Source organism: Dromiciops gliroides, chromosome 4 (genome assembly GCF_019393635.1).
Source record: "Dromiciops gliroides isolate mDroGli1 chromosome 4, mDroGli1.pri, whole genome shotgun sequence".
In the NCBI taxonomy this organism is placed as follows: Eukaryota; Metazoa; Chordata; class Mammalia; order Microbiotheria; family Microbiotheriidae; genus Dromiciops; species Dromiciops gliroides.
In genome coordinates this window covers 399,569,115-399,857,472 of record NC_057864.1, presented here as the reverse complement: position 1 = coordinate 399,857,472, position 288,358 = coordinate 399,569,115, and the positions used below count along the sequence as shown (strand labels likewise).

General features: G+C 40.0%; 2 protein-coding genes and 1 pseudogene across 11 annotated transcripts in view; 1 reads left to right on the top strand and 2 right to left on the bottom strand.

Annotated features, from left to right (window-relative positions):
- SYNJ2 (synaptojanin 2) overlaps positions 1 to 121,199 on the bottom strand; it is a 150,781-nt gene extending 29,582 nt beyond the window's left edge. For 4 of the 6 annotated variants that reach the window (XM_044000382.1, XM_044000383.1, XM_044000385.1 and 1 more), the window contains exons 1-16: positions 120,778 to 121,199; positions 87,298 to 87,384; positions 72,651 to 72,921; positions 63,802 to 64,027; positions 49,752 to 49,835; positions 34,332 to 34,393; positions 29,329 to 29,425; positions 25,143 to 25,315; positions 23,663 to 23,744; positions 21,126 to 21,275; positions 20,859 to 21,024; positions 12,922 to 13,113; positions 9,534 to 9,615; positions 8,114 to 8,254; positions 5,765 to 5,957; positions 1,337 to 1,495 (exon numbers count right to left, since the gene is read on the bottom strand). In XM_044000382.1, the coding sequence (XP_043856317.1) occupies positions 1,337 to 1,495; positions 5,765 to 5,957; positions 8,114 to 8,254; positions 9,534 to 9,615; positions 12,922 to 13,113; positions 20,859 to 21,024; positions 21,126 to 21,275; positions 23,663 to 23,744; positions 25,143 to 25,315; positions 29,329 to 29,425; positions 34,332 to 34,393; positions 49,752 to 49,835; positions 63,802 to 64,027; positions 72,651 to 72,921; positions 87,298 to 87,384; positions 120,778 to 120,904 (2,292 nt within the window). In that variant the 5' untranslated portion in view covers positions 120,905 to 121,199. Of the gene's footprint in view, positions 1 to 1,336; positions 1,496 to 5,764; positions 5,958 to 8,113; positions 8,255 to 9,533; positions 9,616 to 12,921; positions 13,114 to 20,858; positions 21,025 to 21,125; positions 21,276 to 23,662; positions 23,745 to 25,142; positions 25,316 to 29,328; positions 29,426 to 34,331; positions 34,394 to 49,751; positions 49,836 to 63,801; positions 64,028 to 72,650; positions 72,922 to 87,297; positions 87,385 to 87,575; positions 87,704 to 120,777 lie in introns of those variants that run through there. The other 2 variants (XM_044000384.1, XM_044000386.1) reach the window with 2 other exon arrangements.
- Positions 102,264 to 102,923, top strand: LOC122753506 (annotated as a pseudogene).
- A 26,713-nt stretch (positions 121,200 to 147,912) lies between the features above and the next one.
- On the bottom strand, positions 147,913 to 284,356 carry SNX9 (sorting nexin 9). Of its 5 annotated transcripts, none has more exons than XM_043962893.1 (19): positions 258,335 to 258,464; positions 226,592 to 226,678; positions 222,763 to 222,837; positions 221,000 to 221,122; positions 206,943 to 207,032; positions 196,725 to 196,890; positions 193,075 to 193,228; positions 186,448 to 186,532; positions 184,879 to 185,004; positions 183,980 to 184,097; positions 178,588 to 178,718; positions 174,424 to 174,527; positions 170,370 to 170,473; positions 164,826 to 164,903; positions 161,052 to 161,128; positions 159,538 to 159,627; positions 156,966 to 157,080; positions 152,950 to 153,041; positions 147,913 to 149,941 (listed from the first exon to the last, which is right to left on the bottom strand). In XM_043962893.1, exons 1-19 carry the CDS (start codon positions 258,383 to 258,385, stop codon positions 149,894 to 149,896), a joined length of 1,914 nt encoding a protein of 637 aa, XP_043818828.1. In that variant the 5' UTR covers positions 258,386 to 258,464; the 3' UTR covers positions 147,913 to 149,893. The 5 variants fall into 5 exon arrangements, with proteins under 5 accessions (XP_043818828.1, XP_043818829.1, XP_043818827.1 ...); XM_043962894.1 differs by lacking the exon at positions 258,335 to 258,464 and adding an exon at positions 283,922 to 284,356 and having other exon boundaries at positions 147,915 to 149,941; positions 193,075 to 193,231; XM_043962892.1 differs by having other exon boundaries at positions 147,915 to 149,941; positions 193,075 to 193,231.
- Between the last annotated feature and the right edge of the window lie 4,002 nt (positions 284,357 to 288,358).

Sequence of the window (288,358 nt, the reverse complement as noted above, 5' to 3'; positions counted from 1 at the left end):
CCCAAACCACACTGTCTACTTTATGACCCCTACTAGCCCAACAGTCTTTGCCCAAGTACGGAAAAATCCCATAAGGTCATTTTGATAGTTACAAATGACTTTAATAAAGTAGAACAAAATACCATGCATACCATGCCTATTGGTGAGATTTGCAGGCATGATGAACTTTATTACATTAGCAGCCAAAGCTAGTTTCTACTTGGGCAAATCCTTCCCTGCTTAGCTAGAGTCAAAGGTAACTTTATACTTGTGTAATTGTCAACCCTTTTTCAAAGTTTTCCAGACTGTATCCCATCATGTGAAACTACTCTTTTTGATCTGAAAATGAACAAATTTTTGCCTATGAGCCATACTATAGTTAGGTAAGAAGGGGCAGGGTAGGGAAGGAATAGGTGTTTGTGTGAGTATATGTGTACACATAAACACACATACCATATATATATATATATTCTCTTGTTCAGTCGCATCCAACTCTTCATGACCCTATGGTTTTCTCGGCAAAAATACTGAAGTGGTTTGCCATTTCCTTCTCCTGCTTGTTTTACAGATGAGAAAACTGAGACAAACAGGGCTAAGTGACTTGTCTAGGGTCACACAGCTAGTAAGTGTCTGGGACTGGATTTGAACTCAGGAAGATGAATCTTCCTGACACCAGGGCCAGAGTTCTATCCCCTGCACCCTAGCTCCCCATATATACCCTCTATATGATTAGAAACACTTAGGAAAATAGGGTTTAGGGCCAGAGGGGTCATCATCTATTCTAACCTTCATTTTATAAGTGAGGAAGGTGAAATTCGAAGAGTCCAACATCACATTCCTTCATTGATCTCTAGGCTGCATTCTTTACTCTGCTGGTCCAGAATGCCTCCAGAAACCTCTTTACCCTGGAGGTTCCCTCTACTCCTGGACTTCATACCTTGGAAACAATGTCTTCCCCGAGGTCTCTCCCTCAGATTTTCTGGTCCCTTTCAAAGACTTACCCTACAATGCTCAGGAACAAGTACCTTCTTTTCTTTCCACCTCCACCCCCTTTTCAACTCCCTTTTATGTGTGGTCTTCTACCATTAGAATGTAAGCTTCTTGAGGGCAGAGACCCCAGGTATTTATATTACGAGAGCTTAACACAATGGCTGGCCCATAGTAAATTCTTGTTGGCTTGATATCACAGATATAATAAGTGGCAAATGTAGGATTTGAGCTCAGTTCCTCTAACTCCAAATCCAGCTTTATTCCAAGGTCATTTGAGGATGCAATCTCCTCTCTGTATACTTATTGCAATGAGCCAGTTCAGGAAAGAGTGGCCCAAAATGAAGCAGCTACCCTCAAAGTGGCTTACTTTTCCGCTTGATTTTTGCAGTTGTAGTTGATCAAATTCTAGAAGTTTCTTCCAGTCTTGTCGCTTAACAAAATAGAAGACTTCTTCATAAGTAAGATCAATTCGGTAATTGAAATCCCCACACCAGAATACATAGTCGTGAGAAAAGACACTTCTTCCCTGGTTGTGTGGAAACAAATAAGAAAAATAAACTATTAAGAAAAGTATATTTTATAAAGGTTGATAATGAAGGGAGGAGAGATGCAGGACCACATTATAAAATTGCTCAACCCAAATGCCACTCATGGGAACACAGAATCAGTCTTTTTAAAATCAAACGAAAACAAAAACTTAATTACTTCAAAAAACTAAACTTCCTTTTTAGTACACATTTCCAGTTCTGTTTTGTACTAGTTATTATCAAGTTTGGAAATGGGTTTCAGTTGCTAATGGAAAGTCTATCTACGGCACCAAAGAGACACAAATTAAACTTTGAGGTATTATTTGATAGCCCTCAAATTAACAAAAACATAACGAAACAATGAAACTGCATGCTGGCAAGGCTGTGGAGAAACAGGTACACTCTTTCATTAATGGGAGAATTATAAACGTGCTGAATTTTTTGGAGAGTAATTTTCAATACTCTGTATCAGCTCAAAGATTTTCAAAGTATCACTTTGTAACTGCAAAAAACTGGAAGCAACTTAAATCAACAGTAGAGGGATGGGTAAATAAACTGCAAAGGAGGGGCTGATAAGGGAGTACAGTGGATAGAGCACTAGGACTGGAATCAAAAAGGCCCGATTTTAAATCCAGCCTCAGACACTTAATAGCTGTGTGACCCTGGACAATTAACTCTGTCTCAGTTTCTTCATTAGTCAAATGAGCTGGAAAAGAAAATAGCACACCTCTCCAGTATCTTTGCCAGGAAAACCCCAAATGAAGTTATGAAGAACCAGATACAACTGAAAGAAATGAACAACAACAAAAAATGCAAAGGAATATAATGCAATTAAGATGAAGAAGTCTAAGGAATTTGCCAAGACTTATATGAACTAATGCAAAGTGAAAAAAGCAAAATCAAAAGATGATGAAGTAAAAGAGAATAAATGGGCAAAGAATCCTATGGGGACTTAAAGGTTGTGACTTAAATTCTATGGCATTTTATGAGCTAATATTAATTTACTTAAATGTAAATAGCTTCCTTAGTGGCAGCTAGGTGGCACAGTAGATAGAGCGCAGAGCCTAGAGTCAGGAAGACCCGAGTTCAAACCCAGCCTCAGACACATAGTAGCTGTGTGACCCTAGTATGTCACTTAACCCTGTCTGCCTCAGTTTCCTCATCTTTAAACATAAACTAGAGAAGGAATTGGCAAATCAATAGCATCTATGCCAGGAAAACCCAAAAAGGGATCACAAAAAGTCAAACATGACTGAACAACAATAACAACAAAGCTTCTTTCCAAGAGGCTCCCCTTCTTAGTGAATGGAGTACTGAACTTGGAATCTGGACAATCTGAATACGAATACAGTCTCAGGCTTCACTGTGTTCTCCTCTAACTTCAGTAATATGTTTTAAATCCTAAAATGACAGATTAACCCAAGCACTTAGCATTACTTAGTAAAATGAAGTTTAAGGAAATTGTTACAAATCTCTTGTTGTTGCCACTTGGTTCTTAAGCATTAGTCTCACCATTACCTACAGACATGCCATATTCCCCCCTATGGATATGTGCCTTCCTCCCAGTAGTGGACCAAGACAGTCTATCTAAACTTTCTCTCTCATGCAGCCTTTTGCAGTGCTCTGCACACACTATGCAATAAATGCTTACTGGATTAAATCCCTTGACCCTCTAGAATAGTGGTTTCCAACTTATAGGCTATAGAGTTGTTTTAAGGTGTTCCCAAGTCCATATGGGAACCAAGTAGGGTCATGTGGCTCTTTTGCCACTATAAATTTTCTCAATCCAAACAGTATATGAACTACTCTGAAAGATGTAACTGATTATCCCTTTCCCACCACCAAGTTTATTAGTGCCCCAAACAAAAGTAAGTCAATAGTTATTCTTAAATGTACATCCACATTACCTAAAACCAGTTTGTAATGCTCTGTAGGTCTATTCTCTGTGACCTTCTGCACTCTCTCCCCAGGGGGATCCCAACCTTAGTTTTTAAAAAAATCTAGTCAGGTAAGGCAGAACAAAAATAACCATATGAGATGTCTGCTTGAATGCATGTATGTGTAATATATTTTTATAATTATTTTTGTTATATAACTATATGCTATTACATTCAGCTATAATTAATTATAAACTTACATAAAATTCAATGGAGACCACCCAACTCAAAACTATATGTAGTTATGTATACATATATACACATAAATTATTCTGTTAAGAGAGAAACTATGCCATTGCTTCCTTGGGGGAGGGCTAGGTGGTTCAGTGGATAGAGTGCTGAACTTGAAAGTAAGGAAAATCTGACTTCAAATTCTATCTCAACCATTTACTATGTGACTGAGCAAGCCGCCTAACCTTTTCAGCCTCAGTTTTCTCATCTATAAAATGGGTATAATAATAGCACCTACTTTGTAGGCTTGTTGTGAGGACCAAATAAGATAAAATAAAGCAATTTGCAAACATTTAAACCACTACATAAATGCTAGTTATGGTAAAAAAAAAAATAGCATGCATTTATTTATGCCATTAATAACAATTGCTATAAACTCTATTATATATATAGTGTATATATTTACTAACCTATACACAACTTCAAATAAGTATTGTATGTATACAGTAAATATGACTGCATAATTATAAATAAACAAAAAACTTTTTAAAAAAGAATTTTTAAAAATCTGATATCTTAAGGTTTAAGATGGACCATTAAAGATAACTTCCCCCCCCCCAAAAGTTCATCAAGAAATAAAACTATGCATTAAAAAAAATAAACTGTGATGAAGAATTTGGAAAGTACAAAGTACATTCTAAACTATCTCCTAAATTAACTTGTATTTTTCCTTATCTAATGCATCCAATACAACCAAAGCACAAAATAATGAAGAGAAATTTCAGCACTGAAATTTCATATCCAACATACAACCCAGTTAAGAGTACAGACAGGAACAATAAAGTCACTGCCAGGGGCTCAATATCAACATAATTCAATTCCATGAACAGACTTCATCCATATAATTTGGTCACAAGATCCATCAGGGGAATATGTGGATAGATAAGTGTAAGACCTGGGAACAACCCAGGATTCTCATAAGGACAGTAATAGTACAATCCTAATTCAAATAGCACAATGTGCTTGCTTCCTTAGGAAAACACCATGACCCTCCATACCTACACTAGAGGGCAACATTGTGCACGTTATGGTCAGTTTCTCCCAGTTGTCTCCCCATTCGGCACTTCTGTATGGGGTGAGAGGATTCTTAAACATGAATTCAATCAACTTTTACAGCGGATGTTCCTCTCTGAGTCCTTCAGGAATAGCAGCCATACTAATAGATGCCGAGATGCATAAAAATTTTGATTCTTGGGGACAATTGTACTTTATCCTAATTAGACTCAAGGGTTCTTTGCAAAGAGGTACAAAATGTCAGCACAAACTGTTAAGGGCTAAAATTCTAGCTAAATTGTCTAAAATATCTAATGAGTGGTCGCCAATAAATTATAAGCTTTAGCAAGAGTTAGACTTTTAAGCATTTATTAAGGACAATAAGAATTTGATAAAGAGAGAGAGAAAGGCCTAGATTTCTATCTATTAAAGGGAGAGCGCATTTCTAGCTCCACTCTCCACCAGCGTCCTCAGGAAAGAGAGCGAGACTGAGCGCCAGTCTCTTCCTTCCTCCTCCCACTAGCCCGCATCACTTCCTGACGCCAAAGAAAAGACTCCTGGTCTTGCCCTCAAAGACTTTCGCTTCATGGGCGGAACTCTTCTACAGTAAGTCTCCAGCAGGTGGCGTCATTCCAATCGTTACAAAACTATTGATGTATTTTGGTTTGGGTTTTTTTTTTTTTTGGTGAGGCAATTGGGGTTAAGTGACTTGCCCAGGGTCACACAGATAGTAAGTGTTAAGTGTCTGAGGCTGGATTTGAGCTCAGGTCCTCCTGACTCCAGGGCTGGTGCTCTATCCACTGTGCCACCTAGCTGCCCCTATTGATGTATTTTGAAGGTAATTTCTTCCCATTCCAGCATTTTATCTCTCGAGAAGTAAAACAAATGATGTATAAGGCTTACAAAGGATAGAAAAGACAAAGGACAAACATACAAAGATAGAAGGAGCTCAGTGGACAGAAACAACCAGAAAGTCAAATAAAATGTATGCCACTCCCTCCCCTACTACCACCACCATTATCACACTCCACCAGGCACCAGATACCCCATGCCAGTTTCAAGGGTTCGCCCACCAAATTTCAATTTCTTGTACATGGAATTTCTTACCATGGGGAAACTGAGCTTCTGTGTAATCTCCTTATAGTCTTCATTCCTCTCTTTGACCTGTGACTGTCCAGCAGTCAAATGACTACATATAAAACAGAAGCTAGTGCTGTGGAATTGAAATCGGATGCCAACGGCGCCTTTGTTCCCAGCTTTTCCTCCCATGCCAGTCTTCACCGTGTCAATTGCTACATCCCTGGGACCCAAGAACAGCAAGGAAAAAAGTTAGTTTGATTTCTCTATGTACAGAAAGGAAAAACCCAAACCACCTACTTGGCACGGGGAATTTATTATAAAAGAGAGCATCCAAAACTTCCTTTGTAACATTTTCCCAATCACATCTTCAGTAACCAAGTAACATTTTACTATACCCTCGTGAAGACTTTCCATTTGGTATTATCCTATTATAAAGAAATGTCCTTTCTCCTGATGACTGGTTTCCATGCGGAAATGATAAAGTACCCTTTGGGACAGTAGGATTTCAGTTATCTTTAGATGAGGCTCACTTTTTTGAGGGAGAGGGGGCAGTAAGGGTTAAGTGACTTGCCCAAGGTCACACAGCTTATACGTGTCAAGTGTCTGAGGATAGACTTGAACTCAGGTGCTCCTGAATCCAGGACCAGTGCTTTATCCATTGCACCACCTAGCTGCCCCTGATGAGGCTCACTTTTAACCAAGGCCTGTGTCACAAAAGGTATTTCATAAAACTGAAGAAGCTAAGGATTCATTACTTCTTGTTTTGTACCTGCCTTTTATAACTTGATCCCACTCTATTCCACCTCCAGCAAAAAGATGAATTCATACTGCTGGGAGCACTTAATCAGAATGACATTATTTAGAGCGTCCATACAAAAATACGGCATATTCAGAGAACCAGGAAAATGACGGCTACTTGCAACGGTTTCCAGAGGTGGTTTCAAACCAACCTCTGTTGAGTGAGGGTTCTTGTCTTCAGTAATCTGAACATGCGAGACAGTGAGCAAATCTATGCCATTTCAAGTATGTTAGCTTCAAACATTTTAATGAGAGGAAGCCACTGACCGAGAGAGCCCCTGGTATAACAGAGTCAACTATCTGTCGCTTTGTGGTTATTACTCAGATGATAACTTGACGGTAACATCTGGGGGAACAGGTGTGCTCAACAAGCCTGAGGCCAAAGGGACTGTTTATTCACTGAGGGCACAGGTATCAGTGATCCTACACTATGTCTCTAAAACGCACAGCTGCTAATCATCTGTGCTTTGTGCTTTCTCACCAAGACCATTTGCTTTCAGATGAGAACATTAAAGCAGCCAGCTCAGTCACATTAAAAATTATCATCATCCCACAGGACATCCAGGTAGAGGGAAACACTCAAAGTTTAGTCTCTTGAAACCCTTTACCACGGAAAAGGATTAGAAAGTAGGCCTGTGGATGTTCAAGAATAAGCAATGCTGCTATTGGTTTGTGTCCTTAGGGTTCCCTAGGGATGTTGGCTGAGGTATTCAACAAGGTACAAACATATTTAATTAGGGAGGAAAAATCCTGAGTTCTAACCCTTTGGGGCCATCCATAAACCACTTTAACCAGGAAGAGTCAGGAGAAGATTCAGATGATGTGCCCGAGGCTAGGGCTCAATCACAAATGAGGTAGATGCCTTGAATGAAATCAAGAGTAGGTTCCTCAAATAAAGAACAATGAATGCTTCTGTGTAGAATAATTCAGCAAGCATCTGTTAAGTGAGTCTATTATGTGCTGGGCATTTGAGTTGCAAAAATAAAAAGATAATGATCCCTGTTTTCCAGGAGGTTGTAGTCTATGGGAATGGGGAGGTGATATAGTCTGCTGAGAAGAGAAACTTCCTAAAATTCCTATTTTTAGAAATTTAGATGATTTTCACTTTCAGGAAAAAATAATGGATGACAGCTGCAGAAGCTTTCCAACTGCCAAACATATTTTTGAACTCCTTTAAAGAGAGATGAAAGAATTGCCATTTCCTGCTCAGATAGGAACTCTCTTGGTCATAGAGTCTATGTTAAAAAAAAAAAATCAACAAGGGATCCCTTTCCTTTTTCCAAAATTAATGATGTGATTTTAAATACCAAGGACAATTTGTTATAATTCATTCCAAATCCAAGGTCAGCTGCCTGAGGAAGAGGAGTCTTGTTTTCCCCTCTAGCATCATGCAACCTAATCTTTCATTTATGGTGTGTGTATATATATATATATATCCCATATAAAAAAATAGTCAATCCTGGTGAAGGCTGTAATATGGAGCAAGCCATTGTTAACTAGAGAGTACAAATATCAGCAACCAGCCCCTGGTTCCTAAATACAAAAATGTCATTCTGTGGGTAAACCCAATTTTCTCACCTGATAAATGGGACATGGTAAGGACGTACAAAGATATAAAGGCAGACACCCACAAGCTGGGCTGAAGTCAACAGGATGTATCTATGAGACCTTGAGATAGCCTTCTGAAGCTGCTCTCCCCACATTTTTCTATTGGTAGTGCTAGAAGAAAAGAAAATACAAAAAAGAATAAGAACACTTTTCTCCCTCTGGTCTTCAAAATACACACTCTCTTTCTCTCTCACTACTGAGTTCATGCTGATTTATATTAAACTATGTAAGCACAAGGCTTATCTCCCCAGTTAGTCAAGTTCTTTAGGGCAAGGGATGGTAATTAAAACAACAACAATAACAAAACCCACAATGTTTTATTGAGCATGTAAAGTTCTTGATAACCTGGTTCCTTCCGAACTTTCCTTTTTAAATCATTTTCCCCCCTTGTATTCCCTCCCCTACCCAGAGAGCTGTCATATTCATCTCTATAGCTTCTTCCACCTCATCCTACCCTTACTACCACTTACAGCATGATAACTTGCAGAAAGCAGATGGGGGGGGGGGTGTTGTGGATTATAATAAATCTTTGCTGAATAAAGCAACTCACTCAGAAAATAGTCTGAAAACAAATATGACCACGAACATAAAATACAGATTTAGATTATATGGCTCTCCAATGTCCTCCAGAACTCTTCTCTTCTTCCAGCAGAAAAATCAATCCACCATTTTTGCATTAAGGCAAATTTATACAGGGCCAGCTTCCTGCTTCCCACTTTGGGTGTCTGGGTGTTAGAGTGAATTCTACCTCAATATGTGTTGTGTGCAATATGGTCTTTTAACACATGCAATGCTTCTCATCATCATTGTTCTCTTCCTTTTTCCCCTTCTCATCCCTTTGGGGGCAATTGCTTTGGTTTTGGGGAAGCTGAATCAGGTACAGCTATATCCCATCAGTTCAGAGACAGGGCCACTTTAGTTTATGGTGGTTTTTTAAAAAAAAACAATAAACTTTTTTATTTATAGTTTGGGGTTCCAATTTTTATCCCTCTTTCCCTCCCCCCCCCTCCCCCCCCTCCCTGAGACAACAAACTATCAGATATGGCTTATGATGTCAGTTTATGTTAAACAGGTTCCTTAAAAATTCTGATGAGCAACTTAAGAGGGAATGACTGAAACACTATGCTTTATGCACTAAAATTAACCAACCCAAATAATTAATAAAGAAATCTAAATTTAATCATCAAATTTTAAAATTTAAATTGAATTTTTAGTTTAAGAAATTTAAGCCTAATATTAAATTAAATAAATTAATGCTTGAATTAAATAATTAATTTAAAGGGTTACAGGTAAGTTTTGTTTGTTTGTATTTGGTTCATTTAATGGTGATAGCTTCTAGGTGATTCACATCACAGTCCCACCCACCCCACCACAGTACCTTGTTACTTACCTAGCATTGACAATATTTCCTGCGCTCAATTCCACCATCTCTTCGAATCCCACTGCAAATATGTCAGCTGGGCTGCTGTCATCTGGGAAGTGAAAGTTGAGGGAGAAAGACATGAAAGATAAAATGAGTGTAGGTTTGTGAACCCCAAATTACTTGGAATTGCAGGGTGTCAGAGCTGGAAGGAATATATAATAATAATAAGCTAACATTTAAAAAAAGTACTTACTGTATGCCAGCCAACTGTGCCAAGTGCTTTATAATTATTATTTCCTTTGATCCTCACAACAACCCTGGGAGGTAGGTGCTGTTATTACCCCCATTTTACAGATAAGGAAACTGAGGCAACCAAAGGTTAAGTGACCTGCCTAAGATCACTCAACACATTGGCCATGTCTGACAGTACATGCATCATTCTACCCCTTTAATAAGTCTCTAGTAAATATGCTAGGCTGGATTTGAACTCAGGACTTCCTGATTCCAGGTCTGATGCTGCATTTAGCGCAAGGTCTGATGACCCCTTAAGAGACCATCTCATCCAAACTCCTCTTTTTAATGGATGAGTAAACAAGATCACACAAATACTATTTTTTTTCTTTAATTGTTTCTTATATTCATTTCATTAACTAAATTAGCTCTTGGTGTCAAAGACTCTGGGTTTTTTATGGCCTTCAGGGGACTTGAGTGCTTAGCCTAGTATAGGTACAATGTGTGTCTAATAAATATTTAATTAATTTAGAAGACTTTCTCCTTTTCCTCCCTACTAAGCATAAGCCCAAGATAAATGTTATCAGGGTGGACAGAGAAAGACAAGTGATGCAACTAAAATCAGTCAATCGTGCCACTTCTGTGAAGCTTGGGCAAAAGAGACTCTATTGGAATTACTGTTTATCTCTCAGCAGTGTGGTAGTGGGTAACAGGGCTGGAATGATGTATGTACTGTCAGATACAGTCAAAATGTTGATTTGTCTCTCATTACTGTACTTATCTATCAAGAGGGCACGTAGTGGCAAAGTGGATAGAATATCGGGCCTGAAGTCAAGAAGACTCAACTTCTGGAGTTCAGATCTGGGCTTCTAACACTTACTAGTTGTTGGCCTCAGTTTTCTCATCTGTAAAATGATCTGGAGAAGGAAATGGTAAATCACTGCAGGATCTTTGCCAAGAAAATCCCAAATGGGGTTAAGAGAGATGGACACAACTGAATGATAACAATACTTCTCTATCAAGAGGCAGGATGGTATCATAGATACTGCTGGTCTCAGAGTCAGAAGGACCTGAGTTCAAGTTCTGCCTCTGAACATGGCTGTGTGTGACCCCAGGCAAGTCACTTAACTTTTCTCGCTATAGACAACTCTCTAAGACATGAGGTGGCAGACCAAGTACAGTCCTTCATTAGGACAGCATCCTCTACACACTCATTGGCAAGCTAAAAAGGCTTTAAACAAACAAAAAGAAACAAAACAGAAAATAAAATACCAAAAGCATTAATTAAAAATTTTATTAAAGAAGAAAAACAAAAACACATAAAGGAGGCCAATAACATCGAAATATAGTTACCAAGATAAAAAGTTCATGAACCTCAGGTTTGTGAGAGGAAGGAGAAAGGAAGGGAGAAGGGGGAGGGAGGGGGAGGAGAGGACAGTGAGATCTGGGGGCCCCATGGATTTATTTATCCACTCTATTCTTGTTCTCCAGAACCAAGAACAGTTAAGAAGAAATTACAAGCCCTTTGGCAATTTGCTGAACTTTAGCCAGCCTGGTCATGTCATTCCAACACCAGGCAGTTGGCTCCTGGTCTACAGGTAGAAAGCTTACCCACTCCCCTCCTCACTCCTAAGTGTGGAGTGGAGGCCTCTGCTAGAGTGATCTCAATCCTCCCCAACTGTATTTTTTTTTAAAGTGCTTACTCATCCAACAGGTCAGCCATGAAGTTAACTGGCTTAAAAGTTTCCACTTCTTTAGAGAGTAACTTGGCAGTAATAACCAACATTTCTTTCGTTTTCTTAAACCAAGGCTTCAGAGAAGGAAAACCAGAGAGCTTTTACTCACTTTAAACCAATTCCAATTCCATAAAAGGCAACGATTTTAGTATAACCTTAGAGGAGAATAAAGAGGGTCTATTTCATGGTATTGGGGAGGGAGTTTGTCAGTGAAAAGCTTACTAGTTTCATGGGCTTGATGATAGGGCTCTATTTTCATATGCATTCACAATTATTTACTGGTACACTATTTACTTCCAATAAACCCCCCATTTACATATTGTAGGAAAATAACTTCAACTTCCCGTGAATTTCAAGCTCAAACTATTCCCTTTTGCATGAAAAACAAAAAGAAAAGAAACAGCTTTGCACTGTGTATGTTCAAAAGTTCAAGAATGGGGTTTGTAATGCAGCCTTGAAAGACTGCCAAGGAAGCAGCTGTCTATAATGTAAATAATCACAGGGCAAGTATGTTAGTATGATCCACGATAGTACAGCAGAGTAATATTGCTAACCCCTTCTAGAACTATAAAGGCACTGAAAATGGACCTACTTATTAAGAGCAAGATCCAAGGAGGGGTTGGGGGAGGAAGGAGAAATGCATTCTTCCAATCCTAAATGGGTTCTGAGGTTATGGACTGGCATATTAAGGCAATTAGTCATAGGTTTAGAGCTGCAAAGTGCTGTTAGGGATCATCTAATCTAGGGATTTTTAATCTGGGGTTTGTGAAACTTATTGTTATTTTGATAACTGCATTTCCATGAAATTGATTTCCTTTATGTATTATTTTATGTATTTAAAAACATTATTTTGAGAAGAGTTTCTTCAGGGTTCAACAGACTCCCAAAGGCAGGTCTGCGACACCAGTAAAGTCAAAATTCAGGATGTAGTCTAACTCCCCTCATTTTACAGATGAGGGAACTGAGGCCCATAGAGGTCACGTGATTTGTCCAAGATCAAGTAAATAGAAAGTGGCAAGACCAGGACCTGAGCCCAGGTTCCCCTGATTCCAAATCCAATATTCTTTCCACAAGTTGGAACAACCAAAAAGACAAACTGTATATCAATTTAGAATTGCTTTAATTTTGGAGGAATGCAAATGCTTATTGCTCATTTTAACAAAAACCTGGTTTATTTGATTTGCCAGGGAAATATCGACCATCACCATAAGGTAATTTCGAGAAAGAGAGCAACATTTACTGTTCAACTATTATAGACAGATAGCAGAAGAGAGTGAAAAAAGGCAGGAGAAGGGAAAGTGAGAAACTTAAGATGACAACAAGGTTTTAAAAACATTCTGAAGAACCAAACTCTAGAGAAACAATAACTTCTCAAAAGAGGTCAGACCCAGGGGCTACGTTAGCAGATGAAGGGAACCCAACATGACAGGTCAGCTCTCTGTTATTACCTTGAAATTCAGTAGCCCCTGAAAGCTTGGGAGAATCCAGCAGCCAGTCAGTTAATTCTCCAGTGCCGAGAAGGTTGCTTCTGAATTGTTTTCCTCCATTTACATTCCAGGTTCCCATGGCAATGCGAATCCGTTTGAAATTGGTGAATTCTGACTGACGCTCAGACATAGCTTTTAAGATCCTTGGAGTCACTGTGAAGGATACCGGAGGAAAGAATGTTCTTGTGCGATTCAAAACCCCACAAAACATGAGAGGGAAATCAAGTCACCAAGTATTTACCCTGAACCAAAATGTGACTCTTGTGGAAATGATGGGAAAGGAAAGTTGCCTGAAACAATAATAATTTAAAAAAAATTTAATCCCTAAACTGTGCATACTTTTTGACTCCATGATATAACTACTAAGCTTCTACCACAAGAAAGGACCCACATATACCAAAATATTTATGGCAGCATTTGTTGTTGTTGTAGCAAAAAACTGGAAACAAAATGGGCATAAATTAAATGGAGAAGAGATGAACAAATTATGTATATGAATGTAAATGGAAAATTATTGGGCCATAAGGAACGATCAAAAGGATGGAATCAGAGAATTCTGGAACGACTTGTATGAGCTGAGTAGAATGAAGACACCAGAAGCAGGAGAATAGTTTATATGGTGATTACAGTAACTAACGTAAAGGAAAACAGCTTGGAAAGGCCTCAGAATTCTGATCAGTGCAATGACCAGTTGTGGCTTTACAGACTCATGATGCTGAGACATACATTTTCAAATGTGGCCAATGGGTCAATATGCTTTACTTGACTATGTATGTTACAGGAAAGGTCTTCTTGTGAGGAGGAAAGGGGAGGTTATACTGATTCCAAAAGTTAGAATAGAGAAAAAAGAACTATCAAGAAAGTCCTGCAAAATATACAGAAGAGAGCAGGGGACATTCAGAAGGGGTCACAGACAAATAAGGCAGTTTTGTTATTGAATATGTATTAAAAAGCCTATACATAACAGAAGCTCACAGCTCCATACATAATCCTCTTTTCTATTCTTTACACAGTGAAATGTTCATATTTGTTGATGTTTGCTTACACAAAAGAATTTTTTAAAAATGATGGGGAAGCTACCTTGAAAAGTAAAAAAGACTATTCTATTTTTCCCCATGTCGAGGGTACCAATAAGAATTTTCTCTCACAATGTCACATAATTTAAGATTAAAATATGATCCCACCCAGCAAAATCACCAGAGCTCAGTAAAAGTGAAGTGTGATTGTGATTGCGTGGGTATGTACTCGCACTCTTCCCAGAAATCTCTCTAGAGATTATCTAGCACACAGAACTGTGGTGTATTTTTTAAAAGGATTTTCTTAATATGGTCAGATATTAATTATCCACTTTTATTAACATTCACCATACTGAATAAAATGCTCTATTTGGAATCAGAAAGACTTGGCCATGAATCCTGACCCAGACACGCACTAGCTATGTGACCCTGGGCAAGTAACTGACTCTCTCTGTGCCTCAGTTTCCCCATCTGTAAAACAGGGATAATAGTAAACAACTTACAGAGTTGTTGATATGTGCAAAGCACTTTACTAATCTTAAGTGCTATATAAATGGCATAGCCACAGTAATTTTGCGGGGACCAGACTGGGGATTTCATGGGTATAGGGGAACTCCCTGTACCTAAGGCAGGTCAGCATATTCTCTGCAATTTACCTATGCCACAGAGAGGTTCATTAATTTGCCCAGAGTAACACAGCCAGGTATCAGTCTGAAAAGGAACTTGAACCCAGGTCTTTGTCTACAAAGTCAGCCCTCATTTGCCTATTCCACACCGCCCCTGATACCAGGCAGGCATTGGAAGATGGAGCCTCCCCCCGGCCTTGTGCTTCTGTGTCTCAAATACCAAAATTCTTATATTGTGTAAGAAGAGAACATATTCTTCATCGGCTGGAGAGAATTCAGAGAAGGAGCCTTCTTCAGGACTTTTCTTTTTTTCCCAGCTGTGCCAAATATTTAAGGGGTATGGGATATGTTAAGGAGGAAGTCGTTTATATTCATGACATAAGCACTTGAGGGTTCTCCAACAAGAAGCTGTTTTAATTTGAAGGGATATATATCACCAGAGGACCAATGACGGAACACGCTAACCACCTCCTGATAGAGAGGTGATGGAATCCAGATGCAGAATGAGACTTGGCCAATGTGGAAATTTGTTTTGTTTAACTATGCAGATTTGTTGCCAGGGTTTTCATTTTCTTTTCTTTTTTTTTCCCTCCCGGCATCAGAGGGGAGGGAGAAAAATAAATGCTTGTTACTTGAAAAAATAATAAATTCAAAAATTTTTACTGAAAAGATAATCTAAGGATAGTGATAGAATATTCATACAACTGAGTAGTTAAGTGGCTACAGTCTCCCCTCCCAATGGTAGCTATTGGAAATGAAGAAGAGGCATCGTTTCTATACTGAAATCTCTCTGGCCCTTGTCTTCTTTCACTTTTCTTTTCCCTTCTTTCCCTTAGGATATGGTGATCGAACTTCCTTGAAAAAGTTAAGTGATTTTCACGTTCCATCCTCTGAGACAAAGCTACAGAAATCTTGACTCAGTCCTATGTCTGATTTTAAAATCTGGGCTCTCTTTTCGCATGGTTTGGTAATTACACTGCATGCACCTGCTTGGGGTGGGGGCAAAGCAGAAAGGACAGCTCTTTTGGGTGCCTCCATATTGGATGGCTCCTCTGAGAACCTCCATTTGGTGAACTTGCATAGGCTGGCCATCTCTTTGTTTCTCACTAGGCCATGCTCTAGACTTCTCCATCATGGCCCCTAACCAGTGACCTTTGCCTCTTTATCCCTGCCTTTTCAGCATACTTTTATGTATTACCTTCCTATTTGAGGGCAGAAGCTATCTTTCTTTTAGCTTGTATTTGTATTCCCAGTGCTTAGCACAGTGCCTGGCATATAGCAGGTGTTTAGGAAATGCTCTCCGACTGACAATGAGACCCTGAAAGCTTCTCCATCCTGTCACTCTTCCTGAGAAAGGCTTTCCAGGGGCGGCTAGGTGGCGCAGTAGATAAAGCACCAGCCCTGGATTCAGGAAGACTTGAGTTCAAATCTGGCCTCAGACACTTGACACTTACTCACTGTATGACCCTAGGCAAGTCACTTAACCCTCACTGCCCCGCAAAACAAACAAACAAAAAAAACTAAGAAAGGTTTTCCATGGGAAATGCCTCCTAATTTTGCAGTCATTCATTCTAAGTCTCCATCAGAATCCTTTGTCCATTCACTTTTTTTTTTTTTTTTGGTAAGGCAATTAGGGTTAAGTGACTTGCCCAGCGTCACACAGCTAGTAAGTGTCAAGGGTCTGAGGCCGGATTTGAACTCAGGTCCTTCTGAATCCAGGGCCGGCGCTCTATGCACTGTGCCGCTTAGCTGCCCCTGTCCATTCACTTTTACCATTCCTCTCATTCAGTCCTGGTCAGTGGGTATTCTGTTCTCTGTTTTTCTAGTTCTGCCACTTTCCCTAGTCTGTGAATTCCTTTGGGGGAAGAAAAAAGGACATCTTTGCCTCTTTTTGTATAACCAGTGCTTAGCCCAGTGCCTGACACGTAGTAGGCACTTAAGAAATGCTACTTGACAGACTCTTTGGGTGGGTTGGTAATAGAGTCTGCATTTGATTATTCAATCCATAATCCTGGGCCTCTTTCTGATAAACCATATTGCTTTACATCTTTTTGCAGGGAGGCATGGGAAACTATTTGTGATTTCATTAGTACAGGGAATTCCTGATGATGAAATTTCCTCCTCCAATCCAGATCCATATCGATTCAGTAACTTCTAATCTGGGACATTGAGAAATTAAAGTGACCGGTCTGCCTCAATTTCCTCATCTACAAAATGATCTGGAGAAAGAAATCGTAAACTGCCCACACTGTATGGTAGAGAGATCATTATATTCTCTGTTTCGCTAGACTTGGGGTAGCTCCAGATCTCCCAATTGTATACCCTTGGCCATCAGGATCCTGACCTTCTCTATTGACTGGCTTCACTTTATCCCATACATATTGTGTTTATATATAGTTGTTTGCATGTTGCCTACCCTATTAAATTATGAGGTCATTGAGGGCAGGGATTGTCTTTTGCCTTTCTTTGTATCCCCAGTGATTACTTAGCACAGTGCCTGGCACACAGTTGGGGTTTAATAAATGTTCATTGACTGCTGACTTCCTTAGTTGAATGCTGAGTTCTTTGTATCCCCAGCACTTAATACAGTGCTTGTTAGTAGGTGCTTAATTAATAAATGCTTATTGACTGTTGTTGTTCAGTGATGTCTGACTCTTCATGACCTCTTGTGGGGTTTTCTGGGCAAAGATACTGGAGTGGTTTGCCATTGCCTTCTCCAACTCATTTTACAGATGAGAAAAAAGAAGCAAGCAGGGTGAAGTGACTTGCCCAGGGTCACATAGCTAGTAAGTGTCTAAGGCTAGATTTGAACTCAGGAAGACGAATCTTCCTGACTCCAGGCCCACACTCCATCTACTGTGCCACCTAATTGCCCTTCCTGACTGACAAATCTGTAAAATAAAGGAGTTAGCTGGTCACTAGATGATTAATTAAAGAGTTAGCTTAGTCACTGGATGATTTTTTAAGGCCCCTTCCAGCTCTCAAAAAATTCTTTGTTATTGTGATTTATTTTAATTGAATGGAAAGAGCCAAAACACATTCATAGCTCTTCCATTTATCCCATTTGTGAGAAATAAAACTGAGTTTCTCCCTACTCAAGGTGGTCTTTCTTTTTATAGGAAAACACAGTCCTGTTGGGGTCATAAATTAAACATGTGGTGAAATCATGACGCCAAATAATAAGGAATTATGAACACAAGATAGCAAAGGAAGCCTAGATCTTGGCCTTCACAACCGGATCCAAAAGATGCTGAGGGTGCCGGAAGAGAGATCAAATGACAAATCTTCAGTTAACCAGGAGAAAGAACACAGAAATACAGGCAACAAGTCACATTCTAGAAGGAGCACAAATTTCAGTCTCACTAAGAGAAAATTCCCCTTTAATTTTTTTCTCTACCCCATATCCTACATGCCTTTGACCCCAGCTTTAAAAGTCTTAAAAGATCAACTTCTATGGACTACAATGCTTCCTTTCTTCTATGACTAGGTTAGTCTAAAAACTAATTCATCTCTACTTTGTTAGTAAATAAACCTCAACAGACGTGCAATTACTTCGAGAGGCTTTCAAAACTTCCTTCACTGCATTGGGACTGTGTCCAGAGTAGAAATCAAATATTGTCTTGGCTACTTAAAAGCAAAGTAAAAATATACTAAGAAATGAGGTTAGGTGGGGGAAGGGGAAGGAAGAATGATTAAATCAAATTTTTTTTCAGGCAAAGATGAATTAAAGGAGAAGAGATGGACCTGTGATTTTATTTGTAGAGGGAACTCCTTCTACCAATGCAGGTTGGCACCTTCCCCCCCCCCCAATTTCTAAAGAGTCCCTTTAGGCACTGAGAGATTATATTATCTGCCCAGGGTCACACAGTATGTTTCAGAGGCAGGTTTTGAACTCAGATCAGTTAGTGGTAGAGTGGGAACTAGAACTCATCTTCCTGAGTTCAAATCTAACCTCAGACCCTTACTAGCTGTGTGACTGCAGGCAAGTGACTTAATCCTGTTTGTCTCAGTTTCCTCACCTATAAAATGGAGAAGGAAATGGCAAACCACTCCAGTATATTTGCCAAAAAAACCCCACAAGGGGCCATGAAGACTCAGACATGACTGAAAAATGACTGAACCAGCCCTGCCACCAACTGCTTGTGTGACATGGAGTAAATCACTCAACCTCTGTGTACCTCAATTTCCTTGCAATCAAAGTTTTGTTTTTCAGGCTCCCTGATAACTCTGATTCTAATGATCCTAGGATATTATTTAAAGCCCAGAAGTCCACATGTACTCAAAAAGTCACTAAACGAATAAAATCAGTTTACCAAGGGTGTCTGCCACTGCCTCTGAAAAAAAGGAATGTGTCACACCAAGGTGAATGAGCAATGGATGTGGAGTCAAAGACCTGGGGTTCCAATCTCTCCTCTGCTAAAACCCAGGCCCTGGGGAGAATTAACCCTCTCAGCTCTGGGACTCCCATCCTGGTGTCTGCCCTGTCTTGACTGGTGAATGTGTTGAATAGGCCGTTATATGCATTATGTATTATATCTTGAGAACAAGGATTGTCACTATCATATCCCTAGCAGTTAGCACAGTACAAAGTAAGGGCTAAATAAATGCTCATTCATTCATTCAATATTCTCTTTTCAGCTGAGCTATACTTTATCTTCCATCCTGGGTCACCTTTTTGCTATTTCCTCCTCCCCCCTCCCCCAATTCTTCAGCCCTGGAACAGAAGTCAAATCACTATTTCCATCATAGTGCCTGGCCCATTGCAGGTATTTAATACATAAATTTGGTTGATTAATATTGGATGAGAAGAGGCATAATGGAAGACTTGGGTGAGCAGAAGTAACCTAGTCCTGTAGGGAGCATGAAAGACAACAGATGGACAGTCCTCGTGGCTCTCTGGTACCTCCAGAATATGAAAAGGACAAGACAAAGACCTCTGGTGTGTTGAGTGAATCCTCTGGGAAGATTTACAGTGAACGTGTGGACAAGAATCACACAGAAAGAAAGCATAAGAGGGCTTCCAGAGCTTAACCCGTGAAACAATGGATTCACAGAAACATGAAAAGTTACATTTATATAACTGAACTTTTTTTTTAGTGAGGCAATTGGGGTCAAGTGACTTGCCTCGGGTCACACAGCTAGTAAGTGTCAAGTGTCTGAGGCTGGATCTGAACTCAGATCCTCCTGACTCCAGGGCCAGTGCTCCATCCACTGCACCACCTAGCTGCCCCTATAACTGAACTTTTTAAAACAAGTGAAAAAGAAAAAGCCTATTAGATGTTTTAGTCCCTATGGTATAACAAAGGAATCCAAAGCAGGTGAGTAGCAGTGAAGGGTGCTTCTCATGGGACCATCACTGAACGGATCAGGAGGCTGGTAATTATCCTAGTTAGAAGAATTCAGGATTCTAGAGGCCTCTTTATAGCCTTTTACTCATTTTGGGAGAAGCAGGGTGGTATAACAGGTACCAAGGCTGGCCTTGGAGTCAGAAAGACTTGGGTTCAAATCCTGGCTCTGAAACATCCTGGCTCTACGTGCAGTTGGGCAAGCCAATTAAACTCTCAGTGCCCCCAGACAATCTTCTAAGACAGTAAAAGCTGCAAGGAACTGATGGAGTCTGAATAAAGATCAAAGCATACTTTTTTTTTAAACTTCATTTTTCTTGGGTTTTTATTTTGGTCTGTGTTTTCTTTTACAAGATGACTAATATGGAAATAAGTTTTGCATGTCTAACCCATATCAAATTGCTTGCCTTCTCAATGAGGGGGTGGGGAGGGAAGGAGAGAATTTGGAACTGAAAATTTTTCAAACAAATGTTGAAAAATGTTTTTACATGTAATTGGGAGGAAATGAAATAGTTAATTTAAAAAAGACAGTAACCTACAGGGTTGCTGAGCTGTTTAAATAATGGTTGGTTGTTGGGGTTTTTCCCATTTAATCATCCATTGTTGTAGGAATTTTTCCTACTAGGAATTTCCTATAGAGATCACAGGTCTGGACCAAAAACAACCCCCAAACTTCAGTATATTATCTGGGGATTTAGGAGAGTCATTGTTGCAATTCAGTCTAATCTCCTGCTACTCAATTCCGGGCCAGCTTCCTATTCTATCCAATTATTAAGCTAATTAACTGAAGCTCTTACTCATGAGGCCTGGATCCTGGGTTTTATCCGTCAAGAAGCCTGATGGTTTTGTTCACTTTCTCCTTAGGGTGGGTCACCACCTGCATCTATGTAAGAAGGCCTGGGACTGGTTACCTAAAAGAGCCGTGCTGTCCATAAGCATCCTCCCTTTGTCAGCATACTCGTCCTTGTAGACATCCCCAACCAGCAGCAGCTTGATGGCTTCTTGCTTCACTCCATCAAAGAAATTGGACTGGATGGTTCGAGATACAGACCGGGCCCCATCCTTGAGTTTCCCCACCTAAAACAAACAAGTGCTCTAAGGAGGTACGCAAGGCATTCCCATCAGGCTTTGGACTCATGAAAAGCATGTTCTGGCTGAGCTGTGAGACCACTTCTTACCTTGGCCTTCCCTTCTAGTGCCCGGCTGCCTGTAAAGACTTTGCTCAGGTTGTGACCATTAAGAGACCACATGGCTTTGTATGATTCCACAAAGCGTTCAATGACTGGCTTTGAATTCAGTCCCAAGCGCTCTAGTTGTAAGTGAAGAACCTTAATAAGAAATGAATAAAAGGAGAGTGAAAGACTGGCTTTGATTCAATCAAGCAAATTTAGTAAGTGCCTATTATATGTAGAGTATTGATTATGGTGTTAGGGGATACAGAAATTTTAGATAAGAAAAGGTCCTTTCACTCAGAGTTTTCAGTCTAGTTGGATAATGCATGTATACAGATAACCATAACACAGGAAGGAAGAAGAGACTACTTCAGGAAGTAGAATCAACAGAATTTGTTATATAAGTCCCCCCCTCTCCCCCCTGCCCAGGGCAATGAGGGCTAAGTGACTTGCCCAGGGTCACACAGCTAGTAAGTGTCAAGTGTTTGAGGCCGATGTAATATAAGTTCTGAGCAGAACAGTCATTACTTACAGGATGGACTAAGGAAGCTTCATAGTGAAGGTAGCATTTGTGTTGAACTTTAAAGGACAGGTAGCTAAGTTGTGCAGTGGACAGAACGTTGGGCCTAGACTCAGGAAGATCTGAGTTCAAATCTGGCTTCAAACACTAACTTACATGTGTGACCCTGGGCAAATCACTTCATCTTGTTTGCCTCAGTTCCTTATCTGCAAAATTAACTGGAAAAGGAAACGTCAAGCCACTCCAGTATCTTTGCCAAGAAAATCCCAAATGGGATCACAGAGAGTTGGAGATTACTGAACCGACTCAACAATAACAATAAAAACAAGGAATTCAATGGGGAGAAAGGTATGGGTCAGTCACCAGTATAAAACAAAGACATGGAGGCAGGCAGGCATAAGGTGTATTTGTGAGACAGAATGGTTGGGTCTAGTTAGAACACAAAATACATGAAAGGGAGTAACATGAGACAAGGCTGTGAAGGTAGGGTGGTGCCAAACTGGGGAGTCTTTTGACTATCTGGTGATTTTGAAATTTAGTTGGCACGTGATAGGGAACCACTGATGATTCTTGAGCAATTTAAGTCTGACATGAGGGGCAGCTAGGTGGTGCAGTGGATAAAGCACCAGCCCTGGATTCACACCTGACACTAGCTGTGTGACCCTGGGTAAGTCACTTAACCCTCACAATTGCCCTGCGCAAAAGAAAGAAAAAAAAGCCTGACATGACCCAAGCTATCCATGAAGAAGGTAGGGAGATAGGAAAGAACAGTTACAAGGCTATCGAAACAGTTTGGTGGTGCAGTGGATGGAGCACCAGCCCTGGATTCAGGAGGACCTGAGTTCAAATCTGGCCTCAGACACTTAACACTTACTAGCTGTGTGACCTGGGCAAGTCACTTAAACCCAACTGCCCCGCAAAAAAAAAAAAAAAATTAAAAAATTGAGAAGGGCAGTAGATGCAACAGAGATTCAGCAAGTAGAATCAACAGGACTTGGTAAATAGAGCAGGTGAGGAAAAAGAAAGGTAATGATAAAATTTCAAACCTAGAAGACTAGTAAGTGTCAGTGCCATAAACAGGAAGTTTAGTCAGAAAGGAGAATGGGTTTGGAGGGAAAATAATAAGCTCTATTCTTGACAATTTGACCAAGGTCACATTTATGTGGGTGGAATGCAAAAGGCAGAAGATTCCAATTTTCTGGTTCCAAGATATTTGGTCAGCTCAGGCAGACACATTTCCTCTGCTTAACAGAACTTAGCAAAACAATAGCTTAACCAGAGTTATTGGTTCTCAAGTCCATTTGGAAGGGACTGCAAGTGAGAGGTGCCAGCTCAAAGTGTCGAATAAAACACGCATTTTCAGACACAGTGGATGTGGGAATTGGTTATGTTTGATCATGCATATGTTATAATGTATCTCTTTTCTTTTTCCTCAATGGGGGGCAGAGGGGGAGGAGGAGGAGGAGGAGGAAGGAGATAGGACAGAGATAGGGTAGTCAAAAGGAAAAGAAAAGAAAGAAAAATGTCAGTGAAACACTTTTTTTAAAAAATGCATAGAAGTGAACTGAAAAAAGACCAAAAGTAATCACAAATGAACAGGTTAGCTTTAAAAATTACATGCTGAATAGGTATATATTTTAAGACAAAAGCAAGTTGTATGTAACAGAGATTAATTTACAAACCTCTTTTTTATATCCTATAAGATATATGGAAATTCAGAAGGAAAGAAAGGAAGGAAGACAGAAAGATAAGAGACAGCAACAAAACCACAGACTGACATATGGACATACTTCCAAATCACAGATGATACTGAAATTAGTCTCTTTAAATATCTTCAGTCCCTTCCTGACCACTTACTACCATCCCCATTTCACCCTCTATCACCCCTTTACAGTTAGCCAAAGGACCGGATAAATCAGCTTATCTTTACTCTGGTCCCAAGGAATCCAACAATGGTTGCCTTTGGACTAGAAGCAAAATAACACATAGATAACACAAAATCTTGTAACAACAGGGGACTGACCTCAAGGGCTATAAAGCACTGTACAGTGTTTGTTCGATCCAAGCAGTCCAGACAATTCATTCGCAAGGTACCTTTTTGAAAACTGAACAAATGATGGAAAAAACAAAACACAATAGTTACAAAGTCCAGTTTATAGCAGCAGTTCACTTAGGAAAGGGTCTTAAATTTGAGAGGGGAGGAGAGGAAGACAACCTTCTGTAGCCCCATCATCCCAACCCAGACCCTTGGAATGCATGCTGGTAGGGCCTTAGTCACTACTGATTGCTTGAGTAATAGCCAAAGCATATGAATTAACAGCTTTCTAAATTCTACAGAACCCAGTCAAAACTTAAGTTTCTAGAAAGGAGGGTTTTCATTCCTCCCTGAACAATATGGTGCTGGATTCAGCCCTGTGCCTTAATCTCATGACCTGTGAGAAATAATTATTAATGACTAATATCATGGGGAACTTCAGATCCCCCCCCCTTTTTATTAAATGCCTTAAGTCAAACTTGATGTCCCTCTCAAGACCACACCCAGACAGAAGAAGCAAGCATGCTGGCTCAGTCTGTGTGGCATCTGAATTCCTTGAATTGATTACCTTATATAGGATTCTTAGTCCTTTAACCTGATGTTTTTTACACTAACCTTTAATTAGGTTAACCAGTTAGATCTAATTGATGTATAATAATCTGCCTTTTATCAAAAAGGGATAGAAACCAAAAAAAGTAGCCACTCAGCCTCTTTAGATGGACAGAGGTTAAGGAGCCACTTTGTCAATCCCTTACAAGATTGATAAATTGCTGATAAGCTTACCCCTAAACTGTGTCTCTTGAAATTATTTTAACCCATTACAGAACTCTCTTTCCTAAACCTGTTCTGCCAAATGTTAGAATTGGGGTCAGACAGTCTGTGGTTTGACACTTGCAAATCAAAATAACACATCTATCAAAAAGGTGGCCATATGCTATGCTATTAAATGTTATAGACTTTTAAAAAAAACCCACAAAGCTGTATGTAATAGAGACTCATGGTTTCATATCTAATTCTCTTTTTCTGTTCCTCTTTGAATATGGGTATAGTTCTATTTGTTATGTGTCAAAATTCATTATTTTTTAAAAGGTGTGTAACTCTTTATATTATATGTATTTCATATATTTATGTATATAATATCATTTATATACTTACACATATATAGCATCCATACACGTATAAATATATTTACACATGATAGCTGTCTTCTTTTATAAGTCATCCAGAGATGACTTAGAAACAATAAAAAACACAGAGATACCACCAAATTTTGTCAAGAGAAGACCAGAATCCAAAATGTGCAGGTGGTAGCACCCCAAATTCTAAGTGATACAATTGGTATGGAGAAGAAAACCATTTTGAAAAATGAATGGCCCAGAAGAACCAAAAAGCCCTACTATAAAGGGAACAGAATGTCAAACATCTCTTTCCCAACCTACAAAAAAGAAGCAAACATTGGGACACTCACCATGGACTTACATTCTCGCCCTTAGCAAAAACATCAAATTCATCCCAGTGTAACTTTAATTGGGGCCTCAACAGATTTTCCAATTTTTCTATCTTCCCTCCTTTGGCAAGTTGATGGAAGTCAAAATTTATCATAGGTGTGTCTTCAGCATGGAAAGAGGCCCAAAGCAACTTCTGAGGAAGGGAAGCAGGGTGAGAGGGGAGGAGAAAAAAGAGAGATGACTGCATATTTCCATTTACTGCTTGGGGTTTTCATGTGGCTTACCACATAATTGGTTAGATTAGGTTAGTCTTAAAGCTCATGATGGATAAAGTAATTTATCAGTCCAGCCCTTGAGAAGGAAGAACAGAAGGAAAATAGCAAAGAAAAAGACAACAGCACACAAAAAGCACGCTTCCTGAAAGGGCAAAAGGTTCACTTAAAGCAAGAGTGAAGCAAAGCTTCCCATGGTCACCATCTGTGGCCCACGCGCAGTAACAAACATCACGTCCTCCCCCAGATCTCTATGCCAACAAATAAAGTAAGCAAGGAAGGGTGCTATTGCTCTATTCTTCAAATAGCACAAGGGCTGCAGGTCCACCAAGTATTGAGATGTGTTGCCGCTCTATTCATAACAGCTGTTTCCCTGGGAACCATTCACATCTTGACTTAAGGAGGAAGTGTGATGAGCATCTCTGTACACTGAGAAGCTGCAAGTCCCACAGTTACCCTCTGGCTAGCCCCAGGTGTCCCACAGTGACGAACCAAGAGGGGAGGTCCAGCAGAGGCCAAACAGTAAGAGGTGGGACAGCAGGGCAGGTGGTGATAACAACAGGTCTGGTCCTTCAAGGCTCAAGTCCTGGTGCGCCTCATATACCATATCCCATCCCTGGCACAGCTCCTGCTACCCAAACACCCTGGCTCACAGCAAATGGATAGGCTGTGCTAAGTGGCCACAGAACCGGGATTACAAGAAGCTCGTGTATTACCCCTAGGCCAATGGGATCTTCCTCTAGACTTTCAGTGTCTTCACGATAGGTGGATATTTAGCATTTGTCCAGTCAAGAGTGGAAGTCAGAGTTAGAAGGAACATTAGAGAATTACTGACTCAATCCTTCATTTTACAGATGAGGCTTGGAGAGAGACACACTGACCGAGCTAAGGGGGCACACCTAATTATCAGCCAAGTGGGGACAAGAACCCAGGCCTCCTGACCCCCAGCCTAATGTTCTTTCCACAGGATTTCATCAGCACCTTCACTATCTGATAGCAAGCCCTCTACAACATTTCTAGCTCCTTCTCATTCATACTTTACCAAAAGGAGGGTTGATATCTGAAGAGGGCTGGTATCTGGACATCCTGGCATCTGAAGAATACTTACACCAGCTGAAAAATGCCCTCGGTCAAAAATACCACCACTTTCCATGTGGAAGGAAAAGAAAAAATGAGTTGGGCTTTTTTTTCTTCTTCTTCTATAAAAGTTGTATTGCCAATAAAAAAGGGCGGGGGGGGGGAGGAGAGAAAAAAAACAAAAACAAAAAACAGTTCATTTGTTGCTATTAGCAACAAACGAGACAGGAAAAGCAGGTCTGGCCAAATACAACTGTCCACCAGAAAGTCTCTACACCAGAATATTCACGGAACATTAGAGCTGTACGAAATCTTAGAAATCACTTAATCCACCCCCACCCCCATTTTACAGGTAAAGAAACTGAGGTTCAAAGAGATTAAGGAATTTGCCTTAGTCACACAGTTAGTAAACTTGAACTTGGGTTACCCGACTCCCAGGTTAGTGCTAATAAAACAGCCAGCCATCAGGCACAGAGTTTGCAAACAAAGCAGGGCGAGCATGCAGCCTGGACTCTGCTCCTGTTCACCAGATGTCATGATGCCTGTGGTTTCCTTAGAGCTCTATCTTTCTTCCGCTCCCTAATAGAGATTTGTTGTGTATCTTTTCACTTTGAAAAGCTCTTGGTCGGGGCAGCTAATGGCGCAGTGGATAGAGCATTGGCCTTGGAGTCAGGAGTACCTGAGTTCAAATCCGGCCTCAGACAACTTAACACTTACTAGCTGTGTGACCCTGGGCAAGTCACTTAACCCCAATTGCCTCACTAAAAAAAAAAAAAAAAGAAAAGCTCTTGGTCAACAGAGATTTGTCTTTGGTTTAAAATAAGCCCTGAATCCATGGTTGGTGGAGTTGTAAATGGACTGAACCATGCTGGAGACCAATTAGAACTGTGCTTACAGGGTTATAACACTGTGCACACCCTTTGATCCAGCAATCCAACTTCTCGGTCTATTATATCCCAAAGACATCCCCAAAAAGAGAAAAGGACCCATTTGTACAAAAATATTTATAGCGACTCTTTTTGTGGTGGCTAAGAATTGGAAATCAAAGGGATGCCCATCCATTGGGGAATGGCTAACCAAGCTGTGGTCTATGATTTTGAAGGAATGTTATTGTGCTATAAGTGAACTGATACATAGTGAAGTTAACCAAGGGAACTTTGAGCACAGTGACAGCAATATTGTTTGATGAAGAACTGTGAATGACTTAACTATTCTCAGCAATACAATGATCCAAGACAATCCCAAGAGACTATTGATGAAACATACTATCCACCTCCAAAGAAGGAACTGATATTGACTGAACATAGACTGAAGCATACTTTAAAAAAAAAATTAAAAGTCCTGGATTTTTCTTCTCTAGGGAAGAAATACCTACAAGTAGCAGCAGAGGAAACTGTGTGGTAGATTGAAAAGAGAACATTGTGTTGAAGGGTCTGGGTTCAAGTCCTAGCACGGCTACTTCCTGCTTGTGAGGACCTCAGTTTCTTCACCTGTAAAATGAGGTGGCAGAACTAGATGAATATAAGAGTCCCTTCCAACTCTTAAATCTCATGATCCTATAACATGATGGGAAGGTTGTAGGGCAATAACAGAAGGCTGGATTGTAACAACCTTTAGGCATTCATTTCTTTTCCTCGGAGGACCCCAACAGCCTCTCAAGGACGTAAGAGGCAAACAGTCTTGATCTTCATCTTACGCCAATGGAAAGCCAGGGGTAACGAGGAGGGAACTCATCTGTCATGGTCATGTAAAGTGGCTCACCCAAGGCTGCCTCCTCTCATCTTTCCTGAAAATTAAGCGTGAGCAGGGCAAGGCAGCTTTGCACAAGAGAAGCTCCACCATTCAAGAGACCAGTGACAAATGGATGTTCGTTAGGAGCAAGCTTAAGTGTGAAAGTTTTAGAGCTGCAGAGAGAGCAATAGACAAGGAAGTCATTTAACTTTATTGCATGGCCAAGCCAAGATGGACTGCCTCAAAGACACAAATACAGTCTTAGTAACTGTGCAGTAATCCTGGACCGGCCCAGGAAGGGAAAGGAAAGCAGCCATACTTTTGAAGGTGGGACACAAGTCACCTGACAGGAGGAAAGGAATAGAAGGCATTTTCTAACAAGGATTAGAGACAAGGGAAGAGAAGCCAATGTGCAGAGTGACATCTTCCTTTCCCACCCCCACCCCCTCTCTCTCTTGGGATTTTCATTTTGGAAAATGACTGTGAGAAAGCAGTAAGAAGGACACTGTCACCTCTAGCTGGGTGACCTGGATGAGGGTGAAGCTGGAGATAGGGAAAGGCTCTCTTGTGACATCAGCTCAGCCAAGTTTACTTTAAATACATCAGTTGACTGGAGGAAGAATCATTAAGAATACGTAGCAATGTATATTAGCAACTGCCTTGCATCTCATCTATGGAAACATAAAGTCAACTCGCATTTCACTAAACCTCTGGAAAAAAATTAAAGCTTGAAATTAGAGAGCCATTTATCATGTTCTAGAGAAAAACACCTTATAGAAAAACTCACCAAACAAAAGAATTCCCACCCTGAGTTCAGGATGGATTGTTTCATTGTTGTTTCTGCATATGGAGTGCCCATCTTTGCAAGGCAGAGTGCTTGGTAGCTTAATAGATGCTTGCTAAATGAATGGCTAGTTAGATAAGAGTTACCTCTCCCCAGAACCCATGGGAGAGAGGTAGAACCGGAGGGAACCACCTACCTTGTTGGAAGTCTCTTTCCCACCACTTGTACCGGAGGGCTGCCGCCAAATCCCTCTCCCTGTTCCACCCACCCACTGGAGCCCCGCGGTGTGGAGGAGCAGAAGGGGAGGCCTTGAGAAGCCAGCAGCTGAACAAAATGGTTTACCTTAAAGGCTCTGTTGAGCACCTCCTCTCCTCCTCTGCTTCCCAACAGGTTAACGATCACTTGCTTTCCATACTGCTCTTTCAGAAGCATCATATGCCTGTAACAGCAGCAGCATGATGATGCCATTTCACCAATGAAACAAGACCAGCTGCCCTGGTTGGGCACTGCTCTCCTAGGACAATGGATGTTATCCAAGCCCCAGGATGGGAAGAGAGGGTCTGATGAGGGCAAACAGGCTCCTCAAGTGCTTGTCAGCGGTATCGGGGTCCATGTCACTCTCAGACACAACAACACATGTGACATATTTGCAGAAAGTGCACCAAATATCAATCTATAAAAATACGACCCTGACCAAGACACCGCATGGTGGGGCAAGTGGGGATTAGGCTTGATATTAGTGGGCTGTTTTTTAACTGGTACTACTAATTTACTAACATGTTTCAAGTAAAGCAGGAGTAGCTGCCCTGAATCTCAATGACTAGGTAGCCATAAATGCCAAGCTCATACTTCCATACCCCATTATTGGCATTATGAACACAAAATTAGATCAGCATTGAAATCTTTTCAAATTAAACTCCAATGGTTGCTCTGTGTACACTGAAGAATATTTTTTACTATATTTCCTTGGTGTGTTTTGTCTGTGCTTTCTTTTGCAACATGGCTAATATGTAAATATGTTTAACATCAAATTGTTTACCTTCTCAAGGAAGAGGGAGGGATGACATAGAATTTTGAACTCAAGATTTTTAAAAAATGTTATATGTAATTGGAAAATATTTAATAAATTAAATTAAAATATATATTGGAGAAAAAAAAACAAATTAAACTCCAATCACTTATCCTGCCTGATGTCTGCATTCTTCTCAATTTAGAAAATGGAGAGGGGGGGGGGGGGAACGGCTATAATCCCTAAGTTTAAGAGAGGGGTCTAGAGAATGGGTTTTAACCTGGGGTCCACAGACCCTTGTATAGAGTCCTTGGATAGATTTTTGAGGGTCAGTGAATTTAGATTAGAAAAAAAAAATTACAGGGGCAGCTAGGTGGTGCAGTGGATAAAGCACCGGCCCTGGATTCAGGAGGACCTGAGTTCAAATCCGGCCTCAGACACTTGACACTTACTAGCTGAGTGACCCTGGGCAAGTCACTTAACCCTCATTGCCCTACAAACAAACAAATAGGTCTTTCTGAATACAGAATGAAGCATATTTTTTTTGTTAAAAAAATTACATCTTAATTTTCACTAACCTCTTACTGAAATTTAGCACTCCCTTCTATAATGAATGTAAGGCAAAACCCATTATTTTCAGAAGGGGTCCAGAGGCTTCAGCAGACTGCTAAAGAGGCCCCTGACACAAAAGAGGTGAAGAAGCCCTGGTAAAGATGACTGAGAGCTGGTTGTGAAGCTAGACCAATCCATGCTACGCAAGTGACACCAGGGCCAGTTACTTAACCTCTCCTCTCAGTGCTCAAGGCCGCATGTCTTTAAACTGTGAGTCAGAATAGGGTCACATAACTGAAGGTTGGGGTCATGAAAAGATTGGCAACAGTAAAAGGTTATGTATACCTATTTTATATGCCTATGTACCCGGGGTTGCATAAAAATTTCTTGGGCAAAAAGGGGTCATGAGGGGCAGCTAGGTGGTGCAGTGAATAGAGCACTGGCCCTGGATTCAGGAGGACCTGAGTTCAAATCCAGCCTCAGACACTTGGCACTTACTAGCTGTGTGACCCTGGGCAAGTCACTTAACCCCAATTGCCTCACCCAAAAAAAGAAAAGAAAAGAAAAAAGGGGTCATGAGTAGAAAAGGTTTAAGAAACCCTGCCCTAGGCAACCTTCTGCAGAGAAGGGCAAACTATGTTGGCTGAGGTAATCTCCTTACCTGGGAATTCCTTACCCCAACAGGAGTTCCCTAGACCAACGAATTCACAAAAGTCCAGGACCCTATTTCCATAATCTAGAAAAACACTGACTTCAGTCAAGAAAAGGTACCAGTGAAACTTCCAAACAGACAATGAAAATACAAGGCCTTAAAAAAAAAGAAAAAAAAGAAAAAAAAAAGAAAATACAAGGCCTTAAACACAAATATTTGTTCTTTACCATTGACTTTCTTTTGTTTAAAAAAAAAAGACAACTGAAATTTTCATAATAGTGTAAGGTATATTTTTATATCCATAGGGAAAAAATTAATTGAATCAGGATTAAATAGACCTACTCTTCTACGTTTCTTCTTTCCTTCCTTCCTTCTTTCCTTCCTTTTTTCTTCCTCTCTCCTTTCCTCACTTCCTGCAACCCTATTTCCTTCCTTCCTTTTTCATATATTCAATAGGATCAATAAGACAAAAGTTTTATTGCCTGGCCGGCTCTCCATTCATTGCTGACTCTAGAGCTGAAAGGATAGAGAAGCCTACGATTCCAGGCCCAGAGTGAATGAAAATGTATGTCCCTGGGGCAGCTAGGTGGCCCAGTGTATAGAGCACCGGCCCTGGATTCAGGAGGACCTGAGTTCAAATCCGGTCTCAGACACTTGACACTTACTAGCTGTGTGACCCTGGGCAAGTCACTTAACCCCAATTGCCTCACCAAAAAAACAAAACAAAAACCCAAACCCAAACCAAAACAAAACAAAAAAACAAACAAAAGAAAAAAAAAAAAGAAAGAAAATTTATGTCCCTGGCAAACAGCCTTAGTGGTCAGAATTTTCTCTTTGGGGAGCTGGGGGTGGGGCACTGTATATAACTTGATAACAAAGTTTTTTAGTGGACTTGGAGGTTTTAGGGAACACTCATCAGTGATATTTCTGTTCTATGCACTAGGGTATAATTAGCATGATCAATAACTAAATACATACTCTAGTATCCAGGCCTGAAAGACATCAAGACAATGGCTTCCAAAACATTTTCACTTATAAACGCCTCTTCTGATCCTTATCACATCTGTTTGAGGCAACCAAGGCAGATGATCTCATTCCCATTTTACAGATGAAAAAACCCAGGCTCCAAGAGATGGGTAATAAAGTACAGATGAGGAACTTGAAAGCTCATATGCCTATGTATTATTTTTCCTACTAGGCAATGCTTGTTGCCTTTCAACTGAGGAGTTACAATCAAAGGGATAAAATGGGCTAAAGAGAATAAAGGCAAGGTTCAGCCCTTTCAGAAATCATACCAAACTTTAGTAACAACCTTTCTCCTCCATCAAAAAAAAAAAAAAACCACAACAGATTTCAGTAACACTGGTGGCCTTGCCTTAGCAAAACATTCCCCCCACCTCCACTACTCCATTTAAAAGGGGGGGGGGCAATGTAGGCCTATTTTCATAGCCTTGACAAGCTGGCAAGAAACAAATATCAATATACATGCAACACCAAAAAGCCTAAGAATTTGATCATGTGAACTTCAAAAGAGAATTTTAAAAAGCACTCCCCAAATCAGCCCAGATTTTTAAAAATTCTGTTCTCAGCACTAAAAACATCAAAAGATGAAAAATTAACAGCTCCTGGTCACCCTATACCCAAGACCAGATTTGGGGACATCTTGTCACAATATGCTTAGGAAGGTCTGTACCATTCCAAATGAAAGACGAAGACATAAGGAACAATACTCCTCCTCCAGAAATTTATGAGAAGATCTTAGATTTAGAGCCCGAAGGGGCCTTAGAGGGTACTGAGTCAAACCTCCTCAATTTACAGATAGGGAAACTGAGATCCAGGGAGGCTAAGTGATTTTCCCAGAGTCACAAAGGTAATACATGTCTGCAGTGGGATTTGAACCCACCTAGGTCTTCATGACTCCAAGTTCAATGCTTATAGGATGCAATGTCTCATATTAAGTCTATGCTTCCCTGTAAGAATGGTGAAATTTGTTTAGCTCTCTTCAAAAAATTATGAGGCTTTTGTTTAACTGTTTACATGAAATCTGTACTAATCTGTTACCAAAGGGATCAATTAAGCCAAATTCCTCATTACTCTGCTTTAAAATGTTAATTTAAAAAAGAGGAACACCTTAATACAGCAAGGATTCAAATGAAAAGTGCTATAAATTGCTTCCATAAAGAAAATAACAATCTTACATTTCATACCCTAAAGGGAAAAAAGGGACGTTTAGAAAACTCATTATGAGGTATATTTCCAATAGCAACTGCTAACAAATAAAGAGAGTCATGAATGAGGGAAGGTTGATTACCATTCACAAGTATACCCCTGAATGTCAATGGCAGAGGAAAGATTGTTTGTTCTTGCTGAAGTCTCCACACACCTTTGTCATAGCAGTACCATGAAGTGGAGAATTTAAAAGGTCACAAAAATATAAAATGCTGATCCTTAAGCAGGCTTTTTGAAATAGGCCTCTTCCTCTTAAGCACAATGTCTTACACAGAGGCACTAAATGTGTGGGTTTTGTTAGATACTTTACCACATAACTACCTCTTAAACTCCATTTCCTTAAAGTGTAATTCCTACAATTTAGATAGTGTTTTTCTTTAGTCTATATCAGTAAGATTTTTTTTTTTTGTTGTTTTGTTTTGTTTTGTTTTGTTTTTTAGTGAGGCAATTGGGGTTAAGTGACTTGCCCAGGGTCACACAGCTAGTAAGTGTTAAGTGTCTGAGGCCGGATTTGAACCCAGGTACTCCTGACTCCAGGGCCGGTGCTCTATCCACTGCGCCACCTAGCTGCCCCTATATCAGTAAGATTTTAGAAAGCATATACTACTTATATAGTTATACAACCCATTGGAACGTATATACTAGTTATTTGCAAAGTACTGCTTTATCATTATCACTTGCCTTCTGGGCAATCCTTTGACAAATAAAATAGTCATTTCACAAAAAATGAAAACTGAGTCACAGAATATTGACCCACTCAAAGTGTCCCTCTGACTCAGTGATAAATGCTGATCCAGGGCACAGAGTCCAATGTTTTGTTCCCTGAGTCATTGTCTTTCTGAATGAAGAGGCTGATTATGCTAAAATGCAATGCTTAAAATAAACAAAAACAAAAATTCCTACCTGTCAAAAGCAGGGGCATTTGCTTCTAAACCTCGGTTAAGTTTCAGATGATGAGAGCCAACCTAAAGGAGAAAAAAAAAGCAAACATGAGTCCCAAAGACAATATATTCTTGGCAAGCCTTCTTTCTGAGCGTTTCAATTAAATATTCTGTAAAATTCAAGTCTGAGAAGCAACAGCACTTATCCCCACATCTGTCTGCCAAAGATATGAATTTAGCAGCTCCCCTAGATGTGCCCAGTAGGGGAAGAAGGGTGGAGGGTGTGTCGAGTGCTTGATTCATTCTATGTATATAGTGCCTTAAGTGTTAAAAGTACTTCAAACTCAAGTCCTGGTATCCCTTTTGCTGTAGCTATATCAGCACACACAAAGAGCCTACTTGCATCTCATGAGATGTATTATGTCAAAGGGCAAGGAGAGGGGGCAGCTAGGTGGCCCAGTGGATAAAGCACAGGCCCTGGATTCAGGAGGACCTGAGTTCAAATCTGACCTCAGACACTTGACACTAGCTGTGTGACCCTGGGTAAGTCACTTAACCCCCATTGCCCTAAAAAAAAAAAAAGGTAAGGATAATTAAATGAAAATTGCAACATTTACAATTTCCAACTATATTATCTCTTCCTTAGGGGCAGGACAAAAATTACAGGACAATAATCTTATAGCCAGGTCCCCAAATGTGGGAATTTCCAGTCCATTACATAAGGAGATGCTGTGGTCAACAAGGTAATCACTTGAAACTAATGCCAAAAAGAACTGGAAATTGAAGGAATGCCTATCAGCTGGGGAATGGCTGAACAAGTTGTGGTATATGAATGCAATGGAATACTATTGTGCTATAAGAAATGATGAACAGGCAGATTTCAGAAAAACCTGCAAAGACTTAAATGGACCGATGCTGAGTGAAGTGATTAGAACCAGGAGAACATTGTACACAGTGGCAACAATACTGTTTGACTATCAACTGTGATGGACTTGGCTCCTCTCAGCAATTCAGTGGTCCAAGACGATTCCAGGGGATTCATCCAGAAAAAAGAACTGTGGAATCCGAATGCAGATTGAACCATACTATTTCTACTTTGTTTTGTTTTTTTTCTTTTTTGAGGTTTTCCCCTTTTGTTTTGATTCTTCTTTCACAACATGACTAGTGCAGAAATATGTTTAATGTGACTGTACATATGTAATCTATATCAGATGGTTTCTGTCTTGGGGAAGGAGAGAAATTTGGAACTCAAAATCTTATAAAAACAGATGTTGAAAACTATCTTTACATATAACGGGAAAATAATAAAACAACTTTTAAGATTAAAAAATAAGAAGAAACTAATGCCAAGCAATCCAGCCTAGGGAAAGACAAAGTGTTTATGGAAGTTAGTTGCCTACTTTCGTTCTAATAAGGATGGCAAATGTTCCTTGGAAGTGCTAATTAGCATAATTTATTCAACCAATTACTGAGTACCCACAGTGTGCAAAGCATAGAGTTGAGTGCTGTGGGGGATGCAAAGCTATTCCTTGCTGTTCACAAGGAACTTGTGAAAGTTTATAACTTAGTAGAAATGAATCAATCACTATTATAAAAGTTCAATAAGAATGTAAATTCCTTGAGAAAGAGGGTCTTTTTATTTTTCTTTGTATCCCTGGTGCTAGTATAGTGTCTGGCACAGGGTAAGTGCTCATTAAATGGTTTTTGACCGACTACTTAAAAAAAATCCTATGACAGTCCAGAGAGGAGAAAGATTTCTTCTAGTGTGGGCAGGTGGATGGATGTAGGGGTGGTGATTGGAGAGATTATCCCAAGAAGAAGGGAAAGCAGGAGCAAAAGCATGGAATAAGGAAAACTCACAGTTGTGGTTGGGGGAGGGTGGAACCAGAAAGTGGTCTGGTTTGTCTGAAAGACAATGAGGAAGGAAGGTTGGAGAGGCAGATTAGGGACCAAAATCATGTAAGATTTCAGTGACAGGCTAAGTTATTTAAACATTATTTAATCCTTTGTAGCTAAGAACTGAAGGTTTTGAACAAAAGGGGTTGATATGACCAGGGTTGTACTTTAGAAGGATTAATCTGAAAATTTCAACATAAATGGCAGGAAGGAAAGAACTAGAGGTAGGGGAAAACCATTTATGAGTTTACTTCAATAGCCCAGGTACTTGGCAGTGATGGCAACAGGAAACAAGTGGAAGGGTCAGATGAAAAATAAAATCTTGTTCCCATCAGTGGGGTAATGGCCCAACAAAATTAGGGTCTATAAATGTGATGGAATACTATTGTGCCAGAAGAAATAATGAATCAATAAATCAACCAATAAACATTTGGGGGGGGGGCGGTAATGAGGGTTAAGTGATTTGCTCAGGGTCACACAGCTAGTAAGTGTCAAGTGTTTGAGGCTGGATTTGAACTCAGATCCTCCTAAATCCAGGGCCACTATACCACCTAGCTGCCCCCATAAACATTTATTAAATGTCTCCTGGATCCCAGGTACTGTGCTAAGCACTGGTGGTACAAAAAGAAGCAAAAAACAGTCCCTGCCCTCAAAGATCTTACAGCCTAATGGGGATGGTTTCAGAGAAGCCCGAGAAGACCTGTATGAACTAATGCAAACGGAAGTGAGCAGAACCAGAACAACTTATACGATAATGACAACTCTGTAAAAAACAATGATTAGTCATTAAGTATGTTACCTCCTAACAGAAAGGTGACAGACTCAGGGTGAAGAATGAGAGAAATATTTTTGGAGAGAGCTAATTCAGGCACTTGCTTTGTTTGACTAAACATATTTGTTAAAAAGGGCTTTGTTTTCCTAACGGTGAGAGAGGTGAGAAAGCAAATTCATTTCTTAATTTTAAAAAATTGATTTAGGGACAATTAGGTGGTGCAGTGAATGGAGCACTGGTCCTAGAGTCAGGAGGACCCCAATTCAAATACGGCCTCAGAAACTTACTACCTGTGTGACCCTGGGCAAGTCATTTAACACCGATTGCCTCAAAAATTTGATTTAAAAAGATATTGTAAAGATAGAATTTTATAAGGCTTAGTAACCAACTGGACGAGAAAGAGTGAAGGAAATGAAGAAGTTAAGGCAACCACTAAGGTTTCAAGCCTGTTGTGAATAGAGAAAAATAGAAATGATAATCTTTTTTTTTTAATTTTTTAAAATTTTTTTATTTTTTTATTTTTTTAAATGTATGAGGTATTTTATTTTTTCCATTACATGTAAAGATAGTTCTCAACTTTTGTTTATACATGCTTTACAATTTCAGATTTTTCTCCCTCCCACCCCTCCCTCCCCCCTCCCCTAGACAGCAGGTAATCTGATATAGGTTATATCTATATATCTCTATACATATACATATATATATATACACATAATAACATTAATCCTATTTCTGCATTAATCCTGTTACAAGAGAAAGAATCAGAGCAGTGATGCAAAACCTCAAAATAGAAAGGAAAAAAAAAAAACCAACAGCACCCAAAACAAAAGAAATAATATGGTTCAATCAGCATCTATACTCCACAGTTCTTTCTTTCTTTTTTTTTCTTGGATTTGGAGATCCTCTTCTATCATGAGTTCCCTGGAACTCTTCTGTACCATTGCATTGGTGAGAAGAATATAGTCCATCACAGTAGGTCAACACTCAATGTTGATGATACTGTGTACAATGTTCTTCTGGTTCTGCTCATCTCACTCATCAGAAATGATAATCTTTTATCCGTGACTTTACCTAAAAGAATCCTTACCAAACAAAACAAAACACATAATAGACCTATCTCTTCTATGCTTTTGGAAAACACCAACCTGGAAAATTATTTTCTGGTCAATAGATTTTATTGAGGGAAGTTCTACATGTTCCCTGTTCATAAAGGCCCCAAAACTCACCATTCCCAGAGAGCCACTGAGTAGAAAGGTAGAAGATGGTGGCTATGGAAACTGGCCTGTGAAAAGAGATATTTCTGGGACAAAGGTGAGAAGTTGAAGACCTAGGCCAAAATTATCCAATTGCCTATAACTATCATGTTTTTGTTTTCTGAATACCAACAATACCTGGCTGAGGAAATGAACTAATGGCTATCACCAAATCCAAGTATTTAATTTCAAAGTCTTTTATGGTTAACGTAGAAAAAAGAAATCCTGTTCCATTATGCAATCCAAGGAGTTGCTTCATGTCTCTAGAGCTTAGAGTAAAAAAAAATCCTATTGGTATGTTAGGCCAAAGCCTTCTCCCTCCTCCCTCCCTTTCCTTCCCTCCACCCTCTTCTTCCCCCCCACCCCATCTCCTGCCTTAGAGGGACACTGCAAGATATCATATTCACAGAGCATTCAAAGAAAAGAACTGGACATTTCATGTTAGTCTGTCAAATCTCTAGTTCCCTCTCTGAGGATGGAGTATTATAAACAGCTTTTCTGCCTGTTACTTTAAAATGTTTAGTTTGGGCATAGTTAGAAATGAGTGTTTTAAAACTAATTAGAGTTTATGGGATTGGGATGTGTTAAGTATTAGTATGATAGAATGTATATATACATGTGAGTCTGTGTGCACACACACATATATAACATATACAAACTACATGTAGAGAGATAGATCACTATCACCATATATACATACATAATATACAAACATACATACACACATCTGTGAATTTCACTGTTAGATTTCTTTTTGCCTGAATCAGGCCACCTATTAAACAGTCAGTAATGAGCACCACAGATGTAAACTTCTCATTATCTTTATCCAATCTGCAAGCAACAACTAAGCCTGGAGTCCTATTGTTATAATCATATACAGTGCCAAGCACTGTACCAAATATTGTGGGGAGAAGCTAAACAAATAAACAAACAAGCATTTATTAAGTGCCAGGTACTATGCAAGCCACACAAAGGGATATAAAGAAAGGCAAAAAACACCCCAAAACCAAGCCAAAACAAAAAAACCCAGTCAAGGAACTCACAGTCGCAACATATAAACAACTATGTACCAACCACACATACAGGATAAACTGGAGATAAGTTCAAAGGGAAGGCTGAGACTTGAAGGGAACTAGGGCAGCTAAGAGGTGGCGGGTGAGAAGGGAAAGTTCCAAGAACAGGGTACTATCAATAATAATGCCTGCAGTCGGGAGATGGAGTATTATGTATGAGGTACATCAGAGACCAGTGTCACTGGATCAAGGGGCATATAGAGAGGAATAAGGTGTAACGAGTCTGGGAAAGGAGGAGGGGGGGCAGGCTGAGAGGGGCTTGGAACACCACAAGGAATGTCACCTTGATCTTGGGGGCCACTGGAGTTGGTTGAAGAGGTGGGTGACACATAGTCAGAACTGTGCCTCAGGAAGATCAATTTAATGGCTGAGTGGAGGATGAACTGGCGTGGGAAGAGACTTGAGATAGGAAGCGTATTGCCTTTTATGCTTGTCTGCCTTTGCATGCTTTCACCACCCCTACCCTTGGAGTGAACTCAGGAAGGGAAGTCTCTAACCACATCCACGTGGACAAGTCAACAGCAGAACTTATCACTCAAGGCTCAAACAACAAAGATGGAAACCAGGGAGCAGAAGTGATAGGGGAAACAAAGGTCCAATCTAGATGTATTTGCCTTCCCCTGCATCCCAAACAAAGGACCAGAAGATCATAGATGTAAAGCTGGATGACACCTCAGAGGCCAAATGGGTCATTTTATAGATGAAGAAACTGAGGTTAAGTGATTTGCCCAAGACAAGAGGTAGTAAGCACAGAGACAGGATATCAGCCCAGATCCTCTGATTCCATAGTCACATTGCCTCACTGCTGATGAAGCAAATCCTGAGGTCAGACCAACAAAGCTTAGGGAAGGTAGGATGACCTCATCTTGTGATATCCAGAAAGCAGAGAAAATTCGGCACCCTGGCAGGGAACAAAGCGCCTATATCCCTGAACCAGATGGCATGAGGTTACTCTCACCTATGTCCCTAAGGTGCGAGGGACTGGAGTCAAAGCATCATTAGGCCAAGAGGAAGCAGAAACTAAGAAAGCACAGGTGTTGGAGCTGAACTCTGGACAGTAGAAATAGGCAAGACCTCCAGTGAAACAAAAGACCGCTCAGATGTGTATAGCACATTTTAGTTTATAAAAAGTGTTTTTACATCTATAATCTCAGGTTCTCATTTATTTGGTGCTCAGTCCCACGTCTCTGGCTCCCACATGCCGTCTTTTCTCAGGCACACACCTCTGAGTCCAGCCCCAGTCCCAGTCTGTCCCTGCCATCCTAGTCTCTGTCCCATTTCAACACAGAATATGAACGCTCCGTGCTCTCAAGTCACCTTTTCTTAAGGTCCCTGCTGTCCCCTCACTCCATCTCATGTGACCTCAAGCCTGGGGTTTCAGCGTATATCCTGGGATCAAGTTACTGCTGGCACACACCTAAGGGAACAGTGACTGGTACTTCTTTTTTAGTGTCCTTTCTCTCTCTTCCCTTCCCTCCCACCGCCTACTCCCCTTTCTATGGAGCCAATTTTATACATGGCCTATTAGTCATTTCTCAAGCCCTGAAGAGATTACTTCAGCAAGAAGCTCAGTCCCTATAAGCTCCCAACAAAGCGGCATGTTAGACAAAGTAGATTTCTTACACATAAACTCCCAGGCACATCAAAAAATCTTTTGGTTCTGTTGGCACAATCTATCACAGGATCATAAATTTAGAGCAGGAAGAGACTTTAGAAGTCATCAAGTCCAGCCCCTCTCATTTTACAGAGAAGTTTAATGACTTCCCAAGATAATACAACCAGTCAATTTCTGAGGCAAGATTTGAATTCAGGTCTTCCAAATCCAATCCACACTATCAGAGTCAGCAAATCTGGCCCACTGCCCATTTTTGTACAGCCCCTCCAGCTAAGAATGGTTTTTACCTTTGTAAATACAACACAGCCCATGCAATAGTGGTTTGGGGACCCTTAAAGTTTTTTTTTTTTTTTGTGAGGTGATTGGGGTTAAGTGACTTGCCCAGGGTCACATATCTAGTAAGTGTCAAGTATCAGAGGCCGAATTTGAACTCACCTGACTCCAGGGCTGGTGCTCTATCCACTGTGCTACCTAGCTGTCCCAGAGCCTTATACTCTTACCACACTGCCCAAAGTCACAGAGAGAATCAATGGCATGGCTGGCATTTGAACTCGGATCCCTTGGCTCCATATCCAGTCCTTTTCTCATAGCACTTCACTGTTTCTAGCTCCATTTCTGAATTATTTTCTTGTAGTAGTCTCAGCTCTGTTTTGGTACTCCTAAACTTCCCCCGCTATTTTCCTTCTACCTCCCTACTTTGCTATCATAATGGATAGTTTTGGGAGAAAGGAATCTGAAAAGATATTTAAAACCAAATGTGTCCCTATCTCTGAGGTTGCACTGGATAAGGTGTCATTCCTATTCTTGCTTGTCACTTTAAGTGATACATCTTTAACTACAGGTGCCAAATCTTTTTTCATTTCAGACTACTTTAGTCCAATGGTTCTCAAAGCTGGTCTAGGGACCCTTGGAGATCATCAAAATACTTTCAAGGCATCTGCACTCGAAACGATTTCCATAATAACACTGTTAATTTCTAATATGGCAGATATTGGTGGATATAACCCACCTAAATAAGAGCTCTTTGGGGTCCTGAATAATTTTTAAGAGTGTAAAGGGGTCCTGGGACCAAAAAGTTTGAGAACGGCTGCTCTAAGTCAATGTTATACAGCAGTCAGAGGAATTAAAAAACAAAACAAAACCATGGACCAAAATGAAGAAAGAAAATGTAGGCAACTAAAGGAGGCGGCAATGATGATATAATCACCCACACCCACCATGTTTAATCCATATTCCATTTGCTCCAACCCTGTTTTCACTTGAACTCGTGACACATATACTTAGTCACCAATAGGGTTTCTATAATGACAAGAAAGGTAATGATTTCTTTGACTAATCTATAGATTAGTCTATAGACAGCAACACACAACACAATACACAAGCAAGCAACCCAAACCAAGATAGGGATGGATTTCTGAAAGCAAAATTCTTCTGAGGCTATTTATAACCTGAAAAATCCATTCACACGTACATAGCTACTTTTCCTTCTAGCTTTCATGGTTCAGATGCAGTTATTAAAAGCCCATGACTACTAGACGGGGATGGCATAAGCATAGTTTGAAAATTGTGCTTTGAAAGTACAACTCCTAAGGCAGAATATATAGAAATACACCTACATACAATGGCAAGACAATCAGTGTTTCTTTAAAGTATATCTCTGCACAGACTCAGAACTGTAAGCTAAGTTCCGAGGTCCAATCCACTGCCTGGCCTCTCATCACCCCGTCTGAGGGCAGGGTTTGCCCATTAAAGAATGAAAAAGGCAAAACTGACTTTCAGACCTAAAATTTCAGATGGCCTCATCATCCTTTGAATATGCATCATAATTAGGAATTAGGACAAAGTAAGGTTTCTTCTTTCTTTTAAGTTCTACTGATGCCTTTGGTTTTTGTATTGCAGTCGTTCTCAGATAGACCTCCTCCCTCCTCCAGCCTCTCCCCTGAGGAAGCACCCTGCCACAAGAATGAAAAACAGTGAAGCAAAACCAAGTGAATACAGCTACCACAGACAGCATGAGCAAACCATAATTCTCTTTTCTCCAGAGTCAAGGCTGACCAATACATTGACACAACATATGAGAACAAGGACTCTTCATTTCTTTCTTTTTTTTTAGTGAGGCAATTGGGGTTAAGTGACTTGCCCAAGGTCACACAGCTAGTAAGTGTTAAGTTTCTGAGGGTGGATTTGAACTCAGGTACTCCTGACTCCAGGGCTGGTGCTCTATCCACTGCGACACCTAGCTGCCCTCATTTATTTCTAATGTAAAACTGATTCATTGGGTGTCTATTACCCCAATCTGCTACAGCAAGCCTTTTCTAAGCTCCCTTTATTCTGGTGCCTTCTCTCTATACATTATTTCCTTTTTTTATCCTCCATATGGCTTATTTGTATATAGCTGTTTACATGATGTCTCTATTAGGATGGCGAGTTCCCCAAAGGCAGGTACTGTAAGCTAATTGACTATTATGTTCCAGTCACTTCAGGACCAGCCCCCAAGAAGCTTAATCTTGACAAGCAAGTTCTTACCTGGTTGTCCCTTTGATTTTAATTACATTACCAAAAGGATCAATCAGATAAATGCCACAAGCGTCACATACACCTGAATTTCAATGAGGCAGATTCAACCAGGTATTTCATAATATAATATCCCTGTACCCAAGATGGAGGTGTGGACTGAAAGACAGTGCAGCTAGTACCTACTTGCACTGGAATTAACAAGGCCAATGATGGTTTGATATCCACCTGAAGGGAGGTCTCCAGGAACATGCGGAAAGACTTGTCTAACATTTTTATCAATTATTTGAAGACAGGTAGTTGTTGTTGTTTTTTTTTTTTTTTTTTTGCAGGGCAATGGGGGTTAAGTGACTTGCCCAGGGTCACACAGCTAATAAGTGTCAAGTGTATCAGGCCGGATTTGAACTCAGGTACTCCTGAATCCAGGGCTGGTGCTTTATCCACTGCTCCACCTAGCTGCCCCCAGGTAGTTTTTTTTAAATCAAACAATTTGATGACACTAAGATGGGAGAGATAGCTAATGAATTACATTACAGAATCAGAATCCAAAAAGATATCGACAGACTAGAATGAGGAGCTAAATCAAATACAGTGAAATCTTTACTAATTTCACTTCTTCTTTTTTTTTTTTTTTGCAGGGCACTGACTTGCCCGGGGTCACATAGCTGGTAAGTGTCAAGTGTCAGAGGCCGGATTTGAACTCAGGTACTCCTGAATCCAGGGCTGGTGCTTTATCCACTGCACCACCTAGCTGCCCCCACTTTTTTTTTTTTTAAAGGAGAATGAGTCTCCCTATCTCACCTGCACTCAAAAGCAGTGGCCACTCATAAGCTCATACATACCCTTTCTTGATTGGCATGGAAGCTTTGACATGTTCCATTTCTGACCTGAGCCAATTTGTACCTCCATAGGCACCATCCTTCTGCCTTGGAGGCTCACCATATCAATTCCTGACTTTGTATTAATACCCAATCAGCCCTAACCCTACCACAATTCATATCTCTTAGAGCTTAAGTGACTCCCCAGCCTCAGCTTCCCCAAACAGTAGCAATTACAGGCTAGTGATTTCACGACTTCAAAGACCAGAGATGGGTTATATCCCCTTTACCTAAGCAGATGACAACATTTTTACACCTTAGAAGATAAGCTGCTATGGCTAAAAAAGAAAAAAATGTTATCACCTGTTGACCAACCTTCCAGCAATGAGCCTCCCTGAATTTAGCTAAGAGGGTCCTTGGGTGACAAGTGTATCACTGAGCCTGTTCTCAGAGCCTTTTCAACTTGATAAGACCTGCTGGAGTTTATGTTCCACTGGCATGGCTGGCAAGAACCCAAGGTCACCTTCACGCCATGACACTGAATGGCATTTTAGTAGAGAAAGGGGAAATACCACAAAGATGAATGTTAAGTTTATCCCTATTACAAGCTGAAGTGAGAGGCAGCATGGCATCAGGAAGATCTGGGTTCAAGGCCAGACTTTGATAGATACTAACAGCATGGCTCTGACCAAGTTATTTAGCATCTCAGTGCCCCAGACAACTCTCCAGGGCAACAGCTTGCAGTGCTCAAATGTACTGGTAGAAGGCATTTACTTACTAGATGTTTCTGATATGGATATAATCCCAAGTCCAGTCTCCATCACAAATGGTAAATATTACACTTCCAAATCCAATTCCACAAAGACAAAATGGGGGAACGTGTCCCCATGTTCCCAAAACCTCTGGGTTATGGTACCTGGCCCATAGTAAGCTCTTGATAAATGTTTGTTGAGTGACTACTATGTGTAACTGTAAGCTCAGTTACCAATCACATGGCAAGGCCATCACACAAGCTGATGTAGTCTCAAGAAACATTAAGTATTAAACACAGTGCCTTGTAAAATTAAAAGTTCACTGTGAGATTGTAGGTTCCTTGAAAATAAGGACTGTCTCAATTTTAAATTCATGTTCCTGGCATCTAGCATAAAGCTTGACACATAGTCGGTGTTTAATAAATGCTGATTGACCAATTGAATGAAGGCAGAAACATGTTAAGAGATGGAAGCACTGGGGCACTAGATGAGGGAAGAGAGATATGGATTCTTTTTGCAGTTCTGGTCATTGGAGAAACAATTGAGTGCAACTGCATTTCTGTAGAGGGGATAGGGGGTCTCAGGAGTTAGGAGTGGGACTGGTGCATGAAAGATGATGGAATACAAAGTCTGAACATTATTCACAGAGGAGAGTAGATGAACAAAATGTTGTAAACGTGATAGCTGGGGAACAGACTGGGGATATATGAGGTACAGTCATCATCTGTAGGGTATGCTCTTGGGTAAACATCATCATCCTCTCAATGATTAGCGATGATGTTATCTGACATTTATGTAGCACTTTAAGGGTTGCTAAGTATTTTAAATGCACGATCTCATTCAAACTAGACAAGGGCCTGGTGAGGTTGATATTATGGGTATAATGAGGAAGCTGAGATGTAGAGAGACATTTTCTTCATGGTCAGACTATGGTCACATGACTATTAAGAAGAAAGTGAGATTTGAATGTGTACTGACCCCAACTCCAGCAATTTTTTTCCACTGGTTCTTCCCTTGGACGCCGTATCTTCAATGGAACCTACAAGGGGTGTTTGCAGGTACTGAGGTCTGGGAGGGTGCTGGGGATGAGGTGGGATGGGTGTGAGATGTCCTTTGAATTAAACAGAGCATGTACCAGTTCAGGGAATGAGAAGGAATGAAGGTATTATATCAGATCTAGGCTACTATTATCCATCTGTATTGTATCCCATTTGAAGAGCAGGGTGTTGCCTCCTGCCATCACTGTGAGGCATTTATAACTCATGCTACCCAATGTTCTCTGTCCTGACTGCTGCAGTATTGTGATTGGAGTGCCACATTTTAGGCAGGCTATTGACAAGCTAGAACAAATCCAAAAGAGGATAGCCGGAGTAATGACCATTTTCAAAACGATGCTTTTGAAAAATAGGTTAAAGAGGGGCAGCTAGGTGGCACAGTGGATAGAGCACAGGCCCTGGATTCAGGAGGACCTGAGTTCAAATCCTGCCTCAAACACTTAACACTTACTAGCTGTGCGACCCTGGGCAAGTCACTTAACCCCAACTGCCTCAGCAGAAAAAAAAAAAAAGGTTAAAGATATTGGGGTTATTATTAGACTGTGAGCTTCTTGAGAGCAAGGACTTTTTTTTTTTGGCCTTTCTTTGTATCTTCTGTGTTGCAAACAGTGCCTGGCACATCGTAGATGCTTACTTAATGTTTATTAACTGAATAACTGATATTTAATTTGGAAAAGTCTTGTGGGCTGAAGGGTGAGGAGAGGGAGAGAAAGGGTAGCAGTGGTACATGTTAATTATCTTTGGGTATATAAAGGACTTTCATATAAGAACAGGCAGATTTTGATTCAATGTAAGAAATAACTTAGTCATTAGGGTTGTATAGAAATGGAATGGCTTCTCTCAAGAGAGAATGAGTTTGTTAGACAAGCTTTTTGTATCAGATGTTTTTGTCACATGGGAGGGTTAAATATGGGAGTGGGTGAATTGGAAATGATCTTGCTATAAAGACAAATAGGATGAATTCTTAAAAACGAAAAGATGGTGACTTCCCACAAGGGAAGAATTCTTAACCAAACAAGGGATAGGTTATAAAAAGTAACAGACAATTTTAACTATATAAAATTAAAATGTTTTTGCGCAAATAAAAATCAGTGAAGACAAATTAGAAAAGAGGTGGCATGGAAAAACATTTGCATAAAATATTACTGATAAAAGTCTGATATCCAAAATATGTAAGGAATTAACACTATATAGGGGATATAACAGCAAGAGCTACTTTTCAATGAATATATGTCAAAGGATATAGAGTTTTCAAAAGAAGATCTGCTAACTACAAATGTTCACCTAAAAACAAATTCCAATTACTTTAAAACAAAACAGCTTTGAAGTTTTCCTCCTTGCATAATGACAACAATGAAAAAAAGAATGGAAACAGTCAACATCAGAGGGGCTGTACAAGAACATTCACACAAGACTGGTGGAACTATTAAGCGGTTGAATCTATTTTGGATTTCAATTTGGAATTATTCAAGAAAAGGAATGAAAACGTACCATAACCTTTGACCCAGAAATGCCACTACCAGACATGGATGCTAAAGATAGAAATAAAGGTTCCATACATACACAAAACATAATCTTAGCATTCATTAAAGCAGCAAAGAACTAGAAACAAAGTAGGCATCCCCAACAATTGGGGGAATGGTAGAAAAAACTATGTATGATATATGAAAGTAATGTATTATTACTGTGCTAAAGGTAATATGAGGAATTCAGAGAAATATGGAAAGGTCTGTTTGAACTGGTACAGAGCAAATGAGCAGAACCAAGAGAAAACACTATAGAGAATGACTACAGTTATGTAAGTAAATAGATCACTGAAAGGAAACTGAACTCCGTGAAATGGAAAAACCAATGAAGGTCCTAGAAGAGAGATAATGAAACCGAGGTGGCTGAATTCTAGGACAGTATTTTTTCCTACAAGGTCAGTCAGTATTTATATTGCTCGTTTGTAGGGTGAGAGTGAGAAATGAAAGCTATAAAGCTAAAAGGCATGAATGAAATGTTTTTATTTTTGTTTTGTTTTAAAGAGAAAGTCAATGAGGGCCACTGAAAGTGTTTAAGGGAAGGCTGGATGGTCACTTGCCAGCGACGTTGTATCAAGATTCAGGCTAGGGTCAGACTTGACCAGCCTTCTAAATTCTCTTTCAATTCTAGAATTCTATGAAACCTTCAGAAGTTATTTTGTAGACTCATGGGAGGAGGAGGGGAGGGGTATTAGTCAACATCCAAGCTTAATGAATCAAAGTTATAAGTTGTCTGCTTACAATGTTTACATCAAGGAAGAGCACAGTCCATTTTACTCTGAGCTGGTCAACCTACATTTGGACTATTGTGTTCAAGTCTGAACACCACATTTTTAAAGTAACATTGATAAACTAGTGAGGGACCAGAAAGGCAAAGGGTCTGAAAATAGCACCATAGTATAGCTAAAGGTGCTAAAGATATTTAGTCTGGAAAAGGCAATAAATAAATAAACAAACAAATGAACGAATAAATGAATAAACAAACAAATAAATAAATGATGCAGAAGAAAGGGGTACTTAAAAAAATTCTTAAAGATTTTAAAGGCTTTAATGCAAAAGACTGAATATTCTGTGTAGCTCTGGAGAACAAAATTGGATCAACACATGAAAGTTATAGGGAAGCAAATTGCCCTTTAATTATAAGGAAAATTGCATAATGATTATAGCTAACAATGAACTAGACTGTCTCACAAAGTAGTAAGTTTCCTGTCACTAGAAAGTCTTCAAGATTAAGTCTTTAAACAGAGCATGGATGACCATGAGTTAGGGACACTGCTTCTATAGATATTCCTACAGTATATAGGAGACTGCATTAGAAGAAATCTTCCAACTAGAAAATTTCACAATAACCACTCCCCAAATTTTTCAACCTAGTTTCCACAAGGAATACAGTCTTTACATTGATCATTTCCCCTTCCTGCTGAGATCTCGAACTAGTATGATTCAGAATCTACTTCAATGGAGAGCTCAATGGACAAGTCAGTATGTCATTTCATCGATGACAAAAGTGTTCTTGGAACCTACCACCACACACACTGATCTCTTCCAGGGAGACAGACATAACTGAAATATCTCTGGCATCGGTCAGTGGCCAATGTTTCAAATGACAGTGTATATTTTTAGTAATCATAGGAAAGATCAGTATGAAATTCTCACACAGCTCTGAAAGCCCCCTAACCTCAAACCCACTGTAGGTCAGCCTGAGACCCACAAGAAGTGGGTAAAAGAGATCTCTCACTCTTGCTCTGGATAATGTTATAACCATTAAGGAAAGCAAAAGTCTGATTGTTGTTTTGGAAAAGCTAGAATTTAAGATTGTCTCACATTATAAGCTACCCCATAACATCCAACACAAAATGTATGATTGTTCGCTTACATAGCAGAAAAGGCATTTCAATGTTATCCTGGCCATCCCCAAAGAAAGCACATTCTTTAATAAATTGAGTTTTGTAATAGGGCAACAGAGCAATTTCACACAGATTTTTTTATATGCATAGACCACATAAATTTTTATCTATGCAGTCTTTTAAAGACCCAAGAAAAATTTAGTTCAATAAACTTGACCCAGAGAAAAGTCAGAAATGATGCTACTAAAATGTTTTTTTTTTTAAGAGAAGGCAGGTTAGGTGAAAGGATAAAATGAAATGTCAAGAAATTTCCTCATTACTTACCTGAAGCCCTGGCTGCTCCCAAAACAGTGGAACTGAGCCTCTGATCTGGACAAAAGACGACACACCACCATCCATGTAAATCGTCTGTAGCCACAAGAAAAGAGAAAGGGAAAGATATTCTTCAATGAAACTGAAGGTCCCAGGGCTCCGCAACCAGATACTTGGGCTTGAGACATGAAACCTGAGAGACGAACCAGCAGCTGATTTCAGCACAGTCTAGTCTGACAGAGCTCGGCTGATTTCTCACCCTAATGCGCCTCACAGAGAGGGGCAAAGGGTAGCATGCTTGCTTTCAATTTGCCTCCCAGTAGAGCCTCTCTCAAGAGCAGGACTCCAAACTCTGACTAAGAAACAGCCTCTCTTTGACTTCAGAGGAAGGATCTAGTTTGTGTCCAGGCTCTCAACACCATCACTCCCTGCTTTTTAGCCACATTGACTCTGCTGATTATATTCTGAATGACTCCCATGAAAATTGCAGTAATACTTCCCTCATTGTTTTAGAAATGGAAGCAATATTTGTTCCATTTTGTAGTTAAATAAATTCCTTTTCAACCTTTATTTTTACCCTGGCAAGATCTTCATGGTACTATGGGCAAATAGCTATTTCCTCACCTGCAAAAAAAAAGGGGGTTACCTTAGATGTCTTTTTTTTTAAATTATATTTTTTATTTATGGAAGAAAACAAGCAACTCTATAACAGTATAATAAAAAAAGATGATTGTAGGTAAAACTGCAAATCTAGGGGGCAGCTAGGTGGCCCAGTGGATAAAACACCAGCCCTGGATTCAGGAGGACCTGAGTTCAAATCCAGCCTTGGACACTTGATACTTAGTAGCTGTGTGACCCTGGGCAAGTCACTTAACCCTCACTGCCCTACCAACCCCCTCCCCGCCCAGAAACCAAAAACAACCCTGTAAATCTATACACACACCTTTCTAATCCTTTCAAATATACAACAAAATTATCCTGTAAATTTCTTTTTTTTCTTTTTTTCCCTACCCAACCCTTAGAGATAGATGGCTACCACTAAACACAAATAGGTATGAATATATGTATATATATTTATATAAATGTATGTAAAATTAAGATGTTTTTTGAGAATCCTTCCAATTCTTGAAGTCTTGACCTTAACAAAGGGATGTTTTAAAAAAAGGGACCAAATAAAATTTTTTTTGTTGTTTTTTTTTGTTTTTTAAGTGAGGCAATTGGGGTTAAGTGACTTGCCCAGGGTCACACAGCTAGTAAGTGTTAAGTGTCTGAGGCCGGATTTGAACTCAGGTACTCCTGACTCCAGGGCCGGTGCTCTATCCACTGCGCCACCTAGCTGCCCCTCAAATAAAATATTTTTAAAACGAGCCATATCCAAAAAGCAGAGGTCAAGATCAGGGGTTCTTAACCTGGTGTTTGTTGAACTTGTTTTTTAAAAACATTTTGATAACTTTATTTCAATAAATGGTTTGCTTTATAATCTAAATATTTTATTTGATCAATTTAAAAAACATTTTTCTGATTAGGGGTTCATAGGCTTCATCACACTGCTGACAAGGGTCCACAACTCAAAGAAGGTTAAGAGAGCCTGCTCTAGATGAGCACAGGAAAGCCATTGGGTGTGGGGTTATTTGTCGTGACTCTTTTCCAGCTATAATATTATACATAATATGCATATTATATTTCTATTGTATGTATATATTATAATATAGACATTAATATTTATAACACACATGATATGTACATATTGCATATATTATATAATATTACAGATGGAAAGGAGCCATACAAATAGCCCCACATACTTACTGTAGCCTTATTTCCCCTCCCACTTTAAGTAGTCCTATCCTTAAATATGTGATACCTATATCATAGACATCACAAATATACACAATATTTATCACATGTAACACACGATGTATATTATATGTAATGTTATCTATATTATGTACAAATGTACATATATAAAAATATAAAGATTATAGATGAAAAATGACCACAACAAATATAGGGATGTGTGTATATACGTATGTATGTATATGTATTATGTGTATCTCTCTCTCTCTGGAAAAGGGCCATGACAAACAGCCCCACATATTATATATACATACATAATATTATAGATAGAAAAATATATGTGTGCATATATGTGAGCAGCTAGGTAGCACAATGGATTGAGTGCCAGGCATAGAGTCAGGAAGATATGGGTTCAAATCTTACCCCAGGCACTAACTAGCTGTGTGACCCTGGGCGAGTCACTTCACCTTGTTTACCTCAGTTTCCTCATCTGTCAAATGAGCTGGAGAAGGAAATGGCAAACCACTCCAGTATCTTTGCCAAGAATTCTCCAAATGGGGTCACAAAGAGTTGGTTACAACTGAACAACAACAAATTTGTATGTTTACACACATGTATTTTTGGATATGTGTGTGTTTATATACACACACACACATATACATATACATATATAAATTTATAGCTATCTCCATATTTACACAGATATACCAGTTAATATTCCTGTCACAGTGAGATTTCCAGAAGGTACCACTAGGCTAATACCTGAAAGTCGGATACTTTCCCACCACATGACCATTCCACAACACATCAACTCCCAGTTTACATGGAATAGGATGAGATTAAGAACAGAAAGTACAGCCCTGAAAAGTACAAGGGAGAAGGTTGCCTGGCTCTGTCAGAAGCTCTGCCTTTTATCTAGGTAACTGGAGCCTTCCTTGGCAGGGCACTGGTCTGGGTAATTTGGTGAGTCTTTTCCATTCCTTACCCCACTGTGCTACTGTACCCGGGAGCTTTCCATGGAGAGCTAGGCCATGCTCAGATCACCCATGCATTAGTAATCGATTTCAGTGGAAGACTTGCAAATTAGACGGTATAGTTTCCCTGGACTATGGGAATCATACGCACCTGCTCTCTGGGTCCTTCTACGGACGCTTCTGTCTTTTTACCTCAGGTAAGAGGTACTTTGGTTAAAGCGAACAGGGAGAACTCGTGGCAACTTTATTAGTTAGCCTCTTATTTGCATTTTTATTGTTGATGGGGAAAGCTGGGATTTCTTTAGGTGGTGGTGGAAAGAGGACTGCATTTGGAATCAGAAGACCCTGGCTTAAATCCTAACTTTGCCAGTTAGGATACCTGTGGGAGCCTGGGAGAGCGACAAACTCTTTAGGCTTCAATTGTCTCATATGTAAAATGGGCTGAACTCCGTAACCTTTAAGGTCCCTTCCACTTCTGGACTTATGAGCATAGCATGTATACACACACACACACACACACACACACACACAATTTGAAGTTGGGAACTCTCAGGCAGCTAAGTGGTGCAGTGGATAGAGTGTCAGGCCTGGAGTCAAGAGTCATCTTCCTGGCCTCGGACACTTACTAGCTTAGCTGTGTGACCCTGGGTAAGTGACTTAACTGTCTCCATTTCCTCATCTGTCAAATGATCTAGGGAAGGAAATGGCAAACCACCCCAGTACCTTTCCCCAAATAGGGTCAAGAAGAGTCAGGCACAACTGAAACAACTTAGCATGGGAATTTTCAGTAGGGAAACTTCTACCAATGAGGATCTCTGAGCCACACATTCATCTGGCATCTGAAGTGGAATTTGAATCCAGATCTTCCTTATTCTGAGGCCAGCTCTCTATCTATTATGCCACACTGCCTTTCCTTATGATGTTAGTAATTGCTTAAACTTCTCAAGGAATTATAGGCCCTATATTTCTTGGGAAAGCCTCTTCTAGGCAACATTTTTACACCATGACAGGTCTCCTGAAGCACAGGGTCTTATTATGCTAATCAACTATCACCCTTCTCAAGGGGAAAACAATCCAGGCTCTAATGAAATTTGCTAACAGTCATTCTCTGCCTCCAACATTAACCTAAGTTCCTCCTTAGCCAAGACAAACAGACTTAGTAAAACTGTGAAGTAGTTTGAAAAATATACTACCAAAAGTTTAATGCTTCCTCCTGGCTGACCACAGGGCCTACCCAGAGTAAGGTGGGCTCATTTTCATAGCCAGTCTCATTCCAGGGAAGCCTTTCATATTAACTTTCAAGAGCACTCTCATTTAATCAACTGATGGGTCACTGCTTACTGGGGTACTTTTAATTGCTAATTCATTTGTAATTTAATAAGGCACTCCAGAAGGAGAAAATGTCTTCACCCATAGGTGATTCCTAAAGGGAAAAAGATTTATAGCTAAGTGCACCTTCCCAGAGCCTTCAATTCATATCATAGTATCTCATTTGTGGGAATGACTTCTATCATACATGTGTATGCAAAATTTGAACTATTTCAGGGTGATATTGACTGATGAACACCAGCCAAAAAGCAGGCAGTACAGATAAAAAAAAAATTTTTAGTCCTCCCCAAGTAGATCCTTGTTGACAGCACATGCAAAAATATTCCCTTAAATTTCGATATAATTAGAACAAAAAGATTTTTACTTAGATTAAAATTTGAAAGAGTTTCAAAATGCTTTCATCACCTTCATAATTTATTTGCACTTACTTTTTTTTTTTTAAGTGAGGCAATTGGTGTTAAGTGACTTGCCCAGGGTCACACAGCTAGTAAGTGTTAAGTGTCTGAGGCCGGATTTGAACTCAGGTACTCCTGACTCCAGGGCCGGTGCTCTATCCACTGCGCCACCTAGCTGCCCCTGCACTTACTTTTAATTTATATTTATTGTTATAGACAAGAATATCTGCACACAAGGCTTTTTTGTTTTTTGGGGTTTTTTTGGGGGGGGTGGTTGTGAGGTAATTGGGCTTAAGTGACTTGCCCAGGGTCACACAGCTAGTAAGTGTTAATTGTCTGAGGCCGAATTTGAACTCAGGTCCTTCTGAATCCAGGGCCAGCGCTCTATCCACTGTGCCACCTAGCTGCTCCCACACAAGGTTTTAAAGAGCATATTCATAAAAATTTCAGAAGCTAAAGGGAAGGAATAAACTGAGGGCCCAATATTATAGTCAGTTACCTCCCTTACAGGTGCCATAGTCTATGGAAATACTATTTGATACTATTTGCTAAAGAGTAGAATCAGGAATAAAAAGGAGCTGCTACCCCTCCCTGGCTCATAAATTAAGGTACATAACTTTGACTTCCCCAGCTAATGAAGTCTTAGAAACAATGAGCTCTTTTCTGGTTGGCAGTTCTTAAGATAACACAATGACCCTTGAGCACCTAAGATTAATCAGGACCTTTATCTTAAAAACCCAAACAAGCCAAACGTTTGGCCTTTGTCTATTTTTTTTTTTTGGTAGGCTGAGGTTTCTTCTTCCATTTTATGTCTACAGGATGAGTCAGAACTGCAAACCAGCCCACCAGATATGATTCACTTCAGATCTGAAAAGTTGTACCTAACTCTGAAGGAAACATGTTAACCTATGAAATACCTCATCCTCCTTTAAAAAAGAAACCGAAAAAGCAAACATATCCCCCTTTATTCAGTCCTTGGATCCAAAGATTACCTCACAAGCAATTAGTCAGCCAGCTACTAGGAGTTTACTACAGGAATTACACTTCCAAATGATTAATGAAGGTTGGTCTGAACAGGGCCTGCATGGGTCTATCAGTTCATAAGCTTTCATTTTGTCCCTTAGAATAGCCCCAAGAGGGAAAGGGCAAAAATACTTCTTTCCTCAAATTCCTCTAGGCCTGAGGCGTTTCCTTTCCACCTTATCTCTATTCAATAATTATGATACAGCATTGGTGTGCCAGGAGCTCATAAATGCTAGGAAGAGGTCAGAGAAAAAGGGACGCTGCGCACACAAACACATGTGACACAGGCAGAGTATAGGAGAGGCACAAAGAATGGACATACAACATGCCACAAGGGTGGAGAGATGACTTTCGCCTGGGGGTAGGGTGAGGTTGAGATGTGAAATCAGGAAAGCCTTGAGGGCAGGATGAGATGGAGCACTAAGAGAATTTCAGTTACTGTGATGCAAATCTGGAAGGGAAGGCTGGAGTCATACAGTAAAAGGCTTCATTCACCATGGGTTAGGAGTTGTTATTTTATTCTTTTTTTTTCCTCCCCAGTGAGGCAATTGGGGTTAAGTGACTTGCCCAGGGTCACACAGCTAGTAAATGTTAAGTGTCTGAGGCTGGATTTGAACTCAGGTCCTCCTGACTCCAGGGCTGGTGCTCTATCCACTGTGCCACCTAGCTGCCCCTGTTATTTTATTCTAGAGAAAAGGGGGAGCCACTAGAGATGTTTGAGCAAGGGAGTGACCCATGCTTTAAGATTATTTTGGCAGCTCTGTGAAGAACGGATTGAAAAGGAGACACTGGAAGCAGAGAGACAAGTTAGGAAGAAGCTATAGCAGTAATAATACAAGAGGTAATAAGGGCCTGGACTAGGGTGGAGGCTTTAAGTAGAGAGAAGAGGACAGGGTGAGAGACAGTGGAAGAAGAATTGACAAGACTTAGCCACTGTTTAAATGCACAGAGAAAAAGAGGGGAAAATGGAAAATGACTTTGAGGTTTTGAGTCAGCATGTTAGAAAATAGACTGAGTATGAAATACGCATCCTAATTATTGTTATAATTGGCTCTTGAATGAATGAATGAACGAACTGCCACCCATTAGTCCTAATGGTAAGCTTGGAGAAGCCTTCAGGGGAGAGTCATCTGAAGCCAGACTCTGTATGTGAACCCACTGTGACTCAGGCAGAGTTTGGGTAACTTCTAGGAGATTATGGTCCACAAGTATTTCAGAGGATTTCCACAGGGGGATATTTATTAAACAAGCCAGTCATCCAAAAAGTCTCACACCTGGATTTTAAAAAAATCAACTTTACCACCACAATCCAGGGGAGGCACTGCTCAGGGAGGAATCAAATCTGACTCCAGATTTCCAGCCTGGGGGACTGGGAGGCACCAGCTCCTGCAGAGGAAGCTGAGATTGCAATCCTCCCTCCCACCACAGGCTCAGCATTGGTCCTCACACTCAGACAGCTGCTTTCAACCTGCTGGCTTGGCTGGCTGCCCCCACAATCCTAGCAAGCTTCACAACCTGACATTTCTCCCACTTAAAAATGTCAAGAATCATCGAGATGGTGGGGACTTAATTACCTGGAAAAGCCAAGCTCAGTTGTGTATATGCATTTTCAAGCAATCTCATTTGAAAAGAGTGGAGATGCTAGGAACTAGAAAACACTTTATTATTCCACTCTCGGCAAAACCAATGCTTCTATATGACACAGGACATAAACAGACCCATGTATTTGTTTCCCTGGCCAAGACTATCCTCCTTCACAATACATAGGAGGTGGAGAATGCCAATCATTTATTGTAGAATTCTCCAGAAACATGGCTCTAAAGAAATGCAGAAAACATAACAATAGAGATTTGGTCCTATACTTACTATATAAATCTAGCCTCATCTCTCTTTGTTCTTGCTAAGTGTAGCCTGGGAAAAGACTGGCCACAAAACTACCACCTTGCTTCTGCTGCTCAAACAGCTGCTAATGGGCAGAAGAATGAGAGTCCCCAATTCACTGCCAAAAGAACCTCTTAGGAGGATAGGAGAAACTTAACTGGTAAGTACAGCTCCAATGGGTACATGTTCTAATTTTTGAAAAGGTAGGGTTTTGGTGGTGGTTGTTTAAAAACATAAAAGGGGGCGGCTAGGTGGTGCAATGGGTAAAGCACCGGCCCTGGATTCAGGAGGACCTGACTTGAGTGAGAATATTTATCCCCTGCTGAGAGTGCATGGGTTGACCTTTCTAAAGTTGATTCAGTGTCCAGAAGTTACCTCATATCAACATGAGACCATCCTCAACCAATCAGCTTGAAGCAGTTTGTAAGGCTGTTCATTTTGTCAGTTGGTGGTTGGAACTTTGTGGTGGTGGCAGAACAACCAGGCCAGGTTGAACTCTGATCTCTCCTCTAGGGTAGATGGGTTCTCCTATTCTTTCAGAGACACTTGTTCTCTCTTTGCTAACCTCTAATATACTTTAATAAATGCTTAATGCCTGAATTGTTGCTGAAGCTTCTAATTTATAAGTAAATCATAGCTAGCTTTCCCCACACTGGGGACAGGTAAGGTGACCACACACATTTAGTTTTACCCATCACAGTTCAAATCCAGCCTCAGACACTTGACACTAGCTGTGTGACCTTGGGCAAGTCACTTAACCCTCACTGCCTGGCAAAAAACCAAACAAAAACAAAAACAAAAAAACCCGTAAAAGGCCAAATGAAGAGCTGAAATACACTGGTGATGTGGTGTGCTATCGAGGAAAATGTCCTGAAGTGGAGAGGTCAAAAGACCTGGGATGGAGTCCCAGTTCTATCACTCACTAAATGTATGACCTTAAGGCAAATATAGATATGGGGGGGGAGGTGTCTTTCAATTTCCTCCTTTCTTATCAATCAACAAGCTCTTATTAAACCTTTACTAATAGTGAAGATTTGGAGCTTCAGGAAAAAGGAGCCCATAAAAATGAAGTGACTCACCCAAGGTCACAAGGCAGAGCTGAGATTTGAACCCAAGTTCTCTTGACTCTATATGCTGTGCTTTTTGTTCTATACCATGCTGCCTAGTTTAGGCACCAAATCTTACAGCACCTAGGCTGGACATTTAGGGTGTAACACTATAATGATATTAATTGGATAAAAATGCTTGTGCTACCTACTTGTAGGGCTTGATAGGAGAGCCAAATTGGCTATAATGTAAATATGTAATGTGTATAAAGCATTGAGTAAGCATAAAGTGCTACATAAGCAAGAACTGTCATTCCCCTTTAATATACAGAACGAGTATCCTCTGGCAACAGGAATTTTCAGCTATTCCTGGGAGAATCATCTCTCTTCATCTTGCCTTCTCCCTCTACAGTTTTTTTTTAGACAAAGATGACCATGACCCACATATCTATTTACATTCCAAGGAAACAAAAAAAAAATTTAATCTGAAGTTAGCCAAGAAAATTGGAAGTTTGTCTGGCAAATATTTAGGATGGGTAGCTACATAATTATTTAATAAGAGTCCCTAGGGATAAAGATTTCCAGAGATAGGAAGTTGACCAGACATTGGAATGGAAAAGATCATCTCATCTCACTGACTTGCAAAGAAAGAGGAGAGGGAAGAGAACTTCCCCCCAACTGTTTGAAAACAACAGAGGATTACAAGACTCAAGTAACACTATTGTTGGGAAAAACAGCCTTCCAAGAACTCATAAGATCTTAAAGACGATATAGGCTCCTAGAGCCTAATATTTGACAAAGGAAGCTGGTACAAGTGAGATAGATAGCATGTTCTCAAGAACAAAATTCAGATGATACAAAGAGCAATAATTCCAGAGGGGAAGAAAAGGGAGAAATGTGAAATCACTGATCAAGTGTGATTTGTAGAAGCCACATGCAGAGGATGGAAGGAAGGCAGGTAACAGAGGATGAATAACAATAGTGTCAAGAATGCTACCTAGCTTAGCATCCTGCCAAAGAAATCTAAAGATGACAAAAGGAACTTTTTTTTTTTAAGATCTAGGTAGGGAGTAAGAGGAAGATGGAAGAAGGGCTAGAAATTCTGCTTAGGGTAGATAATAAAGGATAACCACAAAAGGAGGTAGAACTATTCAACTCTCATTTCTGTTTTCTCTACAAGGAGAATGACCTTTTGACTGCGAAGCTATTTATAAGAAAAAATTGGTCAAAGGAACTGAGACACAAGAGAAGAGAGACACTGAAACCGTACCTAGCTGCTCTCAATGAGTTTATGTCATCAGGCCTGGACCAACTTATATTCTAAGAGAGTGGTGTCAAATTCAAATAGAAATGAGGACCAATAAACTGCACATAAGGACAGAAATGAGGACTACTAAGCTGCCCCTAAGGTTCCCTGTGGGTCACATATTAACCTCAAAATCACATATTAACATTATCTATATTTTATTGTATTTTTATTAATTTTGTTAAATATTTGCTAATTAACATTTTAATCTGGATTGTACCTCACTCCAGAATGTTGCAAGCTAAGTATGTTTGAAACCTCTGTTCCAAAATACTGAATGAGTGTGAAGAATGGAAGAGATGCTACAGGACTGGAGATGAGCAAACATAGTTACACTTGTCTCAAATCCTAATTTTTTTCTAAAAGGGAAAATGATGGAGTTTCCAGATTATAGTCCTGTAAGCATGACTTCAATTCCTGGCAAGATTTCTAAAACATATTATTAATAGTTTGTAAGCATCTGGAATGGGAAGCGCCAGTACTATGAGCCAGAATGTCATTCAAGACACATCATATCGGACTAACTTCATTTTCTTTTTTGACAGGGTTAGATTGGTACATCAGGAGAATTCAATTTAATTCAATAAGCACATATTAAGTGCCAACTATGTGTCAGAAAATGGATATAAAAATACAGAATGACACCAGTCCCTGCTCTCAAAGAACTTACATTCTATATATCAGGGGGTGGAGTAGGGATATAGCACTTCTATGGATAAACAAATATAATGTGAAATGGCACAAAACACTAACAACTAGGGGAAATGAGTTGAGTCTCGAAGGAAACTAAGTATTCTAAGAGTCAGAAGTAAGGAGTGAAAGCTTAGAAATTGGAATGTGAATTTGGGGAGAACTTTTTGGCTGATTCATAGAGTGTATGAAAGAAGAGATAGATGGAGAGGGAGAACTGACAAAACCTTGCAACATATTAAACATGAAGGGAGGAAGAGGAAAGAGTCAAGGATAGCTTACAAGTTTCCAAACCTGACTCATGAAGGATAGTACCTTCAACAGAAATAGGGGAGTTTGAAGATGGATGAGTTGGCGAGGGGTGGGGGATGGGGGGGGGAATAATGTTTTTTGAACTTCTTTGAATCTGACATATAAGGACAACCATTTGGAAATGTCCAGTTGGCTGTAGCATCTGGATCTCAGGAGAGACAATAGAGTCAGACAAATAAATATGCCAAGAAGCAGCATGGCACTGTGGATGGAGAAGCAGAGTCAGGAAGTCCTGGGTTTAAGTCCTACCTCAGGCATTTATTAGCAAACATTAGGTACTATATAAATGTTGTCGTTCAGTCATTTTCCAGTCATGTCTGACTCTTCATGACTCCCCATTTGGGGCTTTCTTGGCAAAGACAGTAGAGGGGTTTGCCATCTCCTTCTCCAGATCATTTGATAGATGAGGAAAATGAGGTAAACAGGGTTAAATGACTTGAGCCTATGGTCACACAACTAGAAAGTGTCTGAGGTCAGCTTTGAACTTAGGAAAATTAATCTTCCTAACTCCAGGTCCAGCACTCTATTCATTGTGCCACCTAGCTACCACCATATAAATGGTAGCTATTTTAAAAATTATTAATTATTTAACCTCCTGGTGTCTTGGGCAATTTTCTAGATCACAACTCAGGTGTTGAGCTACATTGGTAGAGGGAGTCTTCTAAGCTCCCTATACTGCCAATGAAATCACAGGTCTGGTTAAAATACATACACACACACACACACACACACACACACACACACCTTTCCCTGCACAGTGACACCTAAACAGGAAGTTGATTAAATAAATGAGAAATAAGAGAAAAAAAAAGAGAAGAGAGCCCAGGACAAAGCCCTGAGGGACCCATGGTTAGAGGTCAAGACATGGAATGAGCACAGGCAAACAGGCAGGCAGACAGAAAGATAAAGAAGGAGCCACATCACAAAAAACCAAGAGAATAGCTTGCCTGGGAGAAGGAGTGATCAATAGCATCAAAAAGCTGCCCGCCCCCCCCAAAAAAGGACAAGAACTAAAAGACCATAGGATTTAGCAATTAAGAGACCATTGGTAGGGGTGGCTAGGTGGTGCAGTGGATAAAGCACTGGTCCTGGAGTCAGGAGTACCTGAGTTCAAATCTGGCCTCTGACACTTAACACTTACTAGCTGTGTGACCCTGGGGAAGTCACTTAACCCTAATTGCCTCACTAAAAAAAAAAAAAGAGAGAGAGAGAGAGAATTATAAAAAAAAAAAAGAGACCATTGGTAACCATGGAGACAGGCGTTTGAGTAAAGTGGTGGGATCAGAAGCCAGACTGAAAGCAGATTAAAAGCTGGCTAAGGAGCAAACACATGGAAATGACATTTCCTAGGAATTTGACAATTAAGGGAAGGAGATATAGGCCATGAAGGTTAAGAATGGGGAGAAATAGGGGTAGGTAGGTGGAGCAGTGAATAAAGCACTGGCCCTGGATTCAGGAGAGTTCAAAATCCTGAGTTCAAATCCAGCCTCAGACACTTAATACTTACTAGCTATGTGACTGTGGGCAACTTAACCCTCATTGCCCCCCAAAAATTGAAAAAAGAATGGGGAGAAATGGGCAGCAGGGATGGAATCAGATAATAGAAGAAAGCAGGTAGAAAAAAAGATGTTCGAAGGGGCAAGCTCCCAGAAGGCATGAGGTGATTCTTGGCAAAGAGTACTCTTTCTCCAAGACTAGAGCAAAGGAGGAGAGAATAGGGGACAATTTAGAGTAGTTGTGAGGTACTGAATGGGAAGGAGAACTCATGACAGATGGTCACTATTTTCTCAGTAAAGTAGGAGCTAAGGTCTTATGATGAGAGGGAAGCTAAATGGTGTAGGAAGCTTGAGGAAAAAAAAGGAAAGATTTGGAACAGCATCTGTGGGAAGTGTAGTTAGGAATCAGAGAAAAAGAAAAGGATTATCATATAGCAGCAAGGGCCCAGGTAAGACTGCTTAACTGGGGCCAGAGACCCCAGTCCAGTTAGGCTGAGCTAAGACACAGTAAATTTGGGTTTCAGCAATGTATTGGACAAAATCCCTCATAGAAATGATGGAGAGATATGGGGGGGAATGAGAATACTGATAAGATACATTCCGAACTGATAGAACAACTGAGCTGAAAGAATTAATGGAATAAATATCGACCTAAGAGGAACTAAACCCTGCCAGTCTAGAATTTAATAAAGGTCAGATTTAATAAGACCAGACAGATCCAGATCTTCCTGGCTCCAGGAGCAGCTCTCTATCCACATGATGCTGCATTGCTTCTCTTTTGCTTCTACAGTGAGAGCATACATCTCTTCTTGAGACCCCATCTTTTTCCAACATGGCTGCCACTGCCCAAAAATCTGTTCAGAATCCCTCGGTCAGAAAAGCTCTGTAGTCTTCTTGTGCAGTAATCAAATCATTTTCCCTTTTATAGACCTTGTTCTCACACTCTCCAAAGTCTTCATAAGAAGTGGCTCAATCACAGATACGAGAGGAAGAAGCTGACAAAAACGCCTACAGGCACAAAATAAATATAGGGTGTTTGGATACTGTCACCCATGGCCATGTTCCACCTGTGAATTTTATCAGAGCTTTCCTGTCTTAAGTTTACCACTGCCTTATATTCTCTTCTCAAGATTTACCCTGCAGACTTCAAGCTAAAGACAAGAGTTGTAAACAGCATCCCTGGGAATGAGAACAGAATTTAAAAAAGAAAGATCAATGGAAGATTAAACAGATGGTTCCATTCCATGGGCACTGAAAGCAACTGCTCCCTTACTCTCAGATTCCACAACTCCCAACTGCCATAATTTGCTTCCAGGATGAAGCTTTTTTTTAAAAAAAAAAAATCAATTTAGAATAAAAAATGAGAGAAACTGGTTGTTGTTTTTTTCTTGCAGTGTATTGATCTACCCATTGTTGCTCAAAAAACAGCACCAAACCAAATTGGTTCATGTCTCCTTCCAACAGGAGTCATAACTACTATTTGCTGAGAATCAAGAGTAGCAGTTCTGTATGTACCACACTTGAAAAGAAAAGAGAAGGAACAACATTTGGCACCTAAGGGATGCATTCGCCATCTTGAGAGAAGAACCAGAAAGCTAAATGAAAAGTAACACAATATAAGTCACAGGCATCAGCCCTTCACAAGGAACCTCAATTACAGAAGGATGAAGCAGAGTAGGGGGGGAAGCATTAAGATAAAGAACTCCTTCATGCAGGGAACAAGATCTGGAAAGAGCCTTTGGGTGAGTCATGTCCATCATTACTCAAAAAGCCCCAAATCATCTGGCACCTCAAGAAGGGTTTGGTCACTTACCTGTTCTGTCTCGACAAAATTAGACACGTGTCCATCATCATTCACCCCCCTGATGTGAAATCGGGCACCAGCTCGTTCGCAGCTGATCCGGGAGATGAGGCAAGCCTTGGCCTGTTTATGTGAGGCATAGACAGTGCGGATGGTCACCACTCCACAGATCACCTTGAGCAGCCAATCAGAGCAGTTCACCTGGTAGTGTTTCAAGGGCACATGCAAGAGCTGATTCCTGCAAAATTTTACCAGGTGTGGATTAACTGGATGACAAAGACACTGGAAGAAGAGAGTAGATTTGCATCCAAATCAAGGGGAATGCACTTTCTGAGCATCACATTAAGGACCTGACATTAATTTATGGCGAAGACTCAAATAATTTCCATTCAATAAGCATTTACTTCATGTCTCCCCAGGCATGAGCACTGGGCTGAGTGAAGAGGATCAGAACAACAAAAACAAAATAATCCCGGTCCTCAAAATTTCCATTTTACTGGGTGATGATAGGCTTATACTACACCTCTTCATCAACCAGCCAACCCATTCCTCCCCATGTGGCAGGATGAGTGCATTGTCTCCTCGTCTATACAATGGAGATAATAATAGCACCTATTTCATAGGATTGCTATAAAAAGCCTTAAAACTTTATATAATGTCTAGCCATTATTACTATCTATTTTATTTTGAAGAGACAAGAAATAATATAACTGACCCCAAAGGGAAAAAAACCCAAAAAATGGTGAGGAAGAGCATTGCAACCAAGAGGCAGGCAAATCAAGCTTTAAGATGGGCAAGAGAAAAAAATTCCCAAGTAACCTGGCAACATATGATAAGAGTTAAAAGTGTTATCTCATATTAAAACCCTGGGATCCCATTGTTGGGGCTACAGCCCTAAGTATGTTATTAAGAGGTAAAAATGGATCCCTTGGTATGAAAATATTGACAGAGACTTCTTATGTAATATCGAAATAAAAACAGAAACCATGAAAATTCCCCAGTGGGGAATTTAGGGATTGGAGTGGCTAAATAAGTTGTGGAATATCAATGTTAACAGAATATGCCACAGAAATGATAAATTTGAAGAATACATACTTATCTGTGGGGATGTGTAGTAAAGAAAATAACAAAAGATATACTTTTTTTAAAAAATAAAAAATATATATATACTACCCAGCTGAAGGAAGATTGAAAGCAAACACAAGGAAATAAGGCCTTTTTTGTTATTATGTCATTAAATGTAATATGTCCTTTTAAAAAACAAAATAGTTTGAGTATTTGTGACTTTATGTATGATTTAACTTATTTTCCAAGTACTCACCTAGTATACCTGTCACTCACTGACTTCACTTTCCTTGCTTCCCAAACTTGACCCAGTTAGGTCAACACAACACTTTCCTCTCCTCTTGAACCCTTAGCCTTCTTGTCAAGACTCATGTCTTGCCAAACCCTAACCCTAGGGCAGTGAGGTGCATCCAGTCTGAAGTCAAGAAGACTTATCTTCCTGTGTTCAAATCTGGCCCAGATATTTACTAGCTGTATGACCCTGGGCTAGTCATTTAACCTTGTTTGTCTATTGAATGAGCTGGAGAAGGAAATGGCAAACCACTTCAGTGTCTTTGCCAAGAAAACTCAAAATGGAATCACAAAGACTCTGAAAAAAACTGAAAAAAAATGACTAAAGAACCACAACAACCCTAGATTACTCCCCCTATCTCTTTCTTTTGTTGAACAGAATTGGGAAGAATTCATGAAATCAGATTACCTGGATCCACTATAAATGTATACAATCCAATCTCATCTGGGCCCTCACTGCAGCAAGCAAACCTTTTACTCCTTTTTTTTGTTGTTGTTTTTGTGGGGCAATGAGGGTTAAGTGACTTGCCCAGGGTCACACAGCTAGTAAGTGTCAAGTGTCTGAAGCTGGATTTGAACTCAGGTCCTTCTGAATCCAGAGCTGGTGCTTTATCCACTGCGCCACCTAGCTGCCCCCTAAACCTTTTATTCCTAATTGATTCACGATCACACTTTCCTCCCCACAGATGCTGTTCCATAGCTTCTTTTTTCTCCATAGGCCTCTTGCATCTGTTCAGCAGAAGACTTCACCTCGTATCTTACTAAGAACAGTCAAGACCATTTGTCATGAGCTCCTTCTTCTCCCCTAATCTACATCATCCCCTATTTCTTCCCCCTTCATAACACATCTGACCATGTCACTCCCCTGGCTCAACAAATTCCAGGCACTCCCAGGGACCTCTAGGACCAAATACAAATGACTGAGTTAATGCCCTTGAGAAGCTAGCTCCAACCAAACTTTCGAGTCTTTGGAAGCACCACTGCCCTCCATGCTCTCTATGGTCCAGTCAAGCTGACCTTGCCATTTTCCACAAACTATATTCCATCTCCCCTCTCTATACCTTGCTCTAAGGTGCCCCACATGTCTGGGATGCATTTGCTCCTTACTTCCCAGTTCCTTTCAAAGCTAAGCTTAAATGCCTTTACTGATTACCCAGCTGCAGTATTCTCCCCTATGCCCATGCAATCAATTACCCTGTATTTATTCTACATATGCTTGTATGTGCACATATGCTGTTTCCCCCAATAAAATAAATGTTCCCTAATGTTCAGTCATTTTTAGTTGTGTCTGACTCTACATGACCCTATTTGGGGTTTCTTGGCAAAAACACTGGAATGATTTGATATTTCCTTCTCCAGTTCATTTTTTACAGATGAGGAAACTGAAGCAAACAGGGTTAAGTGACTTGCCCAGAGTCACACAGCTAGTTATTGTCCAAGGCCAGCTTTGAACTCAGGAAGATGAGTCTTCCTGACTCCAGGTCCTATACTCTAGCCACTGTACCATCTAGCTGCCCTACACTCCCCAAGATCAAGGTCTATTAAATCTATATCTTAATAAATACTTATTTGCTTAAATCAGACAAATCAAATTTCCTAGTAAATATACTACTCCCCAGGGAAGGGAAATCAGGCATTAAGAATGCTACTCATCGGGGCAGCTAGGTGGTACAGTGGATAGAGCACTGTCCGTGGATTCGGGAGGACCTGAGTTCAAATCTGGCCTCAGACACTTAACACTTAATAGCTGTGTGACTCTAGGCAAGTCACTTAACCCCAATTGCCTCACCAAAAAAAAAAAAAAAAAAGAATGCTACTCATCAGGGGCAGCTAGGTGGCGCCGTGGATAAAGCACCCGCCCTGGATTCAGGAGGACCTGAGTTCAAATCCGGTTTCAGACACTTGACACTTACTAGCTGTGTGACTTTGGGCAAGTCATTTAACCCCCATTGCCCTGAAAAAAAAACAAAAAACAAAACCAAAAAAAAAGAATGCTCCTCATACTGATCCTGAAAACTGCTTCTAACTCCTCCCTTGTGGGGAGACCACACTCTACCACCAGGTGACAATTGGTCAATAACTACTTCAGCCTGCCAGGTAGGAGTCACCCATCTAAAACCTCTAACTCATTGACCAGGAGTAAGGCTCTTCCTGGGGAATGGCTGCATAGAGTATAATAACCCAGATCACAATGGCCTACTTGTTTTAAAACAGCAATGAATGACGTCATTGCTCCTTGGCTTTCTCGAACAATACTCTCTCTCCTACTGGTGAGAACAAGTACTCAACCCCTAGGTCCTAAAATTAGGTAAGTGCTTCCTAACAGGATGGGCAAGAAATCTCTTTTGTGGTAGCACCCCACCTACACCATAGGAATACCTCACAAAACCAGGAGATCTTGACAGCCCAGATGGCTCCTCCCAAACAATATTTGTTTTGGAGAGTAGTGTAGAAACATTTCCTTTTTCCTCTTAACTCAGTCTCCTTCCAATGGTCAGGGGATTCAACTAGCATTCTGGCAAGATTCTTCCTTCCTCAGGTAATTTTTTTGAGGAGAGCAAACTTGTGATTTCATTGGAGTAGGGGACTGCCAATGAAGAAACTCCCACTGCCTATACAGACAAACACTTTCTCTACCATTTATAATCTTGGGGATTGTAACTGAGGGCAGACATTTTCAATGACTCAACTAAGGTCACAAAGCTACTAGATGTCAAAGTCAGGGTATAAACCTAGGTCTTCTTGACTCAAGGATGGCTCTCTCCACTGCTCTGCATACCCCTCAAGACACCAAAACAAAATCGGGTATAATCTAATCCATTGCTAAAAATTTACTTGAGGTATGTATGCCTTAGCATGTGTAGCAATAAGGGGGCGGGGGTGGGGGTGGGGAAGAATCACTTTTTAATTCAGATTATAAGAATTTCCTAGTAATAAAAAACTGAAAATGGAATGTTACCTTATGAGGTGATTAAATCCCCTGTCACTGGAGATATTTAATGAATGACTCATTAGAAATTGTAGAAGGGGGGCAGCTAGGTGGTGCAGTGGATAGAGCAATGGCCCTGAATTCAGGAGGACCTGAGTTCAAATCCAGCCTCAGACACTTGACACTAGCTGTGTGACCTTGGGCAAGTCACTTAACCCTCAATGCCCAACCCCCCAAAAAGACAAAAAACACAAAGAAATTGTAGAAGATATTTATGCTTTAGTTATGAACTAGATAAATTTTAAGGGCCTTTTCCCCATCTCGAATCCTCTGAAATGACAATGTTAAGCTGATCTGACCCACTCACTAGAAAGATTCCCTGCTTTCCTACTTCAATATGTAGTGATGGGGATGGAGTGGATGGCAATGGCAAAGCACCCTGGGTTCAAAGGATAGATGAATTTATAGGATTAAGGATGCTATAGGACCAAGATAGGCAGCTCCCACCCTGAAGAAAAGGTACTATGTGCTGTGAGAAGTTCTCTCTTTATACTTTCTCTCTTGCTGATCTCAACAGTTCCCATGGGTTCAATTATCATCTTTATGCAGATGATTCCCAGATGTACGTCCAGCCCTAACTCCTCTCCTGAGTGCCAAGATTGCATTAGCCAGTGTCTTTTGCAAACTTCAAACTAGATGTCCTGTAGACATCTTTTTTTTGTTTTGTTTGTTTGTTTGTTTGTTTTTTGGTTGGGCAATGAGGGTTAAGTGACTTGCCCAAGGTCACACAGCTAGTAAGTGTCAAGTGTCTGAGGCTGGATTTGAACTCAGGTCCTCCTGACTCCAGGGCCAGTGCTCTATCCACTGCGCCACCTAGCTGCCCCTCCTGTAGACATCTTAAACTCAACATGTCCAAAACAAAACTCATTATCTTTCCCTCTGAAATCATCGCCTCTTCCCAACTTCCCTATTACCATTAAGTACACCACCACTGTCAAAGTCACCTTGGCTGGTAACCTTGGTGTCAAAATTTCAGTCTCAAATTTCAAAATCAAAATTCAAAGGGGCAGCTAGGTGGCACAGTGGATAGAGCACTGCCCCTGGATTCAGAAGGACCTGAGTTCAAATCTGACCTCAGACACTTAACACTTACTAGCTGTGTGACCCTGGGCAAGTCACTTAACCCCAATTACCTCACCAAAAAAAAAAAATTCAAAAGTCAAATCTTCAAATTTCAAACATCAGAATTCAATTCACACAGCCACTCCGGTGCTCCTGACTCCAGTCCCAGCATTCTATCCATTGTATTGCCTAGCTGCCCAGCTCAGATAAGTATGCCTAAGACAAAAAAGGATTCTGGCTTCTTGTTGACCATGGACAGACTAATACTCTACCTGTAGATTTAAAGCTAGCAGCTTAAATATTACTTAGTCCAACCTTTTCTTTTTACAAATGAGGAAACTGAGGTCTAATGAGGGTGAAGTGTCATCCAACTGGAAAAATTGCACTATAACAGACTGCCTCCCAGAACACTTTATCTCATGAGTAGCAATGTAATTTCTGTTGAACAGGATACTGAGACAGCACACATAATGGGCTGGGATTGGTTTACTTAGTAGCCAGTTATAAAGATGTTCACACTAAATTCTTACAATCTGGTCTAAGCAACTAAAGGATATATTTTTTTTAGTAACAGCACTAAGGTGCAGGTTACTATCAACAGTGAGCAAGCAAGGATATGCTGGGTGTGTACTTTAAATATCTACCCTGATTCACCCATTTCTTGGCAAAGAACACTAACGGTAAGAGGGCAAGGCCTCCAGAAAACCGAGTTCCATCAGCCCAGCCGTGACTGATGACAGCTGTTATCACTCAGCCTTATTTCATAACTTCTCATTTGCAAATGGGCCAGGGAAAAGAGTAACCTTTTGCCAAATGTATGATCCTTGTAGTATAATATCTTAGTCACATCTGTTGGCATTCTGTAGGAACACACACCATTTTCTTTAGGGGGAAGAAACACAGATTTATTAAAGGAAATTAAGTTTTGAATATCCCTCTAGGACTTGATTATTGACAAAGTGCCTTACAAATGTCATCATATTTCATCCTCATAATAATAGGTCATATAAATATATATGTATATACATATATACGTATATGTTTTGAAGAAGAGAATTTTAATGCAATCAGTTTTCTTAGAGGAGGATAACAGAATATTTTGTGTCCCACCGATGAGTCAATTTCATTTGAGTTTATGTGTTAATGTGGAAATAACAATAGGTGCTATTTTTAACCTCATTTTACAGATGAGGAGACTGAGGTAGACAGGTGAAGTCTGAGGCTGGATTTTAACTTGGTTCTTCCTGACTCCAGGTCCAGTGTTCCATCTATGTGCCTCATATCAGGTTGATAATTATCAGGTACCATGGAGTCTGTAAAGTCAAAACTATTTTCATAATACTACTAAGACATTTTAATTTTCATGATAAATATCAAGAGATATAACCCACATTAAAAAAAGCTCTTGGGGCAGCTAGGTGGAGCAGTGGATAGAGCACTGGCCCTGGAGTCAGGAGTACCTGAGTTCAAATCCAGCCTCAGACACTTAACACTTACTAGCTGTGTGACCCTGGGCAAGTCACTTAACCCCAATTGCCTCACTAAAAATTTTTTTTAAAAAAGCTCTTTGGGATCTTCAATAATTTTTAAGGGAATAAAGGAGTCCTGAGACCAAAAAGTGTGAGCACTACTGCCCTAGATAATTTTCTGTATACATGTAATATATTCATGACTACATGTTTATTGCTATCGTCAGTGATAAGATGCAGGACAGGTGTTGATCTACATTTGTAGAGAGGGTTTCCAGGAGTTCACTTAGGTCTGGTTAAAAACAAAAATAGTTTCCAAGTAAAAAAATCTGTTAAATGAAATCCATTCTCTTCCATGAAGCTTCCCTAGCACTTAATATTTCATTTTGATGAGAAATTATATTATTTTGTATTATTATTTATATGTATGTAGACTTTTCTAAGCAGCTAGATGGCTTAGTGGATAGAGCACTGAGTTTGGAGTCAGGAAGACCCAAGTTCAAATCCAGTTTCAGGCAGCAGTGTGACTTTGGGCAAGTCACTAAACCAAGTGTTCGCCTAGGAGATAGCTAGGTGATTCAGTGGATAGAGTACTTAGTATCAGGAAGACCTGAATTCAAATCTGACCTCAAAGACTTACTTGGTGTGTGACCCTGGGCAAGTCGCTTAACCTCTATTTGTCTTAATCCACTGGAGAAGAAAATGGAAAACCACTCCAGTATCTTTGCCAAGAAAACCCCAAATGAGGTCATGAAGAGTCTGACACAACTGAAACAGTATGGTCCACAGGGTCACGAAGAGTCAGCTACAACTGAACAATAACACCCTTTTCTACTAATCACAATGTTGGCACATGGTAGGTATTCAATCCAATAATTGACCCAAAAAAAATGGTGACATTGAGTTGTAAAAGTTGTGATGACATCTTACAACCTTTCTCATTCCCAAAGGGCTTATATAGATGTTTTCAAGAATTGTTCCATCTCTCAAGATCCCTTGGCCCCATCTGCTTGAGATGGTAACAATTTGAAGGCCATTGCCTTTAGCCCTCAGGCCCAAGATCTAAAGTTCTCTCTTCCCAACAAACCCTAGGGACTGCCTTCTGGGACTTTAAAACTGGCGATTCAAAGTTGTTCCATATCAACAAATATTTTCCAAATCAAAGAAATATTTCTTGAACATTATTAGAAAATAGCTATGAATATTCTGGATTATCACACAAAATTTCCCTACATCATGCCTAACAGAGAGTAGGGATGTATAGAGGCCCAAGGCAAAGTCATTTACGTACTAAGGATAGAAAGTCTAACTCCTTTTCCTTTATTTTTTAATACAAACCCCAGGAAAATGAAGAACAAGTTCTATGACTGAACTGCATCCTACACCACATGGATTATATCTACTCATATCAGAGGAAATAACCCACAAAAGCAAGAATGGGTGCTCCAAAACAAGCAACGTCTCTCTGAGAGTCTAAACAAAGAGTCAGTCCCTCACAGGAGTATGTGTATTTATTTAATGCCCTTTGCAGACCTTAAAGTACCTTATAAATGTCAGATAATCATTTTTTGAGGGCTTATTGTGGGCTAGGCACTATGCTAAAAGCTGGGAACAGAAAGACCTCTTTAATTTCTACTCTGAAAAGCTAAATGTAAATAAAAATAAAATAATCAATTTTCAAATAACTGAACTAATGGATGAAAGCAGTACCCCTTGAGGCCACGAGGCACATTTTATTTATCTTTGTATCTTTTCAAAACCTAAAATGGCATTTTGTGCATCATCGGCATTTAAAGAAATCTTTTTTGAATTGATTGAGTATGCTGAGCAGTGGGAGGAATACAGACCTGGTTTCAGCATTCCTCCATGAATATTCCATAAAATAGGTATTTCCAAAGCAAAAAACTAAGATCTGCCTTCCAAAATAGCTGCCATTTGTGCTATTTGCAAAAGCTTACAGCTGAAATGTAACACAAGGTACTAACCAGAAGAAGGAATTTCCCAACTCATAATTGTCATCACCCTGCTTTTGGGCTCGGACAGTCAAGTCAAAGTTGGACCCAGCATTTGGCCAGGAGAAATAGAACATCCCTGAGTTGAGAATTTTTTTCAGGGCAATGAGACGGTCTTCTTCCTTGACATCTTCCTGGAGTGGACAGAAGTCTATTGTAGTGATTTTATAGATCTCCGCATCCAGAATTCTTCCCACTGATGTACAGCCTGTCACCAAGACCAGGAAGCTCAGTTGTGTGCCACCTAGAAAGTTAATCAGAAAAGGAAGAATTATCTATTATTGCTCCCATGGAAGCAGAGGAGACCCGATAAATACAGACATGATAACCATAAAAATATGGTCATACTATTACCATGGCAACATTGACACCATTCCCTCCCCCCATCCCTTTTGGAGTAGGTAAAACATGATATATCCCCCCAAGTGAACAAAAATTTTAGAGCAAGGCCAGTTTCATTTTGTCTTTGCATCTTCAGTAGAGTGGGTTCTTAAATAAATGTGTGTTGAAAAGTGAGTGTGCCTTATTTGTTACAAAGGAGGACATCTATTTAGGAGTTGGTGATGGAGATATTTCTGTGATAAGCCAAAGAGAGAGAGAGAGAGATAAAACATTTGAAAATACAAAACCAAAACAAAACCCTGAGTGTCCATTGATTGGGGAACAACTGAAAAAATATGGCATAGGAACGTAACAGAATGTTGCTTCACCATAAGAAATGGCAAACATGACAAACTCAGAGACACAGATGACGAGATTGTTTGAACTAAGAGAGATGAAAGCAGAATGATATTACACACATAAAATACACAATGGTTATAATACTGGAAATGAAAACACCAAACGATGGCTAAAACCAAATTAAATGAAATGACTAATATTTTTTCCAGGGGACGGGTGATGAAATACATCTCCTTCCTCTCCTGGATGGAAAGGGAAAAGGGAGAGATTACAGATGATGAGTGTTGCATATGCTGACAGACATGCTCCCAATGTCAGTTGTTTTCAACTAATTTTTTCTGTGTTATAAGGAAGAAGATGTTTTGGGGAGGGGGTGGTGGCAGAAATTAATTGGGAAGTAGCTATAAAACAAAAAGTATCAATAAAACATTTCAAATAGAGAAATACTGAACAGACCTGACAGCAGACCCCTGTGCTCATGGCTATCTGACATGATAACACAAAGCATGATGGGGCAGGTAGCCAGGTGAAATCCAAATGCAGACAGCATATAGAAAAAGAGAGCCCAGAGAACAGAAGCACCCTTCATGGTTGAAAGAAACACAAGAGGGGGCAGCTAGGTGTAGCAGTGGATAAAGCACTGGCCCTGAATTCAGGAGGACCTGAGTTCAAATCCAACCTTAGACACTTGACACTTACTAGCTGTATAACCCTGGGCAAGTCACTTAACCCTCATTGCCACTTACAAAAAAAGAAAGAAAAACAAGAGAAAAGTCCAGCTAGAAAAGAGGTTCCCCCTTAAGGAAGAAGTCTCCAGAGATGAGAGGAAAACCAGAAAGGATTCTGAGATATCCTGAAACCATAGAAGAGAGTGGTGATAGCTCAGCTGAGTGGCTGTATACCAGGGTCCAGTCTGGGAGGCGTACCTTGTAAACCTCGGAGACCCCAGTGGCCTTGGAAGAACTGTATTCTGAGAGGTCCTCAGCTAGAACTAGAAAGAGGAATCCAGGAAGCACTCTTTTAATGACTGAGTTGACTTTCTATAATATTAACCAATTTACAGTTTCCTTGGTTCTTTTTTGCACTGTTTTCGCATTTGTTTGTGTAACAAGGTTATACTTGATATTGCAGTTAATATGCCTGCACAGGCACAGTTGGGTTGCCCAGTACAGAGATTCTCCCAGGATTCTGAGTTGGGGCTCTGAGATCAGGGAAAGAAATATCTTCCATGGATGACTTTCAGCTCTTGCAAGATAATTGAACATATAAAAAAGAAGGGGAAGACAAATGGGCCTTAAACAAAGCTGTCTGGATTTGAAATCAGAGGACATGGGTTTTAAATCTTGCTTCTGCCACTTTTTCCACTTATGATCTTGGACAAATCACTTAACCTCACAGGCTCTTAGTCTTTTCATTGTAAAAGAAGGGAGTTGAACCAGATGACCTTTAGGGTGCCCTACCAATTCTAAATATATGATCCCATGATCCTTCATCTACCCCCAGGAGTTGATATATGTCTGCTCTATCAAGAGTTGGGCTTCAGAGCAGGTAGGTGGCGCAGTAGATAAAGCACTGGCCCTGAATTCAGAAGGACCTGAGTTCAAATCTGGTCTCAGACACTTGACACTAGGTGTGTGACCCTGGGCAAGTCACTTAACCCTCATTGCCCTGCAAAAAAAACCCAAACAAAAAACAAAACACAAAAAAAAGAGTTGGGTTTCAGCCTAATCTATATTCAAAAGTTCATTTCTGGTGAGAGAGACTGCAGGTTATTAGTACATTTATTACTGTATACTTTTATCTCATGTGGTCGTTTGCTTGCTTGTTTGTTTGTTTTAGCCATGTTGGTCATGTTGTGAAAGAAGACACAGGTCCAAAGGAAAACAAAAACCATTTAAAAAAATACAGAAAGTGAAAAATAGTATGCTTCAATCTACATTCAGATGCCATCAGTTCTTTCTCTGGAGATGGATAGCATTTTTCATCATGAGTCCTTTATAATTGTCTTGGATCATTGCATTGCTGAGAATTGCTAAGTCATCAAACAGTTTTGTTGTTACTGTGTACAATGTCCTCCTGGTTCTGCTCACTTCACTTTGCATCACTTCATGTGAGTCTTCCCAGGTTTTTCTGATTCATTCTGCTTGTCATTTCTTCTTGCATAATAGTTTTCTATCACAATCATATACCACAACTTGTTCAGCCAATCCCCAACCGATGACATCCTCTCAGTTTCTAAATTTTTGCCACTCCAAAAGATCTGCTGTAAATATTTTTGTACAAATAGCTCCACCCCCTCTTTTTTTTCTCTTTGGCATTCAGACCTGATAGTGGTTGTCATTTTAAATCAAAGGGAATGCACAGTCTTATAGCCCTTTGGACATTGCTCCAAATTGCTCTCCAGGATGGTAGAATCAGTTCCCATGTGGTTGTTTTGTTTTTGGTTTTTTAGGATCAATAGAACCCTTTGTCAGGACAAAAGAATCTAAGGACCACCCGTTCATACACAACTATGCAATAGAATTAATAAGAAAAAAATGCTACTTTTTGTGAGATACTAATGAGACAATGTCCAGCTTGTATTCATTCAACAAACTAATAAACGGTGCCCACTATGTACACCATAAAGACTGGCAGAAGATACCAGAGAAAGAAGACAATGTCTACCACCCTCGAGGACCTCACACTGCACGTAATCAACAAGACAATCTATATCTTCTGATATATACTGATATTAGATATTTTGATACATAGTTATAGTTTGATATTAAAATGAATGTTTTCAATTAACAAACATCTATTTTCTCTCTTTTCCACCTCCCCCCACCATTAAAAACAACAACACTACCCTTGTAACAAATATTCATAGTCAAACAAAACAAATTCCTGCATTGGCATGTTAGAAAAAAAAAGAGAGAATTCTTATCTATGTAAAACAGTTAATTATCAATATAAGGCAGTATAATAAAAGCCAAAGTGAGCAATATGGACAAGAAGAGGTCAGAAAAAGAAACTATCATTCTGTGGGCCAAAGTCATCTAAAAAGGCTCCATGCCCAAGTTGGACTGTGATAATAATGCATTCAATTTGAATGAACAGACAGGAGGACAATAATGGCCAAAGTATAGAGCAGAAAATAAGAATAGCACGTTTCCTAGACTGAGATAATAAAGCAGAGGATGCACTCTGGAAAATAAGGGGAAATAGGTTGGGGAGGTAGGATAGGGCTCAAGAACAAAAGAGGTGAACATTTAAATGTCTGCCAGAAATAAATAACAGTAGCTTGTATCTACATGTTGCTTTACAATTTACAAAGGACTTTCCTTATATACTGTGAGGTTGTGCCAGTTTCTCTACTTTACAAAAGAGGAAACTGAAGTGGAGAGGTAAAGAATGTAAGGGACTTGTCCAAGGTCATAAAGCTAACATAACATACCTAATAAATAAGCCTGAATAGTGAAAAAAATCACAAGACCAGGCTAACAATAATAAATAATACTAGTAGGATAATGTAATGCTTGTTGTGTTAACAATAAAGCTAAGAGCACTTGGCACAGTGCTTGGAACATAGTAGGCACTTAGTTTATTGATTCCCAAACTGAAACTGCTATTTCTCTTATTATATCCATAAGATGTTAAAAGACTGATGTTCTGATTGTACATAGTAACAGCAACATTGTGTGATGATCAACTGTGCTAGACTTAGCTCTTGTCAGCAGTGCAATGATCCAAAACAATTCCAAAGAACTCAGGATGGAAAATGTTTTCCACATCCAGAAAAAAAGAACTGTGGATTCTGAATGCAGATTGAACCATACTGTGTCTACTTTTGTTTTTGTTTTTACTTTTTTGAGGATTTTCCCTTTTGTTCGGATTCTTCTTTCACAACATGACCAGTGAAGAAATATGTTTAATGTGATTGTATATATATATAACCTATATCAGGTTGCTTTGTCTTGGGGAGGGGAGAGAGAAAGGAGGAAGGGAGAAAAATTTGGAACTAAAAATCTTATGAAAACAAATGCTGAAAACTATCTTTACATGTAACTGGAAAATAATAAAATATTTTTATGATTAAAAAAAAAAAAAGACTGACGTTTTCGAGTCAAAGAACCCAGGTTCAAATCCTGCCTCCAACACTTGTTACCTGTGACCTTGGGTAAGTCACTTAACTTCCTTGGGCATCAGGGAGGTTAAAACAAGAGTTGTTTCTGAGAGCTTTTGAAGTCGAATCCAGCTCTAAATGGCCCAAGGATTCACCTGGGCAGGTCTTTTGCAGATGAGAAAACCCAGATCAGAATCTAGCTGATGTTCCTCTACATATAGGACTGATTGTTCTTAACTGAACTAACTCGATCCAAGCCCCTTCTTCCATATCCTAAATGGAGCAGACAAAATCCCTTAGAACTCCCACATAGTACATGCAGAAATGAATTTTAAAACTATCAACCAATCAAACATTTATTAAGTGCCGGGTACTGAGCTAAGTGCTGGGGATATAGAGAGACAAAAAACAGTCCCTGCCCCAGTGAGCTTGCAGTCTAATGGGGGAGACAACATGTAAATATATACATAGCAAGCCATATGGAGGATAAATAGGAAATTACTATTAGAGGGGAGGCACTAGAATTCAGAGAGCTTAGAGAAGGTTTCCTATAGAAGGTGGGATTTTAATTGAGACTTAAATGAAGTCATAGGGTTCAGTAGTCCGAGTGAAGGGAAAGCATTCCAGGCATGGGGAATGGCTAGGGAGAATGTACAGAGGGGCAGCTAGGTGGCACAGTGGATAGAGCACTAGTCCTGGATTCAGGAGGACCTGATTTTAAATCCAGCCTCAGACACTTAACACTTACTAGCTGTGTGACCCTAGGCAGGTCACTTGACCCCAATTGCCTCACCAAAAAAAGAGAGAGAGAGAGAGAGAGAGAGAGAGAGAGAGAGAGAGAGAGAGAGAGAGAATGTACAGAGCATAACAGGGAGATGAGATGAGGAAAAGGGCAGGATCATAAAGTCTATAGTGAAGTCCAAGAGCTTTGAGCCATACCTGGTCTAGGGTCTGAGTCACACCCACTTCTTCAGGATTCAGAAATTTCCCCTCAAAACAAAGACTCTCAGAGGTGCTTTAACTTTACTCCCGGAAAAACAAGGTGGGGCAGGAGAAGTCTCAGGGAGTGAAAGAAAACAGTCCAGGAGGCAGATGTTAATATGAATTTTAAATGAGCCCCAGTTGAGAGCTTAACACTATTACAGAAAAAGTAGAACAGACTTCATACTAGAAAACAGGTAGGGGTTTTCCACAGAGGCTAGTCTCCAAATTAAAATATTAATGATTATTAGGAAGCAAATATTTTAATTGTCTTGCCTAGGGAGAAATTCCTGTTTATTCTGATTGAATCAGGAAGGCTATGTCTGCATAGGTGAAGAGGGCAGTTTTTAGGGGGAAAAATGTTCTAGATAATCAGGCTCTTGGAGCAGCTAGGTGGCGCAGTGGATAGAGCACTGGCCCTGGAGTCAGGAGTACCTGAGTTCAGACACTTAACATTTACTAGCTGTGTGACCCTAGGCAAGTCACTTAACCCCAATTGCCACACACACACACACACACACACACACACACACACACACACACACAAAATTAGATAATCAGGCTCTGTCCTAGCATGCTGGAGAAAAGATTAGATACTAGTAAGAGCAATCCTCTTTCATAAGAGAAAGGCAACCCAGGAAAGAGAACTGTGTGTGTCACTAGGGCCTAGTATCTTCATCTGGAAAATAAGAGCATTAAGCTGGGTAACTGCCAAGGTCTCTTTCAGTTCTAGTGATCTAGGATTCTTGGGGTCTAAAGAAACCTAATTTGAGTTCCCCAACAACCCTGAGCCCCAGAGGAGAGCTCATTATTCTTAGAGCTGGAAGGAACTTTAGTGATCATTTGTTCAACCTCCTTCTGTGGCAAGTAGGGAAACTGAGGCTTAGAGAGAAGCAATTTACCCAATGCTACCAGACTTAATAAGCAGCAAAATCAAGATCCTAAATCAGGTGTTTTGACTCCACCAGCTGTATAATTCTCTTTTTCCATATTGCTGCTTTTGCCAAAGGTGGGTGTTTACAGATTCAGAAACTGAATGACTAGAACCACTCCCTAAATAGCTTTAGTGCGGGAGGAACCTCAGTCCCCCTCCCCTGACAGTTCCACTTGTATATTTTAAACACATTTCCTGGCAGCAGGCCAGATGGGAGAAGCATCCAGAACCTAATGGGTGCTGCAAAGCCAGAGGTTTGAAAGATAATGTGAACAGCCCACAGTATAGGAAAAATTGGGTACCTTCCGGTCATTGGTGAAGTAATTCTATCCACTATTTCTTGAAAGGCTCGCAGATGGTAATGGGTCAGAAGCCAAGAAGTCAGACAAGAACGAGACTGACCCCAATAGAGGGCACAGCCAAGGTGGGAGGAAGTGCCAAAGTCTAGGAAAATAGTCGGTAACTAGAATAACTGTACAAATTGAAAGGGCAGGGCAAAGGAAGAAGAAAACCAGACTCTGGTAACAAGAAAACACCTCAATAACCTGGTCAACCCTTTGTCTCTGTCATCATCGTCGTCGTCGTCGGGGAAAAAAAAGGAAAAAGCATTTATTAAGGACTTCATTTGATCCTAGCAACAACCCAAGGAAGGTAGGTGCTGACATTATTCCCATGAGAAATTAAGACAGACTTGTCCAGGACCACATAGTTCAGAAAGTGTCCGGGTTCAGATTGGGCCTCAGACACTTGCCACTTACTACTTGTGTGACTGTGGGCAAGTCACTTTACCCTCATTGCCCTGCCAAAAAAAAAAAAAAGCAAGTGTCTGAAGCTAAATTTTAATTTAGATTTTCCCGACTCCAGACCCAGGCCTCTATTCATTGCTCCACCTAGCTGCTGCTATCCAATTTCCCCAGAGCTCCTTTGAAAATGTTCTGTATGTTAAGATAGGAGAATGACTAAACAAACTGTGGTACATGAATACAATGGAATATCTCTATCCTATAAGAAATGATCAATGTGATCAATAGAGAAGCAAAGAAGTAGAAACAAGAATACAAAATATACAATGACTACAACAATGTAAATGGAAAGAAAAACAAACCAACTAAAACTGAATTCTGTTAAATTAATGATCACGCTTGGTTTCAAAGAAGAGGTATGACAAGGCACCTACCTCCCTACCCTCTTTACAGAAACTGGGGGACTTGGGTGTAAAGCACTGAATACAATATCAGACTTTTTCAAAGTGTGGGTTAGCTTTTTTAACTGTTTTTTTTTCCTCTTTTTTTTTTGTAGGGGATGACTACATTGGGATATGTGGGTGATGTGACAACAAAAGATATAAATAAAACTTATTTTTTTAAACAGAGAGAAATGGTCCCTCTGGATTTGAACTGACCTCTCAATGATCATTTGTCATTTCCACTACTGGGATGGGGGTTGGTGATACCAGCAGGCACAACACAGGCTTTGTTTATTCAAAAACAATGTTGTGTTTTGCATAGCTATACCCTCCTACCTTCTACCAGTGGTCACACAGCCTTACATACTGATGATGATAACCATTTAGGCTATTTTCCAAATTGCTTTGGTGTGTCCAAGGACCACATCATTCCCTTCGTCGACAGTTCAACTACAAGGTTTAAACAAAAGATTCTCACAGGCTACTAATTTTGTTGTTGTTCAATTGTTTTCTTCTTGTAACCCCATTTGGGTTTTGCTTGGCAAAGATACTGGAGTGGTTTGCCATGCCCTTCTCCAGCTCATTCTATAGATGAGAAAACTGAGGAAATGCAATGACTTGCACCCAGCTAGAGTCTGAGGCCAGATTTGAACTCAGACTCCAAGCCTGCACCACCTCTAACTAATGTCAGAAAGGAGGGAAAGAAGGGAAGGAAGGGAGGAAAGGAAGGGAGGGAAGGGAGGGAAGGGAAGGAAGGGAAGGAAGGGAAGGAAGGGAAGGAAGGGAAGGAAGGGAAGGAAGGGAAGAAAGAAAGGTCATAGTTTTCTTCCTTTCTATTGCAGAATCATTATGTAATTATCCACTTAACACCCAAGATTTATAGGGGTTATTCATTTCAAGATACTCTAGATAGCCTACTTTTATTTGATTCTAAAAATTGATATATCAGAGACAAGAATTTTCATTCTAAGGTGACTTTCCCACTAGGGTCTGCCCTAAAATCTCTGAATGTTAAATAACCCATGTATCACCAGAGCTGATCAGTGTCCCTCTGCCTTACTCAGTTTGCCTGAGGTGGCTTTTTTGCAACCCTACCACTCTCTCTCACCTATTTTCAGGAAGATTTCCCCCCTATCCAGTTGGTCTCTGGCCCATCCCTTCCCCTGCAACTCCTGAGCATTCTGGGAAATACCCTTCTTTCAGCCATCCACACTCAAGGTGGGTCATGATGTCCAAACTATTCTATAGCTTTGTCCTGCCATTAGCACACACAATTGAGATCTGCAATTTGGTGATAGAGTAGTTCTACAAATCTGTTCTATCAATAATACCACCCTACATGTGAATGGCTGTTTATACTTTTCGGTGTTTTCACCTGAGAGCGAACTTTCAGATCAATAAGATAAATATCCTTCTCATTTTACAGATGGGAAAACACTCAGTAAAGTGAAGTGACTTGCCCAAATGAATGGTGAAGATTTAAATACCCGGTTTTAATTCCTAAGCATTTATTTTCTCCTTTACATTCACCCTGCCACTAGAAAAGAAAAAAAAAATTCTATAACAAATAAACAGAGTAAAGCAATATAAATTCCAATATTGGCCAAGTCCAAAAATGTATGGTTTTTTTTCTGCAAATTAATCTATCAGTTGCCTGTCAGGAGAATTCCTGTACAATTAGAATTCTTCACCACTGGCCCTCTTAAATCATGGTAGATCATTGTATTGATCAGAGTTCTCATCTCCCCCAAAAATGGTTCATTTTTACAATGCTGATATGTTACAGCATAAATTGTTTTTTGGTTCTATACTCATTTAACTCAGCCTTAGTTTATGATTATTCTTAGGTTTCTCTGAAACCATCTTTTCTTCATTTCTTATGGCATCAATATTCCATTGTTGTTTGTCCTTTCATTCTCAAAGAGGACCATAACAGATGTCATGACTGGCACTGTATTGGATTTAAGTGAGAGAGGGGTATGCAAGGTCACCAGCCTCACTCTCTTCTCCAGAGCCATCTGGGTCCAATGACGAGACATAGGTTAGGATGCCTGGAGATGGCCCCATATGCAGTAGGAGACCTTGCTTGGCCTTTTAAGCTAAAGCCTTTTTCACAGATCTCAGTTTGCTGAGGCAATTCCCATTTAGTTATTAAGGCTAGGTAAGGAATGAAGCAAAGAAAGAAAGGCTTTTTTTACCTGCTCAAAAAAAAAAAAAAGATGGGGGAGGGAAGTGGAAGCCCCCAAGGTTTCTGGCCAAAAGAGATACAATTGCTATTTGGGCCCACCCTGAGCCATCATTACATTCATATAAGCTAATGTGTTCACTCTAAGGCACTCCTTTAGTTTCTAGCTCTTTGCTACTACAAAAAAGAGAGGGCTGCTATAAATATTTGTGTTTCTATAGGACCTTTCTCTCTTTTTGTTTTTCTTGGGATACAGGCCAAGTCTCACTCTCACTTTCATTGTTTGTTCTTTATAGGTCATACTTCACAGCTCACAAAGCCCAGCCTGGTTGGTTTCTTGGAAGCTTTGAGGGATCAGACAAGTCAAGTAAGCAGGCTGCCTTCAAATTGAGATACTCAGCCTAGAAGGCCTAGAAGGCTGAGTGACCTTCCAAGCCTCTCTGGCTATCATTCTTGACCTAATGATAATTCCCTTTCTCTCTGAAATCCTATACACACTCAACAAAATAACCCATCACTAAAGAAGTGGGCCCTCCGCAGATGGCAGAGGAAAGACATTAAACACACAGAGGTCCCGACACAATTATCCCCAAAACCAGCAATAAAACAACCCCTGGAGCAGCAAAACTCACAAAAAGATGAGCTGAGATAATTTTCCAGCCAAAGACAGTTTAGATGGGGCTGTGCTGGGCTGTAAGTAGAGTCAACACAGTCCCCAGGGCAGGCTGCACCAGAGAAACTTTCCCCCAAGCCTCCAAATCAGCTGCAGCACCAGTCTTCTGGAACTAAGCTTACAGCTTGGTGAGAGGGCTGAATGACTGGCCGGGAGAAAAACCAGGGGTGTCTGGGGGACCTAAGGAGGAATTCTACTACCCCACCCCAGCAGGGAACCAGGATGAAATCTTGAGCGGCGGGAGGCCCAGGTGAGGGAGGGGCACAGGCTCGTCCAGAGCTAAGTCCCACAGCACAAAAAGTTTTGCTGGCTGGTTAATTAGCAAGTTGGCTTGAGGTTCTCTTCAGACCAGAGAACAGACCAGGCAAGAGAAAAACCTGCCCTCCCTCAAACCAAAACACCTGGGACCCTCTGAAGCTTGGGACAATACAACTTGGAAGTTGGGCCCTACTGTTAGAGGGAGTTAAAAGTCAAGTAAAAGATGGCTAGATGAGCAAGCAAAGAAAGTTGAGAACTATAGAAAGTTTCTTTAGTGACAAGGAAGATCGAGGTGCACCCTTAGAAGAGGATAACAACCTTAGAAGCCCCTACATCCAAAGCTTCCAAGAAAAATATGAACTGGTCTCAGGCCATGGAAGCACTCAAAAGGGACTTTGAAGAAAAAGTAGGAGAGATAGAAGGAAGAGTTAGAAAAGTGGAGGAAAGAATGGAAAGAGAAACGAGAGTGATGCAGGAAAGTCATGAGAAAAAAGTCAACAGCTTGAAAAGCCAAATGGAAAAGGAGATACAAAAGCTCTCAGAAGAAAATAATTGCCTAAGAATTAGGAAGAAGTGGGGCCCCTAATGTATGATACAAAGATTTCCTCTCCCAGACACGGTGAGTTTGAAATTATATTGGAACAACTAGGTAGCAATACCCAGCAGGTAGGTGGGGATACAGCACTGATATATTTCTTTGGGTCTTCTGTTCAGAGAAGATAACCAAAGCCATGGGAGTGGATGAGTTCACCAAATGACTGAGTCTAGAGAGAGAAGAGGTAGACCAGTACATTCAGTCATTTTTATTTGTGTCCAAATCTTTGTGACCCCATTTTGGGGTTTTCTTGGCAAAGATACTGGAGTGGTTTGCCATTGCCTTCTCCAACTCACTTTGCAGATGAGGAAACTGAGACAAACAGGGTTAAGTGACTTATCCAGGGTCACACAGCTAGTAAATGTCTGAGGCCAGATTTAAACTCAGGAAGAGGAGTCTTCCTGACTCTAGGTCTGGCACTCTATCCACTGAGCCATCCAGCTGCCCATATTTTCCATTAGGGAAAGAAAAGACAACTATTAATCAGACAAGAAGGGATGTCCTGCAGATAAAGTGAACCAGAAAACAACATTATAGAAGCCAAAGGAAAATAATATCAAGAAAAAAGGAATGGTGAGCAGCATCAAATTCACTAGGTTGAGGATGAAAAGTGAGAGAAATCCATTTAGAAGTCATTTATGATCTTAGAGAGAGGTTTCAATAAAGTCTGATTGGAAGACAAATTTCAAGGGGATTTAGAGTAAGTATCAGCAATGAATATGTAGACCACTCCTTTGGGGAGTTTACCAATGCCATCTCTCTCTGTCTCTCTCTCTCTCTCTCTGTCTCTCTGTCTCTGTCTCTCTCTCTGTCTCTGTCTCTCTCTCTGTCTCTCTCTCTCTCTCTCTCTCTGTCTCTCTCTCTCTCTCTCTCTCTCTCTCTCGTGTGTGTGTGTGTGTGTGTGTGTGTGTGTGTGTGTGACACTGAGAAATACGTAAGATAACTTGTGGGGATAGCAAGGTAGAGACATGATTTGTTTTTTAGGATAAGGGAGACCCGAGTATATTTGTATGCAGCAAGGAAGAAGCCAATGAGAAGGAAAAGATAAAAAATAAGAGCAAGAATGACCAACAGAACAAGATTCTAAAAGAGATGACAGTAGCATTCTTTTGGGGTTTTTTGTTTTTGGGCAAGGCAATGAGGGTTAAGTGACTTGTCCAAGGTCACACAACTAGTAAGTATCAAGTGTCTGAGGCCAGATTTGAACTCAGGTCCTCCTGAATCCAGGACCGGTGCTTTATCCACTGCACCACCTGGCTGCCCCGACAGTAGCATTCTTGGCAAAAAGGACCACCATCTAATCCCATGAGATAAAAGCAATGGAGGAGGGGAAAGGTGAGAACAAAGAGGTTTTTGAGGTACAAGAGTGCTGGATTGAAGGAGTTATGTCTGGTGACCTCAACTCCTTCCTAAAGTAGGAGGTAAGGTCATCTGCCAAGAGAAAGGGAGTGGGATGAAACTGGAAGCTTGAAGAAAGAGAAAACTTGGAACAGTCTCTGAGGGAAGGGTTCAAGTTGAAGAATAATTATCCTGTGTCAGCAAAACCTCCAAAAATGTAGCAAAAAACATAATAAAGGTAGTTGAGGGTTTTTTTAAGCCATTCATTTTAAAAACATGTCCTGAAACTTCTGAGATATGGAATGGGGAGAAAGAGGAGAAATCCTTAAGCCTGTGGGGGAAAATGTCCCATTTTTATTTAATCATAATTCCTGAAATGTCAACTGAGAGTAAGTGAAATAAACTAGTAGCCTAGAAATAGGTCTGGGTCATGTGAAAGGAATCTGCAGGCCAGGAAAAGATAATGGGTGGGGCCATGTTGGTGGCATAGGGCATTGACCCTGGAGTCAGGAGGACCTGAGTTCAAACTCAACTTCAGAAATTTACTGGCTGTGTGACCCTGAGCAAGTCACTTAACCCTGATTGCCTAAAAAAAAAAAAAAAAAAGATAATGGGTAAAAAGTGGGTGGATTCCAGATAAAAAAACAGGACCTATTTCTTAAGCAGAGAGTGAATCTGTGGTACAATTGGACCCTGAAGGATCAGTAATCTGTGGTGCAGACACACCAGAACCAAATTGTTCTATACTAGAAGCTAAGACATCTTGAACTACACAGCTTATGACCAGATTACTCCCCAAAAGCAGTATGCTTGAAACACTAGTTTATAACAACAATAACAACAACAATAATGACATTTGTATAACAATTTACCTATGTTATTACATTTGAGCTTCAAAGCAGTCCTATAACAGAAGTCCCATTTTGTAGATGAAGAAACTGAGGTTCAGAAATATTTAAGTGCCCTTCTCCTGGCCACACAGCTGTCAAAGGCAGGGTGGTTTGAACCCAGTTCTTCCAGCCTGTCTGATGCTATTTCCCAACATTTTTATACCTTCTAGGATCAGATAAAATTATAAACCCCCATTCCCACCTCCCCACCCCAGCTCTAAACCAGCATTTCTTTACCTTCCTTCGGTAAATTTGCATTTTTGCTCTTCACCTCCTGCCACGTCTATAATCCTTACACCACCCCCATCTCAGCTCCTGTGCCCTCCAAGTGAGACTTTTAGCAGTCCTGCCCATCCACCCTGTCTTTCACCCGCATCCCCCTGGCAGCATCTTCTCATCCTACAGAAGCCATTCAAAAAGACCAAAAGACTAAAAATTGCCCAGGCTGCCCAGACCTGGCTTTTATTTGGGTGGAGGATGGAAGGAAGTTCAGTTCTCCACCATGCCAGTCTCGTCTGGCACCAGCCTAAAGCTGTTAGCTGCCTGTGGTCCACAGAATAAATAGAGATGATCCAGATGCAGCCGTTAGCCCCTTGCCCCCTTTCAACTGCACTAAGATGTGAGTTTGGTTTTCTAAAGAAATGCTGAAGGGGTTCGATTACAGATGCAAAATCAAACAGCTGGACCCCTGGAGTCTTTCAGACCTGACGCAGGGGTGCTATTTGCCAGCTATTTGTGGAGCACGCTAACGCACATCCCAACTCCCGTCATTTTTAACCTGAATGGGCACTTACCAGATATTAACCTGAGCTCGCCCAAGCAGCCATAAGCGTCTATGAGTTTCCCATACTGGCCTCTGATTACCTCCTTTTCTTCTGGAGCTGAGGAAGAAACGGAACAAGCATCCACGTTAGTCTGTCGTTGTTCAGGGTTCATTCAGACTGCAGCGTGTTCCATCTGGCTTCCCTCCCACTCTAAAAGGGGGGGCTGGGGGTGGGAAGGAAAAGGGAAAAAGGAGAAAGCAGACAATAGCACAAAACGGGTGGGGGTTTTTATGATGGTAAATTATAACCTGCAAAATGACAGGAAATCCTCCCCAATCAGCTGGATGTTTAGAAACCCAGACCTGCTTCTAAGGAAAGAGAGAGGTAAATCCCAATATGGCCTGCTCCCTAGATGACTCTTTCTTCAAAACCAAGAGAGCAGACTCGTCCCGGGCCTCATACTGTGGGCTCCCACTATAACATAAGCACACACCATATGGTCATAAAACAGGGCTGATTCATTATTAACCACTTTGGGCCCTCCTTCAGAAAGAAATAAGGGCTGGTGATTCAATCCTTGAAATAACCAATTCAGTTTTAATTTACCCCCAATGTATCAGGGGAGAAAATAGGTACTCTGCAGATAAGAATGGAGACCTGTACAATCCTTCCCTTCTCCCTCCTCCCCATTTCAACCTTCTTCCCCCCTCCCCCCAATTCTGGGGGAGATTGTAATCCTAGGTTCAGTTACTCAAATCCTAGACAAACTGGCTTTCTCAGAATAGGCCCCTGCTGGGACCATTAACAATTGCTGCCCGCCTCCCCCCACCCCCACCAACCCAAAGAAATCACCTAGCTTAAAACCAGAAATAAGCAACAACAAAAGAACAGAAAAACCAACTTTGGTGTCAGTGGGGCAAATGAAAAACATCACACATCAAGTCCTATCAAGTACAAGGATGGTAACCTCAAAGAATACTAAATCTCAAAAGGTGAAAGACTTTCCAGTAAAAGCTAAGAACCAAAGGCTAGATAAAAAGTAAATGAGGAAAAAAAATTGTTTTTTAAATGCATAGCCTTAGTGAAAAGTCATCCAGAATGACAAGCAACAGAATCACTTTTTATTCTTCCCCCTACCCCACCCCAGCATATTCAAATGCCAATTCGCATAGATTCTACCTTTACATTTCTCTCACAGGTCTTTTCTTCAGATCTCCATCCAAGATTCTTACCTAGATTATTACAATGGCTTCCTAACTATTCTTGCATTGAGTCTCTCCCTTCTCCAATCCACCCTCCCCCAAACCTGCCCCAAACCTAGCGATATTCTTGGAACATAGATTTAGAGTTGGAAGGACTTCTGGGGCCATCTACTCTAACCTCTCACTTTACAGATGAAGAAATTGAGGCCCAAGGAGTTTAACTGACTTGCACCTGAGCTGGGATGCTCCCTAGCTATGTGTGTGCCTGGACAAATGACTAGACTTCAGTTTCTTCATGTATAAAATGAAGGAATTAAAACTAGGTATGTAGGGGGCAGCTAGGTGGCGCAGTGGATAGAGCACCGGCCCTGGATTCAGGAGGACCTGAGTTCAAATACGGCCTCAGACACTTAACACTTACTAGCTGTGTGACCCTGGACAAGTCACTTAACCCCAATTGCCTCACTTAAAAAAAAAAAACAACAACAACAAAAACCTAGGTATGTAGTTTCTGAGGGCTCTTCTGGACCTAATCTTGAGATCCCAAATAAAAGCACAGTCTGATGAGTCACTGTGAATCTCAGTAAACTTCAATAGCTCACTAGGCACAAACTCTGTTGCATGGCATGGAAAAGCCCTTCAGAACCTTGCTTCAACCTATCTTTCCAGTCTTCTTACACATTTCTCCACTCCCCTCTGAGTATTCCATTGTCCAGTGAAAGTGGCTTTCTTGCAGTTTATCACACATGACTTTCCACCTTTCACATACATGCTTTAGCACTGTCTATCACAGTCCCCTATGCCAGGAAGGCCCTCCCTCCCTCCTCTTCACTTCCAGTTTTTAGAATTCAAAACTGGGCTCAGGCAACAGCTGCTTGAAGAGAACTTTCCTGATCATCTAAACTGCTAGTGCTCTCCCCAACCCTGAAATTACCTAGTATCTACTCTGTATTTACTTCTTTATCTACAGAATGTGAGGTTCTCTCTCCCCCTGCCCCAAAACAACTTAAACTCCTTGAGGGGGGCAGTTAGGTGGCACAGTGGATAGAGCATCGGCCCTGGAGTCAGGAGTACCTGAGTTCAAATCTGGCCTCAAACACTTGACACTTACTAGCTGTGTGACCCTGGGCAAGTTACTTAACCCCAACTGCCTCACCAAAAAAAAAAAAATAAACTCCTTGAGGGTAGGAGCTAGCTAGTTTTTAGTAGCAAGCACAGGGCCTGGCACACAATGGGTGCTTAAGCTTACTTTATTGATTTGACTACCAAGGAATAAAGACTCATACCCCTAAATTAAGGATCTCTGTGCTTTCCAGAATGCCTAGCATTCCTTGCTCCCTTGGCAAAGGTGAGGGGGACGGTCAAAAGGAAAACTGTGAAGGAGGTAATTTTGGATTGGAGAATTGGAAGAACTCACGTTCCCTTCAAAGTCCTCCCAAAGCCAAGGGACCAATCTTGTGCTATAGTATCTAAAAGAATCCAGGAGCACTCAGAGAATAATGGCTAGCCCAGATTCCTGAAGCTCCCTCTCCTCAGATTGATAGGGACATTCTCTCCTCCAGGCACTGGGAGTCAGAGTCCCTAAGAGAGGCCAGTCTTTGGTATCAATTTATTTGGGGATAAGGCCTGGAAAGATGAAGAAGCTCTTTCATTCACATATTTATATAAATTAGTTTAACGAATTAATTTTCGCCCCAACCCTATGCTGTGGGATTTAGAATGGAGACAAAGTAGAAGACAAACTGGCATGGGTGAGACCTTAAGAAAATGTCAGAAAAGGGGCAGCTAGATGGCACAGTGGATAGAGCACTGGCCCTGGAGTCAGGAGTACCCGGCCTCAGACACTTGACACTTACTAGCTGCGTGACCCTGGGCAAGTCACTTAACCCCAATTGCCTCACCCCCCAAAAAAATGTCAGAAGGAAACAGAAAATAGTAATTGTGAGTATTTGTATAGTAACTTAAGGTTTGCAAAGCATTTTATAAATGTCATTTTCTCCTCACATCTAACTACCCTGGCAGGTGGGTGCTATCATTATCCTCATTTTGCAAATGAGGAAACTGAGGCAAACAGATGTTAAGTGAATTGCCCAGGGTCATATAGCTTAGAAAGCTTCTAAGGCCATATTTGAACTTAGGTCTTCCTAACTCCAGGTCTAGCACTCTATCCACCGTACCACTCAGCTATCTCTAGACAAAGAAAGGAAGTGCAAAGACACTCAAATCAAAACATGCCAACTTGGACATTTTTCCATAGTACCACACTGTCAGTTTCCTTTCCCATCTCCGAGAGGCCTGATGGTGAGTCAAGCCACATTCTGAAGTCAGAGAACTCTGGACAAAAGAAATACCTTTATCCAAGAGAGGGAAATTCCACATATTCATTAGGCAAAATACCTATATAGAGGACCAGGAAATTCTTTATAGTCGTCTTATTGTCCTGCAAAGCTGATGCGGTTTGCTTGGGGTACAGTGGGTCAAATGGATCCACAGACAGGGGAGCTATGGAAGCCCACTCTAGGAATCAGACAACAGACTCCAGGTACAGACTGTTCCTTTAATTTGTTTGCTATTATCTCCACATATTTTAAGCTGGAAAATGTCTCTCAAAGCCTCACAATTCACAAGTGATATGGTTGCTAAGTCTTTCCTGGTTTTGCTTTAAACAAGTACAAAGTCTTTGCAATTTTGTTAAGGATTATTTTACTGCTAGGAGTTTCTAGGGAACTGATAGGGCATGAAATAAAATGTTAATTGTTTTTTTTTTTCCACCATACTCTAGCAAAACTAAACACATCCTCTTTAACATCAACCGAGTCATACTAGAAGAATTCCTTAGAGAAGATAGCCAAAGCATAAGGAAGTTTTAAATAGATTAAAGGCTTACTCAAGGTTCATCTGCATTATACTAGCTTGGCCAGAAAGCCCAAACCTCAGAAACGAGAAGGGGAAAGAGAGGCCCCTCTAGTCCAGGAGGTAGTATGTGACTCTATTGGAGGTATGTGAATCTGTTTTACTTAGTTATGAATATTTCTTCAGGATTTAAAATTATTTTAAATAGAGGGAGAAAAAATAAATGTTTATTAATTTTTAAATTAAAAAAAAAAAAGCTCTTCTTTTAGGTTACAATACAAAGTCCTCAACTTGACATTTAAAGCCCTTCAGGAGGGGTCAGCTAGGTGGCTCAGTGGATAAAGCATAGGCACTGAATTCAGGAGGACCTGAGTTCAAATCCTACCTCAGACACTTGACACTAGCTGTGTGACCCTGGGCAAGTCACTTAACCCTCATTGCCCCAGGGGGGAAAAAATCACACCCTCTCAGCACACAAATCCAATTAGAATAAAGAACTTCAGGATCTGGTTCCAAAAACAAATCTTTCTAGGATTATTTCACATTATTGCCCCATATCAACTCTATAAGGAAGTTCCATTTTCTACTTCTGGGATTTTGCATAGATTGTGCCTCACACTCTACATGCAAGAATCTTTTCCCTCCTGCCTTTTGCCCCTGGAATACCCCATTCCCTTTAAAATTCAACTTGTGTGCCACTTCCTACATGAGTCAATGGTACTCCTTTTTCCCCTTCTGAAATATTTTGTATCTCTTCTGCATTTGTTTATCTGTGGACGTGACACATTTTCCCCCAGTAAAGCAGAAGTTTTTTAAGGGCAGAAAATATTTTATTTTTTTCTTTGTATCTTCAGCCTTGCACATCACAGGCATTTAGTGAATGCTTATTAAAATGAATTGTCTTATCTCATATCTTTGCAACAGTTCAAGGTAGGTACTACAGGTATTATTACTGTATTTCCATGATCAGAGATTTTAAATGCTTTCCCAAGAATCTCACGGCTAGTTAAGTCTTGAAAGCCAGATTGGAACCATGGTCTCTTCTGACTCTTTCCACTATGCCCTAATTCCCAAACACCAATAATATCCTAACAAATGTGTAAAGCCCAGTTGGACCAAGTCTCCCTTCAAGCAGTCACCCAACCTAGAGCAATACTCAGATGAAACAAATGTATTTTTGTCTTTAATAAGGTTGATTGCAATAAGATGCTCTGATGGCTTCTCCTTTCTAAAGCAGACAAATGCTGGCTGTGCCCAGCCCAAAGGTGGCAACACATAATAAAGCAGGTTGGGTCTGCAAAAGAACAGAAGAAAAGAGACTGTGGGAAACGATTTGCAAGGACCTTCTCACACAGAACTTTAGACTATCTTCTTGCATTTCACTCTCTCTAGAGAAGACTCCAAAAGATAAAGGTAACAGCCTCCTCAAGTGCTACTTTGGAAGTATGTCAGAGTAGCAAGTGGATGGATACTCAATGAACATTGATTAGTTGGGAGCAGAAAGAGCTCTTCAAAGAGACAACTCTTTTTCACAGGGATAGCAAAGGTTGCTACACAAAACGCAAAGCAAAAATTAGTTGTGGAACAGAAGCCAGGACAATCAACTCCCAAACCAACAAACAGCTTCTGTGAAGCCTTATATGAAGGTGTGCCCTCCCATATGCCTAGCTGTGCAAAACCCACAAACCACAAAAATCATCCTGTGGGAAATAGCGAATGAAAAACCACCATGTTGGACAAACGATGTAAAGTATACACAGAAATGAGTATGGTCCAGAAACCGGTGATGTTCTAAGAGTGAAAGGAAATTTATACTCTTCATATAATCAGAGCCAATAAATGCCAACCACAAGAGAATGACACTTTTCTGCACAAGTCGAGCTCATACAAAGAATTGATGAAGTCTATTAATATAATATAAATATAAAATTGTTTACTGTCTTAGGGAGGAAGGAAGGGGATAAGGAGAAAATCTGGAACTCAAAATTTTATTAAAAATGAATGTTGGGGCAGCAAGATGGCGCAGTGGATAGAGCACTGGCCCTGGAGTCAGGAGTACCTGAGTTCAAATCTGGCCTCAGACACTTAACACTTACTAGCTGTGTGACCCTAGGCAAGTCACTTAACCCCAATTGCTTCACTAAAAACAAAACAAAACAAAAAAAAACTTAAAAAAAAAAAGGGCAGCTAGATGGCGCAGTGGATAGAGCACCGGCCCTTGAGTCAAGACTACCTGGGTTCAAATCCGGCCTCAGACACTTAACACTTACTAGCTGTGTGACCCTGGGCAAGTCACTTAACCCCAATTGCCTCACTAAAAAAAAAAAAAAAAAAAGTTAAAAAAAAATTAATGTTAAGGGCAGCTAGGTGACGCAGTGGATAGAGCAGCAGTGGATAGAGCACTGGCCCTGGAGTCAGGAATACCTGAGTTCAAAACCAGCCTCAGACACTTGACACTTACTAGCTGTGTGACCCTGGGCAATTCACTTAACCCCTGCTGCCTCACAAAAAACAAAAACAAAAACAAAACAAAACCTTATGTGGGGGGCAGCTAGGTGGTGCAGTGGATAAAGCACCAGCTGTAGATTCAGGAAGACTTGAATTCAAATCCAGGACTCATACATTTGATACTTACTAGTTATGTGACCCTGAGCAAGTCACTTAACCCTCATTGCCCCGCCCCCCCATGAATGTTAAAGGGAGCAGCTAGGTGGCGCAGTGGATAAAGCACTGGCCCTGGATTCACGAGGACCTGAGTTCGAATCCAGTCTCAGACACTTGACATTCACTAGCTGAGTGACCCTGGGCAAGTCACTTAACCCTCATTGACCCACAAAAGGAAAAAAAAAAAAGAATGTTAAAAATTATCTTTACATGTAATTGGAAAAAATAAAATACCATTAAAAAAAAAAAAGTTGGACTCACATTCCCAAAAACAAAACCTTTGGTTTTGGTGTATGATTTAAAGGAAATTAAGTCAGAGGTAAAGAGATATAATGGAGAAAGCATCAGCTATAGAGCCCTGGTTCTATCATTAATTAGTTTTTGATCCCTTTTGACATTGCCAATCTGTTGCTTTACAACATCTCCCATACAAATCTCCATCTCTCCACTCACACAACTGCCATCCAGGTACAAGTCCTCATCACCTCATGCCTTGATTATTGCAATGCCTTCTGGTTGCTCTCCCAGCCTCAACTCTCTCCCCATTCCACTCAGGAGTCAAAGTGATCTTCCCAAAATACAGGTCTGTCCATGACATCACCCCACTACCCGATTTCCAAGGACAAATATAAAATCCTCTTTTTGGCCTTCACAACCTGGCCCCGTCTTACTTTTCCACTACTTCTTATGCTTTACTTCCCTCCACATACTCTACTATTTATGGACCTTGGCCTTTTTACTGCACTTCACACATGATGCATCACCTCCCAATTTCTAATGTCTAGAATTCTCTCCCTCCTCAGCTCCACCTCTTGTCTTCTCTCAAGACTCAGCCTAAATCTTATGTCTTGTGGGAGGCCTTCCTTGGTCATTACCAACCCCAGCCCTACTAGTGTCTTCCCTCTGAAATTACCTTCTACTTATGCTCTCTCTAAATATCATAGATGTACAATTTTTTTTTGCATATTGCCTCCCCCCATAAAATATGAATTCTACAAAACTGTCTCTGGGGACTTGTTTTTGCCTTTCTTTTTATTCCCAGTGCTCAACAGAGTACCTGGGTGATAAGAAGTGCTTAAATAATGATTGCTGACTGACTGAATAAGGAAGGGGCTGGCTTAGATAATCTCTTAGATCCCTTTCTTCTAGTCCTCAATCTTCTGACTAGAATAGAACTCAGCACATCTAGCTATGCATCTAGGAAGGCTATAAGACATGTGATAGTCCTGAGCTAGGTAGTTTTGCTGCTCAGTCCTTTCAGTCATGTCCAACTCTTTGTGTCCCTATTTGGGGTTTCTTGGCAAAGATACTGAAGTAGTTTGCCATTTCCTTCTCCAGCTCATTTTACAAATGAGGAAAATGAGGCAAACAGGGTTAAGTTACTTGCCCAGGGTCACACAGCTACTATGTGTCTGAGGCCAGATTCAAACTCAGGAAGGTGAGTCTTTCTGACTCCAGGCCTGACACTATCCACTGCACTACCTGGCTGATCCCTGGGCTATATGTGTGTGTGTGTGTGTGTGTGTGTGTGTGTGTGTGTGTGTATAGTACAAGGAAGTTAAAGGTTTGTCATTCTTTCACTGGCAAAAATAAAATTGGTTTTACAAGCTATTCCTGAACTCTAAGAACAGCAAAGGTAACTCCTGAGTCTCAGTTGAAAAAGGGCACCATTACCTAATCAATCAAAATCAATCTCTGTCTAAGCCCAATGGTAATAGTTAATTTTTTAAAAAGCACATAGCTTTTCTATTTCCTTATTCTCACCATCCTTTCTTTGTACCAGCTCAGCTATTGCAAAAGAAATTAGACAGCACTTTTTTTCCCATCAAAAGGAACAATGTCAAAATAAGGAACAAGAATGAGAGCGAAAAATTAATCTGAGCTGCTGACAGCTGGACAGATGTACCCAAAGGGGACTCCTGAAATAAACAGGCTTGTGGCTCGTGGCAAAAGATGACTGCAAAGAAATTCAAAGCTCCAGCAACAATACATAAAAAATCAATATGAGGCAGCAGCAGAACAAGTGAGCCAACAATGAAAAAAAAATAATAAAAAGCCCGATCAAAATGCCTTACAGAGGGACAGCTAGGTGGCGCAGTGGATAAAGCACCAGCCCTGGATTCAGGAGGACCCGAGTTCAAATTTGACCTCAGACACTTGACACTTACTAGCTGTGTGACCCTGGGCAAGTCACTTAATCCTCATTCCCCCCCCCCCCCCCAAAGAACCCTACACCAGAAAAATCACACTGACTCAGGAGACTGAGGACCAGGCTTTACATCCATCCATCCATCCATCCAAAATGCCTTACAGATTTTAAAAGAAATCCTTTGGAACTGTTATTTTAAGATTATGCCAATATACCTTCTTTGGAAATAAACAGTCATTTGAATTATACCTCAAATGTTTTTTTAATTGCTAAATATTTTAATTTGTTTTAATAATGTGTTGAAAGAAAGCCAGTGTTGTGTTCCATCTTCAATTGTGGAACCAGAGAAGTAGAAAATGGGGGGAAACCCACTTATTCAATTAACTATTTATTCAATTCAAAGCACTAGATTATCTCATAACATTCCTAGGAAAGGAGAGGGAATAAACATTTATTTAGCATCTACTGTGTGCCAGGAACTGTTAAGCATTTTTTTGGGGGGGTGAGGCAATTGGGTTTAAGTGACTTGCCCAGAGTCACATAGCTAGTGTTAAATGTCTGAGGCTGGATTTGAAATCAGGTCCTTCTGAATCCAGGGCCAGTGCTCTATCCACTGCACCACCTAGCTGCCCCCAGCATTTTTAAACAAATATTATTATGCTCTTTTTACAGTAAAAAAACAAAAAACTGAGGCAGAGTGACTTGCCTGGGGTCACACAGCTAGTAAGTGTTAAATGTCTGAGGCTGAATTTGAACTCTGGTCTTCCTAACTATCCATAATACCTCTATCCATCTCATAGTTATAGAATGTCAGAATGTCAGAACTGAAGAGGATTTTGAACAACAATAAAGCATAACTTTATTTTACAGAGGAAGCAAGTGAGCCTCAGAACGGTCAAGTCTGTGACCAAGATCACCAAACCTGTAGAAGTCTGAACCCAGATTTGCTGAACCCCCAATTCAGGGCTTTCTCCATTATGCCACACTGCCCCTCAGATGCATCAATCACAAAACAGCTAAATGGTTTACTCCAAGCGAATGGAAATGAGATTTTAGGAGGCAACCTGCCAAAAACCTATTTATGCCCCACATTTCAACCAGGAAACAGGCTAAAGTGTATTTTTCCTGGCTCACCCCAGAGTAGGTTCCAGCTTCAGAAATCAAACATCTAATTGCTTCTGCAACTGTGTGAAGGGCCACACAGATAAAATTACATAAGATGGAGTCTGTACTAGGAGAGTTCAAAGAGCCACGGGATCCCTAATGGAATAAAAGAATTAAACAGTTCAGCCTACAGACTGCTGTCAAAGTCATTTTTCTTAAACTCTGATCTGACCATGTGATTTCCCTAAGTCAATCAATTCCAGTGGCTTCCTACTCACCTCTAGAATAAAATATAAACTCCTCCCTTTAGCTTTAAAATTTTTATATAACCTGATTCCAATGCATCCTTCCAGCCTCAGTGAACATTATTGCTCTTCCCGCCCTCTTTGATCCAGGCAAACTGGCCTTCCCTCTATTTCTCACACAAGAGACTCCATTTCCCATTTCTGTGCCTCTTCCTTAACCATCTCACCTGCCTGGAAAGCTTGCCCCCCCCCCTTACCTCTACCTCAGAGTCCCTACTTTCCTTTAAGATGCAGCTTCATTTGCCATTGCCCTTCCTCCCAAACTACCCTGTATTTTGTGTATAGTTTGTATATATTAGTATTTATTAACTTATATGTGTCATGTATGCATATAGTCGTGGTTTCCCCTATTTGAATGTAAACTCTTTGCAAGTAGGGATAGTTTCACTATTTGCACTAGGTGTACCTAGTATACTGCCCAGCAAATTGTTGTTGTCATGTCTGATGATTCTTCATGAGCCCACTTGAGCCTTTCTTGGCAAAGATACAGGAGTGGCTTACCATTTCCTTCTTCAGCTCATTTTATAGGTGAGGAATCGAGGCAAACAAGGTTGAGTGACTTGCTCAGGGTCACACAGTTAGTAAGTGTCAGAGGCCAGATTCAAACTCAGGAAGATAAGTCTTCCTGACTTCAGGCTGGGCACTCTATCCACTGTGCCACCTAGCTGCCCCTTGGCACACAATAGGTGCTAAATAAATACTTGTTGAAGAGATAAAAGAATAGTACTTGGTTGTATCTATTTGAGCATTTATATCTACATTTCGAAGCAAGTTAGTATAATTAGTGTTATGATCTATTTGTGGGAAGCTAACAGTGTTGTAAAGAATACTGGACACTTAGAAGATTGAGATTCAAGTCTCAGTTATACCAATATCTAAATAAAAACCCTTTACCTTCAATAAACCTCATTTTTATCATCTGTAAAATGGGAACAATAAATCTTAATATCTCACAGGGTTATTTATGTACAATGTCTTTTATAAACCAGTGTCATGTGTTCTATTGTCACTTGCTTGGTGCTGTCCAAAAATCAGGGGAAAACATATCCACATTTGGATCGCCTATCAGCAAATAGACAAAAGCAGCTTGTTCAAATGCAACATAATTCCCACTGTTTCTCTTTGTTGGTTTCTGAAACAGAGACACCCAGTCTCATCTCTTATACGCTCTCCCCTTTGAGCAACACGTTCCCTGGGACTAGGTTCTGCTCTAGCTGTGGGAGTCCTGTAGAGAAGCTTCTGGCTGAGCTCTGAGGTGTGCAGCAGTATCAGGTTCGATTCAGTACCACTGCTGGTGCCCTGGATTACTTTTTCATTCTGTCTGTCCTAGATTCCTGACCTGCTGCCTGTTCCAGCTTTTTTTTTTTTTTTGTGCTGCTTAAGCCCACATTGCCAGCCTTGACTCTCAGCAATTAAGTGCCTGCTGCAACCTCTGAGCACCGAACATGACCTTACTGTGGCCAAGTCCTCCTGGTCACACTACTTGGTGGTCCATGCTCACAAATTCCCTGATGGCCATTAGCAGTTTCACTGCCATCTATGTAAAATTGTCTTAAAAAGGAAAGGAGAGGGCAGCTAGGTGGCGCAGTGGATAGAGCACCGGCCCTGGAGTCAGGAGTACCCGAGTTCAAATCCAGTCTCAGACACTTAACACTTACTAGCTGTGTGACCCTGGGCAAGTCACTTAACCCCAATTGCCTCACTAAAAAAAAAAAATTAAAAAAAAAAAAGGAAAGGAGAGGGGCAGCTAGGTGGACCTGAGTTCAAATTCGACCTCAGACACTTGACACTTACTAGCTGTGTGACCCTGGGCAAGTCACTTAACCCTCATTGCCCCACCCCCAAAAAAAAAAAAAAAAGGAAAGGAGAAGGAGGCTCCTTTGTTAATTCATTCTTTATTAAGTACCTACTATGTACCAGGCACAGTGCTAGGCTCTTGAAATATAAAGATAATTTACAAGTCATTAACCTCAAGGATTTGACATTTTATTGGAGGGAAATGATACATAGCCAGAAAAGTAAATACAAAATGTATGCCAATTAAGTAACAAAGTAATTTCTGGGAGGGAGACATCTGTAACTGGAACATCAAGAAAAGACTAATGTAGAAGGTAGTGCTCTGGGGCCAGCCTTAAAGAAGCTAGGGATTCTGAGAGACAGAAGTGAGGAGGAGTGCATTCCAAGTCCAAGGAGCTGTCTGTGCGAAGATATGGACATGAGAAAAGAATATTGTAAATAGGGAATAGCAAATAGGCCAGGGTGGCTGGACTACACAGCTCACAAAGGGGAGTGATGTGGAATGAGTCTGGGGAAGAAAGCAGGCTAGAAATAGATTATTCAGGCTTTAAATATCAAACAACATTATTTGTACTGTTTCCTAGAGGCAATAGGAAAACATTGGAGCTTCCGGGAGCCTGATTGCCTGTGTGAAGGTGTTGGGCAGGTTATTTTTCAATAAAAGTTCAAAGATTGAAATTGGTTTTCAGTCTTCAAACTTTGATTGAAAAATTGGTTGTCATAGCTCCTCTTTATTGAGAGGTCAGGAGAAGAAAGAAGACGGGGATGGGAATGCTTACTCTGGTAAACTGGCTTCAAAAGCTTGGGTCCATTCCACCTGGCCACTTCCCTCCTCAAAGAGTGCCAAATTTCAGATGGGCCTTTGAAATAGACAATAGCTAGAAATTAGTAAGGGTTAAGTAGAATTTCAAGATAGGAAGGGTATGTGAAGTGGACAGAGCTTGCACATGCTTCCACTGGAGCATAGAAGGGTGTTTTTTTGTAGACCACATAGGTTTCCTGTGTAGGAAAAAATAAGATGTTTACCCCAACCAAAACCATCTGTCAGGCCAAAGAGTCTTGACTCATCAACCTTTAGCACAACAGATAATGACATTGCCATGCCTACTAACAGACACTCATGGAAACCAAGAGGGAAAAGAGCCCAAACTGAAATTCTCTTTTGATAGTTCAACTAAATGCCTGTATGACCAGAACTCAGTGGAAATTAAGACTGCCAAAAAGAAAATGTGAACATCAAGCCCAAGATCACCAAATAACGATGATTTTAAAGGCCATGTCCTGAGTTCACTCTTAGTTTTAACCAATAAGCATCAATTAAGCACCTATTAAGTGTGTGAGGAGCTGGTGATATAAAGAAAAGCAAAATAGTTTATTCTTACCACCATGGGAGAGAATATGTACCTATTTAAATGTGTAAAAAAATAAATAATAAACCTGGTATATGTGCAAAATATATAATATATAAAAATAAATAATAAAAGAAAACAATTACAGGAAAATACCCCCCCCCCCCGAAATTGAAATCACTGGCAGGAGGAGGAATGTATCAGAAAAGGCTGCTCATATAGGCTTTGAAGAAATCGAGGGATTTTAAGAAGTGGAGATGAAGAAGTTCATTCCAGACATGGGGAGATAGCCTGTGCTAAGGCAAAGAGATTGGAGATGGCATATCTTGTGTGAATAATGGCCAAGGCCAGTTTGACCTTGAATATATAGTCAACTTGGACATGCAGAATGAAGCTAGGTTGTGATAGGATTGAAATACCAAGCGGAAAAATTTGTATTTGATGTGATAAGTAATAGGGAACCACTGGACTCTGTTTGGCAGCTGTTTGGAGGATAGACTGAATAAGAGAGAATCTCAAGGAAGGGAGACCAGTTAGGAGGCTACTGCAATAGTTCAGAGGCAAGAAGTGATGACTAGACAGTGACCGTGTGAAGCAGAGAAGGGGACAAATGTGAGAGGTGTGGTGAAAATAGAATTCATTTGATATGTGGAGAGAGCAACTGAGGAATCGAAGATGACTCCAAGGTTGCAGATTTAGGTGACTGAAAAGATTAGTGGTACCCTCAACACATCTGTAAAAAAAGAGGTGAAGAAAGGGTGGTTATAGCTGATGTTTATATCGTCTCTTATACTTTACAAAGCACGTTAAAGACCTTATATCATCTCATTTGATCTCCACAATAACTGTTAGGTAGGTATGCCAGTAATCTATACCCATTTTACAAACAAACCAGAACTCACTGGGCCAAAGTCACAGGAGTTAATAACTGGCAGAGTTATTAAGTGGTTCTAATAATGCTCTATCCACTACTATAGAGCAGCCTCTTATTGTTTTCTTCTAATTTTGTCTCTTCAAACTAAGCCTTTTTATGGAAGTATTTTGTTTCTAAATAAAAATGAGAATTGGCTTCATTTCCTCTCCTAGTCGCTTTTAAGGCAAAAGATTTTGAAGATTGGGGAAAGACACAAAGATACATCAAGAAATCTCTGATTTGGAGCAGCTAGGTGGCACAGTGGATGGAGCACCGGCTCTAGAGTCAGGAGTACCTGAGTTCAAATCCGGCCTCAGACACTTAACACTTACTAGCTGTGTGACCCTAGGCAAGTCACTTAACCCTGATTGCCTCAATTAAAAAAAAAAAAGAAATTTCTGATTTTCTAAAGCGTACTTGTGATAATTAGAGAATGAAAACAAAAAGTTTTATGGCAATATGTCTTCCCTTCTCCAAGCCATTCTCCAATCACTTAATTCCTTGTATCCATGCCCTAACCTGTCTTATTTTTCTTCCCTCAGCACTTCAGAGAAGAAATGTCTGCCTCTCTATCCTTCATGCAAAAAGGACTGTTGAAGTGTTATGTGCCACCAAGTCCAAGGAGGCTTGAATTCCAAGTTCACAGATGGTGTCTAAGGAATGATTTTGAGCAATGGCTTTGTGGTAATGAGGGATCCAAATACCAAGCATTGCTCAGGGTTGGGTTTTGTTACCTGTGCCACATCAGAAGAAGCAGATGTACCCATGAATACAAGAACTCACAGAGTTGATGACAGGGTTGTTGAAATGGAGCTGATTCTGAAGAGGCTTCTCAGAGAACAAGTGTCCATTTAACTGAGAAAAAGATCTTTGTGGGTGGTATGAAGAAGACAGTGAGGAATATCACTTCAGAGACCACTTTGAACAGTGTGTAAAGGTTAAAGTGATTAAAATCATGGAGACAGGAGCAAGAAGAGCTCTGTATTTATGTCTTTTGATGACCATGACCCTGTAAGATTATCATTAAATACCACACTGTGAATGGTCACAACTGTGAAGTGAGGAAGGTCTTGCCTAAGCAAGAAATAGCCAGCGTTCATCTAATCGAAGAGACAAATGGTACTGGGAACTTGGCAGTGACCCTGGAGAAAGCTTTGGAAGAAATAACTTCTTAGGTCATGGTGTGATCACACTGGTTTTAACGGCAGGTGTGACGGTGGAGGATATGGAAGAAGTAGAGATGCCTACAGTGGATTGGGTAATGATGGAAGCACCCTGGAAAATGGTGAAAGCTACTATGCCCTTAGCAACTACAATTGATTTTCAAACTTCGGTCCCATGATCAGAGAGAACTTTAGAAGCAAGAGCTCTGGTCCTTATGGGGACCAAAATTTTGCCAAACCATGTAACTGAAGTGGCTATGGTGGTTCCAGTATTGGCAGTAGTTCTAGCAGTGGCAAAAGATTTTAATTACTGTTAGGAAAGAAAGCTTAGTAGAAAAGGAAGCTACAGGTTACAACAGATTTGTGAATTTAGCCAAATACAACGGCAGGAGAGCCTAGTTGCTACTATAACAACATGGTTTCAACAAGACGTTTTATATATGAGGGGGGAAATCATCAGAACTGTATTTGTGACTAATTGTATAACAGGTTATTTTAGTTTCTGTTCTGTGGAAAATGTAAAGCATTCCAACAGTTTTAATATAGATTTTTTTTGGTATCAATCTTTTTGATCATTAAATGCAATAATGCCATCATGATACTAAATACCTTTTGTTTCTTTGTAAAAATTAAAATGCTAGGGGGCAGCTAGGTAGTGCAGTGGATAAAGCACTGGCCCTGGATTCAGGAGGACCTGAGTTCAATCAGACACTTGACAGTTACTAGCTGTGTGACCCTGGGTTAAGTCACTTGACCCTCACTGCCCCGCAAAAAAACCCCAAATAAATAAATTAAAGTGCTATATGCACTTTATTTATTTAATTAACATTTTTATTTAAAGTACCAAGTTTCAAATTCTATCCCTCCCTTTTTCCTCCCCTCCCCTCCCTGAAGGGGTGAACAATCAGACATATAGGTTATACGTGTATAATTATGTAAAACATTTCCATACTTGTCATTTTGTATAAGAAGACTCAAATAGAAGAAAAATGAAAGAAAAAGTGAAAAACAACATGCTTCAGTCTGTATTCAATCAGTATCAGTTTTCTTTGGAGGCAGATAGTATACTTCATCATTAGTCTTCTGAGATTGTCTTGGATCATTGCATTGCTGAAAATAGCTAAATCATTCACACTTCTTCATTGAACAATATTGCTGTTACTGTGTACAGTATTCTCCTGGTTCTGTTCACTTCACTATACATCTATTCATGGAAGTCTTTCCAGGTTTTTCTGAAATCATCCTGCTTGTAATTTCTTTCTTTCTTTTAAAGTGAGGCAATTGGGGTTAAGTGACTTGCCCAGGGTCACACAGCTAGTAAGTGTTAAGTGTCTGAGGTCAAATTTGAACTCAGGTCCTCCTGACTCCAGGGCTGGTACTCTATCCACTGCACCACCTAGCTGCCCCTTGTCATTTCTTATAGCACAATAATATTCCATTACCATCACAGTTTGTTTAGCAATTCCCCAATTGATGGGCATTCCTTTGATTTCTAATTCTTGGCCACCCCAAAAAGAACTGCTATAAATATTTTTGTACAAATAGGACTTTTTCTCCTTTTTGGGATGTCTTTGGGATATGAACCTAACAGTGATATTGCAGGGTCAAAGGAAATGCAGTTTTATAGTCCTTTCGGCATAGTTCCAAATTGCTCTCCAGAATGGTTGGATCAGTTCACATCTCCACCAACAGCAGACTAGTGTCTCAGTTTTCCCACATTTCCTCTAACATCCAACATTTTCCTTTTTTATCATATTAGCCCCTTTGATAGGTGTGAGGTGATATCTCAGAGTTGTTTTAATTTGCATTTCTCTGACCTATAGTGATTTACAGCATTTTTTCATATGACTATAGATAACTTTGATTTCTTTGTCTGAAAACTATCTGTTCATATCCTTTAACCATTTCTCAATTGAGGAATGAGTTGTATTCCTTTTGGGGTTTCCTTTTTTACTTGTATTCTTATAAATTTGACTTTGTTCTCTATATTTTTCAGAAATGAGGCCTTTAGCAAAGATACCTGTTACAAAAATTCTTTCCAAGTTTTCTGCTTCCTTATAATCCTGTTTGCATTGGCTTTGTGCAAAAGCTTTTTAATTTTATATTTTGTAATGCTATCTATATCTTCTTTGGTTCTAAATTCTTCCCGTCTATAAATCTGACAGATAAACTATTCCATGCTCCTAAATATCTTTTTTTAAAAAAGAGAAAATGTCTGTTGAATTGAATTGACCCACTGAAACTAAGCAAACCCCTTTTCTCTATAGAAAATCATGAATCTTGCCAAAGAGATCTAATCATTGCTGTGTGGGATAAGGATCGATCGATTGATCGAGCTCTCTTTCTTTCTCTCTCTCTCTCTCTCTGTATATATATCTATATATATCTATATCTGTCTCTATCTATATGTGTGTGTGTGCTTCCAATAAATCTCAAGGATAAGCCACATATACATTTCACCCTGCATTAGATTAAAACAAGTTACCAGCTCACAAAACTTTTGGTCAGGTATTCTCTATATAAACTATAAAAGTAGCACACCACAGGGAAATAAACATTCTTCAATCATAATAAATAGTCGCTCTGAACAAATAGGAGGACAAGTAGGTGTCACTTTGAAACAGGAGACTCCAGGTTGTTTGCATATTTGCCTATTTTGGAGGCACACAACAGTTACCCTCCACAGAGCTCTGCTGAAAATGTTCCCGTGTTACTGAGGCAAATGCTATCAAACAGGTGCAACTGACCTTTTGGATACTCTCTCTCCTCTAGCTGAAAGAAACCCCCGAGTCACTACAGGTACACCAGTGTAGGGCTGGATGCCACAGGCAGGCACGCCAGGGGAGGAGGCAGTCACTTTCAATCTGTACTTTTCAGGAGTCCTTAACTTTATTTACCCTTTAAACAAAAAGGTTTAAGATAATTCTTATTGCTTCAATAGATCCCAATCCAGTAAATGGGACTGAAAGCCGAGCTGGCTCATATAAAATCCTCTGCCCAGACCCAGGAGCACTGACTGGTGCTTATCTGATATGATTCTGATCTTTTGTCCCATAGAAGGGAGCCTAGCTGTTCCACTTGACGTAAATTTCCCCCTCAATAGAGATATTGTAGAAGATACTGAGAGGTGTCTCTTCTCTTTAAGGAAATACACATTTTTCCAGTATTAAATATTTAATTGACCTTGTTAGGAATTATATATTATGGCAGCCTTCCCAGTCTAACCCCAGCTAAACCACAGGAAAGGGAAGCAACTAGACCACATGAATAGCAACTGAACCAGTGGCAACCCAAATGAATTTTTTTTTAAAGTTGAGGGGGAGGAAACCCCAGTGCAATGAAAGGAAATTTGAGTCCAAGAACTTAAAAGGGTATTAACAGGTACTTGGAGCAGCTTTAAAAGATGCTAAGGCATCTCTTGAATTGGCATGGCTCAAGACATTTTAATAAATACCTTCTTCCCTGTTTCTAATTTTTGGCTTAAACTGCTATTGCATTTACTAAGCAATTAGTATTAAAGTGGTGAAATGAGGAAAAGACCTCTCTCTCTCTCTCTCTCTGTATTTTTATAAATTTATAAAACTGATCACACACACATATATGCTTCCAACAAATCTCACGGATATGCTAATTATACATTCAATCCTGCATGATATTAAAATAAGTTTTTAAAAGTTAAAAAAAATTAAAATTAAAAAAAAAATAAGTTACAGGGGCAGCTAGGTGGCACAGTGGATACAGCACTGGCCCTGGAGTCAGGAGGACCTCAGTTCAAATCCAGCCTCAGACACTTAACACTTGCTAGCTGTGTGACCCTGGGCAAGTCACTTAACCCCAATTGCTTCACCAAAAACAAAAACAAAAAAGTTACCAGCTCACAAAACTTTTAGTCAGTTATTCTCTATATAAATTAAGCACATCACAGGGAAAGGGCAGGGAGATGGTCTAGTTTCTGGACCAATGGTAGCAGTCAGCTCCTACTGCATCCCATTCTTAACAAAGCTCTGCACTAATAGTATCTGGCAAGAGAAAGGCAATCTCAGGACCTGAAAAGCAGCTTCCACAACCTACTGTTAGAATATTTTTGAATGACTAACTTAATTTGGGGGGCTAATCTGACTGGAGGACTAATCTGGGGACTTTTGACTATTTGGCTATCTGACTTCATTAATTTAATATGGGCCGTTTATAAAATTCCACCACACTGCTCCCAAACTGATAGACTAAAGGCTCTTAACTAAATAATCCAAGCAGAGTTTATTTATGAGATACTATTTCAAATTAGGAATACAGGGAAATAAAGTGTACAACCTGACTGCTTTCCTGCGGTCTCTTCCGCACCTGCTGCGCTTCGAACTTCTTGAATACAATAAGGGCCTTAGCCGCCTCCGGCCTCAGGGCACGTTACACTTTCCCTGGTTTGTATTAAGGCCTGTAACCTTGTCAGACCCGTCCTTGTCCAGGCTCCCCTCTAGTCAGCCTCTCTCCTAGTCTGTCCTCGAGTCTCCTCTAGTCTGTCCTCTTCTAGTCAGCCCCCTTTCTTTCTAGTCCGTCCTTGCTCCTTTTCTATCTAGTCCGTCTCCCACCCCCTCCTGTCTCACTCCCAGGTCTATATATACCTTTTCTTCTCTCCACTCAAATCTCGGGGCTTCCTTCGCCCCCACAGACCAAGCTAATCCGCCAGCCAGAGCTGGGGGGGGGGGGGGCCGGTGTGCTCTCGAGCCTCATGCCTCAGCACAGGCTATCTTTCAGATAGCTCTGCTCAGGTCCGAGGGAGCTGGGGGCTTTTTTTCCCCCCAGCTGTCTGACCTGGGGTCTTGTATAGCCCACGGGCTTTTTCACTCAGCTGAAGCTGAGGAGGAGGGGGAGAGAGACCCTGAGGGCCTAAGGCTTTCTAATCTCAGCCTAAAGGTAGGGTCCCCAAATCAAAATAAATTTCCACACTACCCTCAACTTTTTGCTGCTTCCAAAGTCCAGGCCACAAGTGATCAGGGGAAGGAAAAATGTCAATGTCAGGAGGGTATGGTATCATCAGGCCTCTAGTGAAAAGGGAAAGAAATCCAGGGATGGACAACTGGATTATAGAGGTGGCACCAAGAATCAAGCAATTTCAAACCCTCAAATCAAGCAGTCCTAGTCTCTGGCTAAATAGACATTCAAAACAGATAAAAGGAAAAAGGAAGTTAGGAAAAGGCAGAATGCACAATATTCATTTCTAATAATATGTTATGGAAGGATTATCATTAATATATTGATCTTTTATTATTTATTGAGTAAACACCCAGCATTGCTCTAGGCTTGGGTATTCTTCAGTTGTGGGGAAAAAAAACCCTTAAGAGAACCCAATTCACTAAAAATCAAATCCTTTATATGAAAAGTAAATGAAATGAAATCAGCTGGTGGAGCTCCTTCCTACTCTGAATGTCCTCAGAGAGTTCTTGCACTAATCTCAAGGGTGATTCAAAAGCATCTGGGGAGAGGGAGAGGGAGAGAGAGGGGTAGGTGGGGGGGGGCAGACAATTTGGAACTCAAAATGTTGTCAAAAATGAATGCTAAAAATTGTCTTTACATACAGTTGGAAAAAGAGAAAACACTATTTAAAAAATGAAACAAAGAGCTCAGTGATCTTTTTTGTTTGTTTGTTTGCTGCCCCCCCAAGCTCAGTGATCTTAGAAAAACATGGATATGAAATAATGAAGAGTGAAATGAGCAGAACCTAGAGAACATTGTAACAGTAACAGCAATATTGTTTTAAGAACAACTTTGAGCAATGAAGTCATTTTGACTATTATAAATACCTAGATTAACTACAAAGGACCTATGAAGGAAGATGCTATCTGCATCCAGAGAAAGAACTGATAAATAGAAGTATGTACAGAATGATTTTACATACATATACATATTTGTGTCTAATTGCAGCCATGGTGGGGGAGAGTTAAAAAAAGGGGAAAATCTACATGATAATTTTATTATATAGTTAAAAAGGACTGGCAAGTTGTATGTAATAGATTTGCAGTTTCATGTGCAATCATCTTTTTTTTAAAATTGTACTATCTGATGAAAATTGTATTCCATAAATTAAAAATAAAATAAATAAAACATTTTAAAAGCATTTTTGGAACATCTACTATGCACCTAACACTGTGCCTGGTACTTCAGATGGATAGGAAAAAAATAACCTAAACTCTTTCAGGGGCCTTACAATTCCTCCACTACTCAATTAGTAACCATTTTTTAAGTGCCTACAGTGTGAAGAACATTATATATCAGTGCTAGTTGAGGAAAGAAGACTGATGCACCTGAAGCATTGGCTGAAATAGCGTATAATTAACTAGTAATTGTGTGCTACTACAGTTCAGTTGTTATAGGAGTTCAGAGGAAAGGGTGATCAAGTGTTTATTAAGTGCCTACTGTATGCCAAACAGTGTGCTAAATCCTGGAAATATAAATGAAGCCCCTCCCCTGAGGGAGCTAACAGTCTAATGGAGGAGACAACATATAGACAACTATGTACAAATGAGAAATATGCAGGATAAATTGCACACAATTCTGAGAGAAGGCAGTAATATTAAGGAGGATGGGGAAATGTTTCATGCAAAAGATGGGATTGTAATAGATCAAAAAGGGTGAGCATACTATCCCACACACTCTAAGAGCCTGGGATGTGCAGCAACAGAATGCAAAGCTATATAAAATGATCCAAGGCAATTCCAAAAGACTCATGATGGAAGATGCTCTCCACACGCAGATAAAGAACTGATGGAGTCTGAATGCAGAGCAAGGAATACTTTTTTCACTTTTTTTTGCTGTTGTTTTTTCATATCTTTTTCCTTTTGTTCTGTTTCTTATTTCACAAGACTAATGTAGAAATATTTTTACATGATTGTACATATATAACCTATATCAGATTACTTACCATCTTGAGCACAGAGGAGAGGGGAGGGAGGAAGGGAGAAAATTTTGGAACTAAAAATCTTTTTTAAAATGAATGTTGGGGGTAGCTCGGTGGCACAGTGAATAAAACACCAGCCCTGGATTCAGGAGGACCTGAGTTCAAATCCGACCTCAGACACTTGGCATTTACTAGTTGTGTAACCCTGGGCAAGTCACTTAACCCTCATTGCCCTGCAAAAAATTAAAATAAAAGTTGAAAATTGCCTTTACATGTAATTGGAAAAAATAAAATACTGTTAAATATTTTAAAAATTTAAAAATTAAAAGGAAAGCACTCTCTTTGAGCCAACCACCATAAGGATAGAGCCTCTCCTAGATCTCCTTCCTATCTTATCCCCCCCAGAGCAGCAATAAAGGCTGCAGATCCCCCAGCAGCTGAGGTCAGTTAGCCACAGGACAGCTCTAAAACCTACATAGCTACTGCAGGAACAAAGGACCAAAAGTATCTTTTAACCAGAATGAGACACCTAGAGGAGATGTACCTATCTGCTGTAAATTACCCCGCAGAGAGATTCTGACAGCCAACATTTCCCTTTGTAATTGTCATCACTTAGCAAGACACCAAATCAGAACTCTATTGGTAAGAAGCAAAGCCTAGTTTTTTCTCTTCCATATAGGGGGACAATTACCCATGCCATATCAAAAAACATTAATACAAGTTAAACTTAATTTAGTTCATCCAGGTCTTCCTTCTGTTAAATCACAATAAGGTCTTTTTTAGACCAACCCCAAAGGTATACACATTCTATCTTCTCCTTATATCATCATCAATAGGGGTCTATGCATCCACTACTAGCACAGAGTATGGCATCAGACATTGCACTCAGCAGAAAGATTACTGGGGAGCCTATCCAGAGAAGAGTGGGCAGACTTCAGAAAACTTTGATCTGGTAGATATTCATGTCTGCTTCTTCTCACAACTAAACAAGAAAAAAGGCATTCTGTCTGTTCATATATGTTACCTTTATCCTGGCTCTGACACTTTCTATCTTTGGCCACGAGCAAATCAATTTCTTTGCTGGGCCTCAGTTTACTCACTTAACAGATTTTTTTTTCCCTTTCCATCTGGACCTAGCATTTCAATGGCCTAGAGAACTCCTGGGGAGAGGAATCTTTCACCAATGAAGATTCTACACAATTCTGCAACTTATAGTCTTGTGCCTAGGGACATTGAGAATTTGAATGACTTGCATGGGTTCACATGGATAGTAAAAGAGGGTTTGAACCCGATTTTGAAGTTGGCTCTCTAACCACTATACACATTGCCTTTTTTCCATTTTAAAGATGAGAAGCATCTGTAAAATAATAACAACACCTGAACTACCTAGCCCCACAAAATTGTTAAAGAAGCATTGTGAAATCCTTAAAACACTAGATAAATGAAAGGTAATCCAGGAAATTTTCAAAAGGAGAATAATTGGGGGGGGGTGGGGATGGCCACCAGTGGCTCATAAATTCAAAATCAATTCTTTGGACAACCTGATATCAGATTTTCTCCAGGTTAAGTATCTTGAAAGGTTGATGCATTTCCATCGTTAGTGGAAAAACAAAGCTGCTTGTGCTATCAAATGGAATATTTCCACAGAGCACTTATTAAGTGTTTACTGTTAGCAAAATTATACCTTTTGAAAAGATATCAGACTAATTCATATACACTTGAATTATTTTTATTAATATTCTTTCCATTGATCTGGATATTCTGTACAATGATATAGATTTCAAACCACTCATGCCTGCCCATATCATCTGTGACTTTTGTTCATGTCTTAGCATAAGTTTATCACAGAGATCCAACCCAATGTTCCAGAAACCACCCTTGGTTTCTCCCAACATCAAGAGTATTCACCAGTCATCCCTCATCCTTGTTACCTGCCTACCCTTTTCTTCCTATCCCAGATGACATCTTTTATTTCTATTCTCTGAAATTCCTTATTTGGCTATAAATTAGAGCTTGTTCTCACCCATCATAGGTGAGCTTTTATTAATACTACTTATGAATAACCTCCTAGCAAAAACAAATAACTTGTCTTCAGTAAACATACATGATGCAATAAATATTAGGTGTGGTTCAAAGTTCCAGTTCTGCCATTTACTAGCAAGGGAATTAACCCCACTGAGCCTCAGTTTCCTCATCTGTAAAATGAAATTTGTTATACTCATGGAGTTGTTGTATAGAAACTACTTTGCAAATAATAAAACACATATATAAATAAGCTAGCTTAAAAAATAAAATGAGCATAGAGGCAAGGAGAGAGATAAAAAATTATGAAATCAAATGGGCATAGTGGTTTTGTTTATTTTGTTTATTTTTTTGAGCAAACAGGTATGTCTCCCTTTAAACAGAAAAGCCAGTTCTGAAAAATTGCATCTAAAACCAACCATATGTTAAGTTCTTTACATTATTTAAAGGAATCCTTCAGTGACTGACTGCAGGCCCCACCTCAGAGGGGCTGCTGAGAAGAGAGGACTTTGTACAGTAACTTGTCAAGGACTATGCAACTATGAGTTGTTATTGCTGTGCCTTTTAAAACATCAAAATGAATCCTGGTGCCTCTCTGTTCTAAAGCTACAAAGAGCAGGTCTGATCAAAGTTAGGCAGCTATACACGCAGATGGAGAGTGGGCTGCTCTCTCCTCAGCTCTTGTTTCTCTACACTTGTCCATCAAGCTTATGAAGGAGAGATGGTAAGCACTGGTTTGCACGCCTCCACTCTCACCCTTCTTTGCTCCGATCTTTTTCCTTAGTTCACCTGCAGCCAAACAAGGAGAATCATGGATGCCTCTTTGGAGGTTTGTTTTTCTTGCTCATCTTCATGAGCTGCAGATGCCATCATCAGCACAGACTTATCATGTCTTGGCCCAATGGAGATTGAGAAAACAAGGCTAATTCCTCTCTTGTTTAGTGGCCACACTCCTAAGGACCCTGCCAAGGAACCCTTAGAGACACCATGCTAAAGGCCTGGAGCTCATGGTTTCCAGGTCCAGGACTCAGAGGAATTAACAACGTATTGAGGAGTACAGTAACAGTAACTTATTCCTCTTCCTGCACTATCCCAAGTAGGAAGGATACAATTACTCCAGCAGCAGCAGCCCTCCTCAGGGGGAAATCAAGACAGTCAAAAGTCACAGCTAAAACCTCAGGACCTTGGGGAGTTATTTTGGAGGTGGAGCACAAACTCAGAGAAAACCTGGGACAACTTATCTCCACCCTGAGAACCTCAGGCCTTGTCTTGAACCCCTAAGAAATGTTCTCCGGAAGGCTATGGGAAGACTCTATAAAGCAGGAGATGCTCCGTCTACCCCGCTGTGATTATGTCCTTCTATAGTATTTTCTTAGTTTTGAAAAGGCTGGGAAAAGTTCCTTGGGCTCATGGAAATAGTGAAATGGTTCAAACCAAATTCAGACGCAACCTCCCGTCAAAGCCATTGGACCAAAAGATCCGAGTGATGCTCTATGCCTCGAGGATCTAGAATATAAAAACTAACTAAAATTACACATTTTTTCCAAATGTTTAAAAAAAAAGGATAACATGTCTAGATGCTTAGCACAAATTTACGCCACTCTTTCTGCTTTGGGCCACACTTCAATTTGTTGAGCAAACTTCGGACTCACACATATGAACAATGTAGACCAAATCTTACTTAGTGCCAAACAAACTGATTTTAAAAGGAGTTAATCCAAAGAAATTATTTTTGAACAACCCTGAGCCAAAATTGAGGGCCTACTGAGGCTTGCAGCATTCTCTAACAGGTGAGTTTCATACAAAAGAGACCTGGAAAAACTAACCCAGTTTGGGTATATAACTCAACAAGCATTTATCAAGTGTCTTCTATGTGCCGGGCACTGTGCTAAGGGTTTAGGGATACAAAGAAAAGCAGAAAAACAGTCTCTGCTCTGAAGTAATTCACAGTGTAATTGGAAAGACAAGAGGCAAACAACCGTGTGTGTGTGTGTGTGTGTGTGTGTGTGTGTGTGTGTGTGTGTGACTTCTGACTCTTCATGATCCTATTTGGGGTTTACTTTGCAAAGATACTGGAGTGGTTTGCATTTCCTTCTCCAGCTCATTTTGCAAATGAGGAAACTGAGACAGAGTTAAGTGACTTGCCTGGGGTCACACAGCTAATAAGTGTCTGAGGCCAGATTTGAACCCAGGAAGATGGGTATTCCTGACTCCAGGCCTGGCACTCTATCCAACTGCATCATCTAGCTGCCAGATAATCTCAGAGGGGAACACTAATATTAAGGAGGACTAGGAAAGACTTCTTGTAGAAAGTGGCACTTTAACTGAGATGGAATGAAGCCTGGGAATCCAGGAGCTGGAAATGGGGAAGGAAAGATTTAGAGGCATCAGGAAAAGCCAGTGAGAATGTACAGAATTGGGAGATGGAGCAGATTACAAATAACTAAGCTAACCATTCTGGAGAGCAATTTGGAACCCTGCCCAAAAGGCTATAAAACTGTGTACAACCCTTTGACCCAGCAACACCACTACTAGGTCTATATCCCAAAGAGATCATAAAAAAGGGAAAAGGACCCACATGTACAAAAATATTTATAGCTACTTTTCTGTGTTGGCAAAGAATTGGAAATTGAGGGGATGCCCATCAGTTGGGGAATGGCTGAACAAGTTGTGGTATATGAATGTAATGGAATACTGTAAGAAACAATGAGCAAGATGACTTCAGAGAAACATGAAAAGACTTACATGAACAAAGTGAAGTGAACAGAACCAGGAGAACATTCATTGTACACAGTATCAACAACATTGCATGATGATCAACTGTGACAGACTTTGTTCTTCTCAGCAATACAATGATCCAATACAATGCCAAAAGACTCATTGTAGAAAATGCTCTCCACATTCAGAAAAAGAACTATGGAGTCTGAATGCATATTGAAGCATATTATTTTCACTTTTGTTGTTTCTTTTTTGTTGCTATTGCTTATTCTTTCTTGTGTTTTCCCCCCTTTTGTTCCGATTTCCCTCTTACAACATGACTAATATGGAAATACATTTAACATGACTGTAATGTATAACCTATATCAGATTGTTTGCTGGCTTTGGGAGGGGGGAGGAAAAGAGAGAGTGGGACAAAAAGTTTGGAACTCAAACAAATATCTTTACATATAATTGTTAAAACAATTTTTTGAAAATTTAAAAATTTGGGGGCAGCTAGGTGGTGCAGTGGATAAAGCACCAGCCCTGGCTTCAAGAGGACCTGAGTTCAAATCCAACCTCAGACACTTGACACTTACTAGCTGTGTGACCCTAGGCAAGTCACTTAACCCTCATTGCCCCACCAAAAAAAAAAAATTACATGCAAGGAGGCCAGTGTCACTGGAGAGGGGAGGGAGGGGATTTAGGTGTAAGAAGACTGGAAAGGTAGGAAGGGAATCAAAGTATAAAGGGTTTTAACCATTATGGGATTTTATATTTCAATCTGGGGAAATAGGGAGCCACAGGAGTTGATTGCCTTAACCAGGGCTCAGGGCCAGGGGAGTGGGGGTGGGGGTGGAGAGACACTCATATTGAGATAAGGGTAAGCCACACAGAGATTGTAAAGTGAATGGTTAAAGAAGAGAGGCAGGGGGCAGCAAGGTGGCGCAGTGGATAGAGCAATGGCCCTGGATTCAGGAGGACCTGAGTTCAAATCCGGCCTCAGACACTTGACACTTACTAGCTGGGTGACCCTGGGCAAGTCACTTAACCCTCATTGCTCTGAATGAATGAATGAATGAATAAACAAACAAAGAAAAGAAAAGAAAAGAAAAGAAAAGAAAAGAAAAGAAAAGAAAAGAAAAGAAAAGAAAAGAAAAGAAAAGAAAAGAAAAGAAAAGAAAAGAAAAGAAAAGAAAAGAAAAGAAAAGAAAAGACACAGTTCTCTCTGTGGCTACAATTCAGTTTCTCCTGGGAACTGAAATAGATCTATTCCACCCTGTTCACCTTATTTTCCAATCTTTACAACAGGAATGATACACTGGGAACTCCAGGAAACTCTAAGCTGGTCAAACTTCAAGGCATTGACCTGCTGAACACTTGGTCATAAACTCCAGGAAGATGGCAAAAGCCATCTAGACAAAGCCTTTTCCCTTCCAACTTTATAACCATTTTGTTCATTCAAACGAAGTCTGACTTGGTAGCCTTAGTCCAAACAGAGCAGTAGGATTTTTTTTTAAAAGCACCCTGCATGTTTACACAGAACCTTTCTTCCCAGAAGCTCAAAAGTAATTTGGGGACATTCTCTCATTAACCTAACTGAACAGCCCAAGGCCCCTCCCTCTGTGGACAGATTTAATACCAAATCTGGGAGGCACAAACACTCCCACACAGACAGAGTTGGAGAACTCCTGGGGGGAAAAGGGCGGGGGGGGGGAGGGGGAAATGAGTTTCAGGGAGAAAGTTGCTCGGTCACTGATAAAATCCGAAAAGGTGACAGTCCTAAACAAATCAGTCCCACAGTCAGTCTCCCTGGGGCAGTTGGGTTTTGCTGCCCAAGGCCAGAAATGCACATTATCCTAACCTAACAAATTCAAATGGACTGCAGAGAAAGAGATTAACCCTAAATAGCTTTTTCCTTCCAGTTCACGCAGAGATAAAAAAAACTGTGTGGGTATTCCCTGCCCCAAACTCTACCATGTACAAATAAGAGAATCTACATGTTATTCACAGATTTAGGGGAAAGTGAGTCACCAGATGTGGTTTTTCACTCACCTACATTGCCCAATACACTAAGAAAAAAATTTTCTTAAAGAGTTACTGAATTCAACACCTGATGTTTATGTAACCTAGCGTTTACAAAGCGTCTTTAATATTTATGTGTGTGTGTATGTGTGTGTGTCCGCCCGCGCACACAGCCAAAAGTCAGTGTCATTTTAATGAAATGGCACTAAGACTTTTGTCTACCCCTCAGAGGTGGATCCTACTATTATGAATCTCAGTTGTACAGTTGAGAAACTGGATGCTTACAGATGTTAAATGATTGTCCGTGATCATGCAGGTAATAATTATCACAGTCAGGATTTGAAACCACATTTTTGAGTTCAACATAGGATCCCAGAATTAGAGGTGGAATGTATCTAGTCCAGTCCCTTCATTTATAGATGAAGAAACTGAGGCCCAGAGAAGCTGTGACTTACCTAAGTGGAGACAGGTAACATGTGATAGAGCTGAGCCTCGAACCCAGGTCCTTTGATTTTAAATGCAGTGCTGCCTTTCTCCATATTCTATTTGCTACTTCTGTATTTGGAGTTTCCACTATTTCTTTCTACATAAAAGGCTTTATTTTTGGCCCCAATCTTTAGATGAAGGAATTTGGAAACTACCCTCTAACAATCATGCTCTGCTAGTTGGCTTAGTCAGGGCTTCTTAAAAATTTGTCCGGCGAAAAGGAATCTCCAGTGGGAAAAGTTTATGTGGCTTCCAGGCATGTAGGTAAATAAATAGGTAAAGTTGCCAAATTTTTTGTGACACCCCCGCCCCATGCAGTTACATGGCCCTATATGGAGTCCAGACCCACAGTTAGGTGATCCATGGCAAATGTCTTTACAGATTTCTCAAGTCGTAATAGGAGAGACTGACCATCTTATTAGAACATCTTCTTAAAACCACAAGTCAATTCAAAGTCCCTAATCATGGCTGAGCCCTGGCTGAAAATCCTTTGGAAAATGCCCTGGAGGTGATAGAATCGTATAATATTAAAGCAGGAAGAAAGATCATTCAGTCCAACTCCCCCCCATACTAACAGATAAGGAAACATACAAAAAAGTTCAATGAATTGGTCATCATCACATGGTAAGTGACAGAGCAAAGATTCACGCTCAAATCTTTTGATTCCAAGTCCACAGTTCTCTGCACTAAACAATATTGTCTTTTCTTTGTGCAGCCTGGCCCTCCATAAAGCCAAAGACGATGCTACTTACTAATTTGCTGTCTGGGAGGGCCTGTAATCGAAACCAGTCCTTCAGTGAGATTAGATGGATTTAAGATGATTCATTCAACTCACAGCTGGTCTCCATATAACCAACAGGTTGCATGTGCAAGATAGCTACTCAGGATTAGGCATCTACTCTGTGGTTATAGAAGAGAGAAATGAGCTCACAGGAGAATCTAATCAATGCCAGTGGTTTAATTAGTCCTGTACTAAAACTGAGCTAACCAGCTACAAACCACATGGGACAAAGAACACAGAAAAACAAAATGGAGATGCCCCAAAGCTTTGCCAGTTGAATCCGAAAAATACATTGCTCTGAAACTTGAAAGTACCCGAAGGCAGTGGGACAAAGCAGATTCTTCCAGCACAATCTTCTACCTCAACTTTCTTTTTAAAAATGGGAGCATTCTATGGGACTTTTCTTTTGCCCAAATATGCAGAAAGTTACAAGAGTTTTGTCCTTTATTCGCCCTTCCCCCTCCATGGGGATGTGAGAGAAAAAAAAGTTTTAGTCATTTAAGAAAATTAAATTAAATAATAAAAGTGGGACCATTCTAGCTTTGCTTGGAAAGGAGAAGTCAAAGAAAACTCTCAACCAATAAGCTGTATGGATGGATACTTTTAGTGGGAAGAAATCATTATTTGAAACATTCCTGTGTCTACTCAATCTGTACTTTAAAAAAAAAAAGATTAAAGAGTCAACTTCCCTAGGAAAAGAATGTTCCTATCCTTAGCAAGGAAGTATGAAGAAATGACTTTTTTGGAGCCAGTATTACCAATTAAATGCTATGGAGGCTTCTTAAAATAGCTTAACTCAATTTAGTTTAAGAAAAAAAGATAAAAATGTACCATAAGTACTTAGCCCAAGATTTCCAGGGAAAAACAAACAATGCTAGCTTAAGCGGCAAATGTGGAAGACGGAAAAAAAAACCCATGACTTGGTTAGATGGTTATGACAATTCCTTTATCATAAGAAATATTCTGGTATCCGATGTACCCATATGAAAGCACTTCAGAATGCATGATTCACATGCAATTAGTACAAAATTAATTTCCTAATGAAAAATATGCCTACTATTGCTTCAACACTGAGCTTTTCACGTTTGAGGTAATGAAATCTTAAGTGGTTGATGTTTCTCTCTGAATCTTTTAACTTTGTGGTAAAAGCAACTCCCCCCCCCCCATTATTCCAAAAGGATGTCAACATTTTAAATTTAAACACAATTTGTACATGTTTTCAGAAGTCACTTTATGTAATCCTTTAGGTAAATGCGCAAGAGAGAGAGAGAGAGAGAGAGAGATCATCTAAAATGTTCACAGGAGTCAAACTTGGAATGGAAATTTCTATTGTATCTCTTTTTAGATACTACCAAATAGCCAAATTTAGGCTTCCATAGAGGAACAAGGAGGTTTCAGAGCAGAACTGAGATATGGAGAACCTGACTTGAGATCTTTACAAGTATTTCTCAATTAAACAAATATTTACTAAGTACCTACCTAGTGAACCGCACAGTCCTAGGCAACAGGAAGATAAAAAACAAACAAACCAACCATTACCATCAACAGATTAACTCTCCCTGCCTTCAATGAGCTTGTATTCCATTGGGGGTAAAACCAATTGCATAGTTTACATTTAGAGAACAAAGGAAACAAAAACTTGTGCATACAAAAATCCTCAAAACAACAGCAACAACCAAGATTGCGCCTACACCTTGAATGATATTTTGGGGGAGGAAGAGAGTAACTAAAGAAATGGTTACCTTCACGCAGTTTATAGTTTAGTTGGATAATAGCTCAAACATGAAAGGGTTTATAAACTAATATTGTTTACATAACCATCTACAAAATGCATACTAGTCAAATGAGCATGCCAGATAAATTGCAAAAGAATATAGGAAAAACGTCAACCTCTCTCCATTCATCATATAGCAAGTTATATATGCACAAGTTGGGCAGACTTTTACAGTCTCTGACTTATCTACACTTGGGGAAAAAACAAGTTTTTAAAAATTTCCACAATTCCGACTGATTTAGCACACTTGGAAGTACTGCCTGAATCCTTCACACAGATGCTAGTGACAAATGCAACCTTGGTGGTGTTAGCTGAATGACACTTATCACAGTATTTAGAGATCAAGGTCAAGCTCACTGCCATCAAGAACCCAAGAAGTGCGTGCATCGAACTGCCCTGGTAAGGATCTAGCCCTTACAGCCCAGTTATGTACTTAAGTGTGTTGAGTTTTCTTCACCATCTATTTGTTGACTTGGAGCAACAGGGCTTCCCTAAGTTTCCATCACCTCTGTCCCAATGTACCTATTACCCAAGCGGCTCACAACATTTCCTACTGTAATCATTTGTTCCAAAAACAGGTGTAGCAAAGAAAGATCCACACACGCAGCTGGCATAGCTGCTCAGTCTCCATAGAAGCCAAATCCTTCACACCCATAGTTAATATTTCTTGGTTTCCGGCACCAAAGACACAAAGGGCTCACGTCCGGCTAAAAACTGCTTTCTGGGGCGCTCGCGGTGCCTCCCACCTCCTACTCCCGCCTTCCCGTCCCCGTAAACCACAGGGGCTACCTTTAATCCAGCGGGCAAACTCAAACCCAGGCTGGGCGGAGGTAGCACGGGGAGAAGTCACTTTAGGTGAGGGTCTGGCCCGGCGCTTGTCCCCATACTACCACCCCAAACGCCCTCCAACCCACACCTCCACAAGTCACTCGAAGAAGCCTCATCCATGCTTGGACTTTTCAAGAAGCTTACTTATTTCTAGTGTCAATCCCGCACTAGGCTGGGCTGCTCTTGGCACTGGGCGCAGTCACCTCGGAGAAAGCCGCGGGAGGGAAGAGGGGAGGAGGGCCACACTGCCCCGGACCCCAGACATGGGGTAACCAGCCTCAGGATGCAGCCCCGCAGCAGGCTGGGGAAGAGCTTTCGGGGCTCCGCTGCTGTGCCCCTCGCCCCCCACCCCCAGCTCCTGGCAGTGACCTCCCTCCCCCAGAGGCGGTGACCGCGCGCAACCCCGGGTCTCTCGGGACACGCGCCAGCCGGGACTGGGGAAGGTCCCATGCGCCGCCCTGCGCTCCGGCAGCCCGAGCGCCCCGGGAAGGAAGGAGGGCACTTACTGAGCGTGGCCACCGTGCCGGCCTCGAAGAGCAGACAGTCGTGGCGGCTGCGGGCCTCCAGCAGGATGCTGCTCTCCCCTGGGGGCTCCAGCCTCCGGAGCAGCCGCAGCCCTTTGCTCAGAGCCATGGGGAGCTCTGGTCATGGGCTAGGAGGGGGCCGCGAGGCACCGGCCGGGAGGCAGGAGAGGAGCGCCACAGCTCCCCGGGCTCCTCCAGCTTCCCCGGGTGCTGCCAGCCGGCCGGCCCGAGCGCCGGGATCGGAGCCCCCGAGCTGGCCAGTCTCGGGATCTGCCCCCGCTTGCTCCCCTAGGAGGAAGCCGCTGGCAGCAGCCCAGCTGGCCCGGCGCTCAGAAGGCAGGGAGCTGCAGAGGAAAACCGCCAAATTCTCCTCCCAGGGCCGGCCCTTCCACGCTTTGAGTAACTTTCGGGAGTTTCACTTTGTCTCCCTTCCCCCCAGCCCGGCCCACTGCTGGCTCCTCCTTCTCCTCCCTCTCTCTTCTTCCCTTCGCCGCCCTCTCGCCCCGGGGCAGGTGAGAGCTGTGGGCACCCTCCCTAGCGCACTCTCGGCTGTCTTCCTTTCCTCGGGTTCAAAAAGCTTAGTGCTCCCCCCAGAGGTCTAGGTAGCAGCGCTTTCCTCCTCAGTTAGCCTGGGGGTTAGCTAGCTGGCTGACTGTAGAAGGGCTGGGTACAAGAGTCAAACGAAGGTTTCTACGCGCTGCTCCCGAGAGTTCGCCTGCATCTGGGCCTCCCTCAGCAGGTCGTGGGACCTACTTTGGTCAAGGGTCCTCCGAAGCCCAGTCAGTGGGGAGAATTCTCAAACCCTCCTGTGGAAGTTCCAGGGTCTTCTCCAGGTTATGGTAGATAAGGAGGGACATTCCACACATTCCACACAGCTCTGAGGGGATGAAATCCAGCAGTTCTACAATTACCATTAAAAACAAAAAGCCAAAGCAAAGAGAGCCCGTATAAGGTAGAGGTCATAGGAATTACGACTCGAAGGAACTTGCTTTGCCTCACTCACCTCATTAAACTGTGATGAGCCTCAGTTTCCTTTTCTATAAATGGAGGTAATAATCTCTGCCTCCTCTATCTCACGGGATTGTTGACCCAAGCAAACAAAACCTCGGAAGCACGCTGAAAAACACTACGATTGTTTAAATTTACTCACATTTAGTAAATGTGCTCTGGGAGAGTGAGCCCAGAGCAAGGCAGGCTCTCCCTCTCCCCAGATGCTTTTGGATCACCCTTGAAATTAGCACAAGAGCTCTCCTTTCTCCTCCCACCCCCTTTTCAGCTTCCCTTTATCTGCTGTCTTCCTCCATTGGAATGTAAGCTTCCAGAGGGCAGGGATTCTCTAATTTATTTATTTATTCATCTATTTATTTAATTAATTAATTTTATTTACCTATTTACTCATTCATTCATTCATTTGTTTATTTATTTATTTCTTCTATTTGTATTTCCTGTGCTTAGCACAGTGCCTGGCACATAGTATGCACTTAATCCATCTTTCATGGAGACACATGTTGGTTTATGACAAGGAGAAGGCCTGAGGCTTCTCCCCTTTCAGCATGTCTATTACCAGATATCATCAGGTGGAAAGAAGGGAACCAAGCCAAAAAGGCCTTTTTCAATGCCCCGCCCCTTCTGTTCCAGCTCTGAAGCTGAAACCAATCAAAGAAACTGCTGATCAATAACACATGATTAGTAGACCAGACCCAGTTATAGAATGAATGTGAATACTCCCAGAAGCAACCTCCCAAATTTCTTTCATTTGGGTGTTTGCATCAACAGCACTGATCGTATGCTTGTAGAAACCTGACTTACTGGCCAGACCCTTGTTACATTAATAAAAGTAATAAAAATCATGAAGAAGAAATTCAGTTGTCCCTTACCAAATACATGGTCAATGTGTCAGTCTCCCAAACAAAATATATTCAATTAAAGACCAAAAAAAACCCCCCAACTGTCCCTGCCCTCAGTGAACTCATATTCTTCTAGAAAGGAGAAATAAATGGATAAGTAAATGCAAATGTAGCACCCCTTTTGAGTTTACTCCTTTGTCTTGCACTTGCTCTGGTAAGTTGTAGCCCCAGAAAGATAGTGCTAACAACTTCTGGGTGGTATCTCTATGGATAGCTATCTTTCTGACACTTTAGTTCTTCATCTCCAACAGATCTTACCCATAACAATCAATCAGTAGACTGTTAGCTTTTAGAAAAGCACCTATGAGGGGCAGCTATGATAGAGCACAGGCCTTGCAGTCAGAAGGACCTGAGTCTAAATCTAGTTTCAGACAGGTACTAGCTGTATGAGCTGGGCAAGTCACTTAGCCCTATTGCCTCCAAAAGAGCGAGAGAGCGAGAGAGTTATGTTTTTTTGTTTTGTTTTGTTTTTGTTTTTGGTGGGGCAATGAGGGTTAAGTGACTTGCCCAAGGTCACACAGCTAGTAAGTATCAAGTGCCTGAGGTCGGATTTGAACTCAGGTCCTCCTGAATCCAGGGCCCATGCTTTATCCAATGCCATCTAGCTGCCCCCAGGATTTATGTAAATGACATAACAACAATAGTAATTGCAAGGCATCTCCCCTCCAAACAAACCTGAGGTATACTCCCACAAATACACAGAGTCTATTGGGAAGGGAGAGAAGAGTGGGTAGTTAGCATGCAATGATAGTGAGTCAGAAATAGGGAACACAGGTGCCCAAGACAACTTATAACTCCAGAACAACAGGCCTTGATGTCCTTTCTTTCTTTGGGAAGTCATCACTAAGTCGACCATGGGGTCAAAGAAAGTAATTTGGCTGGGAACATTAATAGCTGGAGGGATCATGAAAGGCATTCTGTAGGAGATGGCCTTGACACTAGAGCTGACCTTTGGAACCAAGGGACAAAGGTAAGGAGTATACCGATTGGAATGGCGCCACTTGCTAGAGAGCTACTGTAGGAAAGCTCCAGCATGAGGAGAAGGCATCTGAGGGCAAGCCATGTGGTCAAGGTCCTTGGTGTCTGGAAGTGACGTTTGCTCGTGGGTACTGTCTATCAAGGCTACCAGCCAATCAACTTGAGGAGCCTCCCATTTCTGGGAGGAGGACACCAAGTAGGAAGCAGATGCTGGCGGAGGGGTTCTTCCTCTTTTGGTTCCTGACTTTGCCATGGCAGGTTGGATGATGGGGTCTCTTAGAAATAGTTAGATTTTTACCTTTCTCTCTGATTGTAATGCTCTTTAATAAATACTTAAATACTCTTGCTACAGCTTATAAATTATTGGCGATCACTCATTTGCATGGGGTCCAACATTAGATTTTTAAATAGTATAGCTAGAATTTTAGCTCCTTATAGGAGGAAAAGTCAGATTCAGCCTGTGCAAAGACACGGGGCAAGAGATAGAATATTTGTGTATGAGGAACCGCAAGCAGACCAATTTGGAGAGTAGAGTCTCAGAGAAAGTGTAAAATGAAGTCTGGAAACAGGCTGGAGAGAAACCATGAAGGCATTTAAATGGCAAAGGAGATCGTATTTTATTCTTAAGACCAGGAAGTCATGGAAACTTCCTGAGCAAGGAAGTCACATAGTTAGACCTGAACTTTAGGAGTTTGGGGGATGGTTAGAATAGGGGAGAGAGAATGGAGGCATGGGAACCAATTAGAAGGCTATTACAGTAGTCCAACCTGGAGGGTGATGAATGCAAAAGAGATTGGAGATGGATGTGAGAGATGGTATGGAAGCAGAATTAACAAAACTTAGCAATTGATTGGATATGGAAGATGAGGGAGCGCTCATCTTGTGAAAAATAGATACTAAAATAAGTCACTTCAGGCTTAAAGGGACACCTACACATATTCACCCATTCAATATAAAAGTAGAATAGGCTTTAGGAAGAACAGCTATGGAATAAAATCATAAGGATCTTTGTTTCTAACAGAGCCTTTGGGAGTATCTTTGATCTTTTAGAGGCAGAGGACTTAGAATCAAAAAGACCTGAGTTTTAATTTTGTCTCAACCACTCACTAGCTGAGGGACCCCCAGGCAAGTTGTCTAACTCTGCCTCAGTTTCTTCATCTGTGAAATGGGGATAACAATAGCCCCTACTTCACAGGATTATTGAAAGGCTCAAATTAGATGACATATGTAAAGTTTTATGCAAATTTTACCCTGGAAGAAAGCAGTTTAAAAACCCAGGTTTAAAAGCTGAATTTAAAGGAGATGGATTGACAGACAGAGAGAGAGAGAGAGAAAGGAGAAGAAGAAAATGAAGAAGATAGGAACAGATGCATTTTGATGAGGAAAATTTTACATAGAAAGGTCCAAAAACAGGACCCCAAAAAGCTGTGGGGAAGGGAGTGGGGCAGATGGAAGATGATAAACATTTTAGCTTGACTACTCTAATAACTAATATTCTCAGAGCAGAACTTGGTTTGTTTTGATGATGATGATCATAACAGCCTATCATAGGAGTTACTTAAGTTGATTCTTTGCTTTTGCTTTTTCTATTTTTGAAAAAAATCTCGATAAACTCTAACTCTTGTCAACTGGGTTTCAGTGGCTTCATTTACTGTTGGAAATGTTCATCAAATAAACACTAGCAACAACCTGCAAAACAAAAGTTAGCCATGTCTAGGCAATATTCTCTTTAAGGATTTATTTTTATGTGTATGATTAAAATCACAAAAGAAGAAACAGTATTACATGGCAACTGGGAGAGGGGGGTTGGGGAAGAGTGAGGAAGTTTCCTCTATGACCACAATGGGAAGTGGATGAGAACCTTCTTTCTCAGTTTTGCCTCACCCTATAATTAGTGTCTGAAAATTAAAGTGAAAGTGAAATTGCTACATGGTAATTTGCTATACGGCAAAACTGACTCAGCAACTTTGGGTCGTTTCTGTAAATAGTCAGCAGCTCTGACCAATATGATTGTTTCTTTCAGATCTCTCTGGCCTGTCAGCTTCCTTGGAAACTTAGTTAACTAAGTTTTAAAATAAACACTTCTCCTTATTGATGCTTCTGCTGCTGCTGCTGATGGCAAAGATGATACCCAGTATTTGCTTGATAGCACTTTTAATTTTATCATAGTACTTTCATATTTTCTCACTTTATCCTCCTAACGAACCTGGGAGGTAGGTAGGTAGAACAGGTACTTTCCATTTTAGGGTTGAGGATCATGAAATCTAGGCAGAGAAGGTGGCGTGGTAGGTAGAGTAGCAGACTGGAGTCAGGAAGACTCAGCTTCCTGAGTTCAAATCTGGCCTCAGACCCTTACTAGCTGTGTGACCCTGGGCAAGTCACTTCACCCTGTTTGCCTCAGTTTCCTCATCTGTAAAATGGGCTGGAGAAGGAAGTGGCGAGCCAAACCAGTATCTTTGCCAAGAAAACCCCAAATGGGGTCACAAAGATTCAGACAAGACTGAAAAATGACCAAACAACAGCACATCGTGACATCTTAGACTTAGGGCTGGAAGGGACATTAGAGATCAGAAAGCTCGACTCTTTTACAGTTGAGGAAACTGAGGCCCAGAGAGGTTAAGTGACTTGTCAAAGACGACCCAAGTTGTAAGTCACAGAGCCAGGTCCAAAGGCAGAGACATTATGGTAAAATGGAAAAAAACCAAAAACAACCCGAGGGATTTTGAGTCAAATAGCAAGGGTTCCAATCCCAGCTCGGGCACTTTAGGCAGGTCCTTTTTACTTTGTGGCCTCAGTTTCCTTTTCTGGATGATGATATCGCTATAACCCATACCTCACAGAACTAGTGTAAAGATAGAATGCAACAATGGATGTTAAGGCATTTTTAAAGCCATTAAGTTTCATATAATTGCCAGCTGCCTTACAGAGAGACCAAAAGAAAAAAAAATACAGTGGAAAAAGCACTGAACTTGGAGGCCAAAAACTGGGTTTGAATCCTGGATAAATACTTAACAGTCATGTGACATTAGGCAAGTCAGTTAGTTACAGAATCTCTGATTTTCAATTTTCTCTTCTAAAATAGGGATACGCTAACATTTTCACTTCCGTCTCCACAAGGATACTGTGAAGATCACTCAATGTAAGCTGAATATTGACCTAGAAATGAGAATGAATTATTTAAGATTATGCAGTTAGTCAGTAGCAGAACCAGAACCAGCCCAGTATATTTTCCACTCAACTAGTGGTTTCTAAATCAAAGCTCCTGTTTGCTTTAAGTTTATGACACTCATCTATTTGTATTACTAATAAATATTTGTTTCTCTTTGAGGACTTGTTGAACAAAGGGACACAGGACTGCATCTAGGGTAGATGGTTTGTGATAAATGGTAAATGTTTAACAACTGTCTCTTTGAGGGGGAAAATGGCCTGTCACACTTTCAGGTATCTTATTCTCTATAATTTTCTTAAATCTAAACAATCAACAAAACAAGAAATCAAGTTCTGCTCTGTAGCATTTGCTGATTTCTGAGGTAAAAATTCTAGTAGTTACAGTAGATAGAATGCTGGGCCGGGAGTCAGGAAGTATTCATAGCAGCTTTCTTTATGACAAAAAAACCAACAATAAAAATATTGTAAATAACCTACATATCCAATGATTGTTTTTCTTTTTTTTTTTCTTTTTTTTTTTCTTCTTTTTAGTGAGGCAATTGGGGTTAAATGACTTGCCCAGGGTCACACAGCTAGTAAGTGTTAAGTGTCTGAGGCCGGATTTGAACTCAGGTACTCCTGACTCCAGGGCCGGTGCTCTATCCACTGCACCACCTAGCTGCCCCCAATGATTGTTAATGATACAACTAATTATGATTCATTAAGATGATGGAATATTATCATAAGAAATGTTGAATATGAAGAAAAGAAAGAATATAAGATGATGCAGCATGAAAAAGTAGCCAGAAAAATAATAGGCGCACTTAAAATTACATAAAATAGCAACAACAAAATCAGAAAAACAAATTGACAAAACATCTAAGTTTAAATGAATTGTGTGTGTATGTGTGTGTGAGAGAGAGGCATTTGGGGTTAAGTGATTTGTCCTGGGTCACAAAGCTAGTAAGTGTCAAGTATCTGAGGCTGGATTTAAATTCAGGTCCTCCTGAATCCGGGGCCCATGCCTTATCCACTGCGCCACCTAGCGGCCCCTAAATTAATTTTTTTTTTAAGTGAGGCAATTGGGGTTAAGTGACTTGTCCAGGGTCACACAGCTAGTAAGTGTTAAGTGTCTGAGGCTGGATTTGAACTCAGGTACTCCTGACTCCAGGGCCAGTGCTCTATCCACTGTGCCACCTAACTGCCCCCCCCCCAAATTAATTTTTAAAAACTTTTGTTGTTCAGTTATTTTCAGTCCTATTTGATTCTTTGGGACCCCATTAGGGATTTTCTTGACAAAGATACTGGAATGCTTTGCCATTTCCTTCTCCAGCTCATTTGACAGATGAGGAAACTGAGGCAAACAGGATTAAGTGACTTGCCCAGGGCCACACAACTAGTAAGTGTTTCAGTTTAGAACTCAGGAAGATGAGTTTTCCTGACTCTAGGTCCAGCACTCTCACTGCTGCGCCACCTAGCTGTCCTTTTAAAAACTAAGACAACCAAAATATTTTTAAATAAAAAAAAAAAGAAAGAAAACCCAAACAAGATAACCGCAACCAAAACAAAACAAAAAAATCTTTGAAGAAAGAAAATCATATGCAGGCCAAGTTCTTTAATTGCGCATCAATGCTCAGTAAGTTTCTCTGACTATGCAATGGGGGCTGATCATATTCTTTTTTTTGTGGGCCAGTGAGGGTTAAGTGACACAGCTAGTATGTGTCAAATGTCTGAGGCTGGGTTTGAACTCTGGTCCTCCTGAATCTGGGGCCAGTGCTTTATCCACTGTGCCACCTAGCTGCCCCGGGATGATCATATTCTTGAGCTAGGAACTGAGGTACAACTCATTTTACTATTCTTCTCAAAAACCTTTGGTAATTTCCCATTGCCTCTAAAATAAAATACAAACTCTTTAGCCTGGTCCTTAAGTCTCCCCACAATTTACTTCCAACCTCCTTTTCCAACTTTATTTCATATGACTCATCTTTAACTACTCTACTCTCCAATCAAATTGGATTTCTAGGTGTTCCTGATCTTGTTCTGCCCTCTTGTTCCTCCAAGCATTTGAATGGGGTCCAACATATCCCATATATATATAAACTTTATTTTTGCCCATTTCCAAAAATTAAACTCTTTCTCTTCTTTGGATTTCATCAAGGTATTTGACAGTATCTCATAATATATTTTTGGACAAGATGGAGAAATGTGAAGGTGGGTTCAGAGCTAGCTGAAGGGTAGAAGCCAAAAAAATGGTGATTGGCAGATTGATGTCAACATGGAAGGAGTCACTAATGGAGTTCCTCAGGTTCCTATCTTTTACCCGTTTACTTTGACATTTTTATCAATTACCTGGATGATGGAATACTTGGATAAGACATGCTTATCAATTTTTTGGTTGATGTGTACTTAGGAGAAATAGGTTAATAACAAATGATAAGTTAGTTTCAGAAACTTGGAAGTCTTATATGAACTGATGCAAAGTGAAGTGAGCTGAACCAGGAGAACATTGTACACAGAAACAGCAATACTGTACAATGATCAACTGTGGAAAAACTTAGTTACTCTGCTCAATACAATGATCCAAGACAATTCCAAAGGACCCATGATGAGAAATGCTATCTACCTGTGGAAAGAGAACTGATAAACTCTGAGTGCATATTGAAGCATACCTTTTTTTGAGACAGAGAGCAACAGAGACAGAGAGAGATAGCTAACATGTTGGATAACACAACTGACAGCTAAAAGAATCCCAACAGATATACTGAATCAAATAAAGTTAAATTTAATAGGAGTAAACATAAAGCCATATGCTTACGTTCAAAAGCTCAACTATACTAGTATAATATAGTAGAAGTTTGATTAGACAACTAGTCAGATGAAATAGACCCAGGGATTTAGTGGACTGCAAACTTACTATTAGTCAACAGTACAACTTGTCAACTAAAAAAGGTCATGGGATCTCAGACTGTATTAATAGTCACCGTGTCCAGAGTAAGGAAGATTATAATTCTATTTTACTTGGGACGATTGCTCCCAAAAAATCCAAATATTTTACTTGGGATTAGAGAGCTGGTGCTGGAAGTGATTTCCAAGGCTGTATGGTCCAACCCTCTCCTTTTACAGATTAGGTCTAGTGACTTGCTCATGATCATACAGCTAAATATCCCAGGTAGGATTTGAACCCAGATTCTCTGATTCCTATGGTAGTGTTCTTTCCATTGTACTATGCCACCTCCCTCAGGCAAAACCAACATCGTGTCATCTTTGGAGCTGCATTTTTTGAAAGTACATTGATAATTTGGAGTGAGCCCAGAAGATACCTATGGAGATGATGAGGACCCAAGAAACTATGACAATGATAATCAGCAGTTAAAGGAACTGAGTCATTTATCCCAGAAAAGACTTAAGGGGGACAAGTTGGTTGTTTTTAAATATTTGAAGTACAAGGCTTGTTTTATGTGGCCCTAGAGAGCAGATTTGGAAACAATAAGCAGAAGTTGCAGAAAGACAGATTTCAACTTAATAGAAGAAAAAATTCCTAAAATCAAAGTGGAATGGACCATCTCAAGAGGTCCCAGGTTCCTTATCCTTGGAGATCTACATATAGTAGCAGGATAACAGATTGTTGGGGATTTTATAGAGTAAAGGAAAGAAAGGAAGGAAACAAACATTTATTAGGCATCTACTATGTGCCAGGCACTGTACTAAATATTTTTAAAATATTATCTCAGGCAGCTAGGTGGTGCAGTGGATAAAGCACCAGCCCTGGATTCAGGAGGACCTGAGTTCAAACCCGGCCTCAGACACTTGACACTTACTAGTTGTGTCACCTTGGGCAAGTCACTTAACCCTCAGTGCCCCGCAAAAATAAATAAATAAAAATAAAATATTATCTCATTTAATCTTCATGATCATCCTAGGAGATGGACTCTCAGATCTGTTTCTAACTCTGAGATTCTATAGTCTTTCACTGAAGGACCATAAACAAAACTTAAGTGATGTCCCAAATCAGTTGACAATTTTATATTTGAATATCTTACAAATCACTGATGTTTCTGATTATTAGCTTCTAAATTTTTATCGTAAGAATATCTTTAAAATGCTTAAGGATGAGAGTTTTTGCACATTAAAAATGATCCATCCATATGCTTGCAATTTTAGCCATATTTGTAAATCAATTCTAAGTTCAGAAAAGCTCATTCACCAGAAGACTGCCTCCACAATGTGTATACATATATGTGTATATATGTATATACACGTATATGTATATATTCTTTTTTAAATTTTCAATTAATTTTTTTTTAGATTTTTGGCCACAGGAACTCATGAAACCATCTCCCGAGGTGTGGAAGAGTTGGAATCTGGCCTGCTAGCAGGAGTACCATGCTCATGAAATCACACCTCTTTTGAAGTTGAAGTTGTAAATTAAATATGAGATGCTTCAGCTGCCCCACACTGTGCCTGGCTTTAAAACATTCTGCTGCTAGCAAAGTATTTTCAGTAACAGCAGCTGTTTTAAAAGTTGATTGTCTTCATTCTCAAACCATGTGCAAGCAGATTCCCCTTAGCCAAATACATTTATTTGGACAGTAATATTGACCAGACAACCGAATTCTTTTCTCCCTTGTCATTGTCCAGACTGGTTTGCAGATGAAATTACGACAAGAAGTTTATACTATCTCAAGATTCAACCAGTCAAGATGGCCCAATCAGAAGTGAGGACATATTTTCTCTCTCTCCCTTGCCATATTTTCCATAGACTTTCATGCAAAAACCAAAAACCTAGTTCCAAATAAAATAGGGAGGCTACTTTTGGAATGAACCACATTCCCTTCTGGGTAGGGACTTTCCATCATCCATATTCCTTTCACTTAGGGCTTGGCCCTCTTTCATTTTCCCCCTCCTTTGGCTGAAGGGAGAAGATCTTGTTTCTTGAGCTGCTATCACCCACCTGCTCATAGCTGTTCTGGGATTCAAAGTAACATGACTCCTTTGGAGTTATGTGGTCAATTAAGCTGCCTTGTGTGCTAAGACGAATGAATGACTTCAGTCTGGCAATTGTTGAGAACTAAATGGGGCTTGGGGTCATGATGATCCCCTGTGAAATAAACATGTGGATTATAGGATCAAAGACTTGAAGTTAGAATTTAGAGACAGAAGAGCCTTTAAGAAGAGCCATTTTACCAATTAGGAAACTGAGGCCAAGTGGCTAAATGACTTGCCCAAGGTCCCCCAGTGAGTAAATGTCTGAGGCAGGATTTGAATCCAGGTCTTCCTGACTCCAATTTCCTCATCCATAAAATAAGCTGAAGGAGGAAATGGCAAACCATTCTAAAATCTTTTCCAAGAAAACCCCAAATGGGGTTGCAAAGAGTAGGACCTGAGTGAACAACAACAATTTCCTGCCTCCAAGTACAGTACTCTATCTACTACTACTCTATGTAAAATAGAGACAACCTACTGATTGAAGAAGCCATTTTCATTGCTTCCTCTTCTTGGAGTGCTTCTCAACGAACATTTTATATATTATAAGAACAATGAAGAAAGACAGATATAGTGAACAGAGTAGTGGACAATGAGTCCAAAAGATCTGGGTTAAAATCCTACCTCTGCTACTTAATAGCTGTATGATTTGGGGGGGAAAGTCACATCACCTCGTTGGCCTCAGTTTTCTCATGTGTAAAATGAGAGGGTCGGACTAGGTGGTTTCTGATATTCCTTGATTCCAGGATCTAAGGTGACACAATGCCTGCAATGTCATATTATGCTCTGTGAGGTTGTGACAACTTTCTCCTTAAAGCCTCTTAAAAAGGTGCAGCTAGGTGTGCAGCTAGGTGGCGCAGTGGATAAAGCACCAGCCCTAGATTCAGGAGGACCTGAGTTCAAATCTGGCCTCAGACACTTGACACTTACTAGCTGTGTGACGTTGGACAAGTCACTTAACCCTCATTGCCCTGCAGAAAAAAAAAAGGAGGAGAGTAGGGTCATATCTTTCCCCCCTAAACCCTCTCCCAATTTCCATATAACAGTGGAGGGCAACAACCATCCTCTCAGTCCTTTAGGGTAGCAACCTCCAGGTCATCCTCAATCCCTCACCATCACTCCTCTACCATTCCCAATGTGTCTGTTGATTTAACCTTCTCAATCTCTCTCCCAAAGGCCTCCTTCTCTCTTCTGATACCCCCACCCACCTGGGGCAGGCTCTCAGCGTTTCATGCTTAGGCTACTGCAATAGCCTGCTGGTAGGTCTTGTTTGCCTCAAGTCCATCCGTACTCCAATTCATCTTCCATTTTGCCATCAAAGTGATTTTCCTGAAGTGTGGGTCTGACTCCTCACCACTCCCTTTCCTCTCCAGGATCGAATACAAAATCCTGTTTGGCATTCAAAGCTCTTTATTTTTTTATTATTATTATTAATTTTTTTTGGTGAGGCAATTGTGGTTAAGTGACTTGCCCAGGGTCACACAGCTAGTAAGTGTCTTAGATCTTTCTCCCCGACAAGTTCTCTTTGATCCAGGAACACTAGACTCCTTGCTGGTCCAGGAAAAGAACATTCCATCTCTGGCTGTCCCCCATATCTGGAATGCTCTCCCTCCTCATCTCTCCCTACTGGCTTCCTTGATTTCCACAAGTCCTAACTAAAATATCATCTTTTTTGGGGGGGGGGGGTGAGGCAGTTGGGGTTAAGTGACTTGCCCAGGGTCACACAGCTAGTAAGTGTTAAGTGTCTGAGGCTGGATTTGAACTCAGGTCCTCCTGAATCCAGGGCCAGTGCTTTATCCACTGTGCCACCTAGCTGTCCCTAAAATCCCAACTTCTACCTAAAGCTTTTCCCAACCCCACTTAATTCTAGTGTCTTCCCTGTTTTAATTATTTCCTTTTTCCCCTCTATATAGTGTGTCTGTACATATTTGTTTGCTTGTTGTCTCCCCAACTAGACTGTGGGTTCCTAGAGGGCAGGGACTGTCTCTTTCCTCTTTTTGTATTCCTGGTGCTTAACAGACTGCCTGACACATAGGAGGGGCTTAATAAATGTTTATGGACTAGCAGGGAGTCATTTTCCTGAGTTCAGATCTAGCTTTATCTAGCCTCATATGCTAGCTGGATGACCCTGGGTAAGTCACTTCATCCTGCTTGCCTCAGTTTCCTAATTTATAAAATGAGAAGGAAAGGACAAACCACTCCAGTATCTTTTTTAAGAAAACCCCCAATGGGGTCATGAAGAGTCAGACATGATTGAAATGACTCAACAACAAAAATGGACTGCCACTTCCCCTCAGCAAAGAGCCTTTTGAGGGATGTCTGCTACATTCAGGAAGTGATTTGGGAGGTAGGGGGTGGGTATGTAAGGGCACAGGGTGGATTTTCCCAATGACAGCAGCTGTTGAGGGTGACCAGTTTGTTTATGACTGCCCTTAGAGTCCTACATTCAGCTCAGAAGGGGAGCTTGGAAACTTGAACAATAATAGAAGGGGCAGATCTTGAAAGAATTATTGGGGATTTGGGTAAATGTGGTTGTGTTGGAGGCAAGTTTCACAATTGGGTATTATAGGGAGGATGGGATGAAACCCATCTCCCCACCTTCTGATTGGATGATTATGCACATCTCTTGTATTATATTGTACTACATATTATTATATTGTATTATATACTTACTCGCCATGTGACCCTGAGCAAGACACAACCCTGTTGGCCTCAGTTTTCCTCATCTGTCAAAATAAGCTGGAGAAAGAAATGGCCAACCACTCCAGTATCTTTGCCAAGAAAACCCCCAAGAGGAGTCACAAAGAGATGGGCAAAACTGAACAAGAACAACAACGCATCTCTTGAAGGTTCCCTTTGTAGAGACTATTGTGATAGACAATCAGCTATCATAAATCCTACTTTGCATAAAATTCATGGGAATGTATTCTCCACTGAATGCAAATGTATGTCATGGGAACATATATCTAGCCCAATTTAGAAAAATTCGTGTTCCTTGCCAAAGCAATAACTCGCAGAAGTTTTTGCTCCATGGCACTGCGTTGGGGTGGGATGGGTGCTGGGTTATTTATTTGACTTAACCTAGGTAAGTAAAGGCAGAACTAGGACTCAAATCCAGGACCTTTGGCTACAAATTCATTGCTCCTTCCCTTGCACCATAATGCTATTACTGGTTTGTTCTAAGCCAAGTCACCTCAATGAAAAAATGGACAGACAGACGTATAAAAGGTCAGGAGTGGCAACAAAAGTGTCTGATCTTGTAAACAGTCATTTTGCAGGTTTGGCTATGTCTGGATAATGTTTGAAAGGCATAGTGGAATCAAAAGACTTGCATCTACTTCTGGGATTCTCCTCTTACTAGCTATTTGACCTTGGACAAATAATTTCATCTTTTAGAGCCTCTATAAAGTGATCCCTGCTTTCACTCACCTCACAGAGCTGTTATTAGTATCTGATGAAAATATGGGCATGAAGCATTTTTTAAAACTTAAGATGCTACTCAAGGGGCAGCTAGGTGGCACAGTGGATGGACTGCTATGCCTCGGGTCAGGAAGACTCCTCATCCTGAGTTCAAATATGACCTCAGACACTCATTAGTTGTGTGACCCTGGGAAAGTCACTTAACCCTGTTTGCCTCAGTTTCCTCATCTGTAAAATGAGCTAGAAATGGCAAACCCAAGAAAACTCCAAATGGGGTCATGAAAAGTTGAATATGACTGAAAAAACAACAACAACAAAAATCAAATTACTGAATAACTTATTTGCCTCTAGGACCATGAATAAAAAAGACTTATCACTCTTTATCAAAATGCTTGTTCGTCAAAATGCCTATCATTTCAGGCCTCCATGTGGCTAGCTAGATGAGGTACAAACCTTTTGGAAAAGCATATAAAACACTGCTTGAGGTAAAAATATGAAAACCTACATTTTAAGCAAAAAATGAGATTCCCAATGTGCAGAAGAAAGGTGGTTAGATTCAGGACTCAGTTTGAAGGGCTTACTTAGCTTCAGGAGTCCAGAAGGCTCATGGCAACATGCATGGTAGTGATATGTACAAATATGGTGCTGATCTAGTTCTGACTTGGACAAATGTTTTTTCATTTAGCAATGTCTCTGTGGTATAGCAATTAATCCCATTAGCAAGCTTGTCTATGATCTTATCATACCGGATATATACCCTATATTTGTAAAGGTATGATAATCTATCTAGTATCTCTCTCTCTCTCTCTCTTTCTCTGGGCAGATCTCCGATGAGAGTAGGTTACTACTCCCTCTGAAGTACTGAGCTTTTACTTATCTAGATATGTTTATTACTATAAAGTATTTGAAAAAAAATTTCCTATAACTGCTCTTTGGGAGAAAAAAAATAACCTTCATGAAGGTTTAAAAAAAAACAACATTGAGAGAACAGAATTGTACAGTGGAATAAGCATTGGATCTGCAATCAGAAAGACATAGGCTCAAGCTCCAGTTCTGCTTCCAAACAAGTGACTTTACCTCTCAGCCCCAGTTTCCATGAACACAGAAAGACAACTGAATTCCATGACCAATGATGGTCTCACAGGACAAGTGACAAAACACAATTCCCTCCTCTTGGTAGACAGGTGGAAAACTACAGGGGTGGAATGTTACATATTCTATCAGAGGTGGTCATTTTCTTGGTAGGTTTTACCCAGGGATGGATCTGTGGGTGGTGGTAGGTACTCTATGTTGGGCAATAATTTGGGTGCAAAAAACAAAAGGCATTAGTAAAACTTAAAATAAAATGAGCGGGTTGGCCTAGGTGATTTTCCAGGGCAATGAGCTACTGAGAAATAATTTTAAATTTGTGTCTAAAAACAAAACAGAGAAAGCCTTATTTTGAACCCCGGGGTGCCAATTGGAGTCTAGAATAAATTAGAATCACAATCTAAAATAGTAAAATAAGGCACTAACACTTGGGGAGGAGTAGACTAGAGTTCAGATAAGGAAGAAGGTGACTAGAAAAGGGTTCACTGTAATCTCTTTTCAATTGGCCTTCTTTTCCTTTCCTCTGAAAAGTCTGGTTCTTTTTTTTTTTTTTTTTTGATGGAGCAATGAAGGTTAAGTGACTTTCCCAGGGTCACGTAGCTAGTAAGTGTCAAGTATCTGAGGCTGGATTTGAACTCAGGTCCTTCTGAATCCAGGGCCAATGCTCTATCCACTGTGCCACCTAGCCACTCCCAAGTCTGGTCCTTTTAACTAAGATCTTAACTATAATTATGAGCAACTGCTTCTCGATTTGTTTGTTTCCTGGACAAAACTCTTCCTTAGGTTTATTATAGAATTATGCTAATTAATTATATTAATTAATTAATTATAGTGTAGGTTTAGTATATACTGTCTTAGGTTTAGTATAGAAGACTGTTAATCTGCACTACTGAGAATGCTTTTTTGGTAAGGCTGCAGAAACACTTTCTGCCTGTCTTGCCAAAAAGCTAAGGATAACTATAAATTAGTAAAGCAGCATTTGGAAGGAGAGGCCTGGCCAGCTGTCCACTGGGATGCAGACGGGTCTACGAGGCAGTCTGGTTGTTTACCACCATTCATCATTTTGGGCAGGAGCGTTTATTGAGACAAATCAAATCAACAAAAGTTTGTTGAACTCTTTCTATGTGCAAGTTGATGTGTGTGCTTGGTGCTGTGGAACCAAAGCCTTCTCTTAACCTGGCCACATTACATTTTGCCAGGAGTAGGAGAACTCACCTCCCTATGGATCAGTTTCCTCATTTATGAAATAGTGAGGATGATTATTTGAGAAATAAAAGGAAGGAAAGGAGGAAAGGAAAGAGAAAAAATAAAGGAAGAGGGAAAGAAAGGATGAAAGGAGAAAGAGGGAGTGATCTAGCTAGGCAGGCATGCAGGAAGAAGGGAGGCAGAGAAAGAAAAAAGAATGGGAGAAGGAAATAAATAAAAAGGAAAGGAAGGAGAGAGAGGAGAAAGAAAGAGGGAAGGATGAGGGACAGAGAGGAAAAGAAGAGGGAGAGAGGAAGGAGGAGGGAGGAGGAGGGAAATAGGGAGATAGAAAGACAGAGAGACAGAGAGGGACACACAGACAGACAGAGACAGAAAGGCAGAGAGACATAGAGAAACAATTGGCAACATCACTACAGGTGCTCAGATTTAATTAGTGCCTACAAGTTACTTTGAGATAGAAAGATGCTCTGTACACACATAAAGTTTTCCTACACCATTGCATCCCCCTTTTGGCTTCTACTCATAATTGCACTTGCTAGAAGAAGTCTATGCACAGGAAAGCTGATGTGACCTGGTGCCCTGTTGTCATTTCCGAGTTGGCAACCTGCCCTGCCTGAGGCTAAGAGAGCAGTCTGGAGAGTGACACTTCTATTGACTCTTTCTGTACACACTCTGCCCAGCTCAGCTCTGCCCTGCCCTACCTTGCCCTGCCCTTTGAATGTGTTGCAACTCTGAACTCAGAGGAAACTCTCTTAGTTACTGTTTGAACTTAAGTTTCTTTAGAAGGGATTCAGAAAACAGCCTCCTATAGATTGGGGAGAGGGCACATCATTATCCCTGAACCCACACATACTGATAGGATAGGTTCCTTTAGATCATGAACTGTGTTTTTTACTTCCTTTGGGTTCCCCAGTGCTTAGCACAGTGTCTAGCACATAGTAGGCTCTATTTAGCATCTGACTGACTGATATAGTTGTTGCCCTTGTGGGTCTTTTTTTTTGTTCTCTCCAGGCAATGAGGGTTAAGTGACTTGCCCAGGGTCACACAGCTAGTAAGTATCAAGTGTCTGAGGCCAAATTTGAACTTAGGTCCTCCTGAATCCAGGGCTAGTGTGCTTTATCCACTGCATCACTTTGGTGCTCCCTTGTGGGTGGGTCTTAAACACACAGGTTCTGGTTTAATTTTCTATAGGTAAAAAGGGTTAAGAAAGGGTTCTTAACCTTTGTTTCTTTTGGGGGGGGTCAGTCTAGTGAATCCTACAGAAAGCCTCCTCAGAATAATGTTTTTAAATGCATAAACAAATTAAATAAGATCACAAAGGATTATACTAAAATACAATTTTGGAAAGGTTAAGAATTGCTGCTCTAAGGAAAGGTAACATTTAAGGTTCATCTCCAAAGAGTGAATACGCTTTTTCCTTCTTCAAAATTTTATTGATGGGGCAGTTAGGTGGTGCAGTGGATGGAGCACCAGCCCTGGAGTCAGGAGGACCTGAGTTCAGATCTAGCCTCAGACACTTAATACTTAACTAGCTGTGTGACCCTGGGCAAGTCACTTAACCCCAATTGCCTCACCAAAAAAAAATATTGCTATATTTTTTGCTTTTATACCACCTTCATTTCTGAATATATGCCCCTGCCTCCCAGACTGGAGAGATGGATTTTCTGATCGCTATTTTCTTTTTTTCTTTTTTTGGCAGGGTAATGGGGGTTAAGTGACTTGCCCAGGGTCACACAGCTAGTAAGTGTCAAGTATCTGAGGCTGGATTTGAACTCAGGTACTTCTGAATCCAGGGCTGGTGCTTTATCCACTGCACCACCTAGCCACCCCCCTAATCACTATTTTCTAACATGGAAATGGTTGCATTGTCTAGGGGGATGGGAGTAAAGGAAGCCCTTGGATAAGTGAGAAAAAATAAAAGTCTTATTATAGGGTGTGACGTTTAAAATCTAAATGTGTGGTCACCTTAAATTAGAAGCTTTAGCACCAGTCTTTGGGCATTAAGCATTTATTAAAGCATACCAGGTATTAGTAAAAAGAGAACATGTGGAGTTCAGAAAGTTAAGAAAAGGCCTATCTAGCATAGAGCTCCAGCCTGGTCTGGTTCTTCCTCAAGTCTTCCACCCACAAGCCTGCTTCAGCCACAAACTGCATGAGGAAGCTTTTTATAGATCCGGAGGAGAGGCGATCCTTACACACTGCTTCAAGCTGATTGATTAGTGTCATTCAAATCTATGGTTCACAGGACTTGAGGGTGGTCTGTGTTGAGTTCAAAGTCCTTAGCTTCTGAGAATAATACCCTTTTAAGGGCCAGCCAGGTGTGCTTACAATCTAACTTTAAGTAGGCTAATCAGCAAATTCAACCACTCTTAATCAGTCTCACTTAATTCAATCAGTTTAGATTAATTTCCTCTGGTTGGGGTCTTTGGGTGTTGACAAGAAAAACCCATTATTTCTTATAAGGGCCATAGATTTAGATCTGGAAGATACCTTAGACATCAACTGGTGTCATCTCTTTATTTACACAGGAGCAGACAGAGGTCCCAAGATGTTAGGTGACTAGTCCAAATATTTGAGCCCAAATTCTCTGACTCCAAATGCAGAGCTGTCTCCACTACACTCTATCATCTTCAACACTAATGAGAAATAAACTAACCATGTGACATTGGGGAAATTAACTCAAAGCATTTTGTGCCTCAGTTTCTCTCTGCTCTCTTTCAATCTTAAATGAATTCCTATTTTCACATTATTTTTTTCATCATTTTTTTCCTTTTGATCTGTTTTTCCTTTTAAAACATGACTATTATGGAAATGTTTTACATGATTGCATACATATAACCTAATCAAACTGCTTACCATTTTAGGAAGGGGGAGGGGGCGGCTAGGTGGCGCAGTGGATAAAGTGCTGGCCCTGGATTCAGGAGGACCTGAGTTCAAATCTACTTCAGACACTTGACACTTACTAGCTGTGTGACCTTCAGCAAGTCATTTAACCTTCATTGCCCTGCCTAAAAATTAATTAATTAAAAGTTAAAGAGAAGCTTATAAAAATTGTCTTTACATGTAATTATAAAAAATGAAATACTGTTCTTTAAAAAATCTTAATGTTACCAAAAAATTCTGTGATATAATATGGCACTAGGAAAATATAACTAATTATAAACATTAAAATAATATTTATTAGAACAAAAAGTACCGTTGTTGTTTGTCCTTTGAGCCTGAAGAGAACCATGACATTGGGATGATGTTATGACTTGCACTGAATTGGATTTAAGTGAAGGAGGGTTGTGCAAGGTCACCAACCTCACTCTCCTCTAGAGCCATCTGGGTCCAGTGGCAAGATGCATATCAGGATGACTGGAGATGGCCTGGGATTTTTTTTTTTTAAGGCAACTGGGGTTAAGTGACTTGCCCAGGGTCACACAGCTAGTAAGTGTCTGAGGTGAGATTTGAACTCAGGTCCTCTTGACTCCGGGGCCAGTGTACTATCCACTGAGCCACCTAGCTACCCCTAATAAATACTGTACTCAACATAACTCAGCAGGAATACAATGTCATGGACTAGTTCAATACCCAATCTGGTATGTGAATCTTATGTCATCCCTGACAGACCTCTGCTTGTCAATTCCATAATTAAGTATACATTTAAAAATGTGTTTTGTTCTTCATAAAACATATATATTTAAGTGATGGGAAAGCACTGCTTGACCAGGCAGCCCATTCCAATGTTGGCCATCTCTAGTTATCAGGATCTCAGAATCACATACTCTCCTAGGTAGAAGAGACCCTCAAGACCAGTTAGCCTGACTCATGCCTGAAGGACAATCCCCTGTACATCCTTTTCTTATGAGGGGGTCATCTTCCCTTTACCTGAAAATCTCTAGGGAAAGGGAGGCTACTACCTCCTGAGAAAGCTGATCCTGCTTTTAGGGGAGCTCTAATTGTTAGAAATTTTTCTCCTACATCAGAGCTACATCAGCCTCCTTAAACTCCCTCCCACCATATTCCTTGCTCTACCCATTTTTGTTCTTGTTGTTTAGTCATTTTTCAGTCATGCCTGACATTTGGTGACCCCATTTGGGGTTTTCTTGGAAAAGATATTGGAGTGGTTTGCTATTTCCTTCTCCAGCTCGTTTTACAGTTGAGGAAACTGAGGAAAATCGGGTTAATCGACTTGCCCAGGATCACACAGCTAATAAGTGTCTGAGGCTGGATTTGAACTCAGGAAGAGGAGTCTTCCTGACTTTAGGCTTGGCACTGTTACATAAGATTTAAAGATGAGCACAATTTAGCCATTGGCATTGAATATCACAGGAATATCGATCTACAACCAGAGGGGACTCTAGAGGCCATAAGTCCAATCCCCTCATTCTATAGATGGGAAAACAGGTCTAGAGAAGCTAAGTGATTTCCTCCAAGGTTACACAGAAAGTGGCAGAAGTAGGATTTGAAGCTTGGTCCTCTGATTTCATAACTAGTGGTCTTCCTACTATCTAAGGATGCCTTTACTCCAACTAATTCCCCATTTATTTCTAATAGAAATGTTTATAGTTTTATATGTTTATGTACATATATTTATATATAGATATGGACATATCTATATCTATAACTATTTAGGCTTTGTGAATATCTTGGTAAGTTAATGCTCGAGTATTTTATGTTTTGTTTGGATTTTGTTAGTAACATGAAGAAATACAGTGATATGTATAAGTTTTATTTCTTCCTTTATTTCCCACAGTGTAAAAATTACCTACATTGATATGTCTTGAAATAGTTCCATCTTCATTTCTGGGAACATTGTTGGTGTTCATATAACATTATTATTATTATTATTTTTAACTTCTAATGACTTCACTTGGGTTTCTTTAAATTCATATTATTTGATTTGTTGGAGCTTTTCTGTTTGTTCAATTCTTTTGATTGCTCCTTTTCTTCTTTTTGGAAGTAATTTTCCTTTGAGCTTTTTTGGTGTGTGTGTATGGGAGGGTGTGTGTGTGTGTGTGTAGGGGGCGGAGCAAGTTTCTGCTGTTATTCTGCCATCAATGACACATCAACGTAGGTAACTTACACTCTGAGAAAGAAAGGAGGAAAAAAGACTTCTACATATGACTATCTTTCTTCATATTACTAACAAAACACAAAATACTTGAGCATTAACTTAGCAAGACACTGTTCCATCTTCCTCGAAGTCCCTTACGATCCTCTTTTAACAGATGAGGAAACCCAGCTATGTTTCCAGGAGGTTGCCTAGCCTGGAACCCTGACCGGTCTGCTGACTTCAGTTTCCATTACATCACATTGCATCCCTGGACCAGTTAATCGGGAAGCAGTGCTCCAGCTCAGCTGCCTGGGCGCACATGGCCATAAAAGGAAAAGGAAAACAAAACCTTGACCTTGGGCTTGGATTTGTCCAAGCACATTTGTATAGGCACTAAGGGAAATTTCCAAGCGAATGGTTTCTTTAGCAGTCCTAGCCTACGCTTTGCTTTCTGTTACCACCTTCCCTACCCCCAGAGGGAAAAACAAATCAGGCTAAGTGACGTGTCACAGTGATGGCCAAGGGGCTGAAGCAGCAAGCACTTTAATCTAGGTTGGGGGGGGGGGGTGTGGAGTGGAGTGGAAGGAGGGAGAGACAGACAGGAAGAGAGAGAAGAAAATCCCTGAACAGGATGTCAGATCTGCAAAGGCTTTCCTCAAAGAAGATGCAGGTCTGGCATATGCTGTATGTATCTGTATGCTAGATGTTGGTTTTCATGAAGTCTGAGAAGAGGATGCCTTTCTTTTTTCACGTTTTGTTCAGGGACTATCGTGATAAACTGTCCTCTGCCTGGGCAGATGATTGCTGGGAATAGGACCTCAGGTGAGCATAGCTAAGACAAAAAAAGGAGGCTAAAGAAAGAGGTCAACAGAACAAATGGAAAGAACAACCCATGGGGCTGCAGAGTTTTTTTTCTAGGGACTGCATGCTCTGCATTTTTGGTCATAGCCTGATAGTATTGAGTATTAAGGGCCTTAGAGACCACCTGATTCAGTGGCTCCTAACAGGTGTATCAAGGGCCCCTTTGGGGAGCTATGGAGTGATTTCAGGTCTGCAAATCCATGAACAAGGACACACCTTATGTACACAGTGTTGAACACATATTGTATTACTATTTTGCAAAAATAAAAGATGCTACTATGACTAACAAAAATACCAATTTACTTCCAAGTGTTACTGAATTCACAGTAACTCTTCATTATATAGTTTCTCAATAGTATTAATAACATGATTACTATCATGTTGGGGTTCTCAAATTCTTTTGACATTAAGGGTCCTCATAAAGTTCTTAACCTAGGGTCCATTAACCTTTTCTTCCTTCCTTCCATCCATCCATCCATCCATCCATCCATCCATCTCAATATAATTGTTTTCCCTTGTCATCCCATACATTTCATTTTATGAATTTAAAAACAATATTCTGAGAATAGATCCCTGGGTTAAAAAGGTCCATGACATAAGAACTATAGTCTAATACTCTCATTTTGTATCAGGGAACTGAGGACTTGAGAGAGGTTATGACTTGAGCAAGGTCACACAGCTAGGTAATTATTTTGTCAGAGGCAAGACTAGAAATTTTGCCTATTGCTTTTATCTTGCTGCTTCTATATCTAATCCTATATAAACTGGATTAGGGATCAATTTGAATTTAGTGATAATGCATATCCCCACAGATTTACTAGTATATGACCCTTCTAACACAAATATAGTCATGGCCTACAAAGTTAAAAAATGAATAGGATAGATTTAAAAAAAAAACTAAATATTTTTTCTCTCTCAAGTCTTATGTGGTCCATTATATCACTGTACTCCCCCCTCCCATCACACACTGGGTCCATCATCTGGCTAGCCAGGATACTATATATTGTGCAAGTTAAAATAATTTCCAAACCATAGCTCATGAGGCCAGACCAATGCATTTTACTTTTTAATCACCAAGTGGCATCTTCGTTTTATAACAAGGGTATTTTTATTAGCGATGACATTCCCCATTACCCCCTAAACCTTGATTTCATTCTCCCCCCAATACATACACGCTCTGTGGAAGAGTAGACCTTCATAGGGATTATCTGTGGGGAAAAAAGTGGCCAGGGCATCTTCATGAAGGGATATCTAAATGGAGAACCTATGTAACTGGGGCATAAATATGGAAATACAATGCACCTCCCACACCACAAATTCTGATCTTTTCTACTGAGGTCCCCAGCTTGGAAGGAAGGAAACTTATTCCATCACATCTCCACCATTCCCCTGCCTGGGTTTTGGTACCTCCCTTTACCTCCTCCATACCCATTCCTAGTCAACTTTCTAGCTACATATTGCTGATTTCTAAAGCCCTGAGAAGTCTTGATTCTGAGGCCAAAAACCTAGAAATGTTAATAACCTACCTGAACTCATTCTTTTCCTTTTCTTACTTGTCTCATCTTCTGATTCCTACTGAGACCAGGTTCCCTCCTGACCTATAGCCTTTCTGGCCGGTCTTTTTTAGGGATGGTCACATTCTCATTCAGGTGTTTCCACTTCTCCCCTCACTCTTTTTAACTCTTTACAGCCTGGTTTCCAACCTATCAATCAACTGAAACCCTTCTGGATATCCAATACTAATGTCTTCCCTCTATTGATCATCCCAATTTATCTGTATATATCTTGTTGGTATGTAGTTTGTAGTTGTTTGCATGTTGTCTCCTCCATTAGACTGTGACCTCCAACCATTCTTGAAAGCAATTTATAACTATGCCCAAAGGACTATGGGACTGCATACCCTTTGACCCAGCGGTACCACTGCTAGGTCTGTATCCCAAAGAGGCCATAGAAAAGGGAAAAGGACCCACATATACAAAAATATTTATAGCAGCTCTCTTTGTGGTGGCAAAGTAGAAATCGAGAGAATGCCCATCAATATGGGAATGGCTAAACAAGTTGTGGTGTATGAATGTAATGGAATACTATTGTGCTGTAAGAAACGATGAGCAGGAGGAGTTCAGAGAAACCTGGAAGGACTTACATGAATTGATGCTGAGAGGAGCCAAACCAGGAGAACATTGTACGCAGTAACAGCAACATTGTCTGATGAACAATGGAGATAGACTTGGCTCTTCTCAGCAGTGTAATGATCCAAAACAGTTTCAAAGAACTCATGATAGAAAATGTTCAAAATCTAGAAAAAAGAACTGTGAATTATGAATATGGATTGAACCATACTGTTTCTTCTTTTGGACTGTTTTTTCCCTCTTGTTAGAGGTTTTTCCTTTATGCTGATTCTTCTTTCGCAAAATGACTAATGTAGAAATGTTTAATGTGATTGTAATACAACCTATATCAGATTGCTTTCTGTCTTGGGGAGGAGGGAGGGAATGTGGGGGTTGAAAAAAATTTGGAACTAAAAATCCAGTGAAAACAAATGTCGAAAACTATCCTTATATGTAATATGTAACTGGAAAAAGACTGACCTCCTTGAGAGCAGGGACTGTTTTTGCCCTTTTTATATCTCCGCAGCTTAGTCCAATGGCTGACACAAATGCCTGTTGACTCACTGACTTTATTACACTGCTTCCTGCTACACTCTGCTTTAGATGGTTATCAACTCTGGTTATTATCAGAGGTTCCTAATACCATGAAATAACATCCACTGGGAAGGCTGCTGTGGTTAATGAGCCTCTATCCTTCAGAAAAGAGGCTTCCCTTCTTCCATTTGTTCTGTCGGCCACTTTATTTTTTTTTAATAAACATCTTTATTCATAGTTTTGAGTTCCAAATTTCATCCCTTCCCCCTCCCTGATGCAGTAAGCAATCAGATGTGGGTTTTACATGTGCAATTATGCAAAACATTACCATATTAGTCATATTGTATAAGAAAACTTGAATAAAAGAAAAAAAGAAAGTGAAAAACAGCATGTTTCAGTCTGTGTTCCATCAATATCAGTTTTTTCTTTGGAGGTGGACAATAGCATTCAGTCTCTTTCTTTAGCCTCCTTTTTTATGTTAGGTGTGCTCATCTGAGGTCCTGTTCTTAGCAATCCTCTGACCAGGCAGAGAGAATGAGTTTACAGGCAAATAGAGGATTTGCTGGTTCATTGGAAAGAAGGCTACATTTGGAGTGTTAAAAGTACCTGGGCAGGGCAGTTTGGTGGCGCAGTGGAGAGAGGACTGGCCCTGGAGTCAGGAGTACCCGAGTTCAAATCTGGCCTCAGACACTTAACACTTACTAGCTGTGTGACCCTGGGCAAGTTGCTTAACCCCAATTGCCTCACTAAAAAAAAAAAAAGTACCTGTGCTCAAATCTCTGCCCTATAAATATTTCTCTGGGCCTCACCTATGATCCTTCAGTTTGCTTCAGTTCTCTGTCAAAGGTCATTAGTCTTCTCAGCTAAGATTTGCGAGTTTTGCTTGAGTCTTCTTGGGCTACCTAGCCATGGGCTGGGAACATTTCTGGAATTTTCCCAGTGAGGGTTCTCTCAGCCAAAGCTACTTAGCCTTGTTGTCCCCAGATGGTTACACCAGAAGTCATAGTAGCTTGGACTGAGGTCAAGTAAAGCCCTTCAACATCTTTATAGAATTCTTAACTGCTTCTCTTCCTCCTCAGCTCTGTTCAACATTCCTTGGCTATTTAACTTTTTGTTGTTGTGTGATGCAGTGATGTATGACTCTTCATGATCCCATAGAGTTTTCCTGGAAAAGATAGGGGAATTCTCCAGGGGATTAAGGCAAATGGAGATCAAGTGAGTTGCCCGGGGTCACACAAATAGTGTCTAAAGGTAGATTTAACTCTTAACACAGTTGAAATTAAATTAGCCTCCCCTTGGTCTCTTGGTTTGACTGTTACCTGATTTAATGTCAGAAACTCATTATAGGGTTAAAGTAAAACTCCTCAGGGATGCATTTCTTCAAATGTAAAAGGATAATTAAGAGATACTATGGTGGGAGGGATACAGAGGGAAATGTAGGTGATATAAAAACAAAAGATATGAATAAAATTTGCTTTAAAAAAGACTCTAGTATAGAAACTTCTATACTCTATATACTATATCTAACTCTGGCTAGTAGTTTCTAAAAGGTTATTCTATGCACACTTCAACTATTTCATGGCTAAAGAATTATGGGACCTTGACCTTTCTCTCCTATGTAAGTTGAAGGCACCACCAATCTCCCATCACCCCAGGATTTTCTTGCTTTCTCAATTGGGCATAGAGGAGGGAGAGAAGGTGGGTTTTAATTTGAAAAAGAAAGTAAAACTTAATGGAAAAATTCCTGCCCCATCCTGGTTTTCAGAAACATACATCAAACAATTAAAGTGGAAAAAAACCCAAAACCAAATGCTGAAGTATTGTTTTGAAAAAGTGCTTTGAGAATTTACTGTACAGTTTTTTTTAAACAATTTATTTTATAAGTTGCTTCTACATGCATTTGGTGTAAAATATTTATACACATTCTTTACAATTTGTACATATATTAAATGGCTATATCATAAACATGGCTCTATGGAATTTTATAAAAGGAAAACTCGGGGGGAAAATTATTTATAAATTATTAACAAAAACTCCTGACACTGAAGTGTAAGATGTTTTCACATACTCACCCTCATTTTATCTATTTTTGGTTTCATCTTATTCTGGCCTCTATTTTTCCTTTTCTCTAACCATTAATACGGAAAAATGAAAGTATTTTAAGGACAGTAGAAGTAAAACAGCCCCCAGAGCTAGGAAAATATCCCCTGCCCCTCTATGGTATATAATTCGGCTTCCTGGTGTGTCAGCCTCAGGGTTAAGTTACTTGACTTGTTGAGGCTACGTGTGTCAATAACTGAAGTATAGGCAGCTGGAATAATTCTGTCTGAAGTAAGGCTGAGCATAGGGCACAACCAGTGGGAAAAGTATCCTCTCACCTCCTCCTGAATCACAAGAATTACCGTCCATTGCTCAGGCTTCACACTATCACCTGAAAGGCAGTCTCCAAACTTTTCCACTGTAGTGGCAGGAGGATGGGGGAGGGAGGTGGTGGGATAGTGGAGGGCCATCTTCCTCTTTTGCTGTTAAATTGATTGAACTGTGTTTTTACACCCCCCCCCCCCAAGAAAATATCCAATGGGGGCACAATGCTATAACAAAGATTCTGTATCTGGTTGGGGGTGGGGGGTGGTATGCCATCACCAGCACTCTGTATTATCTGGGTGAGGGTTGAACAACAAAAGGAAAAAAAAGGTTGCAAACACTTGGGGGGGGGCCCAGTTTACTCCTCCCCTCCACCCCCAAGTGCCCTCTATACCTACGACACCAACTATCATCAGGCTGCCTCATCAGTGGAGGGGAGAAAACCAACACTAAAGATGTTCCTGACAGATGACGTTTATTAGTGTTTATTACCCTGACTCCATTTTTTTTTTGGGGGGGGCAGGGCAATGAAGGTTAAGTGACTTGCCCAGGGTCACACAGCTAGTTAGTGTCAAGTGTCTGAGGTCAGATTTGAACTCAGATCCTTCTGAATCCAGGGCCGGGGCTCTATCCACTGTGCCACCTAGCTGCCCCTGACTCCAATTTGAAAAGAGAAATGAGCAATAACCAATAGAAGCACAAACGTGGGCCACCAGGAGGGTGCAGCAGAGATTACTTTGAAGACAGTGGATAGGTGAGGAAATGGAACCCACCTGTGCCTTTTGTAGCTTGTTTTGTGAGGTCTGAATCCTTTTAAAGAGGTAAGGGTGAAATACCTTTAGAATGTGACAGACCTAAAAATCCCAGGGGTTCCCTTTTCACCTCCCTCCTGACCCCCCCCCCCCAAATATAAGCAGTTGTGTTTCAAATATGTAAATGAAATGTATGCAGATTTTGCTAAATAGCAGACAGGAATCCCCCAAAGACGTTAGAGTTATAAAAATATACAAACATATATTTTTTTTATTCTGGCATATTTCATATTTTTAAAGAAATTAGTAATGATCTGACATTGGGTAAGAACTAGAAGATTTTATGTGACTTAGAGATTAGGAATCTATATAAAAATCAATGGGAAAAACTTCTAATTTTTCATTAACAAATCCCAGCAATCTGAAATGCTTTCCAAAAATAGAGACAAATTCTTGTTTTTTTAAAATAATGGATATGAAAAATGAACTAAAAAAGGGGACACTGCTGAATAAATGATGCATTTAGGCTGGTTAACAAAGTAAATATCTTAATTTTGTGGGTTCTTTAAAAAAAAAATTCAGTTATTTTTCGGATTTTTTTTTTTGGATGGTGAAAGGAGAAAAAGAATAGAAGATAAACTTTAAATTGCATTGCCCCAAGTCAGAAAGAAGCACTTCGGAGTTTTCTTCATGTACTTTCTTTGTTCTGGCCTACATCACCGGAAAGCGACTGAGGGCCTGCCTCAGCTTTTCTGCAATCTGGAAGAAAAGTTAACATGTTAAAACAAATTACATACAGAAGTCACACCCCCCTGCTTACCCCCCTCCCCCTGGACTTTACCCTTTTATTCTGTATAATTATTATGAGTTAAACATTTTAAGAATATTTGTGAACTTTGCTGAAAATAGACATTTAAGTTTTTAAGGGGATACTTTATTAGGTACCCAAGTTGAAAATTTGAAATGTTGTCTATTGGCCATTGTCAGTGCTATAAAAATATTTCAATACATCGAAAAAATGGTCCTGTGAAATAAACAGCAGCCAGTATGGCCACAATTTAGAAATGAAAACTAGATGGGGACCATCACCATGTGCAGTGGCTCCCTCAGCCTTAGAGAGAACCCTCAGAACTTACTGAGCAAACCAAAGACCTTTCTCCAGATCACACACGCAACGGTGCCATTCTAATGTCCACACACACAGAATGAATCATGGTTAGTGCCAAATATATGACCTTTATTGCATAAAGGGAGACCGCTGCTTAAATTCTCTCATAACTTCTGTTAAACTTTTAAAAAATAAATAAAACAAACTTATTTTTAAAAGGCTGTTTGATACTTTTTTCTGTAAATACTCCACTTCTCAAGATTGAACCTTCTTTAAATCAGAAGTTCTTAACCTGGGGTCAAAGAACTAGGCCTCAGTTTCCTTTATTTGAGTGAGGGTAAGACAGGGAGTATAATAGTATCTATTTCCCAGGATTTTGTGAGGCTCAAATGAGAGGTCTAAATAAAGTAAGTAAATTTACACATATAATTATAACACATATTATATTTACATGTTTTATGTATATATTTACACATCACATGCAAATAATATGTAAATATAAAACAAAAATATAAGCATAATATATTTACATATATGTAAAATTTTAAAAAATCTGATAAATATATTTCAATATAATTAGTTTCCTTTGTAATCCCTATGTATTTTTTAATACATTTTAAAACACTGAGAAGATAAGCATAGATTTCACCTTATTGGCAAAGGTGTCCACTACACAAACAAGATTAAGAACCTCTGATTTAAACAAAGTAAAAGAACCAAGCAAAAACACCCAATATAGTGACTGCATCTTATAATTTATAAAGATATTCTACATTCAACTTCAGTAGTCCTCAGCATTTCTAATAAGAGGAGGGAGATTGATTCCCTTATCTGTTTCCCAGGACAATACATTCACAAAGATACACAGATGAGGCACATCAGACAAGGGTTGGCTGCCTGTATGTATGTATGTATACTAATACATTTGGTATGTAAACTAATTTTTGAGGCACATGTGTTCGGCACTATGTCTACTTCAGAGCTTGTGGGTGGGTACAGTGAATTTTTTGATCTGGTTAAAACCTTGGTGGAAAGAAGATACTCAACCTTTGTGGATCAGTTACTAGTCACCTTGGCTTTCATGGGGGTGGAACGTTCCTAGGATAATGGACATAGCTCCACTGTTTCCATGGAATTAAAAATGGGCAGGAGAGCAGCTGTTCAACTATATGCAATACAGAGCTGATTGGATGCCTAAGTAGATGCCTAGGAGAATTCTGAACAAAAGCTTTGCTTTTCGTTAGCTCTTCAGGTTTATGTATTTGCTTTATAAAGAGCCTGGTGATATGGAATATTAGCTTTCTTATGTATTATATTGTGTGTGTGTGTGTGTGTGTGTGTGTGTGCGTGTGCGAGAGAGAGAGAGAGAGAGAGAGAGAGAGAGAGAGAGAGAGAGAGAGAGAGAGAGAGAGAGAGAGGCGCTTTGCTTTTTAGATCTGCTGGTACACAAAATGCTTGCTGACTGTGAAACCCCTCTTTCACAAAAAGAAATAAAGGCTCTGGGTTTCATCTCGGTGCCAGTCTCCTTTCCCTGCTGAGGAGTGACTGTGAAGCCTACTATAGTGGTGGGATGATCTCATCTCATTTACTAGTGTTCCTGGTACCCAGAGAAATGGATGATTCATATGCGGCCCACTGGCTATTAAGTAGGGCGGAAGGTGGGAACAAAATAGGGAATTCTTAGGGTTTTAAGAATCCAAGATTTCTTTCTCCTTCAAAAGAGAACAGAATGTTTTTCTGGCACCAAGGGAGAAAAATCAAAGGCATAAACAAAGATCTTTCAAAAGTAGTCGATATATTCACCTCCTCTCCCAATCACTTGTAATAAGAAGTTAAAATTGAAATGACTTTGAGGTTTCACCTCACACTTAGCAAAACTGGCAAAGATGTCAAAAACTGGAGGAAAGATAGGCACACTAATGCACTGCTAGGGGAGCTGAGAATTGGTCTAAACATTCTGAAATGCAATTTGGAATGATACTAAGAAAGTGACTGAGATATACATATTCCAGAGATGCCACTGCTAACTCATATACCCCAAGGAGCTCAAAGATAAAAGAAAGCTCCAATATACACCAAAATCATCATATCAGCACTTTTAGCCATGCAAAGATTTTGCAGCACAGGAAGCCTTAAAAAGGGATAAGAGTGAAGCAAGCAGAAAGAAACAGGATAACAACATAAAAGAACAAAAACCTGAAACAGGCCACTGTATCATTTTAATGACCAAGCTTGGCCACAGGCTGACAAAAGCTTCATTCTTTGCAGATGTGGGCCTATGGGTGTGGAACCCTGCATATACTTTCAGACTCTGGATAGTGTTGGTCAGTTGAGCTGAACTACTTCTTCTTTTTTGTTGTTAAGAGATGGTTCACTGAGAAGTCAGGGGAGGATAGATTTGGATATGATGGTGATATATATTAAATTTATATTATATTTATATAGATATCTGTATGTGTATGTATGTATGTATATATATATATATATAAATTTTAAAAATCACCTCTTTTAACTCAATTAAAAAAAAAAGCAACACTTTACTTCCAAAATTGCAAGTAATACATACAGTTGAAGGGATTGAATGAACTTCAATATAGTGACATTACATCTTAATTTAAGCTCACCACTGCAAATGTTTGAAAGAAGAATGCCAACTTACCGTTTCATAAAACTGTACCTGCTGCTCCAGATACAGGCGGATGACACTGTTATAGTCATATATCCGGTTACTGTGAAAGTGATTCATCTCCGCTGCAACCAAACCCAAGACATAAATCAGTTTAAGATTTCCCAAAGTAAATGACTCTCTTCCTGGGTGATGATTACTCATCCAAAGGAATTTAACCTTGCTGCCTTCAGAGCACACTCAAGCCCTCATCAGTGTATTTTACAAGAGATTGGGTAAAGAATGATAAAACTAAATTAAGCCAACGGCATACAAACATTTCTTGAGGAATGTAATTAATGTAAATTAGTGACTATCACAGAGAGAAGGCCTATGGGAGGCAGCTAAATGGCGAAGTAGATAGGTCATCTTCCTGACTCTAGGTTTTGCTCTGAGGGCAAAAGAGGTCAGGACCTGCCCATTGCCACAGCCAGCAAGTTTCTACAGGAGGATTCACACTCAGTTCTTCCTGGCTCTAAGGCTGGCACAATATCTACTACATGGCTTAGGTACCTTTCATTTTAGGTATTACTATGTTAAAAATGGGACAGAATCACATGAAGCTTGTAGAGAGGGATTCCTGCACGGGGCAGAAGAAAGTTGTAGAAGTTGTCAGTGTTTTCCGAGATAGGAAACTGACCACCCTGACAAACTGTTCTCTCTAGTTACCAATGCTCTCTTTGGGACTTTTTTTTTTTGGTGAGGCAATTGGGGTTAAGTGACTTGCCTAGGGTCACAAAGCTAGTTAAGTGTCAAGTGTCTGAGGCTGGATTTGAACTTAGGTCCTCCTGACTCCAGGGCTGGTGCTTTATCCACTGCACCACCTAGCTTCCCCTCCAATGCTCTCTTAGTTGCCAAATCTAACAGCCTTTTCTCAAGCCTTTCCTGACCTCCTGAAGTTATCTGACACTGCTGACTATTCCAGACACTCTATTCGCTGGGTTTCCATGACATGGCTCTCTCTTCATTATCCTCCTGCCTATGTGACTGCTGCTTCTCTGTCTTCTTGGCTGGATTGTTCCCCCTAACTGTGTGTATGCCTCAAAACCCCATCCGAGATTCTCTTTTCTCTCTATACCTTCTGGTAATCTCATTAGCTCTCACAGGTTCAATTAGCATCACTAAGCAGATGACTGAGGCTTAGGCCCCAGCTCATTCTTCTGAGTTCCAGAGCCACATCACCAATTACTTCCAGATATTTTGAACTGGCATCTCCAGCTCAATATGCCCCAAAGAGAACTCATTATCTTTTCTTTCAAACTGATCCCTCCCCTGAACTTCCCTACTGTTTAAGGGACCAGTCACCCAAGTTCACTACCTTGGGTCCATCCCCAGCTCTTCATTTTCTATTTTGTGTGTGTGTGTGTGTGTGTGTGTGTGTGTGTGTGTGTGTGTGAGAATGTTAAGTGACTTGCCCAGGGTCACACAGCTAGTAAATGTCAAGTATCTGAGGCCGGATTTGAACTAAGGTCCTCCTGAATCCAGGGCCGGTGCTTTATCCACTGCACCACCTAGCTGCCCCTCCCCAACTCTTCATTTTCAGCCAATGTATCCCATCCATCAAATCTTGTTCATATCTCTACGTTCTGTCACATATGACCCTATCTGTGCTCTCATATATTTCCCTAGTTCATAGGTTCTCATCACCTTTTGCTTGAATTACTGCAATAGCCTAATTGGTTTCCTGCCTCGAAAGTCTCTCTTCACTTTAATGCATCTATCCATAGCTAATAAAGTGATTTTCCTAAAGTGTAAAGGTCTGGTGGCTCAGTGGATAGAGGTGTCTGGCCTGGAGTCAGGAAGACTCACTTTCCTGAGTTCAAGTCTGGCCTTAGACACACTCTAGCTGTGTGACCCTGGGGGCAAGTCACTTAACCCTGTTTTCCTTAGTTTCTTCATGTGTAAACATGAGCTGGAAAAGGAAAAGCCAAATTACTTCAGCATCTTTGCTAAGAAGATCCCAGATGGAGTCATGAAGAGTTGGACACAAATGAACAACAAAGAGGTCTGACCGTACAAGCAACCTGCTCAAAACTCCACTGGAAGCCTATTACCTCTCAAACATTTCTGTCTGGCATCCAAAGCCCCTTCCTGCCTTTCTAGTTTTCTCCTCCATTAATGCCTTGCACACGCTCTACAATGACCCTATTGGACTTCTTGCTGTTCCTCACCCATGATGCTTCATTCCCCATCTCCATGCCTTAATACTGGCTCTCCCCCATGCCAGGAATGGTCTGTATCCTCACTTCTGAAACTTCCTGGAAGACCTGATTTTGCTCAAGAGCCAGCTCAAACGTCCCCACTGAAGGAAGGCTGTCCCTCATGTAGACACACTAGTGCCTCCCCCTCCAAGGTTATCTCGTCTCTCCTTTGTAGGTGTCTTCTCCATACCTATGCATGTCCATGTTGTCTGCCCTGGTAGAATATGGGCTTCCCCCTCCCTGGCACATACAAGAGGTGGCAACAGCTACTAACGTTCATATGGAGCTTTAAGGTTTGCTTTACAAGTATCACCTCGTTTGATCCTCCCAACAACCCTGGGAGGGCTTATCATTCAGTCATTTCAGGTGTGTCAACTCCTTGTGATGCGTTTCGGTTTTCTTGGCAAAGTTACTCTTATTTGTTACAAGGATTTTTCTTGGGGGGGGGGGAGGGAATGAATGCTTGATAGTCAAAATAAATAAAATTTAATTGAAAAATATGAACACCAGCACCAAGAGAGTGCTCAAATGCTTTGCCGTTTCCTTCTCCAGCTGATCAGATGGATGAGGAAAAATGAGAAAAATAGGGGTAAGTGGTTTGCCCAAGGTCACACAGCTAGTAAGTGTCTGAAGCCAGATTTGAACTCAGATCTTCCTGACTCTGGGCTGGGTGCTCTATTCACTGCACCACATAGTTTCACCATTTATTTATTTTTTGGTGGGGCAACTGGGTTTAAGTGACTTTGCCCAGGGTCACATAGCTAGTAAGTGTCAAGTGTATGAAGCTGGATTTGAATTCAGGTCCTCCTGACTCCAGGGAAGGTGCTCTAACCACTGCACCACCTAGCTGCCCTTTATTATTATTATTATTAGGTGGGGTTTTTTTGTGGTAAAGCAATTGGGGTTAAGTGACTTGCCCAGGGTCACACAGCTAGTAAGTGTTATGTTTCTGAGGACAGATTTGAACTCAGGTCCTCCTGAATCCAGGGCCAGTGCTCTATCCATTGTGCTACCTAGCTGCCCCCCTCATTTACAATCCTAAAAAAGAATAAAATTTAAAATATTGTACTGACTCTTTCTATAGGAAATACCAAACAAACTGGTCTTTATCTGCTGGGAAAACCAGCCCTGGTTTGCTTTAGCCCTCACAGCTTAACTAAGCTTCCGAGCAGCTCAAAATCTATTTCACAGGACAAAAGGGCTGGAACTTGAAGAACTGAGATGGGAAGTGGGGGTTCCAGACTATGGTGGCAACAGGATCTTCCAAACTTAACTCAGATGTGAAAAGCTAAAGCTAAAAGTGTTGGCAATGAGAACTAAAGAGGTGATGTCCACTAGCTATAAAGAATCAAGTACTTGGGGCAGCTAGGTAGTACAATGTATAAAGCACCGGACCTGGATGTAGGAGAACTTGAGTTCAACTCCAGCCTCAGACACTTGACACTCATTAGCTGTGTGACCCTGGGCAAGTCACTTAACCTCCATTACCCCACCAAAAAAAAGAACCAAGTACTAAAAAAAGTTTATGTTCAAGTAAACTGCCCATTGTGGCTGAACAGCCAAGTGTGATTAAATGTGATAAAGAGTCTGACTATGCTTGTGATCATAGGAAACACAGAAGCTTCTCAGGTAAAGATAAACTCACATTTTGGATTCAGCGGTCAATGTTCTTCAAAGTCATTCAGCTCACTACTATTTATATTTTAATTTCACTGCTATCCAACAGGGAGTTTCCACATTAAAAACAATTCCCTTGAGTACCAGCTGGTGATGATAAACCACAACTAGACAAAGAGTTTTCATATTTACCTTGTAGTGCATACGACATTACGCCCACACGCTTCACCATGTTTTGTTTGTCCTGGGGGGTGATCTTACTGGTTGCCACCAATTTATCACTTTCTTTCACCTTTTCTATTGCTCCCTGTCGAATACAAAATCGGACATCATTAGCTAAGTCAAGAAAAAACAAAAGGTTTCTATATGTCACCATTTCAATGAGAAAGAGGCTTCCATGTTCTAAAATACAGTGAAGCAGAGACTTGGGATTTCCACACTGTTCTGCCAAGTAACCAAACAGTTGGCAGCTTATCAAATAATGGGGAAGTCAACCAATGGCTTCTGAGAAGTGGAGTGATGTGATTAGAACTCTATATTATGAAGATCCATCTGGTAGTGGTGTATTGCATGGATCAGAGGGTGAAAAGAATGGAGGTGGGGGAAATCCATTAGGAGTCTACAGCAATGGTCAACTTGAGAGGAAATGAGGGACTGAACCACAGAGAGGCATTATATATAAATAGAAAAGAAGGCCAGATTGAAGAGACAGTGTGGAGCAATCCCAGGTGACTGATCAACACACAAACATGCTACTCACCTGCTTCACAGAGGTGATGTACTCATTAAGAATGAAACATACATTTTTTGGATATAACCAATGTGGGAATTTGTTTTGCTTGACAATTCATATTTATAAAATAAATTTTATTTATTTTGACTATCAAGCATTCATTTTCTCCCCACCCCAAAATCCTTATAACAAATAAAAGTCAAATAAAACAAATTCCCATGCTGGCCATGTCCCAAACTGTGTATCATTCTGCATGACAGGCTACCACCACTGATTATGTGTATTTATTACAAAGGTTTTGTGGTTCTATTTTTTCTTCAATGGAGAGGAGAAAATGTTTGATAATTAAAAAAAATTAAAAAGATGATGTGGTAGCTTGCTGATATGTATGTTCTGTTGGGGGTGAGAGTAGAGGTAGAGAAGGAATCATTCGGGATGGCATTAAAAAGATGGCATTAAAGTTTTGGGCTTAGGTATCTGGGAAGAACGACATTAACAAAACCAGAAAAGTCAGGAAGGGAATTTGATATTCTGCAATGTGTTGTTCCACAGACAAAGCAAACTTCTTACTCTGATAATAGAAATTCTTACTAAAAGCCAAATCATTCCAAGTTTTACAGTATGCCCTTCAAAACTGGGCAAAACTATGCATTCATACGGGCTTCTCTTCCCTCCATGCTATTTCAATTATTTAGAACCATGCCAAAATTGCCAAGCTGGGTTACAGGCAAACAATTAAAGCCTTTGACTGCCATACTGTTGAAACTCTGCTAATCAACATTAAAAACAAAAATGCCCCAAACCGACCCTAAACCACCATGACAAACTAAAATTCTAAAATAGTTAGGCTATGATAGCAGGTACAGGAAGAGAGAAACTAAATGAGCAACTGGAGATGGAAGAAGAATGAAGACAGGTCTATTGTAGGGAAGTGGTAAGTGAGCTGAGTCTGGAAGGAAGTTAGGGATTCTATGAAGACATAAAGAGGAAATGAACTGTAGGCATCAGGGGTGGGGGCACAGTATGTGCAAAGGCATGGAGACAGGAAATTGATTGTCACGGATAGGGAATAGTGAGTAGACTATTGTAGCTGCGATGTAGAGTTCATGAAAATGAATGTGTAATTAGTCAATTTTCTGAGATGGAACGAGGTTATGAAAGGTTTTAAATACCAAAAAGGCAAGTGTGTATTTGATCCTAGAGACAACAGGGAATCAGTCACTGGAACTTATTGAGAAGGGGAGTAACAAAATCAATCCTGTGCTTTAGGAATATTAATTTGGCAGCTGTGTGGAGGATGGTTTGGAGAGGGAAGAGACTGGAGACAAGAATACCAATTAGAAAGCAGCTGCATTAATCTCAATAGAGGTGATGAGGCTCTGAACTAGGGCTGTGGCTATGTGAGTGGAGAAAGGAATAGATAGGAGTTGTTTTTATTTAAAAATGCTTAAGAGTGGGGAGATTTATGGGAAAGTTAACCATCAAAGTTCTACTCATAAAACTTCTCTCATTAATTTCAGAGACAAACCAATATTGCTTTTATTTTGAGAGGAAGCACTCTGAGAACCAACAACTCAGGTAGTTTATGTGTTCCTATGAGCACAGGGTTATTGGGTTCATTCTCTTCCTATTGGGTAATTGGTTTTTATTAATGGCCTATATTTTTGTCTTTGAGACTTGTCTTAAGTTCATTAGGAAAAGAAAATGGTTTTGACTATTCCAAGACTATAAATGGGATTTTTAACTGAATAAAAGAATCACAAAAGCCATTAACAAATTGTCCATTATAGCACCATAATCATCACTACTGCAGAGACAGAAAAGTTTCAGGCAATGTCAGGTTACTTCAAAAGGAACACACACAGACACAGACACAGACACAGACACAGACACAGACACAGACACACACAGTCTCTCTCATTCCCACTCATTATAAAAGAATGTTAAACCAAGAAGACTAGTTGTTGATCTTCCACTCATTATCTTTGAAAAAATTTGTAGCAATGTTTTGTCAACTCCAGACCAAGATACCTTGTGAGCACCAATGATGTCAGGGAAGCAGCCAAGGAATCCTTTGTATTCATGATTACATTCCATCAGGAAATGGAGATCTTTCTTTGGCTAAAATATATATATGTTGGTTATTAGTGACAGATAAAATAAGAAAAAAATCATTTTTACCCATAGCCTACAAAACAATTAAGTCTGAGGTGTTGTGTTTTAAATGTTCAACTAGATTTTTTTACAAGAATAACTGAAGCAAATCTATTTTTATAGACTATTTCACAAAAATTAAAAATAAAACATTTAAAGTAGCCTCTAAAATGAGCAACTTTAGAGTGACACAAAATGAAAAAGGACTACTATTTATGGTTTAAATAAAAGTAAATATTTCAATTCTTTTTATGTCTCAGATATGTATTTTCAGGGACCTTAAGAGCTGTTCTCAGAGGAATACTGATGATAATCACTAGGACAAGTACTTTAAAAAGTAGGAAGAAAAGAAGCAAACAAGGATTTAGTAAGTGCCTACTAAGCTAACAAAGTGATTTTTCTAAAGGGTAGAGGTCTGGTGGGGTTCAGTGGATCTGAGTGCTGGGCCTAACGTCAGAAGACTCATCTTCCTGAGTTCAAATCTAGCCTTAGACACTAGCTCTGTGATCCTGGGCAAGTCACTTAACCCTTTTTGCCTCAGTTTTCTTATCTGTCAAATGAGCTGGAGAAGGAAATGGCAAACCACCCCCCAGAATCTTTGCCAAGAAAACCCCAAATGGGGCCACAGAGAGGTCAAACATGACTGAAAAATGACTGAACAACAAGAAGTTAACTTATAAAAAAAGCAGTTACTGTGCATGTTAGGATGTGTCATATGTATTTTTAATAATAAAGCAATTTCCCATTTTTCTAAGTCATCTGAAAATACTTTCGTGAACCTAGAAAGTAAAAGCTAAAACTGAAAAAGCAGCACACTTGAAAAGATGCTCCTGTACAGGGTTTTCTTCAAAAAACAAGCAGAAACTGAGGCTACTGAGGATTAAATTATATGAAATGGGATTACGCAAATTCTCTCAAAGGGGGAAGGAACTGATTTGTAATTATTAGTGAAAATTATCCACGTCCTTTAACTCAGACCAGCACAATCACTGCTCTAGACTATTACACGAAATAGGACCATAATGATGTTACTGAAAACCAGGAAGCCAAATTTAAGAAAGTCTGATTTCTTAAAATTAACTTTTTGCTTTTGGTTTTCATAAGAACAGAATATCTTTTTGTTTGTTTGTTTTGGGGGGCAATGATGGTTAAAAGTGACTTGCCCAGGGTCACACAGCTAGTGTCAAGTGTCTGAGGCTGGATTTGAACTCAGGTCCTCCTGAATCCAGGGTCAGTGCTTTATCCACTGTGGCACCTAGCTGCCCCAAGAACGGAAATATCTGAAAAGAGGAAACTTTCTTCCTGTAAACCACACACCAAGGAACCGTGTCCTGGGCCTTCTTTTTGCTTAGAATTATGCTGTGATGTGAACAAGCAAGCCACATTCATACCTGCTCTGCCACAAGATTAGCAATTTCTTCATAAGTTTTTCCTGCTTCTGTAATTGCATCATTGAGGTCTGTTTCACCTGAAAAGACAATTGCATTTACTTCAATGATACATCAGGACTAAAAGCAACAAAAAGAACTAAGAAAAGATAAAGGATTCTGATCTCTATTGTTAAGATTGTTAGATATCTGCAGAAATAAATATAAAAGAATTTGAGCAAAGTGTTTGATGTTGGGGACTTCCGACTTGGCTACCTGAATAGCTTTTTGAACAATACTTCTATGTTGAATGACTTAAATGATATAATGCACATCAACACAATATACTTCATAATTAATGTCTGAGGCAATTTTATAACATCGAATAGTGTCACACATATTTTAGACATTTGATAATGACTGATTAGTAATTATGAACATAGATAAGACTTAATGTTGAGGCAGTAAGGCAATGGAACAGAATCTCCCATAGGAAGCTGAGAAAAAACTGACAGGACAGTAACTTTGCTATGATTCATTAGGACGGCATTATGCTGGTGACCATGTAAACAGTATTAGCAGAGTCAACTTTTCCCTCATCTCCATCTATTAGCTAGTCTGCTTTCCACTTGTCTGCTCTTCCTCCCTCCCTCCCTCCCAACCCTGTGCAAATCTTTACAAAAGCTTAAGAATGGGAAGGGGGGCAGCTAGGTGGCGCAGTGGATAAAGCACCGGTCCTGGATTCAGGAGGACCTGAGTTCAAATCCAGCCTCAGACACTTGACACTAGCTGTGTGACCCTGGGCAAGTCACTTAACCCCCTTTGCCCCATTAAAAAAAAAATGGGAAGGAATCTGAGAATGCATCTAGTCTAACCTGTACCTGAATAAATGTTCTTATGCTGAGAAATGGTTATTCAAATTCAATCTAAAGACTTCTAGTGAGGGGCATACAGAAAAGGCTTCTCACAGGAGGTGTCTGAGCCTTGAAAGAAGCTAGAGATTCTGAGGTGAGTGGGTTAGGCATCACACAGTCAGCCTGTGTCAAAGGCAAAGAAGTGCTGAGTTTGGAGAACTGCAAGTAGGCCAGTGACTTGGAGACAGGGTGGGTAGATATAATTAGATTTCTGCTTGAGGATCATCTCTGTTAACTGTTATCTGTATTAGGCCGTGACAGGAACGTGCTAACTGCCAATTAAGGTCAGCTGAACAGATTGTGCCACCCTGCCCCCCCCATCACCTGAGATAAAATAATTTCCTGTCCAGTTTTTCCATAACTCCTCCACACTTAAAGGTCCACTTTCTAAAAGCCCCATTTCTTTTTTTTTTTTTAATGTATGAGGTATTTTATTTTTTCCGTTACATGTAAAGATAGTTCTCAACTTTTGTTTATACATGCTTTACAATTTCAGATTTTTCTCCCTCCCTCCCCTCCCTCCCCCCTCCCCTAGACAGCAGGTAATCTGATATAGGTTATATCTATATATCTCTATACATATACATATAGATATATATATACACACATATATATACACATAATAACATTACTCCTATTTCTGCATTAATCCTGTTACAAGAGAAAAAATCAGAGCAGTGATGCAAAACCTCAAAATAGAAAGAAAAAAAGAACAGCACCCAAAACAAAAGAAATAATATGGTTCAATCAGCATCTATACTCCACAGTTCTTTCTTTCTTTTTTTTCCTTGGATTTGGAGATCCTCTTCTATCATGAGTTCCCTGGAGCTCTTCTGTACCATTGCATTGGTGAGAAGAATATAGTCCATCACAGTAGGTCAACACTCAATGTTGATGATACTGTGTACAATGTTCTTCTGGTTCTGCTCATCTCACTCATCATCAGCTCACGTAAGACCCTCCAGGTTTCTCTGAACTCTTCCTGCTCATCATTTCTTACAGCACAATAGTATTCCATTGTATTCATATACCACAACTTGTCCAGCCATTCCCCAATTGATGGGCACCCCCTCAACTTCCAATTCCTTGCTACCACGTAACAAATATTGTTGTACATGTAGGTCCCTTTCCCCCTTCCATGATTTCTTTGGGCAAAAGACCTAAAAGTGGTATTGCTGGGTCAAAGGGTATGCACAGCTTTATTGCCCTTTGTAAAAGCCCCATTTCTTGCTCTCCTTTTGTCATCCCCATCCCCAGTATAAGTTCCCTAAAGGAAGGGACTATGGAAGACATCTGATCCAACACCTTCATTTTCTAGATGAGGAAACCAGGTTTTAGAACATGTCCAACATCAAACAGGTGGGAAGGCAAAGTCAAGAAACCAACCCAAGTCACTGGACTTCCAAATCACCTCTGAGCCTGGCACAGAGGGCACAAACACACTGGCTGAACTTAACTGAATTTTGGTAGGTCCTAAGAGGTGGAGATTAGAATCTGTAAGCCCAGCTAAGTGCTCCCATGACTCACTTTCTAAATGTTCAGAAATCTGACACAGCTGGATAGTAGAAAGAAAATGTTATTTATACCAGACATTTATATATTTAAACAGATCGATTTTTAGTATTTGTCTCTTGTATCAGAGGCAGCATGGTACACTGGCTAAAGAGCTAAGATGCTGGTTTAGGAAGACCTGGTTTGCCACTGGCTATGTGATCTGTCAAATCACTGAACTGTCAGTGGCCCTGGCCACTCTCTAGACTATATATTACAGAGAAGGTGGCAATCTGTATTGGGGTAAGGGACATTTCTCACTGGGAGTTCACAGCCCTCATAAAATCAGTCAAAGAACAAAACAAATATGTTCCATAGCATAAAACGAAAAGGAACAAAATGAAGTAAATATGCAATGAAAAGCAGTAACTTATTTGCAGAGACAAAGCACTTATTAGCTCCAATACAATCTATCAACCTCAGTCTCCCTCGGAAGCAAAGATTATAGTTGTGTTCTACCATGCCAAGTGCCATGGACTTAATTCAACAAAACACAAAAGAGATGGATCCAGGAGCAACTAAAGGAAGGTAAACTAGCAGAGCACAAATTACACCCCCTTTCAAACTGCTCTCCTCCCTCCAATCTTTCATCATTTAGATTCTCCATGTCTCTATTTTTCATAAAACACAATGAAATAGGATGCTGATATTTTCAAAGATTCTTACTGTGACTATGTTAGCCAGTTTAAGCCGTAGTCACAAAGACGTTCAAGGATAAGATTCTTGTTTGAGGTCCAGATCCTGTGGAAAGTTTTATAACAAAGATGCTAGGTATTGGACAAGCAACTGAAGACTTGCTGGAGATACTAGAGGGGAGTTCTGGTTTATAGACTACACCAGTGGAGAGGGGCAGAGCTTTTAATCGACGTCACTCTCCCAGAGCACAGCGCCTACTCTTTGGTCCGAGGCATGCCTGTCATAGTTATCAAGTGATTGAGGTCAGGGGATGGGTATGAAAATTTTGCTAATAGTATCTGTGCAGATGCCCCACCCATAGGTATCCAGGTGCCCTGCCAACACCCAATTCAAAAGGGGGTAAGGTTGGGACCTTGCACAACAGATGTGTGGGGGGTGGGACACTATAGATTAGGAATTTTGAGGGATAAAAGTAGATGTGGTTGTACTGGGAACAAAGCCCTAACTAGCTGTCAGGAGGAGGGCAGGACAGGACCCATTCCCCCACCCCTTGATCAGCTGATCACAAACTCCTTGGGACTAGACCACGGCTTCCCCTTCGGAGAATACTGGATTAGATGATGGTCTGAGGTCCCAATTTAGATTCTATGATACCACATATGTCTCCGTTTATACACAAATACATTAAAAGATGTACCTTGGTAGCCACTAGAACTGAATACAGTTGCTAAACACTGCAAGGCTTTTCCTATCTTCTGATATTCCTTGGGCAATGCTAAGAAAAGAAAAGAAATAATGATTAGTTAATCTTCTGCAGATAAAAACTTATCCCAACTATGATCTATATTCAAAGCAACTTATGTTAGTCAATATAACACCCATATCTTTTTTCTGTTTAATAATTTTCTCACTCTTTAGCTATTACATTTACCTACAATGGGTTGCTGTTTGTATTTTAATATTGCCACTGCATGGCAGATTAGTTGCTGGGAAGGCACAAGGAATGTATCATGGCACACTAAAGTGGTTTGGTAGAAAGACAATGGACAAGAAAAGCCACAAGAATTGGAACAGCACTTCAGGGTTTGCAAAGCATTTTAACTATTTTTTTCTGATTTGGGCCTGAATAGAACCACATCATGGAACCACAACTTCTCACTCCCTAGCAGTGTGACCTTGATCAGGCCACCTTGCCTAGTGAAGTTTGCATGGCTAGTTCATAGTGTGCCAGGCTTGGAGGCAGGAAGACCTTTATTTAAGTCCTGCCTCTGACACTGATTACCTGTGTAACCTGGGCAAGTCTCTGACTTCTTCGGGGTTTGACTTTCTCTATTAAGTGAGAAAGTTGGACTCTGATCTCCAAGGCACTTTCCTGTTCTCAAACTCCTATGCTCTGATTGCAACAGATCTGAAAATTCAAAGTTCTTTCAAATTCAATAGATTTGAAAGAACTCAGTGCAAAACAACATTTAATGGACTTTCCCATTTATCTGCATATTCCCACAGTTGATCTCTTGCCTCAGAGAAGAAAAACAACAACAGTATTCACATTTGAAAATTCACGTTAATACTTATTAATAGCTAGTTAGCTTTTGGAGCAGCTAGGAGGCTCAATGGACAGAGTGAGTGCTTGGCCTGGAGTCAGGAAGACCTGAGCTCAAATCTGATCTCAGACACTTAGTAGCAAATTATTTACTCTTAATCTACTGGAGAAGGAAACAGCAAACCAATCCAGTATCTTTGCCAAAAAAACCCCCCAAAACCAAAAAAAACAAAAACCCACCCATGGACAGTACTATGCTATGGTCCACATGGTCACAATGAATCAGACACGACAGACACGACAGAATAAGAACAACAAAAGTTAGCATTTATATAGTACTTAAAGGCTTGCAAAGCATTTAACTATAATTTTACCCTTATAACTACCCTGGGAAATGTTTGCTATTATTATCTCCATTTTATAGGTTAGAATACTGAGGTGAACAGACAATAAACAACCTGACCAGCTAGTAAGTGTCTGAGGCTGGATTTGAACACAGGGTTTCCTGACTCTAGGGCCAGAACTCTCTCTTATGGGCCACCTCTAACACAGTCAAATACTTGGCAAAACTATGAGATGGACAAACCAGACTAAAAAGTGTAGACTGTAGCAATCAGGGGATCTGGGTTGCAACTAAATAAATCTGATTAGATGCATCACATTTTCTTTTTAGGACTCTGGTTCCACCATCTGGAACTGAGCATGATATTGGCCATGTATTTCACAAGCATGGCATGGCTTCAGTGTGGGTCTTGTATTTATCACCAAAGAAATAAATATCTTAAATACAAGCTTGTTAGGCTGCCATACATATAAGCATCTACATCTACATACACATATATAGATGATTACATCAGATTTGGCCAATGAAATGGTATATTTTTACCTTTTCTCTCTCGTCATTCATTTCCCAAATCTGATGCAATCATTCACATACCATACTCTTTTTCAGAAGAGGACACAAAAGGGTTTATAAAGGACAAATTAGAATTCAATAGTTTAACTGGACCTTTGATGTCACTGCCTAAGCAATTAGTGTTGGCCATTCCAAGTACGGGGTGTCTCAAAAAGTCTATGTAGTTTTAAGCTTTAATGGTCTAAAAGTTCACTAAGATTCTTGGGTTGCCCTTTACTTCCTTTACAAGAACACAGAATTCTGAATTCTGTCCAGGCAAGTGGGAGTGCAGGGTGGGGAGGATGGATGGAGGAGAGAAGGAGCAATACCCGAATAGACAAAATACTTGGGAGAAATGGCAGGTAAGAGGGGGTGCTATTCTGCTTCCAGTCTCTCCATCTGTGTGCTTGTGTGTGCATGTGTATTTTGACTGTTTCACCACAAATAAAATTCTCAGAATCCCTGATATCCACAGATATTGCTGCCTGCAGACTTTGGTGGGTGACTCACAGACCTTTTGTCTAATTTGTTTCAGGAGTAGGGGAATGATGGGGCTAAGAGCTGAACCCCAGGGAGTAGCGAGATACCTACTACTTTCCTTCAGCTGTGCAACCCTAGACAAGTCAACTAATCTCTCTAAACCTCGGCTTTGTTGTCATCTATATAAAATGGGATATACTTGTACTACCTGCCTCAAACAAGGATGGGCTTTTATGGTTCAGGGAACGGTGGGTGCACTGCCACACAGTAGTTTTTTTTTGTAAAAATATTTTCTTTTGTCTATAAGTTATTTATTATGGCCAAAAGCATGGATGTTGTTATTGTTTTTTTTTTAGATTTTAACACTTGCTGACACGACTTTTCAGACTTAACTTCTATATTCAGAATACATCATTAGATTCTCTTTGCCATGGGACAGAAGCAAAGCTGTCATTACTTCTGACAGATGTCCCTCCGGCAGGGGCAGCTGGCTTGTCAGCAAATCCTAAGTGATTTTTTCTTTCTGATAAAATGTGACTATTTGAAAGAGCCTTGAAATAGCAGTAAGTACACCACAAATGCAATGTGTTACCTCTTTTCAATATTAAAAAAAGATCTCATTTGTGCTATTATTAGCCATCAGTCAGTCAGAAAACATTTAATAAGTGCCTACTATGAGGGGCAGCTAGGTGGTGCAGTGGATAGGGCACCGGACCTGGAGTCAGGAGTACCTGAGTTCAAATCCGGCCTCAGACACTTAACACTTACTAGCTGTGTGACCCTGGGCAAGTCACTTAACCCCAATTGCCTCACTAAAAAACAAAAACAAAAACAAAAAACAAAAATAAGTGCCTACTATGTGCCAGGAACTGTGCTTAGAGCAGAGTATACAAATATGAAAAAGAAAGACATTCCCTGCCCTCAAGAAGTTTCCAATCTAATAGGAGAAGACAACACACAAAAGCAAGCTGAAAATATATAATTTAATTTAATAATATATAATCTATAACATTCCATAGTATCTACTTTTTTGGGGAATATTTCTCTGATTTATCTTAGTTTTGGAAAGAACCCACATCTACAAACCTTTTAATTTTTTAAAAAATTTCTTTCTCTTTTAATAAAAACAGACAAAAGATGACCCAACTTGGTCTTGTGTTGAGTACCAAAGTAACAACAAATTATCAATATACTCATCTAGTTAAGAATACAACCGGTATTCCTTTACAATACATGCCTTTGTAACACACAATCTATGTTAGCCTTACTGCATCAGTCTGCTGCACTGGAAGCTGCATTTCCAGTTTTACCTTTAAACCTTGGGAGGCCCATGTCAATAGGTCAGCCTAAATATTGGGGAGAAAGGTCAACTTTCCTCTAAGGAGGCCAAGCTAATGGTCTGATCTGGCCGCCATTGTTCCCAGCTTGGTGGTAGCTGACAAGAGCTCATTTTCAATGGGGTGACTTGCATATAAATCTAGGCCTGAGGTAGTAATTAGACTACATGGTTATTATTACTAGAGCTGCCTATTTTCTCACTGCCCTTCCCCTCCTTGAGTCGTTTCCTCTGGTTGGGGAAAAGAGGAGGGACATCTAGCTTCTTCTAGAATTATGCTCATACTTATCTACTTTATATGCAAAGTACCAGTGCAGAAGTTTTATTACTGCTAGCTATTATTATTAGTAGTAATATTACCTTTTCAGGCTATTTCTAGAAATTGCAGAAATAGAGCCAAGCACATGCAGGGAGATCCAGGGGGAAAAAATGCATTGTGTAAATTCTCTCATTTATCTAAAATCACTTGATTAAAAACCAAACACACACCACAAAAAGCAGAGAGGGCATGGTCATAATAAATAGATGTGTCAGGGGGGCAGCTAGGTGGTACAGTGGATAAAGCACTGGCCCTGGATTCAGGAAGACCTGAGTTCAAATCCGGTCTCAGATACTTGACACTAGCTATGTGACCCTGGGCAAGTCAGTTAACCCCCATTGCCCTGCCAAAAAAAAAATTAAATTTAAATAAATAGATGTGTCAGTTTTTAAAGAAATACAGGATATTGGGGGCGGCTAGGTGGCGCAGTGGATAAAGCACCGGCCTGGATTCAAGACTGCCTGAGTTCAAATCCGGCCTCAGACACTTGACACTTACTAGTTGTGTGACCCTGGGCAAGTCACTTAACCCCCATTGCCCTGCAAAAAAACCCCAAAAAAACCAACAAGAAATACAGGATATTAAGAATCCATTTAGGGGCAGCTAGGCGGTGCAGTGGATAAAGCACCGGCCCAGGATTCAGGAGGACCTGAGTTCAAATCCAGCCTCAGACACTTAACACTTACTAGCTGTGTAACCCTGGGCAAGTCACTTAACCCCAATTGCCTCACCACACACAAAAAAAAGAGAATCCATTTACTACCCTAAAAACAATTATATATTTCTTTGGTGGTTCAGAATTTTAAAATGTCTGAGGTTTAGTTTTCCAGTTTTCACAAAATTGCTCCTTCAGTATTTTGTGGGTTAGATTAAAAAAAAAAGTATACAATGCAACAATTACTTGTCATAAAGGGCATCAGCAATTTAAATTGTCTGTCTATACCACCCAAAGTTAGAGTAGGTAATTTTTAAGTTATTCTGGGCATTCTGAGCAAATCCTATTGTTACACATGTAAAAAAGAGTCCCCCCAACCCTGTTCTCAAGGAGTGTCTAGCCAGTCTTAGGTGTTAAACTGTAACAATAGATGTAATTTTTTGCAAGTTTTGCTTTATATATGTTTATCTCCTTTGGACCTCAAAGCAAGCCTATGAGAGAGCCGTGCTATTCCCATTTTACACTTAAGAAGAAATAACCCTGTTTTAGAGTTACTGACTACAATTTTAATTGTCTGCTGCTGGGAAAGGCTCTAAGTTGTCAGGTTAACCACCACCACCACCACCACCACCACCACCACCTACTATTTTGGACACTGTGTGAGACACTTTTATAGATCTCATTTGATTTACAAATATTCTCATTTTAGCCTCACAATAACTCTGGGAGATAGATGCTATTATCCCCATTTTACAGACAAGGAAACCAAGGTAGACAGAGGTTAAGTGACTTGCACAGGGTCACACAGGTCGCAAGTGTCTGGAGCAGGATTTGAATTAGGGTCTTTGTGACTCCAGGTTATTCAATGCACCACCATTTCAAACTTTAACTACTCGTGAGTTGACTTACCTAACTTTTTAGGCATAATGAGTTCATTAATGTGGCAAAAATTCAAGACAACAACAACAACAATAACAAATTAATGGTCAATAAATGCCCAGAGGGAGACCTACGTCCTGTACACCGCTTCCAATGTTCTTGTCCCACTGTTAGCAGCTCCTTCACACCATCATCCATGGCTTTGGTGAACTTGCCAACAGCCTCGCATTTCTGTTCTCTGTGAAGCAAAGACAACCACTCAAAGTTTGATTAGACGGGAAGGCTCCTGGTTGTGTTTAAACAATGACTGACACCTGCTAATTGTGCCAAACAGCTGGACAAATTAGTGGAAAAATATCCACTAACTTTCTGTTTGGGGTCTGATAGCCTCTCTCTAATGGGGAATAAATATTTATTACCCATCATCCAGTCTACCCCTTCACCAAAGCCAAGAGTCCCCTCTCAATTATTCACTATAACAGCAACATATATGTATAACAAAAGATATACATTGGTCATTCATTCAATGCATTTATTAAAATTCTTCAATTGCTCATTCTAGTAGTAATTTCCTAAGATATCAATCCCTACTAAGTAAGTGATTATCTACTATTTGCAGATGTAGCTGCTGGTGGGCATATACACTGTTTACTGAATTATACAACAGAAATAATACAGAGTCAGAAAAAGACTTGTTTTTTTTGAAGTGGTCAAAAGAAGAACCTAATCAGTTTCAGTGCTGATGGGGAAGTGATATCATAATCTAGAATCACTATCTTAAATGGAAAAATTTGAATCTTTGTTTTCTATCTTCTGCAGAAATGTAGTGGAGTGGGGAATTAGCAGACATTGAGAGGAAGGGACCAATCCACAAAGCAGATGATTGAACTCCAATGATGGGAACTTGGCCGTCCATAATCTTTGCCTCCTGACATGGCAAGCCCAGATGTCATCTCCAAACTCACTTGCAGTCAAGGTTATACACATTGCAGTCTTCAGTATGATTTAGCACAAAGTTGAAGCTCAAATATTTGTGAATTTAGGAATGTATATATAGGCAATGATTTTTAGATGATGACATAAATCTGGGCTTTCATCCATTCAACCATGTGACCCTACCTTAGCCATTTTTCTGCTGTGCATTCCCTATCTGAAAATGAGAACTTCTGAAGAAGCTGGAAAGATGAACAAGGTAGGTCAATTCTAGGCTGCTTCCAAAAAAAGCATCATGTAAATTTAAGGCACATTAAAAAAAATCACCTTATTAAAGCATTGCTTACCACTTAGGCTTACATATGGCATAAAGTACATAAAAAATATATCACTGGGGCAGCTAGGTGGCACAGTGGATAGAGCACTGGCCCTGGAATCAGGAGTACCTGAGTTCAAATCCTGCCTCAGACACTGAACACTTACTAGCTGTGTGACCCTGGGCAAGTCACTTAACTCCAACTGCCTCACTAAAAAAACCAAAACAAACAAAATATTACTACTTTAAAATTGAATGTAAGACCTAGTTTCACAAGAGGCACACGTGATTTTTGCTTTAATGGTATGAAGAAAACATTAAGGGTTAAATTCCCAAAGAAATCTATCTGCATCTTTAGCTCACTTAGCCAAATCATAACATTCCCACTTTTTATTCAGATCTTGTTCTTTCCATCACCTATAAATTTGATAGCTAAGGCTAACCCAGAGGTAAGATGGTTTAATGTTTCTTTAAGATGAAATTCTATGAAATCAACACAACCCAATCTGTCATAACTGTAAATGAGTCATATCTTGTGGCTGGTTTAAGTTATTGTCAAAAGAGAACAATTCTGAATAGACCACTCACTGTCCCCTGAGAGTGTAACACTCAAGACTCTAAGATTTCTTTGCTTTTTTCATACAAAACAGATAGTGTTGAACCTCAGGGTCACGAAGACCTGAGCTCAAATCTAGCCTCAGACATTTCCTAGCTGTGTGACCCTGGGCAAGTCACTTAACCTCAGTCTTCTCATCTGTAAAATGGGGATACCAACACCCACCTCTCAGGGTTGTTGTAGGGATAAATATTTGTAAAGCCCTTTACAAACCTGAATGTACTATATAAATACTAGCTATTATATTTTCTAGAGGAGATAAGGTACTTTTTACAAGCTCTTATAAAGTATAAGGGAAGAAAAAGAGCTTCAGGGTTGCTTCTTTTAAAGCAAATATGCCAACAGGTTTTGGTACTGGTGAAGATAAAGCAACTGTCTGTTGGTTCTATAATACTTTGTTTCATCATTTTTATTTTTATTTTTCCTTTCCTTTTTTTGGCGGGGTTATGAGGGTTAAGTGACTTGACCAGGGTCACACATTTTTATAATCCTTTTAGAAAACCAGTCATTTAAGCATCAAACTTTAAAGAGGAAAATGACAGAGTGATGGTGACAGATCAGAGATAGGAACAAAGTCAGCTTGTCTTTTCCCTGTAAAATTTACCATGATCATGAAATTCTGTGGTAGAGGACAGACTAGACCTCACACCTAGTCCAACCCCTTCATTTTACAAATGAAAAAACTGAGCCTCAAGAAGTTAAATGACTTGCCCAGGGTCACACAATAAGTGGCAAAACCCAGATTTGAAGCCCTATTCCCGCCTCAAATTCAGTCCCCCTCCCCAACCCCAAACCTAAGGTGATCTCTTTATACTTTAAGATCTACCTTAGCTTGGTAATTTAGACCAAGTTGATGTTGACATGAATTCAAACTATGTATATATAACCTTTGTGAAAGGAGTCAGGAATTTGGTTCACATGGGGTCATGAGATTTTAGAGCTGAGAGACACACCAAAATATTACCACCACCACCTCTCTCCTGATAACTAATTTGTATACAGAGCTTCAAGGTTTTCAACCTTATGGTTCCAAATATTATTTTTGTTTGTTTGTTTTTGAGGCAATTGTGGTTAAGTGACTTGCCCAGGGTCACACAGCTAATACGTGGCTGAGGCTAGAATTGAACTCAAGTCCTCTTGACTCCAGGGACAGTGCTCTATTCACTGTGTCACCTAGCTACCTTATTTACTTATATAATTTCATTTAATTAATTTAGTCCAATTTCCCCTTTTTTACACATAAGGAAACTGAAGTCTATGTTGCCTCTGTAGACTCAAGTCATAATTATAAGAACCCTTGGGGAAAAAAGAACCCTTGAAGTGGTGATGTGCAGGTGTAAATTGTTTAACACCTTGCTATCACAAAAAAGGGTATATATTACAAGCTTTTATTTATTTTTATTTTCTTTTTTTGGAGGGGAACTGGGTGCCCAGTGTCACACAGCTAGTAAGTGTCAAGTGTTTGAGGCCCGATTTGAACTCGGGTCTTCCTGAATTCAGGGCTGGTGCTTTATCCACTGGGCTACCTAGCTGCTCCACATTACACACTTTTAAATTTAATTGGAATTATTAACATTTTCTTCATCACTTAAATGCTCCATCATTTTAAAGTCCAGACCACAAGGCAGACCTGTTTTTGTATTAGTGAGCTAAGTTTTTACATTTCTAAAGACAGTAAAATTTTATTTATAGGTTTATGAATTTACAGAACACTTTCATTTACATTCTTAGCTCACTGGCCTGCTGACCACAGTTTGTTGCCCTCCAGTCTAGACAACCAATGAGAACATAATCAAGTCCTGATTTAAAGCACTTGTCCATTTTTAAGGTGTAAATGCTCATGCTGAAAATTTAACAACGGGGTTCAGGTTTTAGCTGGCTCTAGCACACTCTGAGGTCAACTGGGCCAAGCCCTTCAGGTATATGAAGAGAGAACATTGCATTTGGAGTCCGAATACCTGGATTTACTTTCTAGGCCCTGCCACTCACCACCACCACCACCATTATTACTGGATTTAAAATGAGTACGGGAGGATGACATGGGACATATAAGTCTCAGTTTCCTTATATGTATTAAAAACCAAAAAAAAGGGGGAGGAAAATGGATCAAATGAGAAGTGCCGTGTCACTCTTAAAGAACTATACAAATGTCAGTTATGACCATGTCCCTCCTAACTGATTAAATATGGACTAATTTCCTAACCCATTTCACAGAAGCTCTTCACCCAGTTTGAATTCAGGTCTTTATCAACTTGGTCTAGATTGCCATCCCATGGGAAGGGAAAAAGGAGACAGAGATGGAAACTAAGATAGTGTGGCTTACATTTCTATCAAGTCCAGGTCTGGGGCTTCTGGTTCCATGGTTGAAAATATCATAACACCCACCAGCTCGTCTTTCTCAGCCTTCCTTTTCCCGGTTTTCCATTCCTAGAAATAAGAACATTATAATGTAAAGGAGTAATTGCAAAGACTTTGTCCTGTTTGTTCCCAGGGCATCCATTTAGCCAGTGGTAGCAACAGCACAGAGGGATATAGATTTGACCATTCTGCATCTTTAGCCTCTTCACTTAAAAGTTAATGTTGGCAGGGCACCTAGGTGGGTGCAGTGGATAAAGCACCAGCCTTGGATTCAGGAGGACCTGAGTTCAAATCTAGCCTCAGACACTTGACACTTACTAGCTGTGTGACCCTGGGCAAGTCGCTTAACTCTCATTGCCCCGCCAAAAAAAGAAAAAAAAAAGTTAATGGTGATAACATTCCTTCAAATGTAAACTATAATATGACCTAAAAAGTCTCCAGTATATTACTAAACAGATGGCTTGTAAGCAGTGTGGCATAGTATAGGGTGCTGGACTTAGGAATCAAGAAGACTTGGGTTTAAATCCTGCCACAGACACTCACTAGCTATATGATCCTGATGACCTTTAAAGATCTCTTTCTAGCTCTTAATCTATGATCCTATGTGGGTCCTCACTGAAACCTGCTTAGAAAAGCAGATTGTACTCATTTAGGGCCAACAAATACTTTCCTTCCTCTGTGCCTTTGCTACTGCCACACCCCATGCCCGCCCCCAACATTTTCACCAGCTAAAAACCTAAATGCAAACAATACCCTCCTAGGCTGAATTCAAATGCCATTTCTTCCTATGAAGTCTTCCCTCATCTCCCCAGCCTAAAGTTGATCTTCTCCCTTTTTTCAAACTCTTAAATATCTCCTTTATTTCTCTTTCATTCACTTTCGCTTTATTTATCGTTGGATATATATTTTATCCCAGGTAATTAGATCACGGGGGCATGAAGAATCAGACACTGCTGAAAGATGACTGAACAACAATTAGATCATATGCATCTTGGCAATGGAATCTTATTCATTTTTGTATGAGGCGGCTAGATGGTGTAGTGGAAAAAAGCCCCGGGTCTGGAATCAGGGAAGGCCTGAATTTAAATCCAACTTCAGACACTTATTAGCTGTGTGACCATGGGAAAGTCATTTAACTTTAGTCTGCCTCAGTTTCCTTATCTGTAAAATGGGAATAATAGTACTGACATCTGAGGGCTGTTGTGAGGATAAAATGAAGGGTTATACTGACATTAGCTATTATTACTGTATCCTAAGGGCTTAGAATGGTTTCTTGCGTGTTAATAGGTATGCCACAAATTCAACAGAACCCAATTCTTTTTTTCCCACTGAGTTAATGACTGGTATGTATATGCAGCATATCTGGATTTCAGCCAGAAAAATGACAGAGTCTCTTAGGATACTTTTGTAGAAAAGAAGGAGAAATGAGGGTTGAATGATTATAGTGAGGTATATTTCTAGATGACTGAATTGCTATACCAAAAGGGTGTTGATTAATGAACCAATGCTAAGATGGGGTGGGGGCATCTAGTGCTCTCTGCTACAATTCTATCACTTTTAGCAGTTTAGTCATTTTTAGTGGTTTCTGTCTTTTCATGACTCCATTGGGGGTTTTCTTGGCAGAGATACTGGAGTGGTTTGCCATTTCCTTCTCCAGCTCATTTGACAGATGAGGAAACTGAGGCAAACAGGATTGATTAAGTGACTTGCCCAGGGTCACACAGCTAGTGTGTGGGGCCAGATTCAAACTCAAAAAGATAAGTCTTCCTGACTCTTGGTCTGGTCCTCTCTATTAACTGTGCCATTTAGCTGCCTGGGTTAGCAGTTGGCATCTTATTTAAACTGGAAGATGACAAAAGCTGAGACAGTTCTTATGTTGGATGATAGAATAGGTATCCAAAAGAATCTTGAGAAGCTTGAAGAGTAGACAAGAAATCCCTGATGAACCTCAGAGCTGTCCAAAGTTGGGATACCATTTCAAGCTGAGATGTGACACCTGCTTTTCAGAGATGCTTTAGAAAGGAGTCCTGCACAGGACAATCTCTAATACCTCTTTTAATTCTACCATCCTACACTTCCAAGGGTCTGTAATGTTGTCCAGGTTAGGAAATTTCTGCAACTTATACAGGTCAGAACTCCGTCACTGTGAAGGATTTAACTGATAAATTCTCACCTCTGGGTTCATCAGGCACTCAAAGATGAAGTGACTTACAAAGGGTCACACCTAAAGGCTACATCTGAACTCCAGTCCCATTCCCAAGCCCAGCACTCCATCTAGGTATACCATACTGCCTACCCCTCCATAAGATCCCTCCCAGTTCTAAATATATGATTCTACATGATATGATTGTAAAATTATGAAATTGTTACAAGCCGCACAAGAAAATCATCACATTGCTTTAAGCATTCCATTAAGATTTTCTGTAGCAATCTTGCAGACAACACTTATAATATGTAGATACACAAACAAGTGTGAAGGACCCCATTGTTTCCTTGTTCTCTCACAGTATGCACACATACACAGACCAGTGAGAGAAGGTAGAATGCTTAATTTGACTTCATAATTATATTTTGTAATCAAGTGTTCACCTAACAAGAAATGCATCTTAAGAAGTCAGCTAGAATATGGGGGCCAAAACAAAGACTCAAGGAGGGTTACCTGCTACTGAAATTTCTGCACTTATATTCTAAAATGGCCCAAATAATTTGATTCATTTCATAGGATTTATATGCTTCATCCATATTTTGTTGCTTCTGACAGAACTCCCACTTTCTCTTTGCAAAATGATGCCTTTTAAAAAATTGATCAACCCCACTACCCACAACTCTCCTTTCCCTTCCTACAAAGAGTTGAACAAAAACAATTGATACAATGTCCACTCCTGAAAACCTATACAATATTCTGTTTTTGCATAAATTCCCTGTTCTCTGGGACTAAGACTATTTTCATACTTACTCAAAGGTACAGCTTGCTTTTTAGTGGTTTTAAAATTTACACTATTGTAAGTAAAATTCATAGTAATGGCTGTGCTTATTTCAATATGCATCAGTTTATACATATTTTTGTGTTTCTCCAAATTCCTCATTTTTGTCATTATTGCAAAATAACACTCCACTAATGGACAGAATGGATGGTCTTACCATCTACTGTAAGGATGTCCACTCTAAATACTGCCATCTACCCCTCTAGCTGAACCCTTCTATAGGTGTCATGTGTCCCTGATAGAAGGTGAAATTCTTCAAAGTAAAGACTGTTTTGCTTTTCTATTTGTATCCCTTGAATTTATTAGCAGTGGTTGAAAATACAAGCAATGCTTAAAAAAAGGTTTTTATTTATTCATTCTATCATGTCAGTTTGCTATTTCTTAGTCAGTGGGCAATCATTTTACTTCCAGTTCTTTACTACCATAACAAAGTGTTGCTTGACTACATTTATGTAAAATGTACATTTTCTTTATAATAGCGTAAACTTTGATGAAGGGTAGGTGGCCGCTGACAAAAGATGGTTGCCTACTAGGAACACAGGGATCAAGACACATTTTTCTGTTCACCACAAAAGTCAAGTCACCCATTAGAAAGCCAGTTAAGTCTATAAAATCTATTTTCTCTTCTATTTAATTTTGTCCTAAGGGCAGAAGGTTGGAAGTTACTGTAAGATGTCAACCGGCCAGTCCATTTCCTTGGCTTTACAACCTAGACGATCCAAATGTGTTCAGTATCTGGCCTATTTTAAAAAATCCTTAGGGAGACACTAATCTTCCAATTCTTTCTGATCTACGGCATCTTTCTGATCTTCCAACTACAGGTTCATGTGGATTTCCTCTTACCCTGTTTTAAAGGATGACCAGAGGGGGCAGCTAGCTGGCACAGTGGATAGAGCACTGGCCCTGGATTCAGGAGGACCTGAGTTCAAGTCCAGTCTCAGACACTTAACTAGCTGTGTGACCCTGGGCAAGTCACAACCCTCATTGCCCCACCAAAAAAAAAAAAAAAAAAAAAAAAAAAAGGATGACCAGAAGAAAAGTTCCCATTGCATTTAATAAAAGCAACTATTAAAATTGTGGTTTTTTGGTTTCTGTTGATCTTGGCCATTCAGTATCAGGAAAACCATTATGAAGTCATTTCCTACCTTTTCATCCCGGAAGTTCAAGAACTGCTGGAAAACTTCACTTTCTGAGATGACAGGATGACGACACATTCTAGTCATCCATGCCTGAAGTCTTTCCATTCGCATTTTTATAAATTCTTCTTCGAAGCGGCCTAGAAGAATCACATTAGGATAAATAATGTAGTTTTGCCACAAGGCATAGTTAGTTATTATGGAGAACAGAAAGGCCATTTATATAGCTGGTTTTTAATAAACGCAAAACCTATAAGATGACAGCACTCCCCCAAAGGAATTTCTAACTAATCTAAAAAACTACTACTGGAGTACTCAAAGCCCATCCTGGAAGAATGAGAAAGGCTCTTTTTTTAGTTTCTGAAAATGGAATGCATTCACTAACACTAATACATTCAGCAACACAAAATGCCATTTTGTTGTATCTGACAGTATCAATAATCACAGCCTGAGTGCTATTTTCTTGAAGGACCTCCAAAGCACTCAGCTACTTCAGACTAAACTGTAATTGAATCTAATGGGCCACCTTGTTTGCCACTAACATTATGCTAGTTCCTGGGTAACAGTAAATAACAGAACATGACTGACCTCCCTTCTCCCCTCACTCAAACACACACTAAAAGTAAAAATAAATGCAAAGTTACAGAAGCGGAAAACAAATTTAAAATAGGATTCAGCAAGCAATTCTTACAATTTGCATGAAATGTTTATATTTGTAGAAATCGACCTGTCAAAAATGCTGCATGTGTTCATTTTCTATAAATACAGGAATTGTGCAAACACCACAAGAACCAATGCAGAAAATGCACCATTTTTCTCCTTTTGCCTTTTAGAAATTGCCTTGAAAACAAAAAATACCTAACTATGGAACAAATGCACTGCTGGGAAATACTTCTTTCAAATTCATGAGCAATGACTCCAAAACAGAGCCCTTAAAAAGGATGACTTCTTGCCTATAAATGCAGGTGTAATTCAGGACACCTCAATATTCAACACAGCTTGAGACAATTGTAAAGCAAGGTTAATCAGTCAAAAAGCAATGAACAGAGGGAATGATGAAACTTGATGTAGTATTAAAAGGAAATAGTGTGAAAATCAAGAGCTATTTTGTAAAAACTATTTTAACAGAAGACAGCAATCCACATAGAACTGAAATATGTCTGCCACTGCATTATTCACAACTGAATAATTATTGTGGCTGTGAAAGGCCAAAGAGGGGTAAGAAGTGAGGTAGTTAACAAGTTCATCTCTAGGTTACTACATTCCCTAGGGCTTTGCTAGCAATTGACACAATGATTTTGGACAGTTCTGTGCAGAAGTTTTCTACTAGAGAAATTCAGTCTTTAGTATCTCACAGATTCTTCAAAACTTGACTTCCTCTCAGGCTGTTTCTTCAAATGGTAAAATGAAGTGACTGGATTTAGATGACTTTAAATAACACATACAGTAGCATTGCTGTGAGGCTCATATTAGATAATGAATGTAAAATGTTCAAAAGCCCTTTATAAACTTCAGCTTTTATTAACACTAATGTCCCCTTTTAAATATTACATTCTTTGTGATTCAAGGATTAATATTAATATAAGGGGGAAAATGTCATACAATGTTCATTTTTAGTCCAAATCTTTCATTCTGTGTCTAAAGATTTTTTTCCTTGTAAAGAATAACTGTTAAAAATGGAATTTTCAGTTGGGTAAGCAATCTATTTAATATAAGATGTTTTGGGTATAGTTCATTTAACTAGACATTAAATGAATTTCTTGAGCATTTTGAACTTCTTAAAGGTAGGCATTACACAAATAAGAAGACTAAGAAAATACAATATTAAAATTAAAGTTTTTTTTAAGTGATATAAATATGTTATCTCATTAACCATCATCCTTGTCTCTACAAAAATAAAAACAAAATGGCAGCTTGGAATTTTGCTTTGAAAATATAGCTCAAACCATCTTTTAAAAAATATGGCCTCCAGAGGGGCAGCTAGGTGGTGTAGTAGATAAAGTATCGGCCCTGGATTCAGGAGGACCTGAGTTCAAATCCAACCTCAGACACTAACTTAACACTTACTAGCTGTGTGACCCTGGGCAAGTCACTTAACCCTCATTGCCCTACCCCCCCCCCAAAAGATAATATAAAAAAACTTGATTGGGATGCTAGCTGTGTGACCCTGGGCAAGTAAGTCACTTAACCCCCTTTGCCCTGGGAAAAAAAAGAGGCCCTTTAAGATTCCTTGACCTCAAAGGGGTTCCTTTTAGATATAAGACAGCCCCTGAAATTCATGCCATCAGATTATAATGACTTACATACAGCAATGTCTATGGACCTTCCTTTAGTAACCTGCACAAAATATTTCATGATATTCCTCATCGCCTAGGGGAGGGTACAAAAAAAATGCCAAGTCAGTGTAAATCTCACAAAAACAAAATAAAACCACTAAAAGAACAGCAAAAGGATCTCTCCCTTGGAGAAAGATTTAGGGAAGCAATACCACTTTTTTTTTTTTTTTGCAATGCCACTTTCTTAAAGGTTTTAAATAATCAACTTTGGAATTCAACATAGAGTTACATTGCCTCAAATTCCACATTAGGATGGAAAGCACACTAAAGAAATACTCCATTTACCTAATCACTAGCAGTAGAGTAATGTCCATTTTCTACCAAAAATTTGCCCTGCCCAGAATCATTTTGCTGGCAGAGTAAATATGTCTCAATTATGACCTCTTTGTCCAGCAGCATTTTAAAGTAAGACCTAGAGAGTTCATCGAAAGGTAACTTCCATTTCTCTATTTTCAAAGAGCTTCATTTAATCATCTCACAAAACAAATGAACACTTGGCACAACCAAGGAACAAAAATGCCTCATTCATAATATCTCATAAAGAACTCAATCTCAAAACAAGCAAAAAATTAATTCAGATTACTATCAGTGGAATTCTTTGTGGATTAATTCTGAAGTGTACAGAAAGGCCACTTCATCATCTCCTTGCCACTCTTTGTATGTTCAAGTGTTTAAGTGATAGGAATATTTTCATATAATAATGCTAGGGGGATTCTGGGCAGGAGTCTAACAGTGGAGGAGGGGGAAGAGAAAGACACTTCCGGGCTTTTCAGTTTCCTCGGCCTGTATCCCGGTCAGTGAATCAATGGCTCATCTTTCTTCAGACAGAGGGACTGTTGCTTTCAAGTGGCACACTGCTGGCTGGCTGGCTGGCTGCCTTAAAAAAAAAATACTGAGTCACAGCATTGGGACTGTTGGGATGGAGGAACGCACCCTGCTTTAAAAATACCATTCACTGTACATGAAATAACTGTTCTACATTAAGCATTTGATTCCTGATAAACCCTGAATTACATTAAAAAACAAACAACCACCTTACACACAAAAGTTAGCTCAGTAAATACTCCTAACTTTGGCAGGCGTGTGTGTGTGTGTGTGTGTGTGTGAGAGAGAGAGAGAGAGAGAGAGAGAGAGATATCTAGAAGAGACAAAGGAATTCAAACAAATCTGTATATAAAAATGAAATTAATGTAAGAAAATGAAGGACGATATAAACTAGCTTTGATTGAAAAAAACCTAAGGTGGGCATTATTTGTGTGTGGGATAAGGAATAAAAGTCTGGATTCGACTTAGACTCAAAAGAAGCTAAAATGTCTTTTTTTGTTGTTGGTTTGGTTTTTTTGCAGGGCAATGGGGGTTAAGTGACTTGCCCAGGGTCACACAGCTAGTAAGTGTCAAGTGTCTGAGGCCGGATTTGAACTCAGGTCCTCCTGAATCCAGGGCCAGTGCTCTATCTACTGCGCCACCTAGCTGCCCCCTAAAATGTGTTTTTAAAGTTGAGCACAACTATTACCATTTCAGAGAGTGTCAGTTTTCTACTCGGGTGAATTCTTGACTAGTTGAAAAAATGTTTATATGAGTAGTTAAAATGTTTTTTTTTTCATGTACTTCTATAACTAGTTAATGAAAGATATAATAGAGAATCACTACTACAACTATTACATTTGCTACACTTATATTTTACACTGATATCTATCTGCCTATCTTATTATATGTGAAAAGATACCATAAAGATAGTCTTTATAAAATTAAAGATATATAATTGTAAAAATTTAAAGAGTATTTTTCTTTTTTGAGATACTGGTGTCCCTTCCAACCCTCCTCCTGATTTCCACCTCTACTTCTCTTTTGCTGAGAGGCAATATGGTGTTGTGGAAACCCAAGGCATCTGGGTTCAAATCTAGACTGACAGTTATCAGTTAGTACCATATAACCACGGAGAGGTCACCTGACCTCTCTAGGCCTCAGTTTCCTCCTCAGTAAATGAATTAATTACTTGCCCTACCCATCACCTTACCAGGTGGTAAGAGAAAGTCCTCTGTAAACCTTAAGGCCCTCTATAAATGTGAGCCTTTTTATTATTTTTTCTTTTTTAAGGAGAAATGGCAATTACCCACACATAATAAAAGCTATATAATTATAAGAACAACTTCTCTTTATTAATAAATATGTGTTAACATTAAGCTCATCTGCTAGGCCTCTGCATCTTAAAGATATGGTTATACTTCTGTTTCAGTATAATTCTCTGAAAGTCCCTGTGAAAGATAGGAAGAGAAACTCAGAGCTTTCAGGAGGATTAAAAATAATAATTTTAAAAAAGATAATGATGATAATAAACTTCCCACCAAAAATTTCCTCCAAACCACAGACTCTGCTCCTCTAGACTGGAAGCCATTTCCACTCCTAAGTCACAGGAGTAGGGAAGAGCCAAATAACAGTAAGAACAATGATAATAGCTATTTATACACCAGGCACTGTGCTAAGTACTTGACAAGTATTTAATTTTATCCTACAATAGCCCTGGGAGGGAGGTGCTATTGACACTAGCTGTGTGACCCTGGGCAAGTCACTTAACTCTCATTGCCCTGCAAAAAAAAAAGTTGCCCTTCCTAATGAAGGTAAACTAGTAAAACTTAAAACGCTTTCTAAATTAAACTTATATGGCACTCAGAGAAAAAACAAAATTTTATTCCTAAATGAAACTTTTTTTTTGCTACAGTACATAATGAGGAAAAAAGATCAGACCCAAGAAGTGTGTGTGGTTTGGAGGAAATTTTTGGTGGGAAGTTTATTATCATCTATTACTATCACTCCCTTTTTAAAGATAAGGAAACTGAATCAAACAGGTCAAGTGAATTGTCCAGAGTCACCCAGCTAGTAAAGGCTGGATTTGAACTAGGGTCTTCCCAACTCCCGGCGCAGGGCTCTTTGCACTGTGGCACCACTTAGCTGCTCCAGACAATTTCATGATTCACCAGATGCCCTTTTCAAATCAAAGACTGGTCATGCAACAGGATCAGCCCTCCTTTCTCCAAGCCATTCCATAATCTCTGCAATATACTCACCTGTAACCTGCTTGTCTGGGAGGGAAGGGATTGGAATGGCTGACCCAAACTTAACCAGAAGCCGCTCATAGAGCCAGTCAAAGTGCTTATACCTGTGGTTGACAGATCGATTAGTGTTCTGCAAAATAAGGACAGAGAAAGAGAAAACAAATAGATTAACATCATGTGTAATAAAATAAGTGGATTTGGAAGATGCCCAGGAGCCCCCACCTGAAGACTGATTTAGAATTGATTGAATTGGGTGAGACTGGGAGTGACTGAGAACCTACTTAAGGTTGATTAAATTGTGACCACACCTGGCTGGCCCTGAGTGGGCTGTTGTTCTCAGAGGCTGTGGACTAAGACATCAACAGGAGACCACCTTCAATCAATCAGCTTGAAGGACCTCCCCTTTTGGGGAGGGAGATAGGAAGAAGGAAGGTGAGGCTTGCTCACCCAATTGGGCCTTTTTGTCCGAGACTTCGGTTTGGTGGCAGACAGAAAAAAAGAGGGACCTCATGTGTTGTCTTTACTTTAATAAATACTTAAAAGCCTAAACTCTTTTTTTTTTTATAATTTTTTTTTTTTTGCAGGCAATGGGGGTAAAGTGACTTGCCCACGGTCACACAGCTAGTAAGTGTCAAGTGTCTGAGGCCGGACTTGAACTCAGGTACTCCTGAATCCAGGGCCGGTGCTTAACCACTGCGCCATCTAGCTGCCCCCCAAAGCCTAAACTCTTGCTGAATTTATCAGTAAATCTTAGCTAGTTTCCTCCCAAAATGGGGTGGGGGCGGAGGACAGGTAAGGACCCACATTAGATTTTAAACATTGCACATGTAAAGAGAGAGTTGGAAAAGTGAATTGGAAGTGTTAACAGAAACACAGTTCTAGCTCTGACAACAAGCATTCAAGGTACTTACAGTGGCTGTCAATTGATATTCGATGTAACTCTTCAAACCATACATCTTGGAGCCTTTCCTGGGATCTGCTACAACACAGTCAAATGTAGAGGTGGGGTAAACCCACATTGGGCCATAATCTCCAACCTGAATGCAAAACATCCCGTAAAAAAATTATTTTAATTACAGAGAAGCACAGATATCCTAATTGGTATAATCAGCCAGTGGTTAAAGATTCTCTTTTTAGGACATAAGCCCCTTCTTCCAAGGGGAAATCTCCTTGCTACATTTCATGGAAGTAACACACACTTCTTGGGTCCGATCTTTTTTCCTCATTATGTACTGTAGCAAAAAAAAAGTTTCATTTAGGAATAAAATTTTGTTTTTTCTCTGAGTGCCATATAAGTTTAATTTAGAAAGTGTTTTAAGTTTTACTAGTTTACCTTCATTAGGAAGGGCAACTTTTTTTTTGCAGGGCAATGAGAGTTAAGTGACTTGCCCAGGGTCACACAGCTAGTGTCAAGTGTCTGAGGGTGGATTTGAACTCAGGTCCTCCTGAATCCAAGGCCAATGCTTTATCCACTGAGCCACCTAGCTGCCTCTGGGGAAGGGCAACTTTAAAATACATTTTCCTATGTTGAACTTCTACCAAATGATTAGGGATTCTGGCCTTTGGCAAACCATCGGAGATAGTGATTGATGGGGAGTCTTTGGTAGGTTATCTGTTCCCAACGTGGTTTTAGGAATAGCAGACTACTGAGGAATCCTAGCCTTATTTTCCCACTTTGGAAGTTCACAGAACCTCAAAGCTTACCAAAAGATTGTGGGTGCAAGTAATGAAAAATACATGTTTTATAACTTTTCCTCCTCCACCAAGATCTTGTGACAAAGGATGAAATAAGGTAGAGGGTATTTTCTAATTTCATTTGGGGCGTGTGGTTATTGTTATTAGCATAAATCCACAGCTCCAATTCCTGAAATACATTTATTTTGGGACACACAGCTGGGGTGTCCTGAACTGTTTGGCATTCTTATCTGTCATCATAATCTGTGGATGAAATCCAAATGCTTTTTATGTGAGTTATGTTAAGATGAAGTGAAGGGCACAATTCTGCTAAGACTAATATCCTCAATGGTACTTTAAATACCAGTTTCTTAATTTGTTCGTTCCTTATCTTCATGTTACAGATGGCTCACAGGTAAAAAGCCTGAGTACTATGGACATTGGGAGTAGGTGCTGTGTTCTGATACTGCATGCTTATTTTTTCTAGGCTATAAACTCAAGCATAAAAATTGAGCTTAACTTATCTCAAAGGTCTGGTAAAAAGGATTTTCCAAAGTGATCTACAGCTATGCAATACTGGTGGTGATGATATTCTTACTACTAATAGTCTTAAAAAGAGAAAGAAAAAGATGTGAACAGCATGGATGAAGACTGCTAATATCCTAATTATCTCTAGAATTCTTAAATAGTTAAAGATAATGTCAGTTTTTTGGGGCATGTATATCTTAAAACATTCACAAAGGAAAGTACTAAAGTTATCATTAAAACAGCTTATTTAGGAAGAAAAAAAATAAGCAAAAACTTACAATGATGGAAATTTTCTCTTTGGGTTTTGCTAGCTGCTTTGACAATAAGTACTGCTCCATTCCAGGTTTTGCAAATCCAGGAAATCTAATTACAGAAATAAATGCTTGTGTTTAAAAAAAATTAATTAAAATTGTTTAAATAATTGCTACTGCTATAGAGATCAGTTTTGGTTAAGCATATTAATATAATATATATCAGTAAAGAATTGACGGAGTGGCATTTAGCAGAGAAAAGTTCCAAAAGACCCATGCTGTCTCTCAGAGAGACAGCTTTGTGGTCTCAAGGAGAGTTCAGAAGACCTACAAAACTTACCCCATTTGGAGAGCGAGTCCAGGAGCGGGGGTGGGGGTGGGGTCATGGGGAGAGAGATCAAGAGAGCCCAGTGCCAGCCAAGAGTGAGTTCCTGGCATGTCTAATGGTTTTATCCTCTTCTGATAGAGGCAGGTCATTATACATTGATCAAAGCTAATTGGTTAGTATCATTTAATTCCATTGGTTGACATGACTTGAGGGTGGTCTAAATTAAAATGAACTTAATGGAAGACCCTCACTCAAGTTCCTTAAGACAAAGTCCATTATCTATTTGATCCCATCAATTTCCATTTCTTTTGTTTCCTTAAGTTTGACCCAAATAAGATCAATGAGAACAGTTCTGGAGTGGGGGTGGGGGGGAAAGGAAAGGACTGGTCTCTGGGTGCCCTAAGAAATCCATTATTAATAATTATTTTCTCACATGCAATTGAGTTTAAATCCTCCCATTCCTATCTGCTTTTTTAGAAACAATTTTCACCTTGTTTTGGCTTTCAGATGCATGTACTAGAAACAGAAGTAAGTGAAACCTAGTCTAATCAGATTGCTCAATGGCCAATTAGTCATTTAATCAAGCTTTAGCAACTAAGAAAATAGTTTTTGTTCCATAGGGTACTATATTTATAGGAACATTGTTTATCTTAAATCTATAAAATTCTACCATCTAATAAAGGGTTATCGGACAACTTGGAAAATTTCATTCAGGTTACATGAGGAAATATCTAGAAGCCTGAGGTGGCCCACAAATTGAAGTGTGATTAATAGGAAATGAGACTGATTAATTTATTTAAACCAGCATTCATGGATTTACGAATTTCAATGACTGTTCTTAAAATTGTCATTTAGGGACAGGGTAGGGGTATATAATTAAATTAATCCAAAGATAATGCCATTACTCAAAACATCTTTGGAAAGCCTCTTTGGGAACTGCCCTATTCAGAACCAGTTGCAGAAGAAAATCAGTCTTCTCACCTCATAATTTCATCTTTGACCAAAACAGTATCATTTAGTTCAATTACCTACCTTACTGACCAACTCTGCCTCTAAGTGACACTTGGCTTCTTTCAAAAATCAAAATTACCTTTGGTAGTTTTGCCTCCATTGAGGATATTCAACAGAAAGTATAGGCTTGAAAAGCTATTCCAAGGGTGTTTTCAGCAATTTTAACAGCCATGACACAAATATGTAATCTTCCAAAGGTGACTATTAAGAAGGTGATGCCATTTATTTGGGTGTTTAGGTTTTGGTGGGTTTTTTGGGGAGGGGAGGGAAGGGGAGAGGAGAGAGGGGGTAGTAATTTTCCAAGTAAGTCATATTATAGAGTAGGTGTCATCTCCATAAAAGCATGCTAACCTGGAACGTTCTTATTACAATGGCCATGTTTAAGATGGAAAAAAATCTGCCTTTTAGCAATACAGGCATCTTTGATTCTTTGACCAAAATAATACAATTCAGCGCAATCACCACCAGCCCCAAGACATTCACATGAACAAGGTCCCTTTCCCTTTATTGTAATTGCTTTGGCAGTGCCTGGAAAGCTTTGCAATCACTTTCCTAGCCTGCAACACATTCTTTGCAATATTTTGTTAGATCTTTGAGAGCAGGGTCCTTGTCTACTACTTATTCTGTATCCTCACCAACCAACTACTGGGATATAATATGTATTCAAATACTCGGATCAACCGAAATGCCATTTTATGGCTTCACCAAAAATCATCAAGTTCTATTCTTAGAAGTAGTAGCTATGTTTAGAAAACTGTGACATTTTCCTAAAATGAGCTCAACTTTATGCTAATCTGTACCAATCAGTACAGATGCAACAGCAAGTTGGTTCAAATCTGGAAAGCAAATGTTAATACAGAGTTAAAATGTTTAGTGTTAAACAATATTAAGTATAGACACTGCTCATTGGTAGTACATTAATAGATCAAAAATTGATTTATATAATATCAGATGGTTTAAAACTTTCTTAACTCTCTAAAAAAGGGGTCAGTTCTCAAGTTGTGGTATATGAATACAATGGAATACTATTGTGCTGTAAGAAATGATGAGCAGGAAGAGTTCAGAGAAACCTGGAGGGTCTTACGTGAGCTGATGATGAGTGAGATGAGCAGAACCAGAAGAACATTGTACACAGTATCATCAACATTGAGTGTTGACCTACTGTGATGGACTATATTCTTCTCACCAATGCAATGGTACAGAAGAGTTCCAGGGAACTCATGATAGAAGAGGATCTCCAAATCCAAGAAAAAAAAAGAAAGAAAGAACTGTGGAGTATAGATGCTGATTGAACCATATTATTTCTTTTGTTTTGGGTGCTGTTGTTTTTTTTTTCTATTTTGAGGTTTTGCATCACTGCTCTGATTCTTTCTCTTGTAACAGGATTAATGCAGAAATAGGATTAATGTTATTATGTGTATATATATGTGTGTGTATATATATATCTATATGTATATGTATAGATATATATATAGATATAACCTATATCAGATTACCTGCTGTCTAGGGGAGGGGGGAGGGAGAAAAATCTGAAATTGTAAAGCATGTATAAACAAAAGTTGAGAACTATCTTTACATGTAACGGAAAAAATAAAATATCTCAAAAAAAAAAAAAAAAAAAAAGGGGTCAGTTCTAAGTCCAAGGATTAAGGTTACAACTGAGAACCAGGAGTAAAGGTTTACTTTGGAAAGGACCTGGAAGATGCATTGATGTACTGGGCTGTATCCTCTCTAGCCTAAAGTCAAATCTCAAGCTGGGAAAAAGAACCTGCATGCCTGGGGGACTTGCAAATTAGTTTTAATATTTCCTTTGCCCCTAAGTATACATTAGCTCTAACAAGTTCCTAGAGAGTTCTGCTTATTCTTCTTCCCTGTCTTCAGTCCAAACCTATAACCTGAATTAGCCATCAATGTACAAGGCCCCTCTACATACAGAACTGGGATGCTTTTCCTTCAACTCTTTATGGCCCACACCCAAAGAGCTCCACCAAATTCACATACTACCAGGGCTAACTGCTGGTCACTGGTATGCTAAGTGAGATTGGTTTTCCCCCAGGGAGTACTAGGTTATCATGTTAACTTAATAAATTAAAATATTAAGTTACAGAAGAAGAGTTCTCAGAGCCAAAAAGAATTTTAGAGCTAGAAGAGACTTCAGATATCACAGAGTTCAACACTCTAATTTTACAAATGAGGAAACTGAGCCTCACAGAGAGAGAGAGAGAGAGAGCGCTACCCAAAGTCACTGCTATTCCCCAAATTCAGATCTTTTTAGCGCCTTCATTAAGTTGCTTTTTGTAATTACAAGTTCTTAACTCTTTTTTATCCTGGTATCTTTCCCTCTTTTCCAGTTACTTTAATTTTAAAGAAACTACATAACCTTGAAGTATTTTAATGACTAGCAAGTTAGTAGTTCATCCAACTTCAAACACAGCTACTTGGGGAATACTATAGTACTTTTTTCTGCCTTCTGAGCAACTAGTAAAACCTTTACTTTGGTGAGGGACGGCTTTTATTTTCCTTTTATACGATGCATTTCTTTTTTCTTTTTTTTGGTGGGGCAATGAGCGTTAAGTGACTTGCCCCAGGTCACACAGCTAGTAAGTGTCGAGTGTCTGAGGCTAGATTTGAACTCAGGTTCTCCTGAATCCAAGGCTAGTGCTTTATCCACTGCACCACCTAGCTGCCTCAGACTGCATTTCTCTACTAAAAATAACAGCACTTTTAAATCTGCAAAGCACTTTTATATGTGTTATCACATATGATCTTTATACCAACTCTGTGAGAGGTTCTATTGTTCTCACCATTTTACAGATGAAGAAACTGAGGCTTATAGAGGTTAAGTGACTTGCCCAGGGTCACACAGCAGTTAGTAAGTGTCTGAGGCAGGATTTGAACTGGTGTCTTCCAGTCTCTGATTTCAGCACTCTTTCCACTACACTACACTAGCTGCCTCCTAATAATTCACAAAAGAAATAAAATTAATGCCAGTTTTAATAGAGAATCACTACAAATGAAGGCTTTCAAACTATTGGAAAATTTAAACTTTTCTTTTTCCACATGTAAAAATTCACTTAGGATCAGAAAAACATCACATATTACTGCCTCTTTCCATTGACAAAATTAAATTTTAACCCTAATCTTTAGTAGTCTTTTAAGACATATTTAAACTTGCTGGGACTTTAAATAGTCCTTATTTTCAGCTTAATATGCCAAAAAAAAAAAAAAAAGCCAGACTATCAATAATAACATTTCAATAAAAATTATTGACTATATCTACTACTTTTAAAATGCATTTTCAGAACAAGTTGTCCCCGAATGGCTATATATATATATGTGATGAAACAACGTCACAAATGGAAGAGGACAATTGTTTTTTAAAGTATGGCACTGGTCTACCTTTCCAGGCTTATTACATGTTTATTCCCTTCCCATGAATTTTACATTGCAGTTCAACTGGCTGTTTCCTTTATGCACCATCCTATTTCTTGTCTCCATTCCTTTGCCCAGGCTGTATCTCTAATGCCCGCAATGTTCTCAGAGAAGGTTCTACTTCCCATACAAGACCTTCTCTGATTCTCTTATTTGCCAGAACTTCCTCCTCCCCAAAATGACTTTGTACATTTTTTGGTATTTATTTAATCTGTGTGCATATTCTGACTTGAGGGTAGAGACTGTTTCACTTTGGTCTGGTTCAGAACAGGAGCTTAAGAAATGCTTTTTGGAATTTAATTATGTAATAAAAATATGCCAATTTAAACAACAAGGTAACAAACAGGCTGAAGTCTAAATAAGAGTCACTAAATTTCTGTGTTTTATTTGTTTTGTTGTTCAGTTAGTTTTAAGTTGTGTCCAACTCTGTGACCCCATTTGTAGTTTTCTTGGCAAAGATACCGAATTGGTTTGCCAGGAAACCGAGGCAGAGGGCTAGGCCCAGGGTCACATGGCTAGCAAGTGTCTGAGGTCAGATTTGAACTCAAGAAGATGGGTCTTTCTGACTCCAGGCGTGGTACTCTATTCATTATGCCACCCAATCTCTCCAGGTTTTATTTATTAACAACACAATATATTGTGCTGTTTTTAATGATTTTCAGACATAGGATGACTTTATGACATCTGCAATGAAAAATGGACTGTGAATACTAAGATGAAAATGAATGGAAAATCAATGAGGTTTTTGTAAATATCAGTTACAAAGTTGTTCATCAGAGAAATAAAGTTTGCTACATCTCAAAATAGTCATAAATTATATTTCTCCTAAGCCATAGTGCTGCTACAATATAGTATAGAATGTTTCTTACCATAAAATCCTACTATGATAAAAATGCACTATGTTACCACATCTTCCCACTAAGGAATGGTTCTCAAAATAATTTTATTTAAAAAGTAAACTACCAGGTAAAAAGGTTAATTATACAGCAACAACAAAAGAAAGCAGTAACTTTTGATGGTTGTTTACCTTCAAAAGTATCAGTAGAATGGAAGAAAACTAATTAAGCTTGATGTAGTTTTTTTTTCATTTGACATCATGAGGAACTTAGTATTTAATGAGTTTCTTGCAATAATATCTCTGAAAATTCTAGTGATTCAGATGACAGGATTATAGAATAGGATAGGATTTAGAGCTTAAAGGAACCTCAGAAGTCATAACTCTGTCACTGTACCAAGAAAGGAACTCAAGTTCATAGACATTAAATGACTTGCTCTGGGTTACTGCACTAGTGTCTGAAGGAGGATTTGAACTCAGATCATCCTGACTCCAAACCCAGCACTCTATACATTAAGGTAGGCTGCCTCTCTAATGTCATTCAGTTCAATATAAAGAGACTGTTGAAGAAATGATCTTCCTTACAAAATAAAAGCTGGTATACTGTGAGTGGTGTTAAGGGCTAAAATTCTAGCTAAACTGTCTAAAATATCTAATGAGTGGTCGCCAATAAATTATAAGCTTTAGCAAGAGTTAGACTTTTAAGCATTTATTAAGGAGAATAAGAATTTGGTAAAGAGAGAGAAAGGCCTAGATTCCTATCTATTAAAGGGAGAGCACATTTCTAGCTCCCTTCTCCGCCAGCGTCCTCAGGAAAGAGACCCAGAGTCAGCGCCAGTCTCTTCCTTCCTCCTCCCACTAGCCCGCGTCACTTCCTGACACCAAAGAAAAGACTCCTGGTCTTGCCCTCAAAGACCTTCGCTTCATGGGCAGAACTCTTCTACAGTAAGTCTCCAGCAGTTGGCGTCATTCCAATCGTTACAGTGGTTAAAAACTTTCAAGTTGATATTCAAGACTAAAAGAGCCAAGATTTTTTTTTTGACTTTACTTGTTAAGTGGAATCTTCATAGAAGCGCCACCAACTCGAGCATTGCCTCGATGACCCCCTCCGCCATCTGTAGACTCTACATCCTTAAAATAAGTAGGAGGTGATGACTTAGAGTCATCCCAGTCTTCATCCCAGTCATCCTCATCCCCGGCAGCTGCTGTGGACAGAAGAGAAAGAAAAGAGATCATCCTCCTCCTGGTGTCCACAGGCAATCAAGAAGATGGAGTAGAAGGATGGTGAATACAGAGTCACATTATCAGGTACCAAGAGTCCTTTCACCCTCATCAAACAGCATGACCTGGCAGGGAAGATCTGAGGCAAAACTGTGAAACGGGAAGCTTGTCTCCCATGTTCCTTCCATCCTCTTCTCCCACAATATTCTATTATCCATTTCCATAGGAAATTGGAGAAGTATCTGCACGGCTAATTTTTGTTGAGGTATTAAGACATTATGGGCTTTAAAAGATGTTCAAGAACTCAAGGGGGAGGAGAGGCTATCTCAAATATAAGGAACCTGATGTATGGAGGTACCCATTTGGCTGAAGTAAAGGACATGTGGAAGGAGACAGTATGAGACAAAAGCTTGAAAAGTAAGATAGTGCTGGGTGTGGATGAAAGCCTATGATTCCTGTTGCTGGGAGAGGCTGAGGCTGGAGGATCACTTGAACTCCAGAGCTCTGAGTGATAGTAGGGCTAAAGCCAACTGGGTACTTGAATTAAGTCATGCCCTAATATAGTGAGACTTGGGGAGCAAAGGGTCATCAGGTTGACCAAAGAGAGGCATCAGACCCAGTTTTGAAAAACCAAGGTCCATGACTACACATGTGTAACATACTGAATTGCTTGCCTTCTTAAGGGGATTTTGGGGGTGGGTGGGGAGTGAGAAAGGAAGAGAATTTGTAACACAAAGTTTTAAAAATGGATGTTAAAAATTGCTTTTACATGTAATTGGGGGAAAATAAAATTATAACTCAACTGGGAAAAAAAAAGCTTCTGTGCCAATCAGGAGTGTGAATGGGCTTGGAATGAATGGCTGCTCTACTTCCAGCCTGGGGAGAGGAAGAGGGAGAAGGGGGATAATATTAGCTGGTGGAATGCCTTCATGCCACGTTGTGGGACTGCGAGGAACAGACTGGAGCAGGGGAGAAGGTAGAGGGAGGAAAACATGTGAGGGGGCTATAGCCCAGACAGGTGGTAATGGAGGCCTATACTAACATGCTAATGGTGGGAACTAAGAGGAGGGGATGGATTTGAGAGATTACTGAGGAAGATGCTAACAGGATTTCACTGGATATGAGAGATGAAGAAGAAACAAAGTAAAGATGAACACCAAGGTGTTCTGAACAAAGGAAGACAGGGTTTTAGTTGACTATAAGCTTGGTAATGAGCCAATATGTAATATGGTTTTCAGAGAGACTAATGATGATGATGTTGCTGCCTTTTATATAATGTTTTAAGGTTTACAAGGTGCTTTGTGTACATCATGTCATTTAATCTTTCCCACAGCCCTGTCAGGTAGCTATTACAGGTTTTATTATCCTCATGAGGAAATGATCTGAGATATGTAGCCATGGTAACATGGTAAGTACCTGAGATGGGACTTGAACCGAGGCCTTACCTGAGCCCAAATCTTGTGTTCTTTCCACTGTACCACAAAGTTCAATATAATCTTGTTTTTGTAGGGCAGTGGGGGTTAAGTGACTTGCCCAGGGTCACATAGCTAGTAAGTGGCAAGTTTCTCAGGCTGGATTTGAACTCAGGTCCTCCTGAATCTAGGGCCAATGCTCAATTCCACTGCGCCACCTAGCTGCCCCCAAAGTTCAATATAATTTTATGCTCCATCATTAGAAGTACAATAGTCACAATTAGGAAGGTTGGACCCAGAAGAGGTTGGACCACACCTACTTTGTTCAATTCTGGGTACCAGAATATAAAAGACATTGACAAAAAAACAAACAAAAAAACCACACAAAAACCTATTCCAGAGGAGGGTGACCAGGATGGTGGGGAGATCTGAAACTGCCATGTGATCTGAAACTACCACTGGGTGAAGAAACTTGGGATAATTAGCTTACAGAAGACAAAACTCAGAGGGACATGACAGCTATTACCAAATATCTGAAGACTAGATATCATGTGGAAGATGACAGATGTGCAGCTAGAAGAGAGCACAGAGACATCTAGTCCAACCTCCTCATTTTAGAAGCTGCTGGGCTGCTCTGCAGATAGATCATCAGATGCCTCCTAGTTGTGTGACCTTGGGCAAGTCATTTAACCTGTTTGCCTCAGTTTCCTCAACTGTAAGATGGGGATAATAACAGGACCTATATCACAGTTGTGGAGGGCTTAGCACAGTGCCTGACACATAGCAGGTTATTATATTGCTTATTCCCTTCCCCTCCCCTCATTTTACAGATGAACTGAGGCTTGGAGAGGTTATTTGCCGAAGGTCACAGAGGTGGTAAGTAGGAAAGCCCTGACTAAATTAAAGTTAGTGTTTGCACAGTATGATAGGATGACACTTACTCTATGTAACTCTAAGGGAAGCAGAAATAAGACCAGTGGAGTGGATCTTTTTGACTCAATGAAGGAAGAATTTTCTCACAAACGGGGCTGCCCCAAGTCAATGGGTTGCCTAGTGAGCTAGTGAGATCTTTCTTTCTTTTTTTTTTGTTTGTTTTTTTGCGGGGCAATGGGGGTTAAGTGACTTGCCCAGGGTCACACAGCTAGTGTCAAGTGTCTGAGGCCAGATTTGAACTCAGGTACTCCTGAATCCAGGGCCGGTGCTTTATCCACTGCGCCACCTAGCCGCCCCGAGATCTTTCTTTATCCTTGGCTGGCATGGGAGTGGAGTGCCTGAACAACCACCTGTCCATATACTGAGGAGAAGAGTACATTCCTGCCCAGGTCTGGAGGTTTTACTAAATGACTTCTCATGCTTAGATTCTCTGAGCAAATAGTGGTGCCCCTGACAGATATAGCTCCCTCCCTTTTCCCCAATTTCAATGTTGAGTCTATGCCTCTGTCCCAGCCAGTCTGTTTCTATATGGAAAGGATGGGGACTTTAGGCACTCAGCCTCACTATGCAGAAACTAAGAAATTTACAGAAGCAAAGGAAAAAGAAGAGAACAAAGAATTCTAGAAAAGGAGTTCTCAGAATCAGCCAGTAGTCTGGATTTCTTGGCACTCTCAACTACAGTATTTCTGCTTTGACTCAGAAGGCCACCTGCATGTCGTGCCCACGAAACCTATTGCATGTGCCCAGTTACAGTTCCTGAAGGGAAGTTTCTTGTCGTACAATCAGTTCTCAATTCCCTCTGCTAACCCAGGGCTTACACTGCCACAAATGTCAGTCAATAGCCAAGGAAACACTTGTAAAGACAAGCTTTTACATTTAGATTTGGGGCACAAAAAGAGCCGGCATCCTTCTCTACCATAGTCCTAGAGCCCAAAAGGGCCTCGCTGCTCCCATTTGTCTGTTTTTTGAAAAAAAAAAAAGTCAACCATCAGCATCTGGTGACAGCAGAACAAAAAATGGCTTGTTGATTCTCTCAGTAAAATAACCACGAGTGACAGTTTAATATACATAAGACTTGGCATCTAATGCGAATGACTCTGCTCCTTTAAGGCTCAGGAGAGCCTCCTCTCACCTGGTCCATGGTAAGCCTGTGGATGATCAAAGGCAGTATCCCAGTTGTTGGAAGTGTTTTTCTGTGCAGAGGCACCTTCTGGCTTGGTTCCCCAGCCTTCTGAGCTATCCCAGTTCCCAGATTTTCCAGCATTCCAGTTTGACCAAGGGTCATTAGCATTGTTGACCTGCATTGTGAAGGGCAAGGAAAGAAAAGGAATGTTCATGACTCTAAGTGGAAAACTCTTAAGGCTTTAGTGTAGCAAGTGCAGTATTAGAACACACAAAGAGGCACTAAAAAAAAAATCACAGACATTAACCTTTTTTTTTGGGGGGGGGCAGGGCAATGAGGGTTAAGTGACTTGCTAATAAGTGTCAAGTGTCCGAGGCCGTATTTGAACTCAAGTCCTCCTGAACCCAGGGCCGGTGCTTTATCCACTGTGCCACCTAGCTGCCCCCTAGATATTAACTTTTTATTTAAAAAGAGAGGGTTGCAAGAAAATGGTGGATGGAACTGATATCTAATCCACTGTTCTTTCACACACTCAGGGTCTTTTGTATTTCAATCATATAGAAATGGAGAACTAGGATCAAATGACCATTTTTAAAAGGATAAAATTTTACATCTGAATGCACAATTCAATTCTAATATTTTTATGTATTAAAAAACTCCAGCAAAACTAATGCCTGTGTTTCTCTTTTTTATATATATAAATGTACAATTTTATTATAACTTGATGACTTTGTTTCTTTTTTAAGGACAAAATTTTACATTGAATGTACAATTTTATTCTAATATTTTTAGGTAAGTATTAAAAGACCCAGCAAACCCAACTACCTTTTAACAAACTCCCTAGTGATTTTACTGTAAGTTAAATATTTTATTTTATTTTATTTTTTTAGTGAAACAATTGGGGTTAAGTGACTTGCCCAGGGTCACACAGCTAGTAAGTGTTAAGTGTCTGAGGCTGGATTTGAACTCAGGTACTCCTGATTCCAGGGCTGGTGCTCTATCCACTGCACCAGCTAGCTGCCCCTGTAAGTTAAATATTAATAATAGAAAGACCTCATCCACATGAGCTCACCAGAAGACACTTATCTGATACTAGGGTTCCAACAACCTGCTAAACATTTATCAGTAGAGTGATCAGGCTAAAGGTCTAACAACACACAGCTCATTTAGGAGTGAAAGCAGGCCATACTTAAAAAAACAAAACATCCTTATTCTGGGACACAGCCTAGGTGCCTAGGTGAGGAAGGCATTGTGTGCTCTTTCCAACTGGGTGGAATAATCCATTTAATCTGGGCAGTAAATGAGCCTAACACTCATCAGAATTGGCTCAAAGACCTCAATCTCATTAGAATTGGCTCTGGAAGGGAATAATGTACACACTCAATTGGATGAAGTAATCTCTAACCCTGCAGGAAAATAGGAGGGGAAGGGGATAAAGAGAGAGGGGCAAAAGAAGGAAGGGCAGAGTGGGGGAGGGGACAGACAGAAGCAAATCCTTTTGAAGATTGATAGGATGAAAGAAGATGGATAATAGAATAAATATCATGGGGAAGAGAATAGGATGGAAGGGAAACAGTTAACAATAGTAATCATGAAAAAGAGAAAAGGGGGAAAATTGTACAAAAAATATTTACAGCAACTCAGTTGAGAATCAAGGGAATGTCCATAAACTGAGGAATGATGGAGGAAGCTGTGCTATATGATTGTGGTAGAATGGTCTTGTGCTATAGGAAATGACAAACAGGATGATCCCAGAAAAACCTGGAAAGACTAATGAACATTGATGTATAGTGAAGTGAGCAGAGCTGGGGGGGACATTGTGCATAGTGACAGTAGTATTGCTCAATGAGCAATTGTGAATGACTTAACTACTCTCAGCAATGCAAGGATCCAAGACAATCCCAAGGGACTAATGAGGAAGTTTATTATCCACACCCCATAGAAAGAACTGATAAAAAGAACACTTGTGGATTGTACATATATAACCTGGTTGCGATCTTGTGGAGGGGGGAGGAAAGGAGAAAAAATCAGAACGCTAAATCTTATGAAAATGAATGTTGAAAAAACCAAACCAAACCAAACCCAGTCTTGTGAAGCTGAGTAAAATTCACTCTGGGAACCATCAAATGGCTCCTGGACACCAGCTGAAATCCTCTCCCCATCTCAAGGCTAAGTGTAAGTGGGACCTCCCCCCTTCCCTTGAAGATCTTGATTGTTCTTAGATGTTTCCATCCCCCTCCCCCCATGATATATCTCCTTTCTTTCCTCTTGAGAGTTCTCAAAGGACTTTGCACCTCTCCCTATAACCATATCACTTTCTCTTTTCAAAAAAAATTATTTATTTTTAGCTTATCACTTTCTATAACAATAAATAAAGGAACAAATGTTAGCAGTAGTAAAAATCAGCTATCAGTGATATCAAGGAATAATCTAGTGGGAACTTGTCCAGGCACATCTCTGGAACTAGTACAAATCTTGAAAAACAATGGGGAGAGGAGAGAATGGTCTAACAAGGATACAGACATCTTTAACAGGAGGCATATGTCTTCCAAAATGGTTCATTTTTTAATCACTTACAACCCTGTATTGTTAGTCATTTATTCAAGTGCTTATGTCATCCCAAGGGGACTAAGATCCCTGTGGAGGAGCAACCCACTTCTCTTTGTGTACCCCTTGGCTCCTAGAAAAGCTCAGCCCTTCTCTCTGTGTTGGCATTCAAACCAAGACAAATAGTTCTTGACTTGTTATTCAATTTATAGTGGTTCACACTTGTCAAGACTTTGGCAATCACATCCATGTTATTAGCTAAGGCACTTAGGGGAGGAAGTGCAGAGCTGTTCTACTTCCTGGCCCCAAGACACCATTTTCTCCTTTGCTCAGGACCCTGCAACTCCCCTCTGCCTAATTCACTCCCTTTCCCAGAGGACTTTGGCTCTTTTCCCCTTTGGTTCCTCTCCTTTTCTATATGGTCTTTTCTTTTCTTTCTTTCTTTCTTTTTTTTTTTGGTGGGGCAGTGGGGGTTAAGTGACTTGCCCAGGGTCACACAGCTAGTGTCAAGTGTCTGAGGCCAGATTTGAACTCAGGAACTCCTGAATCCAGGGCCAGTGCTTTATCCACTGCACCACCTAGCCGCCCCCTATATGGTCTTTTCCCTAGAGACCTCAAATAGCTTAATTAAATTTTATGTGATTACTCTATTGCCTTACTTGATTGATATAAACAGGATTCAAGTGTATAATTTATATTTTATCAAATGCTTGGAAGGTATCAAGGCTGGGGAATACCAAGTTCAAATCGAATCTCTGACACTGGATGACCACTGCCAAGGTATTGAACGTCTGTGAGCTTTATGCAGCACTCTGAAATTAAAGGTTTCAAGAAGGATTGGGATCTATAGTGGTCAGGATGAACCAAGGGTCATATAAATGACTAAATATAGTAGTTTCTGTCGTTCCATAAAGACACCTATGTTGGGGCAGCTAGGTGGCACAGAGGATAAAGCATGGGTCCTGGATTCAGGAGTACCTGGGTTCAAATCTGGCCTCAGGTACTTGACACTTACTAGCTGTGTGACCCTGGGCAAGTCACTTAACCCTCACTGCCCCATGCAAAAAAAAAAAAAATTAAAAAACCCACCTATGTTGAAAGGACCATAACCCTTTATGACAGTTGTATTTCTTGATTTCCATTTATAGTGCCTTTGGTCACATGAAAAGTAAGCATCCAAGGTGGACTATGAACCCAGGCTTTCTAGGACTGCCAATCATTCTTGATTATGATATTAACATCGTGGCCTAGAAGCTGGCTCTATTAATCACTATAGAAAAGTAACCCTAAATTTAGTATTACTTTGCCTTTAGAACTGTTGTTGTGTCTCCAACTCTCTGTGACCCCACTGTGGGTTTTCTTGGCAAAGATATTAGAGTTGTTTGACATTTCCTTCTCCAGGTCATTTTACAGATGAGGAAACTGAGGCAAACAGGATTAAGTGATTTGCCCAAGGTCATATAGCTATTAAGTGGCTGAGGTCAGATTTGAACTCATGAAGATGTGCTATCCAGCTGTCTTGCCTTTAACAAACCTGAAGTTAACTAATATTTTTTTTTTTGCAGGGCAATGAGGGTTAAATGACTTGCCCAGGGTCACACAGCTAGTTAAGTGTCAAGTGTCTGAGGCTGGATTTGAACTCAGGCCCTCCTGAATCCAGGGCCAGCACTTTTTCCACTGCACCACCTAGCTGCCCCCAAAGTTAACTAATATTTAAAAAAAAAATCCCACAGGATTTTTATTATGACCAGTTTGGGACTCTGAGGACAACTTATGAAACACAATTTCCCTCTTCTTAGTAGTAGATTTGGGAAGTTCAAATCCCCGCTCTGTCACTGTGTGACCTTGGACAAGTTACTCAGCCTATGTCTCACCTCATTTGTAAAATCAAAAGGTTGGACTAGATAACCTCTGAGGTTTTTTCTCATTTAAAATACTGTGTGGTGGTGGTGGTAGGGAAGAGATAGAGATGGAGGGGATGACAAGAAATTGCAAAGGTGTAAAAAAAAGGCATCAATAAATCCTTTTTTGGTTTTTGTTTTTTTGCAGGGCAATGAGGATTAAGTGACTTGCGCAGGGTCACACAGCTAGTAAATGTCAAGCATCTGAGGCTGGAGTTGAACTCAGGTCCTCCTGAATCCAGGGCCAATGCTTTATCCACTACGGCACCTAGCTGCCTCCAATAAACCTTTATTTAAAGGTAGTAATCAACCCCTCAGCCCCACCCCAAACCCATTTTCTCCTAAGAATCTAGCCAGGAAGACGATGTGAGGCTTTTAACTAAAACAAGAAATCCTAATTTGATAACTACATGGTTGACTGTTTTTGTGTGTCTACAAGCTAAGTAAAAGGTAATCAATGAGACCAAATTACCAAGAACTTCACCCAAAGGGCAATGAGCATGTGTACCCACACATATATCTGTTTAGCATAGAATGGATTGTATTTACTGTCAGAGTCTACCATCTGTATATGTAAGTGATGACTGTGTAGCCAATCTTTGTACCATTAGTAAAGATCTCATCTAAGTTTGGAGAAATCAGTTTTGTGATTATTCTTGGGAAAATGCCTTTAATAACTCATGTCTTGGCTTCTTGAACCAAAGAACTGGGGAACACATTTGAAAAGGGCTTTTCAACTAATTAGCCACTACAAAACATTCTGAAACCCTAATTGCAATATAACAACGGTAGCATTTCCATCACATTTAAAGGACAACTGGGGCTCCTTTCTTTTAACTAATTTAACATTTATAGATCGAGCTTCTCCAGCTCTATACCCAAACAGTAGCTGATTTCAAGTTTGCTGACTTCAAATTCAATTAAGGCACACTTCTATTATAATTCCCATTAACCTTTTCCTTCTGAGCATAAAAGTGGTAGATTAATATTCTTGCTACATTATCTTGAAGTGACTTTTGACTCAAAACCTTTGTTTTTATTTTTTTGAGGCCTCTTAATGAGCAATTATCTACTTTAAACCGCTCCCTTTCATAATGAGTTATTTATGAATGATCCCCAAAGTAGAAGCAAAGTGTTAGGAATGAAAACTTAATCTTCTTTCCCAAGTCTAGTTTAATAATTCACAAAACTTCCTTGGTGGTGGGGCAAGAGGTTATAAAAGAGAAAAATTCCAACATAAAAATGGTTTTCTTTATTAAATTCATTTAAAGATAATACTTTGTTTTTTATTGACATCTCCTAATTATCAACTCCACAAAATTATACTTATTACTTGGAGCACTATATTTTATAGTTAAACCCCAGACACTGAGAATTTTGTAATGAATAGCTTCTTTATGTAAGAAGTGAAGTTTTCTCTTTTGGTAGAGGATAAGGATATTTGAAATGAAAACTTGTATAGCATCTGCATCTTGTAGTTGAATAAAGATTTGTTGAATGAATGAATGAATCATTGAGTTAGTTCTGTAATCTTGGGCGAGTAATTTAACTTCTCTGGCTATTGGGCCCTTACAGTTTCCTTATTTAGACAAATGGTATTGAACTAGATGCTCTTTAAGGTCTCTTAGAGCATTAACATTTGACTCCATGAAAATTGTTATCTAGAAAGTTCTAAACTACTTTGTAGTGAAGTTTAGAAAACCCACATAAAAACTTCTTGCTAGTTTATACTTAGAGATATTAGCAAACAGCCCACTTTCGCTTCCAACTTAAAAGGAGGATGACTTATTGTACACAGAGAGCTTTCCAAGAAGATTTTGAAAAATAAAGTGTAATGAATCATTGAACATTAAGGATGTGAAGACCTTAGAGGTCATCTCTTTATCTGTAACAGGAGAGAATTGGATTAAGAGATCTAGGGAGGTTAATTAATTTGCTCAAAGTCACTTAATAGCAGAGCAGAGCCTGTAACTCAGAGGGTTTTTTAATCTAGCTCTACCATTCAGTGGACTAGAGATGTGTTCTTGAGTTCAAGTTCTGAAGGAGATGACTTCTAAACTGTTCATGCCTCTTGTCATGGTAACTTGCCTGAATTCCACTAGTAAAAACAGAGAACGTGTTTGTTATTAATCTCTGTATCCTCCATTGCACTTATTCCAGTACTTTACACAGAGTAGACTTTCAAAGATTATAAAAGGAAGAAAATGGCAAGACAAGGAATTAAAAGAGCAAGAAATGGAAGGAAGGGAAAAGAAAGCAAAAGGAAAAGAAGGAAAGGTAGGTTTGCATGGAAGTAGGGCTTCAAATAGGTTTAAAAAAAACCAAACTGGCCTTATATCAATGAAAAGTCCTAATGGATTATATTAGAAAAGAGAGGTCCTTTAATAATAAAACATTGATATTTTAACTTGGAAGAAAATGTTACAGCTGATTCAATTTCAGAGCACCCTACTTCCTAGCCCAGCAGAAACAAGCTTTCTGTCACTGAAAAACTTGTAGAATTCATTATTCAGAAACACTACTTTAGGCTAAGAAAACTCTTTTTTCATTCCTTTTTTTTTTAAAGTGAGGCAATTGGGGTTAAGTGACTTGCCCAGGGTCACACAGCTAGTAAGTGTTAAGTGTCTGAGGCCGGATTTGAACTCAGGTCCTCCTGAATCCAGGGCCGGTGCTCTATCCACTGCACCACCTAGATTCCCCATTTCATTCCCTTTTACTTCACCAGGAAAAATCCTAACTAGATATCACCTGATCTCTAGAAGTACTAACCTAATTCTACATCTTAAGAAATTTATTTTTGAGAGGTGAAAGATCCAAATCGGCCTGCAATTGAATACCCCAAGTTTTTAAGTCTCCCTTCTCTTCATGATCTTCATGAGGAAAAGTAAAAAAAATTAAAAATTAGTCTATTTTATGATTTCTGTAGTGTTAATCTTACTGGTCCCATTAGAATGGCAAAGAGACAGTTGGAGAGTTCAGAGCTGTGGGGAAGAAAGGCGTGTGTGTGTGTGTGTGTGTGTGTGTGTGTGTGTGTGTGTGTGTGTGTGTGTGTGTGTGAGAGAGAGAGAGAGAGAGAGAGAGAGAGAGAGAGAGAGAGATCATGTTACCAAAATACAGAAGGGGAATACAATTTAAAAATGATGTCTTAAAAATGCTATGCAATTTTCAAATGACATTTAACTTTTACTAGTACTCCGATTCCTTTTGCAGCAAAGAAACTAGTCTGCAAGAATAATGAGTTACATCAAGAAGTGCTAACATAAGGCATGATTCCTCCCTGTATTTCCTCTCTAGAAAGGCCCACTAGGTGACCTCCTCCCATGTCTAGGATCTTCCTGGCTGTGGCCTTGGAGCATCAAGGATATCTCTTCCCACATGGTCCAAAGGATCTCTGCCTCCACTGGTGATCTGAGAGTGTTTCCTAGTGCTTGCTACTGAAACTGTGAGGTGTGGCTATGGTGCTAATGACTAGTGCAAACAGTGATTGTCCTAGAGGTGCTTTCAGGGAAAGAGCAGGGTTAAGGGTTCTGTTATATGGAGCACTGGATGGTACAGATTTAGACATCGGGTTTTCAGTTCAAATGATTCCCATGTGAGACTGAACCTAAATAATGGGGAAAAGTTAAAATCTCTAATTCCCTGACTTAGGCAAATCTCCTTCATTTGGGTTAGGAAACTTTTTATATAGATGATGAAAAGGGTGGGTTTAGAGGATTTTTTACTTCCTCTGGACAGCCTTTTTTCAGGCCTGGGTCAGATACAGATGATAGTGAAAATAGTAATCTTTCCCCTTCCAAACAAGTCTTACATGGCAACTTTTTTGTTAACACTGTTTCATGCCAGTAATATAATGTTAACTACCCACTTAGGAAAGACAATAGGATTTTCAATCAGAGAAACTGAGTGCAAATCCTGGCTCTACTGTGATCCTAAAAAAGTCACTTATCCTCTCTGAGACTCAGTTTCCTTATACGTAAGAAGAAGAGGTTGGATGAGACAGCCGCATAGGCTCCTTTTAGCTCTCCAAGTCAATGTTTCAACGCTTGCAACCCTACCAGGTTTAAAAGTCATACTCCTTATCTTCCTCTTCCATTAAAAATTCAATCCACTTTTGCATGACCTCTAAGCATATAAAACTTGCAAGCAGTTTGTTTACAGAATGCTCATGAAAGACACTGTTCAATCATTTCAGTCGTGTCTGACTCAATTTGGGGTTTTCTTGGCAGAGATATTGAAGAGGTTTGCCATTTCCTTCTCCAGCTCATGTGATAGATGAGAAAATCGAGGCAAAAAGGGTGAAGTGACTTGCCCAGGGCCACACAGTTAGGAAATATCAGAGGCTAGATTTGAACTCACAAAGATGAGTCTTCCTTATTCCAGGCCTGGCACTCTATCCACTTCACCATCTGGCTGCCCTAAGTCAGACATACTGAAGACCTAATAGTGATGCTGAATCAATCCAAAGAGGAGATATAGGAGCTGTGGGAAAGATTGAGAAGCACTGTGAAACCCTCAATGTTTTCTTCTCTTGAGAGAGGGCATCCTCTACCAGCTGACTGGAGGCCTGATTCTTACATCACTCAGGGAGCATGAAGAAATACTGCAGGAATTAGGAAATAAGATGGCGCAGTGGGAAGAACCCTGACCTTGGAGACACAGGGCCCCAGTCACAGTGGCGTCTGCTCTGCCACTTGCTGTGGGGTGTCTCTTTGCATCTCCAGGCTACTTCAATAACATCAGCAAGATGAAGAGGTTACAATAGACAGGCTCTAAGGTCCCTTCTGACACTCAATTTAAGACCTGACAGTTCTGGGAACAAACTTTATCCAGAAATAGAAGAAACAAGGACCAGAAGAGCCCTGCAAGATCTGTAATTTCCAGACCAAAATTTGGCAGAGTACTTTTTGACAGGAGGTCCACACAGGGATTCCCCTCACCTCCCTTCCTCTGCAAATTAGGCTGGCCCTTGAAGGAGATCCCTTAGAGAAGTGTTTGTTTTATACTGCTGTTTGGTGCAACTAGCATGTCTATTAAGAAACTTATTTCTGAAAACAAACTGAAAAAAGTTATGTTAGAATGAAAACATATAAAACATCCCTACTGGAGGAAAATGAAGAATGCCAATGATATCTATCTATCTTCCCAGGGACTCTTTCACGGCAAATGGAGGCCACTTTCATTTCTAAATGTACTAAAAACAATATTCTGCCCATGTATATTTTCTTCCCCCTCACAAATCTTCGCTCAGTTCTTCTCCCTTCTGCCTATGTCTTCTCTCCCTGACTATGGTGTTTCTGAGATTTACTATTAGAAGTTGTTAAAAGCTGAATTCCTAAGGTTATCTTTGTGAGCCAATTCTCAATCTGATGAACACTGATTTGAAAACCTGGATGTGGGCAAACATTTCCTGATTATGATCAATGTATGTTTGAATTTCCTTTGCTTAATACATTTACAAGACTATTTTCAAAGAAAGACCTGTGGTAGTTGTTGGGTACCATCTGTCAAGATTGCACTACTGTCAAATGTAACAGATCCCCCAGTTGATAATGTTATTAGATTAAGATTATTAGATTCCCCCTAGGCCCTCAAAGAAGCACATTTCCATGAGGGCACAATCAAACCACACTAAAAAGATTTATAAGCTACTCTGCATCCTATATTCCCTCATGTTATAAATAGCAATGCTCAGTTACTTTCCAGGGGAGAATGACTTTATTTTGGGAAAAGGGGTCTATTTAAATTGTAGCTTTTCCTTGCATTCAAGATTTTCTTTTACCTCGTTTATAGAAGAAGGAGAAGGAGAAGAAGATGAAGGTGGTGACTGCTTGAGGCTTTCGATGCAGCCAATCTGAGTCAAAATATCCCCCTTAAAATAAAAAGTGCTCTGTGAACAAAAATTAAAAGCATACCATCGCTATTAGCAGGAAAGAGCAAATTCATGGCAGAGAGAGCCAAAGGAGGTGACTCCAGCATGCATTTGTCCACAAACATGCAAGAAAAACTAGCTAGTTTCCAATGTACTGGCATAATATCATTTTTCAAAATCGCAGCCCCACACCACAATGCAGTCACAGAAGCCCCCAAAACAAGATAAACGGCAGAGGAAAAGGGCAAGTTTCATGCAAGTGATACAAACAAAGTACTCTGCAGGAAGAAACGAAGCTAGACTGAGAGCACCAGGTCCTGAACTTTCTGGTCTAGGAGGTGAGAGAAAATTTCAGCATGGCAAGTGTACCTTGCTCTGTATGACAATGATCCTTATGTAAGAAAATGTAGATTTCCACAAAAGAAGGGAAACGATTTACTTTTTTCCAAAGGACTCTTTTCTTGAAAGAATTATCACATATGTCTCTAAATGCTACGGCCCTCTAGAACGTTTAAATACGACACAATTCATTTATTTAATGGAAACAACTCAAACTTGATTTCTTTAAACAAAGGGCTAGTACAAAAAAAAAAAGAAGTGGCCAACAAGCAAAAGGGCAGACATCCACATTGATGATGGCTATTTCCTGAAGTTTATCCAATGTAAAATCAGTCACTACAGCAAGTGGTCTAGAAACTGCCCCAGACTGCAGACATTAGATCTTCCGGCCAAGTGGGAAGGTACAGCAGCCAAGAGCAATACTGGATTAGAGCATAATGATTCGTAAACTCTTACCCAGGGAGATGCTCCATACTGAGAGTGAGGAGCAGTGGAGGGAATGAGTTAGGAGGTCCGGAAGGGTGTTGCGGGATTTGGATTGGCAGTCCCAGGTTCGAATCTGTAGCTCGGTCATTTACTTACTAGCTGTAAGACTTTAGGCAAATGACTTTACATCTTGTCTTTTCATTTGTAAAATGAAGGAGCTGGGGGCGGCTAGGTGGCGCAGTGGATAAAGCACCGGCCCTGGATTCAGGAGGACCCGAGTTCAAATCCGGCCTCAGACACTTGACACTTACTAGCTGTGTGACCCTGGGCAAGTCACTTAACCCCCATTGCCCCGCAAAAAAAAAAAAAAGAATCTTCTACAAAATGAAGGGGCTGAATTAGATAACTTCACAAAGACCTTCCAGCTCTAGTCTAGGATTATGAAATCCAGATATATAAAAACAGTCATCTCAGGATGGACAGAGCATTAACAACTGAAGGGAAAAGAGGATCAAGAAGGGCTTCCTCTGTTTTCTCCTTCCTCAATTCATCGTGTGTGTGTGTGTGTGTGTGTGTGTGTACACACACACACACACACACACACACACTCCTCTATTCACTTAGCCACACTTTCTCCTAGTAGAATATAAGCTCACTGAAGGCAGGGAGTTTTTCTTTTTGTCTTTGTATCTCCAATGCCTAGGATGGTCCCTTGTTGGTTCATTCTGGATTGGGCTTAAACCTGAAGGAAGCTCGGCACTCTAAGAGGTAGAAGTAAAGGCGGGGGGGGGGGGGGGGGGAGAGGCAGAAATGGAAGGAAAGGTGAGAGATGGGAGACAGCATGTTGAAATTGGCATGTAATATTTTAGGTCATCCTGGCTGGAACAAACACTGAGTAGAGAGAAGTAAAATAAAATACTCTGGAAAATAAATAAAAAAAAAAGTCTGGAAAGTTAGGTAGAGGCAAAATTATAGAGGATTTTTTTTTGGGTGGGGCAATGAGGGTTAAAAGTGATTTGCCTAGGGTCGCACAGCTAGTAAGTGGCAAGTGTTTGAGGCCAGATTTGAACTCAGGATCTCCTGAATCCAGGGCCAGTGCTTTATTCACTGCGCCACCTACCTGCCCCTATAGAAGCTTTTGAACTACAGACTGAGGAGTTTATATTTTATCAGAGAGGCAATAGGAAACCACTGACTTATTTTAGGAATATTAATTTGCAGCTGCATGGAAGACTGATTGGACAGAGTGGAAGCTATTAGCATAATCCATGACAAGAGATGATAAAGGAATGGATGTATGAATGGATGAAAGGAAATTAATTCAGAGATACTGCAAAGATAGACTAGATACAAAAGCTAGCTATGGGAGATAAAGGAGAAAGTCAAAAGTGACTCCAAGGTTTACTGGTAGGATGATGGTTCCCTGGACAGAAATAGGTAAGACTAGAGGAGGGAAAGATTTAGGGAATAATATAGTAAGTTATGTTTTAGACACATTGAGTTCAGCAAGCAGTTGGTAATGTGGGACTAGAGGCAAGTGCTGGATATTAGATTTGGGCTTCTTCATGGATATGACTGATCCCATGGTAGCTAATGAGATCAAGAGAGAGGGTGGTATCCACTCCAAATAAATATTAATTAGAAAAATGAAAATTAAACCAACTCTGAGGTTCTACTTCACACCCAACAAGATGACCAAGATGATGAGAGGAAAATGACAAATGGGGGAGGCACACTAATGCACTGCTGGTATTACTGTGAATGGCTTCAGCCATTTGGGAAAAAAGGTCAATTTGACAAAATGACCAGAGCAATGAGGACTATTCCTTCTCCTCCCCCAGACCCAGCCGCCATGCACATTCAGGGCCTGAGAGACAGAGAGAGTAAGGGCAGAAATATCTCTTGGGTGAGAAGAATAGAATAAAAGTGAATAAAAGAGAGAGAAAAGGGGGGAGAGAAGAGAAAAAATTGGCAACGTCACTACAAGTGCTGAGTGTTAATTTGAGCCCGGATGTTACTTTTTTTTTTTTTAAGTCAGGCAATTGGGGTTAAGTGACTTGCCCAGGGTCACACAGCTAGTAAGTGTTAAGTGTCTGAGGCCGGACTCCAAGGCCGGTGCTTATCCACTGCGCCACCTAGCTGCCCCGCCTGGATGTTACTTTGAGGGAAGTCCATTTTAATAGGAGGATGATACAGCCAAGGAGACTGAGGAGTGGTCAGGCAGGCTGAATAAGACAGAATAGTGATGAAGAAGCCAAGAGAGGTCAGTGTATGGGAGGAAGGGGTGGTCAACAGTGTCAAAAGCTGCAGGAAGTTTGAGTAGGATGATTGATGACTAAGAAAAAAGTCATCAGATTTAGCAGTTTCCTTCCTTGGAAGGTCAGTTAATCTTGAAAGAAGCAGTTTCAGTAGAGTGGTTGGGCTAAAGGGGAGAGAACTGCATATGAACCCAGGGCAAGGAACAAAGGTGTCTCCTCCTGGAACTCTGGTCCTGACAGGGAGGAGAGCTTTGTAAAAGCAATGAAAGAGAAAGGTATTACGAGCTTCTATAATGACTGATTAAAAATGAAGACAGGAGGCAGGTAGGTGGTGCAGTGGATAAAGCACCAGCCCTGGATTCAGGAGGACCTGAGTTCAAATTTGGCCTCAGACACTTGACACTTACTAGCTGTATGACCCTGGGCAAGTCACTTAACCCTCCACTGCCCTGCCAAAAAAAATTAAAAGAAAAAGAAAAAAAGACAAAACTCCTCCAGAATGACAATATTAGTTCAATGATTCCATTTTCAAAAAATTAATTTACAATTCTTTCCCCAGAGTTACAAAGATTGGGTGAAATGAGGGTCATGCATAGTGTACGTCAGCCATTTTCAGAGAATTACCTAAAAATAAAAGCTGGCTTTTAAAAAGTTTTGAATGAGTCTGAAAATATTTTTAAAGTGAGTTTTAGTATTCTTTTTAGCATTTTTTGTTGGGAAGTTGGGAATAAAGGAGATACTTGCTCTGGCAAAGTGGTTAGGAATTTCCTTTTTTGTTATAGTTCCTAGGGAACATGGAGGCTCTAAGCATAAATGCTTGATTTTAGGAGCACTTTCTTGTATGTATATATATATATATGTGAGTATTGATCTGACTGAAGAATTTAAAAGCCAGAGGGCTGCCAGTTCAAAATCACAAAGGGCTTAGTTATCCTCCACCCCCTATTCCGACTTCTAATTACAGAAATTGTAAAACCCTTCAGGTAAAACCAGAGTTGTATAGATTAAAGACAGAACAGTCTGAGTATCTAACTCTACAATAATAACAAAACATCTGTATACACAAACTTCCTTGTTTGATCTTTTTGGCCTCTGGGTCAAATTACTTTTATCTCTTTTGTGAAATAACGGAAGAAAATGTGGAAGCTCGTTGAAGGTGTTTGGAAGCTGATAATGTGGACAAAAGCAAGACAAGCTGATTTTGAGTTGAGGAACAGGATGCAAAAGTCTCTAAGAAGGATGGAAGGATAGGCAGGGTGAGAAGATATATTTGGATTGTTTTCATAAGCATCTGTACTGACTGCTTAGACTTGGGCTTTTTTTGTCTTTTAAACATTTTTCATTTATTCATTGAATTGTAAAGACTGGCTTTCCCTATCTATCTGGCCCAGGCTTAAAGTACAGGGGCTGCTTACAGGCCTTGTGCCCCTCTGAATGGCATGGGGAGCTCAGACCTGTTCCATTTCCACATGAGGCTGGTTATCCTCTACTTAGGAAACCTAATGCCCTTCCCTTGGGGGCTTTGCTGTATTAATTTTTTAAAAATAACATTTTTATTGATAACTTTTCTCACATCACCTACATTTCCTACTGCATTCCTCCCAGAAGGCTATTACTTATATATAAAAAAGAGGAAGAAACAAGTTCAGCAAAACGAACCAACATCTGCTTAAAGCCTTGCCAAGATAGGATGTAGTAAACAGATGTGAAACTTCCTTGTGATAGACAACTTTAAAAATATATACACACTCAAGTGGCAATAAAAGCCCCCAAACTTTCCCTGCATTTGCACCCATCCCCCACCATCCCTACAGGGGCCTCTTAGCATAGGCTCAAGCTGGTACCTGTAAATAACGAATAAAATAGAGTGAGTAATTCATCTAAATGGATGCTCAATCTCCAGGCCAAAAAATTCTTCAGAGATGATACAGCCTCTGATTCCCAGATTATTCCTAGCTGTAACCTCGCATGGTTTTGGAATAAGCTCTTTTCTTTCTTTCTTTCTTCTTCTTCTTTTTTTTTTTTTGCGGAGCAATGAGGGTTAAGTGACTTGTCCAGGGTCACACAGCTAGTCACTGTCAAGTGTCTGAGGCTGGATTTGAACTCAGGTCCTCCTGAATCCAGGGCTGCTGCTTTATCCACTGTACTACCTAGCTGCCCCATGGAATAGGGTCTTAAACCTGTTTCCTACAATCAGAGAATCTCAGAACCAAAAAACAAGGCCTTAAGATCTTTTTAAAAATTTTTAAATGGATAGGTATTATTTGGGTAACCTTAAAAAGAGAGCTAGATCTTACTAGAATGGTATAAATCTGTAACAAGGTATACCAACCCTACCTGCCAGGAATCTTAAGAATGGCCCAACAATAGCTGTACATGAAATCCTTTTGACAATTCAGACTCTATGAATGTCCAACTACCTTAATTAAGGGTAGTTCTTTATCCAAAACAAGGAAAAACCATAGTGCACAGTTACATAACAATAGCTTTGTAAGCTTATTCATTTTGATGCAAAATATCTTAAGCAGGTTATTATCTGTTTGTTTGTACAAGCAGACTAGGATGCCAAGACAATCAGTGAAAAGTAATGTGGCCTCAGAGATCCTTCCCTGGAAGTAATAATGCCTTTGGAAGGGCCTTTATGGGTATACATTGCTGCTAATGATGGGGTTGTGTATAATGGAGATGCTGAATGCCCCTTTATCCTAACAGCCTTCCTGCTAGAAATTTTACCTTCTTTTCATCACTGCTTTCTAGTGGAACAGAAAAACATCAAAACAAAATCGAGTATGACTAGCTTATACTCTGAATGACACCAAAGATCAACAGCGTTCTCATGAAGAAAGCTCTCTGTCACACAAATAACAAAGCACGAGGAGCTGGTATTGATGGACTGATATCTGCTTGGAATGCAAAAGCTAAACTCAAAATGAGCTTACATTTCTTATGAACAGCTGGACCCAAGGAAACTACCAAAACCCAAACAAACAAACTGCATACAAATCCCAAAAGGGTAAAATGAAGAACAAAAAATGTCTTTATCAGAAATAGTTTCAGGACAGGATATCTCTATAAGCAACTACCATAAGTCTATGTGTTTTGTAAGGATCATAGAATCTGAAACCTTGAGAAAGGATTTTTTTTTTCGCTATGTTAATATCAACGTCAGCCCTTCGATTACAAAAGGGGAGTTCTTTTGATAAATCAAGTAAGGAAGTAGTCAGTTCTCTTCTAAAGAATGCTATTTTTCTTTCTTTTTTAAAAAAGGCCTTTTGCCTTTAGTAATATTTATGGGTAAACTAGAAGGAAGGAAAGGAATATGATATTTTAGCAACCCATATTTGGTACCACAAACTATCAGAACAACAAAAGAAGCAGTTCAATTTCTGGGGAATAGCTCCAACAAGACTTAGTTAGCATTAAAAACAAAACAAAAAACCAAAAGACGTTTCTTTTTTTTAAACATGCTGAGTAACTTGTGTTGGTAAAGGGCTCAACTAGTGGTATGATAAATCCCATAATCCTAAAATGTCAGATAATAAGCTTTTTACAGATAGGGATTCCAGTTTACAAACTACAAATCTTGTAATAGGTAATATACTAATCTTCAGACAAGTTTGAAATAAATGAGTGTTGATGACAATAATGGAAAAAAAGAATGTATTTCTCACAACTCTTAGAAGGGAAAAGAGGTAAGGATGTGGTAAGGAAAAAGGATGTGGATATAATCTCTCTTGCTCAGTAGAAAGAGGCAGAAAATATCTCAGACTAACATGAATGGCCTTCTAAGGAATGACTGTATGCTCACCATGATGAAGCATAATGCTTATGGACTATAGCTCCTCTTCCTAAACTATTCCTTTGATAATATTTCCCAAAGAAGGCCCTTTAAAGAAGCAACCTACTAAAACTTTTCTTTAAGTTTATGCCCAGCAACCTTCTTAGGTATGGGCTTGTCATCCAATTTAAAAAAACTGCACTGAAGAATTGCATGAGATGAAAGAGAAGAGAAATTGGCCAAAATAAATACTATCAATTCATTTGTCCCTCTCTTGAAAATATTTAACTAACTGGTCAATTCATTCCACTGAACAGTATATATCCCCAATACACCTGGGAATATACAAAGTCCAATTAGGTCATAAGTGGTAAAATTTTCTTAAGTCTTTAAAAGCTATGCTTCTTAAGAGTAAGGCCATTCGGGGGCAGCTAGATGGCACAGTGGTAAAGCACCGGCCCTGGATTCAGGAGTACCTGAGTTCAAATCCGGCCTCAGACACTTGACACTTACTAGCTGTGTGACCCTGGGCAAGTCACTTAACCCTCATCGCCCTGCAAAAAAAAAAAAAAGGTGAAAAAAAAGAGTAAGGCCATTCACTCATAGAAAATTAGAGAATGTAAAAGGTCTTTAAAATCGACTATACTAAGATCGAGATCTCTATTCTCCATCTATATAGGCACAAAGACTGTTGTTATAGCCTCCTCAGAGAGGTCATGAAGTATACAGAAGAATTAGTTAACATAACTGGGTTCATCAAAAATTATAAAACCAATCTCACTGGTTATGGGGTAGGTTTTAGGAGGTGGAAGGGATGACGGGTAAAATTAGGCTCATGCTTTCTTTTTTAAAAAATACATTTTTAGTGGCATCTCTTGTTTTTGCATATCGTTAATTTGTTTCTGTATCCTTCTCCCTCCCAGAGAACCGTCCTTAATAATAGAGAATTTCTTTTATAGAGAAAAATAATTAACAAAACCTTTATACACAACAACAACAACAACAACAACAAAAATCTGTATTCAACGAATCCATCTCTGAGGACTCCAATATCTGCAAAGGAGCAGGGGTAGGTTTCTGCTCATATCACTTTTTTGGAGGCCAAGCTTGTTCTTTATAATTTTGCCATATTCAGTTCTCATCATTTTGTGGTGGTTGTTCTTTCTGCTTACCTTGTTGCAGTCATTGTATATTTTGATTCCTGGCTCTGTTTCTTTCATTTCATATCAGCTCATGTCTTTCCACCCTTCTCTGTACTGATCACACCAATAATTTTGTAGAGCACAATAATATCCCGGGATATTCACGTACCACAATTTGTTTAGGTATTCCCCAACAAAAGTGGAATTTTTTTGCAGCTCTTTGTTAAAACAAAACATGCTGGGGCAGCTAGGTGGCGCAGTGGATAGAGCACCGGACCTGGAGTCAGGAGTACCTGGGTTCAAATCCGGCCTCAGACACTTAACACTTACTAGCTGTGTGACCCTGGGCAAGTCACTTGACCCCAATTGCCTCACTAAAAAAAAACCCAAAAAACCAAAAAAACAAAACATGCTGATTTAATTTTTTGGTGTATATAGAGCCTTTGCTTTTGTCAATGACCCTGTTGAAAGATATCTTCATAGTTTCTTTATAAAACACAGATATGACCCTCAGTCCTGTGTGGTTTTCTCCTGAGCTTCTGTGTTAACTGAGGCAAAGTGATAGGAAGGTGGACAAAATATGCTAAGAATCATGGTGTTTTTTTTTTATCTTCTGCAAACACTAAACAGTTAGTGGTACTCTGAAAGTGAAAACCTTGTCCAATCATAAACAAATGGTCATAGCTATTGTATGTTGTTCAACCATGTCTGACTTTTTGGGACCCTATAGACCAAGACCATACTGTCCATGGGGTTTTCTTGGCAAAGACACTGGAATAATTTGCCATTTCTTTCTCCAGTGGATTAAGGTAAACAGGTTAAGTGACTTGCTCAGGGTGACACAGTTAGTAGCTGTCTGAGGCTGGATTTGAATTCAGGATTTCCTGACTCCAAGTCTACCACTCTATTCACTGAGCCATCTAGCTGCCTCTACACTATTAGAGAAATTGAATAATATCAATTCTGACTTCTGTTACTATCTATGAAACAAAAAAACAAGAGGAAGTTTAAACTAAATAGAAGATATGGTTCACAGGTGTACTTTGGAAAGGCAGATAAAGCGAATCATTCTTATTCAGTGGCTAAGGGCAAAAAGAAACAGCATCTCATAAGAAAGGTAATTTCCAAGAAAGCCACTATATAAATTACAGATCATGCCTCAAAATCTGTTGCAAAGAATGAGAAAACAGAAATAACTTTTATGAAAAACTGGTTAAGACCCTTTCAAATAGGGTGGAGCCAAGATGGCAGAAGCCAGGAAGTTGCCTGAGCTCTCCCAAATTTCCCTCAGAAACAACATTAAATCAAGCCTCTAAACAGATTCTGAAGCTACAGAACCTACAAAAAGATGGAGTGAAACAATCTTCCTGCTTCAGATAACTTAGAAGGACTTCAGGAAAAGCCTGTCTTACTTGGGTAAAAGGAGAGTGCCACACAGTGTGGAGGGTGTCTGGGCAAGCCAGTGGGAGCCTCTTAGCCACAGAACAGATGAGCTTCTGAGGAGCCTTGGTCCTGGCTCAGCAGGACAGTTGTGAGGTCGTTAGCCCCAATAAAGAAGGCAATCTGTCAGCTGGGTTATCCACTACACAAGAGGCACAACTAGGCTGAGCCATCCCAGTGCAGGGAGCAAGCCACGAGCTGCTCAGTGATCGGGTTCCTGGCCCCCAGCAAAAGCATCTTGGGACAGTGCCCTCTCTGCCCCAGGAACAGAGCTCAACTTTAAAAGGCACAAAATAGGCTAAAATATGAGTAAGAAACAGAAAAGTACCCTCACCATTAAAAGTTACTATGGTGACAGGGAAGACCAAAACAAACTCAGAAGAGGATAACACTGTTAAAATTGCCTACATGTGAAGCCTCAAAGGGGAAGATGAATTGATCTCAAGACCAAAAAGCCATCTTGGAAGAGCTTAAAAAGAATTTAAAAAATCAAATAAGAGAAGTAAAAGAAAAACTGGGAAAAGACCCTCTCAAATTTTTATTTTTATTTTTTTTGTGGGGCAATGAGAGTTAAGTGACTTGCCCAGGGTCACACAACTAGTAAGTGTCAAGTGTCTGAGGCTGGATTTGAACTCAGTTCCTCCTGAATCCAGGGCCAGTGCTTTATCTACTGCACCACCTAGCTGCCCCCTCCTCAAATAAATTAACACACACACACTTCAATATCTAGTGACTTCAATGCAAAGGTGGGCATAGGATAGAATAATAAAAACTCTTGGAAAACATGATCTAGGAGTAAGAAATAAAAAGAGGGCAAAAAGGTTTGTAGACTGTACAGAAACTTTATACCTATATAGTTATATATCCCTATATATTGAATACGTTTTTTGTACTGAAAGATGACAAGTACCCAACATGGTAAACACTAAATAGCATCATTAAAAAAATCAATTGATGGGGCAGCTAGATGGCGCAGTGGATAAAGCACCAGCCCTGGAGTCAGGAGGACCTGAGTTCAAATGTGGCCTCAGACACTTGACACTAACTGTGTGACCCTAGGCAAGTCACTTAACCCTCATTGCCCTGTCCCCCCCCAAAACCAAACCAAACCAAAATTAAATTGATTATATTTTGGCAAGAAAAGACTGAGTTATAATGGGCAAATAATTTATGACTCAGATGTCTTTGTATATAGTTGGACTGCTGACTTGCTAGAGCCAAAACCAAAATCAACATCAAAGAAAAATAAAAATAAGATGTGGTAGCAACTGAAGTGACTCTCACCTATTTAAACAAGTTGACACCAAAAAGGGAAAAGAGATAAAAAGATTAGATATCGAGTAAACAGACCATTACCATTTCCTAAGGAAGTTTAACCAATGTAAACTGCCACAACAAAGAGACCTAAAAAGTTCAGAAACCACCTAAGACAGTAAAAATTGACATCTTTCTCAAGTGGAAAGATATGACAGTCAGGGCCAATACCAAGATAAATTTATTGAAAAGCTCTCACAGAAAGGATGGTGGAAGGATTATGGCCTAGATTTATTCATAAAATAGTGAGGTGCAATAGGGAGATATTTTCTGAAAGCTTGGCAAGAGATCCAACTAAGGAAAGTCACTCCAATACATTTAAAGATGGGAATAAGAAGAGGACAAAAGATAAAAAGATGGAAAAGATCTGTATCTGTTTTCTTTGGTGGGGCAATGAGGGTTAAGCTCAGGATCACACAGCTAGTAAGTGTTAAGTGTCTGAGGCCAGATTTGAACTCAGGTACTCCTGACTCCAGGGCCGGTGCTCTATCCACTGCACCACCTAGCTGGCCCCTGTATACAGACAGCTACCACCTTAACTCAAGCCCTCCTCACCTTTCCTCTACCTGCCCCCAAGCTCTCTTTCTAGCCTCACTAAACATTACTCCTACTCCCAGCTTTTGTGTTCCAGACAAATCCCCCTCCCCCCATTTCTCACTCCACTTCCCATCTCTGTGTCTTTGTCCTAGCAATCTCCCATACCTGGAATGCTCTCCCTTCTCACCTAAGCTTCAAAGAATCCTTTCCTTGAAGACACAGTTCAAGCATCATCTTCTACAAGAAGCCTATCCAGATCCCTCCAACTGCCCTCTGGATTGAAAAGAGGTGGCATAAAAGTTCATATTAGAGAGATGTGTTATTGGAAAAGGAGAGAGGCTACTTAGACAACGAGGCCAAAGGATAACCAATAGAAAGTCTGATCATTTGGCATCCACACAATCCCAAGAGAACAAAAGGCTCTCTAGCACACAGGAAAGAACCCCAGTGGAAGATTTACAGGAGCACATGGACAAGAGTCTAACAGGATGAGAAAACATGGGTGGGTTGCACTATGTATTATTGAAGGGAATGCCCACATTGATTAGACTACAGATCTATTGAAGAAACTTGGAAATTTAGCTAGAATATTAATATACTTTAAAAAAAAGAAACACAACATCCCAAAGCCGCAACTGGTAAAAATAACCACCACTCTGTACTAGGCCTCTCAAAATGATTCTCAATTTTAAGAAAAATGGTTTTGATTTCCTCAAAATTGTATCAACTACCCACTGAGATTTTGTGCTATGTTCATCTTATTGACAGCAGACATTTTTGAGGCTTCACTACTTGTTAATCTACCTTTTCAATCTAATCAGGGATAGAAAATGAGAGTTGGAAGGGGAACTAATTTAATCTATTTAATCTCACCTCAAAAGCGAAGGCAATACAGTATACAAGTAAAATCAGACTCTTTTGTGGCTCTGACTATTCACACCCAACTGAATAATTTATATTAGAAAAGATACTTCTTGAATATGAAAATAAAGGAATCACTACAGCCTTTTGCCTCTAAGAGTTTAATCATACTCACTCACCCAGACAGCCCACTAGAATGTCTCATCATATTATAAATTTCTACTGATAAGTTTATTCAGAGTACCAAAATTACTATTTTCAAAATGGTCACACACTCTTTATTTCTCCAAATATTTGGCTGGTCAGTTCACTTCCCTCCAACCAAAGTCTACAAATAAAATCTGTACAACACAGCTTAGCAAGGAAATTACTATCTCCTTAATATTTTTAGGACATAAAATATATCTTAGAGGGTTGAAATAGGAGCATCATGACTACAGTTATAGAAGGGAGCCCTTTTCCATACTACATCATCCTCTGTGGATAGAGCATGGGACTGAGTCAGGAAGACTTGAGTGCAAATCCAGTTTCAGATACTAACTAGTTGAGTGACCCTGATAAAATCATTTAACTTTTGTCTGCATCAGGATAATAACACCTACCTCTCAGGGTTATTGTGAAGAGCAAATGAAACAGAATTTGTAAAACACCTTGCAAACCTTACAGGGTTATATAAATGCTAGCTATTAATTGTTGTTAACTGAGGCTTAGAAAGATTCTGCCATTTTCCTAGGTCACAAACCTAGTTAGTGTCAGTCTAGCTAGAAATGGAAGCCTATTCAATGAACTAACCACAGCTTTGGGTTTTTTAATTTTGAAAATTGTAATAAAAAATAAATATTTTAAATTGATGCTTTATATGTTTTACACTGCTGTCATTTTCCAATCCAACACTCTTTCCATTAAGAAATGCAAAAAATAGAGGTTAAAGAAGGCTTTCATAAATTTCACTCATGACAGATCCATAACAGGTTATTAAAGAAAACCTAGGGATATTTTAAAGTGTATCTTTAATTTTTGGAGCAGTTTTTAAAAAGTTAAACAAGTTTTGCAGACATACATAATAAGGACTAAAATCCCCCCAATATTCTTTTTTCTTTCTTTCTTTTTTTTTTTTTGGTGGGGCAATTGGGGTTAAGTGACTTGCCCAGGGTCACACAGCTAGTAATTGTTAAGTATCTGAGGCCGGATTTGAACTCAGGCCCTCCTGAATCCAGGGCTGGTGCTCTATCCACTGTACCACCTAGCTGCCCCCCCCCCCAATATTCTTAATGTAATCCTAGGTAAAAGGAAGGTAGTAAAATGAAATCAACTGTCTCAATTTCTTAGCATAACTTGTTGCTCACATTGCATGACTAGAAGACCAGGCTAAGCTCAATTCACTTAAACCAATCAAAGGTCAATAGCTTCTATAATAATTCTGTATTGCTTCACTGCAGTTTTAAAAATTTGTCACAGTGCATTCACTTTCCTTGGTAGGCAATAATTGTTTTGTTGTTTTTTTCCTGGGGTAGATGCCTTGTCAGTTGAAACTTTAAGCATCAAGTGGTCTTTTTCTCTCTCATGTCCCTTTTTTCTCTATTTCTACAGCTACAACAGGAGACCCTCATAGTTGAATTCAAAGCACTGTGCCAGAATTCTTTTATAGTCACTAACACTTTACTTCCCCTGTTAGTCTCAAAAACAGCCTCTAGTGATGCCAAATGTGTGATTTCTTTGCTAATAACACTCAACAGAAATGCAGCACATTACACAAACAGCAACTTTCTTTTGTGCTTTTAGAGAATGACAACTGTAAGGCACCACAGCTCTCACAGTAAGTTTTGCACTCGGCAAAGCCTGTCACTTTCAGTAAGACAGGTGAACACATACCTGGTTATTACTGTTGGCTGTTGAAGAGTTAACTTGGACTGCACTTGAAAGAGAATCCAGGAAGGCTTGGTCAGCAACTGAATTTCCACAAGAAAACTGATCTTTTCCACCATTAGTCAAAATCTGAAGAGTAAAGGAGTTCTTATTATTTTTAGGCAATGCATAGTTCACTTGGGGTTAAGGTTACCATAGGCGAGCAGAGCCAACCACCAGTGGGAAAATGGTGCTTGAGATCCTATTTACTAGACCATATGTAAAGTCCTTTGAGGGCATGGGCCATGTTTTACCTCTCTTTGTAGCTCCCTCAGCACCTACCGGGGTGTTTCACATATAATATGAAATTAGGAAATGTTTGCTTAAATAACGATGAACCGTAAGTTACTTGTTGAAGACATCAAACAGGATACATAAGTGCTTTTGGTAAAACTAGAAAATTTGCAAGTTTGTGATGAGCTTCATTGCCAGTTATTCCTCAGAATCCCCTCAATCTCAAGAGATTTTTAGGCCTCAAATGAAAAGCAGAGACCCTCTTCACAAACTTCAGTAGTTGATTTCCTCCTGTTAGGCACACATGAATTATGTCATTATGACATGATCCCTATACTTAGTGAGTCAGAGATCTAGATGAGAGAAAGGTTTTTCTGTCAAAGGGATCCCAAGAGACTTAGCCACATCATCTTCTTTTCTCCCCAAAGACAATATTCCTCTTCCAGAGTGAGTATCCTCTCTTCCCTTAACCACTACATTAAAAAACAAAAGTAAACAAAACACCACCATATTTCAGCATAGGACCTCAATTCTTCTACCATCAGCCAAACTTGACTGATCACAGCATTTTACCTCCATTTTATACATGATATAGAACAACAAACCAGCAGAGGGAGCCAGCTGGTTGGCTCAGAAATGTTTTGTTGTTGGTTGGTTTTTAACTGAACTGTTTGGATATTGTATCTAACCATGGATGGCCAATTCAAGGAATTTAATGCTACAGTGATGGACACCAAAGCTAAGAGCTGAAATTGGGCAGCATCTCATAATTTCAATGAACAACTTTTTTTTTTTAAACAGGATATGGAGAAAAGGAATTGGGAAATTCTTATTGTGGTATAGTCAACATTGGATTTGGAGTGAGAAAATATGGGTTCAAAGGTTAGCTCCCTTTGAGTGACTCTGGGCAACACACCTGGCCTCTCTGGATCCTAATTTCCTCTTCAGTATAATGAAAGGGATAGCCTCTGTGGTCTAAGTAAGCTTTAACTCCGCTGAACCCAAGATTGAGATTTATGCCTTGGCCCTGCCTCTTACTAGGCAGGTGGAAGAACAAGTCATTTAATCTCAGTTTTCTCATCTGGAAAATAGGGAAAATATTTGCATCACCTACCTCACAGGATTACTGTGGGGGGGGGGGGGGAGAAAGTACTTTGTAACTGTCAAGTGTTACGTAAAGGTAAGAAATTATAGTGTAATGCTACTAACAAACAACAACTAGAACAGAGATAAATGAGCTATTATCTTGTTTACTTTAACATACAATTTATTATTCACTAAAATCAATAAGATGGCTTCCAAGTTTTTCAGGGCAGCTATTGAACAATACCATTTATGCCATTTTAACCACTACTGATCACATCAAGGAAGGGAATGCACTGGGTAGGAATAGCTGTTGCTTTCTTTTAAGTTCTGTCCCTCAAGACTGTTTATCCAAAATAAGTTAGAGAGTAATCAGTTATAACTGTTGTAATTAAATGACTGAAAATTCTTACTTCGACGTAGTCTGTGGGAACGAGCCCTCGTTCTCCTTTATTATTTTTTCCTTCTAGCCATCCACCACCTACATCCTAAAAAACACACAAAAAGAAATTTCGTATATTTGGAAAACTTGTGTGAAGAATCACAACAAAGGGTAACAAAACAAAAACAACTTAAATACTAGGCATATCATCTCTGCAAAACTCATTGTTCATAAATTACATCCCACCCCACACCCTGACTACTAGCATCACCCAGACGTCCAAAAAGTCTCAGACCTTAGCTACCAGAAAATAAGTTAAACCCAGACTACAATTAATCAAAGATTGATGAATAATTGGTGCTGGTTCCAAATAGTGCCCATATTAGTCTATGCAAAGCATGCTCTATTTTGATAAACACGTTTTCTTCATTCATCATTTAAACCATGACTCAACTGGAGAAAATTACTAATTTCATGAGATGTGTTGGATACAATGGAAAAAGCACTGAGTGTCAAGACCAGAAAAAATGAGTCTGAGTCTGAGCTATGCCACTTACTTGCTATGTATTCTTGGGCACCTCTTTTTCCTTATCTGGTAAACAGGGGTGCCCCCATGTGCAACCTACTTCATAGGGCTGTTTGAGGATCAAATAATGGAACTATGTACCTGTAAGTTAACGAGGGGTCAGGTCATCTGGGCTAGGGAAAATAATTTTTCTCTTCTTTTCTCTCTACTGTTCTATAGTGTCTCTTATGGCTGAATAAGACTATCTTAAGGCAAAATTAAAATAAACTAACATTCCCTATTCTAATTTTTCCCTAAACAATACTTCTAAAAGAGTTTCATTGAATGCTAAATACCTCCAGAGAGAGAATTGATGAGCTTCAGTACAGATTGAAGCCTATTTTTTTTAAACTTTATTTTTCTTGCGGCTTTTTCTTTTTTTTTGCAAAATGGCTAATATGGAAATGCTTTGCTTGACTTCACATGTGTGATTGATATTATATTGCTTGCCTTATATGGGTAGGGGAGTAGTAGGAGGGAAGGAGAGAATTTGGAACTCAAAATTTAAAAAATAAATGCTAAAAAGTTTTACATGTAATAAGAAAATATTTAACAAAATATTTTCTTAAAAAGAGCTTCCTTGAACTCCTAATATCCTCATGTCCAAAGTTAGCTGAATTTGGATAACCACATTTTCTTTACAAGTCATTTAAGCCATAACTGTCAATTTCGGAGTACAACGGGGGTAAGCCCATGGCATCAATCACTACTTCATTATACCCTAAAATTTAAATCCAAGGTTTTCACATCCTGAGAGAGAGGTGCTGAACTAAGTATGTAGAATAAGAAACATGTTTTTTGGAGCAGGCCAAAATGGGGATTTATTTTGCTTGACTATGTATATTGGTATCAATGGTTTTCTTTCTTTCTTTTCTTTTTCCCCAGAGGAAAGGGAAGAGAAAAAAGTACTGGGTAATAGAAAAAAAAATTAATTAAAAAATTCAATCATTTAGCCTTAGACATTTTCTTAAAAATAAGACAAATTTGCTTGATTTCTAAGTGCAAAGTAGATGACCATATGCTAAAGGATATTTAGAAGATGCCTGATGATGTTTAGTAAATGAACAACCATCAGTTTTTGCTCCAGTAATCCCACTTGGAAATTTGGCCAGAAAATTTGGGTTAAAAAATAACTAAGCAATTTTCAAGGATATACATCATGATTTTTCCTTAGTCCTCATCCTTCTGGCCTCTGACACTCTTTCCCATCCCTTTCCATTTGTGAAATGCTCTCTTCATGTAGTTTCTTACATCTTAGCTCTTCCTCTATTTCCTTGGCTCTTAGCCATCATTAAAAGCAATTCAAGTGCCCCCCTTCTCCAGTAAGTCTTCCCAGATTTCCCTTCCCTTTCCAAACCTCACATAGGTAGCACTTTGTTTTGTAACTCAAATGTACTTAGCTAACATTGTTTATTACTACTGTCTGTCTCTGTACTCTATCTCCAGTAAACTCTGGGAAAGTAGGGGCCATGTCTTATTTAAACTTTGTATCTTTTTTGTGTGATTACCAACTCATCAATTTACATATCTTTTTGGTTTGTTTGTTTTCAATTTACACTTCAGCAGACGCTGGGCTTGTGTGCAGAGAACCTGCGCTACACAAATGTCTGTTGGTTAGATGGATCCTTTAACAGAGAAATCTCAGATTTGGAAGTGATTTCAGAAACCAACTACTCCAACCCATCCCTCGTTCTTTGTTCTTGCAGGTAAAGGCTTCTCGACTCCCCTCCCTTCTGAGTAAGGGAGGGAGGAAGGGTTAATAATGAGTGGAGAATTCTTTAAGCTCCTACCTCCACTGGAGCACTGATTTGGAGAATGGCTACCTTAAGTGTCCCTCTCCTCACCTTGTTGTCACCTTGACAAAATTTTTGGCCTCCCTTTCCCAAATTTCCCTATCTGGCCTTCTTCAATACTTTTGTTGTTCAGTCATTTCAGCCAGTCTTCATAACCCTTTACCATAGTTGAACTCAAGTCTTCCTGATTCCAAGCTCAGTGCTCTCTATACACTGGACCACTTAGCTGCTTCTCACTACAAAACCCTTCAAATCTCTCTCATGATTCTTTCTCCTTCAATTCCAGTCTTCCTTCTCTCTCTTCTGTTTTCACTTTCTCCTGATTTCTTCCTTCAGCTCTCTAAATGTGTTTCCTTAAACTCTGTTCTCAGTCATCTTTTCTATGCTTTCTCACAGTGATCTTGCCCACTCCAAAGGCTTTAACTATGTAGAGGCCCACCACATTTACATCTGCCAGATGGATATCTCCAACTCAACACATACAAAATTAGACTCAATTCTCTTATAATTTAACTCCCCTTTCCTTCCTTACCCACCCTCATATCAGCTCTTCCTTCTGAGTTCTTGCTTTTGATAATGACCTCACTATGATCTCATTCACTTTAGTAATCTTTATATAATCAATATGGCCAAGGAGCATATGTAATACTACTTTTGTTTCACCCAAAGCACTTAGTGGTACTAGGAACACAGTGGTCACTTAATGAATATATGACTGATACAACATGACAAAAATCTATGTAGGATACACATTTATTTTGCCATTTCTGAATAAGAGAACCAAAGATAATAGGCATATAGAAGGTCTAGGAAGAGTGAGGTTTTATGTCAGAGGTCAGCTAGTTTTTCCATAGGAGCAAGACCAAGATCTGATTCCACTTTGCCTAACTACAAAATTTGGTTAACTGATTCCCTGTCATCAATATAAATCTAAAGATTAAAAATAAATGAAATGCCAGTCTTTTTTTTTTTTTTTTTGCAGGGCAATTGGGGCTAAGTGACTTGCCCAGGGTCACACAGCTAGTAAGTGTTAAGTATCTGAGGCTGGATTTGAACTCAGGTCCTCCTGATTCCAGGGCTGGTGCTCTATCCACTAAGCCAACTAGCTGCCCCTACCAGTCATTATTAAGATATATTTTCTTTTACCTGCTACTTCCATTTTTATGTGAGGGGCATTTTATAATGGTACTGAGTAATTCCCTTAGGAAAATAAGTCAATAAATTTATAAGCACCATCTTTTATCATAAAGACATGACATCGTGTTGTATGAGCAGGAGAAAACATCACTCCGAAAGTCATGAATTCAGCGGTAGTCCCAGCTGTCTTTAGCAGAGTTACAATCCTGCCTTAAGATGTAGGGAAAGATTTTACTTTTGGTCCATTTACCATTACTCAGATCAGAGAGCGAAAAAATCTTTTGTGGTCTTGAATCAATTCTGTTCTACGATGAATCCTATGAAAAGAGCTATAGCCAAGTGACCCCAATTGATATTTTTCTTACCGGATTTGTAATTGTGATGATCTCCCCTTCAATAACTGTCAATTCATTATTTCCAGGTTCAGCATCAAAATTATACATAACCCGAGCCTGTTAAGATGAGGGTGGGAAAAGGTGGAGGAAAAAGAAAGGAGAAAGGACACATTAATTTAGCTTTGAAATACGCCACAGTGTATTCTACAAAATGATCTGTATAACCAATGATTCAGAACTAAGAGATGATTGGATTGAAGGAAAGTTGGAAGGTGCCTCATTAATTCCATTCCAAGATGCAGTGGTGAAAATGGAGATTACGGTACTAAATCAGAAGGAACACCTTTGTTCTTGATGTTTCCCAAGCTTTGAATGCCACTGTCCTTCATCACTGAGTTCCTACTTATCCTTTAAAGACCAACTTAAATTTAACTTCTTCGAAGAAACCTTCCTTGGTCTCTCCCCATGGACCTTACAATAAAACTGGCTTTGTACAATTTTGGTAGACTTTTTTGGCAGAGCAATGATGGTTAAGTGATTTGCTCAGGGTCACACAGTGAGCAAGTGTCAAATGTCTGAGGCCAGATTTGAACTCAGGTCCTCCTGAATCCAGGGCCAGAGCTTTATCCACTGTGCCACCTAGCTGCCCCAATTTTGGTAGACTTTTAAAAAATAAAAACAACCTTTTAAGATGTGCCACCTTCTGGCATTAGACTGTTAGCTTTTTTCCTTTCCTTTTTTTTGGGGGGGTGGGGCAATGATGGTTAGGTGACTTGGCCAGGGTCACATAGCTAGTATGTGTCGAGTGTCTGAAGCCTGATTTGAACTCAGGTCTCCCTGAATCCAGGGCCGATGCTTTATCCACTGCACCACTTAGCTGCCCCCAGACTGTTAGCTTCTTGAGGGAAGGTACTGTCTTCCTTAATTATACTGGTATCTAGCTCAGTGTCTGGCATATAGAAAGAGTTTAACAAGTATTCTTTCTTTCTACTTATTTTCCTAGTTTTGCTTATTTCAATTTGCATCAGTTCAAATTAGTCTTCCAATGTTTCATTTTAATCACCCAATACACATTTAAAAATTATTTTTTACTAATCATTTGTGTCATTATTGCCTAGCTGAACAGTAAGAGGCCAAACCTTAGACAACTTGCAACTGGCTCCCTGAGATAGATAGATGTAGGCATCTAGGCCTCTTTCTCTCTCTTCACCAAATTCTTATGCTCTTTAATAAATGCTTAAAAGTCTAAACTCTTGCTAAAGCTTCTAATTTATTGGCGACCACTCATTAGATTTTTAGACAGACTAGTTAGAATTTACAGTCAGCAACCATATCTTGTGCTCCAGATGGGGCTGTCTCTCTGCAGATGCCAGAGGATACTGTTCATTTATTACCAATTTTGATTGCAGACACTCAAGGGGCAGTAGGGGATACATCCAAAATCCCCTCTGACATTCCTGAGTCCCTATGGGCCTCATCCTCTACTGAAGTGGGGCTCCTTAAATCTGCTATGCTAGTTACTATTAAAGTTAAAGGGGGACCCCCTCCATCCATTCCACAGCATCCATTGTCTAAAGAAGCTATAGAAGGGATCACCCCTATAATTGAGGTTCTGAAAAGTCAGGGTATTATTGTCCCATGCCATCATTCTCCATGTAATACTCCCCAAATAAAAATTGGTCCCCATACCTTTTATCATTTCTCTAGCACAACACTTAAGAAATGTTTGTTAAGCTGAAATTAGAAGTAAAGAATTTTTACATGGAACATATTATTTCCACATGGCTATAAATACCAAATTGAATACAGCCATACAAAAAGTACCCAAAACTCCACCAACTTGCAGCTTAAAAAAGAAACCCTTCATCTCAGAAAATGTATTTTAAAAAAATAACCTATAAATTTAATCTCCCATTTACACTAATGAATGACCCACATCAGATTTATTTTTCACCTCCTTTCTGCATTGTAAGAGAAAAAGAATCAGGGTGAACTACTCATATACTTTTAAATTATAATCACTTTAAAAATATAATAAAAAGTATGCATCTTGAAAACTAAAAATTAGGGTTCTTTGCAACAGAGAAATAGTAAATGTTTTCCTGATAAGTACAAGTTTATTTTACATAGTTCTAGAAATGCTAGTGATAGTAGTGAGACAAGAACAAGAAATCAAATGGCTAAACATCGACCAAGAAAAAACTACCATGGAGTATAGTTATTTTCTACAGCTGGACCAAAAAAACCCAAAACCTCACTTGCACACAGATAATAATCTCAAGGGAATAATGAGGGAAAGTTAAAAAGGAGTACAGTCCTTCCAGACCTCAAATTATATTATACAGTAATAATCATTAAAATGTTCTGCTATTGATTAAAAGAAAAAGGAAAATAAACCAGTGGAACAGTATATAGCAATGATCAAAAACTGAGATTAGTAGCCAAGTTTTTTTTTTTTTAAATAAAGCCAAGAACAAAAACTCCTGGGAAAATAAAAAAGCAGTTTATCAGAAAATAGATTTAGACAAGTATTTAAACTAATTAACAAGCATAATTAATCAACAAAACCTTATTAAGCACCTACTTTATGCCAGAGACACTTCTGAGGTATATAAAGACAAAAATGAACCTATTTGTTCCCTCATGGAGCCTGCGCTCTATTAGGGGAGACAACACGAACATAAATAAGGATATGTTAAATAAATATGAGGTAAATTTGGCAAGGAGAGAGCACAGGACAGTGGGAAGATCAAGAAAGGCTTCCTGAACAAAATGTTGCCTGAGCAGAATTTTAAAGGAAAAAAAGGTATTCTAAGAGGTGGAGATGAGATGGGGAGTATGTTCCCATTCCATAAGCAGCATGGTCAAAGGCAAGGAGATGGGAGCTGGAGTAGCAAGAAAGCTAGTTTGACTGGGTCAAAAAAAAAGTGGGATGGGGAATGAGGATGAAAAGGTAGTTTGGGACCAAGTTCTGGACAGTCTTAAAAGCTAAACAGAGGAGCCAGAGGTAATAGAGACAATATATTGAGTAGGAAAGTGACCTGGTGAGACCTACACTTTTAGGAAAAGTCACTTTGGTGGAGATATATAAAAGATGATTTGGAGAGACGTAAGGTACAGAGATGAATTAGGAGACCATTCAACTGCTCAGGCAAGAAGTGCTATGTAAGAAATAGATATGTAACCTAAAAATAAAGATTACATCATGAAAAATTCTCTTTATAATTATGGACACAGGAGAATTAACTTTACTCAAACCTTTCTGTCACCTCCTTTTGCCCTGAAAGTCCCAGAAGATACTTTTTTGTTTCCTTGAATAGCAGATATTTTAGTTAGCATGTATCATTTTTCTAGGTATACAATAGATAGAATGCTTGAGTTTGCAGTCACTTTGACCTGGGTTCAAATTATACCTTTTAAATAAAGTCCTTTTCTATCATTTCTTTCTCTACTTATGAAGTTCCTGACAAAGAAGCACGCTTTTGGAACACATCCCCTTAACAGAAAAATTGTTAATTGTCCAATTAAGTTGTATATTCTGGACCTACACTGATTAATGTGGGGCTTTAACTAAGTAAATTTGTGTGCGTGTGTGTATGTATTGGGGGAGCTTTAAAATTTTTCCATTTCTTTTTACAAACATTTAGTATATCTCATTCTCATTGTCTCCTCCCCAAAGAACAATTAAAAAAAACTCAAAACTTTTATTCCCACATTTGCCTGCCTTCTGGATTTTAAGTCCTTTATAATCTCTGGCAAGAAGGGGAAGATGTGATTCATCTTCAGTCTTTTGGACTCCCGGTTTATCATTACATTAATCAGATCTCAAGCACTTCAAAGTTATTCTTCTCAATGATGATGTTACTCTGAAAATTGTTCTCCTACTTCTGCCCAGATCACTCTGTATCATACCACAACATCTTCACAGTTTCCTCCAAGAATCTCATCATGGCACCATACTATTCCATTACGTCCATATACTACAGTTTGTTTATTCGTCCTTCTGTGTAGGTAGATATCTCCTTTCCCCCTTGGTTTCCATTATGGAGATACTATGGAAAAGGGGTGCTAGAAATGTATGTATGTGTTTAATATATAGGTCCTTTTTCTATTTCTTTGATTTCTTTGAGGCATGGACTTAGTAAATGTCCATTTTGGTTATAGGTTTAGAATAAGGGGACCTCAGGCAACTAAAAGCCATCATTCTAAAGGAAGCAGGGAACCTTTTTTTTTTCATGCTTGCTCATCCTTAAATTTTCCTAAAAGGTCTAATTCCCATAGTCACTGGCTAGACAGATAACATTTATTATTATCTCAGCAGCTTCTTTTTAATAGCTTTTCTTTAATAAGCAGGAGCTTCTGTCTATCAACACTCCCTAAACTCTACTTATTTATTGATAATCTAAAATTTGTAAAACAAACAATAGCCAAGAAATATTTATTAAAGGCATACTATGTATGTGCTAAGAGGAATACTAAGGCTGCTCATACCAATAAGAAAAAGAGAGTCACCCTCAAGGAACTTAAAGTCAAATGTTTTTCATTTGTGCCCAACTCTGTGACTTCCTATGGGATTTTCTTGGCAACGATACTGAAGTGGTTTGCCATTTCCTCCTCCAACTCATTTTATAGATGAAGAAACGGAGACAAACAGGATCAGGTGACTTGCCCAGGGTCTTTCTGACTCCAGGCCCAGCACTGAGCCACCCAGCTGCCCATGATGGTCAAATGGGAGAAGACAACACATAAAAGGAGGCTGAAAAAAGGAGGTACATCCTCCGAAACCATCTACCTAGTTTGAGAGTTTATTTCTCTGTCCTTCAGAGGGGAGAAGGTGCTGAGTATCAAAGTTGAAAAACATGACAAGATTTCAGTTGATGACTTTACCTTGGGGAAAGCATAGTAAAAAGAACAAAAAATAAAACTTTTTCATTCCACAATTTGAGATTGCCTTCTGTTAATTGAAACCTGGCTTCTTCAGGAGGCATTCCTTTTCTTGAAGGCTGTCCCTCCCACATCCTCTAAGTCCCAGGGGGCAGTGGGAGAAGGGCTCAAGGATGGTCCTCTCCACTCACTTAACTTCTCTGGGGCTTCAGTTTCCAAGGGGCTAGACTAGGTAAATCACTTCTGAGGTCTCTTCCAGCTCAAAATCTATGATCTATGTTCCTCTGCTCTTAGAATTCAGGGGAGAAGCAGATTCACTAGGGTGGATGCTCACTCCCTCCACAGGCAGAGAGCACCACCTTCCTACACTTAGGCTTGAAGAATCTTTCTATCTTAGTAGGAGAAGCTGACGGAGCTTGGGTACTAATGGAGGAAGTTTAAGGGAACTCCGATCACTCTCATGGCACAGACACTGGAGGTCAACCTCAGTCGAAGTTACCTGATTAAAAGGGTTTAAGATTCTGCTCAAGAGGCAAGAGTCAATTACAGATAAAGATATGCTCACTAATTTTCCCCCCCTTTTCCAATCTAACAACAGATTGCCGAGGATTATTTCCAGCTATCAATAAATATTGGCCCATGGAATAAATGCTACCCGTTATTACAGGACACACAGTCACAAGAGGAGTACTGTAACTCAGCAGTGAGACATAGCTGCCAAAATATGTGACTGCTGGCTTCACTGAGACACAGACAGAGCTTCCAGGAATAAAGGAGGACGTAGGTCCACTGTACTTTGCCCTGGTCATATCACACTCAAGTATTCCATGCTGAGTACCATGTTTGGGGAGGGACAGTGAAAAGCTTAAGAGCCCACAGAGGATTGCAACAACAATGGTAAAAGGCTCTTTATTTCACGCTGTGTTTTTCCAGACTCACTTCATATCACCCCTCCTTCTCTCAAAGTCCTCTCTCATATGACATTCCACCTCCTGTCTTTGGTACAGGCTGTCCGCCATTCTTGGAACACTCTCTCTGTTTCTTGAACTTACTAGTTATTTTCAAAACCCACCTCACTGCTACATCCTGTCCATGGCCTTTTCCATACTGTCGACCACCCTGCCTCCCCCCCCCCACCGGGTTATTAGTGTTCTCTCCCTGGAAATGATTATGTATTTCCTTTTTAATACATTTATATTTCTTCATCTGTGTATGTTTTCACAACCACCTTCCCTTACAATTTAAGCTTAATGAATCTTTTAAACCCTGGTGCCTGGCATTGCATCTGACATAAAACAGGTGTCAAATAAAAGTTTGTTGAACCAAATTTGAATACAGAGAAAATGTTACATTAAAATTAGTCCTCTACCTCCATTATATGGCTCACAATCAAACAAAACACCAATCTGTCAAATTTCTAAACAAAATTAATTTAGCTAACTACAATGTGCTAGCAAAAAGATATTATTAAGCATTAGTAGTGTGGAAATTTATTTTGATTTGGGGGCCCTACCTTTAGGCTGAGATTAGAAAACCGTAGGCCCTCAGGGTCTCTTCTGTGTGGGAGGTGCTGGTGCCCCCCTTCCCCTCTGCTTCAGCTGAGCCAAAAAGCCCCATGGGCTGGATAAGATGCCAGGTCAGACATCTGGGGGGAAAAAGCCCCCAGCTCCCTCCGACCTGAGCGGAGGTATCTGAGAGATCCTGGACTTGTCCAGGCTGGGCTCTGGCGTAGCACATGAGGCTGGAGCGCACCCCCCCCCCCTACTAGCCGCAGCCCTGGCTGGCAGATTAGTTTGGTTTGTGGAGGTGCAGGAAGCCCTGAGATTTGAGTGGAGAGAAGAAAAGGTATCTATAGACCTGGGAGTTAGATGAGAGGGGTCGGTCAAGGAGACAAGAGGAGGCGGGGCTGAGAAGAGGACTGGAGACTGGCTGACAAGATTAGAGGGGCGGCAAAGGCGGCAGACTGACCAGGAGGCAGCAGAGAGCACAGAAGCGGTCAGCACAGGGTAGAGGTTGGAGAAAGTGAAGATTAAGAGGAGTTAGAAAAAAGTAGCTGAGCAGGGAAAGTGTAGCATGCCCTGAGGCAGGAGGCAGCTAAGGCCCTTATTGTATTAAAGAAGGTCCAGGCCCAGCAGGTGGGAAAGAGACGAGAGACGAACCACAATGCAGTCAGGTTGTACATTTTATTTCCCTGTATTCTTAATTTTCAATAGTATCTCATAAATAAACTCTGTTTTGATTATTTAGTTAAGAGGCGTCTTAATATTTTGCTTATCAATTTGCGAGTGGAGCAGTGTGGTGGAACTTTATAAATGGCCCATATTAAGTTAAAAGCAGTCAGGTAGCTAAAGAGTCAAAAGTCCCCAGATTAGTCCTCCATAGATTAGGCCCCCCCAAATTAGGCTAATCATCAGAAATATTTTCACAGTAGGCAATGAAACATTTATTAAGTCCCTACTATGTGCCAGGCACTGTGCTAAGTACCAAAGATACAAAGAAATCCAAAAGACAGTCCCTATCATCAAGGAGCATCCAGTTTATCGGGAGAGACAAGAGGCAAACAATATATACAGGATAAATTGTAGATAATCAACGGAGAGGAGCTGTTAGCATTAAGGGGGCTCAGGAAACGCTTCTTATAGAAGGTAGGATTTTAGTTGGGACTTGAAGGAAGCCAGGGAAGGCTGGAGGCAAAAATGAGGATGTAGAACATTGCAGGCATGGCAGACAGTCATTGAAAATGTCCACAATTGTCACATGGAAGAAGTAGTGGGAAGGCCAATGGGACTGAACTGCAGAGTTCAAAGGGGGTGAGTAAGGTTGAAGAGGACCAGAAAGACATAGGGGTAAGGGCGCAGATTATGAAGGACCTTGAATGTCAAACAGAGGATTTTATATTTGATTCTGGAGGGCCACATTCAAATGGAATTACTTGCAAAGGTGAAGAGTGATAAACAACAGGAAGAAAAACCATGACATGGAATGGAAAATGAATGACTATGTGGCCAATATCAATCAAGCCACCTAGCTCAAGCTGCTCTATTTCTTGATATTGTCAAAAGATGCACATGCCAGGTAGTTAATCAATATTTAATGGAGACAGAGAGCTCCCCTTGATAGTCAAGCTAAATTCTGCATTAATATAACTTGTTTACCTAGAACCAACACAATTTATTATTATCATCCCCATTTTACAACCCAGAAAACTAAGGCTTAACAAGTTTGAGTGAATTATTGCAGGATCACATGGCTGGTTAAGCTGGAGGTAGACCTCAAACCCAAATCTTCTGCTTAAAAGATTAGTGTTTTTCATAATTTGCCTGAAGAAACTGGGAAGGGTGGTAAGACAACAAAGCCAAATTTTAAAAAAGCAAGTTAGGGAGCAGCTAGGTGGCACAGTGGATAGAGCACTGGCCCTGGATTCAGGAGGACCTGAGTTCAAACCTGGCCTCAGACACCTAACACTTACTAGTTGTGGGACCCTGGGCAAGTCACATAACCCCAATTGCCCAGCCAAAAAAACCCCCAACAAAGCAAGTTAGAAGGAAGAAAAAAGTTGCAGTCAATATGTGAACAAATGGACTCCTATAAATAAGTTTTCACAGGAGGATGACTGAAAAAAAAAATAGTTTAAACAGTCGATTCTCTGGCTAAATTCTAATGGAAAATAATTTAGTTTAGGCTTCAACCCCTCCCACCCCCAAATAACAGAACCATAGGAAAATTAGTTACTTTCTTGGTCTTTCAGTTACCTTCTCTGTAAAATGGAGATTATACTATGGCCCTTCCCCAAATTCAAGGCAGCCAGTGAATGAATGCCCATTGTTGAAGAGAAAGAAAGACCACTTTTGGGGGGAGATGTTTAAAAGGGCTGGGGCAGCTAGGTGGCACAGTAGATAGAGGGCTGGTACTGGAGTCAGAAAGACTCCTCTCTTTCTGAGTTCAAATTCATCCTCAGATAACTTATTAGCTGTGTGACCCTGGGCAAGTCACTTAACCCGGTTTGCCTTAGTTCCTCATCTGTGACATGAGCTGGAGAAGGAAATGGCAAACCACAAACCACCTCTTTTCCAACTCCAATTCTACAAATATTGTAGGCATTACATATTCAAAGCACTAGAGTACCTGCCTCTTACTACATACCATCCTCTGGGAATAAGCTATTATGTACAAAATAATGTTCTAAATAGTTAAAACTTGCCACCTTAAGCACCAAAACTTTTCCTCATTGGGCCATTTAGGATAGAAATCTGTCTAAAACATATCACACTCTTCCATGCCTTCTTAAGCAGATACTCTATATTGAACATACTTTTAACCTTTCCTTGATGAATCCCAAGGTCATCATTATGAACTCAGAATCATCAAAGGTTAGAACTTTATGGGACCTTAGAGACCATCTAAGTCCATCCAGCTCTTTCATTTTTACAGATGAAGACCCTGAGGTCCATGCGATTACTATTCAAATTCACTTGTTTAGAACTGCCTCATCCTAGAAGATAAAGAATAAGTAAACGCGGGGCGGCTAGGTGGCACAGTGGATAAAGCACCGGCCCTGGAGTCAGGAGTACCTGAGTTCAAATCCGGCCTCAGACACTTAACACTTACTACCTGTGTGACCCTGGGCAAGTCACTTAACCCCAATTGCCTCACTTAAAAAAAAAAAAAGAATAGGTAAATGAATGTCTTACATTTCTGTAACTTCCAAGGAGTTAATGATGGCATTCCTTGGGACTGAGGTATGTTGTGTTGTTTATTTCCCACTTTACCAAAAAGGCATCAAGGTGCCAAGCTTCTTGACTTTTATATGGTTTGTTTGTTTTTTTAAATCAACACTTCTTTGACACAACAGCTATACCCCAAACAATCCCCCTTCCAAAGTACATTCAATGAAGTTTATCAGTAGTTAAAAGAAAAAAGGGGTGTGTTCTTTGACAGACCATAAGGATACCAATACTGACCTTTGTAACTGAACAGAATGGCTTAGCTTACGTGTCCTTTTCTTAATCTTATCTCCTCCCTCTTGTGACAAATGGAATTACTACCAGAGTCAAGGGAACCAGAAAGACATCAAGTCACCAACCCATATGCCTACTTTCTCGCTATACAATCTTCAAGAGAATGGTATGCATATATGACTTTCACACACTCCTTCCAGAGAACGTATTATAAGGAACACAGTACTAGCCTAGACTAGGGAGGTGACACTCTGGTTGTGTTCTTTTCTGAGCCAGACACAACTAAAATGTGTGGTGCTGTGGGTCAGACCACAACTGGAGCACTCATAGTGTCCGGTTCAGGGCATCACATTTTATTATTTTTTTAATTTTAATTTTCAGTTCCAAAATCTCTTTCCACCCCTGCCCCACTCATTGAGAAGGTAACAAATATGATAGACATTACTCATATGAAGTCATGCAAAATATTTCTAACTAGTCATGTTGAGGGTGGGGAAAGCAATAAAAATGAAGAAAAAAAAAATGTTTCAATCTCGAGTCTCCCTTGATTCTCCTTCTGGAGGTGGGCAGCACTTTTTATTATGAGGCCTCTGGATTTGTCATGGATCACTGTACTGATCAGTCCTTAACGCTTTCACAGTTGATTATTGTTACAATATCACTGTTACTGTGTACACTGTTCTCCTAGTTCTGCTCACTTTGCATCACTTCATAGAAGTCCTCCCAAGTTTTTCTGAAACCATCCTCTTCGTCATTTCTGACAGCATAACAGTATTCCATCACAATCATATACTATACTGGTTCAGCCATTCCCCAGTGGATGGGCATCCCTTCAGTTCCCAATTCTTTACAACCACAAAAGAGGGCTGCTATAAATAGAGGTTATTTTCCCTTTTTCTACTTTGAGGACACCAGATTTTATGAAGGACAGTATTATAAGCTAGAAAGCATATGAGGGAAGGAAAGTAGGATGATAAAGGGTCTTGAAGTCATTCTAAATCAGAATGATGGAGAGAAGACTTAGGAGAGACATCAAAGTGGTCTTCGAGGCTATATGGAAGAGAGATTATGTTTTCTTGTTTGATCAGAATTAGCAACAATAGGCAGAAGAGGCAAACTGTCAAATTTAGGTTTGATGTAAAGGGAAAAAAGCCATCTTTTAACAATTAGAGCTTCCACAGAGCAGAAGAGGCAGCCTTGAGGGGCAGCTAGGTGGCGCAGTGGATAGAGCACTGGCCCTGGAGTCAGGAGTACCTGAGTTCAAATCTGAGCTCAGACACTTAACACTTACTAGCTGTGTGACCCTGGGTAAGTCACCTAACCCCAACTGCCTCACTAAAAAAAAAAAAAAAGAAGAAGAAGAGGCAGCCTTGGAAGGTAGGATGTCCCTACTGCAGATTTTCAGGCCAAGGCTGACTATGTGTTGCAAATGCCACTGAAGAGGTCCTTGTTTGGGGTATGGGTTGGATTTGATAGCTTCTGAGATTCCTTCACACTCAGATTCTGTGATGCCCTAACGTGGCATCTCCCATGTATATTTTAATTTTAATTTGTCTTGAAAAGGTTCACCACAGAGATAAACTCTATTCAAGAATCCTCTGATTATCGCCAGCAAGTGAAGCAATGCCTAAAAGTACTGTTAATAAGTAATAACCTAAAACCACATTATAATGTAAATATGAGTCATGACAAATACTCTTTTGACATATGTCACTGTCATTATCCCAAGACCATAGAATTATTGACTTAGAACTGGAAGGAACCTTGGACTCCATTGAGATCAACCTCCTTATTTTACAAATGAGGAGCTGAGGCCAAGAGTGGTTAATTGACTTGCCCAGGGATCTAAGAAGTGTCTGAGGCAGGATATGAAACCGTCTTCCTGACGTCAAGTGCCGAACTCTATCCACTATTTTATGCTGACTCATTTTAGTTAGAACATTGTTTTACTGCAAACTATTGCTTCATGTTCTGGGTCAGAGCACTAGGAGAACCCCAGGGCAGCCTGCCCACCCTGACACCACCAATCAGAGCTGCTGGGAGCCAGGAAGTTCTGGAACAGATACAGGGCAGTCTGGAATATTTCCGATCCCTGCCCCTGCTGACCTAAAACTCCCTTTGGGAAAAGAGTCCATGAGGGCCAAACCTACATGGTTTGAGTGAGGAGCTTTGGATATCTTCAAAGAACCTCCTATCTTCTTGGGGCCTGCTTCTATCTAGTAAATTTTTTTTTTTCTGAATCCCTAGGTTCTAAATGGTCTACTGCAGAAACCCTTCCAAGGTCCCCCCAGAACTAGATAATCTTGGGACAATAGAAATTGTGGTTATTGAATGTTGCATGCTGATTTTCTAGGACAAAATCACAGAAATCATCGTGACAATATGGCCAGTGAAAGAAAATAGTCTACCTAACAGGGGGCTTCCATATTCTATTTGAAACATGATGAACAGGGGCACTGAAAAACTAGTCAAGTCTTCAATATACAGTCTAAAATACATGAATATTAAAAAAAATTTTTTTTTAAATGTTAGCCACGACATTTCCTCAGCTGAAGAGGCTCTATGTATAGCAGTCCACTGTGATCTTAATTATTCTCACATAAAACATGTGTAATAATTTTTAAATCTAAGTGTAAAAGTCAGCAATGATTTGATCCAGAGGAAAATTTATACTTCACAAATGAAGTTTCAAGAAAGTTCCTGGGATGCAATACAACAGATGATAACAAACTACCCATTTTCAGTCCATTTTCCTCATACAGCTAGGGACTTTTTGCAATCAAACCATCTAGTACTATACTTGTTTAATCTAACAGTGGATACTTACTAATAAGTTTCCTATAAATCATCTTACGGGCAGCTAGATGGTGCAGTGGATAGAGTGCTGGGCCTGGAGTCAGGAAATCTTATCTTTCTGAATTCAAATCAGGCTTCAAACACTTACTAGCTATGTGACCTTGGGCAAGTCACCTAACCTCTTTGACTCCGTTTCTTCATCTATAAAAAAATGAGCTCTAGTATCTTTGCCAAGAAAACCCCAAATGGGGTCAGAAAGTCAGACACGACTGAACAACAACAAAATAAATCACGTGGATGACTTTTGCCAATCCCATCTCAAGTCTAGAAAACTTCCCAAAAGGAAACTAAAATCTATAAAGATAACAATTTAAAAAAATCAAACATATTTTCCTTTGTGCCCTATAGTGTCCACATAGCACTATGCACATTGTCGTTCAGTTGTGTCCAACTCTTGGGGGGCCCCATTTGGGGTTTTCTTGGCAAAGATACTGGAGCGGTTTGCCATTTCCTTTTCTGGCTTATTTGACAGATGAGGAAACTGAGGCAAATAGGATGAAGTGACTTGCCCAGAGTCCCATAGCTAGTAAGGGACTAAGGTCTGATTTGAACTAAGGTCTTCCTGACTCCAGGACCAGCAGTCTATCCACATTGCTACTTAAATTGATGTTAAGTTAATGTAGGTGATTTTAAAATGAGATAAATCAAAAGTTCACTTTAGGTTTTATGACGATAATTGTGTAGTCAGTTTTTAATATCACAGAACCTTTTACATAAAAGTGCTCTAAAAATCCACACAAAATTTTCTGATATGCTGTATTACATTATTATAAATTTAAAAACACTGCTTGGTTCACACTGAAAATCTTACATTTTTCACATGCAACCCTTTCTTACTACAGCTCATCTGTTTCTTTGAATAAGAGATAACACAACAGTGGAAAGAGCTCTGAGTCTGCAGTCAGAAGACTGATTACATGACCTCAGACAAGCCAGTTAACTCTGAATTTGTTTTCTCATCTGAAAAATGGGGATGGTGTGTGTACAATTTACCAACCAAGAGGATTGTGGGGAAAGTGCTTTGTAAATCATAATGCACTACCTGAAATGTGAGCTGACTTGTTTGATCATCACTTTGTTGAAGGAGAAGATGCTAGGAAAATAATTGCCAAAGTAACTGAAAACATTCAGGAAACAAAAGGTAAGATGAGACTTGCACGTCTCACTAAGGTACAACTTAATTTTATGGGTACTGTAAGGAAGGATAGCTGCTACAGAGATACTTTCAATGGTTCAACCAATGTGGCCCCAAGGAAGTCACTATGTAACTTTTAAAACTACCAAAATTGTGTTTTTATATGTGTAGGCAGGGGAAAAAAAGCAATGTCCCTTTAATGGGTCCAGGAATTATTAAACTGATTAAGTTCTGCATTCCATGAATCATGCTTTGAAAATGACTCATTTTTTTGTATGTGCTCTGTAGATGCAGAAAAAGAAAGAGTCCTATGTACAAAAACTAGCCTAATCGCTTTTTCTACACCTGACGTGCAGACACAGTACAAAAACACAAGAGGAAGGAAATCCGAATAGTGAGTTGGAAAACAAGTAACTGTGGTTGCTATGGGTAACCTCTTCCTGAACTGAATGAGAACATCACAGGGAGAAATACGTATAGAAGTTTGAATCACAAGGTCAAAGAGTACAGAGGAATTTTTCTGCTCCGACCACCAAGAAAGCATACTGGCAGAGACCTAAAAGCTCTAGAATTTCCTTGCTCCCACAAAGGTTACTAAAAACCAGGGACCTTTTTAACATAAAACCACATCAAGGCCAGAATCAAGTCAGAATCAACATAGTTTAGCAGGCTTCCCATAGGAGGGAGTTGAGGTTAAGTTTGCAAGTGAGGCCTAAGAGAATACCAAAGTTTGGATAAGCAGTGGTCAAATCAGTTTACTCAACAGTAAGGTAACTATTTCTTTAACTTTTGTTCTATGGAATAACCTCAAACCGGACAAACCTCTTTGGTACCAGCACCCAGAGTTACCTTAACCTTTGAATAATTGTTCACTGCTCTAAATTTGGTTACAAAGTCAAGGCAAGGAGGTTTGTGTGGAAAGAACAAAGAAAATAAAAGATACGATAGGTATCTGGCAAGCTGTGGAATCCAGAATTCCCCTAAAGCTTCACCATTCGTAAAGTCTACAATTGATGTGAAGGCAGAGCCAGTGTTATGGCTTTTTATTAAAAGCATCTGATCTTGGAAGCTGATCAAATAACTTAAGCCAGTGAGTGCTAGACTTGAGAGTCAGGAGGCGAGGATTCTACTTCTATTTCTGCCACTAGCTTCCTAAGTAGCCTTTGACATTTGACCTCTCTAAGCCTCCACTTCCTGGTCTCAATGTGGTAGCTGAATCACATGTGTCTCTTTCAGCTCTAATATGCTGATTCAATGTTTATCTTTGTTTATCTTTCCTTCAGTTGTTTTTAAAATCTTCCTAGCAAACTTAGAAGAAGGTGAGCCCTCAGCTGGACGGACTATCCTGGAAAGTTACTACTGAAGGTAACCAAAAATAGTTAGCTGAGAGTATGTCAGGAAAGGAAAGACAGCTATTTCATCAAAGGCATTTCCGGACAGAGTCTGCTTATGACTATTCAGTTACCTCCCCCATCCCCATCCCAAAGACTCGGCAAAATAAAAGCAGGGACCACCTAATGCTCCTGAAAGGGGATTCTAATGACTGCTGAAACAGCCAAACTAACAGATGGATTACTTAAGTATTTAAAACAGAACCATTTTAGACTGAGCAACAAAAGAATCATGATAGACTCTGTACTGAAAGGGACCCTGGAGGCCAACTAGTCCGATCCTTTCCTTTTATAGTTGAGGGAAATGAGGCTCAGAGAAGCAGGGACTTGCTCAGGATGCACACAAGCTACAAAGAGCAGAGCTGGGATGTGGACTTAGTTTGTCTCACTTCAAAACCTGAATGTTTCCTCCCATCCCACCCTTAAGACATAATTAAGAAAAAGGGAAAGGTTTGTATTTAATGTGAGCTTTTTTAAAAAGGCCTTTTAAAAAATGTCTGTTTTTATAAGAAGCCTCTGAATAAGTTATGGGCTAGGTTTCTTCACAGAGAAAAGTTTTCTTTCCACTTACAAGGGTGAAGGCACATTTCCAATTATCTGATATGCTTCCAAGCTCCTAGTTTATTTTTGAAATATTTCTGGCTTTATTTCCTTTACCTTGTGCCAAGACACAGGTGAGCAACTACTTCTCATCTTTGCATTAATTACAGTTCATCTCAGTTATTAATCTCAGATTTAACATTTTACAAAACATATAGGCTTAATTATCTGAATTATGACTTTGATTTAAGACAAGGTTAATTCATGGGTAGAGATTCTTCAGTTACTAAATTGAATTGAAAAGAAAAACTGGAGACTTTAACAAACAAAATCTTTATCAGCGGAAAGTAAAGAGCTAGGCCAAATTACCTTAAGAGTTCCTTTCACCTCTAGGATCCTGTGAAATTCCCTCCAGGAAAGCTGATAATCTACCTTATTTTTGAAAAAAATTCAACAGTCAATCTTTATAGCCATAGGTTCATAGATTTTAGAGCTGGAAAGAAACTCTGAGATCAGAGTCCAATAGCCTCATTTTATAGATGAGGAGAGCTGAGTGACTTGTCCAAGGTCTCACAGGGAATATGTAGCAGAGCCAACCCAAGGCTCTTTCCACTGCCTCATATACTCTAATGTAGTCATGGATGAAGGGAGCAGAACTAGAAAAACCATTTATGCAAGAACTACAATATTGTACTTGGGACTTAGGAACTTCGATCAACACAATGGCCAAACATAATTCCAGAGGGATTCGTGATGAAACGTGATCTCTAATTCCAGATAGAGAATTGAATCCTATCTGCACTCAGAGTGAACACTGGGGCATATATGTGTTTGTATTTATTTTGGATATGGCTAATATCAGAATTTTAACTATACATGTTTGTAACAGGGGTTTTGCTTTTCTAACTTTTCTAAGGCTGATAGGTAGCGGGGACTGTTAAGGTTAGAAGGAGAGAATGTAGGGACAGCTAGGTGGCACAGTGGATAAAGTACCGGCTCTGGATTCAGTTGGACCTGAGTTCAAATCTAGCCTCAAACACTTGACACGTACTAGCTGTGTGACCTTGGGCAAGTCATTTAACCCCCATTTCCCTGAAAAAAAAGTTGAGAATGCAGGCTAAAAATAAAATAAAAGTGAACACACATACACACACACACGTATTCATGGATAGAAAAAGGGATATGTATTTAATGTTCATTAGGGAATAAAATCAATTGTCTAAATTATTTTAATTATACCCTTAAAATATATTTTTTAAAGTTTTCTAAGTAAACATTTTAGTAGAAATAGGGCAGGAATCAAAGGTACCTAAACATTTTGCCTACAGCATGAAACCATCTGCTACTCTTCTCCCCATCTGTATCCCCCACCATTACCTGACTTTTATAATCTGTATATCTTTTTCACAGGCAAAGTTCCTTAAGGGATTATATATCAAATGCTCCACTGGTTTTTCACTTATAAAGATGGTGCCCAAGTTAAGGAATAACCACTGTGTTACATCAATCCACAAACTATACAGAGATAAATATCAGCAGAATAAGCTTTAGAAGAAAACCATAAATATAGGAGGTCATACCATGGAAGAAGTTTTCTTAAGATAAAGCTTCTTTATCACCTGCTTTAACTAAACTGACCAAACACTTTTGGATCTATTTGAATCTGGCACATCAGTAAAATATTTGGTTGGACCACCTTTATTTTGATTCATTTTCGAATATTATGAATAGTTTCTTCTTGTACATATGTGACTTACATTCTAAACAAATGCCAAAAAAGGCCCCTAAAACGGTTTTAAAAATAGTTCCTTGTAAAAAAAAGAGACAATACTTTAATGTGTCTTACTTTTTTTGAATCGACTATTCAGAACTGTAGAAAAATAGTTGTTGTTTTTTTTTGGGGGGGGGGAGCAATGAGGGTTAAGTGATTTGTCCAGGTTCACATAGTTAGTGTCAAGTGTCTGAGACCACATTTGAACTCAGGTCCTCCTGAATCCATGGCTGGTGTTTTATCCACTGAGCCACATAGCTACCCCTGAAAAATGGGTTTCTTAAAAGAATAAAATCTAAGTTATCCATTTTCAGTAAGAAATTAAGTATGAGATTGCATGTTAGCCTGAATCACTATTTCCTCAAAATAGAGCCAAATGCCCTCTGCATGCTGGGAAATATTTCCCATATGCTATAAACCAGAAAGGTTCTTAAAGGAAGAATCTATTTCTTACTGTTTGGAAGACTGGGCTGTCCTCAAAAGACTGGGGATATATTCTAGACTGTTTTTCAAAAAGAAAAGTACTTCAGAGTGAGATCAACACAGAAATGTTTTTTAAATAAGCATCTGTGGCATGATTTTCCATCAGTTACAGCTGTTCAAATGTTCTGAAATAAGAGGCTATGGTATAATCTGTTCAAAACAAATACATGGAAAATGGTCAACGACACACAGAACTAGAAATTTTCTCTGATCCTCATAAGCTCTTGAGCCTCTCCAAAACAGAAACTACGCACCAAACTTTAAGTAACTTCAATGGTCTAGAACATGACCTAGGACAACAGGGACCCCAAAGAAGGGAAAAACTTAACTTGTGTTCAGGAAGTAGCCCTCCCCCCACAGCCCACCATGCTCCAGGCAGGGAGGTGGCAGAAGCTGCCTACACCATGGGCTTGCCACAAAACCTGCCTCTCCTGCACCAGTTATGGTGATAATAAGAACTGTATTACCTACTTCACAGGATTTGTGTGTGGATCAAATGTGATAAAGTATTAAAGTTCCTTTAAACTGTAAAATACCATATAAATGTTGGCTACTATTTGTTATGAGTAAAAATTATGTTTGGGGGATCGCTACTTAAGAAAAATGTGATCTTACTTATCGACCACCAGCTGCAATAACTGTTGAATTTTCTAAGACTTTTTTCAGTGTCTCCTATATTTCTCAGTGGGCAGTTCTATTAAATTTTGGGACCGGGGCAGCTAGGTGACACAGTGGATAAAGCACTGGCCCTGGATTCAGGAGGACCTGAGTTCAAAGCCGGCCTCAGACACTTAGCACTTACTAGCTGTGTGACCCTGGGAAAGTCACTTAACCCCCATTGCCTCTCAAAAACAAAACAAAACAAAACAAATTTTGGGACCAAACCAGTCATCACCTGGTGGCTAATCCTCCTGTGAAGAGATTTTCAGTTTAACCAGGCGGGTTCTCCAAGGGGCAGCGGTTTGCCGTCAGGAATAAATATATGTATAGAAAACCAGGGTGAAGTATGATAAACTGAAGATTTTCTAGGTATGGAGGAAATTTCGTTTCTTCCTAAAGTGTAGATTTGAGCACATTGTCCCACCTATTCACCAGACTCCAGTATAGGATAAATAATAAGATCAATAAGCAATGAACAATGAGTATTAATAAATTAATACTTGATAAATGCTGGTTGGCTGGCTGTGTAACGATTGGAATGACGCCACCTGCTGGAGACTTACTGTAGAAGAGTTCCGCCCGTGAAGCGGAGGTCTTTGAGGGCAAGACCAGGAGTCTTTTCTTTGGCGTCAGGAAGTGATGCGGGCGAGTGGGAGGAGGAAGGAAGAGACTGGCGCTCGCTCTCGGTCGGCTGGCTGACTAGTTTGAACTAGATTTTGAAGACCAGGAAAAATTATCTAATATACGAGAAAGATAAAAACTGTTCCAAGTATAGTGGATGGTTTGGGTGAACATTCAAGAAATAGACTATCACCAAGTCTTGTCTCCTCCTCTAATTCACTTTAAGTATTGCCTAAACAAGGTAACCAAATCGTCTAAGGCACAACTTTGATTATATCAGCCCCTCCCCACCATACTTGCAATGACTCCCTACTACCTATAGAATTGAACTTAAGCTTCTTAGTTTGGCATCAAATCTATTCTCTTTATAGAGGTAATCCCAATCTACCTCTCTCTAGCCTTATCCCATACTATTCTCTTAACATATATCCAGCACTCAGCCAACATGAATTACCTACCATTTCCTAAACAGCAGCACCCTACATTTTCTCATCTTTCATATGTCTAGAATTCCCATCTTGACACTGTTCAAATCCAATCCTCACTTCTATTCATATAGCATTTACCTTATACCTTGCATAGTACATACTTCTACATCATATTATATAGACCTAAATTCTTCATGCCAGTCTCCTGGTATTTACAAATATAGGTAATTTGTGTTTCAGTCCTATCTTTTCTATTACACAGTTCTTTAAGGGTTAGGACCATGTCTTATTTAATTCTGTATCTTTCATAGCACCTTGCAGTCTCTCCCCACTGTACAAACTAGGTCTGCAAGAAATATTACCCGAGCAAACCAACTTAACTTGAATCTGGAGAGCCAAAAAATTAAGTGGATGATGGCAGAATCAGACAGCAATCAATATGGTTAGATTAAATAGAAGGGGAAAAAAAAGCCCTCCTCAGAATCCCCCCAAACTTGGCCACTAAAATAGTGCACACAATTTCTAATACAGTGTGAGGAAAATTTAGGGTAAAAATCTAATACAATAAATATAAAGCATAGGTGGTCTCACAATATCCAGCCTACCACAGATTTAAAGCCCTTGGCCTTGGTAGATATTGCCACGTGTCACTGATCACTGCTCTTAATTAATTCTGGAATTTCAGGAAGGAAAAAGCCTCATTAAGCCATTCATCTAGGTCAATCTGTACTTAAATAGAAATCCACTCCACAACATTCCCAACAAGTGTCCATCATCAAGCATTCTAGACATAGGGGAAGAACCAGTGAAAAGGTACATAATTAGGAGATGGTGTGGTATGAGGGACATCAAGAAAGTCATAGTGTATATACACTTGAAAATTTCTAAGGTAGCTTCTTTCCCTTTTGTGGTGGTGTTCAATCATCTTCAGTTGTGCTCAACTCTTCGGGCCCCATTTGGGTTTTCTTGTCAAAGATCCTGGAGTGGTTTGCCATTTCCTTCTCCAGCTAATTTTACAAATGCGAAAACTTGAGGCAAATAGGGTTAAGTAACTTGCTCAGGCTCATGTAGTTAGAATCTAAGTCTAAATTTGAACTCAGGTCCACTTTCTAATTGTTAGGAAATTTTTTTCCCTTTTATTGAATTGAAATTTGTATCTTGGCAAGTTTCATTCATTCATTCCTCTTTTTGTTTTTTTTTGCACGGGACAATGAGGGTTAAGTGACTTGCCCAGGGTCACACAGCCAGTTAAGTGTCAAGGTCTGAGGCTGGATTTGAACTCAGGTCTTCCTGAATCTAGGGCTTTATCCACTGAGCCACCTACCTGCCCCCCACTCATTCATTCCTAATTCTACTTTCTGTACACAAGCCCTTCATGTACTAGAAGATGGCTATTATGTCCTCAAAAACATGCTCTTCTCTAGGCTAATACATCCTCAGTTCCTTCACATTATCTTTATTTTGTATCAGGTGGTCTCCCATTCCTTCACCATCCTGAGCTGACCTGCTCTAGCTAGCTAATGTCCTTAATAAAATATAGAAGTACTGTATTGATATGGAGTGACCAGGCCAAGGTATATTGCTGGACTATCTAATCCCCCCCCAGGCTGTGTACTAGGATTCCATTAAGGTAGTATAGGAAAGGCAGCCCAAGTCCTGAGGCTTAATGACTAAAAAGGGATGGTCCCGGAGCAGACAAAGGGCATTCTGTGGGTTTTTGTCAAAAGTTAAGCCATAGGCATTCACACTTTAAGTTCTTGCAGTTTTGCAGTTTCCAAAAAGGAAGTCACTTTTGTTACCCCCCCCCCAAAAAAAAGCTACTTTAAAAAAGTAACCACCTACACAAACAAATCTAATACAGTAAGGCAACTTACTTTACTATATATGTGGGCTAAGTTTCAACTTGACAAAAAATATGCTAGTTCTAAAACCACTGAAAAGTTGGGTAAAAATGTAGTTCATTCCTGTAGCATTTTCTCGATTATTCAGATGAGCAGAGTAGGGACTACATGGAAAAAATGATCAAAATCATTTCCAAAAAGCATATAAGTGCCTGCCTTCACAGAGTAGTACCTAAATACCACACCTGATAGTACCAAAACAAGTCGATTTTGTTACTTCTTTTCATACAATCTTTTTTTTGTGTGTGTGAGGCAATTGGGGTTAAGTAACTTGCCCAGGGTCACACAGCTAGTATCAAGTGTCTGAGGCCGGATTTGAACTCATGTCCTTCTGAATCCAGGGCCAGTGTTCTATCCACTGCGCCACCTAGCTACCCCTACTTCTTTTCTTAATTTTGGGGTCCAGGGCAGTTTGGAGGTACAGAATTGGCTGAAAATCAGTACGAGAGAGAAGGAAATGAAGTAAATAAAGGTCTAGATAAACATACAAGCTGGATAACCAACTACAGTAAACAAGTTTTCTAAAGAAAGAAAATGATTCTTTTGAGAGAGAAAGCAGAAAAAAACTCCAAACATTATTTGAAGTTACTAAGGGATATTATGAGTTCAACTAGTGGTAGTCTTTAGGTTATAGTAATATTTATATATTTAACTACTCACCAGAGACTGTGATTAATTTTTTATATATGCTTATACATGAAATCCACCCCCAGGTCTAACTCCTAGAGAGGACCTAAAACATCTCTTGACTGACTCTTTGTGACCCCATGGACCTCTGTCCATGGCTAAGATACTGAAATGGTTTGCCATTTGCTTCTCCAGTGGCAAACATAGGTTAAGTGACTTGCCCAAGGTCACATAGCTAGGAAGTTTCTGAGGCTGTATTTGAACTCAGGTCTTCCTCACTCCAAATCTAGTGCTCTATCTACTCTGCCACCTAACTGCCTCTTCAACCTTGGGACCTGGAGAACAGCAAAGATTATTCCAGCAAAATAGCTTTCAGGCTGCAAAAGATAAATAATTCATCCTTGGCCAGGTAAGAAAGGTTTAACAGCATTTTCATCTACATTTTTATCACAAATCCAATACAATTTCCCTTTGCAGACAAATATGTTTTACCTTAAAATATTAGCATAATTTCATCAATTTGAGATTCTGCAGACTAACCAGATCTTTAAAAATAAATCATTATGTTAACCTATCCCAAAGAGCAATGCTAATAATCTCCTCTAAATTCTGCTGAGTATGATACAACTTGGATAAAATAAAGCAAGTGCTTTTAAAGAGAAACACACACACACATATTAAAGGAAAAGAAAATGAGACACCTACTTTAAAACTAGAATCAATGAAAATAAAACTCTCAGAAGCTATCAAAACAAATGTGCCACTGTTTACTATCTATAAGATGATGTTCTTGTAAAGATCTCATTAAATATTTTCTATTGTTGTTCTAAATGTTGTTTTAAATTGTGTCCAACTCTTTGTGACCCCATTTGGAGTTTTCTTGAAAAAGTGGTTTGTCACTCATTTTCCTGCTCATTTTACAGATGAGGAAATGAGGCAAACAAGGTTAAGTGACTTGCCAAGGGTCATATAGTTAAGTGTCAGGTTGGATTTGAACTCAGGAAGATGAGTCTTCCTGACTCCAAGTCTGGCACACTATCTACTGAACCACCAGGCTACCCCTCACAGGATCACATATTTTTAGCCGGAAGGGACCTTAGATGCCACTGAAATCAACCCCTATCATTTTATAGATGATGAAACTGAGGCCCAGAGATGTCAGGCAACTTGTCCACGTAGTAAATACTTTGGTTTTAGTTTTTCCTAGGTTTCTATATTGTAAAAAGTTTTTATTCCTTAGCAGTTTGAAGACTGAGTATTTAATGGTAGACATGCTTTAAAAACTCATTATCATCATACTGGTTTTGTCACTTACTCCTAAGGCTCTGAACAAGTCACTTAAATTTCTTGGATTTCAGTTTCCTCGTCTGTAATCTGGAAGGGGAGAAGATGGGGGAGCTGGATTAGATGACTTCTAAGGTCCCTTTCCTTCCAGCTCTATTTCTAAATTTATAAACCTATGATCAACACTGGTTAAACAACAAAACCCAAAAAACCAACTTCTACCCCCATCAAAAAAAAAAACAAAAACCAAACCCACCCAGCATCACATAATGACTCTAGTGATAAATCTCTGATTTTATGAAACCTGTTACTTGGACAACAGATGTACAGTCTGTCACCATGTCTACATTCACAGCTTTTGTACCTTGGTAGGAGGGCACACAAATAACTGTAGAACCTAGGAGTCAGTCGGAACCTTCAAGGCCTCAGAGCACAACTGTATCTGTTTTTTGGGTTTTTTTGTTTGTTTTTGGCAGGGCAATGGGGGTTAAGTGACTTGCCCAGGGTCACACAGCTAGCAAGTGTCTGAGGCCGAATTTGAACTCAGGTCCTCCTGAATTCAGGGCCAGTGCTTTATCCACTGCGCCACCTGGCTGCCCCCCCTCCTTTTTTTTTTTTTTTGCACAACTGTATCTGAACAATCCACTCCACAACATCCTTGACAACTTCCAGCTTTCCCTTGAAGACCTTGAGGGAGGAGGAATCCATAATCTCCCCAGATCACATATTCTACTTCTGAAAAGTTGTTAGGAAGTTTTACCTTAGATCAAATCTCTTAGCTACTTCCACACACTGATCCTATTTCTACTCTTTGTGGCTAAGCAGAACAAGCCTAATTAATCCTTCTTACATATTCGAATACATACACAGCTACAAAAAGCTTGCTAATAAGTCTTTTCTTCTTCGGGCTAAACATCAACTGATGATCATATGACAGACGTGGTCTTAAGGCTCTTCCCCATACTAGTCATCCTTTCCTTTTCTTTTTCTTTTTTTTTTTTTTGGTGAGGCAACTGGGGTTAAGTGACTTGCCCAGGGTCACACAGCTAGTAAGTGTTAAGTGTCTGAGGCCGAATTTGAACTCAGGTCCTCCTGAATCCAGGGCCAGTGCTCTATCCACTGCGTCACCTAGCTGCCCCCATCCTTTTCTACATGCTAATTTTTCAATTTTTCCCTAAAGCTTGGCTCCAAATATGGTCTGATCAGGATACAACACCTCAACTCTTAAATCTTTTTCTGAATAAGTGCTATCCAGCCATGCCACTCTCATCTTACCATTGTGAAAATGGCTTCTGAAACCCAAGGAGAAGACTTTCCCCCATCCCTAATAAATGTCAACTTACTAGACTCATTCCAACCTTGTTGCCTGTGAAGATCTTTTTGGATCCTAATTCAGTCATCCAATATATTTGCTACTGTTCCTTGCTTTTAAAAATCGGCATATCTAGGGGCAGCTAGGTGGCGCAGTGGATAGAGAACCGGCCCTGGAGTCAGGAGTACCTGAGTTCAAATCCGGCCTCAGACACTTAACACTTACTAGCTGTGTGACCCTGGGCAAGTCACTTAACCCCAAGTGCCTCACTTAAAAACAAAAAATCGGCATATCTGTCAATCATGCAATCAAGTCAACTGTGAGAATATTCAATAATCAATTGAAAATGTACTTTCCAGGGTTGCCACTGATCTCTTGATTAAAAAAATCCAATGGTTTTTCTTTTTTATTCCTTATCCTTGAGGTGTCTGTATCATTTAATGCTGATGACTACCCTTCTCCTCCTGAATGTTCTCTTCCCTTCTGCTTTTTTTTTTGTTTGTTTTTTGCAGGGCAGTGGGGGTTAAGTGACTTGCCCAGGGTCACACAGCTAGTAAGTGTCAAGTGTTTGAGGCCAGGTTTGAACTCAGGTACTCCTGAATCCAGGGCTGGTGTTTATCCACTGCGCCACCTAGCTGCCCCCTTCTCTTCCCTTCTGAGTTGTTGTTACCCTACTCCCACTGGCTCCTCCCTTATCTCTATGACCACTCCCCTTCTCAGTCACCTTTCTTGGAGGGCCCATCATCTCTATCATGCCCCCTAACTATTGGTATTCCCCAAGCTTCTGTTCCAGGTGCTTTTCTCTATGGTACCCCTCTTAGTAAGCTCATCAGCTTTAGTTCCCATGGATAAGAGCATCAGGCCAGAAAGCTGGATGGCTCTTTGGTGAGCTTCCGTAGGCTTTAAGAAGCATCCATCCTCCTAAGGTAAACAAGTTATCTTCCCAAAGTTTTGAAGCCAGTGGCTATGGGGCTAGAAGACTTTAGGGATGATCTACTCATGAATAAAATGTGCTGCCTGGTTAAACATTTAAAAGGATTTTATGCTCATGCCATCTGTCTGGTATACTTTATTTTTATTTATTTATTTATTTTTGCTGAGGCAATTGGGATTAAGTGACTTGCCAAGGGTCACACAGCTAGTAAGTGTTAAGTGTCTGAGGCTGGATTTGAACTCAGGTACTCCTGACTCCAGGGCCGGTGCTCTATCCACTGCGCCACCTAGCTGCCCCTATCTGGTATACTTTTTCAAGATGCTTCATTTCCTGTCTCAATGATTCTGCCCTGGCTTTTCCTACATTCTTCACCTGCACTTCGTAGAATGCTTGGTGATCTTTAAGACTTACACTAAGTGATCCCTTTTCACATAATCTTTTCTGATATCTCCTAGTTCTAGAGTTCTCATTTCCCAAACTATTTTGTATTTATTTGGTTTGTATTATGTATACACTAATAAACGCATGAGTTGTCTCCCCCATCTTGTATATATTACATATACACCAACATGTGCTCCCCCAATATTATATTAGCTCCTTGAAAGCAGGGAGTATTTTCTTTTTCTCTTTGTGTTTCCAGAGCTCACAGTGCCCAGCACACACAAAAAAGCAATTAATAAATGTTTATTTCATTGAATTTCCAAAAATGAAGTAATTTGTCTCAAGCCAAAACCTTTTCTTCCTACTCATTTTACAGATCAAGAAATCGAGAATAAAATGCAGGAAGGTTAAGTGACTTGCCCCAGAATACAAATTAGTAAACAGAGTCAAAATATGGTTTGGTTTTGTTTTTTTTGCAGGGCAAGGAGGGCTAAGTGACCTGCCCAGGGTCATACAGCTAGTAAGTGTCAAGTGTCTGAAGCTGGATCCAAACTCAGGTCCTCCTGAATTCAGGGCCGGTGCTTTATTCACTGTGCCACCTAGCTGCCCCAACAGAATATGAACCCAGTTCCTCTGACTTTAAATCCTGTATTCCTTCCACTCCAATCCCATACACTAGCACCCCTGACAAATCTGCAGGTCACAGAACCACGGCTAGTGAATGTATGTTACTTCACATCTGCTGCCTCTTTTTATTTGGTGAAGACAAACAAACATGGGTGAGGTGGAGAGTCCATCCTTAAGAGCAAGCAGGCAGGGCAGCTAGGTGGCGCAGTGGATAAAGCACCAGCCCTGGATTCAGGAGGACCTGAGTTCAAATTCGGCCTCAGACACTTAACACTTACTAGCTGTGTGACTCTAGGCAAGTCACTTAACCCCCATTGCCCTGAAAAAAAAAAGAAGGGGGCAGCTAGGTGGCACAGTGGATAAAGCACCAGCCCTGGATTCAGGAGTACCTGAGTTCATATCCAACCTCAGACACTTGACACTTACTAGCTGTGTGACTCTGGGCAAGTCACTTAACCCCCACTGCCCCGTGCAAAAAAAAAAAAAAAGTAAGCAGGCCTTTATGATTAATGCACTAGTACTAAAACTGGTGGTTTTAAAGGATGTTTCATCTGGAGAACAAACAGCTCTCAGTACAGTTTATTCATGGAGAAGATACAAAGACATTCGTGACTCTAAGGTGCTACTTAGTGATCGCTAAACAATACAGGCTTGATAATTGCTTGTAGAATGAACTGCATTTCAAACTATCTGGTATACTTTTGAGATTTAGAATTTACATGGAAATAGGCAGTTCACAACATCTAGCTTAGGAAAAACATTTCCCTGGGACAATCACCTTCAAAGAGTCAGAGACACAACATCTCCCCAGTTCAAATCTTTCAAGTTTCTCTCACGTTGACATAGATCCTCACTAAAGAAAAGGATGATTGGCATAAAGGTGCCTAACAAGACAGGCAGGAGAAACTTTACCAAAAGATATAGAAAATGGTCACATCAGAAATGAAGTTCTTGGTAGTGTTTTTTTTTTCTTCTTTTTTAGTGAGGCAATTGGGGTTAAGTGACTTGCCCAGGGTCACAGAGCTAGTAAGTGTTAAGTGTCTGAGGCTGGATTTGAACTCAGGTCCTCCTGACTCCAGGGCTGGTACTCTATCCACTGTGCCATCTAGCTGTCCTGAAGTGGTAATTTATTGTTATTATCATCATTTATTTATTTATTCATTCATTCATTCATCCATTTATTTATCTTGCAGGGCAATGGGGGTTAAGTGACTTGCCCAGGGTCACACAGCTAGTAAGTGTCAAGTGTCTGAGGCTGGATTTGAACTCAGGTACTCCTGAATCCAGGGCCGATGCTTTATCCACTGTGCCACCTAGCCGCCCCTTTGGTAGTGTTTTGAATTGGATATAGGCCAGAATTTTAAACTATAACATATTTTAAAAACTGTAATATAATAATAACATATTTATTTCTATCAGTAGGCTCCTCCTTAAAGGTCACTTCCCCATTAGATTCATGCTGCTAAAGTGGCAGGCACTACCGAATCAGGTTTGCAGCTGGGTGGCCCAGCATAACAGCTGTAAGGTTATATGAACCACAAAATGAGACAAATATAAACTGAAGAAGTTACAGAAAACAGAAATAAAACCTGAATGGTTAATTTGTAAAGTTACCCTACCAAAGATAGATATAATCAATGTTGAAGCCATGAAGAAAAATGATATTAAAAATAAAGATTCAGGGGCAGCTAGGTGACACAGTGGATAGAGCACCAGCCCGGGATTCAGAAGGACCTGAGTTCAAATCGGGCCTCAGACACTTAATACTTACTAGCTGTGTGACCCTGGGCAAGTCACTTAACCCCAACTGCCTCACCCCCCCCCCCAAAAAAAAAGATTCATCTGATATAAAGTGGGAGAGGCCCACTCACTGGACAAGGATACATTAACCCAATAAACTCCCTCCCTTTGTATGGATTCCATGTTTGGAAGGGGTGGGTAGAGGTTGTTATATATACAATAGAAAGTTGACTTTCCAATTACTTTTGGAGTCTTAGCACACCCCTTCTTCACCTCCTGGTTTCTCTGTCTCTAGTCTCCTCTAGTTTAAACTATCGTGTATAATGCTGCCAGACAATTTTTATGGTGGTAGGGAGGGCCTGGTGAGCGTGCATGGCATTCCTGGTTTCAGAAAGACAACAAATAGTATGTACAATGAAAAGGGCCCTACTTCCCAATTTGGAAAAGGCACAGACGTTCCATAACTTACTCTAGTTCACCAATCTTGTGGTAAAGGTGGCTGGCCAGAAGTCCTCAAAACTAACAACCAAAACCAATTTCCTGAGTAAATTAATCTGCTTTTCTTGAATCTGTGAACTAGCCTGACAACAATTCACTTTTTGGTAAAAGTATTAGATTCACACTTTTTTGGTTAATTCTCAAGAGCAAAGGACAAAGCAACAATGTACACAAATATCTGTTCCAAATTGTATTCAAAGCTAGATTTCCTCAGAGCCACAGGGCTCAAGCACCACAGCCTAAATTTGGTATCAATAAATACCTGTGTTTAAACCTCAAAAACTCATGAGAGATTTTGTACTCCACAGATCTATAAAGAGAGAGTAACTATTTCGAGGACAGGAAAGCTTTGTTCTCAAGTATTCTGACTCAAAGCAAAATTTAATAGACAAAGTGCACAAAAGTCAGGTATGAACTTACACTGGCTCAAAACTTCAAGATCTGAAGCTATTATTGTTCTAATATTGTTCTAAGTATTGGGGCAGCTAGGTGGCAAAGTGGATAGAGCACCGGCCCTAGATTCAGAAGAACCTGAGTTCAAATACAGCCTTAGACCCTTGACACTTACTAGCTGTGTGACCCTGGGCAAGTCACTTAAGCCCAACCACCTCACCAAAAAAAAAAAAATCCTAAGTATTGTTTATCCTCTATCACATTTGATTTCATTGTCATTTATAAAATCAATTTGCATATTTTATTGATAAACAATTTTTTGGGGGGACGGGGCAGGGCAATGAGGGTTAAGTGACTTGCCCAGGGTCATGCAGCTAGTTAAGTGTCATGTGTCTGAGGCTGCATTTGAACTCAGGTTCTCCTGAATCCAGGGCCGGTGCTTTATCCACAGCACCACCTAAACAATCTTTTAAAATGAAAACAAATATAAACAAACAAAAATTTATTCCCTGAAAATTTAAACAAACCACAAGAGATTTCAACAGCTAATGTCTACAAACACCTTTACAACTTAATTTCTGTTAAAAGGAAGCCTATCAACTTAAACATGAAATAGCACCAATATCATCCATCATGTTTAGTGTAAATTTTGTTGCCTTCAAATTTACATAGTTACACTCAGTGTACATGCTGTTCATTAGGATTCTCCTTTTTACAGTGTATACTTTCATAAATCTTTCTAAATTTCTTTAACTTCTTCCTATCTATTGTTCCTAACAAGGTAATAACATTCTAATACATTCATAGCTATAATTTATTCAGCCATTCCCCAATCACTGGTAACAAAGATTGCTTATGACTTCTTGCTTTTATAGTGCTATTATGACTATATATTTTAAACAAAGAGGGTTTTTATTCCTGTTTATTCCTCTTTGAATTAGAGACCTTTGGGCCAAAAAGGTATACACAATTCTGTCATTTTTCTTCTATAATTCTATACTGCTTTCCAAAATAGTGGACTAGTTCATCATCCCATCAGCAGTGAATTATTGTGCTTCTTCTTATCCCTTTGTTTTTCATTTTACACCATTTTTGCCAATTTAGTGGGTGTAATGATTTCTTTTAATTCATCTCATTGTTTTATTTTTGCATTTCATGCTTATTTTAATTTGTTTATCTCTGATTATTGGTAATTTTCAACACTTTTTAGCAGTTACTGATAGTTTGTATTTCTTCTTTTAACTAATTGTATAAATTCCCTATAGATTCTGAAGGTCAGACTTTTATCAGATGTTTAAAGATAACTTCCTGAATCTTTGAATCTTGCTCTTGCTGCACCATTTACTGTGCAAAAGCATTTTATTTTTATATCATCAAGAGTCTTATTAGTCTTCTGTGACTTCCTCTATATTATATATGGTTAAAATGTTTTCCCCTACTCAGAATTGTGGAAGATATAATCTTCCATTCTCAAAAGGGCCTTTTTTAATCAAAAAAATTTAAATGCTTACTGCCCAACTGTGTTAACTGTATTACTGTGTAATAAGCATGCTGAAAAAAGGCTGGAAGAGGGAGCAGCTAGGTGGCACAGTGAAAAAGCACTGGCCCTGGATTCAGGAGGACCTGAGTTCAAATCCAGCCTCAGACACTTGATACTTACTAGGTGTGTGTGACCCTGGGCAAGTCACTTAACCCTCATTGCCTTGGGGGGGGGGGAGGAAAAAAAGGGTGGAAGAGTTTCCATGGCAAAGGAAGAGTTTACAGGTAGCATGGCAAAAAGTGCATAGAGTCCTGGACTTGGGCATCAGTAAGACCTTGGTTCAAATCCTGCCTCAGACCCCTGTTTGTTACATGAGGATGTCAGTCCCCCATTCACTAAATTTCAATGGCTCCCTATTACCTGTAGGATCAAATATAAAACCTCCTGTTTAGTGTTCAAAGCTCTTCAGAACCTGGCACCTTCCTATCTTTGTAACTTGGTTTTTTGTTTTTTGCGGAGCAACTGGGGTTAAGTGACTTGCCCAGGGTAACACAGTTAGTAAGTGTCAAGTGTCTGAAGCCACATTTGAACTCAGGTACTCCTGAATCCAAGGCCAGTGCTTTATCCACTGTGCCACCTAGCTGCCCCCTTTTAAAAATTTTTTTTAAATGTTTTAGTGAGGCAATTGGGGTTAAGTGACTTGCCCAGGGTCACACAGCTAGTAAGTGTTAAGTGTCTGAGGCCAGATTTGAACTCAGGTACTCCTGACTCCAGGGCCGGTTCTCTATCCACTGTGCCACCTAGCTGCCTCAGCACCTTCCTATCTTGACAATCTTTTTTAACACCTCACTTAATCTCCATTTACTTACTCTGAGAGCTGGTGACGCTGGCCTTCTTGTTCCTTGCACAAGACACTCCATCTCTTGGCTTCAGGCATTTTCTCTAGTTGTCCTCCATGCCTGGAATGTCCTCCCTCCTCACTCCCGCCTCCTGGTTCCCCTCAAGTCCCAGCTAAAAGCCTACCTTCTACAAGAAGCCCTTATCTTATTTCAGGCTAGTGCCCTCCCTCTGTGGATTCTCTCCAACTTATCCTGTCTCTATCTTGTATATACAGAGCTGTTTGCATGCCCTCTCCCCGCCCCAGACAGGGAGCTCCCTCACAGCAAGGGTTATTTCTTTGCCTGTACTTATCTGAACAGCACTTAGTATGGTATTTGGCACAGCACTGGGCACAGATTAGGTGCTTAATAATGGCTTGCTGACTAATTTGTTATGGGCCAGACACTTTTACCCTCCTCTGGGCCACAAATCCTCATCTGTAAAGTAAGGGAGTCGAACTAAGTGACGTCTGAGGTCCCATATTGCTCTGCTCCACATCTAGGACCCTCTCTATAGGCCTCTTTCTCTTACAGCATGTTTCCGTTCAGTCTGTACAGCTGTCAGATATTGCTGCTATACTCACACTCACCCCAATAGAAACCTATTGCGAAGCAGCGGATATTTCCAATAGTTCCAACCATAGCACTTTCCCGAGAGTCCATGCTATAGGGTGACTTTTGGTACTTGGGTAAATAAACCTCTTTGGCTGTGAGACAGATAATAACAATAATGTCAGCAATTGTTATTTATATAACTTTAAGGTTGACAAAGCAATTGCCATGCATTATCTCATTTGAACAGCTTGACACCCCTAGGAGATAGGAATATACTCTAATAATGAATCCTTCTAAAACGAATAATGTGCCCACCTTTCAATGTAACTGGCTGAGGAATTAAGAACAGTATTCTCCCGCAGCTTCCCAGAAAGTTAGTGATGCCATCCAAACATCTCAGAAAGAGCAGAGGGTGAACCCAGAGTTAGGAAACCTGAGTTGGATTTTCACCTTAGACACTTATAATGGGCAATGTGTGACAATGAGCAAGACACTGAATTTTGCAGAACCTCAAGTTTCCTCACATATAAAATGGGGCTTAATAAGACTTGTCCTGTCTACCTTCCAGGGATGTTGTAAGGAAAAACTCTGCAAATTTTAAAGTACTTTATACATATGAAAGATTATTATTGATGTGAACAATTTGAAATATACAATTTTACTGAGCCAAATTTACCCAGGATGTTGGGTTCTATTTGGGAAGATATGAAAGGATTTGGAGACACATCCTTAATTCTTTTGGGTCATTAACATTAAGTTACTAATTCAGTTAATAGAACTCTGTTGACCACGAAAATCTACAACTTCTAAAAACTTCTACCAGTAACCTGTTCCAAGAAAATACCTCATGTTCTGAGATACCTCACATTCTGAGATAAATATATGACACCAAATCACAGAATTTCAGATTTTAAAAGGGAGTCTATGTCCATCTAAGTCCCCTCTACAACACACCTAACAAGTGGTCCCTCCAGCTGTTGTCTGAAGACCTCCAATGAGGGAAAACCCACCACCTTCCAAGGAAGTCCATTCTACTTTGGGAAAGCTTTCATTGCTATGGAATTTTTCTTTACTTCGAGCCTAAAGTTGCCACATGAAGTTTTTACCTCTTTTCCACATTTTTGCTCTCTGGAACCAAGGGAGAATTGTCTCCCTTCCACAAAATAATCCTTTGGATACTTGAACACACTTATCATGGGAGCCCTTGATCTTCTCTTTTTCTTGGCTAAACATTCCCAGTTTCTTAATAAGCCGTTCCTTATAAGTAGGCAGCTGGATGATGCAGTAGAACACCAAACCTGAAGTAAAAAAGACCCAAGCTGGTCTCCACTCCTGTCTCAGCACAGCAGCTCCCTCCTTCTAACCTTCCAAGCCATTCTTGGTTAGAGCCCAACCCCACAGTCACCCTGACACAGATCCAGTTCCAGGAAGGCCTCACCAGAGAAGGAGACCCCCAGAGCCTCTGAATCAGCTTAAGTGCCAGTGTCATCTGGAACTAAGCTCACAGTCTGGTGAGAAGGCTGAGCCCTGGGCAGGGGGGGAGGCTACAGGGGTCTATGCTGGTGCTGAGGCAGAACTTGGATTTTTCACCCTGCTGAGAACCAGGAGGTAGTCTTCAGTAGCAGTGGCCCAGATAGGGGAGGGGTGCAGGCTCTCCCGGGCTGACAACCACAATACAGAAAGCTGGTTGATTAGCAAGTTGGCCTGGGGTCATCAACAGGCCAGGTGAGTGAAGAACCTGATCCTCCTTAAATCATACCACCTGGGACTTCTTAAGCTTGGGATACTGCAGCATGGAAACAGTGCCCCACTTTAAGGAGTCAAGTAAAAGAAAGGCAAGATGAGCAGACAGAGAAAGGTGAGCACCACAGAAAGTTTCTTCAGTAACAAGGAAGACTGAGGGGCACCCTCAGAGGAAGATGTCAACATCAGGGCCCCTATATCTAAAGTTTCCAAGAAAAATATGAATTGGTCTTAGGCCATAGAGGTGCTCAAAAAGGACTTTGAAGATAAAGTTAGAGAGGTAGAGGAAAAAATGGAAAGAGAAATGAGGGTGATGCAGGAAAGACTTGAGAAAAAAAGCCAACAGCTTGAAAAGTCAAATTGGCCCAATGGAATAGGAGGTACAAAAGTTCTCTGATGAAAATAAATGCCTAAGAATTAGGATTGAACAAGTGGAAGCCAGTGACTTTATGAGAAACCAAGACACAATAAAGCAAATCCAAAATGAATAAAAAAATAGAGGGCAATGTGTCCAGGGGAGATAATTTGAAAATTAGTGGTCTACCTGAAAACCATAATCAAGGAAAGAGCTTAGGCATCATCTTCCAAGATATTCTCAGGGAAAATTGCCCTGAAATTCTAGAAGAAGAAGCTAAAATAGAAATTGAAAGAATCCACCTATCACCTCCAAAAAGAGATCCCAAAAGAAAAACTCCTAGGAATATTATAGCCAAATTTCAGAGCTCTCAGGTGAAGGAGAAAATATTGCAAGCTGCCAAAAAGAAAGAATTCAAGTACTGTGGAGCCCCAGTCAGGATAGCACAAGATCCAGCAGCTTCTACATTAAAGGACCAGAGGGCATGGAATATGATATTCCAGAGGGCAAAGGAAATGGCATTACAACCAAGAATCACATACCCAGCAAAACTAAACATAATCTTTCAGCAGAAAAAAATGGGACTTTAATGAAAAAGAAGACTTTCAGATATTTGTGATGAAAAGACCTGAACTGAATGGCAAATTTGACTTTCAAATATAAGACCCTAGAGAACCATAAAAAATTGGAGCTGGGGGACATACCTGGGGTTGTACAGTGGGTAACTGTCTTGTGTCTGAGGCCTGGTTTTGGCTGAGATCCCCCTGGGTCCAGGGGTGATGCTTTGTCCACTGTGTCACCTAGCTAGGTGATAACATCTTTAGGGTTAAATTGAGGGGTGAAGGGAATTCACTGGGGGAGGGGGAAGGGCAGAGGTGAAAGCCTACATAAAAGAAACAGGAAAAGGCTTATGGAGTGGGGGAAGAGATGGGAGAGAAGCAGGACAGTAAATGAATTTTACACTCCTCAGAAAAGGCTCAAAGACCTTAAACTCATCAGAGTTGGCTCAAGGAGGGACTAACACACACACCCAACTTGGTGGAGTAATCCATTTAATCTGGGCAGTAAATGAGCCTAACACTCATCAGAACTGGCTCAAAGACCTCAATCTCATTAGAATTGGCTCTGGAAGGGAATAATGTACACACTCAATTGGATGAAGTAATCTCTAACCCTGCAGGAAAATAGGAGGGGAAGGGGATAAAGAGAGAGGGGCAAAAGAAGGAAGGGCAGAGTGGAGGAGGGGACAGACAGAAGCAAATCCTTTTGAAGATTGATAGGATGAAAGAAGATGGATAATAGAATAAATATCATGGGGAAGGGAATAGGATGGAAAGGAAACCATTAACAATAGTAATCATGAAAAAGAGAAAAGGGGGAAAATTGTACAAAAAATATTTATAGCAACTCTTGATGAAGGCTAAGGATTGAGAATCAAGGGAATATCCATCAATTGAGGAATGACAGAAGAAGCTGTGCTATATGATTGTGGTGGAATGGTCTTGTGCTATAGGAAATGACAAACAGGATGATCCCAGAAAAACCTGGAAAGACTAATGAACACTGATATACAGTGAAGTGAGCAGAGCTGGGAGGACACTGTGCATAGTGACAGCAGTATTGTTCAATACCTGTGCAATTGTGAATGACTTAACTACTCTCAGCAATGCAATGATCCAAGACAATCCCAAGGAACTAATGAGGAAGCTTACTATCCACCCCCATAGAAAGAACTGATAAAAAGAACACTTGTGGATTGTACATATATAACCTGGTTGCAATCGTGTAGAGGGGGGAGGAAAGGAGAAAATGAATGTTGAAAACTACCCTCACATGTAACTGGAAAAAATAAAATAAATGTTTGTTGCAAACACCAAAAGAAAAAAAAAGACCCTATTTCAAATCTAGAATGACACTTACTAGCTGAGTGACCCTCTGCAAATCATACCAATTGCTCTCTGCCTCAGTTTCCTCATCTGTAAAATGGGCATAACAACAGCACCTATTTCCCAGTGTTGATGTGAGAATAAAATAATCTTTGTAAAGCACATTGTAAACATTAAAGCTCTATTTCTACGGCATCATTTCAATACATGTCAAATTCTACGTAAATGGTAGTGGTAGTGGTGGTGGTGATGATGTCAAAGTCATTTGTGGACAGTTCTAACTGTTGAGAAGTCTGTCCTTACTTGGTGAAATTGCTCAGCATCATGCTGAAAATCTGCCTCTGTGACTGCCACCCACTAATTGTTCCTTGGTCTGGCGTCTGGAGCCAAGTAAAATGACTGATCCCTTGTCCATAATGACAGGCCTTCAAAGCTTCTCTTCTGTTTTTGTTTTTAAATGAGGTAACTGGGGTTAAGTGACTTGCCCAGGGTCATACAGCTAGTAAGTGTTAAGTGTCTGAGGCTAGATTTGAACTCAGGTACTCCTGACTCCAGGGCTGGTGCTCTATCTACTGCACCACCTAGCTGCCCCTAAACTTCTCTTCTTTCCTTCATGCTAGCTATCTGAGCTCTTCAAGATTTCCTATTCCCCAAGCTAAATGTTCCCAGTTCTTTCCAATATTCCTCATGAAGAGATGGCTGACCTCAAGGCCATCTGTGTACTTCATTGTCTGAACTTTAGATGTATCTATCTTAAATTTTCTGTAATTAGATTGGGTCCACCAGTATGTCCTTTTGAAATCTTTTGGAATCTTGACTTTTCTCTGATGTGTTAGCTATATCCCAGATGTATGTCACCTGCAAATTTGATAAGCACATGTTCTATGGACCGGGGGCAAGTGCCGGACCTGGGGTTTCACTGCTAGAGAGAATCACCTAAATGAAGAAACCATCTCTACTGAGGTGACTGGCATCTTATCTGTACCCCCAAAATCTTAAGAGAGTTACCCAAAGCACAGAAATGACAAGTGACTAGTCCAGGGTCACACAACCAGTACATTGTGAGAGGCAGTCCTTGAAGGCAGGTCTTTTTACTTTGGAGGTTGGTTCTCTATCGGCTATGCAGCACTGTTATTATGGCTTCACTGATAAATGCAGACCAGCACAGAGGCAAAGATAAGGGTATCAGTCATAAACACATCTGTTTATTATCAGTGTTGCCTCCATGACATCAAGTTTAGAGAACCTGTTTCTAGAATATTCACATGAATGCAATGAACAGTAAGAGTTGCCATCATGAAAAGGTGCCTATCATTAAATTTCACTGTTCCTGTTCTAGCACAAATAAAGGAACAGAAATACCACAGTATCTACCTGTCAACAGTATCTATTTAAATGCTCTCCCAAGATGCAGTATCTAAATGCTTTAAAACAAAAAAGGTCTATTCACACTTAGCTGAGTGACTATGGATGGGCTGAAATCAGCACCAAGAGAGTGAATATCCACATGGATGAAGTCATGAACCAGTCTTGTAGATAATGGAATAGACCAAAGCTGATGGAAAAAACACAAAAAGACCAGTCTAGATCCTACTTGGGAAACTGCGATGACTTTAATAATCTCAATCTTCTCACTGTTGTAAAAGACCATGCCTAATAAAATGTTCGCTAAGCAATGCTATATGGCTCCAATTCTTAGATCTGAGAGAAATTAAAACGGCAAATAAAGCAAAGAGCAAAAGACTGGGCTCTCCAGTATCCCACCCTGAGCTCCTGCACTCAGACTGGGCAGAGAGAATTCTCCCTAAGTAGCCTACCCGAGACCCACATTGCTGCTGCTGATCTCCAATCATCTTCATACAATGTCTCCTGCCTCTGTCCTGACTCTCTAGCTCCCACCCTAGAACCCTGCATTCTGATTGGTAGGTATCCTTTCTTACTGTCCCTTCCCTAACACCTCCTTACACCTCTAGCTTTAGGAACAGTAATTAAATTAACTGGAAAAGAGACCAATCAACTGCTCTATGGATTTACTCCATACAATCAGTCCAAAACACCCTTCCCTTATAAACACAAATAAGAAAGTATGTTCTCTTATTATGACATATGTATGAGAACATTTTCTTCTTAGAATCGGAGCTGCTTGAGGGTAGGTACTCGATTTGTATCTCCAGTACTTTTAGAACTTCCTGGAACAGAGTTAGCCCTAAATAAATGTTTTTACTTTCATTCATCTAGTTAGTCAACAGAACAACACGTGGTAGGTATAAGATTGCCGTGTGTTACTAATGATTACTGCTTATAAGAAGTGGTCTAAAAGAAATAATTGAGGAAATATATGACAAGATAAAAAGGTGGGGGTGAGGTGGTGGTTGTTGTTTGTCTTTCATTCTCAAGGAGGACCATGACATCAGAGTGATGTCATGACTTGTGGTGAATTAGATTTAAGTGAGGGAGGACTGTGCAAGGTCACCAACCTCACTCTCCTCCAGAGCCATCTAGACCCAGTGGCAAGATATCTGGATAACTGGAAATGGCCCCAGATATTTAAGTGACTTGCCTAGGGTCAGACAGCTAATAAGCGTCTGAGGTGAGATTTGAACTCAGGTCCTCCCAATTTCAGGGCTGATGCTCTTTCCACTGGTCACATAAAATGAGACAAATGATAGGATCCTAAGGATAATGAACTTTTTGGATTTCTAGAATAAGAAGTCTTGTAACATATCAGGTGAAACTTCAATGGAGGATGAATAAGAGGTGGACAAGAATTTCACAGGGTGAGATGTCCTGAAAGTGTTGGGATCTGTACTAGAAAAGATGAAATGACTCCATTAAGGCTAAGAACTAACATAAGGCAGTCCAACAGCTATGAGAAATTCTGGTAATTGTTTTCATTTTCTTTATCAAAATACTCAGTGGCATAGAAAAAAAGAATAACAAGGATCCACTGATTCTCAAAATTCAAAGTCATGATGATGCCAATGGCTCTTCTCAGTCCTAGAGAACATTCTGACACGGTCCTCATTGTTTCAGCAAGCAATTCTGAGAATTATTGAGGATTCTGGAAGTTTAATCTCATGCGGCTGCTTTTGCAATACACCACTCCATTCAGAAAAGCAGAATACTTATTTGTAATCTCTTTCAGGTTTTCTGGTGTCTCAATAACCCAACAGTCTACAAACATGCTACTTACTGAGGCTGTGTCTATGTACCAAGAGCAGCAATTACAACAAGCAGTCAAAACAATTGTCTTCAGCCTCCTGCTGAGAGTCAAATGGGACTGTTTCTAGAGGAGGCCACATTTTCTTTCATAGCATCCCTTAAACTCATGTGTTAAGAGCTTCAAGTGAGTTAGTCCTCGAATTCAATTTTTGTCAGTTAAGAAACAAAACCTTTTCTAACTGGACTTGATGGAGAAAGAAATTGGTGTGATTCAAAAAGGGAAAAAAAAATACCGGATCAGAACCAGAGGGCCCGAGTTTGAATCTCAGAGCTATAAGGGCCACTTAGCCTGACACATACCTGAAAAAAGAATTCCCTCTGGAACAGAACTAATTAACCTGCAGTCTGGGCAATTGTTTGAAAAATATTTAGATGACTATTCCAATATAACTGGTTGCCTTGGCAACCCACTGATGTATTTCATTTTGTGTGTTTAAAACCTTATTCTGAAAAGGGGTCCATGATGCACCCCCAAAAAGGTTAAGAGACCCTAATATAAAACATGGTGGACAAGTAGTCAACCTTGCCATGGGGAAGCCCACTACTTCATTCCTCTGTAAACCTGGGACAATAGTTACAGGACAGGGCAGCATATTCCAGATCCTGAGAATTGTCACCACCTGCCCCACTAATGGGTGAGTCCAAATGATCATTATGTGTAGAGGACAGTCTATTATTAATACTTATGATAACATAATCACATTCTTTAAGTAAGGAGGTCAGATCACAGAGAATCATACTTTCTTACAGCTTAACAGGTAGGCATGCTATCCTTTAGTCAATCTAAGAATTTTGTACTAAGTGGATTCCTCAAAGAGTTATGAGATCCATAAAAATTAACTAGGGCCCAAACATTCCCCAATTAGGCCATTTTTCCCCCTCCCCGAAATGGCCCAAGGTTTACTAATGGTTATTATCCTACTGGAAAATTAGTGCTTCTATCTTCATACATTGCTCATGGATTTCCAAAAGCTGCTTAATTACATACATCCTGCTAACAGCTAGGTAGCACAGTGGATAGAGCCTGGAGTCAGGAAGACCTGAGTTCACATAGGGCCTCAGATAGTCACTAGCTGTGTGAGCCCAAGCAAGTCGATTAGCCTGTTTGCTTCAGTTTCCTCATCTATAAAATGAGGCTAATAATAGCACCTACCTCCCAGGGTTGTTGCGAGGATCAAATGAGATAATTGTAAAGTGCTTAGCACAGGGCCTGGAACATACTAACCGCTTTATAAATATTAGGGGTTATTATTATTTCTATTTCTAGTAAATCCAAGTAACTGACTCACAAGTATGTTTTGGGTCCAAACAGACTGGAGAGGTTGGGATTCAGCTCATATTTTGTCACATACTTTCCGTCCTGCACAATCAGCCACCTTCAAATGCATTTTTATTTATGTTTTAAAGAGTTCAAGAACCCTTTTACTTGGTCGTCATTTAACAATCTGTTTCTGTAGCTGAACTTGAAAAACAATGGTTTCCACATCAAGACTTTAATGTATTTTAAAGAGAGTTCTGGCAGATTTTCCCTTAACATCCTGAAACAGTGAGTGAGTGCTTCATTTATCATATTCACTTTTATTCTAAAACTTTTAAGCAAATCAAATGAGAATATAGGCAAACTTCTATGGAATAAAAAAGCTACGGGGCAGCTAGGTGGTGCAGTGGATAAAGCACTGGCCCTGGATTCAGGAGAACCTGAGTTCAAACCCAGCCTCAGACACTTGACACTTACTAGCTGTGTGACCCTGGGCAAGTCACTTAACCTTCATTGCCCCATAAAACAAAAACAAAAAAGCTACTCTATAATATATTATGTTACATAATGCATTATTATGTTATAGATCATATAACCTATGTCTACAATTATGTTTATATATTATATACCATATAGAAAGTAGAGGTTTAAGATTTGCAAAACACCATTACGCACACCTTATCTCATTTGACCCTCACACTCACCTTGTAGGATAGGTATTATTTTAATCATCCCCATTCTATAGATGAAGAAATTAGGGAAAAGAGAAGATAAGTGATTTACCCCAGGGTTCCATAGCTATTACTTGAGGTGGGATCTGAATGCAGGTTTGTCTTCCCAAATTTAAATCCAATGTTTTCTTTAAACACCTTCCCTAACCCCCCACCTTGTTTCTGACTCTGCTTTTCTGTAGCAGCACAACATGGCTAGTTACTTGAAACTCTTCCCTGGTGTTATAAAAATCAATAATCCAATGATTTAAACACATATAATACAAAATAAAAACTAAATACAGTCCTAAAAGCTACCAAAAGGGTCAGTCTAGGGTAAAAAAAAAAAAAGTAGAAAAATAGAGTAATCTTTCCCGTATTTTCTCTTATCCAGATGCAAATAATTCTGATACTAGCTTCCTATCTATATTATTTAAACAATAAATCCCAAATCATGACTATTTCTAGGTTAGGTCTTTGTATGTAAACTATGCACATAGTCAAATTCAATTATGTAGATATAAATTTTTACAATTTGTGAATTATGTTTGCTTTACATCACCTAACTTTGTCAAACATTGCTCATTTCATTCCTCAGTAGCACTAATGTCCTGAACCAACAGGGGAAGGAAGAAAAGAAATGAAAATGAATCAATTTACTCTGATCAATGCAACAACATTTCCAGAGAACTAATGATGCATGCTATCCACCTCCTGCCAGAAATGTGATGAACTATATTGGGAAGAAGAAACATTTTCAAACATGGCTAATATGGGAATTTGTTTTTCTTGATTTTGTTTATTTATTTAAAGGGTTTCATTTGTCTTTTTTGTTCAATTGGGAAGCGGATGCAAAAGGAGAAGGGAGTGGGAGAGGGTAGTTTCAAAAAATAAAAAAGGTAACTGCAACATTAAAAAAAGTACACAAAAGAGAACATAAGCCTAGAAAAAAATCACAAGCAGGGCAGCTTTGAAAGTTACATACTAGGGGGGCAGCTAGGTGGCGCAGTGGATAAAGCACTGACCCTGGATTTAGAAGGACACAAGTTCAAATCCTGCCTCAGACACTTGACACTAGCTATGTGACCTCGGCAAGTCACTTAACCCTCATTGCCCCCCCCCAAAAAAGTTACATGCCAAATTTATTTACATTTTAAAAGAAAAGCTAGGTGTACATAGTACTTATAGTTTTGTGCTATGGAAATACTTATTTTACTTAGCATTTATTAAGTTACGAATAAAAAAGAAAATTCTAAAGTTCAAATAGGTAAGTTTTAAGCACAGTTTATAGTGCACTTCAAGCAAATAAGATATAAAAGCTAGATTTTCTACAAAACCTAAACCAAACTAATTCAACAAGCATGATGATAGAATTCTTTTAAATAGCAATATCTCTCTAGGGAATGTATTATTATTTTATTTTCATGCAGGTTTTTTCAGGAACATATCTATTGCACAAAATGAGACAGACTTGTACTGATACTCACTGGGAACATCTCTATATCTATCTATATCTTGATTCCAGTGGAAATTCTATCCTGCCTAGAATACATTTGAAATTTTTTCTGGACTTGCTTAGATCAAAAAAAAAGAAAAAGAAAACAAAACAAAAATGACTTGACTTAATTACCCTTATTTTGTATTACAGTTGTTGCAGTTAGGTGGTATAGTGGTGGGACTTGGGAGTCAGGAAGACCTGTCATCCTGTTTCCTCATTTGTACAATGGGGATTCTACATTATAGAGTATATATGCAGGGATCAAATGAAATAGCAAACTTAAAGTGCTTTGCAAATTTAAAGCCTTAACACAGTGTCTGGCACATGGCAATAGGTGGTTAATAAATGCTTGTTGTAACATGACTAATATGGAAATGTTCTGCATGACTGTGGGTGTATAACCTATATCAAACTGCTTGTCTTCTCAATGAGGGGAGGAGATCATTTGGAATTCAAAATTTTTAAAAAACAAATGTTAAAAAATGTACATGTAAATTGGAAAAAAAATTAAAGTAAAAATAATCATGGCTTGTTGTTGTAAGGTGCGCTATAAATGCTAGCTATTACTATTAGTATTATTGAAATGAAAAGCTACTTAGAGACCAGCCTAGACACCTTCAAAATGGCTGTTTGAATAAAGAATCCCTATTTATACATGAAAAAGATATCAGTAGAAAAAGTTTGTTTAGATGACTGAAAATGCTATAGTACGAAAAAGAGTTAAACATTTTCCAACTGAGAATACTGTCTAATCCTTTTGATTCTCAGCATCCAATAAATTAATTTTTTGAGGTGAAAAAACACCAAATGTTGAGTGTACGCCTTCCTAAGTGCATAGTAATGTGCTGGCTGCATTCGAGCCATTCTACAGCCACACTCTGGCAGCTAGGTCACGCACTGGCCCTGGAGTCAGGAGGACCTGAGTTCAAATCTAGCTTCAGACACTTGACACTAGCTGTGTGAGCCTGGGCAAAGTCACTTAACCCTGTTTGCCTCAACCAGGGCCATCTCCAGTTGTCCTAATTGTATATCTTGCTACTGGACCCAGATGGAGGAGAGCGTGAGGTTGGTGACTTTGCACAGCCCTCCCTCACTTAAATCCAATTCAGTGCAAGTCATGACATCACCTCCCAATATGATGACAAACAACAACAAAACAAAAACCAGCCACACTGCCAAGGTCCAGCAGACCCCAGGCCTCTCGCCACCCATGTTTCTGTTATTTCACTTCTAAATTGGGAAAATATATGATTACTTGAAGTATAATGCATCTCGGAATGCTTTTACTCGCCTATAAATCACAGGAGGTGGGGAGTAACACTGTTATCAAGCTCTAAAACTTTTTTTCCCCCCAAGTCTGGGTTTTCTTGGAGGAGGTCCTTGAGTTTAACGATTTCAGATGACTCAGGCTCATATGACCCTGTTTGGATTCTGCAGGATCCCTTACTCTCCGTTTACCATAAAATATTTATTCTTGGGTTTTAAAGTCTCCAAAACATGACTACCACTAACCCCTCAGAAAGCTTGTTCAAGGACAAATAAAGAACAAAGCAGATCTCACAAATCAGCAAAATAGTCTTTAAGATCCTTAATTCAACACTACATGATAGGGCTGAGCATGTGCAGGGAGGGTCCAAAAGCACAAGGGAAAACCAGCTGCCAGCACTGACCGGAGTAAGCTCAGAAGAGGGTGGACAGCAATATAAACAACTAGAGAAGGAGGCCATTGCCCCAAGCTTGGTAAAGGGCTAACCACCTCACCTTCCAGCCCTTTGAAAGCCCTTCCTAACCTGGCCCCTTTGTATGTTTCCCATCTTCTCAGACCTGACTCAACCCCATGTAGAGGGAAGGAAGGGAATAAGCATTTCTTCATAATTCATTTTATGTGCCAGGCACTGTGCTAAGCACTTTATTCACATGTCATTTGATCCTCACAACAACCCTTGGCAAGGTAGGTGCTGCTGTTATCACCATTTTACAGTTGAAGAAACTGAGGCAAGCACAGATTAAGTAACCAGCCCAGGGTCACACAGCTAGCAAGTGTCTGGGGACAGTATGAACTCGTCTTCCTGCTTTTAGGCTACTGTGCCATCAAGTGACACTGTCCTCCTTGCTGTTCCTCATACATGACACTCAGTTCCTAACTAAGCATTTTCACTGGCTGGGTCACCCGTCTAGAACTCTCCCTCCAATCCTCTCCCATTCTGATCTTCAAGTTTCTGTTAAAATCTCACTTTCGACAGGAAGCTTATCTCAATCCTCCTCAATCTTAGTGATCTTAGTGCCTTCCTTCAGAGACTATCTCCAATTTATCCTTTCTATAGTTTTTTAATAAGTATTTGCACGTTATCTCCACCATCAGACCTTGGGGGCAAAGACTGTGTGTGTGTGTGTGTGTGTGTGTCTTTCTCTTTGCTTGGTGCTTGGTAGGTACTAAATATATCACTGACTGACTCTTCCAGGTAAGGAGGAAGTAGACTAAGCTGGGAAAAAACTACACCTAAAGAAAGTGAAAGGAGACTTTAAATAAGAAGACGACAGGAGGAAGAGAACATGGAGTGCTGCATCAGTTTTGTTTCTGAAACATAGTGTTCGCAGACTTTGGGCAAACTACTTCACCTCCCACTGGCCCTCGCCACTCTTCAAGACTATAAATTACGAAAGACCTGACTATCTACAAGAATGGAGGAAGTTTCCCCACACTAATGAAATCACAGGGTTAGACTCTTCATCCTAAAAACAAAACAAAAAACTACCGAACCAAACCACAGCCATCTGCATTAGTGATACTCACTTCCTGGGATTTCCTGCTACTCGGATAAGTGGAAAATTACGAAACTAAACTGATGTTTTAAAGTGCTTTTCCTACATCTGATTCAGGCCAGGCCCTGGATTCAGGAGGACCTGAGTTCAAATCCAACCTCAGACACTTGACACTTACTAGCTGTGTGACCCTGGGCAAGTCACTTAAACCTCATTACCCTGCCAAAAAAACAAACAAACAAACAACACTCCTAGCTTATAGGTAGGTTTATTTGGTCCACTGGTAATTGCCATTCCAGTCCCTGGAATAGACTGTAAAGTATTTGGAAAGGAGTAATATAATGCTGAAAAGATGGGAAGGAAGCATGTTGTAAAAAGCTTTAAATAACAAAGGAGTTTCTATTTGATTCTAGAGGCAATAAGGTGTGGAGTTTATTGAGTAAGGAAGTGAAATGGTCAGATCTAAAACCATTTGGATAACTCTGTGGAAGAAGAATTGGAGCAAAGAGATTTTGGAGGAAAGGAAACAGTAGTCTAGGTGAGGACCTGAACAAGGGTAGTGGCTGAATAAAGGGAAGGGGACATATGTGAGAAATACTTTAGAGATGGTGATGAGATGTGATGAGTGAAGAGCCGAGGATGATGCCAGGGTTGTGAAGCTGGGTAAGTGGAAAGATAGTGGGGCCCTCTTTGGTGGCAAGGAGGGAAGAGAATGAGCTCTGTTTGTGACATATTGTTTTTGAGATGGCCATGGGAGTTTCTGGTTTGAAATGTCCATATTCGGTGGGAGTGAATGAACACAGGAAAGACTTGGGCAAAATATACTGATAACGGAAATCAGCGGCATAGAAACGATCATTGAACTGATGGGAGCCAAGAAGAGTGAAAGGAAAGACAGATAAAAAGAGGCCTCGAGAAGGCTCCTCAGATGAAGATCCAATTAGACAGACCGTGAAGGATCAGTCAGTTAGTTGGGCAGGAGGTGGTTTGCCATTTCCTTCTCTAGCCCATATTACAGATGAACAGAAGTAAACAATTAAGTGACTTGCCTAGGGTCACAGAGTAAGTGTCTGATGCTGGATTTGAACTCAGGAAGAAGCCTCGAGGACCTGTGCTCTATCTACTGAACCACTTAGCCACCCAGAGAGGAAAGACTATTCAGGAGGTGACCAGCAGTGTTAAATGCTACAAAGAGGTCAAGAATGAGCATTGCAAAAATGTTATTAGAGTCAGCAAATTGGTAACTTTGGAGAGTAAGCTGCCATTGAAAGACGTCAGAAGTCAGACTTCAGAGGGTTTCGAAGAGAGTAAGATTAACCAATCTCAAAAAGCTTTTGTTAAATACCACCAAGTGCCAGGAACAGTGCTATAGGCACCAGAGATATAGGTAAACTGAATGAAACAATCCCTATGAACAAGAAGTTTACAAGCTAAGGGGGTATATAACACATGTGTGTACATATATGTATATGTATACAAATATGTATGTGTATATACAACATAAAAACAAAAATAAACACAAAGTAGTTAAGTACACGGTAAAAGGGAAGGTCATGAATGGCTTCATGCAGAAGATGTTGAGCAAAATGCATCTTAAAGGTAGAGGCAGCATGTGTGAGGAACAGAGGAGGAAGGTCAGTTTGGCTGGATTGCAGAGTAAAGGAAAGGTAGCGAAGTCAATAGGGTTGGGGCCTAGCTGAAAAGGGCTGTAAAAGATAAAGGGATTCTTTTAGCCTTTTATCTTACCAGCCCACTGGAATAGAATGATTTAGGAGATCCCAGTCAGATATGCAGTTAAGGGATTACTTTTGCAGAAGTGTGTAGGATGCACTGGGGTGGTAAGAAACTAGAATAAAGAGAAGTGGAAGCAACATGTGTGGATGGATGGCTTTCTAAAGGAGTTTAGCTGAGGAAAAGAGAAGTTTGTGTTTTTAGACATCCATATAGAAAACTAGATGGGGAAAGACATAGTTGAGAGAGGGGATGATAGTGAGAGCAGGAAAAAGCTGAAAGAGATTAAAGTGAAAGAGTTGCCCTAGGCCAGGAAAAGGGCCACAATTGTGTCTTGGGTGAAGGTGCAGATAGTAGGGGATGATATCAGGAGGGTATGAGATAAGGAAAAAAAAAAAGAGCAAGTTCTCATCAAATAGTCTCAATTTTTTCAGAAAAGTATAAGTATATATTTTGGCAGCTAGGGAGTGCAGTGGATAGAGTGCTAGTCCTGGAGTAAGGAAGACTTCATGAGTTCAAATCTGGCCTGATACTTCCCAGCTGTGTGACCCTGGGCAAGTCACTTTACTGTGTTTACCTCTTTTTCCTTATCTGTAAAATGAGATGGAGAAGGAAATGGCAAACCACTCCAGGATCTTTGCCAAGAAAACCCCAAAGGTAGTCAGCAAGAGTCGGACATGAGTGAAAAAACAACAATAAGAATAAATTCCTTAGGGTGGGTGGAGGGGTTGCTGTGAGAGGTTTGAGAAAAGAAGGTTTCAGACAGTTGCTCTGATGAGTAGGATAGAGAATCAATTAAAGTGTAGTAGGACTGCCGTGCTACAAATTTGGAGTGGACCCTTGTAGCACAGTTTTGTGACTTCTAACTCTATTCAGCAGAATATGAGTTAAGGATGAAGGATGAGGGGAGTTTGGTCTATTAAGCAAGAAAGCCAAGGGTTTGAAAGCAGAGGACTTTGTATGGAAGGGAAGAGAGAGGGTAGACAAAGCAGAGGGGAAGGCCCGGACAGTTCCTAGAGTTATAAGACACTAGAAGTTACAATGAAGACAAATAGCTTTAGGAGAAGTAAATCCATAGATAGAAATGGAATGATAAAAGATAACATAAGCAAATAAATGAACCTGAGATTTCTTGAATGTGGGAGGTGGAACATACATTCCAGGTGATGGTAAGATCAAAGGTTTGACCATCCCTCTACATGGCTAAGAGAACTGGAGAAGTGGATCATGGTAACTGACCAGACTGAGGAACTAGGAGTTCAAGTTTATATTTTGTAATCCTGAGGGTGGTGTTAAGCTTTTAATTGAGACAGATCACTGTAGTTATATGAAAAGTCATGAAAAAAATTAGTTTCAAATCCTTGCTCTGAAACTTACTAGTTATATAACTCTAGGCAAATTATTTATTCTTCCTGAATTTGCTTCCTTATCTGAATATGGGAATCGTAATTTTTGCAATACTTACACATCACAAGGTTGTTTTAAGAAAAGCACTTTGCTTACAGTAATATATAAATATATAAACACAATAATAAATGAATATATAAATAAAATATGGCATATAAATGTGAATAATTATCATTACTGATCCTTTGGAGAATACCTAGGTGGCATGATGGATAGAATGCCAGGCCTGGAATCAGGAAGACTCATCTTCCTGAGTTCAAATCTAGCCTCAAACACTTACTGTGTGACCACTGTGTGACCCTGGGCCAGTCACTTCACCCTTAATTTCCTCATCTGTAAAATGAACTAGAAGAGAAAATGGCAAAGCACTCCAGTATCTTTGCCAAGAAAATCCCAAATGGGGTCAACAGAGAATTGGACAGGATGGAAACAGCAAAAACTGCTATGTTTCTGCTCATGCTAATAGTATTTTCCATATCGTCTAACCCAGAAGTAAGTTCCGGACTCTCCAGACTGAAGTTTTGGAGACACTTTGCTGCCTATTTCCCAATGGTCCTTTTTGGAACCTCCACATTAGGAAGTACCTAAGACAGCCCATGAGAACTTTTAGCCAGGCTGAGGTCCAGAATTGGATAGGTGGCCTTCCCCAACTCTTTTTCAGCTTCCTTTTATGTATAGTGTTCCCCGGTCAAAATGTAAGCTCCTTGAGGGTAGGGACTGCCTTTTCTTCTTGCTTATATTTGTATTCTTGGTGTTTAGCACTTAGTGCCTGGCACATAAAAAACCTTTAATAAATTATTTAATGTAATCTAACTGGAAATGGAAAAATACAGAAATCTGTTTATAACATAAATCATCAGATCATAGAATTCAATATGAAAGGAACCTCAGGTTGTTGAATCTAACCCCCTCATTTTAGAGATGAAGAAGTTGAGTGACTCCCCAAGATTACTCAGGTAAATCTCAGAGGGAAGACTGACTAAGGTCTCTTGAATCTTGAGTCAGTTGTTATTTTCAAGGTACCACAACAGGGAAAAAAAGGATCCCATTTCTAGAATGTACATTTTTATGTTACACATTTTGGGGGATCTCACCAGATAAAAGCTAAACTGTTTTAGTTATAGCTTTTCTAAAAATTCTATTAATTTTCTAAAAGATAGTGATTAATGATGAAGAATTACATGAGTTAAATCTAACAGCCTGACCTAAATAAAAATGACTAAAGTCTTGGGAGATTATTTTGAAATAAGACACCAAATAAGTCAAATTTATAAGGGGATTGTTGATATCACTTTCCCATGAAGAACCTGGGATCCTGTCAAGATTTAGAAACAAAGGGACTTTGGAGGTCATCTCTTTCATCTCTCATGTATCACATGAGGAAGCTAAAGGCCAGAATTAAAGTAATTTGCCCAATGTTATACAGTTTAAAAATAAGTAGCAGAGCTGTAATTCAAACTCAGATCCTCTGATTCCAAATGGAGAGCTCTTTACCATTAAGGTGGCTTCTTTCAAACTGCAGAAAGCCCAAGAGTGAAGTCTTCACCCTGCCTGTATTAACTCACCCTCAAGAAACATCAAAGGTTTCCTTGACTTAACTGAATAACCACAAATGTCTGTCTTATTTAAAAAGCTACCTCTGCAGGTAATGATGTACTGTATGACTCAATTTTCAGATACTTAAAATAGCTTAGGAAAATTGAGTCATATTGAATACCATCATCTAACAAACATTACATTGCCAATTTCTAAAGACTAATTAATTGTATCATGTGACTTCAAATAATAGTCAAAAGAAAATCTAAGAGAAAACAACAGTGATGCTGAACTGGTCTTGCTGATCCTGCTCCAAAGTTTAATCTGAAACTTTTAAAAATTGGCTTTTTTTGGTGTTTGATGGGGATTAAGAATGACCCATGACTATATCAATGGCTACTATTTCATAGGAGGAAAAGGGCTGTTTGTATTTTTACCTTTCTTTGTATCCCCAGGCTTAGCGTACTGCCTGGTCTATGATGGCAAATGTTTGATAAATGCCTGTTGATTGATTTTGTACTTTAGTTTGAAGGGTTTTTTTGTTTGCCACTTTGCATCTCCTCTCTTCTCCCTTTGTAAAGAATTCTAGAAACTGTCAAAAGGACAGTTTTTTGGAAGAATGGCTGGATCTCTCAAACAGATGGAATTCAGTCTTAGAAGAATCCATTAATAGCTCATATTAATATGACACGTTGTAGCCTATAAAGAAAACAATTCACAATTGGTGACTCAATAGATAGAAGACTGTGCCTGGAAGATCTGAATCTTCTGAACCTGGCATCAGATACTTAACTAGCTGTGTGACCTTGGGCAAGTCAGTTGACCTCTGTCTACCTCAGTTCCCTCATGTGTAAAAATAGGGTTAATAATAGTGGCTACCTTGAAGGGTTGTGTGAAGATAAAATGAGATATTTGCAAAGTGCTTTACAAACCTTAAAGCTTATATATATAAAAGCATTATTATTACATTATTGAAAATGTTGATAAGAAATAAGCTTTATGTGTGGGTGGGGGTTTAAACGAGTGATTACTGAAGTACCTAATTGTCTAGGTGGAAAAAAGAAAATGGTTTACAATGGGAGATTTTTGGAGTTTGCTTCAGCAATGCCCTCTTGTCACTGAAATAACTTTAGATCTCTTCAAATTAAGTGAGAAAAAAAGGCAGGTAAATGGTTTCACTATTTTAGACAGAATGAAAATAAAACCAGAAGGCATGTTTGTGTTCAGGTGAAGGTACAAAAATGAGGTCATGAAAACACACTGCAGAAAAATTTCCATGTTGATTAAAAAAATTTCCAAATGAAATCCACATCATAATTTGGCTCCTCTCATCTTTATGGCATACACAAAGTACCACAAATAAATTCTATTTTTCTTTAGACATTTAAGAAACATGATCCTCTCTAAAAGCAAAATCAGTGCTTAGTCAAAGATGCTGAAGAACATATAAAAGTCAGTTTTATCTTTAAGGCTATTTGGCAGAATTATATATTTTTGGTCACAAAGTAGCTTTTACTTAGGAGAAGCATATAAGTATTGCTCCAGTGTTTATTTGCATGGGCTGTTGTAAGTGGTCCAATCACTGCCTATTAGTGATTTTCAACATTCCACACCCACTTAGTTCAATGAGACAAGCTGCTTAATACAAACAACACCAGGCTAATATACTGTACTTTGGAAGCCAAAGCTGACAAGGAGGGAATAAAAAAAATTAGTGTTAGGAATGCCTTCAAAAACTTTTTTAAAAAGAAAAGAAAAAAATAATTAGGTCATGATTATGACATAAAAACAATCTATGTTCAATACCAAAGGTTAACTCTGTGTGTGTGTGTGTGCGCGCGCGCGCTGTGTTCAATTACATGTATAAACTCTCAGCAACTTTTAAAAAACTCTCTTTGAGATACAGCAACATCTGCAAAAATAACTCCTGATGGTTCTTAAAATGACATCTTTTCATACAATCAACATTTCATTGACTCACAAGTTCCTCATATGAATCAGATATTCAATTACAGTAAAACTTTTTGCTGATGTGGGATGTTTAAAAACCTACCACTGCAAAGAGTCCTAGACTGTAGATCTGGGTTCAAACTGTCTCTGATAGCCATTAGCTATGTGATCAAGTCACTTCTTCTGTCTGTAAAATGGGCCTAACAATGTTCAAACTACCCACCTCAAAAAATCAGTCAATCAACCTTGCCTCTCTTAAGCACCTAAGACGACTTGGCAGGCACTGTACTAGCCCCCAGGTCTGGGGATGCAAATACAAAGAAGGAGAAAGGCTTGGTAAATTATACAATGCTACCTAAGAGGGGATACTCGATCAGGCTTCTTAAGAGCCTTAGTTATCAACATCTTCACCTTTCAACATGTCCTGCCAGCTCTCTTGCCTAAAGCCCATATACTCTTGGAGATTTTAACCCTTTCATCTCTGGAAGATTTTTCCCCCTCCCCATCTGAAATGGGGATCAGATCTACACACTGATTCTCATGAAAAGGGAGGGACATTCCGATGAACTTCCCTAAGGCCACATTCAAACGTGCCAGGAAATTTCAGAGTGCCCAGTCCTGGGCACCATTCCCCTACTTCACCCCTATAATTGAACGTTACCTTCTTGAGGGCAGGCACAAAGACACACACACACACACACACACACATCACTTAATAAATGCTTTTTCATTCATTCAATGGTACTGCCTATTCCAGTCTCTGTTATAATGAAAGATTATACTGGCCTTCCACTTGGGAATGGAGGTAGAAGCAAAGAAATAAATACATCAAAACTATGCAAATAATTAACCTTACTAAGAGGAGGAAAAAATGTCAATATTTTATTTCTAAATTTTATTTATTTTATTCTTTTTTTTTTGTATGCTCACACCAGAAATATTTCTAACAAACTTAAAAACTAACTTTATTACAGTTAAGCTGAATGGCATATTTACTTTGAATTAAAGAATCCTAAAAATGCAGAAAGGTAATGAGAAGTACAAGAAAACAAAAGCAGCACACAAATTAGGACTGTGTCAATAATGCTGACAGAGCAAGATGGGGAAATGAGACAATGACAGAAAATGTAGGGGTAGGGGAACCATGTTGTTGAGTCAATTTTATAGTTATGACTGACTCTTCATGACCCCATTTGGGGTTTTCTTGGCAAAGATACTGGAGTGATTTGATATTTCTTGCTAATTTGACAGATGAGGAAACTGAGGCAAACAGGGTTAAGTGACTTGCCATGGGTCACACACAACTAGTAAGTGTCTGAGGCTGGGAGTCTTTCTGACTCCAGAACCAGGGCTTTATCTACTTTGTCACCTAACTACCCAAAGGGAAACCATGCTACCTGAAATATCTGAATAACTGAAACAAGAGTATTTGCTTTGGGGGCCGCTAGGTGGCACAGTGGATAAAGCACTGGCCCTGGATTCAGGAGGACCTGAGTTCAAATCCAACCTCAGATACTTGACACTTACTAGCTGTGTGACCCTGGGCAAGCCACTTAACCCTCACTGCCCTGCCCCCCCCCAAAGAGTATTTGCTTTTCTGTTGGTTAATAGCTAGACAGCATTTACGAAGCAGTTTTTGTTGCAAGGGCAGCTAGGTAGCACAGAGGAAAGAGGGCTGGGCCAGTGGTTAGGAAGCTTGAGTTCAAATCCAGCCTATCTGTATAGGCAAGTCAATTAACCCTGATTGTCTCAGTTTCCTTATCTGTAAAATAAGCTGGAGAAGAAAAGGCATACCACTCTAGTATCTTTGCCAAGAATACCCAAATGGGTTCAGTCATTGACTAAAATGACTGAATAACAACAATTACATGTGCTATCTCATTTGATCTTCAAACAACCCTTCAAGATAGTGCTATTATCTATCTCCATTTCACAGCTGAGGAAACCAAGAAAGGTGAGGTGACTTGCCCAGGGTCATACAGCTAGAACATGTCTGAGGCAGGATTTGAACTCAAGTCTTCCCAACCCAGGTCCAGCGTTTTGCATCTTGAACTATACATAAACACACCCACCCCATATATTTATATATTCATATGGGTGTATATATGTATGTGTATGTATATACACACCTACAAACAGATTTATGCAGATATACATGTATACATATATGCATATGTTGATTCAGTATAGTGGTTTAAAAAATTCACCAGTGTGTACAAAACTTGAGGTTCTGCTTTAGTACTCCCCACTTTGGATATTGAGACCAATACCCAACAGTAACACTGTTTGGTCTTTGATACATCCAAACTTGAGCCTTCCTCAAAATTAAGAGTTGGATAAAGAAAACACAATAACTTTTCCAATGTGAAGAACCCATTATTATTCACTGGGAAAATAAGATGAAAAAATGCTAAGTCAAGGAACTGCTTCCTTGGAGTAAATGCTATTTTATGTAAAGAGTAACCATTAATGTTTTTCTTTTTGGACAGAAATATTTGTTCCAATGCAAACATGGAATAAGTACAATGTGGATTAATGACTAGAGGTGGAGAAAAAAACCTAGCAGGCAGAATACAGAAATGTGCCTTCTGAATGCTGTAAATAACAAAATTATAACAAGTCTTTAAATATTTAGCTCCGCCTAATCAGTATACAACCACATGAAGTTTAGCAACTGTTCACTCATACATCCAAACCAAACTTTTGGAACTTCTGAAAAAATTAAGTTCAAGTTTTGTTATAAAGTATGATAGCATTTCTGATTAGTTAAATCTGAATTTATTTATTTTGATGCAAAAGGACATCCAGGATAGAGTACACTAATATTCCATTACTAAATCTAGTTCTCTGCCCTACCATTTAAAGTTTATGGATCAGGCAGCTAGGTGGTGCAGTGGATAAAGCATTGGCCTTGGATTTAGGAGAACCCGAGTTCAAATCCAGCCTCAGACACTTGACACTAACTGTATGACCCTGGGTAAGTCACTTAACCCTCATTGCCCTTCGCAAAAAAAAAAGGGGGGGGGGAGTTTATGGATCCGTGTACAGAATGTGTCACTGATAATTTCTGGAATGCCTGGAATCATTACAATTTGAGACTTCCTTAGAAATCTTTCTGGTAAATATTAAGTTTTGTTTTCAAAAGGTCAACACAAATGAATACTTACGTTAAAAAGACAGCAAGCTGAATGATTACACCTAATTAAAATAGGGAATAGTGTGTTTTATAATAACAATAAAAGTGACTTCAATTACAATGTGTAACAAGTTCCTTGGCCCATAATCTGCATCTTTTACATAAATACATCTAATACATGGGCAGCTAGGTGGCACAGTGGATAGAATGTTGAGTCTGGAGTCAGGAACATCTCAACTGAATCCAGCCTCAGACACTTAACAGCTGTGTGATCCTGGGAGAAGTCACTTAACCCAGTTTGCCTCAGTTTCCTATTGCTATTACAGAACCAACTTCTCAAGGTCGTACTGAGAAACAAATGAGATTGTAATTGATAAACCCTCAGTACTGTGGATTCCCTATAAATTGTCATTATTATTAAACAAATAAACAATTCAATTCCAACAGTTCCTAAACACCTAATCTGTAGAACTGGAGGGTGGAGGGTGGTAGACAAGAGTTTAAATCAGTCCCCACTTGGAATTTATGATTTAGTAAACAAAAAGACAACGGTAATCGAAAAAATTTTTATTTTTCTAAATATTACCAACATTTTCATTTTTCTATTTATCACTAATGCAAATAATAATAATGTGGCCAAAAGCTACAAAAGTATATAGTGACCACTTGAAAAAGTCAGACTAAGGAAAAAACCAAACTGAGACATCCATGCTCCAAGCTTTATCAAACACATTGTCAGTAGCTCTTAAATCGAATACCCCTAGAGAGCCATATCCAATGATAAATGGTTTACCTGAGCCCATTTTAAATGAGGTAAACACACACCCAGGTAAAGGGGAGAATCGAACAGAGAGTTCATTACATAACCCCGATTGCAAAAGCTGTCTCCTAATTTCACCAACCTAACATTAGCACAAGAAGCCCTTTTTGGAAGAGGAACATTTGTGAGTCAAAGTTCCACCAGAAGTAATTAGGTCCTATGACTGTTTCCAACGTAATTCAATGTATACGCCAAGGAAAGCAGTCACTTCCCTTACATTTTATCCCTGGCACTAACAAAAGGGGAAAAGGGTTAACAGACATGAAGGCAGCTGATTTGCGTCGTGCTTAATTTTAGTTTTTCCTCTCTATGGAGGCTGCAAACTTTTTAAGCCTAAAGCCCAGGAGGCACCATTTCTGGGGCAATCGTCTGGAAGCCCCGTGCCACGAAGTGTCCGCCAGAGAAGAGGGTGTTTAAAAGGCTCGGAAGCCCCAACTTTATACTCCATTAAGCAGGGGCTGCTGAGGGTGGGGTGCAGAAGGTGGGAGTGGTCCTGGGTGCCCCCGGGGGTCAAACCCCCAAGGGTCAGAACGCCGCTTCCCAACTCCGGAGGACTTCAACCTTCCTCCGCCCCCACCCCCTTCCTCTTCCCCTTCCTTTTCCCTTCTCGGGTGGAGGGGAAACTAACACTCAGGTGAAAACTTTTCGGAGCAGGAGCGGAAAAAAACCACGCACGCGAGGCCTCTTTTCCCACCTTGGGGAGGGGGCGCAGCTCTTTCAAGGGGGCAGCGCTGCTACACCTCCCCCTCTTCCCCCAACCCTGGAAGCGCCCTTGAACTCCACCCTCACCCAGGCACAGCCGGACCCCCGGTCCCCCGGTCGGCTGCCCGCCTTGGGTAGGGTGTGTGTGTGTTGGGGTGGAAGGGGTGTCAGCGGAGCTCCAAGCTGGGGGAAGCCGCCCCAGCCCCTTCCTCCTCCCTCTCCCCCGGGCCGCCCCTCGCGGGGTCTGGCCAGAGTTCTGTCCGTCCGTCCGCCCCGCCCGGCCCGGCTCGCGCGGCCCCGCCTCACCTTGGTCGCCATGGCTGGAGGGCGGATCCTCCGGCTCGGGACTGACCCGGCCGCTCTCCCCGCTCCCGGGCTGGACTTGGCCGAGGCCGGCTCCCGGAGGGGGCCGCTGGGGCCGCTGGGGCTGGGCCGCGGCGCTCCGGGGGCGGCAGCGGCTCCTGCTCAGTCCGTGCCCGCGGCGGCCGCGGCGGCTGCGAAGGCTGCCCCTCCTCCTTCTGCTGCTGCCTCCGCCTCCAGTGCCCGGAGCGCTCCGGCTGTGCTAACTAACCCCTCAGGAGCCCGGCGGCCGCTTCATTTAGTGCATCGCACCGAGCGAGCGAGCCCGGCTCCGGCCCGCGCGCTCCCAGCGAGCTCCGAGCTCTCCCCGAGCTCTCCCTGTGTTGCGTGCCGGCGTCCTCGCCTCCTTTTTTTTTTTTTTTTTAAATAAACTTCTTCCTCTCTTTTCCTTCCCTGCCCTCCGCCCTCGGCCCGCCCCCCTCCTCTTCCTTCTCCTCCTCCTCCTCCTTCTCCTCCTCCTCCTCCTCCCTCCGGCCCGCAGCCCCGGGCGGCGGCGATCCTTCCTCCTTCCTCCTTTTCCTCCTCCTCCTCCTCTTCTCCCTCCCTCCCCCGGACGCTTTTCGCGCTTTGTTCCTGCTCTGCCTGCGGGAACTCGCTGGGTGCGCAGTTTAACCCGCTTGGGAGCCACTCGTTACCCGTCCAGTCCGATTTACGTCCAGCAGCCCCAGCCCTGATCCGTCAAGTCAGCAGGGAGACGTGAAGCTCTCTCGGGCTCCCAAAGTCCGGCCCCTAGCATTTTGTTGAATGCTTACTCTGGGGGCCAGGCGCTGTACTGAACACACAGAGAGAGGCAAGAGCTCGGTGCCTGCCCTCAAGGAGCTCACCTTCTAATAAAGAAATCAATAGTCAATAAGTATTTACAAAACACCTACTGTGAGCTGGAGAAGGGAATGGCAAACCACTCCAGTGTCTTTGGTAAGAAAACCCCAAAGGGGATCACGCTGAAAAACAACTAAACAACAACAACAAAAGTCTCAGGCACTGTGCTAAGCACAAAAAGAGACACTCACATTCCAATGGGTAAGTTTGTTGTTCATTGACAAGGGGGATCAGGAAAGGCTTCCTGGCAAAGGTGGCATTTTAGCTGGGGCTTGAAGGAAGCCAAGGAAATGACCAGTTCACCACCCCACCCCACCTCACCCCCCAGCCACTCATCAAATGTTAAATCAAATCTGTGATCTGCAGCCTCAGCCCTGGTCAGTAGTCAAGTAAACAAGCATGTGTTGTGCCCTCCCCTTTTCCTATGACCATCCACAAGCATTTATTAAACACTTTCTCTGTACCAGGCACATACTGGGCATATGGAGAAAGATAAAAACACCATCTCTGCTCTCAAGGAGGTCACACTCTTAACACGAAAGAGAATAAGCAAATTATGTTTCCGTTGAATACAAATATATAGAGGTTTGTTTGGATATGGGTTTACATATTTATTTTTCCAGCCCATAAGGATCCCGAATGAGGAACATGCCTTATAGATAGACAGCTAGGTGGGATAGTAGATAGGATGTCAAATTTAAGAGTTTAAGAAGACCTTAGTTCTAATCCTGCTTCAGACATTTATTAGCTGTGTGACCTTGGACAAGTCATTTAACCTCTCTCTACCTTCATTTCCTCACCTGGGATAATATTAGCACCTACTTTATACTACCTGAAAGGGTTGTTGTGAGGCTCAAACGAAGTAACATGTGAACACTTTGCGAATCTTAAAATTTTATACAAATCCTACCTCTTATTATTTTTTTTGTTTTTTTGGTTTTTTGCAGAGCAATGAGGGTTAAGTGACTTGCTCAGGGTCACGCAGCTAGTAAGTGTCAAATGTCTGAGGCCGGATTTGAACTCAGGTTCTCCTGAATCCAGGGCTGGTGCTTTATCCACTGCGCCACCTAGATGCCCCCCCCCCACCTCTTATTATTGATATATTTTCTGAGTTGGACTTTTAATCAGTCCAATAGGGACCATTGCTCTGTGTAGGTGGCTTCATCTTGGTGAGGATTCCATGCACAGTGTGGAGTTCATACAATGAATAAATTAGGGTTGGACTTGGATTCAGATAGACCTGGGTTCAAATCCAATAGCAAGCAATAGTAAGTATTCAGTTTTGTTATTCAGTTGTTTTCCAGTGATGACTGACTCTTCATGACCCCGTTTGGGGTTTTCTTGGCAAAGATACTGGAGTGGTTTGCAATTTCCTTTTCCAGCTCATTTTACAGATGTGGAAACTAAGGCAAACATGATTTAAGTGACTTACCCAGGGTCATACAGCTAGTAACTATCTGGGGCCAGATTTGAACTCAGGAAGATGAATCTTCCTGACTCTGGGAGACCTGAGTTTAAATGCATAGTAAGTAATGGGATAATAATAGACCCAGGTCTCTCAGTACTAAGAGAGTCTACTTCCCCTTTCACTTGTTATGACCTGCTGTGACCCTGGTTATGGAATATGAGTTGGTGGTAAGGCCCAGGGTTTTAGAGGGTCAAGATACTTGGGTCACCTTCCTGACTCCTGAAAAATCACAGAGCTGCTAACTTCACAGTAGCCCTGTTTCTGGGAGAGCTTAACACTTGAAATTTATGAATGAAGAGCCTAAAGTGGAAATGAAAGGTTGAATCTGTTTCATTATTTTGATAAATGAAACTTTTTCTCTTTCAAGTTTGTAATTTTATTAATAGAGGAAAGACTTGAGCTGAACAGGATTGTTAATGTGCTATTTTCTCAAGACAAGAAAGATAAGTTTAAGAAATATCTCATTTGGTATTTGTCATGGAAGAATTCCATGTTAATTTTTAAGATTGGGTCATAGAATTGGAATTGGCAGAGACTTTAGAGGTCATCTAGTCTAATTATTTTGATCACCGGAGCTGTTAGTGCCTGCCCCCTCAAAATTACCTTGTATTTAGTGTGTGTGTATATGTATATATATGTATATATGTATATATATATATATGTGTGTGTGTATGTGTATACAAATATATACACACATATAAACATATATATAAATACATATACACACACATATATATTTTGTAGATAACTGTCTGTCTGTTTCTCCCCCAGGACCTAGAACAGTGCCTGGCATGGAGTAACTTGATGGATTGATTAAGCTTGCTAATTTTACACTGAGGCCCCAGAGATATTTAGTGACTTACTCAGTCCCCAGGTAAGTGGTAAACCTTATTAGAGCTAAGGCCTTCTGATACCAAATCTGTATTAGTCAAGTTTCACTGATTATTATATACATTATTATATGACATGTAACTTAAATAAAAGCAAACCAACATGTTTACAACTATTTATATTTCAAGTGAATTTCCCCCTATAATCAATCAGTCAGCAAGCCTTTATTCACTGGTTCCTATGTGCCAGACTATGTCCTGGAAATACAAAGAAAGCTCCCAAACAGTCCCCCTAGTCCAGGAGCTCACATTCTTGGTTTTTTTTTGTTTGTTTGTTTGTTGGTAAGGCAATTGGGGTTAAGTGACTTGCCCAGGGTCACACAGCTAGTAAGTGTTAAGTGTCTGAGGCCGGATTTGAACTCAGGTACTCCTGACTCCAGGGCCGGTGCTTTATCCACTGCGCCACCTAGCTGCCCCCAGGAGCTCACATTCTAATGGGTTAAGGAGACAATGTGGAAACATTGTTGTCCATACAAGATATAGTTAAGGTGAGTTGAAGATATTCTCAGAGGGAGGTCATTGGTCGTTTGGTGAGGGGCACCCGGAATAATCTTTTGCAGTAATGCTTTTCTCCTCCTTTCTTCCAGATCATTATTTCACACAAGTCAAATAGTCATATGTGACCATCGTAGCAACCCTCAAATTTCCAAGGCTAGAAAATACTTTTTTATGTATAATGTACCATTTTCAGAGTTGTGTTCTCCAGAATAGATTGTACTCAACTCCATTTCCTGAAACAAAAGGACAGAAGACTGTAACGTATTTTGGATCGTTCAACAGTACAGAGCGACATGCTGTATTCTACGTGCCACTGCCACTTGGAATTTTGTATCTCTGGTAACTCTACTGTGGAATTAATTACTTGGTAGATTTCCAGTCACTAGAATTTAGATACCACCTCTGGGACCCTAGGCTCTGATACTTTGTCTTTCTTAGATCTGGCCTCTATGACTCTTCCTGGTGGTTTCCAAACATTCCTCTGCCAATGTCTTCCCCCACTGCCTTCTAGCTTCGCCATTAGAACGGATACTCCCTGAGAGCAGGGACTGTCTTGTTAGCTTATCTGTATCCTTAGTGCTTAGCACAGTGCCTAGCGCATAGTAAGTGCTTAATAAACCCATTCATCCATTCCTATTTCCTCTCACATGCCTCTCAGAATCCTTATCTTCCTTCCAAGCTCAAGCTCAGCTGTTACCTCCTCAATGA

Coding starts and splice junctions, on each gene's coding strand:
- SNX9 (XM_043962892.1), bottom strand. CDS start 258,385: ATGGAGTGTCTTGTGCAAGGAACAAGAAGGCCAGCGTCACCAGCTCTC. Junction 221,123..222,762: donor TTCCCACAGACTACGTCGAA/GTAAGAATTTTC, acceptor TTTACTCTTCAG/ATTTTGACTAATGGTGGAAA. Junction 186,533..193,074: donor ATGAAGATTCCACTTAACAA/GTAAAGTCAAAA, acceptor TTCTGTAATTAG/ATTTCCTGGATTTGCAAAAC.